The sequence below is a fragment of the Sciurus vulgaris genome (genome assembly GCF_902686455.1).
Source record: "Sciurus vulgaris genome assembly, chromosome: X".
NCBI classification, from domain to species: Eukaryota; Metazoa; Chordata; class Mammalia; order Rodentia; family Sciuridae; genus Sciurus; species Sciurus vulgaris.
Genome location: NC_136471.1, coordinates 105,206,232 through 105,494,589, shown reverse-complemented (window position 1 = coordinate 105,494,589; position 288,358 = coordinate 105,206,232). Strand labels below are relative to the sequence as shown.

At 39.3% G+C, this 288,358-nt stretch overlaps 4 protein-coding genes and 2 pseudogenes across 6 annotated transcripts; 5 read left to right on the top strand and 1 right to left on the bottom strand.

Annotated features, from left to right (window-relative positions):
• The first annotated feature begins 9,174 nt into the window (after positions 1–9,174).
• Positions 9,175–10,795, top strand: LOC306650726 (schwannomin-interacting protein 1-like). Its single transcript, XM_079122982.1, has one exon. It carries the CDS (start codon positions 9,352–9,354, stop codon positions 10,228–10,230), a length of 879 nt encoding a protein of 292 aa, XP_078979108.1. The 5' UTR covers positions 9,175–9,351; the 3' UTR covers positions 10,231–10,795.
• A 21,152-nt stretch (positions 10,796–31,947) lies between these two features.
• On the top strand, positions 31,948–32,499 carry LOC306651138 (ferritin heavy chain-like; the record flags this gene model as incomplete). The annotated part of the gene is made up of 1 exon (XM_079123639.1): positions 31,948–32,499. The coding sequence occupies one exon, from the start codon at positions 31,948–31,950 to the stop codon at positions 32,497–32,499; it is 552 nt and encodes a 183-aa protein (XP_078979765.1).
• Positions 32,500–89,409: 56,910 nt separating this feature from the next.
• On the top strand, positions 89,410–194,897 carry LANCL3 (LanC like family member 3). The gene is made up of 5 exons (XM_079122910.1): positions 89,410–90,756; positions 166,059–166,182; positions 171,615–171,812; positions 178,531–178,738; positions 186,011–194,897. Exons 1-5 carry the CDS (start codon positions 89,626–89,628, stop codon positions 186,168–186,170), a joined length of 1,821 nt encoding a protein of 606 aa, XP_078979036.1. The 5' UTR covers positions 89,410–89,625; the 3' UTR covers positions 186,171–194,897.
• Positions 194,898–196,644: 1,747 nt separating this feature from the next.
• On the top strand, positions 196,645–252,107 carry XK (X-linked Kx blood group antigen, Kell and VPS13A binding protein). Its single transcript, XM_079122930.1, has 3 exons — positions 196,645–197,244; positions 204,393–204,655; positions 249,584–252,107. Exons 1-3 carry the CDS (start codon positions 197,000–197,002, stop codon positions 250,408–250,410), a joined length of 1,335 nt encoding a protein of 444 aa, XP_078979056.1. The 5' UTR covers positions 196,645–196,999; the 3' UTR covers positions 250,411–252,107.
• Positions 223,954–224,639, top strand: LOC306651412 (ADP-ribosylation factor 1-like; annotated as a pseudogene). Its single transcript has one exon. The product of its transcript is annotated as an ADP-ribosylation factor 1-like (transcript).
• Positions 252,108–277,888: 25,781 nt separating the features above from the next.
• LOC306651137 (large ribosomal subunit protein eL21-like) lies at positions 277,889–278,493 on the bottom strand (annotated as a pseudogene). The gene is made up of 2 exons: positions 278,313–278,493; positions 277,889–278,236 (listed from the first exon to the last, which is right to left on the bottom strand). The product of its transcript is annotated as a large ribosomal subunit protein eL21-like (transcript).
• Between the last annotated feature and the right edge of the window lie 9,865 nt (positions 278,494–288,358).

The following is a 288,358-nucleotide window of genomic DNA, read 5'->3' as shown; positions in this document are numbered from 1 at the left end:
CACTTGTTAATTTGGGAGAAAGTCATTTCTGAGATCTTCTGGTCCCATCCCCAAAATCCGAATTATTTCATGCCTGTGGTAGATGTGTACTCAGGGACAGATAACTGCCAAGGATGGGGAAGAAAGGTAATCCTGTTTCCCCTAAGATTAGGGAAGGGGAGAGATTAGGGAGGAGGAGAGAGAGGAAGTAAAAGAAACATGGTCTTTTAAAAATAAGATGCAAAAAAAAAAAAATTTGCGGGGCAGAGCAGCAAAGGCTATATTCAAAGCATAAAGTGGACCACTGTTACAAGATGACATCACATCTTTGGTTTGTTGCAGAAATGACATAAGCAAAACACCTAAGAGATACCCATTTAAATAAATGGTCATTTTTGTTAGTCATGTCTTCTACTCTTAAAGAACTTAAACTCTAGTTGGAAAGATAAGACCTTAAAATAGCAAATCAAGAGTCAAAAGACAGTTTAAGATAACAAGATATAATGCATTATAAATTTCATGAGATTTCAGAGAAGGTATAAACTTCAGGCCTAGTTTCTGTGACAGGTTTCCTAAATGTGTGATTTTCCATAACTGTTGTTTTGTGTGTGAGAGAGCCCTCTAGAATTCCCTTTCCCTAGTTTCTGCTTTCTCTAAAGTTAGGTGCCTGAGAGAGACATCTTATCCTTTCTACCATGTAAAGATAAAATAAGAAGGCCATGTCTATGAGAAAGCAGGCCCTCACTCAACATTGAATCTGCCAGTGCCTTGATCATGAACTTCCAGCCTCCAGAACTGTAAGAATTAAATTTCTGTTGTTCATAAGTTTTTCAGTCTTGGGTATTTTGTTATAACAGCCTCAACAGATGCAGAGTCGTTTTGTGTATTTTGACTTCTTATGGAAATATAACATAAATACTGAAGTGGGGGAGGCTCCATGAATTTTCATATACTGAAAATAGCCATGGGACCCATACCCAGATAAAGAACTAAAAAATGTTATCTTCAGAAGGGTAGAGTGAGAGCAGGGGACCAAGGGGGAAGGAAGAAGGGAGGGAAAGGGGAAGAACTTGGGAATAAATCTGACTAAACTATGCTAGAAGCATGTATGAATATAAAACAATGCATTTCAATTTTATATATAACTATAATGCATAAATTAAAAATAAATAAATAAATAGAAGAAAGACCAACAGAGTAGAGGAAGGGGATCAGGGGGAGGAAGGAAGGAAGGGAAGGGGGGTTGTACTTAGGATTGAAATGGAGCAAACTATGTGATATGCATTTAGGGATATGTCAAAATGAATCCCACTATTATGTATATTTATAATACACTAAAAAATAAATTTTAAAAAATTTGCCTTCAGGTCTGCTTCGTTTTAGATGATACTGCCAAGCTATATTACAAAGTGGATAAACATTAAGTACAAGATCAGCAGCAGCCAGGGAAGTTCCCTCCTCCCTAGACCTTGTTTGAAGTCCTGGACTACAATGACACCTGCTGGTAGGTAGTGTAATCCTCTAGCATCAAGGCAGTGAAAACTAAGAAATAAGGTTTTTCTTTTCTTTTGAGTTAGGAAGGTTTTACTTTCTTGGCCTTACAGTCATTTGAATTCATTCTTTTTTTGTATCTATATCATATATTGAGGAGATAAGATCTCAGATGAGGAAAGAACAGGTATTAAAATTCAGACAAGGTCCAATAACATTCCCTTGACTAACTGAGCAGCTAAGATTCATGGCAAGGGTGACAGGAGGTTAACCTATGATTATTTTTAAATATTCTGTATTTCACATTTTGGCCTGTAAAAATTTCCCAGCCAAAATGTATTCAAGTGCTACTGGTAATTCATTTAGAGGAAGCCTACTATGTGCTAATAATAAAGTAATTGTTGAGAACTCCATGAATAATAAAAATATAAATACAGCTCCCCCACCCAGGAGCTTACCATCTAGAAGACAGAGAATTATACAAGGTACACCTGTAACACCAGAGACTCAGGAGGTTGAGATAGGAGAACTGCAAATTGGAGGCCAGTCTCAGCAACTTAGTGAGTCCCTAGTCAATTTAGTGAGACCCTGTCTCAAAATTTAAAAATTAAAAAAGGTTTGGGGATGTGGTTCAGTAGTAAAGCATCCCTGAGCTAGATCCTCAGTACAAATATATATATATATATATAATATAAAATATAATATAAAAATATAATATAAAATATATATAAATATATATAAAAATATATATTATATTTTAACATATATATGTGTGTATGTGTGTGTGTGTGTGTGTGAGAGTGAGTGTGTGTGTGTATGTGTGTGTGTGGTGACTATTAAGATAAGTCTATGTATTATTGGGTAAAGGTATATAGACAAGGTAGACTGCTGCTGGGGTTTGGATTCGAACTCCACTACTTAATAGCTTAATGATGATAAGCAAACTTTTAAACAATTTTGTGTCTCAGTTTCTTCATCCATACATGGGGATAGTAACAGAACAGACCTCAATGGGTTTGTGAAGATTACACAATTGTAAACAAACTTTCTGTTAGCAATTGACCACATAAATGCCATTTGAGGTTGTTGGCTAAGAACAATTTATTATTGTCCCTCACAGTTGTGGGTTGAGTCAGTTTGGCTAGATGTGTCTCTCATGGGATTGGAGTCAGAGGCTGGCTAAGGCTGGAGTTTTCAAAAGGCTCCATTGGGAGGAATGTCCAAGACAGTGCACTCACAAAGTTGGCAGTTAATATTTAGCTGTTGACAGGAATGTAACTGGGTGTGTTTACTAGCGCATCTATAAATCCTCCATACAGTTTGCGTTTCTCAAAGAATGGCAACTGAATCCTGAGGCGGGCGGGGGAAATATGTTCAAAATATGAACATTCCAAGAGGGCCAGGTGGAAACTGTCGGGCTTCTTAAGACCTAGTCTGAGGTCTAAGGTTCTGGAGTGCCACTTCCACAACATTCCATTGGTCACACAGGGCCAGCCCATATTCAATGTAGAATGTGACTACATGAGAGCAGGGGTATCAGGAGAAGAGGATCATTGGGGACTCTTTTGGAGACTGACTACCACTATCACTAATTCACATACTGGAGTGTGATGTAGGATCACAGCTGTAACTCACATCCTGTAAGCCAGCTAATCACTCTGGAACTTGATTTACTCAACTCCAAATTGAAGGGATAGGAGTAGAGTGCCTTCTGGCTATTATTCTCCATCTTTTTCTAAGGTTATTGAGCATCTTTATATCTTGATGCTTCTTTGTTTTTAGTCCATTTAAGAATATTCCCTGCCAGGCATGGTGGTGTACACCTGTAATCCCAGTGGCTGGGGAGGCTGAGGCAGGAGGATAGAGAGTTCAAAGCCAGCCTCAGCAACTTAGCAAGTCCCTGTCTCTAAATAAAAAATTTGAAAGGGCTGGGGATGTGACTCAGTGATTAAGTGCCCCTGGGTTCGATCTCTAGTACCTAAAAGAAAAACGAAAGAGAAAAAAAGAATACTCCCTGTTTAACAAGAATATTGTTTATATTTATCAGACACTGTTTATAAAAGCCCAATAAAGTCTGTAGAAACAATTAACAATTGGAATTGAATATGTTCTTTATGGAACACTTTAAGTTACCTAATTTTGGTATGTGAGCCCTGTTAACTCATCTTACTAAGACAAGAACTGTGTCAGGAAAATAGCAGATAAGTTAGTAGGTGACCCCTTAATTTTTTAAATTTATTTTTATTTATGTTTGTTGTTTTGGTGGTGCGGTGGTTGGAACCCAGGGCCTTGCCCACGCTAGGCAAGCAGTCTACCACTGAGCTATATCTCCAGTCCATGACCCTGAAATCTTTACAATCAGAATTAATTTTAAAGTTCAGGGTACATTCCTACATCAGCAATTCCTAGAATTTTGAGTGACTTTGAACTTTAGGGTTTTGCTGTTTATATTTTAAGATTAAACTAACAAAATTTTAAAAGTTCACTGAAAACATAAACAGGGCTGGGAATGGTAGCACAGGGCTGTAATGCCAGCAGCTCAGGAAGCTGAGGCAGGAGGGATTACAAATTTGAGGCCAGCCTGGACAACTTCATGAGGACCTGTCTCAAAATAAAAAATAAAAAGAACTGGGGGCACAGCTCAGTTGTAGAGCACTCCTGGGTTCAATCCCCAGTACCAGAAGAAAATAAAAGCAGGACTAGGAATATTTTGAAATACTATGCATAGTATAGAACATAGCATTAAGCAACTGGAAAAAAATACTATTTTCAGAGACAGAAATATTTCCACAATTTGATAATGAATTCATTATATGAAGTGGTAGGTCCCTGGAATGTTCACTTGTTAGTCTTAATTCCACCAGGACAGATTGCCATCTTCTCACCCTGAGGTTTGATTCTCTTTTTTCTGTGCAAGAGATAGCTGGTGGATCTTCTATAACCAAGAAGATCAAATTATTCTCAGCTTCTTGAAGTTTTATGGACAGAGGACTACACGTTTCTTTTAGGTTTGGCTATATCATTCATCAAAATTTTTTCTCTTAGCTGGGCATGGTAGCACACGCCTGTAATCCCAGCAGCTCAGGAGGCTGAAGCAGGAGGATCTTGAGTTTAAAGCGAGACAGTAACTTAGCAAGGTTATAAACCACCTAGTGAGACTGTGTCTCAAAATAAAAAGGGCTGGGGATGTAGCTCAGTGGTAAAACCCCCCTGGGTTTAATTCTTGTTACCACAAAAAAAAAAAAAATTGTTTTTTTCTCTTTATTGATGCCATGTTCCCTAATACCGAAAACTGCTGCTGTTTGCCGACAGGCTGCTTCAAGCGGCTCCGGTTATGGAGGAAAACCACAGCTTTTTTCCTTTTTCGCTTACCTAAAACCGCCGCTTCTCTCGCTTACGGCCCCACCAGCAGGACAGAAGACACGTACTTCAAAAGTTCATCAAGCAGCTTTCCCTTTATTCAAATAACACCCTCAATATATAAGCAGTCTCATGCATAAGCAATTGTAAGCAGATATGTCCATCCAATCCTGTTAAAGGTCAAGCAGTCACTCGCTCTAGCATACATGTAAAGTATATCTGTCCACATGCTAGGCAGCTGAACTGATTATAATACAGCCAATTGTAAACGCATTCTGCCTTTCTCCATGCATAATCAGAACGCCTTTTGCTCTCTGCCAGTCACCATCTTTGGATGCACGTGGCGTAACCCTGGCCCCGGGTTCCACCCGCCACACCTAAGTCAAAAACATTGGAACATTGAGTTGTTTTCCAGAATGCTTCTCTAAGGGCAGGCAGATACCACAATCATTACCTTCCTGTTTCTACTGGCCACTGGGTCCAACATATGCTACTCTTTCTACACAAAGACTCTCTTCTCAGAATCTCAATGTCTCACGTTGCATGTATTAGGACTATTCTAGATGCTGCCATGAAACTTGTAAGGCAAGTTTGTCCCTGTGTCCTTCAAATCCTACCTTGTGGGGCTGGGGATATAGCTCAGTTGGTAGAGTGCTTGCCTCACTAGCACAAGGCCCTGGGTTCAATCCCCAGCACCACAAAAAAAAAAAATCCTACCTTTTAAGAAAGTTGTTTGCAAATTTTACTGTGAATGCTTGCAAAGAAATCCAATGTTATGGTGGCTTTTAAAATTTAAGCCAAAATAAATTTTGGTTTGGTTTAGTAAGCAGATGAGAGTATTACAGGACTGCACCTCAGTAAACCAGTATTCCTAATGTAGTACAACTGGGAGTGTATAAGGAGCTTGAGTCTACTTTCCTACTCCTAAGCTGACATGTGAAACCAAGAACTAAAGTATAATAAACCTTCCAGGGTTTTACACATTTTATCAAGAGATACATTGTCTTGTTTTACCTTCTGAATCATTTACATGAAGGCACTTTACATAAACAGCAATATATTCTATGAGCAATAAATACATTCTCTTCACCAATGTTCACACACACACACACACACACACACACAATAACACACCACTGAACTATAATTTCAAGTCCTGGCTCCACTTTCAAAATTATTTAAAAAGTAAACTCTATTTTCAACACTCTCTGTGGTCCTCAGTGGTGATTAAGGTGTTGGTTAGCATCACACATTCATTGCATGCACAGTAAAATTGGCTTATTACAAATAAGTACATGATTATATTTCCTGATACACTGCAACAATATCAATTTTGTGGGAATTTTCCTTATTTGTCAACTTCTCACGGTTTTACTTTGTGAGAGAGAATCCAGAAAGGATTTTACTAAGTCTGAACATGGTGTGAAGGCAACTTTTTTTCTTTCAAAGTAAAAATAATCATTTTAATATACATATTTTCACTTCTGTTAATTCACCACTGACTTCCACTATGCATGTACACTAGTCTAATTTCATGTTTATTTTTGAACATGGAGTAATCATTAACAAGAGATGGTTGAGATGAACTGTGTATTCTAACTTTTATTTTTATTTATTTATTTGTACTGGGGATTGAACCCGGGGACAATTTATTGCTAAGCTACATCCCTAGTCCTTTTTTTCTTTGAGACAGGGTCTTCCTAAGTTGCTGAGGCTGAACTCAAACTTGCCATCCTCCTGCCTCAGCCTCCCCAATGGCTGGGATTACAGGCCTGTGCCACCACACCTGGCTGTGTGTTTTTGTTTTTTGCTTTTTTTTTTCAGGTACTAGGGATAGAACCCAGGACCTTGCTCATGCTAGGCAAGTGCTCTACCTCTGAGCTACATCCAAGCCCCTCAACTGTATAGTCCTAAAGAGCACAAATTATCTTGTTCTCAAAGAGCTTTATCAACTTGACCATCTTCAAAGACCCCCAGAAAGCAGCTCAGCATGGTGAATTTTTTCACTGAAATATCTCATTTGGAGGTGGCAAAACAGATGGACTTCCTTAAGCCCATGGGTTGCTTTTATTTATATCACAGCTTTGCAAGTGATAAAGACTGAATAATGAGCAGATCTTCTGCAACAGTCTCACATAATAACTTCAGTTTTTGAAAGTCGACCAAATCATGAAAACCTTCCTAATGGAGCAGTTTGTTCCAGGGTTCTTTTCATACTTAAGAAGGGAAATATTCAGTCTTGTACACGGTTTTTTACTATAAGTACTCTTATTGACAGCATTAATTTTCTTCTCCAGCCATCCTAGCATGAGGTGATTTATTGTACTTTAGTCAAAAGCATGAAGATGTGAAGATGTCTACTCCCATAATCACAGACAGAGACAGCCTTCTTGTTTCCTGCTGATTGCATCAGACCACACTCTTAACCCTGTGGCTATACACCTTGAACAATACTAACTTGCTTTATGACTTGTTTCTTCTGATACTCCCCCAGCAGAAGTAGATGTAGTAGAAGGCAGCCCAAATCAGGGAGACCAAGCAGCTTAAAATGAGTAAGGTACACAGGTTCTGGATATGGTACCATGTGGGGGCTGCCCTGACCCACCCAGGCACTCTCTGAAATCTAGCAGGGCCAACCGGACGGTGACCCTGCTCAGAAGAGTGCAAGCCACTTTTAATCAAAAGGAATTATGGATAGACAGATTCCTCTAAGCCCTCCTATCTTACCCAGGAGTGCCAGAATTTTTGACATCTCTTTCCTTGATGACCATCACCAAAAAGGGGCCAAAAAAGACAAGAGATATAGTAAGTATGCCAAGGGGCATGAACTCCAATAAAAGTTTGATAACAATGGAGCATCACCAAGACAAAAGCAAATTTTGAGATTTATCTTCTTTGATCACCATAGTCAAGATTACCAGCTGAAGTTGTCAAATAATTCCTCTGCTTTGTATCCTTAATTATTTAAATTACAAGAAGGTAGAATTTGTTTTTTTATCAGTGCTTTTCACTAAAACTGCCTTTCATATCAATATTGTTCACAAGTGCACAATATAGGGGCTGTGTGAGGCCCTGGGCTCCTGCACCACAAAAATAAATAAATAAGAAAGAAAAAGAAAACAACTGCAGAATACAGGATTTGAGTTAGTCACTATTAGAAAAAATAAAACTTTGCCATTTAATAAAAGATGTTAGGCTTCAAACTATGCTACATCAATAACCATGAAATGAATAAATAAATAAATTGATACATGCACACAATGGAATGCTTTAGATCAATGAAAAGAAAAACTACAACTATACCCAACAGGTTGAATGAATCTCACTGTTGAACAGAAAAGCCAGATCCAAAAGAGTACATACAATATAATTCTATTTATATAAACTTGAAGGATTGGAGAAGATTGTCTCCATTGTTAGAAGTCAGGAGAGTACTTACTGTTGGGAAATGACTGAAAAGAGGCATGAGGGGTCATCTGGGATGTTGATTTTGTTCTGTTTCTTGATGTGGTTTTTGGTTTCACATGTATGTGAACTGTGAAAACCCACCACGCTGACTCTTATGTATATCATATGCTGACTCTTATGTATATCATGTGCTTCCCTATGTATATCATATTTCAGTGAAAACTTAGTATTTTAATAATAACAGTATGGTAATTCCTAGGCTTATGTGCGGACTAATAATAAGGAATAATGTGGTTCTAGAATAAGAGAAAAATATAGTAATTTTTAAGAATTAATTTTATTCCCAAATTTCAGCAGTGGCTATCAAGACAACTAAGGTTGATCATTTAGAAACATACAGGCTTGAGGACCCCAGCCCATCCACACTCCCGCATACTCGGCACTTGTGCTACGGCTCCCCATCTACCAACTTGTTTGGAAGCCAGTGCAGCCATCTTGAATTATCCTGGAAGTGGAAGCTGCCATCTTTGGGTGGGGCAACTACCATTCTAAGACACCTGCTGGAGACTGGAAGCTCATTGCCAGGTACCTCTCATGCATCAGGCTACTGAAGACTGGGAGGTTTGAATAGTATATAACTGTTATATTGTAGTTTTTTTTTCTCTTTTTTCTTTTTTTTAATTTTTAAGTTTTTATTTCTTTATTTTTCTTGCTCTATTTTCCTTTTCTTTACCTGTTTCCCCAGAGTCTCTTTCTCCTAGAAACATACATACGTGTTCATTTACCTCCACAAAACATAAGAGATGGTACACTTGAGTACCCTAATTTACTAACTCCAGAGATGATGTCATCTTTAAGAGGGAGTTTGAACAACTTATCCAATCCACATCCAAAACTGACAAAAATAGCCCCTTGCGGCTCCCGCCCCCAGGGAGTCAGAATTCGGTGGGAAGCGTCCGGGCCTCCGAGGATCCCCGGGGCGGGGTGCTGGGGCCGCCCGGCGCAAAATGGTTAAAACAAAGTCGGCGCGCGCCCCGGGGCTCCTCGCGTGAAGTGTGCGCGCTGGCGGCCGGGCGCCTCTTTGCGAATCTGAGGGACTACCGAGAGGATGGGATGGATCTAGGCAGTGACGCCGGCAGCAGCAGCAGCAGCCGCTCCAGTTCGCAGTCCAACTCCACCAAAGTGACCCCTTGCTCGGAGTGCAAATCCTCGTCGTCGCCGGGGGGCAGCCTGGACCTGGTATCTGCCTTGGAGGACTATGAGGCGCCCTTCCCGGTCTACCAGAAGGCACAGAAAAATGAGAGAGAATCTATCAGACAGAAGCTGGCACTGGGAAGCTGCTTCGATGACGGCCCGGGAATTTACACCAGCTGCAGCAGGAGCGGCAAGCCCAGCCTCTCCTCCCGACTCCAGAGTGGGATGAACCTGCAGATTTGCTTCGTCGATGACAGTGGCAGCGATAAGGACAGTGATGCTGACGACAGCAAGACCGAGACCAGCCTGGACACACCCTCGTCCCCCGTGAGCAAACAGAGCTCTTCCTATTCCGATAGAGACACTACTGAGGAGGAGTCCGAGTCCTTGGACGACATGGACTTCCTCACAAGGCAGAAGAAGCTGCAGGCTGAAGCCAAGATGGCCCTCGCCATGGCCAAGCCCATGGCCAAAATGCAGGTGGAGGTGGAGAAGCAGAACAGGAAGAAGTCCCCCGTGGCCGATCTGCTGCCTCACCTACCTCACATCAGCGAGTGCTTGATGAAGCAGAGCCTGAAGCCTACCGACCTTCGTGGCATGACGCTGGGCCAGCTGCAGGTGATCGTCAACGACCTCCACTCTCAGATCGAAAGCTTGAACGAAGAGCTGGTGCAGCTGCTGCTCATCCGGGACGAGCTGCACACAGAGCAGGATGCCATGTTGGTGGACATTGAAGACCTGACCAGACATGCTGAAAGTCAGCAGAAGCACCTGGCAGAGAAGATGCCTGCCAAGTGAGGGGCCACCGCCAGAGCCCCGCGGAGTCGACCTTGCCTCTGTGGTTTGAAGTGCTGTAGCTGAAGGTGGCACAGATATAGCCCAACAGCCGTGTCATTCATGGATGACGTCTGAAGCTTCATGTCCAGTGATCGGCCTTTGCTTCTTAATTTATTTTAATTTTTTACTTGTGCCACTTAATATCAGGCATTTTAATAAAATATTGTTACAAAAAAATGTACAGTACTTACACCATCACAAACCATGGTTGATCAGAGGGTGGTTTTAACTTTATTTTTACTTGTTTAGAGGTTCTCGGTTGGAGCGGTATTTTGCATTGACTACTTCATCCTTCGCTGTAGTTTTAAGAACTGTAAATGATGGTGCTATACGAGCCAAAATACATGCCTGCCTCCTAGTGAAGTCGTAGCTCTCCTTAACGTGTGTCCTAATCAGTTCTCAACATTTTGTGAATGTTGACTACCTGAAGTTCATTTTCAGATGTGCTATTAACATTCTGTTGGCTTCAGAAGGTTTCTTGAAAGTTTTATGTATAAATATGTAAAATAAAATTCAAACTTTGTTTCAAAAAAAAAAAAAAAAAAAACTGACAAAAATAACTTTATCCTGATTATTGCCCCTGGGCCTTTAGAGGAAACTGAGACCACTGAAATGTTTAAAAATCCCATAAGGATATTCTTTCATCCATTAGTTCTAGTTTTATGAACATGAAAATTTAAATGTAATGTGGTAAATTTGAAAAGGACAACTATAAGATGAAATTTACATGTGGCAGTAACACAAAAGAATTTAATGTCTAATATTTCATTGTTTGAGTAAATCATCTAATTTGGTTCAAATATCCATTTTTGGTGAAGGAGAACTATTAACAACAAATCAAAGCAATATTTAAAATTTTGAAGTTACCTTTTCACATGTAATTCCTGTGTTTATGTGGTCTCACTTTCACAGAGGTGACAGAAGATGAGCAAAGAGCAATAAGAGTCTGAACCCTGTCTGAGTCTGACACTCTGGCTGAGTCATTCTGGGCAAGTTTATCCCTCTGGGTCTTTGTTTTGTTATCTATACATTGAGAGCATTATACATATAAATTATTCCTCTCTCATGTACAAGTCTGGACATAAGCAGCCCAAGAGAGTACAGTGATTTCAGAAGTAAGGAAGGCCCTAGGCTCCTGTCATCTTGCAATTCCCATTATGGGGTGTTGCCCTGACTTACATTGTCCAAAATGGTCTACCCCTACCACATCCGCATTCTACCCAATTGATGAAGAGATTAGAAAGGGGAGGAATAGATTATTTCTTCTCATATCACTGGTCAGAACTTAATTACCTGGCCCATCTAGCTGCAGAGGATATATAGACAGAAGTTTTCATATTGGTTGGCCGTGTGCCTAGCTAAATATTAGGACTTCTATTAAGCAGAGAGAGGAAATGGAAAAAATATTGGGGGACATTTGGCAATGCTTTCCAGATGAGATAACCTCTAAGGTTTCATTTAGGACTGTACTTCTTAAGTACTAAATTATCATTTTTGCAAGGTCTGTTCTTAAAAAAACAGCTTACTAACTCAGTAAATGAGTATATGCTACTGTGGGATGAAAAATGAAGTCTTACATATGAACAACTAGACTTCCCATTGGTGTAAATCAAAATGATATGTCAGATATTTCCTTGAGTGGCGACTGACATATATGTTGAACCATATGAAGCGGACAATATTCAAATATTTTTGATAAAGAAAATGGGAATTTGATTTGATTCAAACTTTGTATTTCATATTCTTCTTATAGAATGAGATTGTCAAATACATAAGGATAATTATTAAATGTTATTCCAAATCATCATATTAAATAAGGTATGACCATTTCAACAAAAATAAAGAGATCAAAGATCTTAGAGTTTAGTTCTTTTTTTTTTTTTTTTTTTTTTTTTGGTAGTAGCGATTCAACCCACACATTTTACCACTGAGTCACATCCCCAGTCTTTTTGTATTTTGAGTCAGGGTCAGGGTCTCACTCAATTGCTTGGGGCCTCACTATGTTGTCGAAGCTGGTCCTGAACTTGTGATCCTTCTGCCCCAGCCTGCCAAGTTACTGTGATCACAGGTGTGTGCCCCCATATCCTTGAGCTTAGTTCTTCACAGTACTTTTTTTTTTTTTTAAACCCATAAATGTTAAGAATCACTATTATATAGTCTTGTGTACTTGGACCAGAAATATGGAGCTCTTGAGAACTAGTCTTCCTGGGATATATGCAGTTGAAGCAGTATTAAAAGATGCCTTCTTAATATTTACAAAGGAGAAATACAAGTTCCTGGGGTTTTTTTTTAAACAACAAACATAAAAGAAACTTGAGAAAGCACTTGGATACTTCTGTGTTTGTTGATATGTAACCCTGAAGCTTTATTTCTCCAATCAGAGGAGAAAGCATAGCTCATGACCTTTTGCTAACTGCAGTGCATTGCTCTTTAGAGCCATATCTCATGTAACTGCCAATTTACAGGAAATGGTCTCTTGGCAACAATTACTCATCTGAAGCAAGACATGTACACTTTGTGACAGAAATGTTTTTTGAAAGTGACTGTTTGCCTTTCCAGTTACAAATATAGAACTTTTAAAAGCATATCTAAGTAATATTTTATCTGACAAAGAGTTCTCAATTTTTAGAATTACACACTGAAATATTTATGAATGCAATGATGCAATATCTTGTGATTTCTTCAAAACAATATGTAAATAGTTTACCACTTTCATAAGTGCTCAAAGTGGGAGATGGGAACATGGGAATCTATTTATGTTAGTCAGCTTTGCGTTGCTATGACCAAAACACCTGACAAGAACAACTTAGAGGAGGAAAAGTTTATTTCAGCTCACATTTTCAGAATTTTAGTCCACCTTAGCTGTTTCCATAGCTTTGGGCCCCCAAGGTGAGGCAGAGTATCATGACTGAAGGATTCAGCAGAGGAAAGGCTGCTCAGCTCAGGATGGAGTCAGGAAGCAGAGAGAGGGAAGGAGGAAGGGGCCACAGGGAAGATGCACCCCTCCAGTGCTTGCCCCAGTGACTCACCTCCTCCAGCCATGCCCCACATGCCTACAATTACCACCCAGTTCATTTAAACTAGGATGGAGTGATTAGATTACAGCTCTCACAATCCAGTCATTTCACCTATGAACATTCCTATAGTAATACAGGAACTGTGGGGGGACATCTCATATCTAAACCATAACACTATTATAATACTCTTTATTTTTTTTGCATACATTTGAAATGATCCATGATCAAAAGATAATTCATCCCCCAAAAGCACACTTAGGAAGAACACAATATATTATTTCATGCAAATATAGTTTTGCCACAAAGTATCACAAGAACAACAGCTTTAATTGTTTTAGTTTTATTGTTGAGTTTATTATATAACTCTGGTTAAAGGTCAATAAGTCTTATTACATTTCTAACCAGAGCAACTTGAGAATAAAATCTAATTCTCTCTCACACTCATAAGTCTCATAATAAATGAGTCTTTAGTATATACACTATTTTATAGTATATGCTAGAACTTTCCATGATATTTTATCAATATTTAAATACCAACATTGTTAAAGAATGTGACCTTAACAATATATTTTTCTATTCCTGATAAAAATAATAATACACAAATCTTTTATTGCATTCAAAGAAGTCAACTTAGAGATTTGAAAAAGATAGGAGAATACTTATTTTCGGTTTATGTATAAAAACATATGGTCATGATATTTCTCAAAACTGTTGATTAATAATATGAAAAATGACTTTAATTTCCAAAGTTAACTGTTCATAACAATTCTCTTTGACAATTGAGACTTTGAAAGCAGATGAGAGGCAATGATATGATATCCCACTTACAATATGTAGCTTTGCAAGATATTTTCTCAATCAACCAGTCTAATATGTAGGTCATGTCCACTTAAGCCACTTCCCAGTTCTACAAAGCAATTTTACACAGCTATGACTTAAAGGGTTAGCACTCAATTTAGAAACAATGAAATATAATTTGAGGCTTGTTTCCTAACAGAGAGTTTAGAAAATAGGTTTTGTTTCTAAATTGTAAACATGATTAAGGTACTCAACCAAAGAAATGTAGGCTGCAGTTTCAAACCCTAAAGGGCTACTCTCCTTTGAAAAAACTCTTTTCTCTCACCTCCACTATCTCCTCCCTCCCTTCCTCTATCCTTGCATACATAATCATGTGATAATTTCTTATGCAACTTCAGACCAGAAGTTTGAATTCAGTGGCATTATCAGATGGACAACTGAAGAGAGTGGGAGAAGTTAATACTAAGGATTTGGTACATGACCCAATAATATGACTCACTTTCAGAAAGTGGGTCCTGAGACTTATAGCTACTTTCACACATGACCTTAACAATTACATCCTTTACACAATGTTCATAGTCTTTCATCATGTCTGTTGAAAGGTATGCATTGTTAATCACTTTCATCAGACACAGCAACATAACATTTGATGTCCACACAATGTCCCACCAGTATTCCAGATAGCATTAATAGCATCAATGTCATACTTTATTTAGTAATTTTTTCTTGACTTTAAAACTTAAGATTGTGCCTGTAAACTCCTTTACTTACATTAGCAATCTTCCATTATTTCTTCAAATGCTTTATTAAGTGCATGTACTTTAGGCTATATACTCTGAGGAGATATTTATTTTCTACTGTATAAAGTATGCATTGCTGTCTTTAATTTGAACTGAGATATCTTTTTCAGGCTCTGTGATCTCTGTTATGGTTTAGATATGAGGTATCCCCACAAAACTCATATGTGAGACAATGCAAGAATTTTCAGAGGTGAAATTATTAGGTTATGAGAGGTATAATCTGATCTGCGGATCAATCCACTGAGATGGATTAACTGAGTAGTAACTGTAGGTAGGGTGTGGCTGGAAGTAAGCCATGGGTTTTAATTTTGTTCCTGGAAAGGGAATGCTCTCTCTCTCTCTCTCTCTCTCTCTCTCTCTCTCTCTCTCTCTCTCTCTCTCTCTCTCTTTCCTGTTGCTATGTCCTGAGTTGCTTTCCTCCATCATGCTTTTATTTTTATGTCATGATATTCTGCCTCATCTTGGAGCCCAGAGCTATGGAGTTGACCAACCATGTACTGAACCTCTGAAACCAAGAGACAAAATAAACTTTTCCTCCTTTAAAGTTGTTCTTGTTGGGTATATTGATCACAGAGACAATAAAGCTAACTAAAACACCCTCTATTCTAGACCCTGGAAATCAGAAAAGGGTGAGTTAATTTTCTTTATACACATCCAGATTTTATAAGCTTCAATTTTATTCTCTTCTCAATGTCTGTTTTTGAAGATTGAAGAAATCTTATTTAGAAAATCTCCCTGAGTGGAGTTCTCCTACCCCCGAATCATACAAATTACTGTTACTGGAGATGCTTCCAACACTGCTAATATCCTATCTGAAGTGCATGACAAGAAATGAACAAGGAAATTTACATGAAGAAAAATCAGTGTGCATTTCTTCTCAGTGCCATAACATTTTGACATTAAATCTAGGGCATACAATTTCATTTTTGTTTTATTTTGTTTTGTTGATTGTTAATTTTTTTTTTTTTTTTTTTTTTTTGTATCAGGGACTGAACTCAGGGGCACTTAACCTGTAAGCCACATCCCCAGACCTTTTTATGTTTTATCTTGGGACAGGGTCTCACTAAATTGCTTAGGGCCTTGCCAGGTTGCTGAGGCTGGCTTTGAACTTTTGATCCTCCAGCCTCAGCCTCCCAAGTAGCTGGGATTACAGGCATGCACCACAGTGTCCAGCCCAATTAATTCATTATTACTCTTCTAATACTTCTTGAGCTATATCTGTGTGCCATGTACTGCTCTGAGTACTGTTAATACAATGGCATTTATGGATGAGGTAATTATATACATATCTCTTTCTAAAAGAAAACATAATTGGAATAACACTTTAAAAAAAAAGTATCTTAGATGGCTTTTAAAATGCATAGCCAAAATCACATGGGGGAGGAAGAGAAGGACAGTAAGGTTTACTTAGCATTAGTAGCAGAGCTATTCAAGTATTAGTAAAGTACATGCCCAACTCTGGTTTTGGTGAGAAGATAATCATGAAGACCAAATTGTTGCTTCTCTTTGAGTTTATAGTACCAAAATTATGATGTCTAAGGACTCATTTTAAAAAGTAAACAAGATTCATATCCTACATATGTACATACATGCACACACACACGTAAGCATATTATAATAGCTAGTAATTTTCTAACATTTAATTTAAAAGATTCACAATCACAAAATTTTACTACTAATGAATAAGCTCTAGTTAGCATTCCTAGAAGCAGACCCTGAGACCGTGGTTGAATTGCATACAGCATATAGTTCACTTAGGAGGTGTTATGCTTTGGATCTTAAATGTCCCCACAAAGCTCACATTAAAGGCTTGATCCAAAAAAAAGTCTAAAAAAAAAAGGGCTGGGGACATAGCTCATTTGGTAGAGTGCTGGCCTTGCAAGCACAAGGCCCTGGGTTCGATCCCCAGCCAATGGTACTATTTGGGAGGTGGTGGAAATTTTTTAGGAGGAGGTAGGTCATTTCTCTCTCTCTCTCTCTCTCTCTCTCTCTCTCTCTCTCTCTCTCTCTCTCTCTTCACTTCCCAGCTGCAAGACATAAGCAACTTTGCTCCATCATATGCTCTTTACCTTGACATAGGCCCAAGTTGATGGAACCAGGCAACCATGGAAATGAAACCTCTGAAACTATTAAATCTTTCCTCCTCTGAAGTTGACTTTCTCAGGTATTTTGTCATAGTGACGGAAAACTGACTAACACCGGAAGTGATCCCACAAAATGGAAATAGGGAAGTAGGAAGTGAAGCAGAAAAGGAGTTGAATCTAATAAAGACAGGTCAATGAGCAAGTGACTGCTGTGGGCAACTGGGACTCAATGTCACTAGGGAGTATCAAAGAGTATATGAAGTATTCACCAAAGAGTTTTCTCTTCTATGAGAAAAATCATGGAGTACTTATGTACCAACTCCTGTTCCTTATTGTTTCAGGGTTGCTCCTGTGGACATTAACTTCCCCCAAGATAAATGAATCAGGGGTGGCTGGTATTGTCCAGCATGCATGAGGCCCTGGGTTTGAGCCCCAGCACTGAAGTAATAATAATAATAATAACAACAACAACAACAACAATTTAACTGACCTTTTATGCAGAATACTGTACTATCAATTGTTGGACTAAATGGAACACCCACTTTTTGTGGGAGTGTACACTGACACAACCCTTGGAAAACTGGATATATTTCCCAAGGCTGAACCCTATGATCCAGCAATTCTAATCTTAAGCATATACCCAAAAGATGTGTATAAGTATGTTTACCAAAGGATTTATAGGAATGTTATTCTTAATATTCTCAAATTAGAAACAATCAAAATATCAATAAATAGTATCATAGATCTTTAAACTGTGGTGTATTAGTTCAATAATCAATGAAAACTAACTGAGTATTGATACATAACACAACCTAAATGAATTCCTGAAGCATAATACTGAGTAAGGAAACCAGATGCAAAAATGAACATATTGTAAAATTCAAAAGATATCCATAAAATTTCAACATATGCTAAACTAATCTATGCTGTTAGAAGGACAACTTAAAAATATATCATTTAATATATAGTGTTGAATCATTAACATTGAATTCACAGCCAACTGTTGGGACTAATGACACAGTTAACTAACTCAGGCTGACTCCTTACTCCCTGGCAGGTGAGCAAGATCAAGGCCTCAAAGGCAGTGTGAAAGGTTAATGACGATAAATCCAACCACTGTCAGGGATTGGTTAACAACAGTTCCGCGAACGTGATCAGCTCATGCTTGCCATATAGTCCTATGGGACGCTCGCCTGCGTGAACCCCCCATGCCTTGCTGATCTTTAAGCTGATTGGTTCCTGCCTAGCCTCCACCCTACATAAAAGCTGTGTGACTTCCTCAATAAATGAGTTCCTGCTGTGACTGGTCTCCCTGATGTGTCTAATTGTCCTCCACCTGGAGGACTGTATGTGGATGGTCAGTTGGCCCTACCAATCCCGGTCTGGCATTGTTGGGGAGTGTCCCCTTCCCTTGTTGCTGGTCGAGAAGAGCAAGGGGGCTTAAGACCCCAACAGCCAACAGTGCCAGAAGGCACCTTACATAATATATGTTTTCTCCATAAAGCACATCACAGGCTTACACTTAGCAACACTAGACAGCATTTCATCCCTGTGTGTGGGAGTCATATTAAACAATGAAATCACCAACCAAAAGCACAAAATGCAAAAAAAGTACTAAGTATACCATGAAAGGACACCAGTTTACAGCATGAGCATTGCATAAGGAGAACAGAGTATTGCCTTGTCCAATCTCAGCTGGGAACATGTCTGAAATGGTTGGTGTTAGGCGTTAAAGGCACAGTTATGGTTCGTCGCTAGCTCCCAGAAATGCTCCACAGATACAGGTCTCACACAAGGAACTTTTTATTTTGTGCAGAAGATTCACGTCTGTATGGGGGAAGGGGAAGAAAGAAAAAAGAAACATGGCGCAAGGTTTCTCTCAGACATAGGAATTTCGCAGGCTGAGAGGAACCAATCGCGGAGGAGAATTCTTACAGACTGACTGATGGACCAATGACATATTAGAATGTAACGTGGGAGGCAGGAAGATTACAGCAACGTAAGCCGGAAATTCCTGTAACGTGAGAGGTGGGGAGAACGCAGATTGACAGGTGGTGGGGGAAGCCAGATTCCTTACATTCCCCCACTTCCTTTTATATAAAATAAAAAAATCTGGCTCTCCAGTTCTTTTTGAAGCCTTCTCTCTCCTTCCTGCCTAGGTGACTGGGGTTGATTTTGCAGGTGAGATGTAAAAAGTTCATTCTCCTCCCAGGCCTTCCAAAGGCAGATGATTTTCATGGACTTCATTTTCTCGATTTGATTGATCCCCTATTTCTGCATTAACTGCCTGTCCCCAATTCTGACTTCATTTACCCCTCTAATACTAGGAACTCCTTCACTGCTGTAGGGAAAAGGGCCAATGACTGATCTGACTTCTTCGAGCTGGAAGTGGGCAGCATGGGGCAAGCAGTTTGGAGGTTCCTTTTAAGAAATTGGGTCAATTGAGGGGTTCATGGTAGAAGTCCGGTTGTGGGGAGAGCAGGCTGTAAAGGCATCTGGGGATGGGTGCTTCTATGAGAGAAGAACAAAAAGACATGAGTACTGAAATGAGATTGATACAATATAAATGTTGCAGGATCTGGAACATGCTAAAGCATATTATAAAGATGACAGAAATCAATAATTCCTCACCAGGGGGTGGAAGAACTGAGAAGTTGTTCCCATAACAAGGCCTAGCAAAGGCTGGAGAGGACAGGCCTTTATTTGGGAGCTTTAACATTGTGTAGGTTATCAGGAATGTGAACACAACATTTAGTAGAGATCTCTATACTTCTGTTACTAGCAAACATAGATTAAGCCTACCTGTGTCTGTAGGCCTTAAACTGACTAAAAACTTCTGACTCTGGCAGTTTCTCTTGATAGTTACTATTATTTTTAAATGCCCAAGAATGGCTATACTTTGGTTTTAACTGATTTGCTAGGTGTTTAAGATCAAGCTGGTCAAAGTGACCTGTTCCTGTCTGTTAAAGAGTCAGCTGAGTTTCCACAGGGGTCACTCATACAGAACTTAAGAGCAGCTTCTTAGCTCCATTAGTGCCATTTGGTTAGGCAGGGTCTTCTCGATGACGTGGCTTTCCTTGAAAGCATTAGGGATGTCTCCCTTTTCCCATGACCCTCCTCTGCAGCAGGTGCACTGAGTGGCTTTTCCTCTAGCAGCCTCATCAATCTCCTTGGTCAGGAGGTTGTGTGACCCAGAGTTGCAAAGCTCCTTGGAGAAGTCCTCTCTTTCCCTGGGTTCAGGCTGACTTTGAGGGCAAGACCCAAATATGGACTTTTCTTGACCTCTCTATTTAAAATCTCTATTTCTAAGTTTGATCTTAACCATCAAGCAAGTCAGTCTCACCAGTCATAAAGTAAGAGTACTGGGCTTTGGCTTTAATGTCTATAACTTTACAGTTATTTACCTCCTTTTATCTAATTGGGGTTTACATTATCTGTTCTATAGGTGATGGCTTACTATTCCAAGTTAATTTATGGCATTCACTCTTGAAGCAGTACTTCTGCAAAATATTGATCAGGCAACAGAGTTTATAAGGAAAATACAAAATGGAGTAATCAACAGTAAAGCATTCAGTTTGTGCAATAGATATTTTGAATTTTGGCTGAGTTCCCATTTGAGGTCACAGTAATCTTTACAACAAACATTAAACTTTTGAACACAACTTTAAGTGAGTTAAAGTCAGGCTTACTTTGGAGCCATTGTAATGTGTAGCAGGGTGGTGAGGCAGAGCCTTATCTCAGGTAACGTGGGGCTTTTCAGTGAGGGGCAAAGGAGTATATAAACACAGATTTTGAAGATTAAGCTGAGATTAGATGGAGCTCTGTTCTCTGATGGAAATGTGGATCTAAAGAGTTATGTCAGCAATCTTTATATGTGTGCAATGTTAGGTTATATATACCCTATTGATGACAGGTCCTATAATAGAACATTAAATGATAGGTTTACCATTACAGACAAGTTTAATTTGGAGAACAGCAGTTTGATAAATTTTCTGCTTTAAAGGCTTGTACACCTGGAAAATATGAACACATTTAATATACAAAGAATAATGTTTTTAAGTATGTTACTCCATGGAATAGCTTCATAAATTAATCAGATGTCTCTAACAAACACATTTGAGTAATCCCATACATGTTGCTTATTGTAGAAAAACCAAGACATCAGACAAGTGTGCCAATAGTATTTGCCGTCTCTTTCCTGTTGAAGAAAAGTCCTAGAAAAATTGATGTTAGACATTTTATAAACATTAATATTTTATTAGTTTGACCACTTAGAAACTTGTGAGTTAATTTTAAGGACATTTTACTTTTATTAGTTTACCCAATTTAAATTGAACCTTATTAAATCACGTGACTTAAAAATATTTGGATCCATTTTTAAAATTTTAATTTTTATGCACACTTATATGTAACACAAAAGCAAAGGCCTTGTAATATTTATTTCCATTGCAATGTAATGGATGTTCAAAAATAACTCTAGAGTTGGATAAAAAGAACTGATCAAATATTATTAACCTAGGTCTGTAGGATCAAAATTGTGAGCTCAAAAATACAGCATTTAAGAAAAACAAAGTCCTGGAAGAAGAATGATAATGGTTATTAATTAAAGCATGAGAAAATGAGAAGGAGAGAAAAGTTGAAAGGGAGAAAAGTATTCTGAGTTGTAGCCCAGGAGAAATTTAAAATGGACACTTTTACACTTTTTTTTCCCTTGGGTTTGAAAGTGGCTTCCTACTGAGCCTTTCTTCATTTATATTTCAGTGTAACCCTTGACTGAGATCTGAATCTGAAAGGGGCTAATATGTTCTAGCAGAAACTTGATGCTTAGGCCCTTTTAATTTCTTGAACCTGCAGGGAGAGCTAAGAGAGAAAGAAAAGATTTGAAAATAAGGAATCAGCCAAGAGAACGTGTTCAGGTTTTACTCCCTCCACGCCAGCCACCTCCCGTAAAGGAGCTAGAATGTGCTTACGAGACCACGTGGTGGGGGGACTTGGTGGGCTGAATGGCAGAGCAGAAGGAGAAACAGAATGAACAGGGGCTTCTGCAGTAGGGGACCTGTAAGGACATGACTCATCAGCTGGATTAAACTTGGAAGAGAAAGGATTAAAAGGGGGAGGAGAAGCAGCAAGAAAGAAAGGAAAAACATGAAGGGGAAAGGTTCCTTTCCATTCACCAGGTTGCCCACATATGTACTTAATTATAACTAGTATAATTAGGCACATAATTTTACCTAGTATAAAGCTAGAATTTAGGGTGCCATAAATAGACCATTCTGACTTACTATCTAAAGGACAATTTAGCTCTGATTTAGGGAATAGGTGAAGGGGTTTGAGATGATTTAATAAGCATCTCAGGGGCGAATTTGCTGAGCTGGATGTCCTGAATCCCATGCTAAGCTGAGACCCACCTGGCTAGTGATTTTGGCGTCCTGAGATCACGGTGCCAGGCAACGAGAGGTTAGAACAAAGGCTTGGTCGTCACCAAAAAAAAAACCAATGTTTAACCGGGCATAAAGCCGAGAGAGTCTGAAGACCTGGCCAGGATTTCGAGCGAGATGCAGCAGGAAATAAGAGAGAGAACTTCAGACCCTGAGAAAGAATCTCAGCACCATAAAACCCAGGAGTCCACCCAGCTATGGGGACCATGTAGATACTCCCACACCTCGGCAGTCCGGCGGCGGGAGCCACGGGGCAGGCGGCGGAAGCCACGAGAGGGAAGCCGCAGGGCAGTGGGAGGAAGCCACGGGGCGGGCAGCGGAAAGCTGCGAGCAGGACGCCCCAGAAATGGCCACTTCTCAGATACGGGGGTGGGGGTGGGGCGGCACCACAGCAGGAGCTGCGGGTGGCTGAGATGTGTTTAAGTAGTCAGGGCCTGCCTAAGGGGAACTCACCAATTCTGGAGTCCGGTGTTGTATGCAGAAAACTGGGCATCCAGGTAAATGGAAGATGAGCCTGTATAAGCGGGCGCCAGGGCTTGCTATAGGATGGGATTCCGCCTGCTTAGTCAGCGGAAAAAAAACCCATCCCCGAGTCTTCGGCACCAGATATTAGGCGTTAAAGGCGCAGTTATGGTTTGTCGCTAGCTCCCAGAAATGCTCCACAGATACAGGTCTCACACAAGGAACTTTTTATTTTGTGCAGACGATTCATGTCTGCACAGGGGAAGGGGAAGAAAGAAAAGAGAAAGATGGCGCAAGGTTTCTCTCAGACATAGGAATTTCGCGGGCTGAGAGGAACCAAACGCGGAGGAGAATTCTTATAGACTGACTGATGGACCAATGACATATTAGAATGTAATGTGGGAGGCAGGAAGATTACAGCAACCTAAGCTGGAAATTGGAAATTCCTGTAAGTGAGAGGCGGGGAGAACGCAGATTGACAGGTGGTGGGGGAAGCCAGATTCCTTACAGTTGGCCGCTCTTTTATACCCATAAAGGACCACAAAAGTGCAAGTATTGATCTGAGAGTTACAAGTAAGTTTAAGTGAAGAGTTGGATTTGCAAATACAGAATCTGTAAATCGTAAGGTTCAATGGTAATCACAAGATATGGGATTCAAATCCAGATACAGATACCATAAAAAGATACCCATAAGTGTTTCTAATGTGTATTTATCTTTAGAAAACACTTAAAAGAATGAAACCACATAAAAATATTGAACATAAAATGTATTTTGTCTACGTATTTTCTATAATATATAGAGACTGGAAGATAAAGGATCTTCCTATTTTACAAAACTCTTAGTCCTTTAAAAGGAAGATTCCATACAGCACATATTAGTTTCCTATTGCTGCTACAACAAATTTAATGACTTAAAACAACACAAATTTACCTGGATTCAATCCTCAGCATCTCAACACACACACACACACACACACACACACACACACATACAAGTTTTGCTTTTATCTCTATTTTATCTCTATAGATAAAACGTCCAACATGGGTCTCAGTGGGCTAAAATCAAACAAATAAGCAGGCTTATATTTTTTCTGGAAGCTGCAGGGTAGAATTTCTTTCCAGCTTTACATGATGCTCATATTCCCTGGCTTATGGCCTTCCTAGTCAATACTCTAAGTAAGTCACATCTTCCTCTGATCATAACTGGGGAAATTTCTCCCCTTTAAAGGATTTGTGTGATTACATTTGGCCCACTCAGATAATCCATGATAATCTATCTATATTCAGGTTCTTAATTTAATTACACCAAAAAATCCATTTTATCATGCAGGTAACATATTCACAAGTTTCAGGGAGTAGAATATAGGCAACTTTTGGGAGAAGGCATTATTTCTCCCACATTCTACCTTATAAAAGAAACCAACTTCACACACCCTGTAAAGAACCAAAGCCAAATAACTTGCATCTAGGAAGAATTTTTTTTTTTTTTTGCATTTATTAAACAAAGCCTCTTGTTGGTCCTTGAAGCTTACTGATTTTCATGGTAATAGAGTCTTAGAAACCACATAGATGTGGGATTTTTCTCTTTGACAAAGTTTTAGTAGAACATTTACCAAAGTGAATTGAATGTCAAAATTGACTTTGCCAGGCACCAATTTGCAAGTATTTATAGCCATTATCTATTCATAACTAAAAGTAACCAAATTCTGGCTGCTTTCATTCTGTGCAAATGAACGACATTAATAAAAGAATGAAGTATAAAACTTATGTTCTGGGAGACGTCTTACACAATTTTGCTGCAATAAAACTAACATATGACCCTTAAATCCCATTCACAGGTCTCCAGAATGACTCAGTTGTTATCTGCAGGGCTCAGCTATGGAATGAGTTGGGTTGAGATGAGTTGAGATTTGCTCTACCTGCCCCCTTATTCTACAACACTCATTGCATGTTCTTCAAATAGTGGATACAAGAAACTTAAGAGGCCAACCCCAAATCTATAAGTACATTTATTTTCTCACACACCATTGATGAAAGGAAATGACATGGGACGCCCAAAATTAGGGGACAAAGAAGTATTTACCATCACCAATGAAATCATGTCTAGGATAGAAAGGAAAGGATGAAATGTGAGTAAATAATACAACCTACCACAAGAGAATGGAATACAACAAAGTTCCTGAAGGGGCAAAGGAAAGATGAATGGAAAGAATTCAGTCTCCATCTTGGATCTCTAAACAGGTGGTGAGCTCACACTGACTTATAGTTTGGTTGACACACAGCAACATCAATAAATTACTCACCTTGGACAATTATGCAATAAAAATAGAAGACAATTCAGACTTTCAAAGCTTGCAATTGTTTTTGTTCATGACATAAATCTAGTTTGAATAAATCAAGTAATTTTCAAAAAAGTATTTGAAGACATATGTTGTTAGACTTCAATCTAGTGGCCAACAAGAATCACTGTTCAAGATCAACTAAACAACCACCACAAAAACAAAACAAAACAAAACAAATCTCATCTAGAACAGCTGTGGGCCCAAAGGTCAAATTCAACCAATTTTAAGGTGTGTGTGTGTGTGTGTGTGTGTGTGTGTGTGTGTGAGTATATTTTTTAAGTATAGTACTTTTTATTTTAGTATAGTACATACACCATGTTTGTGTGGTTTTATAGGGCAGGAATTCATTAACATTTCTTTCCTGCATAGTATACCTAAAAAACAAAGCTTCATGTATAGAAAATTGATGAGTATTTGTTGATGGATTTAATTGGACAATGTTCCTTTTCCCTTAAGGAACTTAAAATTTCCTTTTGTAAATGCTTTTTTCATCTTATTACATCTCCCTGGTAAATAAGAAGTCACCACTGACATGCAAATTAACTTCCTTCAATATTGCCCAATAATTAAAATAGTCAGTTTTCATGACCAATGAGCCACATAGTCACTACTGGGAATTTCATCTCCACTGCATATTCTGCTCTTTGGCTGACATACATTTTTTTAAATTAAATTTGTTTTTAACTGATATATGAAAAAATAAAAATTACACCAATTAATGGGGTGCCATGTGATTTTTTGAGACATGTATTTATTGTATAATGTTTGAATCAGGTCAAACATTTTTCCTCAAACATTTATCATTTATTAAGATAAAATCTACATACCACAAAAATTCTTTAAAAAGTATAATTCAACATTTAATGTTTTCACATCATGCAATCATCATCATTGCACAATTTAAAAACATTTTCATTATGCAAAAGAGAACCTATGTACCCATTCATACCCATTACCAATCACTCCACATTCCCCTCCTCTCCAGTCCTTGGCAACCACTACTCTACTTCCTTTCTCCATGCATTTATTTCATATATTATGGACATTTCATATAAACAGAACCATACAAGCCTTTCATAATAGGCTTCTTTCATTTTAGTTTAATGTTTTTAAGACTCATCTTTTTCATAGCATATATCAGTATTTCATTCTGATAGGGGCAGACAGGTGCAAGTAGTGGGAACATGAATAATTCTATAAAATAGGCCCACTGTGTTGACGCCCACATGCTGCTGCTGCTGCTTCTTCTTCTTCTTCTTCTTCTTCTTCTTCTTCTTCTTCTTCTTCTCTCTCTCTCTCTCTTTTTTTTTTTTTTTTTTTTTTTTTTTTTTTTTTTTTTTTTGGTACCAGGGATTGAGCCCAGGGGCACATAACCACTAAGCCACATGCCCAGCTCCCCTTTTATTTTATTTAGAGACAGGGTCTCACTAAGTTGCTCAGGGCCTCACTAAGTTGCTGAGGCTGGCTTTGAACCCTTGATCCTCTTGCCTCAGCCTCCTGAGTTGCTGGGATTACAGGCCTGTGCCACTGCACCTGCCCCAAGTTTTCCACCATTTTACAATTCTCCCAGCAAGGTATGAGAGTTTCCATGTCCTCACATCTCCAACACTTGCTATTATCTGTCTTTTTTATTTGTATCATCCTAGTGTGAGTAAAATGGGTTTTTTTGTGTGATTTTGATTGAATTTTCTTTGTGGTTAATGATATTAAATATCTTTGAGTGTATTAATTGTCCATTTATACATCTTCTTTGAAAATATGTTTATCTAAATACAATGCTCACTATTTCTTCTCCTCCTTCTCCTTCTTTTGAGATGGGGGGGTCTCTATGTTACACAGGTTGGCTGGGCATGTGCCACCATGCTTGGCAACTTTGCTCATTTTTCAATTGAATTATGTGGTTTTTCTCATTTTGTTTTAAGAGTTCTTTATATACTGTGGAAACTCATCCCCTATTAGTTACATAATTTGCAAATATTTTCTCTCTGTGCATTATCTTCTTTGTTTTGAAGTAAAAATCTTTTTAACTTTTTTTCAAGTTTTAAATTTTGATATAGTCAAATTTTTCTATTTTTTTCCTTTTTTCCTTGTGGTTTTGGCGTAATAGCTAAGAAAGTAGTACCTAGTCCAAGGTTATAAGGTTTCACTCCTATATTTTCTGCTATAAGTTTTATAGTTTTTATCTCTTACATGTAAGTCTGTGACCCGTTTGTGAGTTAATTTTTTTATTTTTTTGGATATGGTTATCCAATTATCCCAGTATCATTTGTTGAAAAGACTATTTCTTGCCTTTGTCAAAAATTAACTGACCATAAATGTATGCGTTTATTTCAGTTTCCTCAATTTTATTCCATTGATCACTTTTATTCTTTTGCTAATGTCAAGCAATCCCTATTAATGAAATTTTATAGTAAACTTTGAAATCAGGAAATATGAGCCCTACAACTTTGTCCTTTTTCTTTTTCATATGAATTTTAGGTAGAACTTTTTATTTCTCCCCCCCCAAGCTACAAATTTAATAGATATGTGTTGAATCTGTAGATCACATTGGGTAACGTTGCCATCTTCGCAGTATAAAGGTCTTCTGATCCATTAACATGGAACAACTTTACTTTTATTTAGATAGTCTTTAATTTCCCCCAAAAATGTTTTATAGTGTTCTGTGTACAATCTGTGCACAACTCCTTGCCAAGTTTATGCCTAAATTTTTAAATCTTTTTGATACTATTATGAATGGAATTGTTTTCTTAATTTCACTCTCAGATCATTCATTATTATTGTTTCAAAAACACAACTAATTTTTGTGTAACTTTGTATCCTGAAACCTTGTCAAACTTGTTCATTAATTCTTATAATTCTTTGTGAAAAAAAGGGCTTCAGGGTTTTCTACGTACAAGATTATGTCATCTGCAAATAAAAATAGTTTTGCATCTTCCTTTCTATTTGGATGCCTATTATTTCTTTTTCTTGCTCTGTTTATCTGGCTAGAAACTCCAGTACAATGTTGAATGAAAGATTGAGAGCAGATATCCTTGTCTTGTTCCTGATTTTTTTTTTTTAAATTAGGCCCTGGGTTCAATCCTCAGCACTGCAAAAATTAAAAAAAAAGAGAGAGAGAGAGAGAGAGAGAATAAGGTGACTGTGTGCAGTGACACATGTCTGTAATCCCAGTGGCTTGGGAGGCTGAGACAGGAGGATTGGGAGTTCAAAACCAGCATCAGCAAAAGAGAGGCACTAAGCAAGTCAGTGAGACCCTGTCTCTAAATAAAATCCAGAAGAGGGCTGGGGTTGTGGTTGAATGGGCAAGTTCCCCTGAGTTCAATTCCTGGTGCCAAAGAGAGAGGGAGAGGGAGAGGAGAGGAGAGGAGAGGAGAGGAGAGGAGAGGAGAGGAGAGGAGAGGAGAGGAGAGGAGAGGAGAGGAGAGGAGAGGGAGAGGAGAGAGAAAACAAGGTAACTCTAAGAAATAAACACATACTTTCTCTCCTTCACATGCACCAAACCACTACTATGAGCACTTCTATCACACTTCTCTTTTGAATGCATACAACATGCAGAAATTGGTCTAAGAAGAAAGTAAGTACTTTTCCTTTAGAGGGCAGTTGGACATGTCTATTCTTTTTCTATTTTTAGTATAAATACTCTCCCTAGTGAGAGGGTTAGGGCAGGGCCTAGTAAAATTATGCTGAGTTCTCCTCTCACTCTGAACCTTTTGACACAGATAAAATGAAACTAAAACAAATAGCAAGGGGCAACCAAACACAGTGTTGCACAACTGTAATCCCAGCTACTTGGGAGGCTGAGACAGGAGGAATGTAAGTTTGAGGCCAGCCTCAGCAGCTTAGTAAGGTGCTGTCTCAAAATAAAAAAATAAAATAAAAAGGGCTAGGTATGTAGCTTATTGGTAGAATACCCCTGGGTTAAATCCCCACAATCACAGAAATAAAAAATAAAACAGCAAGGATAAGCTACAATGGAAAAATTTTATTAACCAAGCACTATCTTAGCCTGAAGGCTGTATTTCTATATTTTCTTTGAGGGATAATAGGTTAGGAATAATTTACACAAAGAACATATGATTTTTAACTTGGTTTTTATTATCCAGCCAGTTGATTCTAGCCATGCAGGGACATATTATTCAAAGGATGAAGTCTTAAGTAATTGCTTCAATTTACTTTGACATGAGACTACAAAGAATCCTCACTCTGCCTCATGCTTTTGATCCAATGTCCTTTGGCATAATGCAAAGGGAAAGGAGTTCTCACCTGGACTTGTACCTCAAGTTACTAGCCCAACCACAGACCTTAAAGTTAACCCACTGGCCTCTTCCTGGGGTCAGTGTTCAATAAAAGGAGACTTTTCATGTCCCTGTTTTAGTCAGGGTCCTCAATGTTTTAGCTTTGTCTCAGGCATAAAACATTTCCTGAATTGCAACAAACTCTTCCTTCCCTCTACTTGATTTGGAATTATTTTGTTCTTGCTTCTTGCAGTTTCTTAAGTTAGGAAGTTAAAGAATTGATTTGAGACCTTTCTCTATGTAATATAGCCATTTAGTGCTTTAAATTCCATCTAAGTAGTTCGGGTGACTCCCACAAATGTTGTGCTTGCTATCATTCACTTCCAAATAACTTTCATACCCCTTGATCTCTTCTTTGACACATATATTGTTCAGTTGTGTATTATTTTCCAAATATGTGGGAGATATTTTTTCAGTTATCTTTCTTTTAATGATTTCTAGTTTAATGTTATTGTGGTCAGAGAATATATCTTACATGATTTAAATCCATGTAAATTTATGTTGTTGAATGGCCCAGGATATGGTCCACCTTTGTAAATGCTTCATGAGCACTTGGAAAAAAAAGTGCTAGTAAAGAACATATTTCTAAAGATTTCCCTCTTATGTCTCTCTGACTTTGCTTAATGTGAGCATTATTTCTTCCTTTTCTTCCTCTTTTCACCTCTGATTATAATAAGTAACACTCCACTGGTAGCCTGCAGAGAGACTTATGCAGTTTTTGAGCCATGTGGATGTATTAATTATTTAAGAAACAATTATTTGTATTTTTAAGAGTAAAAAAGAATACTGGAGCCATGGTGGTGGGCTAGACAAAAAAAATTATCTTTTACACATACAAACTAGAAAGGATATAGTTAGTAGAGCAGAAAAGGTGAGGAGTGCTTGGAAGATAGAACAAAGAATGCTTTCACACTGATAAATCCAGAAAATTAAAAACACCTGCAGTAGGAAGCCAAACATACTCAGAGAATGTTCAAGAACAGTGTCTATAAAAGTCAAACAACTTCAGAGGGTACTGGTTCAACTATGAAATTAAAAAGTCCCTCTCTAAACAGCAGTTCTGCCTGCCCCTACCTTGCTATAACCCTCTGCCATGTCTGTTAAAGTGGAAAAGAGCACCAGTAGCATTTGAACCCTTTTAGTCCTCCAAAACTACACTTCAGAGACAGTGAATCATTTGACTAGGAAGAAAACCCAAATAAGAGTAGAGCTTGAGACAACTGAACAACTGTACAGAAGGGACACAGAACAGAAGCACACAAAACCTGTAAGAGAGATCCACTAAAGCCTTCTAATGGATATGCCCAAATTTTGGAACTGGAATGATCCATGCCAAGTATCCCAAAAGGAGAAGAACACTGTCTAATCGAAGCACTACACCTTAACACCAAGACAAGTCTGTTAGTGCAGTGAGCCTCACAAGATTTCACAACTGCAGGTCAGAGTCATGCTAATTCCCTAGGACAAATCCAAAGGGTCCTTGATTCCCACAAACAAATGAACAATGGTTAGTCAGATATTTCAGGGAATGAAGAGGAGATTAGGAGAAACAAATAAAACTAATCCTGGAGGGAAAAAGCCAATATAATATAAGAACAGAACAGAACTTTACCAAAATTAAAATTCATATTCTCAGAATTATAAGAAAGACACTAATTTTATAAAAAGAGAGCATGTGTTATAGAAGGAAACAAAAGAAGACAAGAGAAAGCGTTTGGATGCTAGAAATGTTATTGCAAAATTAAAAATTCAATACAGAATAGATATTGTCAAGACACCTGGGTTGCTGAGAGAACTCAGTGATAAGCCACTGACCCCCAACTCCTCCCTCAAAAAAGTCATTATTAGTATAGACCTCGAAGTCACTGAAGAGAACTGCCATTTAAATAAAGCTTTATGACATTAACTATAACTAAGAACATCACCAAAAGCACTATATTTAATGAAACAATCCCATTTGGACAATATTCAAAAGAGTTGCTTGAAGAAACTATGCAGGTGATTGACACAAGAAATTGGTCCTTATATCCATAAATAACTTCCCCCCAAAATATTATAGGTCAGAACACAGCCTGCTAGGTTGCTCATGGAACTCAGTGTCCGCGCACCCTCCCCTAACCCCTGACCCCTGACCTTCCCTCGAGGGATTTCCGCTCAGTGGCCACCATTTAAAGGCCAACTTCCGCTATTACTCACTTCCGGCCGCCATTTTCTTCTTCCGTTCCACCTCAGGCCTGCCTAATAGAGACCCACCTGGGCCCTGAGCCTATTTTCTGCCAGCCGCACCTCCCTCGCCAATCCTGGGGGCCCCCAGAAGGCCCCGCCGCGACCGCGGCCACCGCAGCTGCCGGCTCCACTGTCTGCTGTCAGTGCTACCGCGCCGCCTTCGCCTTCGTGCTCGCGCGGCCCGCGCCCGCACCCGCACCCACAGCCGCGTCCACTATGGCCTTCTCCGTGCCCTCACAGGTGCTCCACAACCACCACCCCGATTTCGAGGCCGCCGTCAACCGCCAGATTCAGCTGCAGTTTCACGCCTCGTACGTCTACCTGTCCATGGCCTTCTACTGCGATCGCCACGACGTGGCCCTGGAGCACTTCGCCAGTTTCTTCCTGCGCCGCTCCCACGAGTGGAAGGCCCGCGCCGAGAAGCTGTTAGAGCTGCAGAACCAGCGTGGCGGCGGCATTCGCCTCCACGAAATCATGAAGCCCGACCTCGACGACTGGCACAGCGGCCCCCAGGCCATGGAGTACGCCTTCCACCTGGAGAAGAGCGTCAACCAGAGCCTTCTAGAGCTGCACCACCTGGCCACTGAAAGGGGAGACATCCATCTCTGCCACTTCCTGCAGCGCCACTATCTGCACCAGCAGGTCCTCATCATCAGGGAGCTGGGTGGCTACCTGACCAACCTGCACAAGATGGAGGCCCTGGAAGACCCCCTGGCGGAGATCCTCTTTGACAGGCTCACCCTGGGTCGCAGCGACAAGGACAACTGAGCAGGACTGTGCCCCAGCCCATGCCAGGGAGTCTTCCCCGGGGTGGGTCCCAGGCCGGCCTGCACATTGCCCTTGCAGCCCATTCACCTTAGTTTCGGCCTTTCAGTTTCATTGTTACTTCCAATAAAGTTATTTATTTGGTTCTTAAAGAAATGAAGGTGTCTAGTTGATGTGTGTGTGTGTGTGTGCAAAACTCTCACCTTTTGAGAATGAGGGCAGATTCCTGATTCTTTCTGGCCATGCATGCCCCATCCACAGGCTGCTCAGAATCTCCACGGGTAGAGAGGAAAAAGTATTGCCAGGCCCCTGGAAAACACAAAATTAGTCTTCCCTTATAAACGATGTGTGCAAGAGGGCTAGGATCCTGTGGGAGATTGTTGTGGGGTCTTCATGGCTATTCACGCTGGGTGTAAGAACATGGTGCCTCTGGTGAAGAAGTGAAGGGAAGAGGGTTGAGTATGTATTACAATAAAGGGCATGGGCTGAGGATATAGCTCAGCTGGTAGAGTGCTTGCCTCCTATGCCCAAGGCCCTGGGTTCAATCCCCAGCACCACAAAAAATAAAAATAAAGGGCATGGCGTGGCTGCACACCCTTGTAATCCCAACAATTCCAGAGACTGAGGTAGGAGGATCGCAAGTTCAAGGTTCAGCTTGGTTTTTTAGTGAGGCCCTAAGCCACTTAGCAAGACCCTGTCTCAAAATAAAAAATGGGCTGGAGATGTGGCTCAGTGGTAAACTGCCTGGGGGTTCAATCTCTGGTGCCAAAAAATTAAAATAAAAAAATTTTAAGGGACCTTCAATTTTACACAAAAAACTGAGTTTTTTAGAATATGCAAATGCTTAACATTTGTTGATTCTGGATAACAAGATGACAGCCCCATACAATGGCATGTCAGAGTACTTCTGACCAGCTCACATTGGGCCACAGTGAGGGTGATAAAAGGACTGAGTCTTAGCCTGGCTTCCCCACAAACACAAGGTGACTTACATTGTGATCACCAGTGTGTGTGTGTGTGGGGGGGGGGTAATACATATTAACCTCAAATATTTTCACTTTTTTCCCATGTTCATAATTTCTTCCATTAAAGTGACCTTATTACTAAGGAAATATATTAATAAGCCCTCCAGTTTCACTTGTTCTTAGTTGACTTAAAAATCATGAATTTTGGTGGTTATGCAGCTGGGCAATATGCTATTAGTCACCCAGGCGCTCTGTTGTAGATAACACCTCCGACATGTGGGTTGTGGTGATAATGGTTGCCTAGGTTACTTTCCAGAGACTTGGAGCCCGCTTTTGCTAAAAGCACAGACTCTTCAATTGGGCCTACACATGTTCAATAGGTGATTGGTACAGAATGAAAAGGCTTGGCATCTCTGCCTTCATATTATATCTCTCTTTCTTTTGCCTCCTTAACCATTGGGTCAGTTTTCTATTCAGCTCTGCATGTACACACATTGATCATTTGAGAAATATTATGTTATGTATAAGACAAGGTTAACTTGACCTAGACTTGCCTAGCATCTCTTTTCCCCCTTGAAGGCTAAAGATATCCATCAGTCTCCATCACCAGAAAGGAAAGAGAGGAGGTGGCACCCAAGTTCCTGGACGATCTCTGGCTATTTCCAAAAAAGAACATACTCCTCCCCTTTATTAGCCTATCTTTCTCCCTCATTTTTTTTCTGTGTTTACTCCCTGGAGTTGAGGAGTTGATTTGTTCTACTTCTCCATTCTCTGGCCACTAAATAAAACCTTTATTTCTCCCCAACACTTGTTTCTTGGATATTGGTTTTTCTGTCGGATACTTCCACTGTGTAACAACCTGATACCAAAAAATGTCACTAGAAGGGCTACAAAGTATGAGGCCAAGGATGAAGAACATATTTGTTATACTGAACAAAAAACAATAAGTTGCCCTGAATGGTAAAACTGTGACTTCAGCAACTTTGAATACTGTAGAGGGGTGGGAGAAGTTGAAAGTGGTCAACCAGTGAGGAGACATCATATCCAGTCCAGGTGTTAGTTGAAGACCTGAAGACACAGATAGATTTCAGAATGTTTTTGGAAGTTAACCAGTTACTCATGGAGGACAGATGATGAATGGGAGATGGTCCTGGGGTTTGGACTTGAGTATATGGGTTAATGGTGATGCCATTATGAAACTGGGGATGTTTGCAGCAGGTTCACCTGGGAGTGGGGCTGAGGAAATACAATGTTATAAAAGCTGAGATTAGACCAGTCACAATGTCAGCAAGTAGCTGGAAAAATGAATATCCTTTTCCCCTCACTGCCTCTGAAATATACATATGAAAGACATTGTCTTATAGGTTATATTGAAACCATGTGACCAGACACACTCACCCAAAAAAGAACATAAAGACAGTATGGCAAACTCATCCCCAGCCCAAGGCTGCTGGCGTTTAGAGGATGGTTGATGTATCAGAACACCCAGAGAGAGCTGCTGGTTCCATTTGATCTTTACATTATTCCAGAGTGTCCCCATGTCTGCTCCAAGTTTATTTCAAAATTAGTCCATTTCTGGAAGACTAGATGTGGCCTCTGGTTTGTCTTTCAAAATGTGGAGAAGAATTGGCCTTTTGCTTTGTTTTAATGGCAATGGCTAGAAAGAAATTATTTCCCAGTGAAAAGATTATTTCACAAGGAATTGATACACCTGCTTTTCTATATTTGTTCGTTTCCTATTCCCTTTTAAAACCTACCACTCTTCCAGTCCACTCTCTATTTGACTAGGAAATCTCCACCCATGTAAACACTAAGGTTTTCCAGGTCCAGGAAAAAATACTCAAACATTTTGTTTTTTCTTCTGTGCTACATGTGGGTTATAAAGATAAAAATAAAAATTTCAGACTAAAAGCTGTAGTCAAAGACACACGAACTGTTTTCATCCTTTATAAGCTAGCAGATTGCTTTGAACGTTTATTATAATAGCAGCAAGTTTAGCCGTGCAGTAATTATCTTCCCCATTTCCGCATTATCACACTTTAAGATTTTCTTAAAAGTTAGGATTATAGCATTATGAGTTTAGCCTCCAGAAAAAATTATTGCCCCCTGCCCCTTACACTTCTCAGTCCTATTTGGTCTTCTCACTGTATTTCTTTCTGTACCTGCTTTGAGGCCCTCCACCTTTGACTCAGAAATTACCTATTAAAAAATACACACACACACACACACACACACACACACACACACACACACACACACATATATACACATATATATGTAATATATATATTCATTCATTGGCTTCACTTCTAGATATGAGTGACCACTTTAACCACAGAGTGAGCATCTATTTAAGTGTTCCAATTTTTAAATTGATAATTTTTCTTAATTTCCTGTTTTAGAGAGGAAATTTAGAGCACTGATTTTTTTTTTCAATGCCTCCTTGGAATTATAGATTCGGTTATCTTCATTTTCCACAGGAAGAGACTAAGGATCATATAAATTTTTTTCTTTTTTATTCTTTTTAATTTTTATTGTATAGTTTAATGGAATTTCCTGTGATATTTCCATATACATATATAGTATATTTCCATATATTGTGGTTATTTCCATATTCATGACAATATTCATGTGAACTGGTCATGTTCATCCACTCTTCTTCTACCTTTGGCCCCCATTCCCATACTTTTACCAGTCCTTAGTAATCTAACTTTTACTTTCAGATTGACTTTTTTACTTACTAATTTTTCTTTTTTAGTTCCAGTATGAGAAAGAACATGTGATACTTGTCTTTCTGTATCTGACTTATTTCACTTAACATGATATTCTCCAGTTCCATTCATTTTGCTACTAATGACAAGGTTTCATTCTTCTTTATGCCTGAATAAGACTCCATTGTGTATATATGCCATGTTTTCTTTTTCCACGCACTTTTTAATGAGCACCTAGGCTGATTCCATATCTTAACCACTGTGAACGTGCTGCAATAAACATAGGCATGCAGGTATTCTCTTTTGTATGCTGACTTAATTTCCTTTAGATATATACCTAGGAGTGGTATAGCTGGATAAGAGATCTATTTTTAGTTTTTTCAAGAATCACTATACTATTCTCCATAATAGCTAGCCTAATTTACATTTTTACCAATAGTGCATAAGAGTTCCCTTTTTTCCCCTTCCTTGCCAGCATTTTTCTTTTTATAAGATCCATCCTAACTGGGGTGACATGATATCTCATTATAGTTTTGATTTGCATTTCTCTGATGGCTAATGATATTGAGCATTTTTTTCATAAATTTTTGGCTATTTTTTTTCTTTCTTTTTTGAGAAGTGTCTATTCAGATAATTTGTCCATGTTTAATTGGATTATTTGTGTGTTGTTGAGTTTTTTGAGTTCTTTATATTTTCTGGGTAATAACCCTCTGTTGGAGGAATAGCTAGCATGTATTTTCTCCCATTGTATAGATTGTCTCCTCACTCTGTTGATTGTTTCCTTTGCTGTGTAGAAGCTTTTTAATTTGATACCATCCCATTTGTTAATTTTTGCTTATTTCCTGGTGCTTTTGGAGTCCAACCCAGAAAATCACTTCTTATACCAATATCTTAACGTGTTTCCCCTGTGTTTTCTTCTAGTATTTCCAGAGTCAGGTCTTACATTAAGGTGTTTGATTCATTTTGAGTGAACTTTTATACAAAGTGAGAGAGAGGTGTCTAGTTTCAATCTTCTACATGTGGTTGTCCAGCTTTCCTGGCATGGTTCCAGGATTTCTTGACCATAGATTTCTTGGGTTTAATTCTCAGTTTAGCCATTTACTATGTTGGGTATACTTGGTCCATGCCTTGTTTACTAACATGTAAAATAGGGATAATAAAATTATCAATCCTACTGGGATGTTGAGATTGAGTGAGTGAATGCATGTAAATCACAGTGTAAGTATTATACATGTTAGCCATTGTTTGTCATCAGTGTCACTACCATCATCTTACATTCCTCACTTCCAGGTTCTTTTGTAACGTCGATGCTTTGAGGAAAAAAATTTCACATCTGTGCTTTGCCACTGGGGGTCTCTCTTGCATTTCTACCAACCATATCACCCTGCTTACTGAGAAGGGAAAATCCTTAGCAACTGCTATGGTTGTCAGGTGCCAGGACTCAGGAGGGTGAATTGCTCTTTTCCCTTCTCCAAACCCAGGCCCAAGAATGTAGGTGAGTTTTGCTGTGAAGCTTTCCATGGTATCACCCCTGTTCTGTCTTCACCTGCCTTCCATTGAAATCACCCCTAGAACACTTTGTGCTTCTCCCAAAAACCTGAGCCTCCTGCTTCCATTCTGAACTTCCTCCCCACTCAGCAGAGATGGAGAGGAGCAGATGAATAAAGTGCTAACTCCACTTCCTACCTGTCTGGATGCTTGAATCTGAAAAGGAGAGAAATGGGTGGTCAGGGGTGGGGGAGAAGGAGTAAAAGGGACCACATTGGGGCTACTGATAACAAAATAATTACAATTGATAAATCACCATGAGCTTTAGCACAGAGGTTCTTAACTTCTGATTTGCATTAGAATCACCTGCAGAGCTTTTGAAACTCAGTACCTGGGCCCATCCCCGACCACATGCTTCAGCCTCTGGGGCACACTTAGGTATTCCAGGCATTGAAAACTAGTCCTTGCATCCTGTGCCTCAAAAGTGATCTGTGAAGTAGCAGCCAGAATCTCACCTGACCTCTTGTTATTAATGCAAATTTTTCAAGTCCCACTCCAGACATACTGAATCAGAATCTTTCTTTTTTTTTTTTTTTAAAGACCCCAGGTGGTCAATTTGAACACTGAAATTTGAGAAGCACTGCTTTAGCACCCTGGTTATCAAACAAGACTACACCTTGAAATCACCTAGAAAGCTAGAGAATAATACTAGTACCTGGATTTACATGCTTGTTCAGTTATATTCTCATGTAAGTACTAGACCAAATACAATAAAAACTTTCTGTAACTTCAACAATTATTATTGAATCAATAATTATGGATCACACATATACACATACACATACACACTAGCTTTTATCCATTCTGTTGTTCCTCACATACTGGTTTTCTTAAGTATTTATTTATTTATTTTTATAGCATAGGTTGGCAAACAACAGCCTGTAATAGTCATCAAATCTGACCCCATTCTTTTTTGAAAAGAAAGCATTAGAACACAGTCCTTCACTTTACTTACCTATTTCTGGGACTGTAACAGTGGTCCACTTCATCTTCTGAATATGGCTCTGAGGCTTATTTTTTTTTTCCATTAGTTTTATGGCATAATTTTATTTATTTATTTTTTATTGTAAACAAATGGGATACATGTTGTTTCTCTGTACATGGCGTAAAGGCATACCATTTGTGTAATCATAAATTTACATAGGGTAATGTTGTTTGATTCATTCTGTTACTTTTCCCTTCCCCCACCCCTCCTACCCCTCTTTTCCCTCCATACAGTCCTTCTTCCATTCTTGGCCCCTCCCTAACCCTAACTCTAACCCTAACACTAACCCCTCCCACCCCCATTATGTGTCATCATCCGCTTATCAGCGAGATCATTCGTCCTTTGGTTTTTTGAGATTGGCTTATCTCACTTAGCATGATATTCTCCAATTTCATCCATTTGCCTGCAAATGCCATAATTTTATCATTCTTTATGGCTGAGGAATATTCCATTGTATACATATACCACAGTTTCTTTATCCATTCATCAATTAAAGGGCATCTAGGTTGATTCTACAATCTGGCTATTGTGAATTGAGCAGCTATGAACATTGATGTGACTGTATCTCTGTAGTATGCTGATTTTAAGTCCTTCGGGTATAGGCCGAGGAGTGGGATAGCTGGGTCAAATGGTGGTTCCATTCCAAGCTTTCTGAGGAATCTCCATACTGCTTTCCAGAGTGGCTGCACTAATTTGCAGCCCCACCAGCAATGTATGAGTGTACTTTTCTCCCCACATCCTCGCCAACACCTGTTGTTGCTTGTATTCTTGATAATCCCTATTCTAATTGGGGTGAGATGGAATCTTAGGGTGGTTTTGATTTTCATTTCTCTTATCACTAGAGATGTTGAACATTTTTTCATGTTTGTTGATTGTTGATCTTCTTCTGTAAAGTGTCTGTTCATTTCCTTAGCCCATTTGTCGATTGGGTTATTTGCATTCTTGGGGTAGAGTTTTTTGAGTTTTTATAGATTCTGGAGATTAGTGCTCTATCTGAAGTATGATTGGCAAAGATTTTCTCCCACTCTGTAGGTTCTTTCTTCGCATTGCTGATAGTTTCCTTTGCTGAGAGAAAGCTTTTTAGTTTGAATCTATCCCAGTTATTGATTCTTGATTTTATTTCTTGTGCTATTGGAGTCCTGTTGAGGAAGTCTGGTCCTAAGCCGACATGTTGAAGATCTGGACCTACTTTTGAAAGAATGAACATTTTTTTAAACTGTTTTATCTCAACTCCCTAAGGTCTCCCTCCCATTGTCTAAACTCCCTAAGGTCACCCTCCCAGTTATCTTAACTCCCTGAGGTCACCCTCCCAGTAATGGGAAAAAAGCCCCTAAAGCTGTTCCAAGAAATAGCCCCAAACAGAGAGTAAAAGAGTAAATTGAGCCAGATAACTAGATAGTGCTCAAACAGTAGGATTACCAGAAACTATTGACCAGAATCTACGCCCTGTTGTTAAACATTGTAAAACATGTTGTATGTTATCAGACAACTCAGACCCCCTTTGGAATTTCCTGGCAGCTTTGTTCCCCATTTTTTTCTTTTTTTTTCCCTTTTTCTCCCTTTCATGTGCGACCCCTCCCGATGTGTGGTTTTCTGCCTTTATAAACTTGTTAGATTTTCTGCTAGGGACTCGACCCTTGGACTCCTGCGTGAGTCACGAGTCGGGTCCCAGTGCGCTGGAATAAACACCTCTTGCGGTTTGCATCAAGTGACGCCTCCTGTGGTTGATTGGGGTGGCCGTCGATCCAAGGGATAGAGTTGGGGTCTCCTTTTTGGAGGTCCTTCACTTTTTCTTCTATAATCTGCAGGGTCTCTGGTCTGATTCTGAGGTCCTTGATCCATTTTGAGTATAGTTTCGTGCACAGTGAGAGATAGGGGTTTAGTTTCATTCTGTTGCATATGGATTTCCAATTCTCCCAGCACCATTTTTTGAAGAGGCTATCTTTTCTCCATTGCATATTTTTGGCACCTTTGTCTAGTATGAGAAAATTGTATTTATTTGGGTTTGTGTCCGTGTTCTCTATTCTGTACCATTGATCTACCTTTCTATTTTGGTACCAATACCATGCCGTTTTTGTTACTATTGCTTTGTAGTAGAGTTGAAGATCTGGTATTGCGATACCCCCTGTTTCACTCTTCCTGCTAAGGATTGCTTTAGCTATTCTGGGTTTTGTATTCTTCCAGATGAATTTCATGACTGCTTGCTCTATTTCTGTAAGGGACGTCATTGGGATTTTAATTGGAATTGCATTGAATCTGTATAGCACTTTTGGTAGTATGGCCATTTTGACAATATTAATTCTACCTATCCAAGAACATGGGAGATCTTTCCATCTTCTAAGGTTTTCTTTAATTTCTTTCTTTAGTGTTCTAATAGTTCTCATTGTAGAGGTCTTTCACCTCTTTTGTGAGATTGATTCCCAAGTATTTTATTTTTTTTCGAGGCTATTGTGAATGGGGTGGTTTTCCTAATTATTCTTTCCAAAGATTCATCACTTATGTATAAAAATGCATTAGATTTATGTGCATTGATCTTATATACCGCTACTTTACTGAATTCACTTATGAGTTCTAAGAGTTTTTTGGTGGAATTTCCAGGTTCCTCTAAATATATAATCATATCATCAGCAAATAGGGATAGTTTGAGTTCTTCTTTTCCTATTCGTATCCCTTTAATTTCTTTGGTCTGTCTAATTGCTCTGGCTAGAGTTTCAAGGATGATATTGAATAGAAGTGTTGAAAGAGGGCATCCCTGCCTTGCTCCAGTTTTTGGGGGGAATGCTTTCAGTTTTTCACCATTTAGAATGATATTAGCCATGGGCTTAGCATAGATGGCCTTTAAAATGTTAAGGAACGTTCCCACTGTCCCTATTTTTTCTAGTGTTTTGAGCATGAAGGGGTGCTGTATTTTATCAAATGCTTTTTCTGCATCTATTGAAATAATCATGTGATTTTTGACTTTAAGTCTATTGATATGGTGAATTACATTTATTGATTTCCTGATGTTGAACCAACCTTGCATCCCTGGGATGAAACCCACTTGATCATGGTGCACTATCTTTTTAATATATTTTTGTATGCGAGTTGCTAAAATTTTGTTGAGAATTTTTGCGTCAATGTTCATTAAGGATATTGGTCTGAAATTTTCTTTCCTCGATGTGTCTCTGTCTGGTTTAGGTATCAGGGTAATATTGGCTTCATAGAATGAATTTGGGAGGGTTCCCTCCTCTTCTATTTCATGGAATACTTTGAGAAATATTGGAATGAGCACTTCTTTAAAGGTTTTGTAGAACTCAGCTGAGAACCCATATGGTCCTGAACTTTTCTTTGTTGGTAGGCTTTTGATGACTTCTTCTTTTTCATTACTTGAAATTGGTCTATTTAAATTGTGTATGTCCTCCTCGTTCAGTTTAGGGAATTCATATGCCTCTAGAAACCTGTTGATGTCTTCGAAATGTTCTATTTTGTTGGAGTATAGATTTTCAAAATAGCTTCTAATTATGTTTTGTAATTGAATCGTGTCTGTTGTGATATTTCCTTGTTCATTCCGAATTTTAGTGATTTGGGTTTTCTCTCGTCTTCTCTTTGTTAGTGTGGCTAAAGGTTTATCAATTTTGTTTATTTTTTTGAAGAACCAACTATTTATTTTGTCAATTTTTTGTATTGTTTCTTTTGTTTCAATTTTGTTGATTTCAGCTCTGAGTTTAACTATTTCCTGTTCTCTACGACTTTTGGCGTTGGTCTGTTCTTCTTTTTCTACGGCTTTGAGCTATAGTGTTAGGTCGTTTATTTGTTGAGTTTTACTTCTTTTATTGAATGTGCTCCATGAAATAAATTTTCCTATAAGTACTGCTTTCATAGTGTCCCAGAGATTTTGATATGATATTTCTTTGTTCTCATTTACCTCTAAGAATTTTTAAATTTCCTTCCTAATATCTTCTGTTATCTATTCATCATATAATAGCATATTGTTTAATCTCCAGGTGTTGGAGTAGTTTCTGTTTTTCACTCTTTAATTTATTTCTAATTTCAATCCATTATGATCTGATAGAATACAAGGTAGTGTCTCTATCTTCTTGTATTTGCTAACATTAGCTTTGTGGCATAATATATGGTCTATTTTAGAGAAGGATCCATGCGCTGCTGAGAAGAAAGTATATTTGCTCTTTGTTGGATGGTATATTCTATAAATGTCCGTTAAGTCTAAATTATTGATTGTGTTATTGAGATCTATGATTTTTTTGTTCAATTTTTGTTTGGAAGATCTGTCCAGTGGTGAGAGAGGCATGTTAAAATCACCTAGTATTATTGCGTTATGGTCTATTTGGTTTCTGAAATTGAGAAGGATTTGTTTGACATACATGGATGAGCCACTGTTTGGGGCATAGATATTTATGATTGTTATGTCTTGCTGATTTATGCTTCCCTTAAGCAGTATGAAATGACCTTCTTTATCCCTTCTGACTAACTTTGGCTTGAAGTCCACATTATCTGAAATGAGGATGGATACTCCAGCTTTTTTGCTGAGTCCATGTGCATGGTATGTTTTTCCCCATCCTTTCACCTTTAGTCTATGGGTATCTTTTTCTATGAGGTGAGTCTCTTGCAGGCAACATATTGTTGGATCTTTCTTTTTAATCCAGTCTGCCAGTCTATGTCTTTTGATTGATGAATTCAGGCCATTAACATTCAGGGTTATTATAGAGATATGATTTGGTTTCCCAGTCATTTGGTTCATTTTTAAAATTTTATTTATTTATTTGTTTGACACCACTTGGTTCCTCCTTTATTTCACAATTCCTTTAGGATAATTCCTCCCTTTGCTGATTTGCTTCTTTGTTTTTCATCTCTTCCTCATGGAATATTTTGCTGAGAATGTTCTGTAATGCTGGCTTTCTTTTTGTAAATTCTTTTAGCTTTTGTTTATCATGGAAGGATTTTATTTCATCGTCAAATTTGAAGGTAAATTTTGCTGGGTATAAGATTCTTGGTTGGCATCCATTTTCTTTCAGGGCTTGAGAAATGTTTTTCCAGGCCCTTCTAGCTTTTAGGGTCTGGATTGAAAAATCTGCTAAAAATATGGAATGCTTCACGAATTTGCGTGTCATCCTTGCGCAGGGGCCACGCTAATCTTCTCTGTATCGTTCCAATTTTAGTATGTGTGCTGCCGAAGTGAGCTCTGAGGCTTATTTTTAAAAGGGACAAGTTTTCCTTTTTCTCCTTTCCCTCTCCCACTCCCTAACCTGGGGGCAGGGAACAAGATTACCCTGAGCTATCTGTGCTCCACAGGAAGGAGATATCTGCCAGAGAATCTAGGAAGTGAATATCTCCCAAATTAATAAGTGAATGTTAACACACCAACAGAGTGCCCTGGGACCCCCTGTCAGGCCACACATGAAATATGGCCTTTGAAGAGCTCCTTTAAAATTCTCCTGTTCCTGCTGATGGACAGAATTACAATCTTTGGGACGGAAGTCCCCTGTGCTTCACCTTTGCTAGCAAAGCAATAAAACTTCTTTTTCCTTTTTCTCAAAACCATGTCCTCCTTATTGAATTGGCATTGGAGACAAGGACCAAGATTTTGGCAACAGAACTGCTTTTACACAACAGTTTCCCCAGGGACCACTTGACCTGCAAATGCTAAAGACATTGGAAAATCTTTGCCAACCTATGTTTTATAGTAGTTTACCACTGCCCTTAATTCTCCTCCAGCTTTTTTCAACTTCATTTACTCATCTATTTACCTTTTCTATTTCCTTTTGTTTTGTTCATTCTCAATAAATATTCTAGAATGATTCAGATATTTGTATATTTTATACATATCCCTATCAGTTACTAGAATTGCGATTGTCATTCTCCAGGCTAATATCTTTGTGCATTTCAGCAAGTCAACCTGTCTGACTTTGTGTCTTCAGTTTAGCCTGTCTCTCATTGTGCCTTTGTTAATTGAAGGCCATCAGTCATCCTGCTTCTGGGAGCATCAGAGTGGAACAATGCCTGACTAACCTTTTTTGACTGATTCTCCATAATTACATATTCATCACAGAGACTGTTTAAAGAGTACTCATTTTTAAGTCATTGCAATCTATTCCAATCATTTTTCTTGCTGTGAGGCATTTAAATTTTATTAATATGCAAAGCTACTGCCTTTACGAGGCAGAATATACTTCTTCCATTTTATCTGTATTTCAACATTTATGCTTTATAATGTTGCTTTTGGTTTATAATTTATTATATATGATATTAACTATGCAACCCGGACCAAGAAGATTTATGCTCTTTTTTCCTGTGATATAATTTTCTGTGCATGATTTCTCTCATCCCAAAAGTTTAATTCTTCTATGAAGTTTATTGGGAACTAAAAGTGCCAATTTAAAATATATTTTAGAAGTATAAATAAATAAATCTAAATGAAAACATTCTACAACAGGAACATCCACACAGTTTTTTATTTTTTATTTTAACTAAATAGCCATTCTTTCAACAAATCATGTTGCGTTCTGTGACATGTTCTGCACTATGTTTGGCACTATAAATAATACAGTGACCAGGGCACAGTTCCTGTTACAGTCTGACAGAGTTAGAAATAAATACCTCCAATCTATTCTAGTATGATCTAAAGGAGATATAAACACAATGTGCTGTGTGAGTCCGGGGCGGGGGGCGCTAATTCTTACCTGGGGAGTTAAGAAACATCTAACATAGAGGTGAGATTAAGTCTTGAAGACTTTTCTTCAAGTCTTCATTTGTAGACTTGGAGCTGTACAAATGAAGAAGAGAGGAAAACATACTTTAGCTCTGTCCATTTGCTTTAGGGGAAGCAATAGAGAAGAAGAGGCTACAAACACAGAAGGATAAAGGGATATACTTGGTTAAAGAAGATTGCTAGAGGAGTGGAGAGGCAGTGGATTTACCTTATCCAGGAAGAGGGATCATTTTTTTCTTAAGGAACTCCACAGAACTCTTCTCTCAAAGGTTGTCCCTAATTTTACCAATTAACATCACCACTGGTCTCTTTTCAGAACTTGCCCTTTTTGATCACTCTGTAGCACTTACTGACTGCTAGTCCTTTCTTCCTTGCCTGCCTTGTCCTCGCTTGGTTTGCCTAGGATTAATCTATAGAGAAATACATAGAGCTAGGAGAGGGCTAGGTCATAGATTCTACTTTTGACCTCTTTAATTCTTGCTCTATACACATGCCCCCTTGAGCTCAGCCACACCTGTAGCCAATCTGCCTGCCTTTCTCCACCCAGGCAAGTTTGTTTATTTGTTGTTTTTGTTTTTAATGACAACACTTGCACATCCACCTGTGAAACTTTCCTCCTGGATGTCCTCAGAAAGCTGAGTAAGCAAGTCTCAAAATGAACTCACTATTTGCCAAACCCTCCCTAGGTTTGCCATACCTGCCCTAGTCTCTCAAGTATTAAATTTTAGCATCACCCTAGACTTATGGCTCTTAGCCTGAACAGACTGAATATCTCCCCTTTTCTGTGTGCTCTTCTTCTTCCTAATGACCCATATCCTTTTTAGGCTATAACTATCTGTGATCCAATAATGTCTGTAATCTCTGCACCTTTCAGGGATCTTGAATCACAAAATTCTACTCTGGCTAATCAAAGCAGAAAATAAATTTTTTGAAAGACATCCAGTAACATAATTGGAAAGCTGTAGAACCAGGATCAGAAAATGGGAAGCATCATACAGAGTAGAACCTTGTCTCCCATCTATCTTTATACTTTTCCTTAAAGAGGTAATGTGCTCAGATGTTAGGTTGTGCAAAGTGATAATCTAGTTCTTATAACCCTCTTTTAGTAGATGCTGTTGGTGCTTTGCCCAGATCCACTTGACCAGCAGGACACACAAATGCCCAGCTGCTTGTGAGGGCTGCAACTGATGACTTATGCCTCTGACCTTTTCAGAAGGATTATCCTTGGTCAACTGAGGCAGCCAAAGACCAGTGATACAAAGGAACAAAAGCAGTGAGTTTTATGATCCAGAGACTATTTTTTATCTAGCCAAGGTTAGACTTTGCCTAATATCACTTCCTTACTTGGCTCCTTACCTGGCCCTATCCTGCTATATGGTTTTCTCCTGTGTTTATTCTGGAAGGTTCTGCTTCCAGGAAGCCCAACCTAAAACTTACCTGCAAACAGAGTTGATCATCCTCTGTGTTACCACAATTTCTACTTCATTCCTTGTTAATGACATTTAACACTTTGTATGACTATTTTTGGTTTATATATTAATATCTCTTAATAGGCTATGGAATCTGTGAATGCAGGGAACATGTGCATTTTTCTGTCCTTAAGTTCTATCACATATGTAAACAGGAACTTATAAAGGGTAGGCTGAACTTAAGTGAAAATAAAAGTCAGATCATAGTAGATCAAAGAATGAATAGAAATAAGGCAATGGAGACAATAAGTGTAACAGTAGGCTCTTGTTCTAATGTCTAAATGTACACTGAAGTGTCATTATTGGCTTACCTATTTTATCTGCCAATTAGAGTATGGTGATAGAGGAAAAACACATTTTTAGTAATTAGTCTCTGCCCAGAAGAATTTCTTACCAGATAAAAAGTTCACACAATATGGTTAATTTCCCAAGTAGGTCACATATATTCTTTCTTTCTTTGCTAGTTTCATTATTGTTTACTCAGGAAGGGTTAAGATTTAAAATTTATGACTTAGCAGTTTGTTCCATTTGTTCCAAATGGTTCTAACTTGATACCATACTGCCTCATCTATGAAAATCTGTGTGTGATGGATACGGGACAAATAATTTTAATGAGGGTGAGATGTAGCTCAATGGTAGAGTGCTTGCCTAGCATGCATGAGGCCCTAAGTTCCATCCCCAGTATCATAAAAATAATGATAATAATAGTTTTATTGAGCATTTACTATACACAACATATTGTGACATCAGTTGTTAGGGGATAGGAGGTTCACAAGATAGAACAGAAACTGTTTCTATGTTGCAGGAGTTTGAGATAGCTATGATCATGGCATAGTTTAGGATCAGTTATAAAGGATCTTATCAACATATTTCAAGTTAATTAATAATTAATGCTGAGTCCATAAGGACCAATAGGGCATAGCATGCAGAATGATAGCAAGAACTAGATCAATAAAGAAAGGAAGTTTTCTGGAGAGAAGCTTTCCTCAAGTGTGATAATGAACCTCATTTTAAAAGATACTTTCTCAATATTCCTCTTTAGTTCATGCCTTCTTATTTCTTTTTTACTATTTATTTATTTTATATTTAGTTATTTATTATATTTATTTATTTATTATTGGTTCTTTTTAGTTATACATGACAATAGATTAATTTTGACATAACTATATAAGCAAGGACTATATCTTGTTGTAATTCAGTCCACAGTACCGCTCCTTCTTCCATTTCCCCATTCCCTGCTCCCTTCCCTCTACTGATCTTTCCACCATTTACCTGTAGTTATTTATTTTTTAAAATTAATTTCTTGCAGATGTACATGATGGTGAGATACACTGTGGTATATTTATATGAACATAGGAAAGTTATAGCAGATTCATTTCACTGTCTTTCCTTTTCCTGTCACCCCTCTCTTCCCTTCATTTCCCTTTGTCTGCTCCACTGAACTTCTCCCCCGCCATGACTTCTTATTTCTGCTCTAAAATTCCCAAGCCACGATTCTAAAAGTGCCATATTCAACTACTAGAAGGAATTAAGTAGATGGCGGTCAGTCTGTATCTCAAGCTGAGAGTCTCACAGGGCTGCCACTGGGTGAAATGCCATTATACCATTGGTTCAAGTTAGGCCCTCAAATTGTTAAATCCAAAGGTTTATTTATCTCAAGGGATCTCAGGGTTTACAGGTTCTACATGAGGGATCAGTGAACTTTTTCTGTAAAGTTTAAGTATTTTAGCCAGATGTGGCAGTGCACACCTGTAATCCCAGCAGCTCAGGAGGCTGAGACAGGAGGATTGCAAGTTCAAAGCCAGCCTCAGCAATTTAGAGAGGCCCTAAGCAACTTAGGGAGACCCTGTCTCAAAATAAAAAATTAAAACGGGCTGGGGATGTGGCTCAGTAGTTAAGTGCCCCTGGGCTCAAGTCCCGGTACCAAAAAAAAAGAAGTATAAGTATTTTAGAATTTACCTCCTGTATCATTTTTGTCACAACTATTTAACTCTGCCATTGTAGTGTGAAAACAGTCAGAATATGTAGTGCGACTGTGTTCCAATAAAACTTTATTTACAAAATAAGCAGTTGGACAGACTTGGCCCAGAAGCTATAGTTTGCCAATTTCCGTTCTACAAGACTGACTCACACCAACAACATTTCCAACAATTACTATTCAGATACAGATAGGGCTCACATTTACCCAGAACAGATTACCTGAATGTCTTATCAGAAATTGGCCACTAAAGAAGTTATACTTCCAATCAGAAATTTGCTTAGCAAGCAACAGATCAAGCAAACAAAATTGCTTTCTTGATTTGTCTTCTTCTAGAAGTGCCCTGAGCAGTGGTTTGAATGCAAGTGCTTATTGGCAGATAATCCCAGGAAATATGAGTAAGGAAATAGAGAAGTAAAGCAGGGAAGGATACGAAGTTAATAAAATTTGTGTTATCAAGCAAGATGACTAAAATCAACAGCAAAATCTCCAGGGAGAACATGTGTCAGATTTATCCCACTAATGGGGGAAGGGAGCAGGAATATTTATCCAGGAACTGTCAGTTACTGGTTTGAGGGGACAGGTAAAGAGAGTTCCAGTGTTCAGAGAAAGCCATCAAGCAAAGAGTTTCAGGGGCTGACTACTAGAAGTTGGGCAGCATATATGGACAAGGTAAATGCCAAGGACATATAGTGGGGCACCAACAGTATTTGTTATGTTTGTTTTCTTCCAAATGATATTCATCAGGTTATATGACTGAATGAGTAAATTTTCTGTCATAGGAATTTTTCTCAAGTGGACTGGTCATGGAGAAACAAACTAATCTTTCTCTTCATCATGTTGATAGACACACACACACACACAAACATTTTTTTAACAATCTCTTTTCTGAAATATTCCTCATTAGCTAACCCTAATTTTAAATGCTAAAATGGAACATACTAGAATGGTCATAGTTATAGATTTTTTTTTAAACTGGTGAGTACTTTGTTTTATAGTATCTTTTTGAGATTTAGGAAGCATGGGGCTTGTTGACCAGACGTATACCAACACGTGTGCCACTCTCAAATGGCCTTGATCTACAGTGGTTCCTTGCTTAGTATGTGCACTTTGCTGCCATGTTTGTTGTTAGAGGAGACCAAAGGCTGGCCTGTAGACAAGGAAAAAGTAGATTAGCAGTGAAAGAATAAAGGTGGTCAAGGAAGCAAGGGAATGAGTTTTGGAAGAAGCAGAAGCAGTAGAGGTTGGGCAGAAGTAGGGTGAGTAGTAATCACTGCAGCCTGTAGGAAAAGGAAGAGATAGGAACAGACCTCTTCTGATTCCTACAATCTTTTTTTCTCTCTTGTAGTAGTAGTAGTAGTAGTAGTAGTAGTAGTAGTAGTACTACTACTACTACTACTACTACTGGTGGTGATGGTAATGGGGAGATTTCAGGGCATTTGTTAAATATATCCAGGGTTTGTGCCTTTGACCTCTCTCTATGGTTCTTCACCAGAGACTGTCTTTTCTTTCTCTTAGTTTGTCTGCTTGGGTTTATATTTCCAACTAGAGGAGTAGAATGCTTCTGATCACCTCCAGCATATTCCAGATCTCAGGGCGAATTGTGTGGTCACAGCTGAATTCAAGAACAGGAAGGATCAAAATTGTCTCCTTTGTCTGATCATGCGGACCCTTGGGGCATTAACCAATCAGGCAGAGTTACTTTGGGAGCAACTACGGAAAACCAGAGTGGGTAAGCACTCTCTTGGTACACACTCTAGTTTGGGAACACAGTACCATAGAAGAAGTAACTCCATGATGCTGACATGTTCAGTGCACAATTCTTAGGTTGTTCCATTGACTTTGTGAGCCACTGCCATTCTTAAAGTCAAACAAGCAGTATAAGCCTAGCAGTTAAAAGCATGGGCTTTGGCATCATGCTGACCTGAGGTATATTACTGTTTCAACCACTTAGCTGTGCTTCATGCTGTATCCATTTAGATAAAAATGTCAATACTTCACTGAGCTTCCTATGAATAACCTACTTTCACAAAAGCATTTGAGGTCAATGCAGACTTTCTTAAAATTTTGCAGTGGAAACCAAGAGTTTACATCATGTTCCTCAAAGCAATCAACTTCAAAATTTGTTTGACATTTATATTCTTCCAAGTTCCTTCTTGGGCTTCCTGTTACGATTATTTTCTCTCTGTCTTTCATACAATGACTAATATCATTGGCTCTATTCGCCTCATCCTTAACCCCACTTATTTCTGTTCCATTTTGCTATGCAACTGAGACCCTTCTGGTTCTCTAGGTCAAACATAGAGGGGTCTCCAGTTAACAGGACCCATTCACCTTAAAAGGAAAATCAGATTATGTTATTGGTGGAAAGGATGGGGGTTTCTTATGCTTCATGTCTCCATAAAGAACTTTTCCTTGTTTTGTATGTGTGTGTGTGTGTGTTTTTCTACTTCATTTTCTGAGAAAGAAACACAAGAGCAACACATCCAGCTTCTCTCTTTTCCCTTTGTCTACCCCTCTCCAGGGGTGAAGAAGTAACTTTTAAAAAATTATAAACAGGGGCTAGGGCTATAGCTCAGTGGCAGAGCACTTGTCTAGCATGTGTGAGGCACTGGACTCTATCCTTAGCACCTCATAAAAATAAATTAATTAATTAATTAAAAAGAAATCTCACCACCCCTTTAAAGAAAAATTAGAAATAGGAGGAAAAGGAACAGAATAGTTGTGTATGGCAGCTATGAAGGTGTGCCACTCAGACCACCCTTCAAGAGAGAACTTGCCATTCTGTTGTAAGGAGTGCAGCTAATTAACAACCTCCAAAATTTGGAGACTGTATTCTTCTTGGGCAACCTAGCCAGTGACCAAATACAGAAGGAATGCTAAAACCTGCCATTTCTGCCAATGTGATATTCCATTATAAGATTGTTTAATCTGGAATTCCCCAGTGGGTTGTGTGACATTTTGTCCAATCTGCACTGAGATCGCAGGCTATCCCTACACAATTCTGCTTCTTTTTTTTTGCTTTGATAGATGTCATGTCATCTGAAGATTTCCCATGCCAAGTTCCCTTCCTCACACTTTTATCTTTAACAGGTTTTAGTCATAATAAGCTTTTTGCACTCCTAACTCTTAACAGTCTGCTTCCCAAAGATCCCACTAACACAGTGTGGTTCTATGGCTTGATTATGTACTTATTTGTGCTCTCTCTCTCTCTTTCTTGTGTTCTCTGACAACTTGTCTAGATGATTCATGCATGTACTCTCACGAACTCTATGTACCAAGTTTCCCAGAGAATGACTTCCCCCTTGAAAGTAGGAGGTTGTATTCTTGGGTATATCGTTAGGGAGGGAGGTTTAGGGGTGCCCAGCATGTCTGCACCCAGTTTCATTCCATAATTCACTCTCAGAATGACAACACTGATATTTTTATCTTTATCTGTTTTAGTCCTGTAGTTTCAGTCTCAATTAGTTTGTGACTCAGGAGGGAAATAAAAGGGCTGATTCATTTATCCTTTCAACCCCAGTATGAATAAGAAAAAAATTCTTACATGTAATTTGGAATACTTGAATGGTTTTCCATAGGTCACATAGGGCATTCCTTCTGCTCTTTTTTAATGAATTCATTTTTAAAAATTAATCAAAGGCATGATCTTAAAAGGTGATAAAAATGAACGGAATGATAGAATTTGATTACTAAAGAATTTTTACAATAATTGCTTCTGCAGATGGACCTGTTGCTTCCTTGAAGATATAAAGGTAGAATATCCAGATCAGGAGCATGAGGCATTCCTAGAATTTTAGCCTATGTATATATATTCAACAGAGGAATTTGCTGGTCTTATATAGCATATCCAGAAAGGGCTCTAGCAGAGAGGCTTTAGGGTACTGATTCTCTCACATTGTCTGTCTATGGGAACTTCTGTGCATACAGTCATTGCTAAAGTGTTGGTCTGGATATCCCTTCATTCCTTCCCAGATACCTGGCCCAATGTGTCTCAGGTGCCTACTCAGAATGTCACTTATGTTGGTATTGTATCCATAGTCCCTCTGCTGATCAAAGAGATCATGTGTAGCTTCAGTGGATGGTATGTTCCCATACTACCAGAGACTTCTTGTCTCAAGTGCCTTTATTTCTCTGACTTAGAATATTCTCTGGCTATGGGAGCGTGCTAGGCCCATCCATGTGCCAGGGAATTTAATGCAGAAGGAGTACCTTCTAACCAATGTAGAACAGGAGTTAGTGGGAACAGCTCCAATTTCCTCACTCTCTCAGAGGGATAATTCTGCAATATGATCCACAAAATCTCTCAGAGGATGCCCAATACATTAATCCCCCTAGCAATAACCCATTCATTAACATACTTTGTATTGAATGTTCTCCCTTTTCTTTTTTGTTTCCTCTTCTGTGCTTCCTAATATCACCCCCTGCTGTGAACTAAATGTTTGTGTCACTTCAAAAGTCATATGTTCAAATCCCAACCCCCAGTGTGATGGTGTTCGGAGATAGCGCCCTTTGGGGTCTTGAGGGTTGAGCCCTCATTATGAGATTAGTGCACTTATAGGATGGTGACATGGTTCCCCAACTGCCAAACTTGCAGTCTGCCTACTGGTCCCTGACAAGAAGCGGCAGCAGAGTGGTGTAGTGGTAGACCAGCAGAGTGACGACCTGAGTGGGCTGGAGCTCACTGCTGTGTGGAGCCTGCCATACAGGAGCTCCTGGCTAAAGGCGCCATGGGCTGGTGCTTTGGTGAACTGGAGCAAGCCTATCTGTCACTTTGTGGTAGCCCGGCTTCCACATAGTTGGGATGTCTGCTGCACACTCTCCGCAGCACTGCAGTGCCAGACACCCCACTGAGCATGCGCAATTAATGACTTCAACCTGCGGCTTCCGGAAGCAGGTATAAAATGGAAGTGGGTCAGAATTGAATGACAGTTGGGACTCAAGAATTGACCAATGGCATTAGGTCAATGGCGTTAGGTCAATGGTGTTCCAAGTTTAATTAGCATAAACTTGCACCATAGCGTTAGTATGTTTCCAAACCCTAATTAGCATAAGTGTGGACCAATAGCTGTGAACCAAGTGCTCTATAAACCCCTAGACTAGCACACTCACAAGGAGAAAAACTGTTATTGGTTACGGTCTTTCAGTGCAAGCAGTTCTGTTCTGTTCCTGTTCTTCAATAAATCCTACCAGTAACACTCGTTCATCCTGGTCTGTGGATTTCATTCTTGGAATTAAACAAGAACCCAGAAAGAAGAAGAAATTGAAGAAGAGCTGCTGGGGTTTGCTTCAACACTGGAGGGCATGACCTGCCATTAAGAACTGTAACATTTCTTGCTGTAGAGGCCTGCAGCTTGTGCAAACTCCACCTGCCAGCCGACAGAGTGAATTGAGTTTCACCTCAAAATGTCAGTTTCAACAGGAAAGAGCTTGTTCTTCCCTGTCATGTAAGGATAGAGCAAGAAAACTTCCATCTTAAAACCAGGAAGAGTTCTCACTAGACCCCAACCATGTTGGCACCCTGATCTCTGATGTCCAGCTTTCAGAAAGGTATGGAATAAATGTTTGTTTTTTAAGCCTCCCACCACAAACCCAGGCTGTGATAATTTGATACAGAAGCCTGAACTAAGACACCCCCAAATAAGCTATTTATATCCAAACCCTATTCTCAGGATCTACTTTGGGAAGAACTCAAACTAAAATCTCAACTCTGGTTCTAGTAGACTTTCTTTAGAAACAGACATGTAGAAAGCTGAGTCACAGAAATTGTGACATTCTAGACTGAAGAACCAGGAATTCTTATAGTGACTATCTTTAGACAGGCTTTGGATGAAGAACCCTTCCCTAGTTCTAACTCTCATGACGTCCAGTCCTAGGTCCATGAACTCACTTGCTGTTAGTATATGTGTGTTTCTGTTCTTCACAAGCTAAATATCATTGACTTGACCAGAAGGCAAAAAAAATTCAAGCTTGCTTCAACTGTGTCTATTCATATAAGACAATTCTCACTTGCAGTGGAGAAACTGAGTTAGCTTGCAGGTTATTCATTAATGACAAGCTTTTTAAACCATAACATTCTAAAATGTGGGAGAAACTCCAGTCCCAACAGCAACTCATTATTAAATCACTTTGAAGTTTTTAGGGTAAGCCTGGAAACATTTCTACAGAGAGATATTTCATTCATTTTGCTTTATTTGACTCTCTTTAGCTTCTGATCAGCCTCCAAAGGAGGTAGAATATACTACTTTGAAACCTCATGATTCCCTATGACTGTCTTCTTTTGACAATTCAGTGATTATTGATCAGGAATGAATATTCCTGTCAAGTCAAACAATTTTTTTTATATTCAGCTTAGTAAGAGAAAGGGCAAGGGACAGAGACAGGTAATAGGAGGGACCTCCATCAGAGTGAGATAGCTCCTATGAGGAAAATAACCTCAATCTCAGCTAGAGAAACATGATATTATCAGAGCAGTGCATGGATGTGGATTGGATCTAGGAGAAAAAAATTTTTTTCCAGAAAAACATTGCTGGGACAATTGGTGAAAACTAAATATGGACTGTATATTATATAATTAATAACTTCATACCAGTGTTAAATTTTCTGAACTGGATACATATACCATGGTTTTCTAAAATAGTTTCCTTATTCTTAGGAAATATTTGCCGAACTTAGGTACATCTGTCTGACTCTACCTGAAATATACTCTGGGTTTTTTTTTTAAATATATTTTTTAGTTGAAGGTGGACACAATATCTTTATTTATTTATGTGGTTCTGAGAATCGAACCCAGTGCCTTACACGTGCGAGGCAAGCGCTCTACCACAGAGCCACAGCCCCAGCCCAACTCTGGGTGTTTGTGTATACACAAACATATAATATACATGTGGGAAAATGTTAACAGTTGATGCATCGAAAACCAGAGAGTTTTGTGTACTACATATGCAACTCTTTTGTAAGTTTTAAATTACTGCTAAATAAAAATTTTAAAGTACCAAATTATTACCTTATCAAAAGTAGAGAAAATTTTTCTAACCAACCCTGCTGCTATAATAAAGTGGAAAGAAAATGGACTTGGGGTTTCTAAGAACTGGTTACTCCTAGCTCTACAATACAGTAACTGAGTATTATGGGATAAAGTCACTACATTTCTCTAAGACTTTCCTTCCTCCCTCCCTCCCTTCATTCTTTCCTTCCTTCCTACCTCCCTTCCTTCTTTTCTTCCTTCTAGTACTGGGGAGTGAACACAGGGACACTCTACCACTGAGCTACATCCCCATTTCTTTTTTATTTTTTATTTTGAGACGAGGTCTTGCTAAATTGCTATCACTGGCCTCAAAGTTGGGATATTCCTGTCTCAGCTTCCTGAGTGGCTGTAATTACAGATGTGAGCCATCATGCCTGGCTGAGGTTCAGTTTTCTATAAAAATGAAGACTGGTCTAGATAATCTTTAGAATTAGCTCCTGTTCTCACACTTGGTAGGCCTTCTCTTTCTATATCTTCACTGAAAGACATAAATAAAACCATAAATTCCTTTTCAAGTACATTTATTCTTTATTGATTCATTTAGAGTAGCCTTCCTGAGAGCGAAGTTGCATATCAGCTACAATGCCTAACTTCAATATAAATGTCTGCAAAGGCAATTTAATGCATTTAAGAATATAATTTACCAACAGGAAGCATAATTAATTCAGAGGCATTCTTACTGAGTAATCCCAGGTTTTTGGTATAGGTTCATTTCATCCATGAAGTCAAGAGAATGTAACTGAGCTGTATATAACCTCAGTGCATCAGACACATTTTCATAAGGGAGCTACATATTATATCCCAAATAGATAAAGAGATGGCAAAAATAGTAATGAATGGTTTCATCAACAGATTATGACATTATCTGCTGGCAATATTAGTCTGTTTGCTACTTATGCAATAAAGGCTGACAGCTAGCTGCAAGAGTAATTAATCTAAGCAAATATTGTGAATTGTTCTTAGTTTAAACATGGAGTAACCATCCCACTAACCTAAGAGAAATCCATGCAGTAAATCACTTCTGGAGGCATAAGGATCCAGAAAATTCTGCTTCTAAAGGGTAAAGCATCATTTTCATTTTGAGACCTACTTTCAGATACCAAATTAAATTTCAGATGGCCTCAGCTTTTTTCCTGTCTCTAAAAGACCCAACTCACAAATTTGTCATGCCTCCAGTTTCTGAGAGCTGGCACTGGTAGTCTTTTCTCAGATGAATTCCAAGGCTCGTTCAGCTTGGCTAGTTAATTATAGTCATTATCATGAAAAATACTAGGTCACATTAGTTCCATTTTTTTTCTTTGCAGAAGAGAGTAATGTGTGAATGTTTAGTCAGGTCATTTTGTATTCAGCAACTAACTCTGTCTTTTATTACTTGACTGTGACATTGGTAGAGGTCACCTGCAAAGCCACGGGCAGGCAGGATAGAGTAACTTGTGTCAGGAATGTGACAACTAAATAATGTTACAGCATTGGTTTGTTTCTTCAATATAAATGCACTGATATATTGGTCCACCCTTAACTCCATCGTCTTCGAAAAATGACTTTGGTTCCTCTTGTTCCTAAAATGTTCTATCTGTAAAATGGGGGTATCATTTTATTTCTTGAATATCAGTAGCTGAACAAAAAGAACAAAGGAATAAAGAAAACATGGGAAAACAAATAGTCTCAGCTTCAGAAGAAATTGTGAATCAGGAAACGTATGGCCTTCTTTTTGGTCCTCAAAGCTCCTCTGAAATGACAGGAAAGGGATTTTTTTTTTTAAAGATAGAAGCTTGAAAAGGTAAGATAGGGGATAATAGCAACAATTTGGAAGCTGAAAAGCAGTCAATGGTCTAGAAAACCTGAGAATTCTGAATTGTAAACTGCATAGGGGAAAGCTGTGAACCAAATAGCTATACAGAGCACCCTGGGAAAAGCTTTAGGAATTGTTGGTAACAGTGAACCCTGAAAGTTAGGATGAGGGTCAAGCTGAAAGCAGAAGGACTGAATAAAATTCTGTATATAAGCATTTAGAGTCTAGATCCCTTACCTAACTCTGTGCAGCATCTGACTGCCCCGCCTGCATTCTACCAGCAACTGAAATTTGGTTTTTGAAAGAGAATAAGACTGGGGACATCTGGACTGGGGAATACCAGGTACAGTTAAGGTCAGAAGAGCTCTATGAAAAATAGGGGATTAAATGAATATTCATTTGAGATGCTGCTTCTCCAAGCCCTCTTCTACTCTGCTCTTATAGAAATGGCAATCAGACTTGGGTCCCATGTTGCTAACCAAGGTATCTCATGACAGTTATCAAATTGTTCATACTTTTCCCATTTAACTGAAGGGTTATGTTATAGGGAGATTCTGTACTTCCATCATGAGGCTCATAATGTCTGATTTTCTTGTCTTTTGTGAAATTGTAGACCCTGATTGTCACACCCTGGATTCATCATATCATTAGAAGTCAAGAAATGATAATATTCTAACTCTATCATTCTTTCTTTGTTTATGGCTAGAATACCTCTAAAACCAGAAAATTTCCCTCATCAACTATTTGCCTATTTTGCCATAACATGTGTATAGGAAAGGCAGGATAAATGGTTAGTTTTTTCCCTTTATTACCAGCTTTCAAAATAATAAGTTGTTTTCCTGGCATAGATTTAAGATTTTTTGATGTGTTTTAATTATTGTTAATATTGATGTCCTCTTTCGTTTTTATAATTGTTTCTATTTTTATATCAAAGCTATATTTGCAGAGTATAGTCAAATAATTTACCCATTTTCCACCTTCCAAAGGCAGTGATTTTCATTTTTCTTAGCTAATTAGCTTGATACCTTTATCAACACATGCTCATTATTTGTATTTAGATTTCAGCATTCTCTACTACTTTTCAATACTGAAAATGAGGATTTAGCTTAATTTGACCCTTCCAGCCTCTACCCCCACCACATACCCATCACCTATAATCTTCATATAGTTACAGCATAGTTATGGTTAGTTCAATATTAAATGTTTTTATTGACTGTGTAAATATTATTCATAATTGAGGCCCATACAACACTCTGGTTATTGTTCCATTTTTGTACAATTTTTCATTTTACCTGGAGTTAATGATTGCCATTGATCCGTTTGCTCACTTAATTTTCTATGTTCTTATTAACAATTCAGTCTCCAACTCTTCACCAACTGTATAAATCTCATCTTAACACTTTTAATGTATCAGGTCCTCTTTCCATGTTGACATCTTGAATAAGCTTTCTGAAGTTTTTAGACTGCAGCCAACCCAGTCTTCTGGTGTAAGGATGTCATTCTGTGATCTCCCTCACAGGTTAGCTGCTGAGACTCTGTGACCTCTATAGTTACACCCACTGTTCCCTGGTTTCCTTACCTCTCTTTTCTTTGGTGTGTCTATTTTTTAGTTTTGCTGACAATCTGACAGGCCCTGGCATTTGAAAATTCATGTCCTTCAGTTGTGGGGCATTTAATCCCCCAATTATTCAATACTCCCTTCTTCTCCATTTTCTTTGTCCTGTTTTTTTTTTTTTTGTTTTTTTTTTTTTTTTTTTTTCTTTCTGTACTTATAATTGATTGGATGCTGAAACATCCAGATTGGTTCTTTAATTATTTTACCTTTACTGTATTATCTTTTTGTCCTCTGACTCTGCTTTCTGGAAGATTTTCTCAACTTCATAGTCTCAACTTTTAATTTCTTCATCACAATTTTAATCTCCAAAAAGACTTTTTTGTTTGTTTGTTCTTTGTTCCTTTTACTAGCACCCCCTTCTTATTTCATAAATGCAGCATTCTCTTTTTACTCTAAGGATATTAATTAAATACTTTTCTTTATAATTTTCCTCTCCTTGCAAACTTGATTTTCCTCCACACTCCTTTGTTTGAATGTTTGTTTAATTCTGTTTGGCCTCCGAATTTCAGACAAGAGGATTTCCACAGAAGATTGCTCTCTTTGGTTTATGTGTTCATACTTAACAATGAAGTATTTAAAAGATGACTTGTGGGGGTCCTCTCTGCCACGTCCCGCGTGGAGGAGGAAAGAATTAACTGCCAGAGGAGGATGTTGGCGGTTTTTCTATCTACTACCTGAAAAACTTATCTACTTAATGAACACACAAAAGCCAATACTCTCTTTATATGAGAGGGGGCGTGACAGGTCTGGCCATACCAGCTCTGGCCTCTTACAACAACAACTCGCCCAACTCTCCTTTGTTTGTAACATACAGGTGAAGAGGACAAGGACCGGGAGGAGCTTCTTCTGTGATGGACAGGTTAGGGTGGAGTTAGGGAAGCCATTCTCTTAGGGGAAAATTCCAAAAGGAGAAAGGGAACCACTCCCACGCAGGGCCACATACTTCTTGCCAGTTCCTAGAAGCCAGGCGTCTGTGTCACATGGTTCAACCTAGTCTGATTCTGCTAAATAAGGAGGCTTCTCACAATGACTGGATACTCTGTGGGAGTAGGTGGGTTTTGTCAAGTTTAGCTGACATGGTAATGTGACTGGTATGTTTCTCAGGTGTAATCTCTCATGTCAACATCCACAGAGAAGGATTATCCAGACATTATGAGCCTCATGTTGAAAGTACAGAATCTACCTATAAAGTAATCCTTCAGTTAAGTAGCAGAAAGATGAACAATCCAATAAACAGCATCAGGCAGTTGGTTAGCAACATGGGGAAAAAAATGAATATGTACTTCACACCATATACCACAATTTCATGCATTGTGATAACCAAATGTGAAAAGGCAAAACGTTCAAAGTTTTGGAAGGAAACTAGAATATAATCATTTTTTAAATTTTCTTTGTGGTTTGATGTAGGGAAGGGGATCTTAAATAAGACATTAAAATATAAACCATAATGGAAAAGATTGATAAATTTATATTAAAATTCAAATGCCTATGTATCAAAAGACACCACAGTAATAACAGGACAAAACCTACATTGTGAAGAAATTTTTGTGACACACATAATTGACAGGATTAATTATCAGACCATATTAAACACTACTATAAATCAATGTCAGTCTGGGCATGGTGGTACATCCCTGTAATCCCAACAACTTGGGAGGCTGAGGCAGGAGGACTGCTAGATCAAAGCCAGCCTCAGCAGTGTAGTGAGGCCTTAAGCAACTCAGTGAGACTCTGTCTCAAACTAAAATATTAAAAAAGGGCTGGGAATGTGCTTAAGTGCCCGTGGGTTCAGTTCCCAGTACCAAAAAAAAAAAAAAAAAAAAAAAAAAAAATCAATATCAGAAAGACAACCCAATCAAAAATGGAAAAAATGGAAAGAAGCTATTCATAAAGTAGGTAAAATTATTGACCAAATATCAGATTAATGATGTAATAATCTGGGAGATGAATATTAAAGCAACTCTGAGATATCTTGACATCCATCAGATTGACAAAACATAAAATGTCAGATAATACCATGGGTTGGTGTGGATGTAAAGCATTTCGACCTCTCTAATATTGATGGTAGTGATTATAAATTGTCTCAACCATTTTGATTTAACAATTGGCAATATCTAGTAAAAGGGTGTGCCTATATTAAGACCCAGCATTTCTGACCCTCGGAATATTCCCTAAAGAAATTCATGGGTAGAAATGAGTGGATATTTATATATATTTTATATATATATTTATATATATTTATTATATTTTTGTAGGAAAATAACTAAAATAGATCTAATACTCATCAATGCAAAAATAGATCATTATATTGTGATAATAGCAGTATTATATGATGAAATACTATGCAGCTTTGAAAATTAATCCACTGGGGTTACATGTATCAATAGAGATAGATCTCAAAAACCTACACTGATCAAAAATAGTAATTTACAGAAGGTAGGCACAGTACCATACTGTTTATATATAATAAACATGCAAAATAAATATATATAAATTTTATATACACATTTATGCACATGAAGTATGATGCATGAATGGAAGTAAATACATATTTAGGCTTATGGTAATTTCTAGAGTGGGAGGATACATAAGATTTGATAAGGGTATAGTCTTAAAATCATCCCACTAAGAACAATAGTAAGAAATGGCTACAGCAGCATTTTCAAAGTTTCATCACCAATTATATACATGCAGTATTCAGAGATTTTTAATGATGTGATAAAACCACCAACTGCTAGCCTGGGTAAATTTTAAAAAGCCATATCTAGCCGCCCTATCAAACTAAATAACAAGAATTACTGTTCAATTATTGCTAACAATAAGAAAGACTCCTCCTTCAGACAACTTAGAGCAAAGCTGATTGTACTCTCTGCCAAATGCTATTTCCATAGCCTGGCTTGAGCTATTTTAAGTATCTGTCAGGTCTTGAGCAATTTCTATATATTTCTTTGGTAACAGTTCCAACATCCAAATTAGCAACTGGATGTTTGAATAACCAAGCAAGATAAAAAAAATCATTATGTGAACTTTTAATCTAAGCCCCATTTGTTCAAATGGAAAGTAAAATCTAACCCGCCAACACTAAATGTTCTTCTGTTATAGCTCATTTATAGAGTCATATAATTTTCATATCAAGGCCTCACTATAAATATTTGCTTTTAGAAATGAGAGAGACTGGCAGTCTAGTTATTTAACAAAATTATTTAAGTTCTGTGACATGTACTATGATAGGTCACTCTGCTGAAGAAGGAGAAAGGATATTATGTCCCTTATTTATTTATAAAAATAATTAAATGATTAAATTGGTTGAATTTTTTTTTTTGGTACCAGAGATTGAATACAGAGGTGCTTAACCAGTGAGCCACGTCCACAGCCCTTTTTTTATTTTTTATTTTGAGACAGGGTCTTGCTAAGTTGCTGAGGCTGGCCTTGAACTTGTGATCCTCCTGCCTCAGCCACCCAAGTTGTTGGAATTACAGGTGTAAACCATATGCCCAGCTAAATTGACTAAATAAATAAACAACATTAAAGGAATATAACCATTAAAATTATACTTTAAGGTTTTTATTGTTGTTGTTTGTTTATTTGTTTTGGTGTTACCAGGGATTGAACCTAGTGGTGCTCTATCCCTGAGATATAGCCCCAGTCCTTTTTAGTTTTTACTTTGAGACAGGGTCTGGCTAAATTGCCCAGACTGGTCCCAAACTTGTGATCTTCTTGCCTCAGTTTCCCAAATAGCTGGGATTACAGGTGTGCACCACCATGCCCAGCTTTAAGAGACCTTTCATAAAAAAATGTTGCACAGTCAGACACTGTGTAAGTGTATAAAATATTATGAAAGGAAATATACAAAATGTTATATTTCTCTAGATGTTGGGATTATGGGTTATATTTTTCAAATATTGTACAATGATCTGTTAATCAGCTTTGTGTTGCTGTGACCAAAATATCTGACAAGAACACTTAGAGGAGGAAAAGTTCATTCTGGGCTCATAGTTTCAGAGGTTCAGTCTATGACTGGTCAACTCCATTACTATGGACCTGAAGGGATAGCAAATGTCACATCAGAAGAGTGTGGAAGAGGAAAGCTACTCGGCTCATGGCAACCAAGAATCAGAGAGAGACAGAGTGAGAGCTAGGAGCCAGGGATGAAATATTATCCCCAAGGGTGCTCCCAGTGACCTACATGCACCAGCTATGTCCCACCTGCCTAGAGTCACCACCCAGTAACCATTTGAATTTTTAATCCATTAAATAATCTTATTATTTGACCTCTGAACATCCCTGCATAACACAGGAGCTTTTAGGGTGATACCTCATATCCAAACCATGACAAATGAACACACATGGCTTTTCTAAATGGAAAAAAAAGGTTTTTTTTTAAACTAAGAATAATGTATGTAAATCTTTAGAGGACACACTTTAATCCTAATTACTGAGTTATTAATAGAAAGCCTGAATGATTGACTATGCAATATGAAATATCGTTTGCATGTCTTGGTAGATTTTGTTTAAATTCAGTTAAGTATTCTATTCTAATCAGAAGTGATAGTCCTTCCATTTTCCAGAATCATTTCTTTAACAAAATTATTTATCCCCTCAAGTGTGCTTTTCTGACACATCAGAGATACCCTTGGTCATATATCTGTGCACTTAAAATTAACTATGGTGGTTCTTGGTCTTTGTTACTTATTAAAATTACCCAGGGAAGTTTTTAAAATTCCAGAGCTTGAACACACCCTTGACACATTAAATCAGAATTTATATGGGTGGAATCCAAGCTTCAGTAGTTTGTAAAGCTCCCCAGGTGGATTCAACGTGCATCCAGTATGGAGAACCAGTGCACTACTTAGAGTCTTATTACTCAAAATGTGGTCCATCACTTAGAAACTTGTAAGTATAGAATCTTATGCCACACTCCACACCTACTAAATTAGAACCTGCATTTTATCAGCACCCTAAATGATTTACATGCTGTTAAAGGTTGAGAAGCACTATTCTAGAGTATTCAAATGAGTGATTGAGGTTAATAGGATCAAGGTCATGAGTTTGACCTTTGTTCTAACAAGTAGTTTTGCTGTGTTTGAGGCAGGTAGTTACTGCCTCATTTGTGTTTACTCTTCCATTTTAAGGTCATGGTGCCGACCTTTGTGGTCACAGGTAAATGTATGCATGTAATGATCTCTCAACAGCCAGGGCTGTTTCTGTTGCTTGTTAGCGGTTCCTCATTACCCCAGGAAATCCGTCAGTTAATGACATTAATCACTCTGGCATCATTTTGAAACTTTATCCCACAAGGCCCTTCACAATCAGATTCACATTGTGGCAAAACCCCAAGGTCTTTCACACATTCATATTGATTTACATTTCATAGTTTAGGGCACAGAGGAAACCCTCAATAAATATTAATTGCTACTATTACTATTATTTTGGTGCTGATGGTTGAATCCAGGGCCTCCTGTGTGCTAAGCACAAACTATACCATTGGGTTACACCCCGGGTCCAAAAGTCTTGCTTTTAATGAGAAAACTTCCTGGCTGGAATGTCCTTTTTGCTTCTTCCTCACCTGCAAATGCAAACTTAGCCTTCAAATACTGATTCCCTGCATGGCCTCGGTCTAAAATCTGCCACTCAAGGGAAACATCCTGTGTCACCTTCTCTGATTGTAATTCCTCTGCAGTAGGTGCTGTAACCCCTTCTCCTGTATGCACTTCTCCAGGAGAGGGACCAGATATCCTTGAAGTCCTAGGGCTCCTAGACCTTCCGTAAATAACGCATACAATGAATCAATGATTGAAACAAAAAACCATCTCCTGTCATGGAGATTTGCCAGGTGCATGGCAGGCGTTTTACTCAGACAGAATAGAAAACCACTAGAAAGCATCTGGTGTTGAAAATTGAAGGATTATGGAAAATAATATTCCTACAAGGCAGCTCCCCCAAGAAAAACAGAGGGACAGTGTGGCTCAGGAGGGGAAATCAGCCAAACATTACACCTCTCCCAGGACACTTTTTCCCAATAACAATGGGCCCTGAGGGGTAAAGCGAACTTTCATCCCTTCCCAGGTTCATCCCCAGCATCTCCACCACCAGCAAACATTGACCCCTTCCCAACCCCAGTGCATCTTGAAGGAAGGAGGCAAATACTGAACTACTGGGCCCTGGAGTTTGACCTTCCCCCATTGCAAATTAGCCCTAAATGGAGGCACAGCAGATATTGAGACTCTGGGAAACAATGGATTCCAGAGGAAAGAAAAACAATGGACAAGATTTTGAGTACACCTCCCTCAGGACCTGGACTCCTATCTCCCCATATAATAATGAGTTTCAACCTTTTTACAACTGCCCTCCTAAGTTACATTTCTGACCTGTACAACTAGACCCTGACTGTCCAAACTGCACGTCCACAGTCTCCAATGAAACTATAAAAACCCAGACTCCTTCTGCAACCTAGGGGCCATCTCCATACCCAGAAAATGGATCCTCCCGTGCCTGAACTATGGACTTTGCTGCAGAATAAAGGAAAGCTTTCGATCCAAGGTTTGCTTCCCTTCTCCTGCCTCCATCATTTGTGGCCCATGAGGTTACAAAAATGATAGTTATGAGATGCATTTTTATAAGACATTTACTGTTTAAAGGAAAAATTATTAAAATGCATACTTAAGTCTCAAAATATACAGCCCCTTATTTCAACTATGTGGTTTCTAAAGAAAATTTTGTATTGTGATAGTTGGACTTTTATCTATTCCTTATGCATTCATTCATTCATTCAACAGTAAATCATTTTAAATATCTGCTCTAAGGCATTATATTTTTAATCGACTACAGTAGGCTGTGACAATATGAAAGAATCACTCCTTGGCAGGATTAAGTGAAAATACCAACATCATATGCTAATGTCTTGAAGTAGGAGACAGTATATATTTTGTTATTAGGCAGACTATCCCATCGTTGCTGTAGAGGGCACAAGGATTCCCTTTTAGGGGATTTGTTTGTCCCTGCCTCATCTTTGGCTTGCTTGCCACAGCCAGGCCAACACCTAGAGCTTTTCTTCAGGAGAAAGACTCCCTTTGGGCTACTTGGAAAGGCTCTGCAATGACTGTAGATGTGGAATCCGCACGGAATGGAAGTGGAGGCAAGAAAGCACAGCTTCTTTAATTCAGGATGGGACAACTCTGAAGTGTGACTTACACTCCAGAGTTTTCTCAGTAGACTTCCTATGTGAGACTTGGCCTAAAAGGGCATTCTTGTTTATTTTCTTTTTTCCCTTTCTTCTTCCCTAGTTCCCATCACTAACCCCCACCCCCACCCCCACAAGCATATCCTTAACCAATCAGTTGCATGTGGATCCTCTTCTTAGGGTCTGTTTCTGAGGATCATGACCTCAGGGGCTTTTTAAGGCTGTATTTCCATATAAATATATACACAAAGAGGTTTACATACCCAGCACTCTTTAACTCTTCTTTTATTCTGTCTTTATCAATTAGCCATTTATACTATTTATGTCTTGGTATTTCCCACTGGGTTAAAGGGTCCTTACAAATGGGAACTGTTTTATCCATTTGTGTCCCCTATTCTCTCCCCTCCTCCTAATCACAGTACCTCATAGACTCCCATAGATAGTAAGTACTCAAAAATTTTGTTTGTGGTTTTTCAAACCAGATAGAATGTACACACATCTATATAGATACATTAATTAAGAACAGTCAAATGTGATATTTGAAGAACTTAAAGCACAAATTATTAAAGGATTATTTTCCTAAACAGTCTTAACACATCTTTAAAAGTCTTATGACTTAAAAATAACCAAGTGTTTTTTTCTTTAACATGAATTCATCATCAAAAGAGTTTTAAAGTAAGAAATGGTGAAAATAATTATCCCACTACAGAATCTGTCTTTTGGACTATTTTATGATTAATGCCTACTAAAATTACTCAAATATAATCTGACACAGATTTTTCAAGAAACCATAATTAGAAATGAAAGAGGAGATAAGAGGTTTCATTAAGTCTCTCTCCCTTACCATTCAAACCAGTCCTACCCAATTCCTTTTCATAAATTCTGTTTCCCTAACATCCCTCAGCTCAGCCCCATTTGGGACACACACATGCAAGATTCTGACACAGTCAAATGAGCTTGACAACGTGGCTGTCCTGCAAAATTCCCCTTCTCAAAATTGCCCAGAAGGGACAAACCCCAGAATAAAGGAAGTGGTCCTTCCTGAGTTTGTTTGCTTTAACTCAGTTACCTACAATGCCTTGGAATGTTCTTCCCATCAGACCCTTCTTGTACATTAAATTTCAGAAATCGTTCTACAGAGATAAAATGGATCTCCAACTTCAACCAATTTCCATACAAATTAGGCTTGGCTAAACATGTAACCTGGAAAAAAAAAAAAAGAAAAAAACCAAGCTGTTTCAAAAATTCCAAAGACTGAAAGTGTTTTTCATCACTTGTCACATGTAGTAAAGGAAATCCATTTCCATGAGCTTCACCATGCCTGAGTGGCTGCCTCATGGCAGTCCTTACAAAAGTCCACTAGTGTTTCAATATGGCTGCTGTTATGTTCCTTCTGTAGTTCTTCATTCATTGTCATGATTGGCCCTAATTGCCAAAGTACCAGTAGGTGTTACTGAAGAACAAATCTAGAATTAGGGCATGTGGATAAAGGTGTGACTTTCCAAGCCAATGCCAAAAACTGATGATGCCTCTGTGCTACAGAAGTGTTTCTCATTTTCTGATTTTCATCTAAACCAGAATCACTTTGTTACAGAGAGTGCTATTCACCCACGGAGTTGAAGCAATCTTGCCTTGTGACCACCCAGTTCTTCTAATCTTGCCTGAAGAATTTGAAGTGAGTCACACATACTAGCTGGCAGGAGTTTATTAGAAGGGAAAGGAAAAGGGACAAAGGAACACTCTTGTAAAGAAGGAACTGAACTAAGGAAAGAAAGAGAGAGACAGGAGAGGCAGCTCAACTATAACACAGGTTTATTCAGGACAAACCTGCAAAGGGGGATCCTGGAACTCATCTTATGTTTACACTCTAGGGAAGTTATAGGGGAGCAAAGGGGTGGGGTGATTTTTGCAGTTTGGCCCTTGCTAGGGTGTTGTCAGGGAAGGGTTTTGGGGGTCATAACTATCATGCTTTGTGGTGGTCACTGTACCATGTCAAATAGGGTGTTTCTCAAGAGTTCAGTCCCAGGTATCAATTCTCATTATAGGGTATTGTCTGGGGTTTAGGTCAGGCTGACTCTCTGGGTCAGAGTGACCATGGGGTGACAGTTGTTCTAAGGTGGAGGATCTGTTTCAAAATGGTATTGCCCAAGTTGAGTTCTCCCTAACAACTCTCAAGGGAGAAAAGGGTAGAGTGGATCCTCTCAGAGAGGAGAGGGATGACACACCCCTCTTGTCCTCCAGTTTTATTGGCGTTCCTAGGGAAGTTTCCAGAAAATTCCACTAAGTCTACCTTTTGACTTTTGATTGACAGCTGAATTTTAAGTCCCCACTTCACAGGGTCTTATCCCATGGAGGGGAAACTTTACTATCATAATGACATGCTATAGATCCAAAGACAACTCTAGGTCACCTTGATCTGCACTGACCCATTCTAACTGAAACTTATTCTTACAGATTCTATGGTTGGTGGGCTTTGCTTCTAATTATTCTGACTCACTGAGTCCTGAAATATGATCTGTATAAAGGTCATAAAAGTTCCCCACTTCAGTATAACTTGTGTTCTTATTGGCAATGAGAAGCCTCTGGGTTTGCAGGTAACCGGTTGTTTGATGAGGATTGTAGCATATTCTGTTGACTTAAGCCAGGACAGGACCAGAGTGGCCGTAGGCAACTTGCTTTTTTTTTAAAGAAAGCATGTGGGGGATCAACACAGTAGGACCAATTTATAGAATTATCCCCTTAACCTCATGTTCCCATCTTTCATGTCTCTGCTACCTATCAACTTAGGAAGGCTTGTTAAACATGCAAATTTCTATAATGCATCCTTTGAATCTAATTTTCTGGAGATAGAGCCCTCCCTTTTAATAAACTTATCTGACAATCACTGATTGGCCCAGAGGCAAGCAAGCCCATTACTCAAACAGCCACTGAGAATTCTTAGAAATATAAATATTGTGCCCCTAGACTGGAAGCTACATGAAGATCAGGAACTTTGTTTTGTTCTTTGGTGTATCTAGTGCTTTGAATAGTGATGTCCACAGAGTAGGAACTTATTTGACCAAATTAATGGAGAGTGTCTCCCTTTCCTTTGATGAGGAACATTTCTAACTATGAGGTAGTCCATCCCTGTTTGGAAGAAGGATAGAATCAGGATGAGACTTCTCTTGCAACTCTTCTTGAACTTGAGACTCTTCTCAAGTTCCCGATTCCACTTTTCTCTGAGGCCTAGCTCTCCCTGTCATTCCCTTGATTTTGTGACCCAATAAATTGCTGTATTTATTGCCCAATTTCATTTGATTTAGGTTTCTGTCCCTTGAAACCTAAAACATTCTAATAAATACAGCCTGGATCTTATGATCTATTATTTGTAGACCATTTTATTTTATTTTTACCACACCTCAGCTTACAGGCAACTTCTGAAATAAATTTAAAATCTGAGATGCAAAGAGGTAAGAGAAGACTTTCCTAAGGTCACCGGCTAATGTGTGGAAAAACCAGGACTAAATTTTTATTGATGTTTCCTTCTTGGTGGAAAAGAACAGATAGATAAAACTTGGCGGAGATTGAAAGCTTTGAATTGTTTTTACCTTTAATGCTTTCCAATCAGCTTAGCATTATAACCAAACTGGTTCAATGATGAGGGAAGATTTCAGCCACCAGACACTTGCAGAAATCTCATTCTACTGCAGACAGAAAATCTGATAAGTTCTTGTCTAGTCCCAGTGAATGTTTCATCTGTCAATGGAGAGTGAGTGTAACAAAGGGAACTGATGCTCCTGACTTAATTATAACCACCAGGAAGAACTGGGAGTGAGGGTGATAATTTGTAAGTGTTAGGAATATGAAGAATAGTACCTTGTTGTTGTAGGCATTGTCTGACTTAGACCCTGGGTATGTCTGGGTGCATATTTAGGAAGTCAAAATTTCAAAATTCTCACAGAACAGACAGGAACAAAGTCTTTGTCAACTACCCTACAAATTTGAGAATGAAACATTAAGAAAATTGGGAATGTTTAGTTGGCCTGGCATCTTCTATCCTTTGTCTTGGAACAGAAACCTCCTTTTCATTGTGGAGTCATTTCTCACACACTTCCAAAACTTTTTTTTCCCACTCCCAGGTTATATTCCCAAGTATTAGCTTGTGACCAAAGTCTGGTCAATCAAATTGGCTACTGAATGAGCATGCAACCAAAACCAGGCCAAAGAGAGTCAAACTCTTTAGAGAAGTACTCTTTTTCTTTTAGGATTGCTACGCTATATAAAAAAAAGTCTGCCTACAGTGAACTTAATCGACCTAACATTCCTATGTACATATATGAATACACCACAGTGAATCTCACTATCGTGTACATCCACAAGACCCTAATCTAAAAAAAAATCTACAAGTAAATAGCAGAAAGATCAGCAGAGGAAGATCAGCTAAGGGAAGAGAGGGGTGGGGAAATACTGGGGACTGAATTAAAACAGATAATATTCTGTGCTTTTATACTTATGTCAAAATGAATCCTATTGTCATGTATAACTAAAAAGAACCAATATTAAAAAAAGAATCTGCCTAAAAATGAATCCAACCTGGGTGATGGTGAGGAGGAGGAGAAGAGGAATTTAACATTATTTTAGCACTTAGTTCAAACCATGACAAGATCTTTTGATTGTGAGCCTATTAAGTTCCCTTTTTGAGAAACTCAGCTTTGAGTTGGATTCCTGACTAATACAGAGGCATCTGAAGAATCCAGTGAAGTTGCTGAGAGAATTTGCCGAGCAACAGAGATTTTAAAACACAAAGGCAAGATGGGACCGACTAACCAAATATGATAGGAAGGAATAGTATGAAGTCCTAAGAATGGCATTAAGGAAGACATAGGGCTGGGGAGATAGCTCAGCTGGTAGAGTGCTTGCCTTGCAAGCACAAGGCCCTGAGTTCGATCCCCAGTACTGCAAAAAAAAAAAAAAAAGGAAGACATAGTTTAGGATTATTAAGTGAATGTGCAAAAACAACACACAATTTCTTTTTTATTATTTTCTGAGAAGATAAAGGAAGTTATAGGAATATTAGTTGGGCCATAACACTTGGTAGAAGGAAAGAAAAACTATTCCATGTCTTTTAGGTTTCTATTCATTTTTCCATTAAAAAAAACAATTTCAAATTGAAAAGGTTAGAGCAACAAAGATCAGAAGAAAATAGAAACCCTGGACATTTATAGAAATTGGAGGTTATGTCAGTCTGAAAACAACCATGGTTGATTCAAATACAAAAATAATTTACCAAAAGGAAATTGGGTAGCTCATAGCTCTATCCCTCTGGGAGGGCTAGAAAGCTGGGAAGAGGCTAAAGGTCAGCTGTTGGGGAGAACAGGCTATTAAAGATTCTGTTGCCACCAGTACTGTGTGGTGTATGCTATAGTTTGTGCCACAACTACCAAAGTATTGGACATGCATGGGGCTATAGGATCCTGTCTCTGCTGCCCTGGGAACTTGATCTTGACATAGCCACACTTTCTACTGAGATGAATCTCCACAGCTACAGATTTTCTGCATAGTTGGCTTCAATTCAAAGTCTGATTGCATTGACAAGCATATCTAGTTGGCAGAATATAGTCATGTGCTCACATTCTAGCTTCAAGGGATGTTGGGAAAACTCTTATGTGGCATTTTCAATTCTATAGGAGGAGATAGTGGGAAATCCTAAGAGAATGGAATTCAGCTAGTGTGTAGCTAAAACAACTGTCAAAAACCCTTCACCAAGGTAAATAGGTTAGACTACACCTGAAGTGGTTTGTTCACTTTGGGGAGGGCTGACTCTTAAGAGGGTTATTGACAACGGAAATTCTTAGGGGGCTAGAAGCATCTTAAAACTAGTTTGTGGAGAAAATTGAGGGAATGAGTAAAATTTGGTCTGAATAATCATTCATTTCCTTTAGTTTTAGAATCCTAAGATGACTGCATTCCTTTTCCCAGGGATGCTGTCCAGTCCAAACCCCATATCCATCACCCACTTAGCCCTTCCTTATTGGTCTAGTGCTAAAATTTTTCTAATAGACAAAACTGAAATAAGTGGAACCATCTCGATATAGATAAGACATGTTTAGCATACAAATGTCCTTTTGTAGAATGGCCCATCTTCAGATTCACAATGATCTCCATTTCCAGAGAAATTCATCACAAAAAGCCTTCTATGGTTTATAGCACATGGCACATATGGCAGTATGCTGTATGTAGCATATGGGTCATACAGCCTATCATATCATCTTTTTTCCCTTTATTTCTTAGTAGTACAACCTGTGTACAATGGCAATACACCTCAATACACCTCACTATATGCCATCCTTTTTTTTTTGGTACTGGGGATTGAACCCAGGGGCACTTGACCACTGAGCAACATCCCCAGCCCTTTTTCTTTATTTTTTATTTTGAGACAGGGTCTCACTAAGTTGCTTAGAGCCTCACTAAATTGCTGAGGCTGGTTTCAAACTTGAGATCCTCCTGCCTCAGCCTCCCAAATAGCTGGGATTACAGGTATGTGCCACCACACTAGGCTCCAACCGTCCTTAAGTTAGATATGGCAATATTACTGATTAGAACAAAATTAACATTCTGTGAGTTTTCTAAGAGGGCAATTTCGAAGGACTGATTCAGATTGGAAAAACAACATTTTACCCTCCCCCAATTTTTTCCTTTCTGCAAGTCTAGAATATAGCTTTTGCGGCTAGAGGTATAGCAGCCATCTTCATGAAGTGACTTAGAAAATTGAAGCCATGCATTACTAATAATGGAGCAAAAAACAAACAAACAAAACAAAACAAAAAAAAAAAACAGAAGGAGCCCAGGTCCTTGTTGACGATACGGTTTCACCATATCATACCTACCTCTCTGCTTTGGGTTTTTATTTATTGTGGTTTAAAAAAATAAAAACCAACATGAAACCAACTCTCTTAAAAATATTGAAATGTACAGTATAGTTTCATTAACCATAAGCACAATATGCTATAGATTTCTAAAATTTTTCATTTTTCATAACTGAAACTCTACATTCATGGAATAAACTCTCCATGTCCTCTTGCCTCCAGCCCCTGAGAAGCACCATTCTACTTTCTGTTACAATGAGTTTGAATACATTAGATACATCATATAAGTCATGTAGTATTTGTCCTTCTGTGACTGTCATGTTTCACTTAGCATGATATCTCCAGGTTCATCCCATTGTAGCATATGACAGGACTCCTTTTTATAGCTGAATAATGTTCCATGGTACGTATATACCATATTTTCTTTATTCGTTTATCACTGGACATTTAGATAATTTCTACCTGTTAGCTGTTGTGAATAAGTGTAATGAAGATGGGAAGTGCAAATATTTCTTCAAGATCCTGATTTCACTTCTCTTGGATAAATACTCAGAAGTGGAATTGCTGGATCATATGATAGTTCTGCTTTTATTTATTTATTTATTTACTTATTTATTTTTTTAAGGGCCTCCATGGTGGCTGCCACCATTTTACCTTTCCCAAAACAGAGCACAAGTTTTCCCATTTTTCCCCTTCCTTGCCAGCACGTTATTTTCTTTCTTTTCCTCTTTTCTTTTCTTTCCTTTCTTTCTTTCTTTCCCTTCCTCCCTCCCTCCTTCCCTCCCTCCCTCCCTTCCTTCCTTCCGTTCTTTTACCAGGATTAAACCCAGGGGTACTTAACACTGAGCCACATCCCAGCCCCCCGCCCCTTTTTTTTGAGACAGGGTATCTTTATGTTACTCAAGCTGGACTCCAATTTATAATCCTCCTGCCTCAGCCTCCCAAGTAGCTGAGATTATAGTCGTGTGCCACAACACCTGGCAGTTTTCTTTTCTTGTAGTATCTTTTTCTGTCCTTGGCATGGGAATAATTCTAGCCCCAAAAAAAGTGAGTTTGGGTAGTAGTTTTTAATTTTTTGGAAGAATTTCAGGATTGACATTAATTCTTCTTCAGATGTTTGGTAGAATCAGTGCAGAACATAATCTTGAAAGATGTAAATCCGAATGCCATAATTGTAAATGTTGAAATCACAAAAGATCAAAATCTCCCAAAGTCTAAAATCCAAATGATGAGAAATTTGGAAAATTGAAAAAAAAATCCCACAATTCCCACGTTTTTATTTTGGGGAACAAAAAGCTATTTAAAAGGCGTAGAAAACAATTTTGGAGAGGGGATTAGTGCATTTTGGTTGCACACAGTATAGTTTGCATCATGTTAGGTAGAATGAATACCTAGAACCTTGGTAATGCATTGTTTTTGGTGTGCTTGTGAGCCTGTGTTCATAAGAGATTAGTGCGTCTGAGTGGACTAGATGGATAAAGATATGCCTTCAGTGTGGGCAAGCACCACTCCATAGCCAGGGGCTGGAGAGAATAAATTTGACTCCATCAAAGTGCATTTTCACACTGATGACTGTGTACAGGCAATGTGGGTGAATGTAAAAGCATCAAACTTCCTTAATAAATAGAGATGTACTTTTTGTACATTGGCATTCATGAAAGATAAATTTCTCCAGATCTTGGTTCTTTGGGTGGATATATATATGCAGCAATGACTTACTATGGTTTTTGACTGATCTTATCAAAGGACTTAGGTTGCCCCATCTGAGTATTTTGGATGACCACAGTTATAAAGCTAGATACACAAAATTACCAACCACACTGATATGAGCTTTATGCATTTTGCTTTTTGAACCTATTTCTCTATAAATATGGTTCAACCAGTCAATAACTATTATACCCATGTGACTGTCATTAGTGTACCTGAGTGTTTATTCTTGCAAAAATGCTTATTACTGCTTATCTTATTGTGTAGTTATGAAGTGTTCTGTCTTGTTTTTATTGGTTTCTCAAGTAAGTCCCTTTTAAAATGTAAATAAATGTCTTTTAAACAATTTTTTGAAATTATTTTTTTTCCAGAATTATATTTTGACCTTTTGGATTTTAGACGTTTAGGGATTCTGATCTTTTCAGAATTTCAACATTCATGATCACTGCATTAGAGATTGTCTTTCAGAAATATGGCCCCAGTGAAGCAACAGAATTCACTTGGGAAGTCATCTGGTCCTGGGCTTTACTTTGTCGGGAGGTGTTTGATTATTGATTTAATCTCCTTACTGGTTATAATCTGTTTGGATTTCCTATTTCCTTATGATTCAGACTTAGTAGGTTATGTGTTTCTAGGAATTTATCTGTTTCTTCTAGGTCTTCTAATATGTTGATGCATAATTCTTTTAGTAGTTTCTTAGTAATTCTTATTTGCTATGGCATCAGTTGTTAATTTTACCTCCATGATTTATGATTTATTTATGGTGAATCTTCTTTTTTTCTTAGTCTAGCTAAATGTTTGTCAATTTTTTTGATTTTTTCACAAAATCAAATCTTACTTTCATGATGTTTTTCTATTGTCTATTCTGTAGTTCATTTATTTCTGCTCTAATATTATTATTTCTTTCCTTTGGCTGACTTTGGACTTAATTTGCCCTTTTGCTAGTTCTTTGAGGTGCAGAAATAGATCATTTATTTGGAGATATTTTATAACCCAGTCATTTATTGCTATAAACTCAGCTCTTATTTTGCTTTTGCAGCATCTATTTTTTTTTTTTTTTTTTTTTTTTGTGATGCTGGGGATTGAACCCAGGGTCTTGTACTTGCAAGGCAAGCACTCCCACCAGTTATATCCCCAGCCCCATATGTTGTATTTTGATTTTCATTTGTCTCCAAAATATTTTCAAATATCCTTCAATTTCTTCTCTGACCAATTGGTTATTTAGCAGTGTGTTGTTTAATTTCCATATATTTGTGAATTTCCAGTTTCCTTCTATTGAATTTTAGTTTCAGTCCTATGGTTGGAAAAGTTGTGGTATGAGTTCAGTTTTCTTAAATGTTTTAAGACTGTTCTGTGATCACATGATCTATCCTTGAGAATCTTCATGTGTGCTTAAGAAGAAGGTATAGTCTGCTGCTGTTGGTGGATTGTTCTATACATGTCTGTTGGGTCCCATTTGATTAATAGTGTTGTTAAGTCCTATGTTTTTGTCCTGAATATGCTCCCCATTACTCAAAGTATAATATTAAAATCTCTTACTATTCTTGTGTTGCTATCATTTGTCCCTTCAGCCTATTTAATATTTGCTTCACATATTTAGATGCTCTGATATTAGATGCATATATGTTTATCATTGCTTTATCTTCCTGGTTAATTGATACTTTCATTGTTGTATGATGTCCTTCTTAATCCATTATGAAGTTTTTTTATAAAGTCCACTTTGATATAAATATTATCACCTCCTGACTCTCTTTTTGTTACCATTTCTATGGAACATTTCTTTCCATCCTTTCACATTCAGCCTGTGTAGGCCTTTAAATATAAAGAAGGTCTCTTGTAGACAGCACATAATTGGCTATGTTTTAATCCATTCATTTTTTTTTTGTACTGGGGATTGAACCCAGGGGTGCTTAACCACTGAGGTACATTCACAGCCCTTTTTATATTTCCATTTAGAGGCAGGGTCTTACTAAGTTGCTGAGGCTGACTTTGAACTTGGAACCCTCCTACCTCAGCCTGCTGGGATTACAAGTGTGTGCCATCAGGCCTGGCCCATTTAACTATTTTATGTCATTTGATTGGAGAGTTTATTCTTTATTCATTTAAGGTAATCATTGATAGGGAAGAACTTATTGGCATTTGGTTAATTATTTTGTATTTTTTATAGCTCTTTGTCACTTTTCTGTTTTCCTTTGTGTTTCATTTATTTGCAATGACATGCTTTGGTTCTCTCATTTTCTTTTGTGTATCATTTTCTATAGATACTTTCTTTGGATTACCATGGAATTACAATCAAATACCTATAATAATGGTACTAGGGCTGTTTATCATTTAAAATTCAGCTGAACAACCCCATTTAGCACTTCTTATAAGACAAGTCTAATGATGATGAATTCCCTCAGTGTGCACTTATTTGGGAAAGTCTATCTCTCCTTCATTCTGAAAAACAGTCTGCCAAATATAGAATTTTCTTTTTTCTTTAAGCAATTCATTTGTGTGTGTGTGTGTGTGTGTGTCTGTGTGTCTGTGTAATCATACCACTTCTTTTCTGGTTTGCAGGGTTTCTGCTGAGAATCTGTGATAGTCTTATGGAGATTCCCTTGCACGTAGCAAATCCCCTTTGTCTTACTGCTTTCAAAGTTTTCTGGTTTGACATTTGACAATTGATTATAATGTGCCTAGGCACAGGTTTCTCTGGATTCACCTTATTCAATATCTATTGGCCTTCTAGAATGTGGATGTCTATCCTTTCACAGATTTGGGAAGTTTTTTGATATTATTTCTTCAGACTTTCTTCATCTTTCTCTTCTCCTGAAATCACTATGATGCATTTTTTTGTCCACTTGCGTCCCATAAATCTCTTAGGTTTTGTTCACTCATTTTCATTCCTTTTACTTCCTGTTCCTCTTACTGGGTAATTTCAAATGACCCTATCTTCAAATTCACTGAGTCCTTATTTCGTTGTTGAATTTCTCTAGCAAATTTTTCATTTCAGTTATTGCATTCTTCAGCTCTAAAATTTCTGATCAGTTCCCTTTTTATATTTTTGTCTCCTTGTTAAAATGTTCACTTTGTTCAAATATCATTTTCCTGAGCTCATTAAGCTTTTTTTTGGGGGGGGGGGTACCAGGAAGTGAACCCAGGGACACTCAACCACTGAACCACCAGACCTTTTCTGTATTTTTAGAGACAGGATCTCACTGAGTTGCTTAAGGTCTCTCACAAAGTTACTGAGGCTGGCTTTGAATTTGCAATCCTCCTGCCTCAGCCTTCCAAGCCACTGGGAATATAGGCCTGTGCCACTGTGTCTGGATCTCATTAAGCATCTTTATGACAGTTATTTTGAATTGTTTCAGGTAATTCATATCCCTCTATTTATCTTTAGGGTCAGTTTCCAGCAGTTTTTTGTTTATTTGTTTTTTCCCTTCAGTTGCTCCATGTCTCCGTGTTTTTGGGCTTTTTGTAATTTTGTGTTGGTATTTGTGTATTTGAAAGAACAGCCACCTCTCCTAATTGTTATGGACTGATTTCAGAAAGATAAAGACCTTATCCAGTCAGCATGGGTACAGATTCTGGGGGCCTCCTTAAGCCTTTTTTTTTGTGTGTGTGTGAATGTGACACGAGTGTGTGGATTTCTAATTTGGATTTGCCAATTTCTTTTTTTCAGGAGCTCATAATCTCATGCTCTCTCTGTATTTGTCTGCTGTACTATGGGTCATCTGAAACAGCAGCCTGCCATCCAGCCCCCTCTCAACTTTTCTTTTGTTCTCAAAAGCCAAGCCATCTAGAGTATGTTGGGTCCTGTCAGCTCCTGGAGTCAATCTCATCAGAAACCAGTGTCTCAGGCAGTTCCCAAAAGCCAGATGTTGGACACATGCTCCAATCTTTTTCTCCCAAAGGGAGATGCTAGCAAGCTCTATCAGCCTCTATCTGCTGGACAAGTCCTGTGTAGCAACAGCATGCTGCCCAGAAATTTTTCATTATCAATATCCTCCAGGTATCTAGTGTGCTGATTCTTATCAGTGCTCTCAGACAGGTAAGACATAAGCCAGTCCCTCAGTCAGGCCCCCTGAAAGTGAAAACTTTCCACATATGGCCCCATCTTTTCCCTCCCCAGGATGAACCAGGAACTGAGAGCTGGGAGTTTCCTTCCAATCAGATAGCAAGGAAAGTGAGGGGGTTGGGGACTATAGCATGAGGGAGCCACAAGTTTTCCCATAAGCTTGATGTGACTGGTTTTGTGATTGTATGGTATTGATACCTCCGTTTACTGATGACAAGTTCTGCTCCTTCTAATGTTGAAGATTGAAACACTAGAGAAGCACGCCAAGGGAAGAATATTAAGCAGGTTTTTATTTAAAGGTAATAATACAGACTTCTCCCGGCAGGAAGAAGGGGGCCATGGCTGATGTCCTAAAGTCCCCAAGCGAGCGCACCCTACATCTTTTATAGGTTAAGTCTCTTTTGTTCTCCAGTTCTCTCCCCCCTTATCTCTCCTTCCTGCCTACCTACTAGGCCTGGTTTTGCATTAAGTGAGAAGCCATGGGCAGGTGGAGGGACAAGGTGATTCAGGCAGATAAGGGCCCAGGGGGCATTAATTAGCAGCTCCATGCTTGCAGTCCTTGATAAGGGCAGGTAAATTTGGTAATCAATGAGCTCTGGAGATCCTTGACATTCCATTCTCCCAGGGCAGTCTCTAACTTCCAGAGGCAGATGGCTTCATGGCTCATTTATCGATTTGACCCGATCCCCTATTTCTACACTAACTACCTGTCCTTAATTCTGGCTTCAGTATGCAGGGGCCCCTTAATTAGTTTCTGGATTTCTCACATGCATTTTTGTTGAATCTGTGTCTCCACAGAAAGAAAGAAAGTTTGGGGTTTCCTATTCTGCTGTGTTGCTGCCACAGAAAGAAAGAAAGTTTGGGGTTTCCTATTCTGCTGTGTTGCTGGTGTTCTTCTCTGTACCTTGTTTGTTTGTTTGTTTTTCTTTCTTTTTTTTTTTTTAAATAGGAGAGAGAAATAAAACTATACTGTGAAGGACAGGGATAATAGGTCCCAGGGCACTTCCCCTATCTACAGCTGTTCCCCTACCTATCTTCCTGCCATGTGTTGGGGAGATGTCTGTGGTAAATTTCTTAGAAACCCTTGCCTCAGCTGAGGGAAGGCAGGAAGGGAAAATGGGGAGAACACAAAAAGAACTCACATCTGGCCCCTTACCAAGCTGAACCGAGGTCCCCATACAATAGGCCCAAGGGAACTTCCCCTACCTGCCCTCCTGCCTCACTCTAAAAGAGCCAGTCAAAAGTAACTGACCAACTCCTCCTGTGACCTGGCTCTGCTAAGCCCTATAAAGCCCAGACTTTGTTATAGCCTGTCACCATTTTCCCCTCGAAAATATGCTCCTCCATTGCTTAGTAAAGCAGGTCTGTCTCCATTCTTTTACTTTTTTCATTTGCTTTCATACTGTGCTTAGATTTTTAAATGTATATTTATTTTTATGTGACTCAACCTTATCCTAATGGATAAAAAGTGATGGATGCCTGCTTTGGGTGGCAGATAATATTAAACGAGAAATTAAAACTTTACAAATTTAAGGTATATAAATCTGAGTCAATGTAGTTTTCTTCTCCCAAATATTTTATGAAGAAAGAAGAAATTTTTAAAAATAATGGGAATATCTACAAATGTTTCCCAAGAAGCAAATTCTCCTCTTGATTTATTTTTATTTTTAACCATAGGAAAATAATTGCTTTCATGCTACTTTGGTTATTAGGATGAGCAGAGGAGATGTCTACATGTGTTAGCCCATGGGCTAACCTCAAAACTCTATATCTTTCTTGGGTTGGATACTTAGCCTGTATCAGAAACCAGAATTATCCTGTACTAAATAAATGGTCTCATTTTATTTATATTTAGTCATTGAGTAAATAAAATAAAGCCATTAGAAGAGATAATAGACTGCAGATTTAAAAATAAATATTGAGATGAGATAAATATATTCACTTTTCCATGACATTTATCTGGCAGCAGCGGCCTTTTAGATTGTCATTATGTTCTATTTCATTGACTTATCTCCAGGCTCCATTTTTAGAAGGCCCATTCATTTTTCAAATGCATTTAGATTTGTCACTTACATGTACTTACCTACATAGATCCTCTGCATCTGCTAGTACTCTATTTTTGAATTCCAATTTCATATGTGTCACACAAAACTCAAAGCCAAATGTGTAATATTCTTGACCAAAAAAAAGAGAGGGGGGGCTAAAAGTCACTATCTGAATAAACCACTACCCATGGTGGTGGCCTGGAGATTCAGCTCTGTGAAAGTTCTAATTGTCAATTTCCAAGTAAATATAAGCTACCCACCTGTGTGTTTGAATAGAAAGATAATATTAATGATTTTCTATAACTTTTTTTTTCTGGTACTTGGGGATTAAAACCCAGGGGTGCTTAAACCACTGAGCCACATCCTCACCCTTTTATTGTTTATTTTTGAGACAGGTCTTGCTAAGTTGCTTAGGGCCTCACTAAGTTGCTGAGGCTGGCTTTGAACTACGATCCTCCTGCCTCAGCCCTCCCAAGCTGCTGGGATTACAGGCATACACCACCATGCTAAGCAGTTTTCTGGAACATTTTAATTGAAAAGAAAATATAATTAGAAGCTAAAGAAACTCAATTTTTACTTTTTAAACTAGTTTAGCTTTTAACAACTTCTAGCCCATAACGACTAAAGTTTCTCTCTCAATTTTTCTAGAAGCAGCTCAAATAATCAAAACCATAAGACATTTGTAGGATTTTTTTTCAAAATTGGGAAAAGTTTGGTAGAGCAAGGACAAACTGTGGAAAGTTTCCAGAGTACTTAAAAGACTGAAAACTACTGAGTCAAGAGTCTTCCCTCCTGTCTCTTCTGCTTATCCTTTCTTTACAAATCTGCTCACCCATATAGCTTTCTGTCATATGTTTTTACTTTCCTGCCTACTTTTACTGCTGCAGAACCAGATAGCCTTGAAAAAGATTAATTTTATTCTGTCTCATGCATCAGCAACAAAATTTGTCAACTTGAATCTTTATTACCAGCAATCACATAAAAGCTGAAAAACCCAGCATGGTTTCTTTTTTCACCTTAGAAGTTGAATTTGTCACACTAAAAAAAATCTGTAGGCTTATAAATGGAACACATTTAAGAGTCATTGAGAAAGAATAAGCAAAACAAACAAAAAGCATAAACCCCATGACTTTTCTAAGGAGAACCAACTTATAAAGATGCAAGAGGTTAGGTGGTGAGTGAGCCGTGGTAATCTATTTCTTGAAGCAACTTTATGCAGAATGATAAGGGTTTTGGACAAATGTTGACATTTGTTCAAAGCTAGACACCAAGTTAAATCATTTATAGTCATTATCCTAACCATCCTATGAGAAAGATTCCATTACCTTTGCCAATTTACAGATGAGAGAACCATGATTAGGAGGATTAGATAACTTTTCCAAGGTCGCACAGCTAGATTGGATGGAGCAGGACTTTGACATCAGGTGTCATTTCAGTGCCTTCACTTTGTTCAAGTGCTTATAGAGATTCTCTGTTCTCAATAATTCCCTCAAACTTGACTTCAACAACCTTTTTAGACATTCTTCTGGCATTCCTCCATAGGTACATAACTTCCCCAAATAAATCACAGCAAACTACTTCAAATTAACAAAAACCTGAATGAATCTAGAGCGCTTTCTTTTGCAAGTAACAGATATCCGCTGAAGCAAAAGAAGGAATATACAGGATCCTTTCATTGAAAAGGCCTTCAGGTAATATCAGATGTAGGCATTCTAACAATGTTATCAGGTCACACTTTTTGTCGTCTTTCTGTTACCCAGTTCAGCCCTCCTTTGTGTGGCTTTATTCTCAGCATGCTTTCTCCTTGCAATCATACAGACAGCTACCAGTAGTTACAGGTTTAGTCCTATGACTTTAACAATCTCAGCTTTCCCAGCTGAGTCAAGAGTCTTCCCTCCTGTCTCTTCTGCTTATCCTTTCTTTACAGATCTGCTTACCCATATAGCTGTCTTTCCTTTGTGCCCCACACCTCTCCCCTGCTTGTATTCATTGCCTTGGGGCATACACCTCCATTGGCCCATTTGTCCACAGCAGAAAACAGATGTAATCTTTGACTCTTTTCCTCTGTTACACCCACATCCAGTTGGCCATCAAACCCTATATATCCTGCCAGCTTTATATCTCTTGACTCTTTGTCTCTCCATCTTTCTTGGTATTGCCCTAGTTGAGGTTTCCTCATCTTTTCTGGTTTTTTTTTTTTTTTTTTTTTTGCGGTACTGGGGATCGAACTCAGGGCCTTGTGCTTGCGAGGCAAGCACTCTACCAGCTGAGCTATCTCCCCAGCCCGGTTTCCTCATTTCTTAATTATTCTACTTACACCTGACAAATCTGCCTCCTTTCAAATATAGCTTTCAATTTTTGAGGAAATTGATCTTTCTAAAGCACAAATATGATTCTATGACTCTCCTTTTTATACCCATTCAGTGATTCCCTATAGTATGACCTCCATAGACTTCATTTCCTCATTGTTAAAGGAAAGGCTTAAATTGATGATCTCTTGGATCCTTCTAGCACCATGATTCTGTTAATCCTTGCCCGTCTAAAGCAGTTAGCTCTGTTTGATCATCCGGTAATGGATTGCCTTTTAGATTATGGGCTGAGACCCAGGTTCTTTCTGAATATTATCTTTTGTTTTATCTCATGGGAATTCTGGGTCATTTTGAGCAGTCATGTCATATTGAGAACAGCTGGAGAAGTGTGGACATGGGCATTCCAGAATCATAAGCAATATCAATTATTTGGGACATGTTTGCTCTTTTAACCACAACCTCTTGCATTCATTCAAATATCTAGAAATGGAATATATCAGAGAATAAATTCTACTTTGTATTTTTGGCATTGGAACTTCTTACAACAATGAGAACCATGGAGGTAGAAGTGGAAATATTGGCTTACCACAAGACAAAAAGCAGGTGTGTTCACACATTTTCATTACTAGGTTATTATTTAACAGCTGTTGAACCATAGGGATTCTTAATCACTCCATTCCTTCTAACATCCTGACTACTGGAGTAAACCTTAGAAATGACTACATGTAGAAAGCTCTTATAATTTTTAAATTAAAGAATTTAAGTAAAGGAACACCTACATCCCCACTTGCCAATTTAAGGTGCCTTACTCAGATTCATCAGGTTAAAATGGAGGAATACATGTTTTGGCATTGTTCTGTATAGCAATGTACTATTACAGTAGATTCAAATCACACATCAATATACAGACACTGTAGGACCCAAAGGTATAACTGACATTTTTCTCATATCTGGTAAGCCACGGTGTATACTATTACTTGCTATTGGCCAATAGGACCAATCAAACTGGGCTGCCCCTCCCTCCTTCAGGTGGAGCAGTGAATGCCAGTTTGCTTGCTTCTGTTTTTTAATTCTGCAATTACGTTGTGTAATGGTGGTTATGATCAACCTAAAATGGCTAACAAAATGCTTAGAGTTGATAATATATGAGTTGAAGAAAAAAAGACAAGAAAAAGAATCAAATCCTATGTTTAAAATGCACATTTTTATGATGGCTTGTGGCAGAAGAGTACAATCAAGAAACTGGTCAAGAAAACAGATAGTAAAGCTCAGCTGTCAATGAGTAGATTTTGACATTATGGTCACAGAGATCCAGAAATATCTACTGAGTGCATATTGTGTGTCAGGCATTGATCTAGATACTAGGGATACAGGAAACAACACAGACAAAAATTCCTGTCTTCATGGGGATTACATTCTAGTGAATGAATACAGGTGAGAAAATAAGTAAAGTATATAATTGTTAGATACTAGCAATTGGGGAGGGATTGTCATTTAAAATAATATGTTGGGGAAAACCTCACTGACAGAGGTGAAGACACAAGTCATGAATATACCTTTTGAAGAGTACTCTAAAAAGAGGAAACTGTAAAGGGAACTCTGAGTTAAACCGACTAGTATGTTTGAGGAACATGAAAGGTAGTCATTGGGCTGGGGAGATAGCTCAGTCGGCTTGCAAGGCAAGCACAAGGCCCTGGGTTTGATCCCCAGCACTGCAAAAAAAAAAAAAAAAAAATGCAAGGTAGTCATTATGGCTGGAGGTGAAGGAGCAAGAGCAAGAAGAACAAGAGGAGAGGTTCTAGAAGTAATAAGGGCCAAATGTCAGCATGCCTAGCAGGCCATCCTTTGAACTCTGTACCTTCCTTTGAGGGATCTGTGAAATATTTACATACAAAAAACAGGATCTGATTTGCATCATTCTGGCTGCTGTTTTGAGAAGAGCCTGTAGGAAGTAGACTATAAAAGAATAGAGAAGTCTTCAATTAGGTTGTTAATCTAATGAATCAGGGATGCATCTCCACAGAAGACATGCTAGAAAAACTGGGCATAGCACAATTCAGTTATTTCAACCATTTCCAGGATACATCCTTAAAGAAAAACTTTGGGAAATTTTCTGAAGGCATTTTAAGGTGGTTTAGCAAATAAAGTATATTAAACCTTGAGGGTGAGATTTGATAGTTATTGTATTACTGATGTTTAAAAAATATTCACCATTAGAGAGAAATAATTTGCATGAAAGGAGCACTTTGATTTTAATACTCTTTCTTTTTGGGTAGTTTTGCATAATTTTTATGTGATTTACTTGATGAAACCACTAAAACTATTTTCCATCCATAGTTTTACATAATCTGCATAATAAGGATATACTGAGGAGAACTAGGAACTGAGCAATTCAGCAAGATCACAGAAACCATGTGTTGGGAGCTGCCTGTCAGCAAATGCTGCTAGAAATTCCATGAATATCAGGACAAATCTTGCAGATAAGGGTAAAATAAATGGCCTTGGCAAGATTTTGTATAGGCTGCACATTTCTTGTTGGGTCATCACTACTTCCAAAAAATTCAACTAGAATAATTATTTTGGGACACAACTTTCTGGGTGCATGCATACTTCTCCATCTTCTAGATTCTTCAGAAATATTTCTCTTCCCAACTGCTTATTGCCCTGTTGAGTGGACACTGCTGATCAGAAGGGACTTCTATGTCATTGAATGATAGGAAGCTAGCAGGATATTCCAATTACCATTGCTACAGAACACATTATCCTAAAACTAAACCTAAACCTAAATCCTAAACCTAAAGTAACAGTTTATTTTTGCTCATAATTTTGTGGATGAGTAATTCTGTAAGGGCTTGAGATAGTGGTCCTCACTTGGAGCTGAAGTTACTTGAAGTTTCTACCTGGCTGCATATCCAGGATGGTTCATTCATAGGCTGTCAGTTGATGCTGTCAGTTGGGCTGTTGACCCAAACACCTTCCAACGGCCTCTTCATTTTGCCTGGGCTTCCTCACAATATGGCAGCTTTAGGGTAATCAGATTCTTACAAAGCAGCTCAAGGCTCCAAATTTGAGTACTCCAGCATGTAAGATAAAAGCTGCATCACCTTTTATGACTTAGCCTTGGATGTCTTACAGTGACATTTTCATCACAGTCTATTGGTTACAAGTGAGTAACAAGCCTACCCAAATTCAAGAGGAGGTGATATGTACCTTCCTCCTTATGAGAGGAATGTCAAGGTCACATCGATTGCAGAGGAGCATGTGGCCTAAGAGAAATTGTTGTGGCCATATTTGGAAAATATATCTGTCACACAGGCTTAGTTAATAAAAATAGAATGTGTGAAGTCACTGAATTCAAGGTAAAGTATAGAGGTCACCAAATCTCAAGAAGAAACAAATTTGGGAGGCAGAAACTGCAGAATGTTTACATTTTTGCATCTATAAGAGCAATAGGATCCAAGAATACTGTAGGAGATTAAACAAATCAGGTTAAGGTTTCGATGAAGGCCTCACTTTGTATTCTACACTCCAGGGTATCTTAATAGTAACACTCTGTGAGTGTACGTGAGTGTGTGTGTGTGTGTGGGGGGGGGGTGGTACTGGGGATTGAGCCCAGGGATGCTTCACCACTGAAATATGCTCTCAATTTTTTTGTTTTTAATTTTTTATATTTTGCAACAGGGTCTTGCTAAGTTGCTCAGGCTGGCCTCCAACTTGACATCATCCTGCCTCACCCTCCAGAGTTGCTGGATTACAGATGTGCACCACCCTGTCAGGCAACAGTAGCATTCTTATGGTAATTCATTCATTTCATAGACTTTAGTGAGTACCTGGGACACGTAGTAATGAAAAAAAATAGATACTATTTTAGGATTTTGGTGCATATCAGTAAATAAATGTAACAAAAATGTCCTACCCTCATGGACGGTGTCTTCTAATGGAATAATATTAAAATAACACTGCTTGCAAATTAAGTCAATGACAATTAGCAATAGAACTTTGTGTGGTTTAAATAGCTTGCTCTGCCCTAGAGGAAGTTTTAGGCTGGAGTTCTGCCAGGTGATTCTGCAGCAAAGAAGTGAGGTCTTTGGGAAAGCATTCTGTAGGCTAAGGGTCCATTTGTCCTGTGAGTTCAAGAAGGCTTTTAATATCATTAACCTCTTGCTTCTCCCAAATCATTTGTTTTATATCCATCTTATGACCCCAGTTCTTCTTTTTTTTTTTTTTTTTTTTTTTTGCGGTACTGGGGAATCGAACTCAGGGCCTTGTGCTTGCGAGGCAAGCACTCTACCAGCTGAGCTATCTTCCCAGCTCCCCAGTTCTTCTTGATGGCATTAACGTTCAAAAGAAATCTCTAAGAGCCCCTGCCCTGTATTCACACCTTTGTCATGTAACTTTGGAATTCATAATGACACCTTGTTTCCTTACATGATAGCCATAGAATAAGACAGAAAAGAGTATGTCAGTTTTAGACTAAAAGCTAAGGAGTCTTGCATATTTTTGTTCTTGCTCTTGCCCCTTTGCCATTGCCAAGCAAGCATGCTGGGGTGGGCCTATTGGAAGACAAGGGACATGTGGACCAGAGCCCTGTTAGCTCAGTCTCCCCAAGCAAGAGCCAGTCTACCTCCAGACACGTGAATGAGTCCAGCCAAGATTCCAGATACCTGAACAATCAAGTTATTTTTAGATATTAGAAGATTTTGTGGTTGTTATGCATCATTTCAAGTCAACAGAAAACTGTCACAACTGGGAAAAAGCAGAACACCTCTCGGTGACATGCTCACAGTACTAGTTACTACAGATCCCTGTCATTGCTGCTGGTGGCACCCCTGGGCTGGGATGTGTGGAAAGATAATCAAAGTCAGAATTAACAGTATTGCTTCTGGATTCATGACAGGGAGAGATAGAGTTTCATTTCTGCCTTGTGAAGGCTTGTATCTTGTCTCTATGTCTGAGGGGACAAATGTCATTCCTAGTGTCTATTACAATTGTGGGATTAGGAAGAAAGCCTCAAGGCTAAACATTCCAGTTGTTCCTTTGATGCCCTTTCTTCCTTTAACTTATCAAGCTTCTTGGGTAAAGTGAACTTAGCTTTATTATTATTTTAATTATTAGTAAAAGTACACCCATTTTGGTAGCATAGGAGGAGGATGGCCATATTGTCCCTGGATGTGGATATGACTATCCTGGCAATAATTTTGGCAAACTGAGGTCGTTTACCAGACTACATCCAGCAAGGATGGAGGGCAAACTATTTAATCATGATGAGTTCATCGTGACAATTAATACCTCTGACAGAAAAAAAATGCTTCCAAACAAAACTGGCCTTTTAAGTAAGTGAAGTAGCTGCTCTCCCTACAAAGTGCCAGAAACTTTTCTGAGTCACTTATTCTTTTGTGTTTTGAACAATCTCTATCAAAATACAACCCCCCCCCCCCAAAGAGGTGACCTCTTTAACTTTCAAGACTCAACACTTTGGGAAATTATTTTAGAAGAGCTGAAGACAAGAAAAGCAACTAGTTTGTGTAATTGTTGGTTTTCTGTCTTTCCCACAGAACTGTAAGCTCCAAGGGATCTAGGATCAAGCCTGTGTTACTCGTACATCTACTTCCAGGTTCCAGGCTACATAGGAGACTCTCAATAATGCCTGTGGAAGGAAAATAGAAGGGAACAAAGAAAAGAAGGGAAGGAGAAAACCAAGGACACAGCAGAATGTACAAAAGCCTAATTAAATTCTCACTCAGCATTTGTCCTTGTATTAACTAGTTAATGGCCTCAGGATGTTTACTGGCCTCTTACTATATATGCAGGGGACAGGGGAGACCTCATTCCCTTGTCTTCACCAGATGTGGTTCTTTTTCACTCCTGTATACTCCAAAAACAAAACAAACAAAACCGACAAAGACAAGAAAAAGTTTCCACATGGGGCATTTTACCTTTTAACATGATGTACTCGGACCCGCCAGTCTTTGAAATTGAAACATTCAGAATGAGAACTCCATAGTGGTCAAGATGAAAAACAGGCTTAGGGGAGGGCTCCCAGTTCCCTCCCAACCCTGCCGTGCTTTAGTTCAGAGGCTTCTCAAACTTTAATGTGCATGCCAATCACCTACAGATCTTGCTAAATATTCAGATTTTGATTCAATAGGTCTGGGGTGAAGCCTGGGGTGCTGCGTTTTTTAATATGCTCCCAGGTGATGCTGATGCCGCTGACTTGAGGAGCACACTTTTGAGTATACAAGGGACTCGGAGGTCGTCGCCTCCGCTGCCAGGTGTGCTAATGCCAGTCTCAGCGTTCCGGATCGGTGTCCCGCACGTCCCTGGTCTTCCGCCGGGAGGGGAGGAGCCGAGGGCGGAGCGGGAGGAGTGGCGCGGGCCCCGCGTGGGTCCTGGCAGAGATCACCTCGGCCCCTTGGAGAGGCGGCCGAGCTGCGGCGGCGTAGGAGGGGGCGGGTTCGGCGAGGGCGCGGCCTCTGGGAGGGGGGCGCACGACGCGCATCCCCCGCGCTCGCCCGGGCCACTCGGGAGCCTCGCGGCAGCCCGGTGCCCCACTTGGCCATCCGCTCCGTGCTTCTTCTTTGCGCCCGCCTCCTCTTGTCACCTCCCGTCTCACCCTTCTCGCTTCGTCCCCGCCGCATACATCGACATCCGAGTACCTCAGAGAGCCGGAGGTGGTGCGCGGGGCTGCAGGGCGCGCCCTCAAGCGGTCCCCAGCTCTACATTGGGGGGCACGGGCAACAGCATGGACACCAAGCGCTGCTTCGCAAACCGCTTCGATGACTACCAGGGCAGCCTGCTGGCGGGCCAGTGCGAGGAGGCAGTGGCGCCCTTGGTCACCGCCACCATCGAGCGCATCCTCCAGGAGCTGCCCCCGCTTGGGGGCGGCGCTGAGGCCCGGGGGGCGACGGCCGGGGCCAGCGTCTGCCAGGGTGGGCTGTACAGCGGCGTGGCCGGGGTGGCCTACATGCTCTACCACGTCTCCCAGAGCCCCCTCTTCGCCACGGCCCGGGAGCGCTACTTGCGCTCCGCCAAGCGCCTCATAGACGCGTGCGCCCGCGCGGAGGAGTGGGGCGAGCAGGACGCCGACACCCGCGCCGCCTTCTTACTCGGGGGCGCGGGCGTGTACGCTGTGGCCACGCTGGTGTACCACGCCCTGGGCCGGTCCGACTACGTGCAACCGCTGGGCAAGTTCCGGGCTCTGTGCGCCGTCTGCGCTCCCGTCTCCTTCCTGGAGTGCGGCTCCGACGAGCTGTTCGTGGGCCGCGCGGGCTACCTGTGTGCCGCGCTGGTGCTCAAGCAGAAACTCGCCCAGGAGGTAAGAGGCAGCCCCGGCCGCGGGAGGGCGCTCGCCACCCGCCCGGCCCTGCCCCGCCGCTCTTCCCGGGACTCCCTGACCCTCGCAGCACCGCCTCGGGTTGTTCCCCTCCATCTCTCTTTGTTACTCTTTGTCTGGCGCTTTCATTTCTTCTGCCACTTGAGATTTCTCTTTTGCTTTTGTTCGTCTTTCCCCCTCTGGTTTGTGGAGATTCCAGGTCTTTGCGCTTTGCTCTTATTTTAAGCTGAACGTGGCTTCGCCCCAGGCGCCTCTTTGCCCAGCAGCTTCCTGAAGGCTGACAGTGGCCCTTTTAAGTGAGATTTTTAAAACTCAAAAATGGAAGGGATTTCCTTTCCTTTGACTCTACCTTCAAGAGCTGAGGCCCCCTCGAATGTTAGAGTATTGCACAAGTAATGGAAGGAGTAGGGGCCCCATGCGGAGGCGAGTTATTTCAGGACCCCTGGGTGTGTGACGAAGAATAAATGGCCAGCTGTAGGTCTGCTGTGCTTACTATGTTGCTTAATAGAATTCAGTACATCCCATGGCTCTCATTAGACGCATATTTGATGGGAGAATCCTCCCTTTAAATACGTAAACGTAGGTAAAAATGTACCCCACTGTGGTCAAGTATATATATATATATATATTTTTTTTTTTTTTTTTCATTTTAAAATGTGTACTCAGGATGATCAAGTCCACAGCCTTCTTGACAGGGCAGCTTTTCTTGATGAATAGCTGTTCAGTGACTCCTGAAAGGGAATTGGGGAATTTGTGTGTGTGTGTGTGTGTGTGTGTGTGTGTGTGGTGTGTATGGATATATACATATGATTTCACTTTGAATACAGAATGTGGATATTAGAAGAGAATGTGCCAATTCCTGTGGGGTAGGGGGTGGGTGGAAACTAAAAGATCATAGTAACTAAAACTGAAAGAGAGGCACTTTCATTCATAATTCACCCAAGCCACATACTGTTCTAGGAAGGAAGTGACACATTTTACTTGACTTTATTTGGGTGAGAAAGGCGTTTGAAGAAAAATTAAAAGTATACAGTGTGTTTTAAAAGTGTAATTAACTTAGATAACCTCTACAGAAGCAGACTTGATTTTTTTTATTAATAGCAGTGGAGGTTGATTCAAGTGAGAATAAAAAGATTACTAAAGAATGTGCAGTGTGCTAGCAGGGCAGCAAAGGTCTGTGTGACAAAGTTGTCTTGAAATAGTTCACTCTGCTTCTGAGTCACTGTTATCTGCTAGCAGTTTCCCAAGGGCCCTTCCAGTTGTATAAAACCCTTTACAAGGCCACAGAGCTATTTACATATCATTTGCATTGCATTTGCATCTGCTTCTCAGACCTTGCAGTCTGGTGGCAGGCGATTTTCAAATTCTTTTCTAGTTGTTTTTCTTAAGCTTGCTTCTTTCCCTTCCCATGCCTTGGGTCCTTTTCTCCAGAATGGACTGACAGATTGGAAGACCCTTCAAGTCGCATGTGGAAGCAGACCAGAAGAACTCTGCCCCCAAACTGGTGGTCCAAAGCCAGTCTGCAACGCTGATCCACAAAGACGTTTATTAAGACCTTTCTTCTGCCCTCCTGCCAAACCAGATATGTCTTTTTGTACTAAACAAGTTGAGGTGCTTTGGCTTCTGCTCCCAAGAGACAGAACAAGCTCTGAAGATTAAAAAATAACAATAAAAACCCAGTTCTTAACCTTTTAGATCGGCTAGTTCCAGTAGGCTCAGCTTCAGCAATCCAGAAATTCAGGCTTGAAAAGTGTAGGGCAGGGGCTAATCATGCTGCCCTCACCCCCAAGTCCTGACCAGTACATGGCTTTGCCTTTGTGGGTCAGTGGATGATCCATAATCCTTGATTAAATTGAATTTCCAACTTGTGTGTCATTTCTTTATAAGTAATCTGTCATTATATCCCAAGTTTCCTTTCTTCTGATGTCATTTTTATCCACCTTCATCTGGAAGTTCCCTTAGTTATCACCCTAGTTTAGATCCTCCTCATACACTTGACACGTTTGCCACATAATAAATAGTGAAACGAATGACTCACCATATACTGGGATTAGTGTATTGTACTCTCACTAAGCCATTCCATCTAACTTTAAGAAAGCAATTCTCTTAAAAACACTTTTCATTATGTCATTTCCCTGTTCGACGGTCTGCAGAGCCTCCTTATTACCTTTTCTCCAATGGCTTCTCATCTCAAAGTTAAAGCTACAATACTTAAAATGGCCGACAAGGCCCACACGATTTAGCCCCCTGCATACCTACTTCACTTCTTGCTCACTCTTCTTCATCTACACTGGCTTCTTGCTGTTTTAGGCATTCTCCTGTCTCAGGGTGTTTGTACTCTCTGTTCTCTCTGCTTGGAACACTTCCCCTAGATATTTTTATAGCTGGCTCTGTGACCTTGTATAAGTCTTTACCTCCTCAGTGAGGCCTTTCCTGTGTGCCCTATTTAAAATTGCAACCCACCTCTTGGCTTTGCCCCCTTTTTCTGTTTTTTTTTTTTTTTTTTTTTTTTTTTTTTAAACTCTATTTATTTATGTTAGTAGGCAAGCACTCTACCAACTGAACTATATCCCTAGTCCTGGACAAATAATTTAACATCCTTGAGCCTCAGTTTCCTCACTTGTAAATGTGTTAGTAAGAATTTCGTCTTTGAATTATTTTGCCCTTTATTCATTCATTCAGTGAATTTTAGGTTTCCCTGTTCTGCCAGGTACCTTACTAAATACTGGGATTTTGTAATGAACAACAACAAAATAATAATTTGGTTATGATGAGTGATCTGAAGGTAGTAAACAAGATCTAACTGGGGGCAGGTGGGAGAGGTAGGGCTGCTGCTTGGGATGGGTTGGGAGGAAGGCGTCTCTAGAAGGGATGTCATGGCTCATCACTAGAACATGAGAATGAAGTGGCTATCCTAAGAGCAGGCATTCTAGGCAGAGGGGAGAGCAAGGACAAAGCCCCAAGGTGGGAAATGGCTTGGACATCTCAAAGAAATAGTAAAAGGCCAGCATGAACGAAACAGAGAGTGGGAGACAGGAGTTCAGAACCACAGAAGGAGATGGAAACTGGCTAAGATCAGATCCTGCAGGGCCAGGTCAATCAAAGTCAGGAGTCTCATGTTTCAGTGAGGGAATATATTGATCTGGTTTACCTTTCAAAAGATCACCCTGGTTTTCTATTTGGAGAGTGGATTGACAATATTAAGAATGATGAGAGACTGGAGTGTAGCTCAGTGGCAGACTGTGTACATTAGTGTGCACAAGGCCCTGGGTTCAATTTCCTGTCTCTCTCTCTCTCTCTCTCTCTCTCTCTCTCTCTCTCTCTCTCTTTCTTTCACACACACACACACACACACACACACACCCTGATCATAAGGGGAACTGGTTATGCGGATGTAAACCTCTTGTGCTAAAGATTCCTTTGTCCCTTTGTCAGTCGTTGAAACTTGCAGGACCTCTTAGAATAACATTTTTTTTTGGGGGTGCTGGGGATCAAACCCAGGGCCTTGTGCTTACAAGGCAAGCACTCTACCGACTGAGCTATCTCCCCAGCCCCAGAATAACATTTTTAAATGCATAAAGTAAAACACATAGCATTACAAAGGAAGGGAATTATATTGCAATTCAATTACCTAAATATTTTACAAATGTGTGCTGCAGTAGCATGCCTGCTTTTTTATTAACACATTAAATAAGATTTTGCAGAGAGCCTAATGATGGTACTTTTGAGACAGTGATGAGGGTCAATGATATTCAACACCTGCAGTGTGATATGCATATATCTGTTATTCCTTTTTTTTTTTTAAATTTTTTGTTAGTTGTAGATGGACGTAATACCTTTATTTTATTTATTTATTTTTATGTGGTGCTGAGGCTCAAACCCAGTGCCTCACACATGCTAGGCAAGCACTGAGCTTGGCAAGTACTAAGCTCTACCACTGAACTGTAACCCCAGCCCCTGTCTGTGATTTCTATAGGTGACAAAGTCTTAAGTACTACTGGTGGTTGTGGTCTACACTTGTAATAAAGGGACATGCTTAGTTGTTTCCATAAGGTGAAAACCATAGATGTGATTTTATTTTCCCAGCCAAGAGTGACTGATTTGGAAGTTGTGACCAACCCTAGATAAAATCCCTAGCATAGTACTTGGCACATAGTAGCTGCTTAATGAAGTCAGTGTTAGCCCTTTTCACTCCTAGTAACAGAACATCAAGGTAATTCTGAACATCAGATAGAAAATGTTACTCGACACAAGATTATCTATCTTCCTGCTGTGATTCTAAAAATCACAGAGTTGTTAATTGGGTCCTCAGTGCATTTCTGAGGCAGGTGGTGAGCAGCTGTATAAGTGAGGATGCTTTCAGTGGAAGAAAACAGAATGTCTAATAAAAAGTGATTAAAGCCAGATGTGGTGGCACATGCTGAGGAAGGAGGATCACTTGAGCCCAGGAGTTTGAGGCCAGCCTGGGCAACGTAGCGAGACTCCCTTGCCAAAGCAATCAAAAAAATGACTGAAATAATGGGAACGTTTATTATTTCCCTTAACAAGGAGTGTACAGTGTACAGTGAGGGGATTCCAGGATTGGTTCAGCATCTCAGGAGAGGTATTAGAATCCACACCCTTTGCAGCTACTTTCCCTGCCATTCTAATATGGGAGCTGGATCAGCTTCAGTATTCAAAATGGTTGCTACCATTTCAAGCATCATGTTCTTATATGACTGAAGTACAAAAGGAAGATCTGAGGTTTTATTTTTTTTTCCAGCTTCTCTTTTTATCATATAGAATGCTATATCCTAGAAGAATGTCCCTTCTGACTGATTGCTTAGCACTTGGTCCCTGGCCAGTCCTAGTTTCAGGGAAGCCTGGGAAGGATAGTGTTTTTCATTTCTAACCTTTAGAATTGGACACAAATTCTGACAAGAAAGAAGGGAGAGAGAAATGACTGTTGGGAGGTTACCAAAGTGTCTGCTCTTTGGCGTTCCTTGGCAAGATCTGTCTGTAACCTTCCACCTCCTTTATCCATTCACTTGTCCTCCCATTGGTGTTTCCTTTTCCAGGTCACCTCTATGTCCCATGGCAAACCGCAGGGTGTTTTGTTTATGCTGCCAACTAGTTGTTAATCAAATACAAGCTAAGGTATCAATTTTATTAAAATCTAAGCTAGTAAATATTGGAATATATTTCATGGTAGCAACTGTTTGCATTCTCATGGTTTTTCTTCAAAATTATTACTGTCATACTTACCAGGTAAACTCAAAAGATAGAAAATGAGCCTTCTTTGAGCTCACAGTTACTAACTTTTTGTTCTTTTTAAAGAAATAGTGTATTTTTAATCCACTCACACAAAGGACCATATTATATGTATACTCCACAGTTTGCTTTCTTGCTTAATATACCTTGGGCATCTTTGCACATTTTGCATAGAGAGATGTCTCTTTCTTTATCCTACTTGCACTGAATGACTATAACATGATTTAACCTTTATCAATGACCATTTAGGTTGATTCAAGTTTTTTTTTTTCTTTTTTTGCTATCACAAATAATGCCATAAAGAATACAATCACAATACGTATAATACACACACACACACACACACACACACAACACATATATATATATACACAATGCATATACATGATATGTATGTGCATACATATGTCTTTCTATATATTATCTTTGCCTACTTTTGCAAGTTTATGTGCAGGATAAAATTTTAAAGACACAAATGCAGGGTCAAAGTTTACCTATATTTTTTCATTTGATAGAGATTATCAGATTGCTTTCCAGAAATGTTACATCAATTTCTAGTCCCTTCACAAGAGTTTGGGAATTCCTATATTCTAATATTCTTTTCTTTTCTCTCCTTCTCTCGCTCGTAGTATTGGGGTTTGAACTCAGGGCCTTGCACTTGCTAAACAAGAGATCTACCACTGAGTTTATAACTCCAGCCCCTAACATTCTTTTCAACAGTGGATTCTGTCATACTTAAGTATATGTCTAAATAATAAGTAGAAAAAGAGGATGGAAGTTTCTAGGGTATGAAATGAGTTCCCTTACTGTTCATTCTGATTCTTATCAAACGAATTTGGAAGCAGGGCATAGTGGCACACACCTGAAATTCCAGCAGCTAGGGAGGCTGAGGAAGGAAGATTGAAAATTTGAGGCCAGCCTCAGCATCTTAGTGAGGCCCTCAGCAATTTAGTAAGACCTTGTCTCCAAAATAAAAAAGAAGTAAAACAAAAGAGGTCTGGGGATATAGCCCAGTGGTCAAGTGTCCCTGGGTTCAATGTGTGATACCAAAAAAATGCATTTGCAGGATTTCACTTAGTTTTTAGATTTGAGCAGTCCTGGTTTGTTTGTTTTATTTTTGGGGGGGGGGGGGTACTAGGGATAGAACTCAGGGGTACTCAACCACTGATCCACATCCCCAGCCCTATTTTGTATTTTATTTAGAGACAGGGTCTCACTGAGTTACTTAGGGCCTGGCTTTTGCTGAGGCTGGCTTTGAATTCACCATCCTCCTGCCTCAGCCTTGAGCTGTTGGGATTATAGGCATGTGCCACCGTGCCCAGCTTGAGCAGTCCCGTTTTTAAGTAGGCGTGTGTTGCACACTACCTACTTAAATCCTGAAGTTTGGCTTGAAATGACAGCAGGCTTGGGGAACCTGGAGTTTTATAGACTTGGTCCAGTTCCTCATTGCCTGATTATAGACCTGCCAGAGAGTGGGACACAACTATAGGCCACAGCTTGGATCCTTTGTCACTTATGACCGAGAGTCCTGTGAATGCTAAAAGGATATAATAGGAACTAACAGTGATTGATCATTTATTTCCACTCACTGTTGTAAGCACTTCACATGTATTATGTCACTTTTTTCATGTACTTAAGTGTAACTTTATTTTGTTTATTTTTGATAGATAAATAATAATTGTATATATTTATGGGGTATGATGTGATGTTTTAATTCATGTATGCATTGGGGAATGACCAAATTAGGTGAATTATCTGTTCATCACCTCTTGTGCTTACTTTTTTATGGGGAGAACAATCAGCCCACTTTTAGCAATTTTGGAATATACAATACATTATTATTAACCGTAGTCACCTTGCTGTAGACTAGATTACCAGAATGTATTAATCTTGACTGATTTATTTCTCCTCCCCTCTCCCCATCTTTAGTAACCACCATTCTACTTCTATAAGTTTAACTTTTTTTGCATTCTGCATTAATTTAGGTTAATACTACCAATAACCTTATAACATAGGCACCATTACTATCTTCATCATACCCAGTGAGGAAACTGAGGCACAGGGAGGTTGAGAAATTAGTTCCAGTTCCATAGCTGCTCAGTGGCAGAGATGGGGTTCTGTCACCTAATCTGTACTTGCAATTGGTGTTCCTTACACTTGAACATGCACGTGAGCCCTGGGGATCTTGCTCAAAATCAGGTTTGGGTTCAGCAGGTCTAGGGTGAGGCCCAAAATTCTGTATCTCTAGCAAGCTTCCAGGTGATGCTACTGCTGGTCCATTGAGTAGACTTGAGTACAAAAGTTCTAAATTGCTATTTTTCTCAGTTTTATGAGATTTCTCATAAAAGTTTGACCAATCCTCCAGACTTCACCATTTTCATTTTGTCCTTGTATTATGAATGATTTCTTTACCAGCTGCCAGAATATCAGCTTTCCAATTCCTAGTTTATCCTGAAGGAAAGACTCACTACCTGGCATATCTCCTGGCAAGTTTAGGGATTCTGTTAACATGTTGAATGAATGAGTGGATGCATGGATTTCTTTTTCTTACTAAATGTAATCTTGCAATGTACACAGGAGGTTTTTAGAATTTCTTTAAAGGCCCAAATCAAAACCATCTATATTCCAACGTTTTTTTAAGTACTGAATATTGAACCCAGAGACACTTAATCACTGAGCCACATCCACAGCCCTTTTAATATTTTTTATTTAGAGACAGGGTTTCACTAAGAGCTTGGGCCTTGCTAAGTTGCTGAGGCTGGCTTTGAACTCAAGATCCTCCTGCTCAACCTCCTGAGCTGCTGGGATTACAGCGCCTGCACCACTGCACCCAGTACATTCCAGCGTTTTAAAACTATTTCATGATAATACAGGAGACACTTTAGTACATCATTCCCTGATCAGATAGAAAGCTTGAGCTTGATACTACTCCCATTTTAGAATCAATTAATTTTACCTGTATCACACAAAGTAGTGCTTCTCCCCAACTCTAAATTAATTTAGATTGATAATGATCAGACATTTTCCTTTTTATTTTAAAATCTTTTTGGATACAGTGATTTAACAGACATACTCAAAATAATCCACTTAGCTTTAGATATAATTTATTTATACCTTTTCATCTATTAATGTATATTCCACTAAAATCCCAACATATTATTTATTTATATTGGAATTATTTGAAGAGAGCATAGTTCATAATTTTTTTTGGTACTGAATAAATAAATTGGGGAAATAAGCATGGTAAAAATTCTTTTAAATGTCCTGGATTATTTTACCAATGACTTTAACTGCTGTGTTCTATAAGAAGGTCGTTTTAGTGGAATTTTATTATATTTATTGACCTCTGAATATGAAAATGATAAGTTGTATTAATTTCTTGTTAACTTCTTGGCTAATTTCATTTTTGCTGGTTAATTTAATGAGTGACATTTATTATGTGGCTGGCTGCTACACAATACCCAGTAGATTTCCTTCAAGTGGCAGGGAGGTCCTTTCATATTCCTGCATGGAGTGGAGATGGTCTCATGGTAAACCAACCCAACAGTCTCAAATGTGTCCAAGTAAGTGTTTCTCTTCATGATTCAATTTCACAAATTGATCTCTGACCTACAGTCTTTAATTAAGTACAATGCCTTGGATGTTCGACTTGTCTCGTAAAAACATGTCTCATGCATTATTTATATACATCTAAGTACCACTTATCTCTTCCTAATTATTTTCTTTATGGATTTCGTTACTAGGGAAACCTACCAAGTTAACAGACCCCTTATTCTTGGGGGTACTAGCTACTTGAACAAACTCAATTTTCAAGAAATCATTTAATCCGTTCTTTCTTTTTGCAAGCTGAACAAAGGAGTGTTTTGTTAAAGATCAGACTTCCCTTTCTAAATGACTTTAACCATTCAACAACTCAAATGAATGACTGACACGTTGAAGTGTGAGTATTGATATCTGGGCCATAAAGAAGCTGTTTCCCAGATGAAAGAGAAAGTCTTACAGACTTCACTGGTGAGAACGTCATCTAAATGAGAGGTGACAAAGCAAATATTGACCACAGCATTAATGTGCAGTTAGATGTTACTGTGCCCTTCTGCTGGCTCAGGTTGCTTTGCATGGAATGGATTCCCCGTGCTCAGTGGTGTGTTGAAATCTGGTGTCCATGGCAACCAAAGCATCACCCATCTCAAAGCAAGCACTGTGAAGACCAGCTGAATCTCCACTCACACAATGACTTTAGGAAGGAGCCACATTCTTAACAGACTTTACAGATATCCAAGCAGAAGAGATCCAATGCCCAGCCAGACAGGAAGTATTGTCTTCATGCACATTTCAGCAATGCAATTTTGCTTTTCAATCCGATTTATTCTTTCCTTGTCAGGCAAAAAGAGTTGCACACATATTACAAATTGCAATGATTGAAATAGGTTGGGAGTCTCAATGAAGGCATTAAAACAGGATGGTTCAATAAATCACACCTGTATATATAATAATAATGTACTAATTAAAATGATAGTAATAATGAGATCAGGGAAATCAGAGTAGAGCAAGATCAGGGAGAGGGAGGAAGGAAAGAAAGGAAAAATACTGGGGAATGAGATTGATCAAATTTTGTTATATGCATGTACGAATATGATAATGAATCTCACTATTATGTATAGTTATAAAGCACCAATCAAACAAAATAAAACAGGGTGGTTAAGAACAGATCTTTTAGGTTTGAGTAGCCTTTGTATGGAATCCTGGCACTAACTTAGTAGCTGGTTGACCTTAGACAAGTTACTTAGCATCTCTGAGGCTTAATTTTCTCACCTGCAAAATGCAGTCCAGTAGCACCTACCTCTTAGGTGACTAAGAAGAGCCACTGAGAATGTGCATGTGCTGTGCTTAGCAGAGGGTCCCTTAGGCATCCAGTAGGGATTCTTTATGTCAGTCTTTATTATTATGAGTATTATCATTAATGTGAAGTGAAACCCTGCATTGACTAAAGAGCATAGGTATGTTTTTTGGACATTCAGCCAGTCTGTCTAATATTCCCTGTGGTGCTTTTCATAGCTGCTTATGTCCCTATTGCATCAGCAGAGCTTTGAGATGTTCACACAGAGGCCATGAAGGGCTGGAGGGAAATATCTTCTGCCCTGCCATGCAGGAGATTAAGCTGAGCCGCTCACACAGATTATGTGTCAAAGCAAATTGAGCGGTTTGGTATCACCCCTGAAACACAAACCTATGTGAGTTGCTCTCTGCACTTCTTCCAAGGAATGGGCTCCTCTTTTCTCTTTAAAAAACTTTAGACTCTTTGCAGACTTAATGTAGGAACTGGCTTTCCTATGTCTCTGATTTACACTCCTCAGAGTAAATGATCTGATTGGTTTAAATCTACTGTAAATTGCTATGCAGAAGATGTTGGAATGTTTATTTCTTGCTCTGTCCTCCCTCCTTTATTTTTATGGAGTCAAACTTATTCTTGCTCTGATGTTCTCCTCTTTGCTTCTAAATATCATTTGCTTGCATGACACGAACTCAGAATTTCAGAGAAACATCAGTAGTTGTGTCTCTGTTGAAGTGACAACTTCAAATGAGTTTTCCTCCACAAGTGTTCCAGATCATGTACATTTGATAGCTTGTTTCAGAAAAGGATTATTACAATTAATGAGTCTTTCAAGTGTTTCTTCAACTTTTGGGGACAGAAATTATTTTGTCTTGTATTAATGTACTTTCCTCTTTGTACTTGAAAGCTGTGTGGTAAAGGCTCACTGTAAATTTTACAAACTTAAATCTGCATTTTGCTCTTTAGCATCTAGATCTTATTATATTCATTTATAACATCATGTTTTTAATATTAACAACTATCCTACTCCAATAGTCAGTAATTATTGTTTTTCTCCTATCTATAATCAATGAGGTGTCACATAATTTATTAGTTCTGCTTATGATCTTCAATACCACACCAAGTAGGTCTACATTTTGGCTTTAATTGCCATGTTGGTCTGTTTTATTTTTCTCTAAGAGAGGCCAGTGCTTCTCCCACTTGAGCATGCATTAGAATCTCTGGAGTACTTATTAAATAAGTACATAGGACTTGGCTCTACCCTCAATGTTTCTGACTCAGTAGGTCTATATTTGAACCTGAAAACTTGCTCTCTTAAGTTTTCAGTACTCCTGCTGCTGGTCTAGGGAATGCACTTTGAGAACTTCTCCCTTAGCCTATACCCTTACCTTCAGCCAAACATCTCTAAAATATTGGAACTATATGAAGGCATATTTTGGTAGCATGACAAACTTATTTTCATCACCAGAAAATAATTCTAACGATAGGACTGACTATATGGCAGGCACTACGATAAGTATATTTTTCCATTACAGATGAAAAAAATGTAACATAGTAAGGTTCAGTAAGTTTTACCATCATCAATAGGTAGTAAAGTAGTTGAACCTATATTTGTCTAACTACAAAGCTCCTTAACTTCAATAGATTTAAGTCAGGTAAACTCTGCATGATGTTTTACTAAATCACCTTCCTCTGCCTCTTCCTCCTCCTCCTCCTTTCTTCTTCTTTTGTACCAGGGATTGAACCCAGGGCTGCTTAACCACTGAGCCACATCCCCAATCCTTTTTATTTTTTATTTTGAAACAGTGTCTCACTAAGTTGCTTAGGTCCTCACTAAGTTACAGAGGCTGGCCTCAAACTTGTGATCCTCATGCCTCAGCACCCAGCTAAAATCACACGTTTCTAAGAGGATTGTGAACTTTTACCCCAAGACATTTGAAAGAAAACCCTAAACTCAACTCCTATCAAAGTTTCTGAGGTGTCCATCAAAAGTGAATAAAAATAACAATATGAGAAGATGCTCTTTTATTTGTTACAAATTTCCAGAATCCTGTATGTCTCAGCTTCATAACCACTAGACATTGAAGTGTGCCCTGAAAACAGAACTAGTTGCGAGTTTGATAGAGAAGTTAAACTCCCAGACCATTTCTCAAATCCAGATGATGGTCTTAGACCACATTTCCCAAAGGCTGACGCTGAGATGTGAATTTGTATGGAGAAAGCAATAGAAGAGTGGGTGAAGAAGAAAGCAGTGATGTGTAGGAAGCCAAGCAAGAGTGAAATTTTAGGCTAAGTTCCAGCCTCTGTCTCATCCTGTAGGGGAACTCTGGAGTGAAAATTATACTCTAGGCTGGAGACACTCTTTTACACAAATAATTAGCTCCAGGTATGTGGAGGTCAGAATACGTAAACTTCTAGGTACTACCAGCTCTCCTGGTATGCTGCCAAAGTGACTATTGTAGCCCCAAAGTAGGGCTGTAGAACACAGTTGCATTGGAAAGTTGTTAGAAACAAAGCACATGAACACTTTAGACATGAAGTCAGAACCATTAAGAAGCACTTGAGGGGGTTCAGTAGGAATACCTACCATTTGTTCCTCTACTCAGGCCCTCCAGACCTTAGAAGCCTGGATATTCACTTTCTTGACAGACTGAATCTGAGAAACTGAACTTTGAGGCCCAAGGCACAGTCAAGGACAGAGATGAGGTAGTTCATTGAAAACAGGAGGATTAGCTGGATGCAGTGGCACACCACTATAATCCCAGGGACTTGGGAGGCTAAGGTGGGAGGATCACAAGTTCAAAACCAGCCTCAGCAACTTAGCAAGGCCCTAAGGAACTTAGCGATGCCCTGTCTCTAAATAAAAAGTAAAAAGGGCTGGGGATGTGGTTCAGTGGTTAAGCCTCCCCTGGGTTCAATCCCTGGTACAAAAAAGAAAAGAGGATGACATGGGATGACATCCCATGTAAGTTTACATGCTGAATTGTGTGAATTCTCTGTTCCCGCCATACATAACAAACACACACATAGGCTTTCCTTCACATCAACTCTCGGAACACTGGCAGCCCACTCTCCAGCAGCAGTAAATTAAATGAGGGTCTATGGTGTTCAGATCGACCCAAGAAAAAAGAGCCATAGATACTAATATTTGGAGGAATAATCCATCCCAATGTAATAGTTGCATTGTCTTGTCACCCTACAGAAAAACCCACCAGTTGGTTAGCTGTTTCCCACACCCAGATTTCCCATTGAGCTTTTTAAGATGAGACTTAAATAGGAACTGTCAGGGAAAAGATATCTGAGGAGAGCATCTGATATGAAAAGCAGTGACCCTGACAAAATGAACAAATAGGAAAACTAAACTTGGAGGAAACAGATAATACTGGAAACGTGTGTAGTTTGGATCTGGAATGTCTTCCAAAGATCCATGTGTTAAAGGCTTGGTCCCCAGGTTAATGCTATTGGAAGGTGAGGCTTAGTGGGAGGAAGTTAGGTCATTGAAGTGTGCCCTCAAAGGAGATTGTGGGATGCCAGTTTCTTTCTCTCCTTTCACTTCTGGCTATGAGGACTTCCTCTGCCATGTGCTTCTACTATGATGTGCTACTTCAGGATAGCCCCCAAAAGATAGGCCAAGTGACCATGAGCTAAAACCTCTGAAACTGAGAGCATAAAAAAATTTTTTTTTGTACCAGGAATTGAACCCAGGGGTGCTTAACCACTGAGCCACATTTCCAGCTCATTTTATATTTTATTGAGAGACAGGGTCTTGCTAAGTTTCTTGGGGCTTCGCTAAGTTGCTGAGGCTGGCTTTGAACTAGTGATTCCCCCTGCCTCAGCCTCCTGAGCCACTGGGATTATAGGTGTGCACAACCACACCTAGCTCCTTTTTTTCTTTTTATGTCACATTATCTCAGGTATTTTGTTACCATAACAGCTGACAAACAGAGAACATAAAAAAAACTTCCCAAATGCCAAAATTGATATTGTTAGAGAGGAAAGTGATCACATGTAGAAATAAAATCAGCCCATTTTATAGCAGCACAATTCACAATAGCCAAACTATGCAACCGGCCTAGGTGTCTATCAATTGATGAATGGATAAAGAAAAGTGATATATATGAGTTTTATTCAACCATAAATAAAAGTGAAATTATGGCATTTGCAGGAAAATGGAAGGAACTAGAGACCATCATGTTAAACGAAATAAGTTAAACTCAGAAGGTTAAGTATTGTATGTTTTCTCTCCTATTCAGAAGCTCTCTAGGAAAAGGTGGGGGTGGATCTCCTAAAAATCAATGGGAGATCAGTAGAGGAACGGGACCTAGGGGTGGGAAGCAGGGAAGGAGGGGGAAAGTGCTGGGGAGTGATATTGGTCATATTATATTGTTATGTAGTATGCACATTACGAATATATCACAAAAAATCCCATCAATATGTACAACTATAATGCACGAATAAAAACATGGATTAAAAAAATAAAATCAGGATATTTTTGAAAGGCATGTTCAGAGAACAGAAAAGAAGAAATCTCAGAAATTAATAATGTGATAGCAGAAATAATAATTCATTTGAAGGATTAGAATATTAAGTTGAATAAATGTTTCAGAGAGTTCAACCAAAAAGACAATGAGATTCATAAAAAGAGAAAAGATTAATTAGAGGAAGTCTGACCTGTGTCTAATAGTCAGTCCCAATTTAAAAAAAAAAAGCAAAGTAGATGAAAGGAGAAATTATGGAAAAATAAATCAAGAATATTTTTATACTTGAAAGTTATGGGTGGCTAGATTTAAAGGGCCCATCAATATGTTGAATGGTAAAAAAAATAGATTGTAAAGGCTTCCAAAAAGAGAACCCAAACTGGTTCCATGCAGGGATTAGCACTAGACTTTTCATAGCAATTTAGGAAGCTATAAGATAATGGGGCAAGGCCTCCAAAATTCACAGAGAAAATTATTTCTCAACTAGAATTCTGTAGTTGCCAAAATTATCAAGCATACAAAAATGTATGTGAGTAGAAAAATATCTTTAGACATCCAAGCTTCCAAAAGAATCAAAACTGTTTTTTATTTTTGATCCATCCAAAAGAGAAATGACCCAAGATATAGGAAAATGTGGGAATCACAAAACCTGAGGCTCCATATAGGTGGGGTCACAGGAAACTTCGAAAGTGGTGGTAAAAGACCGTCTAGTATGACAGCTAGATATTAATGACAAGGGAGGAAAAGTAGAAGGAAAAAGGTCATCATCCCACATCGTATTGCCCAATGAATACTGATTTACTCAAATACTGTGATGAAACTACTTTGAGTGAGAAAGGAGAAGCACATATGGAGAGATTATAAAAGAGCTAAATTTTCATCTTTCACATTAGCAGATTCATAGATGATGCATAAATGGAAAAATCAAGAAACAGTTGTATAAGGAAGCCATTTTTTAAATATGGAGGTAAGTCACTAGAAAACTGTACAGTTAACTGTACAGTTAAAAGTATTTTGTTTTGCCTCAAAAAAAGTTGGAATATAGGTGGAGAGAGGTGGGGCCCACTATTATTTTGTGGAACTCTTGACTTTTAGATTATCCACATATATTTCTTTGAGAAACATCCAAAGACACTTTTTCTTAATTGACCTTGTCTGTCCTTTTTGGTTGTGATGTCCAGTCTGTTTTGTCCTTCACATTTACCCTATAAGGACAGTAATTTTTTAAATAAAATTTTTTGCATATAATTCAGGTACTTAACAATGCTATGGGATACACATTGATAGTAAAAAGGTTATAGTAGTGAAGAAAATTAGTATATTCCTCATCTCATAAGTTTTGTATTTTTTTTGTTTTTATGGCAAGAACAGCTAAAATCTAGCAGCAGGCATGGTGATGCATGCCTATAATCCCAGCGACTCAGGAGACTGAGGCAGAAGGATCACAAGTTCAAGACCAGCTCAGCAACTTAGCAAGGCCCTGAGCAACTGTCTCAAAGTTGTGAGACCCTGTCTCAAAACTTTAAAAAAAATGGGACCGGGGATGTAGCTCAGTGATAAAGTGCCCCTATGTTCAATCCTCAATACCAAAAACAAAAAACAAAAACCAACTAAAATCTACTCACTTAGATTTAGCATGGATCTCAAATACAGTACAATTTTATTATCTATATTCCTCATGTGCATTGGCTTCCTAGACTTGTTCATCCGACATATCTTCTTTGTATCTGCCCAATGATTATACAGTGTTCCTAGAGAATATTTATGAAATAATGTGTTTATTTATAGATAAGTTTTGTCAACAAATATTTCCCATCAGAATACAGCTTAATATATCCCTTATATTATTATAAGTCATACTAAATTAAGATTTAGTTAAAATGATAACATTTTATTAGTTTAAATGGTCAAATAGCTCTTCACTTTATTTTTAAATTTTTTTATTTGTTCTTTTTAGATATACATGACATCAACTGGGGATATAGCTCAGTTTGTAGAGTGCTTTCCTGTCAAGCACAGGGCCATGGGTTCAATCCACAGCACCACAAAAAAAAATAGGTATACATGACAGTAGAATATATTTTGACATATTATGCTTACATGCAGTATAACTTTCCATTCTTGTGGTTGTATGTGGTGTGGAGTTGCACTGGTCGTGTAGTCATATATGAACATAGGAAAGTTATGTCCAAGTCATTCTACTGACTTTCCAATTCCCATCCTCCCTGACTTCCTTCATTCCCATTTGTTTATTCCAAAGTACTTCTATTCTTCCCTACCCCTCCTTTATTGTGTGTCAGCATCCACATATCAGAGGAAACATTTGGCCTTTGGAAACATTTGGGGATTGGTTTATTTCAATTAGCATGGTAGTTTCCATCTCCTTCCATTTACTTTCTGTTGTTGTTTTTTTTTTTTTTTGCGGTGCTGGGGATTGAACCCAGGGCCTTGTGCTTTGCAGGAAAAGCACTCTACCAACTGAGCTATATCCCCAGCCTTCCATTTACTTTCAAATGCCATAATTTCATTCTTCTTTTAGGCTGAGTAACATTCCATTTTGTATATGTACCACGTTTCTTTATCCATTCATCTGTTGAAGAGCATCTAGGTTGGTTCCATAGCTTAGTTATTGTGAATTGAGCTGCTATGAACATTAAATCTTCATATGGTTTAACGTAAAGTGTTGTGTCTTCTTTAGTAAATTATTAAGTGAAATCATGAGAATGAGAACTATATTAAGCTTCTGCCCAGGGAGGAGGAGGTGAAGACCCAGTTAAAATAAAAATGAAAAGATAGGTGGTTAGAAAACAATAAAGACTGGTTGAACCATTTATGTAAAGCAGAGTGTGAATGAAAGTGTTTCATGGCAGTGGGTCTGAGGTGCTCAAAATCCTAAGATGCTTCCAAGTCATTCCAATTGAGAATAACTAATAATTATCTAGAAAGTTGAGTTGCCAGGTACTTTTTACACGAACTGCCCTGTTTAATTCTCACAAAATCTCTTCAAGTTAAGATATTATTACTGCTTTCATTTTCAGAATGGACAATATTGCAAAGAGGTTAAGTAACTTTCCTAAGAATTTATGGTTGAGAAATGGGAAAATAATAACATTTATTGCCCAAGCAGGATACTTTTGACAGGCATCAACCCATTGGGAATCTAAAACAATAGATGAAAACCAAGATTGAATGCTCAGATTTGTGGCCCTCAGTTGATAAGGTATTGAGCCTAATATAGAACCCAAATTCTCCTGCAGAGTTGTGACCTTCCTGCTCCTTTGGTCTGGTTGTACCATTAGTGTTAAGCAAAATTCCCCATTCTTTAAATATGCCAACAAACGTTGACCAAATGACATGATTTTTTCTGTGCATTCCCTCAAGTTTCTATGCACAGCTTCTAAAGTTGTCTTGGGGATTCAGGACTGAATTAGTTGGTCACTTTTCTGACATACCAAAATAGCTTGAAAAATCATAGATGGAAGGAGTCTGGGAGGCATTAGGGTACGGGTAAGAGATTTCTGAATAAAACAAGGCAAAAGAGGGGGAGACAGGAATGGATGGTTGTGTATGGACTGAAATAAAATGGCAAATGGTGAGGTGGATCAATATGCAGAAAGTTTATAACACCATTTTTGTTCCCTGAGTTTCTTCTGCTGTTTTTCTCCCAAGCCTTTTTTCTTTCTTGATCCCTTTCCTTGGTATCCCTGGCTGCCCTTTTGTGTGTACTGTTCATTGCACATATCATATTTGTTTTCATGCTACATGTTTCCCAGGGAGCCTTTCCTGCAGCATAACTGGGACAATCCCACACTCTTTATTGCCACTGATTTTTTCTTTTTTAACTATTACTGAGCAGAACGGTGGGTACCCTCCTGGTAAACAAAAGATTCTTGGTGTATGTTTACTGAAGGAAGGAAGACAGATGAAATGTTTTTAATTTCCTGAAGCCAATAATTGCCTTTGAGGCCCAAGTATAGTCTCAAGAAAGGATAGCCCACATTTTAAAACTAGGTCTTTACAAGCTCCTACACAAATGTGTTTTTGCTTTTATGGATATGACAGCAGAGCCACTTAGGATTATGTATTTGAAGGACAGGATACTTGGTTAGTCATGAATATTGTCATATTTTCACTGACAATCAGCCTTTTAACAGCCGAAAGATGGTAAAATTCTACCACTTCTACATTACAAAATGGGAGATATGCCTAGTCTGTGACAGGGCAGAATGATCCACTTATGCCTTTCGGTGCTGACAAATAGAGCTCTGTGATTGTTAACATTAAAGATACCTTTTAGGAAACTATAATTTTGGACTTGTACAATACTTGACGTCTAAAAAGGTTTCTCTTTGCTTTTTAAAATAACCCCCCTTGCTTTTATATTCATGCAGGTGACAAAATCTATGTCTCTGGACCCTTATTTCCTTCTGTTTAAATCTTGCATTCACTCTCAATAAATTGAACATTGACAAATCTAAGCACTTCATCAGCTATTAGAATTTCTTGTTTGTTTGCTCACAAGGACTCATGATTTTCCTGTAAAGAAGAAAGGATTTAACATAGAACACTATCACTTTAATTTCATATTAAAATACTATCCCTCCAAACAGTTGTTAAATATTTATGAATCTTGTGTGTATAAGATTAAGAGAATCAAAGCTGGTTTGCAGCAAGTTTACTTTTACTGTAGCTAAGAAATGAATACCTAATCACATTCTTCCCATGGCGAATAAACAGTCTGAAGAGATAATTAAATCAGAAGTTGGAAGGAAAAATGGACCTTCAGAATTTTTCTGAAGCACACTCTGACTTAATGTTTTTCCATTTTAGGCAGCATGAGCTGTTGATTAGCATGGTGGCACCCTGTATGGCAAAGTTGTTTCTGATTTAAGCCATTGACTAATAGGTAACTATCCATCGGTATCACCAGCAGACAGAGAAAAGTCCCCAATTCCTCCCCCTGGTGCAGGTAACTTAGTGGTTCTAACTAAAACTGCTGTGTCAAATGGCTTTTATCATTTAGCGTTCAAGCTTGAGGGATTTTATGTTTTTCATCAGGCAAGCTGTGTTCCCATCCTGACAAACTAAATGTGAATCAAAGGCAGAACAATACTGTTTTGATTTCTGTTACCATCTAGTATTTTTTTTTTTCCTAGAGATTTCAAGCCAAGTGGTACGTTCTGGGTCTTCCCTTCTTCTGAAGTTCTATTTTCTGTCAGTTAAGATACTATAATGTTTTTGCTTTCCCCTTTGCCCTCTGAATTTTAATTGCCAGGGATTTCTTTGGTTTGCCTCTCTAGTTTTACTGTGGTGTGTCTGGCATAGATTTAATTTTTAAATACCCTATTTGTTATATGTTGTGCTTTTTGTGTTTGTTGATTTGTATCTTTGTTCAGTTCTGGAAAATTCTCAGCCATTGTCCCTTCAAATATTGCCTCTTCATTTGTAAACAAACTTACTTCGTAATTCATATACCATACAATGTACTCACTGAAAGCATACAATTCATTGGTTTTAATATGTTCATAGAATTGGACAACCGTGACCCCAGTAAATTTTAGAAGATTTTCATCTCAAAAAGAACCCTTGAAGCCATTAGCAACCCCTTTGGCTACCCCTGCTGTTCTAGGAATCACTAATCTAGATTTATTCCTAAGGATTTGCCTTTTTGCAACATTTTATACAAGTGGAATAATGAAATATGTGGTCTTTTGTGATTGATTGACTTCTTTCACCTAGCAAAATGTTTTCAAGGTCAATCCATCTTGTAACATGTATATTAGTACCCCATTCTTTTTTTTTTTTTTTTTTTTTCTTTTTTTCCTGGGGATTTAACCCAGGGGTGCTTTACCACTGAGCTATATCCCCAGCCCTTTTAATTTTTTTTATTTTGAGACAGGGTCTTACTAAATTGCAGAGTCTGTCCTCAAATTTGTGATCCTCCTGCCTCAGCCTCCTGAGTCTCTGGGATTACAGATGTGAGCCACTGTGCCTGACTCCATTCCTTTTTATTGCCAAATAATATTCCATTATATGAATGTATCACATTTTATTATCTATTTGACAGATGATGGGCACTGAAGTTATTTCCAGGTTTTGGCTATTGTGACTAAGGCTTCCATGGTCATTTGTATACAAGTTTTTGTGTGGACATTTGCTTTCATTTCTCTAAGGTGTAAACCTAGGAATCATGTGGCAACTCTATGTTTAACATTTTGAGAAACTGTCAGGCTATTTTCCAAACAGCTGTATCATATTCTATCCCCATCAGTTTCTCCATACTCTCACCAACACTTGTTATTGTCAGGCTTTTAAACTATATTCTTGTTAAGTAGGTGCAAAGTGGTATCTAGTGACTTTGATACACACTTTCCTGATGATAATGATGTTGAGGATCCTTTCATGAGCTTATCATTCATTTGTACATCTTTGGAGAAATGTCTATTCAAATATTTTGCAACTTTTTTTTTTTTTTTGGAGATTGAACTCAGGGGCACTTAACCACTTAGCCACATCTCCACAGCGCTTTCTTTATACTTTATTTTGAGACAGAGTGTCACTAAGTTACTTAGGGACTTACTAAGTTGCTGAGGCTAGCTTTGAACTCACAGTCCTTCTGCCTCAGCATCCTGAGTTTCTGGGATTAGGCCCAGCACCACTTTTTAATTGAATTGTTTTTATCATTAGTGTTATTGAGTTCTAAGAGTTCTTTATATATTCTGGATAGGAGTTCTCAGAAATATGATTTGCAAATATTTTTCCCATCATGTGGATTGTCTTTTAACTGTTGATAGTTTTTTTTCCCAAGCACAACTTTTTAATTTTTATCTACTTTATCCAGTTGATCTACTTTATATCTTGTCGCTTGTGCTTTTGATGTCATATCTCAGAAAATCTTGTCTAAATCAAGTTCATGGTAGTCTTTTTTTTTTTTATATCAGTGTTTCTCTACCTTGGCTGTACATTAAAATCACCTAGGGAGCTTTAAAAATTCCTTAAGCCCAAGCCATACTAGGGATCAATTAAATCAGAATCTCCCTTGGCAACCAGGGAATGATGTTGGCCAAATTATACCACTATATTGTGTACACGTATGAATATGTAACAGCAAATCCCACCACTATGTATAGCTATAATGCACCAAAAAGAAAATATGGTGAAAAAGTAATTTGGAATTTCCAACCTGAAAGAAAAAGAGAAAAAGAATCTCATAGACATCAATAGTTTTAAAGTTTTACATGTGATTCCATTTGGCAACCAAAGTAGCACACTGTTTTATATCCCTCTAGGATTCCAAACGAATACATATTACAACTTTTTAATTAATTTTTATTGCTTAACGTCTCGTACATTTTCCATTTTCTTCCAGCTTTGTGCCACATTCTAGCTAACATCATCAGATATATCTTCCAACTTGCCAGTTCTTTCTTGAGTTGTGTTTTATCTGCTGTTTAACACATCCATTAAGTTTTGTATTTGTCAATCATGGGTTTTCTTTTCTGTAAGTTCCAGGTGCTCCTTTTTCCTGGTTTCACATTCTTTCCTAAGTTCAATGATGTTACCATTTTTTTCTTGCAGTATTTAATGCTCTTTAAAAATCCCTTGTCTGATCATTTCCATATTGGAAATTTTTGTTGTTCTAAATTTTTGGTCATTGTTTCTACAGACTGTCAATCAGAATGACTTGTTTCCTTGGGTCTTAGTCTCTTACTGTTCACATGTATTTGGTTAGGTTCAATATGTGGTGCCTAAATTGAGCATATTTCCCTATGGAGAATATTTGTATTTGTGGGTTTTGGGAGCCAGGGATAATGCTGGCTTTGGACCACTCTAGCATTCTTCCTGGTTCTCAGCTTGATGTAGGGATATCAACGTTTGCCCTCAGGGCAGCTGTGCTTTGCTTATCACATATACTTCTGCACAAAATTTTTTGTTTTTCTTTAGTATGGGACCTTGGGGCTTCCTTTCTGTATATATATGCATATACAGATATACATATATTTATTTATTTATTTTAATGTGTGCAATTGTGATACTGGAAAATCGAACCGAAAGCCTCACAGATGCTAGACAATACTCCACTACTGAGCTACATCCCTAGTCCTTTTTATTTAATTTTGAGAGACAGGGACTTGCTAAGTTGCCCAGACTGGCCTCAGACTTGCAGTCCTCCTGCCTCAGTCTTGTGAATTGCTAGGGTTAGAAAGCGTAGCCTAGGGGCTGGGGAGATAGCTCAGTCCGTAGAGTGCTTGCCTTGTAAGCACAAGGCCCTGGGTTCCATCCCCAGCACCCCCCCAAAAAAAAAAAAGCAAAGCCTAGCTTCCCTATTTTCTTAGAACCTAGCTATGTATTGGTCAATAAGCTTTATAAAGAATATATAATATTTAATTGATTATAATATTCTATCTATTGTAAGGTACATTTTTGTGTACCTGTAAGAGAAAAACAATGTCGATTAAACAGACAGGATACTTAGGATTTTATACTTACTGAAATATCTCTTTTAGAGTTATGTAGACCTTGATTGTCATAATATCATTCCCAAATATACCCACTGCAAAAATATAAGCTAAATAAATTGGTTAAACTATTTACAAAACTTTCTCATATTCAGACTCTTACTGTCCTGGATCACTTTCTCCTCAGAGTCACCAGTGTTCATGATTTTCCACAAAGTATCATCCTTTGTGCCGTAAAAAGCAGTGGTGATGCAGCGTTTATTTTAAAAATGTTCCACTTTGTCTCTGGCGATTTTTTCCACGTTGTTAACAACTACTTTTAAGGTTTTGATGTGTACAGTCTGTCAGAGCTAGGTCCTGTTGCCTCCTGACTAATAGTGATTTTTGAGATGCATTCCAATTGCAGAGATGTTAAGTCACAAAAAGTACATCAAAATTGATAAAATTATGTACTATAGTTATTTTGTTTTGGAAAAGTTCCTTCTCAATATGTAGACCAGTGTTATTCAAAGTGTGGCTTGCAGTACAGTGTCATTGTGCAGATATGTTCCTAAGTCTATGAAGATATAAGTACAGAAATTGGGAGTAAGCATTGAGAATCTTTGAGCAATTAGTTTAGGTAACTTTGTCAGTTGAGTCTCATAATACAGTATTGGGACTGGTGTTTTGTATATCTTTTATTTCATTTTTCTGGCAATGTAACAATATGTTATTTTATAAGAGTAGCAGTCTATGATGGACTAGAAATATAGTGAACAAAACAACACTAGTCCTTCACCAATGATATTTTGAGTAGTATTGATTCTAGTGGTTCTCAAATGCTGACATTCTCAAATGCTGGAGGACTTATTAAAACAGATTGCACTAGGAATGGTGGCACATGCCTGTAATCCCAGTGGCTTGGGAGGCAGAGGCAGGAGGATCACATGTTCAAGGCCAACCTCAGCAACTCAGCAAGACCCTGCCTCATAAAAGGGCCGGGGATATGGCCCAGTGGTTAAGCTCCCTGGGTTCAATCCATGGTACACACACACACAGATTGCTGGGCATTACATAGGTTATGGAGTGAGAGAATTTGCATTTCTAACAAATTCCAAGGTGATGCTGATGCACTGGGGAACCACACTTTAGAACCACTGTCCAAGACTACCGTACTCTGGCTGCAGAAATTTTATGCCAAGAATTCCCTCTTTGGTTGATAGGACAAGAAATTCTGATGCTCTCTTGGAAGAGTTCTTCTTCCAGTGATCACTCTTAACCTTTAGTGAAGTTAGAGTAACTTCTCTAAACCTTGGTTTGTTTAATCTTTTCTTGGAGCACAGTTCAGAATACCACTCATTTTCAGAACTGGCACAATCCATGTAGGCTGCAGAGTGTATGTGATCTTGTTTGTTTAGAGGTTCTTCTTAAAAGAGCAAAATGCATGTTTTACCTCTCTAGGGAACTGGTGAAACGATTGGGTGTAAATAAGCTCCTGGTTCTTCAGAGAACATTGTAGACAATCTGTTGACAGCATTCTCGAGTTTCTGACTGTACAAGTACCACAAATGCCCAAGGTATCCCTTTTTTTGTGGTTTAAACCAGACGGCATATCAAAATTCCGAGATATTTGCACACTGTGAAAGCAAGTGACAGTAGGCAGATTCTCGGTAAAAGATCTGCATTGCATATCTACGGTATGCTTTCCAGCAGCATCTGTTGTCATTGTCATCTTCAAGAATATATATTAACCTTGGAGACCTTGATAAAATGACCTTTAGGAGAAAATTCATCATTCGTGCCATAAGCAGAATAACCTTCCTTCATGCCCCTGTGGCAAATGCAGCAAATCTTTGCAGTGTCCACAGGCAACATTCACAGACTATTAGATGAAGCCTGCCTTTCACTGGGTTGGAATGATTAGTGTCTCCTAATTCCAGGTGTTAAACCTGCTAGGAATGAATGCTCTTAGAGTTCTAAAGCAGTGCTTCTCAAACTCCAATGCATCTGATATGCCTGAAGGACCTGTTAGAGATCCGGGAAGGGACCTGAGATTCTGCATTTCTTCTAATCTCCTTGTTGATGCCACTGTTCCTGATCTAAGGACCACATGTCCAGTGGCAAGGTGCTAAACCAGCTGCTTTCCCAGGGCACTCCCTTTTTTTTTGTGGTGCTGGGGGATTCAAACCCAGGGCCTTGTGCTTGCAAGGCTAGCACTCTACTGACTGAGCTATCTCCCCAGCCCAGGGCACTCCCTTTTGAGAATTAGCAAGAAGAACATGGGTGTGCCCTTCACCAGAAACAGCCTGGTCACCAAAACAGTTATTGCCTACATCCTTATGTTCACACAGTTAAACATTTAGCATTCTATATCCTTTGAGATTTTTTTTTTTACCTTGGTTGTTAAAATTGTCAAATTTAGGAACTGCAAGTATAGCTCGGTGGTAGAGTACATGCGTGGCCCTGTATTCAATCCCCAGCACCACCAAAAACAAAAACAAAAACAAAACATATCGAATTTATTTCTAGCATAATGTTGGTGATACATGTTGTAGCTGTGTAATTCACAATAGGCACAGGTGCCCATAAACAAATGGATGGTGATATGGCCACATCAGTATTTATTGCAGCACAGCAGTCAAATTATGGAATCAGCCCTCATACTTGTCAGTAGATAGATGAATCAAGAAATGTGGTATGGGTGTTGAACATTTTTTCACATATCTGTTGATTGCTTGTAGATCTTCTGTGAAGTGTCTGTTTATTTCCTTAGCCCATTTGTTGATTTAGTAATAAGAGAAATGCAAATCAAAATTACCCCAAGATTCCATCTCACCTCAATTAAAATGGTGATTATCAAGAATACTAGCAACAATATTTGTTGGCGAGGATGTGGGGAAAAAGGTACACTCATACATTGCTGGTGGGGTTGCAAATTAGTGCAGCCACTCTGGAAAGCAGTGTGGAGATTCCTTAGAAAACTTGGAATGGAACCACCATTTGACCCAGCTATCCTTGGCCTATACCCAAAGGACTTAAAATCAGCATACTACAGAGATACAGCCACATCAATGTTCATAGCTGCTCAATTCACAATAGCCAGATTGTGGAACCAATCTAGATGCCCTTCTATGGATAAATGGATAAAGAAACTGTGGTATATATATATACAATGGAATATTACTCAGCCATAAAAAATAATAAAATTATGGCATTTGCAGGCAAATGGATGAAATTGGAGAACATCGTGCTAAGTGAGATAAGCCAATCTCAAAAAACTAAAGGACAAATGATCTCGCTGATAAGCGGATGATGACACATAATGGGGGCAAGAATGGAGGAAGGAGGGACTGTATAGAGGGATAAGAGGGGTGGGGGGGAGAAAAAAAATAACAGAATGAATCAAAAACTATTACCCTAGGTAAATGTATGATTTCAAAAACGGTATGCCTCTACTTCATGTACAGAGAAACAAGATGTATCCCATTTGTTTACAATAAAAATGAATTTAAAAAATCACCCAGTTTTAAAAAAAAGAAATGTGGTATATATAGACAATGGAGTTTTATTCATTTATAAAGAAGTATGAAATTATGGCATTTGGTGGCAAATGGATGGAACTAGAGAACATCATGCTAAGTGAAATAAGCCAGACTCATAAAATCCAGGGTCGAATGTGCTCTCTCATTTGTGGAAACTGGAGAGGAGTGGGGAGAATAAAAAAGGAATCTCATGAAAATAGAAGGGAGATCAATAGAGTAGAGGAGGGGGATCAAGAGGGAGGCAGGAGGACAGGGCATAGGGAAGTACTGGGGAATGAACTCTACCCAGTTGTGCTATGCCATGTGTGAATTTGCCACAATGAACTCCACTTATATATCTATGTGTGTGTGTGTGTGTTTATATATATATATATATTTAATATATGTATATTTATATATTTATTATAATGTGCTAATAAAAATAATAATAGCAGTAATAAGAAGGGAGATCAGTAAAGTTGAGAAAGTGCTGGGGGAGAGAAAGGGAAAGTACTGATCAAATTATGTGCATGCTCAAATATGGCATGATGAATCCCACTATTACATATAATTGTAATTCACCAATTAAAAAAAGAAAGAAAATTCTGTTGGGGGAATGGTTGTCATGAATGTCATATTGAAGATAATTCCATAGCATAGTGTGAAAGAAAACTTCCCACAAACTGAGGAAAACAGAAGATGCAGGCTCTATGATGTGCCGCTTAATGATATCCTGATGAAGGCTACAGCTTTCACTTCTCAACTTCAACTTGTGATCACTGATCAGTGGTGCATAAGATGAGTACTGCTTTAATAAAATGATAATTTCATTGTTTGCTTTGGTCTTGGGTGAAACAGGAGTGCTGAGAGATATCACTAGTGAGCTTGTGTGTGACCCTCATACACTATGACACCTAGTGTGTTTCTATTAAAGCAGGAATTCTTTTAAACAATGAAATCAAATCAGATTTGAGGATAAATGCTGGATTCCTTTCATAGCTGAATCTATCAGTGAGCGTGCTTTCAGTTACAGTTGTAGAAAATATGTCTTACAGTGGCTTAAAATAGGGTGATTTTTCTAATGCATAAAGAAGTCTGTAAGTAGCCAACTGCTGGCATTTGTTCAGTGAGTTGACAATGTCAAGGCCAGTGTCTGCACTTCTTTGCCCCTCCTGACTCATGGCTGCATGGAAGCTCCAGATGCCATGTCTTTATTCAAAGACAGGAAGAAGAAGAGGGAAGGCTGTGAACTTACCAGGCTAGTCTGAATGTATTAGGAAAGCCAAAACCGTCCAAGAAATCGGGCTGGGGAGATAGCTCAGTCGGTAGAGTGCTTGACTTGCAAGCATAAGGCCCTGGGTTCGATTCCCCAGCACCACAAAAGAAAAAAAAAAAAAAAAACTGCCCAAGAAATCTCCTGCAAATTCTCCTTAGATCTAAAGCCAGAGCTATTACATGACCACATAAGGGAGACTGGAAAAACTTGAATTTAGCTGGGTTACCTTGAGCAAATCAGCTTTTAAGAAAGAAAGTGGAAATGGCTTTTGGGTATGCAACTACGTGACATACCAAAAGTAACTAGAAATAAAATTGCCTTGCCTGCTGCAATTCAACTTTGCTCTTTCCTTTGCAAAATGCAGTCTTTATTAGTGGGAAATAGTATGTTTGTAGGCAGTGGGGAAGTTTGGTGGAAGGAAGAAGCAAAGGTCAAATAATCTTTGAACATCCCAACTCCGTTTTTTTCACTGAGATACATATACATATGGGGTTCTGCAGGCACAAATTCTGAGTACAAAAAGAAAGTCAGGTGGGCTTCACATTGTGCATATGGTGCATTCATAACAGTTTGCAAATTCAACAGCAGAATTTCCAAAGCCATAATTATGGTGGCACCCCTATCCTGCAGTCTTTTTTAAAAGTTCAAGTATTAAACAGCTCATGTTGTCAGCTTAATGAATCCCTAATGATTCTGAAAGAAAACCCTGTACTATTAATTATAATTAGAATGTCTCTTGGGTGCTTCAAGATTCAGTTCTTGATAAAGAGCAATCAATAAGGTCTTTTGATAAAGAAGGATCCGGCATGGAACAGGGAGAATCTTGGGAGTATATTCCTTTCTAAAATGCCCTTTGTACATTGATTCTTTGAATAATAAATGTTCTAATAATGTTGGTATATTTTTGCTTTTAATTTTTAAGATGACCTTCTGCAGTAACTAAAGTTAATTAGACCTGCATTAGACTTGGATTTTTCACACTGTTGAGCCTGGGTAACTGTTTCATCTTCATCTAACCTTATTAAAATAATTGAGTCACTGAGAGTTAACTCCTCTTTTGAAATTGAAGAAAAATGCAATTTTGGTCAGAGAGGCAATTCCCCCCGCCACATACACACATACCTCCACCTTTCTCAATTAAAAACAGTATGTACAGTCAAAATCAGGCTTTTCAGCATGGCTTTGTAACATTTTGAAGGTGATTGCCTCGTTTAATCCTCTTTCTCTGTGCTTTTTGGCTTTGAATTAGCTCATACATTTTTATCTATGGTCTAGTCACCAGATGAAAAGAAATGATTTCTGTGTTGTGCAGATTTTAGAATTTGGGGAGAAAAGTGAGATAAAAGACAAATTCTAATTTTGTTTCACTCATCTAAAGGAAATAGAAGCGTTTCACAGATTCCCATAAAGAGTCTGGCAGAGAATGGTGATTGTGAAGAGATATGAGCAGGCTCTTTTGATATATCTTGAATCCAGAGATCTTTCTGGAGAACTCCCTTTCCTGCTTCCAAAAGAAAGCCTAAAATACCTTGTGCCAGTGTCTAAAGGATGGACAGGGTCCTAGAGGGATAGTTGTAGCAGAGATATGAAAACTAGCATTTCAGGTGATTTTGTGTAGATCTCAGAGGGAATGAGCTGAGCTCACAGATCTTAGGAGATGTGACCTTTGAAATGGAACGCTATGCTCTTCAGTGTCCCTTTTCCTGTTGATGTTCTTGTAAGCTCTGCTCCCTCTATTGTGTCTGCACAGAAAACTTGGAACTTTCTTTAGCCATAGCACTTGATACTTTGTATCTTGAGCTCTGCCAGGGCTGAGGGCTCTTTGAGGGTAGATTTAAGACCTCAAGCTCCAGAGGCTGGGGGGTATGTTCTGTCTGGATTACCACCATACTGGATGCCCAGTTAATTGATGAAAGAATGAAGAGCCCTTAATTCTTAAATGAATTAACACCAACATTCTCACTGTCTGCTTTCCACTGTTCGTAATCAACTTGTGTTGGTATGACTCAGAAAAGTTCTTGAGATATTTTGGCCTTTCTTTCCAGAGCAGAGTGATTAAAAGGAACCACTCTCAGTAAAGCGGGGGAAAGTGGAGGGATGGGGAGAGAGAAAAAATGTTGAAGATGATCATCATGGGCACATTCAGGTTACACTTTACACGTTGTTGTCTAAGAAACAAACATTAAAATAGACAACTCTACTATTCTTCTGAGATGAAAATATTATCTCAGCTCTACAAAATGAGACTGTACTACTGAAATGATGCCAGCCTCCCTGCTGGCAGCCTGCTGACATTTCACCCAGGCACCAAGTTCTTTCTCAGCCACTCCAGCGTCTGTGCCCTTCCTGCTGTTCCCCCCTTTGCCAAAAGCTCTGCCTCTCTGAACCACGTGAGAATCCGCCCTTTGTTGTACTTGAGCAGAGAAGGTTTCCAACATTTCAATTGCTCTTCTCCTGGTGAGCTGGAAAAGGAAAATGAAGCAGCGTGACAACTGTGGGACTCTCGAGCCAAAATGTAAGGACTGTTCTGAAGTGAAGCGTCCAATCTTTGAAGTCAGTGGCCTCCCTCCAAGTGCTTCTGGCTTTGAAGTGGTAGTCAGATCTACCTTTGTCCTAAAAGTTGCAGTGACACAGTCTGCAGAGGTTTTAACTTTGGAACTCCTGTTATCTGGAGAACGTTTTCAGAGACATTTGAGCCTGGACTTATGTGTCAGTTATCTATGGCTGCATAACAAACTATGTTGAAACTTAGTGGATTTTGTGTTATTTATTATTATTGCTTACAAATAAATCCACAGGTCATCTGATGGTTCTGCTGAGCTGGGTCAGGCTTGGCTGATCTTGGCTGGATTGGCTCATATGTCTCCAGTAAGCTGAAAGTTCAGCTGACAGTGGCTGAAGTGATAGGATAGGGGTGACTGAATTTCAACAGAAGGAATAGAAAGAAGCATGTAAGGCATCTTGAGACTGCATTCTATTGAACAAAGCAAGTCATATGGCTGATCCCATTTCAAAAAGTGACAACTGAACTCGACCTCTTGATGGGAGGAAGTAGAAGGTGAAATTCTAAGGGCAAGGATACAGAGAGGGAGAGACTGTGCAAGTTTTGCAGTCTGTCACAACATTTGATGGCATGAAGTAGTGTTTTGGGTATGGATGTGTGGATGTGCTCTCAGGGTTCTAGATTTCTAGGAAGGGTGGAAAGGTGTGTTTGCTGGAGAAGGGATGTGGCAGGTACAGAGCAGTTTTGCATCCATCTTCTCTCATTAGAGCTGCTGTAAATAATCCCAAACAGCTTTCTTCACTTCATAGGTATCATGAATCATTTGCCACTTCCTCTCCTTAAGGCCAGTAATAGGTATTAAAAGTATGTAACTTCAGAATAAAGCCAGAATGAATGCAGTATTGTTCAGTAATGTGCATCTACTATTTGCTGTTCTTGTGTAAAGCCAAATATGGATAGTGATTATTCGGACCAATTATTAAGCTATTATGTTGTAGCTTTTGACACCATTCCAGCCTTAAGATTGAAATAGTGTGACTCAAAACCTGAGATTTACCCCCTCAGACCAAAAGGAATACACAGCTCATTTAATGACTGTGAAGGTCAGTGGTGCATATCTGTGTATATTCACCTCATGTCAGATGTTATCTTAGTTATCCTACTCTCGTTTTTATTTCTTATTACCCTCATGAAAATCTACAAGGCCCTAAATGATGGGCAACAGTCCTTCCTCCTTTCCTCTCTGACCTCATCTTCTGCCTAGCCCTTCTGGCTCCCACTGCTCCGAACATGCTGGCCTCCTTACTCTTCCTCAACACACAGGTACAGTCCCACCTTAGGGCTGCGGCATGAGCTGTGCCCTCTGCCTAGAGAACTCTTCCTACACATGTCACCTTGGCTAATGTCCTTGCTTCCTTCAGGTCTTTGATCAGATAACAAGACCAATGCTGGCCTTCATATTTAATAAGCAAACTACCACCCCTCAACCCAATATCCCAATCTGCCTTCCCTCCTCTACATTTTCCTTTTAACACTAATCACCTTCTGGTATATTCAATAATTTATTTACTTATAAACTGCATATTGGCTGTGTGTGTTGAGAATCTCCAAGACCACCCCAGGATCACTGATTCACTGGAAGAGCTCAAAAGACTCAGCATATAGTCATAACCATGACTATGATTTATTACAGTGGAAGTATACAAAGCAAAATCAGCAAAGGGAAAAGGTGCATGAAATTAAGCCCTGGAGGGGAACAGGCACAGGCTTCCAAGTGTCTTCTCCCAGTGGAGTCAAAAATGATGGGCTTAATTCCCTCAGCAATGAGTTGTGACAATATGTGTGAAATGTTGTCTACCGGGAAAGCTCATTAGAGACTCTGCCCAGGATTTGGATTTGGGACTGGTCACATAACTGCCCATTCTGCCCACCACACTCCAAACTCTCAGAAGGAAAGCAGGGGTTCCACATATGCTGCTTTGTTTGCACAGTTTAGGCAGGGTGAACCACTTTTACCAGTCCTGGGGATGTTGATCCCCAAATCCATGTTCCCAAATACCAGCCAAAGTCTAACCTTACAAAGCAGGTCTTTGTAAGAATAGCAGTCTTGGGGCTGCTATACTGACTCTTTCTCACACCATGTAAGAATATGAGCTCTTTGAGGATGTAGATCTTTGTTTTGTTCCATGATGCATCCCTGAGAATAGTGCCTGACACATGATAAATATTTGTTGAATAAATAGCCAGGACCTAGGCCCTTGGGTGAACTTTTTGGCAGGAATTCTATGCAGCAGAGGAAAGGTCTAATTTATCTTTCCTATCTCCCACCCCAGCATCTCCCTGTCCAGGGAGCCTCAAACCACCCCAGCCGCCACACCCTAATCTAATTCTCTAATGGTTTCACATGTAAGTCTATCTCCTCAACAAAGTTCCAAACCCTCATGATGGAATCCTGCAGCATCAGACCTGAAAGGACCTTCCCCTTCAAGAGTCTTTTTGCTCAGGAGTAACATGGCCAGAGTATCCCAGTTAGTGGCTTAATGAGGGTCCAGTTGTTTTGATCCTGTTTTCCCTCTCCACCACATTTGTATTTTGTCATCCACAGTGCCTGACACAGTGCTAAGTAAATGTTATATTGCCTGTAAACATTTCTTAACTTGTTTGGACTAAAGACTGGCCCAGATGTACTGTATGACTTTACCTGGGGCTGGTTGTGACATTCATACCAGCGATGTCAGTTTCTTCTTTAATGTTTATTTTCAAAGGCAAAAGTGCCATATTAAAGGATTTTCCTTCCACAGAAAATACATTTCCTCCTTTTTCTATTTCCCAGTCCTGAACCATTTTTCATTGTGGCTGTGTAAGCTCTTCAGTGTACCTATTGTGATTTTTTTAAGGTAAAAATCCTCATTTTTCATTCCCTGCTCCCTCAGTAATAGAAAGATAAAGCTAATTTCAAAACTACTTGTGTCAGGATTTCATCCCATCTGGAAAGTCTACCTATATCATTGTAAGTTTGCCTATCACATTCTGAAGTTTGACAAATTGATAGAATGAATCATTTGTTGAAATTCAGATAAGAGTAGCCCACCATGTTCTGTGCCTCTTCTTAATATCGGTCTCAGCTCAAAAAATACTGAATTGAATTTATCAACACAAAAATGAATGATTCCCAAAGTAAATATCACAAAACTGTCTTAAAATACATATCTTACATAACATTTGTCATCAAAATTAAGTTTTAATATTATTGCAACAGTGTCTTGAAATACTACTACCCATAGAATATGCTAAGTTGGCATTTTAATAACAGTTTTAACTTACGCTGAGTCGTTTTTGTATGGGAATATTTTTATGAATGAAAGGGGGATTAAGAATCTATTTTTTGAGTCAAATAAAAAAATAATTGCATATCAGCATTCTTGGGCTGACGATGAATTAATATTTCTGACTGAGATATGATAAATTCTCTGAGAGATAAACTGTCAGGGAACATTCACCAGCAACTTGAACAAATGACTTGGTCTTGACAGAAATGTTTTAAATACAGCTTCTAGCTGTTTAAGGTATTTAGTCATTTTGACAAGATTGGGGTAGGCTTTTCAGAAATATTTTAAAAATCTGACATGAGCCAGGTATGGTGGTGCACACCTGTAATCCCAGTGACTCAGGAAGCTAAGGCAGGGGGAATGCAAGTTTGAGGCCAGCCTCAGCAACTTAGCAAGGCTCTCAGCACCTTAGCAAGATCCTTTCTCACAGCAAAAAATAAAAAGGGCTGGGGATATAGCTCAGTAGTAAAGCACCGCTAGGTTCAATCCCCAGGGCCAAAAAAAAAAAACCTGACATAAAATGGAATCATGTGTCAAGATTTTATAGTACTTGGCTAATACTCTTGGTGATGGTGCCTGTTATTTCCTATAACAGGTAAAGATATTAAATAATTTCTATCCCAAATTCCTCATTTTATAGATGAGAAAGCAGGTCGTTAGAGGTGTGCTGAATTGAAGACCAATAAACTAATAGCAAAGCATAGAAAAGAACTAAGGTCTTTTGGTTTTGGGGTTATTGTACCATTCTGGTCCAATTTTATATTCTAAATCAGTGGTTCTCACAATCCACTAGACATCTGAATTACTAGGACAGCCTGATAATACAGAATGTCAGGCCCTGCCCTAGAGTTTTTATTTGCAAACACCTGGTATAGGACCAGAGAATTTGCATTTCTATAAAGTTCCTAAGTGATATGCTGGTAGCACTGGTTCAGGGACCATACTGAAAACCACTGGTCTAGAGAGTCAAGAGAATAATAAGAAAGCTAAATATTTGTTGTGGCGTTTCCTATAGGGGAAGGGAAATGATTGAATGATTGATTAGAGCAAGTACTGAACTTCTTAGTACTCAGGAAATGGAAGAGTCTGGTAGTAAATTTACTTTGTCTATCACACTTATAATTACTACTAAATAAGGTTTCTACTGTCCATTATAGATACCTTCTTAATTCCTTACCCAACTCAGAATTGTGTGCCACTAGGAACATGGATGTTTTAGTCAGCTTTTTCACAACTGTGACCAAAAGACCGGATAAGAATAATTTTAGAGGAGGGAAAGTTTATTTGGAGTCTCACAGTTTCAGAGATCTCAGTCCATAGATGGTCAACTCACTCTTTTCTGGGCTTGAGGTGAGGCAGAATATCATGGAGGAAGAGTGTGGCAGAGAAAAGCAGCTCAGTACATGAAATTGGGCAGGAGAGAGAGAGAGAGAGAGAGAGAGAGAGAGAGAGAGAGAGAGAGAGAGAGAGAGCGCGCTCCATTCTGCAGGGCAAAATATATACCTCAAAGGCACACTACCAGTGACCCACTTCCTCCATCCACAACCTACCTGCCTGCAGCTCCACTGAGTTAATCCATTCAAGTGGATTAATGCACAGATTGGTTAATGCTCACATAACCCAATCAGTTCATCTCTGAAATTTCTTGCATTGCCTCACACATGAGCTTTCTGGGGACACCTAATCTAAACCATAACACTGGAGAATGAGTAAAGGGGACTATAGCGAACCATTGCTCAGGTAAATGAGATCCCTGACTAGGAGATATGTTAAGATAAATGATAGTGGTTAATTGTAAATACCTCTTCAGAACCCAGATCCCCCTCCAGGAAGTTCTTAGGTAGCCTTTACTCATTTTTAATATTCACATTAGCATAGGAAAAAAAGAGAGCCAGAAATGACTGAAAACAAGTAAGAAAAATGGGCAATTAAGTTGACAAAGAAAACTGAACTTAAAATAGGAATTTAATTTCCCCAAATTTTGTTTATCCGGGCCAGTTAACAAATTTGTTGCCAGAAACATGCTTTAAGCTTTCCTTGGTGCTACAGAATGGGAAGAATTTCTGACATTAAATTAATATCTGAGAGCAGAATCTAAGCACCTCTTTTTATTAACATACATTTTATATTCACTTATTTCTAGTTTTTATCTTTTTGTCAGTATTCATTAGGTAGTTACATTCAAATGGATGCTTTATAATATATATCAAGACAAATCTGTAGGTAAATTGGTGATAGTAACCTTCCTTCCCACCCCCTTCCAGAAATCTTCTACCTTGTAAAAAGAAACCCATGCTTGTTTGCTCAGAATCCCTCTTTATTGTCCCTTTTACTTTCCTAGGTGGAAAAAAAAAAATCCTTGTTGGTATAGAGGTTTTGGGAGAAAGAGAAAGAAAATGGAGAGGCGGGGAGGAATACAGATGGATTCTGGGCCTTGAAAAAGCATTGATGTGTAAAAGGCTCTGAAGCAGCTGTGAGGGTAAAGGAATTGGAGAATGGGGAAGGGGACTATGGAAGTGTTATTGGGGGTGTGGATCTCTATTGTGCTTTGAGAGAAAAGTAATGAAAGAAGCTGCTTTTTGATTATCTATAGCTTCGAAAAGAGACACTGCTCCAAGATTGGGCCACATGGGTCCTTGGATTTATTGTTTACCCAAAATACCTAAAACTCAATCTCTACGCTAATAAAATTTGTTTTCCAGAGAGAATCAAGAAAATCCATGGAAAATTGAGTTTCCAAGGAAACCAGAGTGGATGGGGTACCAGGAATGCTATGCTTTATGTCATTTAGCAAAGATTTATCATGATTTGAAAGCTCTTGTTGGTGAGATACAAAACTCCCTATTGCTATAGCAGACTTAGTGAAAGAGGTAAAGGCATACAGATTCAGGGGAGAACTTGAGACTACAGGCTTCATAACAGGAAAATATATTGTGGCTTTTTGGTAAAAACTCGGAGTTAGCTTTCCATTCTTGGGAAACCGAATATAGTAGTTATTTATAACTGCATAACATACCACCCAAAACCTAGTAGTTAAAAATAAAAATAATCATTTATTTTTGCTCAAAAATATACAGATTGGGCAGGATTCAGCAGGCCTACCTCTGCTGCTTCCATTGTCAGCCAGAGGGTCTGCACCTGAAGCTATAGGAACCATTTTCAAGATGCTTCATTCACCTGGGTGACAGGTCTATTCTGGATGTCTATTGGGAACTCAGCTGGAGTAGGAAACTTGATTCCTCTTACATTGGCCTTTCTGCATCCAAAGAAAATATGGCAGAAGTACATGACATTTCATGACCTAGCCTCAAACGTCACATAATGTCACTTCTGCTATTGTCTGTCAAAGTAGTCACAATGACTGTAGAAGCTCATGGGGATGGGGAGTGGCAAGTTGCTAGAAAAGCATGTAGATGGGTTATTGTGAACATTTTTGGATAATACAATCTGCCACCTCAGGAAACCTATGGCATGCTTTAGGTTTTATTCTTTCTTATTTTAAAAAGATAGGGTCTCACTATGCTGCGCAGACTGGCTTTGAACTCCTAGACTCCAGTGATCTTCCAGTGTCAGCCTTTCTAGTAGCTGGGACTACAAGCATGTGCCTCCACACCTGGCTACATGTTCTGGGTTTCAAATTAGGGTTTACAACAGTCAAAGAGACGACACAGTGTTTTCTCACCTGGCTCCTTTTTCTTCCTTTCTCTCTGTAGACAGAATACTTGACCCTTACTAAAAGGTCAGTCCCAGAAGCAATCCTGATTTTTCCTCCCCATCTTTGTTTAAGAGACCAGTGTTGGCTCTCTTAAAATATTTCAGGCCACAGAGCTTGGAAGGAGATGGTCAAAAAAGGATAAAAGAAGAGAAGTGGAAGTTGGCAAGTGTTAACCATTAGTCTTTCCAACCAGCAGTGGCCTTCCTTGGCACATTAAGAGGTTCACCAAGTTTAAAACTTCACCTGTAGTAGCCTCTACATTTACTTATTAATTTGTTTATCTATTTATTTTAGATACTGGAGATTGAACCCAGGGATGCTTTACCACTGAGTTATATCCCTAGTCCTTTTTATTTTTTATTTTGAGACAGGGTCCTGTTAAGTCACTTAGGCCCTTGCTAAGTTACTGAGGCTGGCCTCAAACTTGTGCTCCTCCTGTCTTAGCTTCCTCAGTCATTGGGATTACAGGTTTGCACCATGATGCCTGGCTCTACATTTATCATATGTATTCTTCATCTTACTTTGGGATCCTCCAAAGTACACCCTGAGACAAGGATTTGAAAACATGTAGTTTATTTGACAGGTAATCTCAGGAGGGACAGTGACAGAGTAGAGGGAGCAGTAGATGGGGAAAAAAGCCAGTAAATAAAATATGTGCTAATAAGTGGGTTACCCCTGTGGGCAACTGGGCCTCAATCCCATGGGGACATTGATACATGATGTAGAACACACCCAGAGTTGTCACCTGAGAAGAATGAGGATGGTAGAATATTTATTCACCACTTCATGTCCCTCATTAATTAAAGGTGCCAACTCTGACAGTTTTAGCCTGCCCTAGGCCCAGGTTAAGTGCACTGTTGAAGACAGGGAAAGTCTTTGGATAAAGAGTGCCAATCTTTGCATTGTCTCCCAGAGGATCCCACTGGGCAGGCCAAGACAGAAGCAGAATGCTGATGAACTCCCTCTCTTTCCATTCTCCCTTGGCCATCTCTTCTGTTCCATGGCTCTGGTGGTTTCTTTATTTGTCTCCCATCCCAAGTCATGGTTTGAGATGCCTTTGCTTTCCTAACTTACTCTGATTTGTATTATATTCCCTCCTTGACATAGATGTGGGCCTAGTCATCCTGTCCTTCTATACCTAGGGATAGGGCTTGTAGTCCCTTTCTGATGTGGGAAGTGGCAGTGTTCCCTGAATGCTCAGGGCCAAGGTTACCTTAGTTATAGATTGGAGATGTAGGAAGTGAAGGAAAAGACTGACATAGGCCAGTATTTTAAAAGTGAAGCTCCCAGGCCATCAGCATAACTGGATGGCTTGATGAAAATACATATGGAGAAACAATAGACTGAGGGGCTTTAAAGCATAAACTTTGGAGCCAGAGTGCTCAAGTTTGAATCCCAGTGCTCCTTACTAGTTGTATGTCCTGGGAAAGTGGCCTTGAGCCTTCTGTGCTTCATTTTCCTCATCTGTTAAATGTACCTGTGTCATATGATTGTCTTGTGGATTCAATAAAATAAAACATAAAAAGAATTTAGAATGATTATCAGTTACTAAGTGCTCAGTAATGTTAGTTGTTTCATTGTTATTATTAATGTTATTATTACTATTATTTTGGGAACCAGGGATTGAATGGAGGGGTGCTTAACCACTAAACCACATCCCCAGCCCTTTGTTTAAGTATTTTATTTAGGGGCAGGGTCTCCCTGAGCTGCTTAGAGCCTCAGCCTCCTGAACCACTGGGATTACAGGCATACACCACCATGCCTGGCCTTTATTATTATTATTAGTCCATATACTGGACCTAGTGGATCATAATCTCACAGGATAGAGCCTCAAAAATCAGTATTCTAACCAGGGCCCCTCCACCCCTGCATGAGATTTATATACATCTTGATGTTTGAACACCAGTGCTCCAGGCTGACAGGGAGAGAGGTCAGGTGGTGTCAAGACAAGATCGATTTGTACAGTAACACTTCATTTCTTCAGAATCTTTGGGAAATGAGGGGTTTCCTGCAGGTCAGTTCTTCAGATGGTTGAGACTCTCCTCTTGTTTTAAACACCCAATCTCAAAAGTTAAAAATTGATATATTATTTATTTTTTATTTTTTATTTTGGGGTACTGAGAATTGAACCCAGGGGCATTTAACCACCAAACCATGTCCTCAGCCCTTTTACATACTTTATTTAGAGACAGGGTTTCGCTAAGTTGCTTAGGGCCTCGCTAAATTGCTGAGACTGGCTTTGAATTCATCATCCTCCTGCCTCAGCCTCCTGGGTTGCTGGGATTACAGGTGTGCACCACACCCACCGGCATATTATTCATTCTTAACTCAAAATGGTAACACATTCTTACACAGTAAATTCTGGAAATGATAGTGCAATACTTTAGGGGTGACTCAGCATCATCAGAAAGCCAAATAGGTGGTAGATATTTATTGAATGTTTTGGTAGGTGTCCTCATTCTGATAGGCACTAAAGATACCAAGATGAACAAAACCAGATCCCTCCCTTCTCCTGGCTCACTGTCTAATGTAAGAGGCCAGGAAATGGTGACAAGACTGTAAAAGTCATGACAGAAGACTGTTCTGAGCTTTACCACAGGGATGTCCTAAAGGCTTTTAAAGTGGGAAGGTATGTTGCTCTCATGCTGGGTCACTGGGTGCTTGGGTTTGTTAGTCTGTAGTTCCTGTGTCCTTCCTTTGCTGTCAATTGACACTCCTTCCTTCTATCAGTGTCTTCCTTCAAATGACATTCCCATCCTCATCTAATGCACTGCTTCTAATTTGCTGTGGACTGGAAAGCAGATACCCTGAACTTGCTGGAAAGTTGCCCTCTCAAAAAGGCCTTCTTTGACCTTGTCATCTAAAATAGCATCCCCCCCACACACACAAACTCTGTACCCCTCGCACTGTTTGGTTATCCTTTGTGGCACTTATTACTACTTGGCATCATGTGACATATGTTTGTTTCTCTTCTATGGTCTGCCTTCTGCATTAGAATACAAGTGCCAGGAGGGCCGGGGCTCTGTTGGTTTAGTATACTCAGTATCCCATAACTAGAATGTGACCTGGCTTAGAGTAGACATTTCATATATGCTTATGGAATGAGTAACAATGATAGTAAGTTTCCCTTTTCTTTTTTTCTAATTAAGGTATAACCTGCATGTAATAAAACACACCCACCTGAAGTATTCGACCCCACAAATGTGGTGATGGGTGCACACGTTATAACCCCCACCCAGACCAAGATAGAGAGCATTTCCAGCACCCACCCAGCAGACCCCTCCTGGTCAGGACTCCTCCAAGAGATAACCAGTCTTCTGACTTCTATTGTCGTTGATTAATTTTACCGACTCTTGAAGTTCACATAAGTGGAGTCATGTTGTTTATGCTCATAAATCTCAGCCTTTTCAACAGTATATATGTGGGATTCATCCATGTGCTGTGTTGGAGCAGTCCCTGTTTCATCATTGCTTATAAGACCTTCTGCAACATATCTAATCCATTCTTTCTACTCACACATGGTTTCCTCCAGGTTTGGCTATTACAGAAGACAAATTTGGAGAAAGTTCCTGCAAGGCTGTGTGAGTAAAGGGCATGGATTTGAGGGCAACTATTTCAGATAGTTTTTCCTTGTTACTCCATTTTGTCAGTCCTAACTGTGCCCTTTCTTCATGCTACCTCAAGGGTTCTGATTTATTTTGGGGCCTGTGATGTCTATCTGGAGCTAAATCAAATTAGCAAAACCCCTAGTTGGACTAGTGGTAGAGGAAACCCATATTCCTGCTGGTTCACCCCAGTGTAACAGTGGTCCACTTCACCTTTTGAATATAGCTCTGAGGCTTATTTTTAAAAGGGACAAGTTTCCCTTTTTCTCCTTTCCCTCTCCCACTCCCTAACCTGGGGGCAGGGAACAAGATTACCCTGAGCTATCTGTGCTCCACAGGAAGGAGATATCTGCCAGAGAATCTAGGAAGTGAATATCTCCCAAATTAATAAGTGAATGTTAACACACCAACAGAGTGCCCTGGGACCCCCTGTCAGGGCACACCTGGAACGCAGCCTTTGAAGAACTTCTTTAAAATCTCCCTGTTCCTGCTGATGGGCAGAATCACAGTCTCTGGGACAGGAGTTCCTTGTGTTCCTCCTTTGCTAGCAAAGCAATAAAACTTTTTCTTTTTTTCTCAAAACCATGTCCTCATTATTGAATTGGCATGGAGACAAGGACCGAGCTTTCGGTTACACCAGGACATAGAAGCAGAATGCTGGTCCCCTATCCCTTCTGATACCCTTCCCTTCGTTTCCTCTTTTGTCCTTGCTTTTTGTTGGTGTTCTGCTACCTCCCTCCACTAACTGGGGACACCTTTGGGTCTAACGTGTTTTATAGCAGTGGTTCTCAACCATGGCTACACTTTATAATCACTTGGGGAACTTTTAAAAATACTCATGCCTGGGCCTCACTCCAAAGCAATTAAATCAGCATCTCTGGGTCGGGAGAACCCAGGTATTAGTATTTTTGAAAAGCTCTCTAGTGATTCTTAGGAGCAACCAAGGTTGAGAACCATTGCAGGCCATGGCATATTCTAGAAAATAGTGCCAACATGTAGAATCACTCCCTTTCCCTCATCAGGCAGAGCAAGTTTGTTTCCATACATCTTATCAGATGGGATTCTTTTAAATGCTGTCTACTTTATAAATCTCAGGAATCAATTTATATGAAAACTGCTTAGAAATGGGGACATCAAGGATTGTGGCTTTTCTACCATGGTAGTTGTTTCATGGTGTCTAGAGCAATATTAGTTAAAGTTTGGATCATGCATGACAGTTTAGATCCCTTGTTTAAACCCCAGGCTGTGGCAGGGATGCCTTACCTACCATTGAATAGGTACTTCTGAAAAACGGTTGTAGTCTTTTTACAGTGAACACCACATATAAGCAGACTTTGCTCCTTTAGGTTACAAGTATTAGGAGGTCAGAGTTCATTGAGGGGGGCAGTATACTGGGGATTAAACCCAGAGATGCTTTATCACTGAGCTATATCCCTAATCCTTTTCCTTTTTAAAATTTTTTAAACTTTGAGACAGAGTCTGACTAAGTTGCTAAGGGTCTCAAAGTTCCCCAGGCTGGCCTTGAATTTGGGATATTCCTGCCTCAGTCTGCCAGGTGAGTCCCTATTACAGGTGTGCACCACCACACACAGCCAGAGTTCATTTTTTAAATCATCTTTTGCCTGACAATGCCCAAATCTGTTCTGTCTACTGCAGCTAACATTTACCAAGCACTTTCTATTTTTGGTATTTTCTGCTCGGCATTTACAACTCAATCAATCCTCGCTATAACAGCAGCAGTCTGAGCATTCCTCTGTTATGCTCTGTTGTAAGCTCTTTAAATGTGTTCATTCATTTACCCCTCTCAACAACCCTATGAGTTTAGTTTTTATTATTACCCCCATTTTATAGGTTAAGAAACTGAGGCACAGGCCAGGTGTGGTGGCGCACACCTGTAATCTCACAGGCTCAGGAGGCTGAGGCAGGATTGCAAGTTCAAAGCCAGCCTCAGCAATTTAGCAAGGCCCTAAGCAACTTAGCAAGACCCTGCCTCAAAAAATAAAAAGTGCTGGGGATGTGGCTCAGTGTTTGAGTGCCCCTGGGTTCAATCCCTGGTACCAAAACAAACAAACAAACAAACAAACAAACAAAAAAAACCTGGAAAGAAATGGAGGCACAAATTGGTTAAATACCATGCCAAGGCCTCACAGATGGTAAGTGGTAGAGCTAGGATTCAAGCAGTACAACCTCAGAGTCTACTTCCTTATCATCTAAACCATGCTTCTCAAATTTTAATGTGCATAAAAGCTACCTGGAGATCTTGTTAAAATGCAGATTCTTACTCAGTAGGTGTGTGGTGGGGTTGGCCTAAGAGTCCTGCATTGCTAACCAGCTTGCACATGGTGTGGCTGCTGCAGATTGAGACTACATTTTGAGAAGCAAAGACAAAACCTATGAAATAATTGCTATTATTGTCCTCATTTTTGGGTGAGTACTCTGAGACTCAAAGAGGACAGTGAGTTCACTAACTTCTCTCAGTACATACAATGTAGCTGTGCTTAGAATTCCTGCAGATGGGTTTCAAAGATGATTGCTAAACTACTATGTTTGGGGGCTTGGTAAATGGCTATTGAATAAATAAACTGACATTCAGCACCACGGCCAATAGGCCACCATCATATAGTCAAAGGTTGAAATGTGATGAATAGAACCCAAGTAATTATATACCTTTCATCGGTATTTTTTACATCTTGGAATTCAATCTAGTAGTAACCATTATCTTCTCCATGGTTTCTTGCTGATGGCCTTAAACAGTTTGTTTGACCCTTGCTGTTAGGAGGGAACAAAAAGGAAATAGCTCAGCAAGTTTTTGTTAGCAGTATCATTCTGTGTGTCTGTTTACACTGCCTTTGATTTTGAAAAAGTACCACAGGCCTGGCATCCCACTCATATGAATATTTCCTTTTCCATTTTCTGAACAGCAATACCAATAAATAGAGAAAGAATACTCACAAATAATTCCACAACCTAAGTTTTTGTCATCAGCAAAAGGATTTATTTTCCACTTTTGGGATGAAAGGAAAGATGCCCATCACCAGCCTCAACGCAATTGTGCAAGGCACGAGATTTGGGTTTGGACCCCTCCCCCCCCCACCAACGTGTCCTGAGGTCACAGACTTTCTCCATGAGGGGCCTCAGGAGAACAAGACCCATTGAAATAAGAATCAAATGTCAGGTTCCCTGCAACAGTTCAAGTGTTAGTATTCCAGGAAGATGGCCTAACTTGCCTAAGGCCCTGGGTTCAATCCTCAGAACCACACCAAAAATAAATAGATAATCCAGGAAGAACTCTACCCATTCCCACCATTCTGGATAATGTTTTCCAACTAGATAATGTATATATGTGACAGAATCTTTGCCTAGAAAACAATTTATTTACTTATTAGATTATTTAAAAAGATACTTCCAGTTCAGAGAACTAGAGGGAACAAAGTGCATAATATAAAATATGTAACTCCTAAAACTATGTGACTTCACCTAACAGAAATCAGGGGTGAAATGCTAGTGTTTCTATATTGTAATGGGATCCAATATTAAGAAAAGGACTTCTGGCTGGTTACTACTATCATTCTACAGAATGTCAGGGAGGTACTGATTTGTCTCATTGATCACTGCTAGGAATAGCAAGCCTGACCTGGCTGTACTCATTTCATGAATGTATTCATTCAGTTATTCAGTAAAGTTTTTTTTTTTTTTTTTCTTTTTGGTGCTGAGGATTGAACCTAGGGCTTTGCACATGCTAAGCATGCACTCTACCACTGAACAACACTCTCCACTTCAGTGAAGGCTTTTGAATGCTACTGGGCTAGGTACTCTGGGGGGCACCAAAGAACATGAAATATGGTCTCTGCCCTTAAGGAATTCACACAATTACTGGGGATTCAATACAAACAGGAACAAGGTTACTGGTTAGAGATTGTATGTGACAAGGATGATACATGGTACATGGAGCCATAGAGCAGTGTTTCATCAGAGAGTGACCCTTGGACCAATCTATAAACATCATCTGGGGACTTAAGATTCAGATGCTTCCTGAGTACACACCTGTAATCCCAGCAACTTGGGAGGCTGAGGCAGGAGGAACACGAGTTCAAAGCCAGCCTCAGCAACTTAGGGAGGCCCTAAGCAACTTAGTGAGACCTTGTCTCAAAATAAAAAATAAAAAGGGCTAGGGGTGTGGTTTAGTGGTTAGGCACCCCTGGGTTCAATCCCCAGTACCAAAAAAAAGGAAAAAGAAAAGAAAGGACCCTTTGAAGGCCACACCAAAGAACAATGTCCCAGAAACTTGCTGCTTTGACCCTGCTACATCCAAGGTTCTCTGGGGCCATCACCTTGCAGGAGACTATAAGGCATTTACCAAGGTCACCCATTTGGCCTCAAACTGTAACTTCACAGAAATATATGGAAAATATAATGATCCAGGTTGGGTGTTTGTGTTTGTTTTAATGGTGTCACTCTTTGCAAATGCCACATGTGGCTTTGTTCCTCTATTTTTGTTCCTGACACTGAATTGCTGAAATGGGTTGAGGAGAGCATCATTTGAAAACAACCACATGAAGCAGGGTTCTGTTCCTGGAGATGAGTGACTTACCTCCTTCACCTTCTACCCATGGCACCCTGTGTTCATTTCTCAGTGTCATTATAACAAAGTACCACGTACTGTGCAGGGGGTGGATTAAATATCAGAAATATATTGTCTTATGATTCTTGTGACCAGAAGTCCAAGAGCAAAGTGCCAGCAGGTTTGATTCCTCTTCAGAGCTGTGAGAAGAATCTGTTCCCTGTTTTTCCTGGTGTTTTGCTAGCCATCTTTGGCCAAAGTTCCTTGGCTTTGTAGATCTCTGCCTGCATCTTCACATGAAATACTTCCTATGTGTATATCTGTCTCTGTGTTTCTCATTTCGTAAGACAGTCATTAAGACCCTCACTAAAGACTTCATCTTGATCATATATTTCCCAGAAAAGTCATAATCACAAATACTAGAGGTTAGAACTTCAGTATCTCTTTTTCAGAGGACACAACTCAACCCATATTCCAAACCTTCCCTTCCCCTTTTCTGGAAACTTTTCTTTCCATCTCTTGATCCCAGAGGCCATGCTTCAGTCATTTAACACTCAACTGCAGTAGAATTTAGTGGGGAAGTTGAATCATTTCAAGAAAAGTTCCAGCCGGCAGTAGTGGCACATACCTGTAATCCCAGTAGCTCAGGAGGCCGAGGCAGGAGGATTGTGAGTTCAAAGCCAGCCTCAGCAAAAACGAGACACTAAGCAACTCAGCGAGACACTGTCTCTAAATAAAATACAAATAGGCCTGGGAATGTGGCTCAGTGGTAAAGCACCCCTGGGTTCAATCCCTGGTTAAAAAAAAGTTTCATCCCCACATTCTGCTCAAACAGATAATTGTGTACAACAGTATATGAGAAGAGACACCAAAACTAAACTATATGCCTATATTTAATCTGGTGCATGAGATTCTGAGTTTGAATAAAAAAGAATCAAAACTGAATAATAATTATTATAATTATTACAGTCTTACCATTTTTATAGCACTTGCATACAAATTCTCATTTGGAAGTACATCCCTCTCTGCTAGTGATCAAGACCCCTTTGACATCCACTTTTGCTCCGTAAGTTCTCCTTGTGGATGTTTCCTGACAAAATTATCTGCAGAAAACCCTTTATTCAGAGATGTAACCAGAATCTTCCTAAATTTATCAGAGTTCATGTAACAATGAAACAAAACACAAGCAAGGGGAGAAAAATAATGAGACTCTGAAGAAATATAAAATGAAATTTAAAATTCATAATTCATTGTGTGTGTGGGGTGTTAATGTACAAGGAAGGGTTTAAAAATTTAACTGAACCAAGTTATTTTTAGAGTATATGGTCATAATTTGGTAATATACCTTATTATTAAACACAATCTGCTTTTTTTGTTTGTTTGTTTCCTCTTTGGTGCCATGCATTGAGGGATTGACCTCAAGGGCACTTAACCACTGAGCCACATCCCCAGCCCTTTTTATTTTTTATTTAGAGACAGGGTCTCACTAGGTTGCTTAGGGTCTTGCTGATTTGCTGAGGCTGGCTTTGAACTTGTCATCCTCCTGCCTCAGGCTCCTGAGCTGCTGGGGTTACAGGCGTGTGCCACTGAGCCAGGCTCACAATCTGCTCTTGATCATATGTTAAGACTGTTTCCTCTCACTCAGTGGAAATTTCCTCTTACCCCATTTTGCCTGGAAATGGAAAACAGCTGTGCAGAACCTCCATTCAGCTCTCTGTTCTCAAAGACTCCTGTTTGCTGCATCTGACTCCTCTCCTTTGTTTATCTCAGTCTGTCAACAAGTTCCATTCATTTCCTCAGAATATTTTCCTCCCTCAGTGTGGACTTCCCTGTCCTCACAAAAGCACTTAGCAGTTGCTCACACTGTCACTCCTGTCTGGAATACCTTTGCTTCTTAATTTTCTGCCAAAATGTATCCCTTCTTTCTTCCAAACTTGACCAGGGAGAGTTCTGGAGTACACATGGGAAGCCCTAAAATGGGGAAGCCCCTAGGAAGGCAGGTAAACAAAGCCTCAGGTGACACAGCTTGGTTTTCTCCTCTTGTCTCCAGAGCACCCGTATTCTAACATCTCTGAGGTGCTCATCATTATTGACCAGTTGGAGTTTTCTGGAACTGTACTCCCCTAAGACCCAGCTGATTTCTTAGGTGAAATACAGAGTATGGAAGTCTCCATTGAAGGAAAGACCCAAGGCAAAAGAGCAGACGACTCTTGGGGTCTCAAATATGGAAAGACAACCGGCACCACTGGGCTCTGGAGGATGAAACTGTTTCTAAGTAAAAGGAGACGGATAATCCAGCCTGTGGTGGAGGCAATGAATTCCAAATACCAAGTTTCCAACAGGTCTGGGGAAATGGGTTCAGCTCCAGAGTCTACATGATGTGACAGAAGCTGGGCAAGTTGCAGAGAAGTTCCAAAGACTTTTAAATCAATGTGACTTAGATTTGGGGCATCACTCTGGTTCAGACTCCTCCCTGCATGATGCAGGGTTTTTTTTATTTTTTATTTTTACTTTTAGCAAGGATGGGTATCGAATCCATGCCTTCCATATGCTAGGCAGGTGCTCAACCACTGAGCCATATCCCCAAGCCCAACCCCAATCATGCAGTTCTTAATTGCTAGTGGCCCCATTTCTAGAACCAGAAATCCCAGCACTCCTATGGCTATTTTACTTCCCAGTGCCTCAGGGAACTTGAAAATAGGACCAAGACTGTAGAACTCACCATGAGATCATGATCAGGATTGGGAGACTTAGCTACTTTTCTCAGTACTTTCATGGCAGCCACGTGGAATTTCATAGCGAGGTCTTGGCTCCAGAACAGTTATCTGACTTCTTATCTATTCATTAACAATGAACCACACATTCCTGGCTTAGGGGGATGTCCCTTCCAAAACTAAGAGGCCCTTTGCTGTCACATGCACTCTCCTCTCCCCAGCACACTGGGGATTGGGGAAATGACAGTAGACTCTCAGGTCACAATTTCTCAGTGCAGATCACAGCCTAGTTATTGTAGCATCCATAGCACCCCTATCTCATTTATGTCCAAATTAAGAAACATGTAACACAAGATTTCATCCTTTCCATATTGGACAAATCCAGATTTGCATATTTTTCCCCTTATCTTTTTCCTGCCAATATTTCCCTCCTCAGGAAACCTATAATATTTGTATGATCCTGCCTTTCTTGTCAAGTTATATATCCCTTGGCACGCACTGTTTTTTTTTTTCCCCCAGAGCTTTACACAGCATCTGCTGGACACACAGATACTATTGCTTGACAAGTGATTTCAAGATATTTAGTTGATTCTAAAGGACATCAGTTCTGAAGTCTTTCTGTAGCTGCAAGCATTCAGTTTCAGAAAATCCCTCTGCTAAAGAAAATTCTAGTTAAAGGTCACCTTTATGGTGGAAATAAGTGTTGGCAGATCAATGGCAACCCATTACAAGTATTTTTATATTCACTGAAGTAAAACATTAAAACTGGCATTCTAAATAAAGAGAATGTCAATAACATTTTATCATCTTAAATTGATAACGGTTGGTTATTTTTTTCTGTTTTCTTCAGCTTCCTTGAGAATTGTTTCCTCCCTGCCATTTCAATTAATTGAATTGGTTTTGTTGCAGAAAATATTAATTTGTTGAAAGGTAACTGTGGAACGTCTCGTCTTGGTCCAAATGTTCAGAGTCTTTATGGTTTTATGATGAGGTAGTCGACCTTGAACTCCATGTGGTCGACCTTCATGAACCACCATACCCCAGGGATGTGAAGGCACTTAGAAGCTTGAGTGTTGATTCTGATCCAGCTCAGCTTCTGTTCCACCCCACTTAACTGGTAGCATACCCTTGACCCTGGTCCCATAGCTTAGGTCAAAGCACCAACCCCCTTTAATACATGTCTCTCAGGTACCCCCCTGAGGACAGTATAAAGTTCTGAAACCTGGGCTGACTCTTATCTTCCTTCATTTTTACCAAGATGCCATAGCTGAAGTCTCTCTTCCTCTTTGCCATCTGTCTTACCCCCTAATTACCTTTTTTAAGAGCCTCACTATCCAAAAATTTGCCTTACCCCCACTTAGCATTTCCTGGAACCATAATTCTTTTTCCACCTCCCCCACCCCCAGTACTTGAGAATGAATCCAGAGGCCTATTACTGAGCTACATTTCTAGCCCTTATTATTTTGAGATAGGCTTTTGCTAAATTGCTAAGGCTCGCCTCAAACTTGGGATTCTCCCTCTTCAGCCTCCCAAACTGCTGGGGTTACAGGCATGCACCACCATGCCTAGCCCATAACTCATTTCTTTCTCTCTCCCCACCCTCCAGGGATTGAAACCAGGGACACTCAATTCAACCTCTGAGCCCCCACTCCTTTATTATTTTGAAGCAGGTTCTTGCTAAGTTGCTTAGGTTGGCTTTGAACTTGTGATCCTCCTGCCTTAGCTTCCGGAGTCTCTGGGCTCACAGGCGTAGGCCATGGTGCCTGGCCCCAGCCCATCATTCTTATAATGGTGGAAAGGTGTCAGAATTATGTGTACATGGGAGGAGCTCAAGTTGAGAAGAAATCTGTGTACTTTATAAGGAAGAATTTTCAGTGTTCTCATGTTGTTATTTTAACTGGTTTTACATCCCCCAACTTGTAGATCACTTCCTTTCTCTGAAATCAGTAGGGATTCTCTGTTCCCTCTCTGGCACCTTCCAAACAAGAATGTCATGTTAATCATGATATTGAAAGAAGAGGGACTTCGCATCGCATAATTTCTTTGCAAATTGTAACCTACTCTAGGAAGTTCATTCTATACTGAGAAATCCTACATTGAAAAAAAAAAAAAAACTTTCAAAAATCTACTGTTTCCCAAGTATTTAACCACAAGAACCTCCTGTCCTTTCTTCTCCTACTAATTACCTATCATCATCTGGTGACAGAATTTTGTAAACACATGATTAACACGTGAATTGTACTTCCTCATGTCTTGCACGCCTGTGGCCAACTGGATGAGTTTCTCTATTCAGCCTGAACATTATCTCTTTTTCACAATCTGATGTACTGGTGTCCCATTTGCTCAATTTAAGGTGCTCCAGCCTTTGTGCATGCCATTTTACCTACCTTTTCCCCTTAATTTTAGGCACATTTTATGTTCCAAATCTTGTGCGAAGCCTTTTCTGACTTCTCCCTTCTCTGATTGCATAATCTCTATCTCTGGTTCTGCACCAGATTAAGACCAAATGTCCTCACAAACGTACATTCCCATAATGCATGGCCATATCCCATCAACAGCACTATTTCTCCTTAGTTCCCTTCAAGGATATAAAAAAAATTCACCAAATAGCCAGGTGTTATGGTGCATTCCTGTAGTCCCAACTGCTCAGGAGGTGGGCAGTTCGCCTGAGCCCAGGAGTTCAAGACCAACCTAGGCAACATAGCAAGACCACCATCTCCAAAACAACAACAAAATACCTCTTCATTAATTGATGGGTAACAAGGATGTTTAGAAACAGCATCTTTTGACAGACATTTTTCTGCATTCAGTTTAGTTTCCTTAACAATGTACTGTTTAGTTTTTCCCTGAGAATATACCTATGCTGCATTTACCTCCCCAAAAGTGCAATCCATTTATTTCTACTTTATTTATTTAGTTTTCATGGTGCTAAGGAAGGAACCCAGAGTCTTATGTGTGCTAGGCAGGCACTCTAACACTGAGCCACATCCCCAGCATGAATTTTGTGGGTTTATTTTTTCAAATTCAACAAGAAGTGACTACTTTGAAACTTCATAATGGCTCAGTGCCTGAGAACAATCTAATTCTCCTGGACCAGCCATATTATAGGTGTAAACTGAGGGTCTTATCCCTTCAGTGTCTACAGTAGAAGATGAGCTGTGAACATAATACAGACTTATCTTTCCTGTGTCCTCAGAGATATGTAAATAACCCTACTTCCTTTACTAACTGAAAAACTGTCATCAGTTTACTTTTCAGGTCATTCTCTGTCCACTGAGTGAAATTCAATAGTCCTTGAAAATTCAACCTTTTCCAGTCTAATCTCTAGGTCATTGTTTTAAAAAGTTACCCTTTTAAAAGCATCGATTTTTCAAGAGCAATAGGAAGGCTATTAGGTTTGGGGTTTATTTTCCTGTATACCTTTGGGACTGTCCAGTCATTTGTTTATTATGTGATTTATTTTTATTAACTGGATTTTCATTTTAAAAAGTAATGCATGCACTTGGTAAGAACGAAAACAAAAACACACCCAAATGTACAAACAGATGTAAAATGAGAGGTATGACTTCCTCACGCCTCAGACTCCCAGTCTCTAGTTCATCTCCATAGGCAACCAATTCAACCTACTTCTTCTGAATCTTTCCAGGAACATTCTAAACATGTCCACGAACATGCATGTGTGAATGGAGCATGCGATGCATGCTGTATGCACCATTTTTTATTTGATCGTGTATATTAGGGACCTTTCCACATCAACACATACAGACCTACTTTATTCTTCTCATCGCTATTTCATCATGTGGATGCACTACACTTCATTCAATAAGTGCTGTATCAACAGGAATTTTGGTTGTTTCTAGTCTTGCCATGGTATACAACTGCCATGAGTAAGTCACTATCATTGTATACTTGGGGGAAAAATATTCACTGGAATTATTAAGATAATTTTTAATTTATTTTTAAAATTCTTTTTAGCTATGACAGTAGAGTATATTTTGACATATTTCTACAAACATGGAGTACATCTTATTCAGATTAGGCTCCCAGTTCTGTGGTTGTACATGATGTGGAGATATTAAGATAATTTTTGAGTTGGGTATGATGGTTCACACCTGTAATCCCAGTGACTTGGGAGGCTGAGGCAGGAGGATCACAAGTTTGAGGCCAGCCTCAGCCACTTCGTGAGGCCCTAAGCAACTTAGTGAGACCCTGTCTCAAAAATAAAAAATAAAAAGGGCTGGGAATGTAGCTCAATGGTAAAACATTCCCAGGTTCAATCCCCAGTACCAAAAACAAAACAAAACAAAACAAAAAAACTTTTTTTTGATCAATGTTGCCAAATTGTCCAAAAAGGCATCACTTATTGCCTCTCCCTCATCAGAGTATGAGAATGCTCATTTACCTATCAGTTGCCTCTGCTATAAATTTAACTTACCCACTTTTGCCACTCTGCCAGAATAAAAATGCTATCATTTTAATTTGCTTGTTTCTGACTATGAAGATAATTTTTGCATATGGTTTAATTTTTTTGCATATCATTACATGCACATTCCTTGTTTGAGTCTTTTCCCATTGAATTGCTATTCTTTTTCTAATTAGTTTGTGAAATTTTAAATATTAATATCATCTATTATATATTTTGTCAAAATATGTAAGATCATTCCTCTGTGTTTTCTTCTGTTACAACTTTTATGGTTACTTTTTTGATGCTTAACTATTTTATCCATCTGGAAATTATTTTATTACACTAAATTATTATAGAAATAATACCTTTGAACTCGTTTTAATTCCCGTAAGAACAGAGGCCAAGTTTCCTTGGGGGCTGTTGTACTCCTAGTGTCTAACATATTAATTTAGTATGAGCTGTGGTTAAAATATAATCAGTAGTAAATTTCCAACATTTTCTTAGCTCTTATTCCCAGCTTCCTCTGAGAATATTCTCTAACCTGCCATTTATGATGGATAATAGATCATAGCGAACTTTACTGCGACATCATCAGTTGGGCCACAGTGGTGGAGGTGATGGTGATGGTCAAGGAGTCAGTCTTGACCCTGGTCTCCACTGCTTCCTCCTTACTGTGCTCAGCCTTGGGTAATCCAGACAAATGTATCAGTTCACATTCACCACCTTCCTGTGATGCCCATGTAGGATTTGGCCACCTTTCAGCAATCTCCATGTGGAGGAAAACCCACACGATTGTATGGACAGTCAGGCTGGGGGCACTGAGAAGAAGGAATATCATAGAAAACTGGAAGTTTCTTTGACTAGTAGTTACCATGCAGTGTCATGTGCAGATACCCCTGAGTTGAAGCTCACCTGTACCATTTGTTTGGAGTCTGGAATTGATAACCACATGGGACTGAGTGAACTTTAAAACACTGTTTTGTTTTGTTGTTGATTTTTCTTGCTAATTAGGAATTAGGTGCTTAACCCCTAAGCCACATTCCCCAGCCCTTTTTATTTTTTATTTTAAGACAGGGCCTCGCCATATTGCTGAGGCTATCCTTGAACTTGCAATCTTCCTGCCTCAACCTCCCAAATTGCTAGGATTATGGCCTGTTTGTTATTTTTAATACATATGAATGTCCTTAAATCTCAATGGCTCACAATAGCAAACATTAATGTTTTCCTCATTTGTGGGGCAGCTCTGTGTGGATTTAAGTGGTTCCATGTGTGTTCTCACTCTCATTGTTGCCTGAATCATGTTCTCATGGCAAATGCAGAAGCTCCAAAGGACAAATCAAACCATAGCACCATATTGAGCTCATCAAGGTCAAGTTGCTTTTTTCCTGCCCATGATAGAACACGACATAGGGTACTGGTAAAGATATGGGCTTAGGAACCTGACAACACTGGGATGGCAGACGCTGTTGGATTCATACTAAAAAAACATTTATCTCCTCTTGGTGGTGGACCCAATGCCCACAGCAGAGGCTCACAGTGCCAAATTTTTTCCCAGCTTCCCTTATAGCTGGAGGTAGCCATGTTGCACAGTTCTGGCCAATCAGACTTCAGGAGAACTCTTCTGGGTACCCCTGAGAGCTTTCAAACTTCATTTCCTGTTTGAGCAAACCACTTAACTTCTTAATACTTCAGTGTTCCCATCTACAAATTGAGGTTAAGTATAATTCACAGAGTAGTTGTATTAGTCAGTTTTTGCTTTGTAACAAACAATCTCAAGTCTCAATGATGTTCAGTAACAAATATTGATTTTTCTTGCTAATTAGGTCCACAGGTCATCAGGGGTAGCTCTGCTTCAAGCTATGGGTAGGTTTCAGCTCAACTTCATTGTTTCAGGACAATAAAGATGTTACCAGTTCTTTTGAAGCTTCTTATGTGACTAACATTCCTTTGACCAAAGCAATTTACATGACCAACACCATCATTAGGAGAGAAATGCTCCAGCTGCAATGGGAAACACCTTGTTTACATGGCAAAAATGTGGATGTATAATCCTATTATAGTAGAATGAAGTCATTGAATAGTTTTCCAGCCTTTCACCTTCTAGGTGTGTGAATCTAAACAAGTCACTAACTTCTCAGAACTGTAGTCTCTTTATATTCAACTTGGCGATGAGCGCTTCTTTCCCGGTTGGTATGAAGATTAGTCATAAGCCATCTGCCTTTGGAGACCCTCAACAAAAGATAGCCCTTCACTCCCACCCAAGAAGTCTGATTGTTTACTAAATGAGCTTCTCTCAAAAGACAGTTGTATGATTTAATGCTGGCATTCCATGAGGTTCATGAGTAGATGGGAAGTCACTGAGACAATGGCTCCCTGGGGAAGGAGGCAAACCATTTATTCACTAAGCAGGTATTGATTGAATACCTGGAATCATTATTTCAAGGTCATTTTCATGCTTTCATGCTTCAATAAACTGTATTTTTTTTCTCTCTCTTTTTGGCAAATGACCCTTAATTCATTCTGACAAGATCAGGGTCGATTTTGACTTACAGGCTCCCTCTGCTGGAGCAAATTAGCATCCTTGTTCTTAAGACTTAAAGACGCTTTGCCTTTAATTGAAAGCAAATGTAATAAACAAATTGCTGCATTGCTAGACTGTCTTCGTATAATGTTTCTGCTGCTGTGTCCTAAAGTTTCTGGTCACAGAAGTATAATACTAACTGGGACTTTGTATTTTTTCAAAACAGAACCTTATAAAGGCACCGATTTTAAAGAATTTGTGAGAGATGTGAATTGTTAATAATAAGCAGGTTCTCAGTTCCTGTGAGTAATGCCCTTGTTATTTCAGTTCTAACCTTCTCAGTTTTGGAACGTCTGGGAGTACTATGGGAAGGCTGTGATGGGCCTCTTTAGAGGTGCTTGCTAAAAGAAAATTATCCTGAGTCACCAGGTTTGTTAGGTTTTGTAGGAAGACTATAATTTTTCATAGAAAAAGTGAGGACGAATGCAAAATCAGCACTTCCCCTGCCATGAGGAACTGCCTGTTCTCTGGACATGTACATCCTCAAGACTATCAAAATGAGATTTCTGTTAATTTACAAAATAAAGTCATTATTTATTGTGGAATGTTCATGGAGTTTCACTTTATTTCTGGCTTGGCAGCATTCTATATATGTCTCTTTCTCCTTTCCTACCTCTTCTTCTTCTTTTTTTTTATTTAAATGACTTAGTAAAGTGTTCAGTGAATTCTGAATTAAGCAATTCATAGAAGCTTCTATCTGATGGTATAGAGAGGAATCTCACAATAACACTGACTCCAATCTATGTGAATCCATAGTAGCAATTCCATTTCTACCATAGCTAAAAATGGTGGTCTCCTATAGTTTTGGAACTCAAAGGATAGTCTGAATCACCACTACTTCAGTATCACTTGGGAACTAGTTAGCAATGCAGAATCCCAGGCCAAACCTCAGGCCTACTGGATCAGATGCTGCACTCCAACAAGATTGCCAGGGAATTGGCATGCACATAACAATTTGAGTAGCACTGGTTTAGAGGAAGGAGAAAGAACACAGTAATGCCAACACTAAGGTAGGCGATAGTACTGGCACCTCAGACTGCCGTATCAGGAATGCCTTACTACTGCATTCCACTGAGGTCTATGAGTAATACCCATGGGCGCAGGGCCAGCCCCACCCATTAGCTTTATAACACTGGGCAGTGAGCCACAGCCCCTGCCCTGAAATCAGAGTTGACTATCCTTTAGGCTGGGGTTTACTGACTTTGACCTCATGGACTCTGACTTCCTGCACCTACCTGTCTACCCCACCATTGACTTGGCTGACTTATCTGGCTACCATAATATATTTAACTTATTGACTGATTGTCTTTGGTCCAAACTCCTAATTTCTGGACCTTTCCAGCTGGGATATAGCCAGGCTTAAGTGATGACACATTTTACTGTTGAAGCAGTATTTTACCAAAGCCTACAGGTCTTCAGTATTAAAAGCCTTAGATTAGTCACAGCTTTTAAAATTGCAGGCAACAGAGATTCAACTTAAAGTAGCTTAATATCAAAGGGGTGGATGAGGATCACCAATATGGGTCAGATATCATATCCCTCCCAATATGGCATTGCACAAAAGACAGAGCATCACTTTAGGGTTGTCCTGCCCTGAATACATAAGCTGAATCAAATTGCGAGGAACATCCAGACTGAGGCATATCTTGTAAAACAAATTGCCCATCCTCTTTAGAAATTTCAGTCAGGGGGAAGAAAGAAAGGAAAATCTAAGGATCTCTTCCAGATTAATGAAGTCTGAAGGTACATGACAATTAAATGCGTTGTGTGATTCTGGATTGGCTCCTGTGGCAGAAAGTGAAATAGCTTTCAAGGGACATCTTCAGGATTATTGGAAAAATTTAAAGATGGATATTAGATAATGGTATTATATCCATGTTAAATTTCCTGATCTTGATAGGTGCACTGTAGTTAGGTAAAGAGATTGTGTTTGTTTCAGGGACAATACTGAAGTAGTTCTGGATAAAGGAGCCTCCCAAATAGAATGAAATACAAATGCGGCAGAATATTAACAAAAGATAACCATGGGCAGATGGTTTATGGGAATTTTTGTACCATTCTTGCAAGTCTTTAGAATTATATACTAAAAATGTATAAAAATAAAAGGGGGAGTTATTAGCAGACTACTGGGAAACTTCACAGAATAAAATGAAGAGATGTGATAAGACTCAGGGTAGGGGGCTGGGGATGTAGCTCAGTAGTAGAGCACTTTCTTTGCATGCCCAAGGGCCTGCGTTCAATCCCCAGCACCACCAAAAATAAATAAATAAATAAATAAATAAATAAATAAATAAAGACTCAGGGGAGTGTGGGAACCTTCTGAACTGGAAGTGAAGGCTTCATGCTACTGGAACGAACTAGATCTAAATAATCTTCTTTGGGAGTAATAGAAACATGGAACTTTTGAGCAGGAAAGGACTTTTAAGGTCCTTGGAATATCTCCACATCATGAATGAGAAAACTGAACTTTATAAGCCAAAGCAATTTGCCCAAGGACTCATAGCCAATTAATATAGTTTCCAACTATAGCTATTTAGGACTCCTTTTCAATACTGGCTTATAAAAGGACCCTCAGGAGCTTCAGTGGTACAGTCCATGCAGCACCTGGTACTTACATAAAGGGATCTGCAAAGTTTGTTCTCTTCCTTACATTTTTAAGTTAGACTTTGAGTTGAAGTAAGGACAAAATTAACATAAATGACAAATATGCCATAACATGAATATATACTCCACAAACAAATACCTAAACATCTCCCCTCAGTAGCATGGTCTTTCCACCCCAAATTTTGCCCTCAAATGTGCATATGAGAATTAAAATGTTTAAATATACAAAAGATCAGTGATTGTCTTCCAATCTTAACTGACATATAAAAGATTTGAAGACATATAGAAGATTTGAATTTCTCCCTGTTTCATCTAAGTGGGTACATTCTGTCTTTCTCCATGGCATTTTTCTCACTTCATAGAATACAGTGACTCTTGATTGAAAAGGAACACTAATCTAGACTCAATTCTTGGAAATGTCCCTCATGATTTGGAGACTGTGATTGCAGTCCATTTAGAAAGTGTAATATCAGGTAAGGAGGGGCGCCCAGAAGCCATCTAGTCCTACCCATTCCTTTTAAAGGTGAAGTCTGCCTGCAGATGCTTGCTTAAACAGCCCCCCCTTCATTTCTGGCACCTGTTTCACAGTAAGGAACAGACTTAAACTGGAGTACTATCTATTTGCATATATTGAAATAATTATCATTCAAGCACTTCTGAAATAACAGTATATTTAGGGAAAGCTGAGTATCCTTTAAATATGCTTCCTATAATCTTCTATTACTTTGGTAGAAAAGGCATTTGTGTAGTGGTTAGATAGTCAGGTTGGGAGCTGAGAAACCTTCCTGGACCAATTACCTGCACGACAGCTTTTGAAATAGAATGCAAATCCTAGATGAAGGCTCCTAGGTGGTGGAGCGCAAAATTGAATATATAGTGGCTGAGTGTGTGGTGAGAAGCAATTAATTAAAAAAAGAATTAAATGTGCCTTCCATCACCTGTGTTCAGACATGATCCTGAACAGCTAATGTAAATTTTCAGAGAATATGGATTCCTATCAGTGTGATGACAGACACACTGAACCTCCAAAGCTCCATTTTTCACATTGCCAGCACTAATGGAACCCAGATCTCATTTGGTGTTGCAATGTTTGATGATAATTACTTGATTTTTCAACTTCTAAGTTTTGACTTGATTTGCCATGTCAAACACAACTGCCAATGATATGGCAGTGTAAGTCTGCTTGGGAGTTCTGGTTTGCTTTTTTGCTGGTTTTTGTTTTTTGTTTTTTTGTTTTTTTGGTACCAGGGATTAAACTCAAGGGTGCTTAACCACTGAGCCACAATCCCAGCCCTTTTTATTTTTTTTTTTTTTGAGACAGGGTCTCACTAAGTTGCTTAGGGCCTCTAAATGCTGAGACTAGCCTCAAGCTTTTGTGTAATCCTCCTGCCTCAGCCTCCCAAGTCGCTGGGATTACAGGTGTGCACCACCACAACTGGTTCTGACTTTCTTGATAAAAGAGAATGCATATGGCTGGTGCTGCCCTTTCCTATTCCTTCCTGCCTTGAATGTAAACGTAGTATCTGGAGTTGCAGCAGCCATTTTGTTCCTATGTGCCAACAGGAGAGAAGGAAGAGGGAATTGCATCATCCTGTCAGATATCACAAGTCACTAAACAATGTCAGCAGTTGATCACATCTGGACTTGTTATATAAGAAAAAATGAGTAAGCCAGTGGAAGTCATATATTCTATTTATTATTTCTATTCTGGACACTTACTTCTGAGGATGCCTTCCCAGGTCAAAATAACCTCATTTCTCTGCAAAATACTGTCCCACTCCTTCTCTGGGTCTTGGCATCCATGTTGAGCTACTTGGCCCTATTCCTTCAGCTGGAGTAGTTACAACTAGGTAAATAAACCTGACGGAGCCAATTAGATTCTCTCAGGATTTTGAAGTTGGGTTTCAAGTTAATACTGCTGTATGGCCAAAAATGAGAGGTGTGTTAAAACTTGGAAGGTGAGTGGATGAGTATCTTTGTGTGTGTGTGTGTGTGTGTGTGTGTGTGTTTCGTTGTGATGGGATGTCACCTTCAGCCATAAAGAAGTAGAGAAAACAATCCTGCTGAAACTGAAAGAAAGGCAGAGTGAACACTATCTGCCTCCTGGTGTCTTTCTGGGTCCTGGTTGCTCTCAGATCCCTGGAGCTTTTCCAGCTTCCTTCCAGAAATTGGGGCAGCACTGTGTGGTTGGTAAGGTTGTGCTGTGCACAAGGGCCAAAATGGGCAGGGAAGTGAAATCCTGCTTCAGTGTTCTGGTCACTAAACCCTGATCTGGGGCTGCATTAGCCCAGGGGTCATGTACTTTTCTGTGTATTTCGTCCACTCAGAGGGAAGCTCACTTTTTCTATTTCACCCAAAGGTATAAGAAAGCCCTTCTTCTGGACAACTAGTAAAGTTGGTGCTACCTACTTACAGCCAAAGGACCTTGACATTCACACAAAGTGTATTAACAAGACAGCTAAACCATTTGCTTTACCATTTAACAGATATGATGCTCAACACCCTGATTTATTTTTGCTTATTTAGAATTGAAGTATAGTTTACATATAGCAAAATGTAGAACTCTTAAATGTATAGCTCGATGATTTGACTGCATACTTAATATTATTATTACCAGATCAAGATATAGAACATTCCCATCAATCCAGAGGGTTCCTTTATCCACTTGCCCTCCCCTAATGCATACATGAACTTGTTTTCTCACCTCCATCACCATAGTTTGATTCTGCCTGTTCTTATATAAATGGATCATATAGCAGCTACCCTTTTGTGTCTGGCTTTTGCTCAACATGTTCATCCACTGGGGTTGTTGCCACATATCAGTAATTTATGCTTTTTGTATCACTAAGCAGTATCCCATTGTATGAAAATACCACAATCCATTCATCCATTCACCTGTGAGTGGACATTTAGGATTTCTCAGGTTTTCATTCTTATGAATAAAGCCACTATGGACATTCTTCATTCTTTTCTTCAATGCCAGGAGTTGATCTTAGGGTCTCATGCATGCTAGGCAAGTGCTGTACCCCAATAGACATTCTTTTTTTTGAGGAGGGTACCAGGAATTGAACCCAGGGTGCATAACCACTGAACTACATCCCTAGCTCTTTTCCGTATTTTATTTAGAGACAGGGTCTCACTGAGTTGCTTAGAGCCTTGCTAAGTTGCTGAGGCTGACTTTGAACTTGTGATCCTCCTGCCTCAGCCTCTCAAGTCCCCAAAAGCCACTGGGGTTACAGGCATGGGCCACCGTGACTGGCCCTATGGACATTCTTATACAAGTGGACCTAGGTACTTCATTCCCTTGGACACTGATATACTATAGTAGAAGTCCAAACTACACATCTTTACTTTTTATATAAATTATATATACATATACACACACTTAATTATATGCACAAACCTAGATAAATTTTGTTTTGAGTTGTTCCTTCATAGAATAATTAAAGAATAAAAGGTACTTATTTTGTAAGTACTTCTTAACTATATACATATTTAATGTACCTGTGCTGTTTATATATAAAGCACGAGGTTACTCTCTCAGTATCATAGAGAAGCATGCTTTTGTTTAAAAAGTGGCAAGTGAGCCAGGTACGGGGGCACACCTATAATCCCAGCGGCTCAGGAGGCTAAAGCAGGAGGATCACAAGTTCAAAGCCAGCCTCAGCAACTTAGCAAGGCTGTGAGCAACTTAGCAAGACTCTGTCTCAAAATAAAAAATAAAAAGGATTGGAGATGTGGCTCAATGGTAACAACCTCCTTCCCCCCAGTTAAATTCCTAGTACCAATAAAATAAATTGAAGTGGTAAGTGATCAGTAGTATTCTGTGTAACAACTATTGAAGCGAATTCATATGGAGGGTACTTGGCATTAAGTTTGTATTTATTAAGTCTAGTCTGTGACTAGGAATAAATCCAGCCAAGCTCCGTGAACCACATAAGATTAAGCTGTGTTCCATATTCCAGCCACCTGTGCTATTTGCAATACTAAATAGTTCTGGATTTTCAATGCAAAACCCTGTAAAACAGTGTCCGTGTTCCAGCAACACAAATGGAGTTTTTTGTTGTTGTTGTGTTTTATGAGTGTTCAGTCATACCCCACCCCTCTGACACTTTGGTCTGAAGCCAGGCCTCCATTTCTGAGAATTTCCATGTAATTATGTGCTATAGCAGCTGGCCACTTCTTTCCTATGTCCATCCTTAAAATTCTGGTGATTGCCTTCAGATGAATGTTGGAGACTGTGAATGTGTTTCATCTTCTTCTAACCTCTCCCTGGGCAACATGACATAAGGCTAATGATTCAGTTAATACTGATTTCTTTATAAATTCAGTCCCCATTAGTGCTGGGTACAGTGGTGTATACATGTAATTCCAGCAGCTCTAGAGGCTGAGGCAGGAGAATCTCAAGTTCAAGGACAACCTCAGCAACTTAGCGAGGCCCTAAGCTACTTAATGAGACCCTGTCTTAAAGTATAAAAGGGTTGAGAATGTAGCTCAGTGGTTAAGCACCCCTAGGTTCAATCCCAGGTACTGGGAGGGAAAATAAAAGCCCCATTAAAATAATAGAAAATTATGAAGACTGACAGAATATGAGATATTTGGGGAAATAAAATATGGAGTAGGATATGAATTTATTCAGACTATCCCACTAGATCACCATGATAGAAAGGGTTTTCCTCTGTTTTGCTCACTGGTGTTCTACTGAGCTACAGCTGGGCTCAATAAATATTTACATACTAAACACTCGGTCTAAGACAAGGACTTTAAGATACTGACTTCCCAGTTTATAAATCCTGCTTTGCTTAGTGCTGGTTATATTTTCCAGCTGCTCACCCCAGCCTGTCTAAGGACCAGAAGTCCCCAGCTTTGTTCATTTGAAAAAACCACTTAGAACTTGTGAAAACTCAAATCTAAGAAAGAGCCTGTCGGGAGTTGTTGCCCTTAACAGAGAGAAGCTGTCAATTTGTGACTCTTCTCTCCTCTTCAGTGATAGAGCCAGCTCCTCCGGAAGTTTTCTATTCCTTTCTCCTTCCCCTAGGCATAAAACGAACAGTGAAATCAGCCACAGAGGCACTTTTGTTTGTTATGGCTGCCTGGCCCCTCATCAGGGGATAATGGTGGCAACTTCAGCACATCTTCATGCTCAGGTCACCTCAGATCTCCTTTTCCAATATGTCCTTTAAGTAGAACGTGGTTCTATCTGAATTTTATTGTCTATCTCTCCTAAAGATCCCTGGCTAATACTGTTTCCTAAAAGAAACTACAACAATTTTCCCTTTATTTATTTATTTTTTGGTACCAGGAATTGAATCCAGGGGGGCTGAACCACTGAATTACGCCCCCAGCCCTTTTTATTTAGAGACAGGGCCTCATGCAGTTGCTCAGGGCCTTGCTAAGTTTTGCTGAGGCTGGCTTTGAACTTGTGATTCTCCTGCCTCACCTCCGTGTGCCACCATGCCTGGCATAATTTTACCTTTAGAATGCCAGAAAACATGATGTCACCATAACAAAATTGCTTTGGACAGGATCACACAAAGGATAGATTACCTATAATACTTAAATAAGAGGGAAGGAATGGGATACCTACATGTCTATATCTATAAATCATTTACTCAAGATGATATAATGACAAATCTAGAAGTTTGGAATTTCCCTACCATGAATACCCATCTGCCCCCCAATAGCGTTAGGTTTCATTGTGCACACACACAAGGTACCATTTGTGGACAAAGTAGCACTAGATCACACTGCTTCCCCTAACCTGAGGATTACATTTATTAAAATGTATTTGAAGGTATGGGGAGGAGGGGTGGAGAATAGAGATGCAAGCAGTTTTAAAGAATCTTTACTTCCCCTTCCCCATGTCTGACCTTCATTCCCACAGGTGCATGTCAAAGAACATAGAAAGCCAGGTGCAGTGGCACACACCTGTAATCCCAGCAACTCAGGAGGCTGAGACAGGAGAATAGCAAGTTTGAGGCCAATCTCAGCAACTTACCGAGGCCCTAAGCAACTTATCAAGATCTTGTCTCAAAAAACAAACAAACAAAAAAAGACGAGCTGTAGCTCAGTGGCAGAGCACCCCTGGGTTCAATCCTCAGTACTTAAAAAAAAAAAAAGGCTCAGCAAAAGAAATCCTTTCAGCTGGATCTGTTGAAAGCATCTAGGTGAAGGAGCTATTGAAGTTTAAGATGTTGCAAATTGTTCAACTACTGTTCATCTAGGATCATTTTCCTGAATAACTCTGTAAGATGACAGAATAGGCAGTATGTAATGCAGTCACTTAAGTTGAGGAGACAGCCCTTGCTTCAAAAGAAGATAATTGCTTCACAGTATTTGTTGCCCAGGCCTCTATGGCTTTGGGGATTTGAAGATCCACTGTCATGGAGATAGTTGGAAAATGTCCATTGTCTCTGACCTGAAGCAGTATAAGTGGAAGGAATAGAGAGGTCATCCAGGACAATGGCAGCAAAGGTGATGGCGTGTTTTCCCTTCTTGTCTCTGGGCTCTAGGATAGCACTTAATGAGAAAAATCAATCACAAGTAAAGACAGAACTGGAAATTGTATTTTTGAATTTGCCCACTCAGGTAGCCAGCCCCACTTTAAAGAGCTCCAGAGCTAGGTTTCTGGGGAAACAGAAGTGTACATGAGCAAAGAAAAATTGCTTTGCAGGGAAATGCAATGTTTGCAATGTTATTAGGTTGGCACCTTATGGCTGTCCAGTTGATGTGAGGTTGGCTATAAGTAACCCAATGAAAAATGTCTTTAAAAAAGGGATTGCATTTTCTCTCAAAGCAAGGGTCTGGAAATGGGTGGTTTGGTTGTGTTACAGATGCTTGATTATGTCCACAAACCCTAGGATTTTCTCTCCCACCCTCCATCATAGTTTTTTGAATGTTGTCTTATCATCTACATCCTAATTGCCTCATGTTAAGAAACGGCTGTTACTACTTCAGGCCTCACATGTACATTCAAGACAACAAAAAAAGGAAGGAGTGGTAACAGCCAAATCCATCCATATTTTTTCCATTTATTATGAAAAAAAAAAGCTTTCCATGAAGTTCCTGCAGATTTCCCCATTGATCAAAATGAAGTTGCATTGCCAACTCCCTACAAAGAAGGTAAGGAACAATAGGATTGACATGTTTGGCTATGGCTAATCGCTATAACTTAGGGTTGGATCTAACTGTCACCCCAATAAAATTGAGATTTGGTTAGCAAGGCATAAGAAGAGAATGGATGTTGAGTATTTCACCAACTATGTCAGCCACAAATATGTAATCAGAATTGGTCTTTCCAAATAAGAAAAACATTTACTATTTATCTGGATACATGCAAATATTTGTCTCTATATTTTTATTCTCTCTAGCACAGTATCAGGCACCCAGTGGGCACTTGAAAAGTTGAACCATAGTAGTATAGTTTGAGAATATAGTAATGGTGTACTGATTCAATAGTGGCTTAGAGAAGGGTCTGGTGTAAAATGGTCAACTTATACATCCAGGTTTGTAATGTAGTCATTCACTTTGGGGGTATCAGAAGACTGGTAACTCCAGATATTTAAACAAATGATGTCAAGAGACTAAAAGAGTTCTGGTCCTGCCAGATGCAGTGACAAATGCCAGTAATCCCAGAGATTTGGGAGGTGAGACAGGAGGTTAACAAGTTTGAGGCCAGCCTCAGCAACTTAGTGAGACCTGTGTCAAAATAAATAAGAAGGGCTGGGAATATAAACTTAGTGGTAAAGTGTTCCTGGGTTCAATCCACAGTACCCCACCCAAAAGAGTTCTTGTTCTTTAAGCTTTTGACTAGGGAGAAAGTATTTAAGAAAATATGTTTTTTGTTAAAATGTTCTAGAACAGGACAAATTAAACATGTGATATAGTATCATTGCAAAGGACTTTTGGCCTATTCTAAGAAATTTAACCACTGAAATGGACTATCACAATCACATTCCAGAAGTCTAGCCCAAATGTGTATATGTAGGATTACAAATATTTGCCATAAAATATTGAATCACTAAATAACAAAATGTTAAAACCAAAGGCACATTAAAGACCACCTCAGCTGAACTCCTTGTTTTTTCAGAAGAGGAAACTGAGGTCCAGAAAGGTTGCTTGATTTGTCTAAAGTCACATAGTTAGCTAGTGACAGAGACTTATCTAGAAATGAGGTAAACTTGAGAGGTATTTTGAAAGAGCAGAGGAATGTGCTTTTGGCAAAAGTGGGACATCGCAGGCTACAAGTGTGGCAATGGAAAAATAAAAGTAAATACACAGACATGAAGGGCTTTGCATTAGTAGTTCGAATTACAGGTTTACCACAGTTTAGGAATGCAGGAGACCATAAGCTAGTCCTTGGTGGAGAATGAGGCAAGGAAGGTGGGCAATAATAGTTATTTTTTGAGAAATCTCCTGAACGCAAGCCTCAAAGGCTGAATGGTTGAATGTGAGTCACTACTAGACTTTAGATGTCCCTTTTCTCTAGTGCTTGCATGTGCTTTATGCCAGGAACTGCACTAAGTGTCTACATGGAATCATTACAGCAACTCGATGAGGTAGGTTTTATTATCACAGCTTTTCACAAATGAGAAAACTGAAGCTCAGAAAGGATAAACTACTTGCCCAAATCCACACTACTAGAAAGTGGTGAAGCTAAATCTTGGAATAAGGTCTGTATCTGACTCCAAAAGCCATGTTTTTGATCACTATGCTAGGCTTTCATATTCAAAAGCCAGACTCCTCCAATACCTTAGAGAACCATAGAGTTTGGAGCCCAGAGAGACCTTAGAGGCCCCCTAGTACAGAGCAACCCTTGAGGTTCTTTCCCAACAGCACTACCATGACCTGAAAATTTGTTAGAAATGGCAGGATCTCAGATCCCATTCCACAGCTTCTAACCCAGAATCTCTGAGAGCGAGGCCCAGGAAGCTGTATTTCAACAAGCTCACCAAATGATTTTTAGACACATTAAAATTTAAGATGCACACTGACATAGTGAACAGATTCTAGCCCAGCCCCTTTGTTTTATAGATGAGGGAACAGATCTGATGACTTAACTATGGTAATGGTACCAAAGTTGGATCTCAAGCCCAGATCTCCTGATTCCTAGTCTAGTGCATTGTCTACTGTGTTCTGTGATTTCCCCATTACCCTCCCACAAAATGTGCATTGGTGCCTGGGTTGGAAACACTGGCTAGTGTTTAATGGACCTCTGACCTAACAGGGCGTGTTCATTCATGTGAACATCTGATATCTCCTTTCCATTCCTCCATGACTCTCACCAAAGGCATTTCTCTATACCTAGGACATTTTCTGTTTGTCTTTCCTTTTATTCTTCATCATTGTCATCCTCTTCCTCCTCCTCATCTTTTTTTTTTAGTTGTTGATAGACCTTTATTTTATTCACTTATTTATATGTGGTGCTGAGACTCGAACCCAGTGCTTCACACATGCTAGGCAAGTGCTCTGCCACTGAGGCACGACCCCAGCTGCCCTCCTCGTCATCTTAATTATATTATTATCACTTTGCTTTGAAAAACTATTGTACTATTTCATGGCAGTAGTTCCCAACCTTGATTGCAGTTTGTAATCACCTGAAGAGCTTGAAAAGGGTTCCAATGCCAGATCCCCACCCCCAGAGAGTTGAATGTCTTTGTTTTGGAGTGTGGCCATGCCATCAGGATTTCTCAAAGCTCCCCAGGTGACTGCAGTGTGCAACCAAACATTGGGAACTGCTTTTTCCTAAGCGTCTCACCACCACCTGAAGAGATAGGTGGGACAAGTGCTGTGATCCCCTTTTTGTAGATAAGGAAGCTCAGGCCCTCAGACAGTGGGGTCTCAGAAGAAGGAAATTATCTAGTGCTACGTGGATTGAGTTAGCAGGCACTTCTAATGAGTCTTTGAAGTCAGCAGTCAGTTTGCAAGAATGGGGTAAAACCTGTTTTTCTTTTCCGGTTTCCATTGTTTTCTTGGCTTGTGTTTCTTAACATGAGGAGGGAAAAGAAACAACAGTGAAATGGTATCTGGGACCAACTGTTTATCACTGTAATTCCCCACTGGCTTCCTTTAATGACTGAAGAATGATCATCAACTCAAATACCTGCCCCCATTTCTTATAGTCCAGCATAATCATGGTCAGGAACCATCAGGAAGATCAGATGGAAGGGACTTGCTCATTCTGCACCAGCACACACACCCCATTTGGAGACTAATTAAGAAAATAACAAACCTGGCCACATTGGCTAAGAGAGCTCCCATTGGGGTTTGTAAATTCGGACATGTTTCCTTCTGCATGCAGCATATTGGTAGAGAATTTCCCATTGTTGCTGCTCTCCTTTCTGGGGAATCTAATCTTTTAAATTATGGCATGCGACATTCTTGCCTGGTGCTCCTTCTTACTTCCCCAGTTGTCTTTGGGAACTTCTCACCTTTCCCTAGAGAAATTCCCTGCTGCAGCCAGCCTCGATATTCCCATAATCCTTTGCTACTTCAAGTGTTGTCCATGGCCGGCAACATCAGCCTTGGCATTATCTAGGGGCTTGTTGGAAACTAGAATCCTGGCCCCACACTAGGCCTACATTATCAGAATCTTCATTTATACCAAAGCCTCACATGATTCCCCTACACATTAGGATTTGAGAAGCATTGTGCTAGCATAGGGTTTCCCCCATCATCTCATAGCTTAAAATGCCCACCCTTCTCACTGCTTCATTTATCCACTTCCTACTCATCCTCCAAAACTCAGTTCATATTTCTTTTCCTTTGTGAAGCCCTCAGTATTTACTGCCAGCCTCTTACTCCTATAGGTCACTGCTTTTAACATTTAAATGAATGCTGAATGTTCCATTATTTAAATGGTTCACAGTTTTACTTCGTCTCATTATTTAGAATGCATGTACCTCCAAAGTGCCTTTCATAAGCTTTGCGCCTAAGACTCAAGAATTATTCTGTTTATTAAGATCGTTTCCTGCTCGAACATTTTCACTTACCCTTATTTTGTCTCTCTAAGCTTCCTCCACACTTCCTGTACTCCTGATGTTCTGCCTTAAAGTAGCTCTTCCAAGTTTCTGTCTTCTTAATGCCTTAAATAAACCTCCTCCCACTCTAGAGATGTCCTGAAAGGTCTGGCTTTTCCCTGTAACCTAGTGAGCTCCAAGTGAACTACAACCCCAAAGAGACATTTAAAATAAAAATATAACCACTTGTGAACGTTGACTTTTCAAAAAAAAAAATTCCCTAACATTATTTTAATTTGCAATAATTTAGACTGACAATTTTTTTAAATAAATTTATTTGGGGGAATGGGGTATTATTCTACTCTACCCTGGTGCCCACAGAAAATGAAGGATTGTCTTGAACTCTCTCATGTAGGTCATGCCATATGATGATATTTCTTTTACTGGTCCCAGGCCCTGAGACAAGAGACCAGACTTTGAGGCTTCCATCTTCCTGAGTTCTAGGAAGGAGTGGGATACATACATCCTAACTACCTATAGATCTCAAACCTATCTGGAGGAGTAGAGCATTTCTTCTAGGGCTTGGCACAAAAAGGTGTAGGTAGGGGAACAGGAACTCCACATTGATTTTCAAGTTCTCAGCTTCCTTTTCAAGTCAACCCCTCCCACCTTAAACAGCTTATATGTCCATCCTGATTCTGCATATTCTGCAAGTCTATTGTCATGTGGTATCAACTTGAAATCCTAAAAATACCCAGGCTCTTACAGCTGAAAAGCCTTTCCCTCGAAACTATTGCCATGGAAATCAAGATGTTCATCAGTGGTCAAGTGGCTTCTTTCTTTATCTGAGCAGAAGCCTTCACAACCACCAAAATGGAGAGATAAAAAGTAATTGGATGAAATAAATTGCTTGAGAAAAACACCTAAGCAAATAGCAAATTCTTAGTCTGTTACATGTGTGTTTGGTGTGATAGTGGAGTGACTTCCTGCATTCTATATAGATGGGCACTGGAGGCTTTTGGGGACTATTGCTTGATAATGTTGGTGGTAGTTGAGCACGACCTGGGATGGGAAGTCTAGAATCTCCTGGCAGTTGTTTCAGACTCAGTAAGGATTTGGCTGCCCGGATAGCTTGAGAGATGTAGTACAACACTAATAATTCATATTCCCTGAATTGCCACCCCAAGACACCTATTCCCTATATCATAAAGATCTTTAGTTTTGTTCTTCCTATTCCCCACCCCCCCAAAAAAAAAAGAATTGGGGGGGTGGTTTACAACAAAAATGTATAAGTGGAATGAAACCATTAACCATTCAACCAATGATTAAGGCTTAGGAAGAAAAATGTTTATAGGGATACCTCTAAAGAAAGTCACTGTACTAATTAACTCTGATTCTTGGCATTTACAATTAAGACAAAACTCTTGCTTGTCCCTGTGTAAAAAAACAAAGCTTATCAATTTGTTAGATGGGGTGAGCAATATCTTCAATAACAGTTAATGAAAATTTGTCTATTTCTTCTATCAACCTTTCCTTCATATAGAAACTCAGGAAACCCATAGTTAGAAAAAGAAATCTATGGGAAATCAACTTTATATGATCCAAATATACAGTGTTGTTGGGACCTAACCAAATATTAGGAACATTTAAGAATTCATGAATAACATTTTTAGTTCAGTACTTCTCAAACTTCAATGTTCCTGCATACCTCCTGCTAATATTGTTAAAATTCAGTGGGACTGGGGTCTGGACATCTGCATTTCTACCAGGCTTCTTGGTGATGCCCAGGCTAATGGTCCATGGACCACATTTTGAGAAGCAGATACCTCTCAGATCTCAGTTACCTCAATGGGGCTTTTGACAGAAGTTTGAGGATAAATAATAATAAGTCCCTTCATGAACTTTGATGCAGGCATCCTTGTTATTTGGGCTGAAAGAATAGCATGGTAGGGTGCCTGCCTCTCATGCTGGAGGCCCAGGTTCGAGTCCCCAGCACTGTGGGATTGTGGAAATAGAATAGCATGGTAGGTAGCAGAGCTCGTATATGTATGTGGAAGGTGGAAGAGTCAAAAATGAAAGTGTTGACTTTATGTCTGTGCCTGTTCTAGTTAGGCTCTTATTACAAAAACAAAGAAAACAAAACAAAACAAACAACAACCACAAAAATCCTAAGACTTTCTCAAATGACTAAAGAGGAGGGGTAGGAGGACAGGGATATGTGTTGTATGGAAACTTGGCAGGAAGCCCTAAAGGAAGTAGCACTAAACTATTAGTAACTAAGGGAACTTTAAGGACCAACTGCCTTTCTCTAAAGTTCTTTCAGTATCTTTGTTTCTCTTAGTGTATCTTCCCTAGTCCGCTTTCACTTTCACTATTGGGTAATTTACTCTGTCATTCCCCCTCACAGCTCCTGCCTAATCCCACTAAACCTCAGTTTGCACATGGACCCAGCTCCACCTCCTGACCTGTGTTCACCATCAGCTGTGATTGCTGACAGCTTCATATTTTTTTTTTTGAACACTCATTTCAAATTGTTGAGAAAGGAATTCGATTGGCACAGTATGCCTTGGGATACTGGCACACCCAGGCCTTGGCTGCCATTATCTGCGGATTCGATCAGTACTGATCAGGGACGAGCAGTAGGTATTTGGTGCCTAGAAAAAGAAATATAGTTAGCAAAGTTTGCCACTCCCAAAGGGCTGTGGGTACGACACTTGTCTTGGGAAGGTGTCAGCAGTGAGCTGACACAGAAAGCAAGCTTTCTGTGGCTTGGTCCATTTTATTCATTTCCTTAATTGAAGGTCAACTCTCCTCTGCATGGAGGTGACTCAGGCAGGGCCAAGAAACATACTTGTGCTTTATTGCTGTCTGGGTTCTTCATACATAGAGGTCAGCCTAATAGAAATATTTTACAGGGTCAGTTACAATAATGAAACTGTTTAAACTAAAGCACCACAGATTAGCTTTGTATTTTTGAGATTCTTAATTTAGTTTAATTCAGTACAAAAAAATAAGTTCTAAAGGATGTGATCTATCCAAAATATCAACACACGGATAGACACAGGAGATAGAATTTGGACCTGTTTTGGCAAAGGGAGCTCCCCTCTGCCATCTGCAGTCACTTTTAACCCCCAGGAAGTGCCACTCCCTCATTCCCAGGATCTCAGAGTGCTTGAAAGCACGGAGGCCATCATTTTGAAGGGAGTGAATGTGCTCATGCGCGAGTTCCTGTGTGCTCTGAACAGGAAATGGAGAGATGTTTGAGAAAGCAAATGAAAGAACAAGATCCACCCCCTACCCCTGGGCCTCATCTCCCTTTTTCTTTTTGTTCTGTTTGTTCAGGGGGGAAAAGAGGGGCACATTCTTTCTCAGTGTTCCCCACACACAGACTTTTAATGAGCACTATTTTCTGTTCTTATTCGCTGATCAATAAACTCAAGGGTAGGTCTTGTCTGTTTCCAGAGATAAAGAACTGCATGCATAACTGGTCTCTATCCAGCCGAACAAGCACCGGTTTCTCTTTGTTTTTCACAGTGTTTCTGAGAGATAAGAGGAAACCACCCAGACATGATGCATGACCAGAGGAGGTTTTGAAATAATATTTTATAAACTCATTCCCCATTCTGGGCTGTGCATCAGGGATGGAAAGAATGGGGGAGGGCAACACATAATAACAAGTTGACTTTTTTTTCTGGATTAAAAATAAGCAAGCAAACACATATGAACATGGAAAACGTATGAATAAATGTTCAACTGAGGAAAGAATAAGCCAATTTTCAGTTATGGGAATGAAAGTCAAATAGAATTTTAGTAATACAAATGAGTACATCCTGAAAATTCAGTGACTGTTTCCTACTACAAAAACTGCCTCTGTCGTGTGGATTCAAAATCAATATCAGCCAAGCAGGACCTGCATACAGTGGAAGAGGAAGCTATCTGCCCAGAAAAATATGGGATGGAGCCAGGATAGAATCCTATTAAGTGCATGTCCTTCAAGGCTCTGGCAGGTTTCTAAGAGGTTATACAGGATGGAGAGGTTGATTTGAGATTAATGATGCAAGATTTTAAGTAGAGTAAGACTCAATGAAAGATGAGTTGGTCCTGATAAAAGCACAGTAAATTAGTGTTTTCAATAGCAAATGAAAATTCGGTAAGAATGTGAATGAGTAAAGGTAGGAAATCATTTGGGAGAAGTTTGCTATTGGACTAAGGAAAGACCTGGGACTTATTCCACTTTAAAGTGAGGATGTATAAGAAGATAGGATCTTCAAGAATGGTAAGCAAAACAAGAATGGTAAGCAAGCCGGACATGGTGGTGCATTCATCTAATCCCAGTGACTTGGGAGGCAGAGGCAGGAGGATGGCAAGTTTGAGCCCAGCCTCAGCAACTTAGCAAGACCCTAAGCAACTTAGCGAGACCCTGTCTCAAAATGGAAATTTTAAAAAGGCTTGGGAATGTGGCTCAGTGGTTAAGCACCTCTGGTACCAAAAAATAAAAAATAAAAAATAAAGAATGGTAGGTGGAAAACCATGATATACTTGTTTCTGAGCAGATGGATGAAAACTGAGGAGAAAATAAAATGCTGGTGAAGTTGAGCGATATTTCATTGTCAACATTAAATTCCCTACATTACTATTTCTTTCCATCTCTAGGTTTATGAATTTTAATTCCTCTGTTTTAGACTTTTATCTGTATTCCATCTCCATCACTGGATAGTAGATTGTGAATGTGTGTGTTGGTGGCGGGAGGGTAATGTGTCCCCTGCTTTCTACAATTTCCCCATAATACCTAAGGTGGGGTTTTATTAGAATAGTAGCTCAATAAAAGTATTTGGCAGAATTAATGAATAGTTTCCTCCTCAAGTAATTTTTTCTCCAATCAAGTGCTACATTTGAGGACCAAAAAACCCTGAATATTTTATCTTTTTAATATTGGGTAAATTAGGAAAGCAAGTTGTGACTTAAATCATTAGGGCTTATTTCAAAAGGAATTGGTGGCTCTCATGCCACAGTTCAGGTAGGAAAATGAGATGTATGAGTCTTAGGAGAGAGACCACAATCCAATGGACTTTTCCTTGATCCCAGATTCATTCGATCAAGCTGAACTTTAGGTGACTTGTTTTATTCTGGTTAATCAGACTAGTACCTTTCCTTTGTGAGTCTGACTTTTGGGAAGGTTGATTTCATGAGAGCAGGAGTATTCTCCATCATGATCACTATTGTATTGCCAATATCTAGAACAGGCTTTGGGGAATAGAGTAGGGGCCTAAGAACTATTTGTGGACTGAACATGGACATGCCCATCTGTAATCCCAGTGACTCGGGAGACTGAGGCAGGAGTATTGCCAAGTTCCAGGCCAGCCTCAGGAACTTAGTAAGGCCCTAAGTAACTTGGTAAGACCTTGTTTCAAAATAAAAAATCCAAAGGGCTGGGGATGCAGCTCAGTGGTAAAGTACCCCTAGGTTCAATCCCCAGTACCAAAAAAATAAAAAAGAAAGAAAAATAAATTATCATGAAAAGAGGGAAGGAGAGACAGAATGAAGGAAAGAAGGGTGGGAGGGCTCTGCTTTCCATACCAATTAATCTGACACCCACTTACTCACTCATCAGTTGCCAATGGTCCCCTCATGTTCTGCATTAGATACAAAATGATGAGATGTCACAGTGTGCTCTCAAAAAACTGATGGTCCAGTGGGAGACACCTAACACAGCAGGTGGTAAGTGCTTCACCAGAGCAAGAGGCCTGGTGGTATGGGAGCTTGCCAAAGGGAGCATCCAATCTGCCCCTGAGGAAGGGCAGGACACAGCGCAGTGCGAACCTGAGCAGAATCTTAATGCACTCCATGATACTTTGAAGACCTGAGCACATTTTAACCTCTGTAGTCCTAAAACTGTGTATAGGTGGAACAAAAAGTGGAGGGCTGCAAGTGCTTGCATTTTAGTCATTGTCTATTCCATCCTTTTGATATTAGAAGCTATTTTGCCTTAGCAACTTTGGGCTCTGGTTTCATTCAGGGAATGCAAATGGCTGCAGTGAGTCTGTCATGCAGCAGCTTGTCATAGAGTCATGGCTTTATAAGCACAGTCCAAATGACATAAATTGAAGGCCTGCTGATTGAACTAGACCTGCACCATACTGTATAGTAGGAGTAACAGCTTTGTTAAGCATGATCCATTAGCATCACTATTTGTTCTTTTCTGAGCAAATTCTTGTTCCTGTGACGAAGATTAATGATAGAACAGCCATCAGGTGGTCTTTGCATTTTGTAACAGCCTACAACAGTAAAGGTGTGTGTTTTCCATCAAAACAGTGAATTTTCTGAAGAGGGTAGACAAACTTAACCTCAAAGGGAGACTCACTGGTTAAAAAAAAATAGCTGCAATGGTCTGAGCTTATTTAGGTATAGGAAAGAATGTTGGGGGTATGCTGATGGATTTCTGAAGCAAGAAAATCTAATGTCTGAGGAGATAAAGGATCCTGCTTTGACTTCTGCTTCTTGATTTCCTTACTCAGGTACTGACCCCGGCACAGATCAAATCACTTTGCCAGGCAATTCTGGACTCGGGGAAGCAATATGCTACAAAGAAGAGGAAACCATTCCCCCTGATGTATTCTTACTATGGAACTGAATACTTGGGTGAGTGAGAATGTTGGCATAGGCCTCTGTAGTGTAGAGGGAGTCTCTAATGTTGACACTGGATGTTTTCGTTTTTGCCATAGACTATCACTAGATTCATTAAAAGGAATACTTAAAAATGTCATTTAAAAACAAATATACCCAAAGGATTTAAAAATCAGCATACTATAGTGACATGGCCACATCAGTGTTTATAGCAGCTCAATTTGCAATAACTAAGCAATGGAAGCAACTTAGGCCCTTCAAAGGATAAATGGACAAAGAAAACGTGATGTTTATATACACAGTGGAATATTACTCAGCCATCAGGAAGAATGAAATTATGGCATTGGTTGGTAAATGAATGGAACCGAAGACTATCATGCTCAGTGAAATAAGCCAATCCCAAAAAAACAAAGGCTGAATGTTCTCTTTGATGTGAATGCTAACACACAATAAGAGTAGGGGGGATAACAGAAGTTCACTGGATTACACAAAGGAGAATGAAGGGAAGGGAGAGGGGATGGGAATGGGAAAGACAGTGGAATGAATGGGACATCACTTTCCTATGTTCATATATGAATACACGACCAGTGAAACTCCACATCATGTACAATTACAAGAATGGGAAGTTATACTCCATGTATGTGTAATATGTCAAAATACACTCTATTGTCATGTATATCTAAAAAGAACAAATAAAAATAGAAAAGCAGATATCAATGAATATTGCAAACAACAATTTAGTATTTGTTTTCATAGTCTGCTGGACATAAATGGAGCTTTTTTTATTGTAAACAAATGGGATACATGTTGTTTCTCTGTACATGGGGTCAAGGCATACCATTTGTGTAATCATAAATTTACATAGGGTAATGTTGTTTGATTCATTCTGTTATTTTTTTTCCTTCCCCCCCACCCCTCCCACCCCTCTTTTCCCTCTATACAGCCCTTCCTTCCTCCATTCTTGCCACCCTCCTTAACCCCAACCCTAAACCTAACCCTAACCCTAACGCTAACCTCTCCCTCCCTCCATTATATGTCATCATCCGCTTATCAGCGAGATCATTCGTCCTTTAGTTTTTTGAGATTGGCTTATCTCACTTAGCATGATATTCTCTAATTTCATCCATTTGCCTGCAAATGCCATAATTTTATCATTCTTTATGGCAGAGTAATATTCCATTGTATATATATATGCCACAGTTTCTTTATCCATTCATCAATTGAAGGACATCTAGGTTGATTCCACAATCTGGCTATGGTGAATTGAGCAGCAATGAACATTGATGTGGCTGTATCTCTGTAGTATGCTGATTTTAAGTCCTTTGGGTATAGGTCAAGGAGTGGGATAGCTGGGTCAAATGGTGGTTCCATTCCAAGCTTTCTGAGGAATCTCCACACTGCTTTCCAGAGTGGCTGCACTAATTTGTAACCCCACCAGCAATGTATGAGTGTACCTTTTTCCCCACATCCTTGCCAACACCTATTGTTGCTTGTGTTCTTGATAATCGCCATTCTAATTGGGGTGAGATGGAATCTTAGGGTAGTTTTGATTTGCATTTCTCTTATTACTAGAGATGTTGAACATTTTTTCATATATCTGTTGATTGCTTAAATGGAGCTATTTTAACACCTTAGATTGAAAGTCTCATCAGCGTTTTTTTTTTTTTTTTTTTTTTTTTTTTCTCTTTGAGACAGGATCTCACTACATTGCCCAGGCTGGCCTCAAACTCCTGGGCTCAAGAGATCCTCCCACCTCTACCACTGTGCCCAGCCTACTTTGCTGAAAGATTATGAACAATTTTCACACTGACTGCAAGTAGTGTCTCTGCATAGGGAAATGGGATTTGGTCATTAACATTTTGAAGTTTTTAGTACTAGTCAATTAATAGCAGACTCCTGAATCACAGGGAGTAATTTTGAAATCTTAGCCACATACTGGGTAAATTAGTTACTCTTCTTTAGAGTCCTTGCACTCCTGAGCAAGATTTACAAGGTAGACCACTTGCCTCTTTCTCCAGACTCAAGCTGCTGTCCAACAGTCTCCCACATACAAAGTATCCTCATATTTTGATACCTTTGTGCATGTTCCTTTTGCCTAGAACACTACATTTCCTCCAACCCCTTCATCTTGAGAGACCTCAAGACTGCACCAAGGTCATGAGATCTGTTGAGATATTTTCTGTGCTTCAGGCAAACGGGGTGTTGAAAAACATTCATGTGTTTCAGGTTTTCCACTGAAGCAAATTGGGTAACATTACTTCATCCTGCCCACACTTTTATTGGGGCTCCTCATCACATTACACTGTAATTAGTGGCTTACTGGTCCAACTGCCTTAGTGGGCTTTGGTCCTCTTCTGGATGGGGACTTACTTACTTTTTTTTTTGCAGTGCTGGGAATTGAACCCAGAGCCTTGTACTTGACAGGCAAGCATTCTACATGCTGTGCTATATCCCCAGCCCTTACTTTGTTTCTTTGTGATCCCTAGACCTCTGCCACAAAACCTGCACATAATGAGGATACCCAAATGAATGAATGAGTGGCTAATGAACCACTTTAATGAGAGTTATCTCAAAACACCTTTCAGTTCCCGTCTCAGTTTGCCTGCAATGAGACCCCAAGACAGAAGGATTTGAGTACAAAAAGTTTATTTGAAAGATGATTCCAGAAAGCATGGATAGAGGAGTGAGGACATGAGACAAGGAAGGGAAAGATACTGAGTGTGCAATAATGAGCATCTGTGGCCAACTGAGGCCCAGTTCCCCTGGGGATTCTTAGAGAATGTATAGAACAGGCCACTGAAATTGTCTCACTGCAGAGTTGAGGAAACTGCTATTCATCCACCAACTCCCTACTTTATTGGTCAGCTGCTCCAGAGGTGTTAATTCCCTAGTAATTCTGCCCTGTCCCTTGAGCTGGGCATACCCCTGTAGCCTCAGAATGATAGGTATTTGAAGTAGGAAGGGGAGGCAGGTGCACTTGAATGGAGAGCATGGCAGGGCATTGACAGTGTCTGCTCTAGTCCCCTGATAGAGCTATTCCTTTCAGTTTTGAGATTTTTGTTTTTTTAGAGATATTAGCTGTAGTTTCTCTTGTGCCAGGCTAGCTCATACTTGAGGTAAGGGCACAGAGTCAAGATCCAGACTCTGGGAGTTGGGTGGAAGCAGGCTTGTGGCGAGCAGCCTGTAACTCGTTTATTGCAGGAACAGCTATACGTTTTATAGGTTTCTTGCCCAATCACAATGTGCCATGGGGGATCAGACCACCAGGTTCCTATATGGGTTCCCTTGGTAACACTGAGTCAATTTGGGGTAGTTGTTTACTTTCCTGGGTAGCCAAAGCAGAACGCTCTTCCCTGCAAGTTTTCCTTACACACTTGAGACATTCACTGCTGCCAGCCAAGAACTAGAATTTCCCCCAACAATTAGCATTCTGGCCCTTGATGTAGCTAGCACAAACCAGATAGCATAAACACTTTACTGAAAAGCAAACTTTTCCTGACAATTCCAAATCCAGTGAAACAAAGGTACTTTGAAACTTCATGACCAAATTTTTCACTTTGTTTTGGTACTGGAGACTGAACCCAGGGATGCTTAAACACTGAGCCACATCCCCAGACCTTTTAAGTTTTATTGATATATTTATTTTTTAGTTTAGAGACAGGGTCTCACTGAGTTGTTTATGGCCTTGCTAATTTGCTGCAGCTGGCTTTGAACATGCAATCCTCCTGCCTCAGCCTCCCAAACTGCTGGGATTATAGGCATGCTCTACTACATCATGACCAAATTTTAAGAGCAGTAGAATTTTTTTTACCGGATACAATTATAAGACTGTTTCTGGAGAGTTCCAAGTATGGCAAAGTGAAAGGTGACTGAATGCAAAGAAAAAGTTTTAAAATTAGAGAGTCGAGTTTTAATAGCAATTCCTTGGAATATATTAACCCCAGTACCACTAATTAAGACTCTCTTAATGAATGAAAACTCCTAAGGAACTGGGCTGCCTTCCCCCTTTGTTAAGCTAAATCCTTTTCCAAAAGTGGCCTTGGGCCCTTGTTAATTCAGGATCCTCTGTTAGAACTGTCAGGGATTCAAGATTCTGTGCAAAACCTTCAGGGCCCCCTCCAACCCTGAGGTCACATTAAGCTCCTTCCGAGGTCTCTTTTAGCTCCTTGTGTTAGTCAAAGTTCTCCAGAGAAATGGATTGTATGTATCACTTGAGCTAATTCCTTTTAATAATTTGCAGAAAGGGATTGGCTCCAATGGTATGGAAGCTGAAAAAGCCAGACCCAGGAAAGCCAGTGTAAGTTGTAGTCTGAGTCCATGTCCACAGGGAAAAGACTAATGTCCTAGCTGGAAAATTCTTTGTTAGCCTTTTTGTTCCATTCAGACCTTCAATGAATTGGATGAGTCCCACGCACACTGAAGAGGGGAATCTGCTTTACTTGCTCTATAGATTCAAATATTATTTTCATTCAGAAACACCTTCACAGATACACTCAGAAATCATTTTTAACCAAATATTGGGCCAACATGCGACCCAGTTAAGTTGCCACATAATATTAATCGTCACGCTCCTGATACACACCTGTCATAGAGCACTTAGCATCTCATGCTCTAATTATTTATAAACCTAATTCTCTCATTGGATTGGATGAGGAGGTCTTCAAGAGTAGGGACAAACACATTCATCGCTCTATCCCAGGACAAGACAATGCCTAATACACGAATGTTAAATGTGAAGAACTAAGTAAATTTACACTAATTAATAATGTTTACAGAAAAAAGGATTTATACTGTTTTGTTTACTGATTTATCCTTAGCACCTAGAATAGTGTCTGGTACATAGTAAATGCTTAATATTTAGGTAGTGAATAAATGAATGAATGAATGTTTAGACCAAATTGTTGTCAAGTACTTTAGGAGTGTTTTTGTAAAAGGTATTAACATGTTAATTGCAATGTTTTTAAAAATCTCCAAAGTAGGAATTGTCAACAATTTTTTTCTTTTTCTGTATTTTTTATTGGTGCATTATAGTTGTACATAATGATGGGATTTGTTGTTACACATTCGAACAACAAACTTTTTCTATGAAAAACTGGACGGTATATTTTAGGCTTTGTGGGTCATATGGTCTCTGTCACAAATACAGCTCTGCTGTCCTAACACAAAGGCAGCCATAGACAATATGAAATGAATGACTCTACCTGTGTTCCAATAAAACTTTATTTACAAAAGCAGGTAATGGTCTAGATTTAGCCTGCAGGCTACAGTTTGTCAATAGCCTAGTTACTTGGCAACTCAATTGTTACAGTACTGTGTGTGCTTTCAAGTAATATTATGTGTGTGTGTGCGCGCCGCATGCGTGGGTGTCTTGTGATTGTCTTTTCACTAAATCAAAACACCTCTCTTCCCTATTATATGGATGAATTGTGCTTTGTTTCTCCATACAGGGGCAGCTCATGGCCTGTCATCCATTCTCCAGATGCTTCTTTCTTACCATGAGCACCTCAAGCCCTCAGATCGGGAACTGGTGTGGCAGAGTGTGGACTTCCTCATGGAACAGGAACAGAATTGCAACTGGCCACCTGAGCTCGGCGAGACTATCGAGAGAGAGAATGAGTTGGTCCACTGGTGCCACGGTGCTCCAGGTCTTGAACACGCTGTTTGAAAACATGGCCTTTCATCTAGTTTAGTCAGAGGGAGTTTTTCTGAGATGTGAGGGTGTTTCACATTAGGTCATTATTATGTGAGATGAAGAAGGCAAAGATGAAATTTTTCAAAACCAAAAGTGTCTTCATCTGTAAGAGAAGCCTGGAAATAATTCTGTATTTTTAAAAAATTATAATGCATATTTCTTTATACATACTGTTAAACTAGCACTATCCAATAGAAATATACTATGAGCCACACATACAATTTAAATTTTCAGGGGATGCCATTATAGCTCAGTGGTAGAGTATATACTTAACAGGTTGGAAGTCCTGGGTTCATTCACTAGCACCACAAAAATAAAATTTAGTAGTCCCAGATAAAAATGTAAAAAGAAATGTGTGAAATTAATTTTAGTGATATATATTATATAATCCAATATACCCGAAGTGTTATCATTTCAACAAGAAACTGATTTAAAAATTGAGATAATTCACATTTTTTAAAAATATTGAATCTTTAAAATCCAGTGTGTATTTTACATTTATATCACGTTAATTCAGACCAACCATATTTCAAAAACTCAATGGCAACCGGGTGCAGTGGTGCACACGTGTAATCCCAGTGACTCTGGAGGCTGAGGCAGGAGGATCACGAGTTCAAAACCAGACTTAGCAATTTAGTGAGGCCCTAAGCAACTTAGTGAGACTCTGTCTCAAAATAAAAAATAAAAAGGGCTGAGGATGTCACTCAGTTGTTCAGCACCCCTAGGTTCAATCCCTGACCCCAAAACAAAACAAAAACTCACTAGCTACATTAAATATGCAGAGCTAGAGCCTGGCAGCTCATACTGTGGTCCTGGCCTACTAGCATGGACAACTAAGTGCTTGTTAGAAATCCAGAATCTCAGGCTCCACCCAACTGAATCAGAATAGGTATTTTAATAGTATCCTTAGTCAATTTGTATGCATCTTTAAGATGCATGTTTTAAAATTCTTTTTCAAATGAGGATTTCTAGTAGTATCTAATAAAAAGTCTTAAAAACTGAAAAACCATCCCCATTTAATGCTGTGGAATTGAGTTTACAAACTTATCAGATCCCATTACCTACCTCCTTCACACACCTTTTAAAAATCCCATTACACTTCTAATTAGGCCTTTGGAGAGGGGGCAATTTGAAATAAGTTAAGTTCAAATAAATAAATTAAATTTTTCGTTGACCTGGGAAGAGAATAAAATACCCAAATAACAAAATTTTTGGATTACAAGTGCATTTAATTTTCAAGACTATATTTCAACCACAAGAGCACAGCTTTAGACTGGATTTGCTTTCTCTTTACATTTTTACCTGATTATTACCTCCTTTCTCTCCTTTTTTAATTTCTTTAGTTCAACTGTAATTCCATTTTTCCTTGGTGTATTTTGAGTTGATGAATAATATAACCTATTGCCATATTTTCTCTGCCTGCAACATTTACTTTCAGAAAGAAATTCAAAGTGTGTGCTTGTATCAATACCAGGACATTGTACATTATGTCCATGCTAACTCCTGCCAACTCTAATTTGTGCCTATTTCTCCTCACTGTGACCTTTTTGGAAAAAAAAAGCATAACAGTTATTTACAACCTGGGAAATTATATTTCTTCTTGTTATGCCCAATACTTCCATTTCCCATTTCCCTTAATCATTCTCAATGATGGTCTCTGGATCTCCTCCAACCATCCCAGGATCCTTGAATTTTGGAGATGACCCAAATTAAATACAAAATATTTTAAAAGGACTCAATGTGCTAGTAAAAGCTCTTAATAGAGTGGGAAGATAATCTACTAAAATGAGTGAGTGAGCCAGTTAATTGATATAGGTGTCTTGAAGGGCAGTTATTCCATCCTTTCTGTATATCAAATACCATCTGTCTCTGAAAATCATGTACTGTAACGGTACAGCATAGGATTCATCACACTGGGGACCTTATTTATCCTCCTTTATCATTCATATTAAGTGTCTTGAGAAGATTAAGCATAGCTTTCAAAGCAAAGTCATTCAATACCTGTACTCAGTGGACTACCAAAAATGAACCAGTTTGCAAATGAAAAAAAAAAAAATGGGGCCCATTATTTCTGCCAATCCCCACGCCCACCTCAAGGGCATTGCTCTTCCTTTTAAGAGATGCTCTAAAAACAGCCTCAAGAGTGACTAGAAATCTGATAAGTGCAAGTCAAAGATGATCAAGATCTAGCTGAAGTTGGCAATAGTAAATTCCCCCCAAGTTCTAAAATAGGAAATGACTAGAAAAATAATTTCATTTGTTTGAGGAAAAAATTTTTCATAGTAGATTTATGAATAGCACAGATGGTTTGGAGCAGCAGACCAATTCTGTGATTAAAAACCTGCCAGAGATAATCCACAATGTGGAACTTCATTCATACTACCTTATCTTTCCCTTTGTTTCCTATTGACCTTCCTTCAACTCACCTCTACATTTGAAAACCCTAGTTATCATTTATGCAATGTAGAAATAGTTCTTGACTCTGGGTTAATAACTCTGGGTTCTAACTGTAGTTCCAACACTAACCAGCTAGGTGACCTTGAAAAAACTCACTGTTTCATCTGTGAAATGAATTTGTTGGGAAGGAGTTGTGAAACTCAATCTTTTTATCACCATAGACCCCTTTTATAGTTGGATCCTTACCATTTCTGAGGGATATGTCCCTGATGCTTTGCAAACACCCACATTTATAAATATCTACAGTGGCATATAGCTTTTTCTCACTAAATGCAATGAAGGATTGCAGGAAGGTTATATGACCCTTTCACAGCTTTGATGACTCTGAAATACAGGATGAAAGCCATTTGCAAAATCATTAAAACAAATGCTGAGGCTAAAATAAACTTCCAACTGCATCAGGTTACATCATTACTGTGGTAACACTGACATTGCATTTCCTGTACTCTGTGAGTGAAACACAGGTGCGAGCATTTTTTTAAAACTCATTTCACAAAGGCTCTTGCGTAGGTGACTTGGAGAGTGGGTATGTGTGTGTGTGCACATGCATGTGTGTGTGTGTATGTGTTTGTGTGAGAGAGATTCTAAGAATTGAACCCAGGACCTCATGTATGCTTAGTAAGCACTCTACCACTGAGTTATATCCCCCATGTCCAGTTAGGGGACTTTAACTAAAGAACATAGCTTTTGAAGCACAGGTTTGTCACTAAGCTTTGTAGTGCCTCAGTAACATTACACATCCCAGAATAGACCCAGGTGCTGATTGTCCAGTATGTTGAAACTACATGCCCTAAATGCAACTTTCACAAGTCTCTGCTAGATCCCATGTTTACAAAGATTGTCTTGCAAACCATCTTTATTAAGTGATAACCAAGTCCTTTCCCCTGTTGTATTTGGCAAAGACATAATTGTTGCTGACTTGGGTTTCTGATCAATCCACACTAGTGCTCCCATGAAGAAATTATATGGTTCCCACCCAAATCAGACCTAACATTCCTACATTTCCTACATTCCTTCCTTATTATTTCCTTTTTTTTTTTTTTTTTTTACCAGGGATTGAACCCAGAGGTGCTTAACCACTGAGCCACATCCCCAGCCCATTTTCTATTTTATTTAGAGACAGGGTCTCGCTATATTGCTTAAGACCTTGCTAATTTGCTGAGTCTGGCTTTGAACTTTCAATCCTCCTGTCTCATCCTCCCCAGCCACTGGTATTACAGGCATGTACCCAGCCCTTCCTTTTAGATTAAGTAGCCTCATCATGAATTCCATTAGGTCAGGTTAAGAGCCAATAGACTTTAAAGTTTTTCAAGGTTCCTTCCATGTACGATTCTGTGATCCAGGTCCTTTAATTCCTTTGGCTGGAACCACAGGATCAGTACCTTTTAAGCTGTCTGGGGGTAATGGCCTGGTATGGCAATGGTACCATCTCAGCCCTTCTTCTTTCTACACCTCTCATCTCCACCCCAGTGTCAGCCTCTGCTGGGATGAGAAATGAGACATCATGGGATCAACACACATTTATAGATCCCTTGTCATGTGCCAAACACCATGCCACAGAAGATGGAACCAGAAATGAGTAAGATACAGTTCCTGTCCTTGGGTGGTTTGTACTCTGTTAGGGGAGGCAGACGTAGAAATAGATCATTTTAATCCTATTCTGTATGTGCTAAGATTTGTATAGGGAGTTATTGGAGCCCCAGACGAGGGATTCCTGGAAGAGGTGATGCCTGGGGTAAGTTGGGCCAAGAAAGATAGGAAGCTTCTTCCAAGAGTGAAAACATTGGCAAGCAGAGTCATGGAAACTCTGTGGGTAGTTCAGCTTGTATTGAAGTGAAAAGCCTCAAGCAGAGAATGGAGAGGTAGGGGAACAGAGCAGGAGATGGATCACAAAGGACGTTCTGTGTCATACATCTGGGTATTAGGGAACCATTTAGCCTTGCCATGGCAGGAACACCTCTCTCCTCTACATGTTCTTTGCCGGGTGTCTGGATGCAGAGCCTGCTCTCAGGAGGAACCTGGAAGGCAGCAGGCAAGTAGGCTAGGGCAAAGGAAAAAAACCGAGTGGAGCATGGCCCACCAAGAAACTAGCTTCTCCCTGATTCTGAGGGGAAGTTAAGAAGCACAGATTATACCAATACTCTGGTTGTGTCTTGAGGCAAGGGAGGTAAATTTTGTGCCCCTGTATGATTAAAATCTGCTGTGGGATGGGTGCAGAACATAGCCCTCCATTGGCTATGGGCAAATCTCCCAAGGAGGGGGCAGCTATGAACTTTATTAATAGCCAGCTCTCACAGGAACTGGAAGACAGGGCAAAGTAGGTAAAAAGGATCTGATCTGGGCACCCACAGCATTGAGTATACTTAACACCTCCCCAGCCTCCCTTACTCATGTTAGATGGTGTCACTCTTTCTAGTAGGCCTTTCCTGCCACCTACTGTGAGTTAGGGGCCCTCCTGTGTGCACCTCTACTTCTCCATGCATAGCCTAATTAATACCTCCAATTAAGTTGTAAATGCCATGAAGGTAAGGGCTTTTCAAAACTTGTGCCTGGCATATACTAGATGCCCAATTAGTATCCAAACTGTGAAGCGACTCTTATTAGCTTTATTTTTATCTCTCTGCCTACATAATCAACTATGAACCATCCCGTTGCCCTGGAGGTCTCTCCTGAGAGTGCTACAGGTATATTACATCTATGAGAAAGATCATATCATTATGCAAAAATAAAAACCAACCAGTTCACAACAAAACACTTCCAGTGGTTCCCTATTGCCTACAGTATGCAGTCCAATCACAGGCATGACCAACCACACCCGACTGTATCAATCATTTTATTTAACTCATTCATGAATAAGAGAACCAGAAAGGCATCACAACTGTTTCAAAGGAAAGTCCAAAGTGCAGCTATATTTATAGCCATTAAGAATGCAGAAATGTATTTGCTTCATAGATGCAAAACGGGCTTCTCCCACAGAGGTGGAGAGAAACCAGGTCAACTTCTACTGGACAGAATGTGAGCTTCTAGGGACAGGAATAATATGCATTACTATTGGTTTTCTACAAGGTAATTTCTCTCTCTACAGAGTTATAAAATAGCCTGGTCAAAGAAATGAAAGGCAGAGATCACCCGGATGGATGAGCTAGTTAAGATACCTAGCTTTATTAGAAAAATAAATTAAAAAAAAAAAAAATATATATATATATATATATAGTGTGTGTGTGTGTGTGTGTGTGTGTGTGTGTGTGTGTGTGTGTGCGGTGCTGGAGATGGAACCCAGGGTCTTTTACATGCTAAGCAAGTGCTCTATCACTGAGCTACAACCCCAACCCTTGCCCACTTTTTATCTAGGGTGTAGGTAGGCTATGCAAAAAGGAGAGTGGTCTTGTGTTACAAACTTCCTCTTTGAATATAAGTACCCAGGACTTGGAATCTGGAGGAAATAATTTCTATTAATAGCTGTTACTTCTCTTGTTTCTGTTCCTGCCTTTGTAATTGATACTACCTTTGTTGACAAGTTTTGAAGGAACATTTCTTTCCTTTGAACAATGAAGTTGGGAAGGTCTCAGTTCACAGCTGGAGTAGAAGTCTTGGCTTAGGTTGTTCGTGAGCTTGTTGTTCTTGGAGAGACTCCCAGTTTTGCTCTTAAGAAAAAGTGTATTGTTGTAAGTACTTAAACATTGTATATTCTGACCTTCTATGGAGGAATGGGTAAGCTGTTATAAACAGCCCTTTCCAAGAGCCAGATATACATAATGCCTATTAGAGTGCATGCATCATTAATTATTAACCCATTTGTAAATTAAATTATGGATTTTATCAATTGATGTACTTCAATTAAAATGTTGCTCTTTCTCCAGGGACCAACCCCACAATATAATTTTTTTTCCACAATATAATTTTAAAAATGTAAGCTAAATCCCACAAGGGAAAAAAGACTCCCTTAAAGAACATTCTATAGCCTTTGCTACTCAAAGTGTGGTCCTTGGAAGGATGCTCATTAGAAATGGGTTGAGGATGTAGCTCAGTAGTAGAATGCTTGCCTAGTATACTTGAGACTCTGGATTCCCCCAGCATGGGGCAGAGGGAGATGCAGTATCTCAGATCTACCATATTAGAATCTGTGTGGTGATTTGTGAGGCTTTTACAGTTGGAGACATTCTCTCTAGCATAAGCTCTGAAAGTCACCTCTTATGTCTTTGATGTTTTCACAGGAATTGCCTATTTGTTTGCCAAAGCTTATCTGGTTTCCAAGAAACCACAGTACCTGGACACATGTATCCGTTGTGGGGAGCTCACGTGGCAGAAGGGCCTGCTGAAGAAGGGGCCAGGGATTTGCCACGGTGTAGCTGGCAGTGCCTATGTGTTCCTGCTGCTGTATCGGCTGACTGGAAACTCAAAATACATATACCGTGCCCAAAGGTCAGCCATTCTTCTCATGTATTTTTTAATTTTAATATTTTTAAATTTTCTGAATAGGTAGCATAGTCACATAGTTTAAAAAGTACAAAAAGGGTTACATTGACACTGTCTTCCAGCCATTTAACTGACTTCCCTGGAGACACTATTACCAGTTTATTGGTTATCTTCCCCAAGGACTTGCGTACATACAAGCAAATGGGAATATATGTAAAAATTTGTCTCTTTTTAATTTTATACAAATGGTTGTGTCTTACTGTCTTACTGATCACCCTAAATGAATATATCAAGGACTTCTTCAATCATTTTGTTAAACATTTTATTTTTGTTAAAATGCATACAAATGTATGCTATTTTGTGTGTATTGTATTATTTTGTATGCATATAGATATATCTAAAAGCTAAATTTCTAGAAGTGGAATTACTGAACCGAAAAATGCATGTATTTTTAATTTGACAGATAATGCTAAATTGTTCTCTATAGTTTATTCCCTGAAAACCTGATAAAGATGAAAGATCTGCCGTATAATGAACAACATTGGTTTAATAGAAGTAAGTTCTTACTGGTAAACTGAGTAAATTGGACCAAAGAGACTATGAATGAAGTATAAATAATCTGATAGAAAGCACAAATAGAGACTTCCCTGAATGCCAAGTAGCATGAAACTGGCATTCCCTTCAAGGGGCTTGGAGCTATGTCCATAAGTTGTTACAGGAGGTATTGGTTTTTTGTGTAGCATTTAGGTCTTCTAAGCCAGGGAGACTACCCATGTGGTCTTATACCCTTGCATCTGAGCTGTCCCTTGGTGGAGGCTCAAGAATAGCCCTAGTACTGCTGTGAGTGTTTCCATCAAAGGAATACACCTGATAATTATATTGGCTGCATGACCTTTAACTAGTCACTTAACTTGCCCTGCCACAACATGTGGGAAATAGTGCCTACCTCAGCAGTATTGGGTAGTTTAAATGAGTTAACTTATGAAACTTAAGTAATGCAATGTGTGGCATATAGTAACTGCAATTAAGTATTCCACCAGTGTTATTATTACAAAATTGAATTTTATCCTTCTAGACTTTCCTCTATGCATAAAGTGTAGGCTTATATACCTGTGAGTATATGTTTTTTTCTTGTGTGTATATATATTATTTTTGGTGCTGGGGATGGCACCCAAGACTTCATGTATGCTAAGCACACACCCTGCCACTAAACTGTAGTCCCAGCCCTATGTATATTTTAGTAGGCTCCTGCTGTTAAATATGTACAATAATACTATACATACTATTTTCAACTTATAATGTTAAATGAGCAATTTTTAAAGGACATCCTTCATTTCAGTTTGCATAGATCTAGCTCATTGCTTTAACTAACTGTATCATTATTCATGATGGATATACCATAATTAATTTAACTAATCTCCAAATGTGCAATCTTTATTAATACAAACAAAATTACCCCAAATATCCAATATGTACATTTCTGTGCACTTGTGCATGCATTTCTGTAGGAAAATTTTAGAATGGAAATAATTAGTTCCATAAGTAGTTCTCAATCTATAACTGGCCCGTCATTATTCTTTTCCCATTTTTTCCCCTATTGCAATGCTTATAGTAAAGATTGTAACTATCAATGTGCTGTAAATATTTTCTTACTTTACCATTTCTCTTTCAACTTTGTTCATGGTCTTCCATCATACCAAAGTTTTAAGTATTTTTCTTAAAACTAAAAGTTTTCTTAAAGTTGTTCATCTTTCTTTTAAGACTCCTGGACCTTGTGTTATGCTTAAAAACACCTTTCCCATTTGAAGATTCCAAAAGATTAATTTACACTACTATTGGTACCTTTGTGGTTTTATTATCTAACATTAATATTTTTATTAGCTAGAACTTACTTTTTAAAAATGGTGTTAAAAGGGTATCTATCTTTGTTGACTGAAAAGCAGAATTTTCCAACAGCATCTGTTGATCAATAATGCTCATCATTTGAAATTTGGAAATTTCACTTTTATCACAAACTGAATTTATATAAATGTATGGGTTTGTATCTGAACTTTCTTTTGTTCAGTTTATCTAGTTCAGTATTACATTACTTTTAAGTTTTCTTTGCTGCTGTCCCTCATTTATTCTTCAAATGTACTTAAGAATCAATTTGTCAAATTTAGCCTGGCATGGTGGCACACGCCTGTAGTCCCAGCAACTAGGGAGGCTGAGGCAAGAGGATCCCAAGTTCAAGGCCAGCCTCAGCAATTTAGTGAGGCACTAAGCAACTTAGCAAGACCCTGTCACAAAACTAAATAAATAAATAAATAAATAAATAAAAAGACCCAGGGTGCAGCTCAGTGGTAAAGCATTCCTGGGTTCAATCTCTAGTACAAAACAAACTAACAAACACTAAAATCATACTCAAAAGAATCCAGCAAAACAAATTAATTATCCTAGTCTATTCTTTCAAACATCCTTGTTTTTATGCTAAATTTTAGAAATGCTTCCTGTCTTATCATCTATATATTCACTTCATATCATGCATATTGTGGTAATTTATGGTACTCCTTTATTCAAGGTAGTCCAATGGATTCCCATATGACTCAGAGTAAAGGCCAAAGTCTGAGTGAAAGGTTCACAGAACTAGCCTCTCTTTACCTCTCTGATCTCATCTCCTGTCCTTTCTCCTAGTTCTCTCTACCACAGTGCCTTCCTTGTGATTCCACTAGGATGCCAGATACACTTCACCTCAAGTCCCTTGAAGTTTTAATTTCCCCCACCTGTAATGCTCACTTTCCACATTTATCTCCTGGTGCCTAGCTGTTTTGAGATGGGCTATATGGCCTGCACTTGCCTAGCTGTTTTGAGTAAAGGTCATTCAGATCTTTTCCCCCCAGAAAAGTCCAGTGCCAATTTATCCAATATTCAATATTAAAATACACCTGGAATCCCAGAGGCTTGGGAGGCTGAGGAAAGAGAGCCCAAGTTCAAAGCCAGCCTTAGCAACTTAGCGAGGCCCTAAGCAATTTAGCGAGAACCTGTCTCAAAGTAAAACATTAAAATAAGGGCTGGGGATGTGGATTAGTGGTTAAGAACCCTTGGGTTCAATCCCTGGTACCAAAAAATAAAATAAAACAACACATAAAATATCCTTTATGATCTTTGCATGTGTACTTTGAAGGAAAAGTACCAACTTTGCAAGTCCTCTGTTTGAATCTCCATTGTTTTAAGAATTCTGCTGAAATTGATTCATGGTATCTTAATCCATTTAGGTGAAAAGAAACCTGTTGTTTCCCAAATACAGCAAGAAAAAAAATAGTGTTGGATCTTATGTAGGCTAAGGGGTTTTACCTATGGGATAAATTTCATCAGAGATTCTCTTGCCCTGGAAATTATATGTAAAAGTACCAGAAAAATCCCTCTATTTTCTGCTAGGCCAGTCCTAGCTTACAGAGTCTTGGTTATAAAAGTTTGAGACCCAGGAATCTTCAGAAAATTTAAATTTCTTACTAACAAGTAGAAGTCTGAAAGTGTGCCAGTAATATTGGAATATTTTATGCAATGTCAAGTTTGGGTATTACATTTCATTGCTTAGAATAGTGAAATTTTCAATTTATTATAATTCAAAGTTAAAATATGATATGGCTCAGATTGAGGAGACTTCCCTAATTTTGGTAATTTCCAAAACTTTTATGTCAAACAAGGTGTGCCTCTTTGCAATAAATATTACTTGACCATCACCTATTACTCTTTTAAAGTATGATTAGAATTTAAGGCTACCAAAAAATTTGACAACCTTTTTATTTTCTTCTATGATTATTCATTTTTTCTGGTTTTCTGTCTCTTCTTTATGGTAATGAATATTTCTACAAAACCATCCATTCATTGGATTTTAAAATTTTTGATATGGAGCTTCAATAGTATAGTTCCGTAATATTTTTAATTTCCCATATCTGTGGTTTTTTCCTATCTTATTCATCCTTTCAAGGAACTTGTTCTTGGTTTTGTTTATTAATTCTGTTTTTCTCCTTTGCTTCCTACTTTATTGCTTTCTGTCTGTATCTTGGTTTCCTAATGTTGCTTCTTCAAATTTTGTTACCTTCTAGAGTTTAAAAATGCTTAATTAGAAAACCTTCCATCTTCCTATTAATAATAATAACTCATAGATCTTGAAAATTTCCTCTTTCTTCAGATTTGGTCATAATTAGTAGGTTTTGGTATAATGTTCTCAGTCTCATTCTTTTCAGCTTCATAATTGCCATTCTGACTTCTATTTTGACTGAGAATGTTTCAGAAAAATGAATTTGTTAATTTGATTTCTGCATCATTGGGTAGATTTTTGAAACAATCTTTTCACTTTGATATCAACAAAATTTCTTGGAAACATTAACGCACATATTGTGTGAAAACAGGGGAATTGCTGTTCTCATACGTTGCTAGTTCTCTTATGAATTGCTCCATGTTGTTTAGAAATTATTTTAAAAAGCAGAGAAAACTTCATATTATTTTAAGTAAACACATGTAGAATATTAAGTAATAATCACTAATGTCTAATATTAAAATAAATAAATCAGTGCTTGGGGGAAAAAGACTGGAAGAGGGAGCAAAATTAACTGGGTTTCTTTTATTGTGTGAGATAATGGTTTTCTTTGTGATACAAATATTCTGCTACAATACATTTATGTGAAAAAATATTACTTATTTATCTAATTTTTGCTACATGCTCAGAAAATAATATATGATATCTTTAATCTTTACAGAAAATTCTGTGCCATTATGCAATTTCAGCATTTTAAGGTTAAATTAAGCAATGTGCATATCTGTCTCAAGTTTGCATATCTATCTCAACTCCAAAGTTTTTTCTTTCTCTTTCTACTCTACCAGGAGTTCTTAGTCTGTAGTTTGTAAACTTCTTTAAGAAAAAGATTACATCTTAAATTGAAATGGATAATTTCTTCCCATTCAGAATGTGACAGTAAGTCACAGAATTATCATCAGTAGCTGCAATTCTGCAACCAATAGAAATACTAGATATTTTCATATTAACTCATTTTTTCCTACTGTCCCAGATATGAAACAGCTATAAAAATTTAAATTGAGCAACAAGTATACCACTTCTGGTAACTTTGAAATAATTATTGTTTTTAGAGGTGCATTCTTTTGAGAAAAGTAATAGATGATTGGATTAGGATGTTTGATTATATATGTATAGGTGTATATAAATGTATATGTATACATATATATGTATAGATAGATATGCACATACATATGTAATAGAAGGCATAGATAATGATTTCCAACCCATTTTAATGCATCTATGTCAATTTCATTGAAATAGTCACAGAATTGAAAACTTGGGACTTAATGGGTTAAACTGTTCTTATTACAGATATTGTGAAATATATTTTATTCTCATCGCTACTTAGAAATGTCAGAAATTATTCAACCCACTACTATATCTTGTTATTGAATATTTCAATGAAGAACACATATGTTATTGTATTACAAACCAGAGCTGTAATGGTTTGGTTTTAAATTTTTTTACTTGAACTGGGGGTATAGCTCAGTGGCAGGGCATGTGTTTTATATGCACCAGGTCCTGGGTTTGATTCCAGCACAAACAAAAAAAAAAAAAAAAAAGAAGAAGGAAAGGAAGAAAGACAGAAAAAGAAGATAAATATTTCACTTATGTGCTTTTAATAAAATTAATTTCCTTTGGAATCTTTTGTATTTTATTTTATGCATTTGAAAACTTTTTTGAGAAACTCAGACTGCTAAATGATCCATAGCACTAAAAAGACAAAGGCCCTCCCTGACTATAACATGAAGTTGACTTTATTATATAACTATAAATTTTGAATTACTTAAGGATGCTTTATTATTCTACTTATTTAGAATGTAAAATTCCATTGAAAATTGTTGCATAGTCAAGAAAACAATTGATAGAAAAAATGTACCAAACAGAATTGTGGTGTTCCCTGCTGATTTATTTTAAGCTGCCATCAGTAATTCCAAGAGCCCTTAAAAGATAAAATAAGTAATTACTCTTCATAGGACCCCTGGTGTAGTAGCAATAATGTAAGTTTATGGCAATATCAGCTCTCAGGCCTTACCAAGCTGTGTGTTGCAGCCTCTGAACTGGTGATTATTTTTGTTGATGAGAATGAATAGAGAAAGTCAGTAAAATAAATAAATAAATAACATAGATGATGGCATTTTAAAAGATGTGAATTGCTAGCTGGGAATTGTATCACATGCCTGTAATTCTACCAACCCAGGAGTCTGAGGATCACAAGTTTGAGGCCAGCCTCTGTGACTTAGCGAGGACCTAAGCAACTTAGTGAGGCCATGTCTCAAAATAAAAAATAAGAAGGACTGGGGATGTAGTTCAGTGGTAAAGCACCCCCAGATTCAATTCCCAGCACCAAAAGAGAAAAAAAAAAAAGAAAGTTAAAGCTCTAAATTGCTTTTAAAATGTTATTTGTTATCAATAATCTGAATAGAATTTGTGGCAAATATAAGCAAAAGAAAAAAGGTCTTCCATAGAGAATTTAGAGGCCAGTGGTTTTTTTAATGGGGGTGTCTTAAACATAATCTGTCTTGTAGCTGAGTCTGCTATTGATGTCATCATTATAAAAGGTTGCTTGCCTTTTCTCATTCATCTTCTTCCTTTGTTTGCCCAAAGCACAGATTGTATAAAATCTTGGCCATTTATTTTCACAGTCTCTTCTCTTTGTCATATATAAATGAAACCTAGCTCAGAAATAATATGCCTGCAGAAACAGCATATTTACTTGTTTTTAAAGGAACAGCAATATATCAGTTTGGTTCTATTGAAGATTAATAAAAGTAGGTCAATTTATCTGTCTTTTTTGCTTTTAATTATTGAATGACAGAAGGAATGAAATCCTCAGAAAATACCAAAATGCTTTGCTTTTGCAGACTCTGAAAATGGTTGGATTTGCTTGCCAACACAATCTGTTGTGAAACATAAAACAATTATATAACAGATCCTCTTTATTTTTTTTAGAGAAAAAGTCTTTCTTAAATACTTAATTGCATAACTCTGAAAAGAGAACAATGAGCAAGGCCAGCCTTGCAAGACCCTGTCTCAAAATAAAGGGCTAGGGATGTGACTCAGAGGTAAAGTGCCACTGGGTTCAATTGCTGGTACAAAACAAACAAACAAACAAAGAACACCAACTTTGATTCAGCAGAAGAGGAGGAAGAAGCCAAGGCCAGTGATATGGAAATGCTCATGTTGTAACTGTTCATATTTTCTTCTTCTCCTCTTAGGTTTGCTCAATTCTTATTTACCGAGGAATTCAAGGCCGGGTCACGGGTCCTTGAGAGTATATACAGCTTGTACGAAGGCTTCTCCGGGACCGTGTGCTTTCTGATCGACCTGCTGCAGCCCAATCAGGCTGAATTCCCTCTCTTCAGCGTCTTTGTTTAAAAGGTTCCATCTCCCACTGTGGCCCTGCAGAAGTCCCCTGAGATTTCCTGAGCCTGCCAAGGCAGTTTCCACATAAGCCACATTCAATGGTATCACGACCATGAGCCTTAACATTGCCGCCAGAAGGATGGGAGCAGGCAGAGAAGACAGCATGATAGCAGACTGGAGAGAGAACCTGCCAAATAAGACACCACAACTCATCTAAAAACTGTAGCGAATGTATGTTTCAGGGAATAGGTGTAAAACCGGAGATCAAAGGGAAAGGGAAAAAGAAATGATCTGTTTTTCAGTTGGTGACACAAAACAAAACTGAAAAGGGGACTATGGCAATAAAATATTAGTACCTTCCCAATTGGAGAGAGAATCTGGCCCTCTGTGGGTGCTTTCCACCCCTAAATTCAGAAATATAGACAATCAAAAATTAATTTGCCCTGCTGAAAACTGTTAGCAGGAATGAAGTGTCAGGATGAAGGACATAAAAGAAAACCTTTGATTGTCCTAAGCCTTTACTTATTGAAATTCATGATTTTTACTGAATGGAGATATTTGCATATGAATATTTTTTAATCATTGCCCTGAGCACTTTAAAGACATCATATCATAACTTAAACACTGAAATTCCACATTTCCTTAGGCCTTAGAATATCTCTTTTTTCCTAGTTCCTTTTTCTTTCCTAAAGCTCATTTAGAATAGTAAAATTCAGGCAGGGCTGGGGATGTAACTTGGTGGTGGAATGCATGCTCAGCTTGCACAAGGCCCTGGGTTCCATCCCCAGAACCACAAATAAAAACGAAGAAAAACTCAGTCTAGCAAATTGTAGCAAGCGTTACTGTCAAGTATTTTTCTGAATTTCAAGTGTGAGCTGTATATTGTCTGTTTTTGGTAATTTTTAAAATGCCTTTATGTATGTAATCTCTATAAAGCTATTAGTCAAACTGTAAAATTTGCTCTTGGTAAAAATCACTCATCTCAAAGATCAGGGTAACCACTACAAAGGTGTGTCATTTCTGCCTTTGGTGTAATACTCTGTCCCTTGGGACAGACAGACACAGGCTGAGAAAGGCACCAGTTGATTGTGGAAGGAATGTTGCTCAATTTTATACTATTAGTTTAAGAGATGAGTGAACTCCCTGGCTGGTCACCTTACCTTCCAAGACACAGGGTCCACTAGAAATTGGTTACAATACCCATTGATCCAAGTTATCATATCAAATTAAACCTGCTATAAACACATAGAAGTTGTGAAACTGCTTCAAGTAAATAGTGGTTTATAGAACACTATAGTAGCATTTGTCACTTTAATCTGCAGAGCATGAGTTTACCCCTATCCTAAAATTTGATCCTGGACATTTTCATATTTCACAGTAAGGAGGAAATTGTACTGTATAGGACTTATTTATTTAAATAGTCATTAGATAATTGGATATATATGTGTATATATATATGTACATGTATATATGCTGCATCTATCCCCGTGTAAACCTAAGCACTTATTCTGTAGTTCAGTAGTTCCTAAGCTGGGTCATTGGTACACTTTGGGAGGAGTTAGGGAATATTCTGTTGCCTAAAAACATTTGTATGTATGTTGGGGTGTTTAGGTACACACATCCTTGTGTTTGTATGTGTGTGTGTGTGTGTGTGTGTGTATGAGTGTATGCGTTCAGTGCTCCTTTTTGGAGGAAATATTCAAGAGATTCACAAAGAATCTTACCAAAGAAAGGTAAGAACTGATAGTTGTACATTTTACAACTCTTTGTATGTTTGCACTAATCAAAACAAACTAGAATAGCCAGTCATGGAGGCACACACCTGTAATCTCAGCTACTTGGGAGGCTAAGGCAGGAGAATCACAAGTTCAAGGCCAACCTGGGTAACTTAGTGAGACCCTGTCTCAAAATAAAAGAATAAAATAAAAGGGTGGGGGAACTGGGGATGTAGCTCAATGGTAGAGCACTTGCCCAGACATGAACAAGGCCCTAAGCCTGATCCCCAGTACCAGCAGTCACGGGGAACCTAAGACAAGATGATTTGGAAAAGCATCTTTTTCACTTATTCCATTTTCTCATCCTCAGATATAAGCATACAAAATTGGTCTCCATTGTTCATCTATGAAAATACTCAGTTTGAGGCAATACCACATAAATAGCAGCTTTCAGATCACTTCCAAAATAGAGTTCCAGAAGTTCTTTCAGGAACAGACAAGCACCTCTTGGACAGCCTTAAGGCAAGATGCCTTTTACAAAGTGGGGTCTCCTTTTGGCACGATAAGACTGTTTTTCACAATCTCATTTTAAAATCATTTTGCGTGGCCCCTATAAGCTGAAGATAATAACCACCCAAGATTAGGGCTTTATTAAAGGAATATATGTTCTTTTCATCATCCAGCAATCCCTTTGAAATGTTTTAGGTAATTGCTCCAAAATCTCATAGTTAGGAAAGAGCTGAACAAAGATTTAAACCCAGACTTTCACTATCTGTTCAGTGTTCTAGAATGATTCTGGTGAGATGGTACTGAACAAAATCCCCCTTCCCACCAAGCTACATTCTGTTTGCTGATCCTTCCACCATTCATCTTTGAGACCTAAAACCTAAAGGACAAGCCCATCCCCTCAGTTCTATTTCTATGAACTTTAGAAAAACTGGAACTCTTTTCTGTTTACATGCCCTTTTAGGATCTGGTAGGGTGACTGTGATGTTGTGGTGCTGACTGTTCTGGAAAGGTAACCCTTTCTGTGTGCCAGGTCCAACGTCCATGTTCGGATGTTGTCTTTGAAATGACACCTCAGTAAATTAGAAACAAAGGTAAAGGTTGTTAGGACTTAAATGTATTGTTGAAAATTTTCATTTTCCTAAGGGAATGAGTTGTAGATTTGGGAAGGTATTCAATTTTGTTTTCCCAAGAAGGGGTAAGAAAGACCTTTAAGTCATAGGAAAGTGATATGCCACTGTCTATTTAATTATCCAACTTGTTCTCTTCTAGGTAGCAACATTCTTGATGTAGTATGTTGCCTCTTGAAGGCCCTAATCTAGCTTTAATATTATTTACGAGATATGACCCAAACAATTATGAACCCTGAAGGTAATTGTGGAAATGTTGAAGGATACATTAAGTCATTCGATAATAGAAAGACTGGATTGTACTTTGATGACAGGACATTTTGTAAACCATTACAGTTCTGTGTTTTGCTTCATTAATGCAATTATATGTCTTCTCTTCCACACAGCCACCAAATAATATCTATATTTTACTCAAATCTTATTTCACTTCTCAGTTTTTTTACATTTTTGTCCAACTCCTTTTTTTTTTTTTTTTTTGGTTCCAGGAATTGAACCCAGGGGCACTTAACCCTGAGCCACATCCCTAGCTCTTTTTATGTTTTATTTAGAGACAGGGTCTCACTAGGTTGCTTAGGGCCTCACTAAGTTGCTGAGGCTGGCAATGAACTTGGGATCTTTCTGCCTCAGCCTCCTGAGCCACTGGGATTATAGGCATGTGCCACTGCAGCCAGCCTTTGTTCAACTCTTGATATTTGAGAACAGAAGTTTGACAGCATATATTTCCTTGTGTTTCATCATGTAATTGACTGTGTTATTAAGATAATAGTATTCATTTACTCATAACTCAGAAAACAAATAGAATAATTTTCTTGTTCTGTGCTTAATCTCAGCTCTCCACTGACAACCTATTTAGCTTGATTTAACATGATTTAAGATTTTAATCAAGGTGGTATGTAAATTATTTCAACTTCTGTAGAAAGTACATCAATAATTTTGGTGCAACAAATGTAAGTTTGTGATTTACATCCATGTTGAGATACACAGGGCTGGGTTTGTAACTCAGTTTGTAGCTTAGTGGTACAGTGCTTGCTTAGCACACACAAAGCTCTGGGTTCAATCCCCAACACAGAAAGGGATGGAGGGAGGGAGGGAGAGAAAAACAATTACAAGGAAAAAAATTTAGTAATGCCAAGAGCCCTGAGTTGAAAATCTCAAAGCCTTGTTCTGCCATTTCCATGGACCATTATAGTATAATAATCATCCTGTTCACAGGGTTGTCATGAGTGTCACCGATGATATAATGGATATAGAAGAGTTTGTAATGGGCAGGTCCTTTATATATTTAAAAAGGATGCTATATTTTTATACATACTATATGCATAGAAAATCATGCTCAGTTGTGACTTCCAATAACATTTCAGCCACATGAAATAACCATACGTGAATGTAGTTCTTGAGATCTGAATCACTAGATAGATAAAAAACAAGTGTACATTTTTTATATTTTACCACCAGTCTGGACTTTTGCATTTGTGACTTCAAAGTTTCTGATTTACCAGTTTACTACATAAGGATAAGCTGGTCTAACCCAGGAGCTCCCTTTTAATGTAAACATTTATTTTGCTTATTTGAAACAAAGGGTTACAGTGCCAGTAACTCAAGAAAAGGGGCAGGCAGTCCCGTTCTACAGAGCAAAAATGAATTAGTAAATAGAGTAATTTTGGATTGAGTTTGATCTGCACTTTAAATGGGACCTCAGAGCTGCATGACATAAAAGAATAGAAACATTTTTAACAGCCTCTGAGGCCTTCTTTGGGGGACCTGGGTTATTTATTCAACATTGTCTCAAATTAGTAGTTAAAACTACCAAGACTCAAATTTGCCAAGGCCTTAAAATGTTGAGCTTAAACTTGGCAAGGAAAGCAAACGAGAAGGCAGACAAAGGAGTGTATGTGTGGTGGAGGGAAAGCTTGCAGAAACTCAACATCTCAAAGTGGGTTGTGGACGTACATTTAATGGTGCAAAAGCCAGTATGTTCTTACCCATGGATTTTACTGCTTCCTGGGTCCTGTAATCCTAAACCTGATCCAATGCCTTTTGTCTTCTTTCTCCTTTAAACAGCTCACTCTGATATGTTTTTTCCTATGTCTGCTTAATCACGTGACCTCCTTTCTCGTGGGAGGGAAGGTTTTCTCCTTATCTCTTCCTTCCATGTCTGTTCTTAGTTAAGAGCTCCAGGCTCAGTAAGGTCAGACTCCCCTCTGGACAGAAGGACTGACCTCAAGGTCAGCAGGAGCTGGGCCTATTCTGTATTCAGATCACAAGTCTAGGACTGCCCACCACAAGTGCACCTGTGCATAAGAATATGATGGTAGCTGCATTTGTCCTGCCCCTCCTCCATATTTTTTTATGGAGGTCATTTTATTTTTACTGTTGTTAAAAAAAAAAAAAAAAAGCCAAAGTTGATGCTATATTAAATGCTTAGGCTTCATCCATGATGATAAATCTTATACTGGAGGTGCAGTCTCTCATTTCTTTAATTGAAAGTGCTAATGAATTGCAGCCTGATGGATGATGCTTTTAGAATTTAAAAGAGTATTTGCTTTCATTTTCTTAAAGTATACAACCCGGTTGTTGCCTAAACCCGGTTGTTTACAAATGGTGAAGGCCCTTATCTGCAGGATTCCCTGTATCTTCTTTTGCCTTTGTAGACCTGTAATTTACCCCTCTGAATTGAATTTGAAAAATCATTTAAAGTGAAAGCCAAATTATCTACAGTTTTGTTCTTGTCTGGATTAGGGGGAAGGTCAATGCTTTGTATGAGTTAAAGAACAGATTATCCTCTCCTTTCTTTTTATTTTTAGTTAAGACATATTTGTACATATTTATAGAGGATAGTACAATAATTGAATATGTGTATGCAATGTGTAATGATTCTATCAGGCTAATTAGCACATTGATCTGCTCATATATTTATCATTTCTATGTGCTGGAAAACATCAGTCTCTTCTAGTTATTTTTAAATATGTCAAAATTGTCATAGACAAAAGTGACCCTATTGTGCTATAGAACACGAGAAAGAATTCCTCCTATTTATCCTCATTTCTTGCCTTTCTCCTCCCTGCATGATACTGAAGAAGAGGGGAAAACGTAACTGTCCAGGGTTGTGAAAATGATTTGCAAGGACTTCTTGTGAGCTTCCTCTTTGGTTTTTCTTAGTCCCTATGGAAAACAGTTTCTCTCTCTGCTTGTCTGTCTCTCTCTCTCCCTCCCCCGCCCCTGTATAATCAGTGTAAGGAAAAAGACTGTCTTAAGGAGAGTATCACTTATGGAATAAAATCCAACATTTAGCTATTAGAAATACCTGAGTGAACAGATAATGTTCAAACGTAAATTGTTTAATGAATGGGTCTTAACTACGTGCAAACTGCTCTCTCTAATAAATTTGCACACAATTAATAAGGACCCTAGTCACACTTCCAGTTGTCTGTCTTAAGCTCTTCTTTTTATTAAAACTTCTGCCAGGTTAAAGCCATTAGTTGCCATCTGTCGAAGATAATAGCCATGAGTTTCACAAATACAGCACCAGTGTTCAACACAAATGTAACGTGAGTCATAAATGCAAACCATATATGTAATTTTAAAGTGTTCTAGTGGCCACATTTAAAAAGTAAAAAGGGTGAAATTAATGTTAATAATGTATTTGACTGGACCAAACCTTCTCATTTCAATACAATTATAATATAAAAATATTAATGAGATTTTAACATTTTTTGTACTATGCCTTTAGAAGCCAGTGTGTATTTTACATTTATTGCATTAGTTAGGAATACAGAGCCACATGTAGGTTGGCTACTGTATTGGAAAGTGCAGAGCTAGTATTCCACTGATAAGGTCTCTCTACCACTTATACTAATTTTGTTGTTATGAAATAAAATAGGAAGAGAACACTTTATGCTATAGGGGTAATACAATTTTTCCCCAACTGCAGCAATAGCAGTACCAAGAGCTGTACTGTGGAAAAACAGATTTTGTGATCAAGTAAGTTAGGAAAGTTTTATTCTTTTATCCTCTTCTGGAGATTACATGGTGCATTAACAATATACACTGAGCAAACTCTCCTGGGTAAAGAATCCTGTTTGAAGTTGAGTTTTGTGTATAGTATTGTAGAAATTGCCACAAGTGTCTCCACAGAAGAAAAACTTGGTGTTTTCATCTCCTTCTTCATGCTCTTTGGAGCCCATCTCTATATTTTTCCCCCCAGAATCACTTGAGAGAGCCAGGATAACTCTTTCGTTCTAGAAAAATCACTTCCTAAATTGAAACCATCATATGGCTTTAAGTTCTTGCACATGTACATAGATATTCAGAAAGGACCTAAATACACACATTCCTCTTTCAGAAATGATGAATACTCTAAAAACGATGAGGAAAGAAACATCTGAATGTGTATATGTGTAAACACAGAATCTATCCATGTCAAGTTCTGCAGTTCTGCAGATGCTTTCTTTTTATGTATACGGTGTTAATTTCCATGCTTCAGTGTGTACTCTTCTTGTATTGTGTATGAAGTAACTGACATAGCAGACTATTCAAAGAAGATTTAGACGATACTTACCTACTGTCACTCTTAAGCAAATGACCTTTTGCAACATAGTTTTAGTGGGGCCTTTGATGCTGTCCCCCTAAGTTTACTTTTAAGATCTGTGTCTAAGTATCATTTACCAATAAAATTAAGTCTGCCACTGAATTTGGTTCAAGTGACTGTAGTAACCCTATATGTGGATGTGTTCAAATAAGTTGATTGATTTAAATGATCGATTTTGTCTCTTTTTTAGGACTTTAGTTTTTCAGTATTAGAGATATCTTCTGAAGAATGTAGCAGCAGTAAAGAATTCTTTTGCTCTTGGAAATGCAGTAGAACATGTGTTTTACATAGACACTCCAGGAGTAGGAGTGGAATATTCTGTGTAAAACTTTGATTTTAGAATCCAATAAGGAAGAGCATTCCATTCTTTAAAAAGGTAATAGCTTCCCCAACTTTGAACATCCAGGGTAGTTCCATTTGGAAGGGAAGTCTGTATTTTAATCTCTTGTATTTAATGGCGCTAAATTAACAACAATTTTTAAAATGGATTTTATAGAATCCAATTATTAGAGAAAACATTTTGTAAAACCATATACAATTGAGAAATAGTCAAGCATTAAGTATTAGCTTGAGAATGTGCATTTCCCAAGTGAACAGAATTTACTTCACCAAAAAACTTTTTTTTCACAATTCACAATATTTATAGAAATATAATTGTATCATTGGAAAAAAGAATTCATTTTCCAAATGATACATTTCACGAGCAGCAAATTAATGCAATTCCTTGATTATGGGGGGGTACAAAGGAATAATATGCCAATATAGTATAACTGCTTATTCCTAACTAGAAATAATTACCACTATTTAGAACACTATTGAATTTTGAAGAATCACTCAATGAATTAGTGTTATTCATAAAATTGTACTCTTTACAATATATTTGTCTCAGCACAGATGCAAAGCTAAAAACATAAAATTATAAAAATACACCAAATAATAGAAATTAGTTGTTAGTACTTTAAAATCCTATTAATGTGTTGTATATAACAAAAACTTTGAAAGTCCTACACACAAAATGAGAGGCTTTAAAAACAATGCCTTTTTGTCAAAACAAGTCAACAAGTTGACCTAAATATTTTATTTCCTTAAGGTTACTTTGAGTTGCTTTCAAAGACACAGTAGTAACAATAAGTTCTAAATTTAGACAGAGAACATTCTGCCGATATTTTACTGTATCACAAAATGTCATACTACCATATTTTATAATAAAACCAAATTCTCAAGTATCCTAGTATGTTACATATTATCATACCAAAACATCACTTTCTCTAAGTCTATTATTCTTGTGTACATAATATTTTTTAACAAATAATGACTTTTGGTCCTAGTAAGAAAATACAGTGCAATATATGACATTAAAATGATCTTTAGTGATTTTAGTGAAAATCCACTTAGGGGTTTGACAAGGACATTAGCAATTATAAGTTGTAATACATATGTTATTCTCAAAGATAAGATGGCAAATAACAACAGAGAAAGACATGGTCACTGGGGTAAATTAGTTGCTGTACAGACCAACCAAGAAGGATCAACTTAAAAATGCTGAGTGGATTTTAGCTTTTGTTCCTGGTTGTTTCCGGAGTGGGAACTACTACAGTTGATGCTGCTTCGCTTCATGTAAGGTGTTTGCTTGCAGCCAATGCATTGTATGATAAAATTATCTTCAGATGGAAAATTGAGTCAGAAGATTAGAGATGCACCTGTTTATAAAACTGTTACTATGTTCTAAACACTGTGATCTTTCCAATGTGTTTTCTGTATTAGTTTTGTATGGTAGAAAATAATTTGCCATAAACTTGTCTTTATAGTGTTTCAAGTGATGTTATTTATTGGCTTATTGCCTCTTGGCACCATAACACAGTCCACTTAATAATGTAAAACCTGTGATAATCCTTGGCCTTAAAATCTAATGCTAAATAGTTACTGTGTTCTAATTAATAATTCTAAGCTACTAATTAATTTCCTCTGAAAGCTAAATAAAACATTACACAAATACTCTGGAGTGCTGCTGCTGGTTTTGTGTTTGTGACAGTGTGTGTATCTTGATCCAGGGCATGGTGGCCTGCTGAGTTCTATAAATAGACATTAGTAATCCTTTTGGAAAAAGGGCCTGGTACCTCTCAGCTTTTCGCTGAATCCTCCCCTCAACCCTTATAAATAGATTTTCCCTTGTCACATAACAACCAAAAAGAAAGCTCATCATGTTCTCTTCCTCTCTGTTCTTTGTCTTGCTCCCATCTAAATTTTCATATTCTGAGTTTACATTATTTTCCTAAATAGAAAAATGCCTGAGAGTTTGAAGATTGAAATCACCCAATTTCAGCCAGGAAAGAGATCTTATAATTATTAAAACCTAATTTCTGTAGGGAGAGGTTAAAACCTGGGTTTTAGGAAGATTTAGTGACTTGATGAAGGGCTGAGGGACAGGGGTGGGTTGAGTCCATCTTGATGTCTAGAAGGTGGCTTAAAGTTCAGCCGGTGGAAAGGAATTGTGTTTGTCTTAGGGTTGGCACAACAGAAAGCAGAGGTATGCTTGGGCAAGAAAAGTGCTTCCTTATTAGGCCCTGGTCTTTGACCTGAGTTAGTCAGTTACAGAGGAATATATTTTGTAGGCGGGTTTTCTGGGAGGGGAAGCTTTGGCTCCTAGATTATCTGATGCTCTTTCACCACTGGAAGCAATGCTTCAGACCACTATATTTGGAAGACGAAGGGGCATGCTCACAGGCACTGTAAAAAGTTAAACTACTCCCTGTCACGGTGGGGGTGGTGACAATACACTTGCACTTTGAAAAGGATCTGTGGTCTGCTTATTTTTAAATGATGCGAAACTCTGGCCTTTTGGAGAATTAGGCGTTTCCTCGGTCCAGAAAATGAAGAGACCGGGCTGGAAAGGCGTACAAACCCCAATTCTGGGTCCTGTTGGCTGCAGTTGTTCCAAGAGATGTGACCAGTTTCCACAGACAGAACCGACCAAGGGACTCTAGGACCCAGAGGCTACACGCGGGGCCAGCAGGGCCGGCTGTAGCCTCCTGGACTCCAGCGTGGCGCGGAGCGCCTGTTTCAGGGCGCGGGTTCGCGGCCCGCTGGGGGACCGTCACTACAGAGACGCAGTGGGCATTCTGGCGCGCGGGCGGCGCACGGCGCGTGTGGGCGTGTCCCATCGGGGCCGCGCCGCCCGCCCCACCCCAGCCGGGTTGGTTCCCCCCAGGCCCAGCTCCAACGCCCGGGCCGGTCGGCCGGGCCCGCGTGCCCTCGGCGGGCTGCGCATAGCGCGGGAGCTGGTCGGGGCTGGGCATGCCAGGAGCCCCTAGGATAGCCGCCGCCGCCGCCGCCACCGCTGCCGCCGCCACTGCCGCCACTGCCACAGCGTCCGTCCCCGGTCCGCCCCGCTGAAGCGCGGAGATGAAATTCCCGGCCTCTGTGCTGGCGTCCGTGTTTCTGTTCGTGGCCGAGACGACGGCGGCGCTCTACCTGAGCAGCACCTACCGCTCGGGCGGGGACCGCATGTGGCAGGCGCTGACGCTGTTTTTCTCGCTGATGCCCTGCGCGCTAGTGCAGCTCACCCTCCTCTTCGTGCACCGCGACCTCAGCCGCGATCGCCCGCTCGTGCTGCTGCTGCACCTGCTTCAACTCGGGCCCCTGTTCAGGTGCGTGCGGAAGCCGGGAGCCAGCCTAGGCCGCAGCCCCCGGCCGGCTCCCCCCACCAGCCCGAGCGTGGGGGGCGGCCTTCCGGTAGGGACAGGTGGCTGGGCCGGAGGCCGGCCCGCCCTCCCCTCCAGCCTCACGATTCCAGTCAGCAGAGTGTGGCAGGATCCTAGCATAATGACACTAAAGCTGAGGCGCCCAGCATTCCTGTCAGGTACCATCATATGAACTTGTCAACATTCACCTGAATTTGACCGACCAAAATGGCAGCTTCGTGGGGTTCATTCTCATAAAATACGTGGCTTTCTCCGCGGTCAAGTGGGCGCCGGCAAAATTGGCTTGCGTGGTCACCACTCCTTGGAAGCGGGTTCTAAGCCACAGTTAAAGCAGGCTGTTTCATTTGATTTATCAGACACGTGGGACTTACTGTGTGCCAGGCTCTGGTCTCAGTGCTTCGCAAATATTAGTGGATTGCATTCGCATACAGGAGTCTAGAAATCCACATGCCAGTCTTTTGTCGTAGTGGGATGATGATGATTATGGAGCATGGAAACATATAGGGTCATAGAAATGTCTTCCAGCCCTGCCTAAGTTATAAACATAGTGAAAGCCGGTACAAGTGGGCCATGAAGACAACAACTTGGTGTGTGTCTAAAAGAATTGTCAGTGACATTTCTGGAAATAGTTTTTATGACTGCAAGGCAAGTAGAAATATATAGGCATGAAACAGACTTTGCCTTTATTTAAGGCCCTTGAAGGGAATTTAAAATGTGTTGTCTTCCTATCATTCCTCTATAGGAAAAGCAAAATAAAGGGTTTTTTTCTGGATTCCAAATAAATTTGTAATTGTGAATTCTAAATATAGGTGACAGAGGAATTTGAAGAGAGAAAGATCAGTGACACATCTCAGGGACCCCAAAATTCGGCTAACCAGGAACCTTTCCTATCAGGAAATCAAACTCTGTCTCCCCCCAACCCACTTCACACACACCACATATGCACAGTTGAGTAGCAGGATAGAGTTTACAAAGCCCCATTATAAAACGTTTGCACCTCATATTAAGAACAGACATTCCAGCTGACACTGGTTTACACATAGTCTTGGCAAACTTGGTGAACAAGTTTTCAGCCTCCAGAAGCTCTGGAATCCTAGAAAGGAAGAGAAGCATGTATGCTGGCAGAAGTGAGAAGTTGCTACTGTTGTCCTGACAGCTGAGCAAGAATGGAGGTGGGGGGGAGGGCAGTTTTACAAAGACCTGCCTTGGAGCTGTTTAGAGAGGAGAGTCCTAGCCAAGCAAGCCCTGTGGTCCCAATAGTGTTCCTGCTGAGTAAAATAAATGTGATCTGACTTTGGGCAAGGTACTCATCATTTCTTCATCTGTGAAGAGAAACTCAGTTCAGTGGTTTGACATGGGAGAACTGACATTTCTCCAAAGCTGCTTCTGTTAGGTGGCTCAGTATGTTCCGGGTTCATTAACTCATTACTATGAGGTAGATGTAATTGCCCCCACTTTATTAATTAATTAATTAATTAATTAATTTATTTATTTTGGTGATGAGGATGGGACCCAGGGCCTGGTGTATGCTAACCCAGCACTCTACCACTGAGCTACACCCCGGGCCTTTGTCCCCATTTTATAGATGAGAAAAATGAGACCACAGACCATGTTCCCAAGGCTTCTTAAAAAATGGAATCAGGTTATTTATGTTCACTATGCCCTGTGAAAGAAAGCAGAGTGTGTAGTACATTTTATTAATAGTTCTGTCTTAAGAAAAACTTTGATCATTTTTGACAAAATTTAAAAACTAATACAACCTAAATAGGCCATCCAAGTAAATGAGAATACCTATCATTGCCATCATTTAAAATGTTGCTAAACATTAAGAGTAACCCAAGACAAAACTCATGACATAATATTATATATAAAAGTGGGATAACAAGTATAAACCTGAGCTGAAGGAAATACCCTAAGATGTTGAAAGCAGTAATTTCTGGAAGGTGGAGTATGATTTTAGTATTTAGAAAAATAGCAAAGTGTGTGATTTTCTTCTTTATTATATAGTTTTCTGTATATTTCAGTTTTAACAGTAAAAATAATTTAATTTTATTAAAGAAAGGAAAAGTTTGGTGCTTTGAAGAGATTAGTACATAGAAAGTTTCAACAGTATAAAAAAAGACTTATTTCCAGAAAATTCTGAATGGAACAAAATAAAAGGTTAAAAACAAAACAACAGGCAACCTTTTTCCACTGCCAAGGAGTCTCTTCATTCTAATGCACCTGATTCATTTCAAGGAGATACTGGACCCATGATCTTAGAACTGAGATACACAAAATGTGGTTCCAAGTGTCTTAGCTTCCATATGAAAACAAAAGGAATTTGTAGCTTTATATTAACTTAGTATCTTACTGGAATTTCTTCTTGCTGATTGGTTCTATTGAAACTAAAACATCAGCTCACATAAAGATTAAAATTATTTCCCCCAACAAAAGAGAGACATGGTTTCTCCCTTTCCCCGCTTATCGTTGGATTTATTCAGACTTCTAAATTGTTTTGGGACAGTTCAGCTCTATTTAACTTCGGGTAGGTACTAGTCAAACTCATTTTCCTTAGATGCTGTTTTTGAGTTCACGAAGGATGATGACCCACTTAAACTGCAATATAGGAGAACTGCTGGGGTATAGTGTAGTGGCACAGTGCTTGCTCAGCTAGCCTGCAGGAGGCCTGGGTTCCATCCCCAGCACCACACCAACCTCCCCCAATCCCAGTACCTTATACTAATGATTATGGACTAAATACTATTAACTCCACTCTGCCTCTTCTTTCCCTTAGGAAGGCATTGAGAAAGCAGTTTTTTTATGTCTTGCATTTTAGTCTATATGTAAATCTGTAACTGCAGTTTCAATTGTTGTTTCTGCATTAAGTCTGGATCTGAATATGAACTTTGAATAATGCCCTGAATTTATTTTTTTCAATTTAAGGGAAATCTTACTATGAATTATAATAGATATTTTGGAAAAACAGAGGGAGAGGAAAACATCTCTTACCAGAAAAACCAGTCAACCAACCAACCAACCAACCAGCCAGCCATTCAATAGAATGACCATTCTATTGATCATTCTTTTACAGTTTATTTTCATAAATTAATTGAGAGGGATAAATGTAAATGAGTTACAAGTTCAAAGAATTTCCCCCATTTTTATTTACTGGCATAAAGAGGGAAAAAATGACACATTACAAATCTGGGTTTGTAAAATAAAGCTAAGAAATTCCAAAATTCTTAATAAAACATTGCAAAATGATTCACCGTAGTCTTTCCCTCTGTAGTAAACTTTTGGAATAATTTAAAATAACAGTCTACATTTAAAGACTATTTCATTGGCAAAGTGGTTTTACTTACGGTGTTTCATTCCATCCGCTATAAAACCCTGTGAGCTAGCTGTCATTATCTTATTTTTACAGTCCAGGAATTGAGGCTCCAAGAGATTAAGCAAGTGGCTCTTCAAAGGTCTCACAGCGTTTTCTATTTAACCAGTATGGTTCTTGTGTAGCCTCTCAGAGCATGCGTGTCATATGAAGATAACGTAGCTTATAGGAAATCATAGTATTTCTTTGCAAAATGTATTCATATTAGGGTCCTTGGTTCCACAAGTTATTTGTGCTGGCACCAACATGCATGGTTTCAGCTAAGAATTAAACTCCTGGTTTTATGCTTAAAAAATGGGATATGTGATGCTCGCTAATGGAATAAAGTTTAAAAAATGGACCAAGCTACTGATTATCTATCTATGTCAGTGGTTCACAAAGTGTGCCCCACTGGCCAGATTCCCTCAACTACCTGCTTATATAAATAAGGTTTTATTGGAACACAGCCATTGTCATTCATTTATAGATTGTCTATAATTTGCTTTAGCACTTCAGAGGCAGAGCTGAGCAGTTGTAATAGAGACCATGGCCTATAAAGCCTAAAATATTTATTCTCTGTAACTACTTTGAAAAATTTCCTGACCCCTGATCTACATGATACTGGAAAGCTACCTTGAATGGTTATAAAAAGTTCATTTTTGGTGCTCGGGCTAAAACCCAGGACCTCGAACATGCTAATCAGGCATTCCACCTGAGCAGCAGTCATACATTGAATAATTTTGTTGAAAGTGTCTAATTTTGGGCTTCATTTAGAAATCTCATAAGCAAAACAAACTACCAAAACAGATTTAGAATTACAAGAATACAGTAGTAGTTTGTTTTTGCTTAGTTTTCTTACCCAGTAGTGGTGAAACATCTTGAGACCATTAACAGATTTATTAAACACCTACTATGTATAAAAGTGTGCTAAGACAATGTATTACCTGGGAAATGCAATGGATTGTGAAAAAGTCTGCCTCAGCTTTAGAGTTACCTGTGTCATTATTTCATTCTGGTACCTTCTTTTATTTCTTGATTGATCTATGTAGTTTTATTTTGTCCACAATTCTATAAATGCTTCCCATTTCACACAGCCCCCTCCTCAGCCTCAAGAGAATTGCATTCTCCTAACTGAACCATCATTTCATTCATTTGGCTCTCAGCATACATTGGTCTTTTGATTGCTTGTTTGTTTTGATCTTTAAAAACTCTAAACTTGATTTTATTATGTAAGTAAAGCATATTTATTTTTGAAATGACAGAAAAGCAGAAAACAGATATGCACAGTAAAAAAAATAAAACCTCTAAAGAGAATAATTCTTGCTTTTTTTTTTTTGTATATCCTTACTAATATTTTTATGGTGAATACTTGTAAACTCTCAGGGAAAATAAACCCTGATTTTCAGTGTTTGCCGATTTCCACAATACGTTTATTCCCATCAAATGTGATCACACTACTGGTTGTTTAACAACTGGCTTACAAAATTCCTATAAGCTCTTAACAGTAAGCTCTCTTGAGTCAGTATGAAGCAGCTCAAACGTACCACCATCTAAGTGTGTGTGTGTGTAATTTGTATGTATTTATACATGTGTATAATTTTCTTTTTTAAAAATGTAATTTTCTTCATATATTCTGTTGTAATTTGTTTCTTTCATTTACCTTATAGGCTAAAAATATTTTTAAGATTTTACTTGTTTATTTACTTATTTTTGGTGCTGGGGATGGAATCTAGGGCCTTGAGCATGCAAAGCAGGTATTCTACCACTGAGCCATATCCCCAACCCAGCATTTTTTTTTATGTCAGTAGATGTATTTCTAAACCTGCAGTTTTAAGCACCACATAATATTGCATTGAAGGGATATATTGGATTTATTTAATTAGTCTTTCATTTTGAAGACCTTGAGAGTATTCTTGTAATTTTGCTATTACAAATAATTCTATGATTCAAATTCTTGTAGTAGGGTTTCTAAGTGAAATAATATATAAGAAAATATTTTATAAGCTAAAAGTGCTGTATAAATATTAGTAGTTTTCATTACTTGTTATCCTTATTCAATATCCCATTGCCCCATTTAGATAATGAACACCTCTGAATGAGGCAGGGGTATCCAGCCATTTTTGCATCCCCAGAGCACTTAGTAAAGTACATCTGCACTCTTCTCATATTTGAGGGGGAAAAAATGCCTTTTGGTTTATTCTGTCTTCCAGTTCATGTTATTGTCAATGGCCCAGCAGTGTGAAGTGGCTTAAGTGACTAGGCCTCATTCAGTTCCCAGTCACAAATTTGGGTTTGGGACCAGCTGGGCTCAAACTCATGACCTGAACTTAGTTATAATGATTTTCAGCTGAACGCACTGGTACCTACTGTTTTACATGTTTTCATGTAATTTATTGAAGTGACCTTGACCCACTGCACAAAATGTACTGGACAAACTTCCACCCCCACACATGGTACTGCACTCCTTCTTTCTCTCAGAAACAAATGAACAAAGGTAATAATCACGAAATATGTTCACTTTGTACTCACCAGAAAGGTTCCTGCATTTCCTCCCTTGCATCAATGACTTTATTATTTCAAATTATAAATGTATTCTCGTTACCATAGTTGCCTCAGGGCAAGAGTATAAAGTTAACAACATTCAATAAAGTAGATGAAGCTGTAAAATCTTCTAGCAGCATTATAAGGTTGTTATGAATGTACATGTTTCAAGAAACAAAAAAGGTCTTCAACAATTTTTAAACCTAAGGCCATGAACATTTTTCCTAATACTAGGGATAATCCATTTTCCCTGCCTTTTATTACGGAAAATTTCAAACATACAGAACAAAACTTGATTTCTCCTGTGAACACCCAAGTACCCACCCTAGATTTCACAATTAACATTTTGTTTCACAGTTCTAGCCTTCCCTCTAGCTATCTATCAATCCATGTGTGTGTGTATGTGTGTATGTGTACTTAAAAATAAATCACAGGTATCAGTACTCTTCCCCTTTTCAGCATCCCTATCATTACCTAAAGAGGAAATTCAAATTTAAAAGCCAGTTATTCTAATTCTGGATATGTCACTGGTTAAGACTCTGTCCCTAGAGCAGGCTTGGAATTCCATAAGTAAGATGTATCTGGGAAGCCATGGGGCATGATTGGCTTTAGCCCTGCCATGTAAGGGCTTATGAAGACAAAGAGATAGGTAACATATTGTGGTCTTCCAGTGAAATGCTAGATGGCAAACTTCCCTGAACTGGGCAATTGCCCAACCATATTTTCTGCTTTAACTGGAGTGGTTTGGGGAATCTATTATATGTGCAGTGTGTGTGTGTGTGTGTGTGTGTGTGTGTGTGTGTGTGTGTGTTATCGCCATCTTCCACCACAAAGTAGCTATCGTTTCTGCTTTATAATTGAGGGACAAGGCTCAGATGATAAGTTATTTGCCTGGGGCTTCATAGCTAAGATGTGTCAGGAGGGAAAATTGAACATTTTTCTGTGACTTGAGAGCCTGATCCACTTTCCTCTGTGGCCTTTGGTGTCACCCCTCAATTTGGTTCTTACTCAATTCCCATTGGCCTGCATGAGGGCCTGAAGAGGAGCAAATGCTTAGAACTGGTCCTTGGAGGGGATAACTTAGAGGGATGACTATAGTCCAGAATAGCCAAGTCAAGGCTTTGAGAATCAGAACAAATGGAAGATGGAAGAAAAGAGAATCCTGCCCATCTATAATTATTATGACTTGCTGATTTGTTTCCAGGTGTTTTGAAGTCTTCTGCATCTACTGTCAGTCAGGCCACAATGAAGAACCTTATGTCAGCATCACCAAGAAGCGGCAGATGCCAAAAAATGGCTTCTCAGAGGAGATCGAGAAGGAGGTGGGTCAGGCAGAAGGCAAGCTATTTACTCACCGGTCTGCGTTCAGCCGGGCTTCAGTGATCCAGGCTTTTCTAGGCTCTGCCCCACAACTGACCCTGCAGCTGTATATAAGCATTTTGGAGCAGACCATCACTGTTGGAAGAAGTACGTATATTTTTTATTTCTTCTTGAACTTGGGGCTCAAAATGGGAAGCAAACTATGCTGTTTATTTTGTTTCAAGTGGAATTCATTCATACATACTTTCAATCTTGAGTCTGTGTTCTGCTTACTAAGCTCAAAATTTAGTGAACTAAAATGCTAACATTAAATTTGCTTAGGAATCTGCATTTTGGACAGGGCTCAAAGGGGAAAGCTCATCTACGCTCCAACTGTGAATCAGCTGAGTGGTTCAGCAGATGGGGGACTAGAATCCATTGAAGGCCCATTCATTAACATGTCTGGTTGCTCACATGTCTTTTTGGTTTTTTTTTCTATTGAAGATTTAACTCAGTAGTGCTCTACCATTAAGCTACATCCCAAGCCCTTTTTATTTTTCATTATGAGACAGAGTCTCATTAAGTTTCTTAGGCTGACCTTGAACTTGTGATCCTCCTGCTTCAGCCTCTTGAGTTGCTGGGATTACAAGCATGTGCCACTGTGCCTGGCTTCATATGTCTTAATGCTGTTGTTGGGGATCTCAGGTTGCCTCCATTTGATCTCGCTATATAGTTGAAGTTGGGCTTCCTCACAGCGTGGTGGCTGCTTCCAGGGGTTATTTTCCTCATAGTGAGAGAAGGATAAGGCCAGATGGAAGGCCATATTCCTTCTGTGATCCAGCCTTGGGAGACATGGAATATCACTTGTGCAGCCTTCTCTTTGTTGAAGCAGTCATAAAGTCCTGCTCTGTTTCAAGGAAGGGGGAGGGAAGTAAACTCCTGCTGGGAAATGGAAGATCATGTGAGACCAAAAATACCACTGTGACCAATTTTAGAAAAGGCAGCTTGCCAGAGGCTGGTCCTCTTGGAATTTCATCTCTGAGTTTCAATGATAGCTCTAAATTAGCTGAGATAGATGATTGTGATAGCTTTGTAGTGAATGGTGGATCAAGGCCACTATCCTGTCTTCTTGAAGTTCTGATAGGTATATTAGATGCTTGGCTTTTAAGTGAACACAATTTTCTAACCTTAGGGCTATTCACACATCATCAAAATGAGAGCATATTTTTGGATAATTCAGGTTTCCCACAAAGCCTCTATTTGTATTGGAGACAAATGAAAAACCTTCAAATGAGAGGTCAAATAACCCCTCCCATATATTAATATTATGCATATGTGAATAATGGTACTCTGATGAGTTTTACAACAGATATGAAAAATGGTTTGAAAGTTTTTAATTGAAAAAATACATTTCAGAAATGCTGACAACAGATTTTAAAAAAATACTCTTCTTTGTTTCACTCTACTCAATTTTATCCTCTTTTTGCCTGTATATTAAGTGGGATGTTAAATGTCTTAATTCATGGTGCTGTCATGATACTTACATGTCAGATGTGTCTTCCTTATCCAGGTTACCTGACTGTGACTCTTAAGATATGAGTCAGGATCTTAAGTAGAGGTCTTGAACCTTGGTAGATTGACATTTATATAAAAATGGCTCCCACAACCCCTCGTAGACTGTAGATACTAAATAAATATAGCAGCATCTTTAATCTCTAAGGAGTTATGACTGAAGTGGCTCTTGACTAAGGTAAGTTTTCTGCAGTACAGTATACCTTTTTCCTAGTTTATTGCTTTACCAGATGGGCAGGGACACAGTGAAAAATGAGATATAGTGATAACCTATTTGGTTTTTACAAGCAAATCCATTTTTTCTCAAGTTTTTGATAGTGAAGACTGCCTTATGGGCCTAATCAGGGTACTGCCTATTTTTGTAAATAAAATTTTGTATGGAACACAGCCATCTTTTTTTGTATGTAGGTTGTCTCTGGCTGTTTGGGGGCTACAGTGACAGAGTTGAACTGTTACAACAGAAACATATGGTCCACGAAGCCTAAAATATTTACTGTCTAGCTCCTTATAGAAAAAGTTTGCCAACCCTTGTAATTTTTCAGACAGATTTCCATTCAGGTAAATAAAATCTATCCTCTAAATATCCCTTGTCAGCATCACAAGGGATATCTGTGAGATATCCCAAGAAGTTGGAAAAAATATAAGTCCTCTGAGAATTAAATGATAAATCAATTAGACCTGGAAAAAGGAAGTGGGCATGAGCCTGTTAAACAGACAGATTGCTGTCATTTATGCAGGTCTTGACCACCCCCAATCACTGCCTTAACATATCCTGACAAAGGAATCCCTCACCCAGAAGGGGCAAGGACCTTTTAAATGGAGTGTGGGGTAGGGTGTGTCACAGGCAAATGTTGGAACTGTCTATCATATGTTTAGGAATACATTTGGTGCATGGGACAAACAGCTGATGACAGATTAAACAACTCAGTGTCAATTTTGCTCATGTAACAAGAAACTGGAGGTGGGTGATTGCTGGCATTATTTCTACAGTGACAAAGTTGATGATCCTGCAGATCCATTGACCTTTGTCTTGGGTTGCTACTGTGGCTCCTGCCATCATAACTGCATTTAAGGCAGGAGGAAGGGCTGAAGAGGGAGGAGCAGATAACTTTCTCCTTTTATTACTAAGTATAACTCTCCCAGAAATCTTCCTCATAGACTTTATTCTAGGTCTCCTTGACCAGAAGTGATCACATGGTCACCTGATTGCATGGGATGCTTGGAAAACCAGGCATAGGAATGATGGCCACCAATGTCTTAAATCAATGTATTAAAGTTTGGATATGAGATGTCTCCTGAAAAGTTCATGTGGCAAAGCAGGAGTGTTCAGAGGTGAAAGGATTAGATTATGAGAGCTATAACTTAATTGATTGATTAATCCATTTGATGGACCAATAATTTGAATGGATTACTGGGTGGTATAGCTGCAGGAAGTAGGTCATTGGGAGGGTGCCTTTTGGAATTATGTTTTGTCCCTGGCTCCTTGCCTTCTCTCTCTGCTTCCTGCTGCCTTGTGCTGAGCAACTTTTCTCCATCCATACCTTTCAGCCATAATACTCTACCTTATCTCAGACCCAGAGCAAAGAAGTTAGCTGACAATGGACTGAACCTCTGAAACTGTGAGCCCAAAACAAACTTTTCCTCTGAGTTCTTGTCAGGTATTTTGGTCAAAGTTACAAAAAGCTGACTAACACCAATATTCCTCATGCTTCCTTGAGAATTATTAGAATTACTTGAGGCCTTGTTAAATATATAGATTACCAGGACTCATCTCTGGAAACTGACTTGTTGGGTATGGGATGGAGGCCTAGGGTATATCCTTTTATTTTATTTCTCTCTCTCTCTCTTTTTTTAAAATAATGAATCCAAGTGATTCTATTATCAGTGAAGTTTGGGTACACTGGATTAGACTACTCGTGATGTACTGGGGTTGGGTCTCACTTAGAATAAAACTGTTTTCTTAAAAGACAATAGGGATGGATGTTGAATAGGCAGATAATAATGTCTGCCATGCCATCTAATGTGTTCTAGAACAACAGAAAAGTCTGTCCTCTTGACAAGAGAGATACCTGGAGTCCGTCAGAACCCGACACCATTCAGGGTTCAAATTCTGTTACCCTCTACTCTCTGATTTTGTGCTCCTGAGCAAACACTGATAAATTTGGCCTTGGTAGGATTTGGCATAAAAAGAGAAAGCAGAGTTGCTTTTTTGATATTGTGATATAATTTATAGAGCATAAAAAATTTAAATTATGGTATTTTTAAGTGTACAATTCAGTGACTTTTAGTCACTGATAATTCAGTGACAGTCACAATGTTGTTGTGCCATCATCACCACTATCTATATATAGAACATTTTCATTATGCCAAAAAGAAATCCCTACTTAGCCATTTTAATAGTCACTCCTCATTTCCTGTGGCCCTAGACTCTGGCAACCATTAATCTATTTTCTGTCTCTGTGGATTTGCCTATCATGTATATTTCATATAATTGGAAATTTTTTTTTCCATGTGAACAAATAATGAACACCATGTTTGTGAACTTCAGTCTAGGGTGAGTTTGGCCATCCTGAGACACTGTGAATTTGGTCAGTTCTTACCAGAGGCATGAAGTCACTGAACCTTGGAAAATGTGTTGGGCTGAAGCCCAGGTGAGGAAAACAAGGTTGTTCTGCTCTGGGAAGGTCCCTGCTGTCTGCCATTTGGCCTGCCTGAACCTCAGAATGCCCTTCTGTCTTCCATTTTAGGTGGTAATGTTGATGTATTAATGATGTGCTTTGTGCCGGGCAGCGTGATGAACATCATAGCATTTCATTTTCCATGTCCCTGTGAGGTAGATAATACTTTCTTCATTTTATTAAAGGGAGAAATTACATTCATGGTCCAGCAGAGGAACTGGGATTTGAAGTTAGATTTGTGTGATTTCATTAATGAATGCAATGAGTTTTTATTGAGTACGTTCTGCATTTCAGACCCTGTGCTGGTCTCTGAGGATAGAGTGGTGAATAAGGTGGGCAGGCTCTATCATCTTAGAATAGGGTCAATAGACATGAAACAATGAATCACATATTCATTTTATTGCAGATAATCCTGCAAACTGTGTGGGAGAGTTTGGGGGAATCTAACCAAGCCTGGGAGATGAGACAAAGAATTCCAAAACATAGGTTTATCTTGAAAGCTGGCACATAAAGCGGAGAAGGGAGGTGAGAAAAAAAACAGGAAAGAGCATCCTAGGATTTCAAGCTCTGTTCCAGAGGCAATGGGAGGGCACTGATGAGCATTCAGCAACATTGTGATCAGATTTAGTTTTAGAAACTGAGTGCTCTGGAAAATGGATTGGAAGGGAGTGAAGGGAGAAACAGGGAGGCCAGTAAGTGGGCTGCTACATTTGCCAAGGTGACAGTGATAATGGCTAGCTTGGAGTGGAATAGTCAGACTGAATTATTGGAGCAATATTAAGAATGTGGAAGTGGAATGACCATGATAATTAATTAGCTATGAAGGTGAGACAGAGGAGATGTAGAGTGGTTCCCAGTTTCTGGACATGAGCAATTATAGTCATGGATCCCCATTTGTATTGGTGGAGAACTCTGTAGAAGGAATAGGTTTGTATGGTATGTTTATGCTTTTAGATTCAGATTTTTTTAAAAACATGAAACATGTTTTAAAGATTTGATTTAAATCAAAATATACTTATTAATATATTCCATATAAACAGCATCATCGATCTAATTCTCACAAGAAAGACCTAACCTGTCAGTGATTGTGTATTTCACAGAGCAACATAGAGCCACCAGGGGCCAAATACGTGTGTTTCCCCAAGGTGCAGTGCTCACCTGGGCCTGGTGCTCAGGTGTTTCCTGGACTACAGGGCTACTGGCTGTGACAACCAGCTCCTGTTGCCCCTTGGGTAGAGACAGGAGAGTGTCATGTAGAGGAAGGACATGGGAGGAAATGGATACACCAGGCAGACCATGCTCTGGTTTCCTCTCCCCTCCTTCTGCCTGGTGCTAAGTCAGCCTCTCTGCCTCTGTGGAAGCAGGAGGATCGGCTTGGCCTTTGGCTAATTCATAGGAGCACCCCAAAGATGAAGGAAATAGTGTCACATTGTGCTTGGGGCTCTTTGGAAGCTGTGCTTGTAGAAACCCAAGAAGCCTTTCTTGCCACATAATGGCCACACATCCTTGTACTCACAGAAACCTCACTGTCAGGAGGTCCACCTCACAAAGCTGTGATTCCTTGTAGAGCCATGAAGCACTCCTTGGCCCAGTTCATCTCTTCTTGCTCTGCCTGCAAGTAGCAAGCAGGCCTCTGCCCACCACTGCAGGTGGAGGGTCACCCTCAGCTGATCACATGGTAGAGACACCATCTCTCCTCTCCTTCCTGTAGTGAAACATCTCATTGTCCAGGGCCTGGGTTTCTCCTAGTCCCATGTCCTTTCATGGAGAGTGAGTGCCTTTAGGACAGGAAATGCCAGGGAGGTAGTTAAACAGAGTCAGGCTGTTTGGTGTGTGAGGTGGCATTTGGAGTTTGAACCTGGATGAGCCCTTACTGGTGAGCCCTCTGCAGAGTCAAGAGCCCTGGGAAGATCAGCAGGGACACTGCTGCCCCCTTATGCATTGTACTCAGCTGTGTTTGTGGGTTTCAGAGGAAACATGGGGACTGGCATCATTCTAATCCAGCAGCCTGCCAAATGCCCCTTCCACATGTGCAAGGAAGCCTACACTCAGGAAGAAAAGGGGGTCCTGTGAGAACTGCTGCCCTTGGGAAGGCATGAGCCAACCCGAGTTTACGCCTTTTATGCCTTTTTGAAAGATGGGTTGGGGAAGATGAGGAAAGGTTCCCTGTAGCTTGGGCCCTATGGAGAGGACGCCATTGGTGATCAGTGACCTTTTGGGAGAAGGAACACTGAAATCTGAGAGAAGAGAAGGCTGCTAATCAGGTCTGTGGTCACATCATTGTCAGGGCTTGCCAAGGTCTGGCATGGATCAACACAGCAGAAAATATCAGCTGTGATGTTTTAGGACCTTGTGAAATAGATTCTCATTTGTTACCAAGGAGGCATTCAGAAATACAGTCCTGGGGATAAGAACTCAGTGGTTATTAGTTCATATGGGATATTTGAAGCAACATATGTTGATGGTGTCTTCTACACTATAGTTCTCAAGGTCAGGATTAAGTATTTTCTTTATACTTCACAACCCCTAGGACAAGATAGATTTTAAATAATTACTTGAATAAGCCTGCTACTTCTAAAAGAAAAAATATCACCTGTGAGTATAGATGAGCCTGAGAATCTAGCTTGGGGAGGGTATCATTGGCTTGGTATTGGCATGAACTTAGGCCTAGGATCTAGGATGGCTTCCCACCCAAGTCATTCTTTTGGATTAGAGGTGTTTTGAAGTCCCTCAGTCCCTGATTCCTGAATGTGACAGATCCTGCAGGATGTGGCCAAAGGGAGATGGTCTGTCTCTTTAGAAAGGGCCTGTTGAGGCCAAAATGGGATTCAAGGTAAATGGGTCCTTTTACTCACCTGTAATACACTATTTCCTAAAGTGCACATTACAAAGTGGCAGCTTACTTAGATAGGTTGCTAAGTTTACACAGACAACTTAAAAGAAAATTAATAAACTGCTGACATTTAAAAATTAAGGACTTTTGTCAGACATAGTGTTGCATATCTGTAATCCCAGCACGAAGGCTGAGGCAGGAGAATTGCAAGTTCAAAGCCAGCTTCAGCAATTTAGTGAAGCCCTACGCAACTTAGCAAGGCCCTGTCTCAAAATAAAAAATAAAAATGGCTGGGGATGTGACTCAATGGTTAAGCACCCCTGGGTTCAATTCCTGATACCAAAAGAATAAAAATAAAAGGGCTTGAAATGTGGCTCAGTGGTTAAGTGCCTCTGGGTTTAATCCCTGATACAAAAAAAAAAAATTAAGAACTTTTTACATGAAAGTCTTGATTTCTGGCCCCACTTGAGAAACTGAAATGAACATATACTTGTTTACAATCCAATGAAATGAGCAGCTGTTGCCCCAATAAGACTAGGCCTTTGATTTGCCAAAGTCCTTACTCCTCCCTAGAGTCCCTTATTTGACTCACTTCACTTAGTAACTGTTTGTCCACTATAGGTACTTGAGTTTGTTACTCCCATAATAAATTAATTCAGTCCTCAGACTGATTGATCTTATTTAATTTAATGAGTAGCATAATTTTGGTGCTTCTCAAACTACCTTTCACATGGGGTTGGCATTAGAAAATTTTCTTGTTTTCATGTTTCAGTTCATTGTGAATTAACATCTGGTCATATTAGTAGTATTAGGCTCACATTTGACCTGTCACTTGAGTTAACATCTGGACTGATATATACCCTGTTCAAGAAGATGAGCCCACTCGTTTAAATTTTGTGACAAAGCCAGATTGCAGTATAGATTCCTCTGTGCCAATTATTTTCCATTCATTTAAGACCAACCAGTAACAAACAGTTCATTGAACAGTACCAGTGCTCAAATGACAGTTTGAATGGATTGGGATAATTCATTTGTCGTATTGTATTCTTCTGAGTATGATTTTAGTTTAATTCTGTTTTTGTTTTTGTATATATTTTTGTACTAGGGAATGAACCTAGGGACACTTTACCACTGAGTTTTATTCCTAGTGCTTTTTAGTTTTTATTTTGAGACAGGGTCTTACTAAGTTGTGGAGGATTTCAATAAGTTGCCTATTCTGGTCTCAAACTTGTGATCCTCCAGCCTCAGCCTCCCAAGTACTAGGATTACAGGTGTGCACCATTGCACCTGGCATATGAGTATAATTTTAAATCTGAAGAAAGACAATAAATAGGACCTCATTTTGTATCATTTTTCCTTCTGAGTCTTCCAGAACACCAAAGATACATCCTTTTTACATTTAGAACCTTAGAATAACACTGATGAAAATGTTAGTAAATTTCTGTTAAAGCAAAAGCTATTAGGGAAACCAATTAGCAATAAGGGGGAAGGTTAACTATTGTGATTATGAGATACTTGAGTTCTGAAAGGAATTCATCAACTCACTTGTGGAGGGGACTTTACATGACACCAATTGGCAAAATAGTAAAAGGAGAGGAAGGGGAACTGGATTCTGATCTCTCATAGTTTATTTTACTTGGGGGCCGATCAGCTTCCATAGCTGTAAAGTGCAGTTGAAAAATTATTTCAGCTGGGCATGGTGGCAAACATCAGTAAATCTCAGAGATTTGGAAGGCTGAGAAAGGAGGATGGCAAGTTCAAAGCCAGCCTGGACAACTTACCAAGACCCTGTCTCAAGATAAAAAATAAAAAGGAGGGCTGGGGATATAGCTCAGTTGGTAGAGTGCTTGCCTTGCAAGCACGAGGCCCTGGGTTCAATCCCCAGCACCAAAAATAAATAAATAAAAATAAATAAATAAATAAATAAAAAGGATTGGGGATGTAGCTCAGTGGTAGAGCACCCCTGATTTCAATCACAAGTACTGCAAATAATAATAATGGTTGATAATAATAATAATAATATAATTTCAGAGGTCTGATTGAGGTATATGATTACCAGACTATGTTCTTTTCCTAGGAAAAGATCTGTACTGAAAATGGGTAAATGGTGTTCAGAGGACAAGATTTTTTTTTAAGATCTCCATTTGTCAACTGAGGCCCAGAGACTGGTGATCAGCTTGGTCAAGGTCATGTGGCAAATGGGTGGCACAGTGGGAACAAGAGCCTGACCCTCTACCTGTTGTTGAGGCTCTTTATCCTGAAAAGGGCCTTTAGATAGAAAGTGTCTGTTGTCTCCCCTGAAGAGATGAAGCTCTTTAATGTGGATGTGTTAGGGTCTCTTGAATTTCTAGAAAAGCATATCACAACTCCTCTCAAGAGCTTTCATGTGTTTATTTGGGCGGGGAAAAGGGAGGAAAAAAAGACTGATTTGGACTTTGCAAACAGCTCTTGTTCTGGATTTTATGTTAACTTTGTCAAGTAAGCTGTTCTGGAAATTCTGACCCCAATCAGTGATGTGGTATTAAAGGTGCTTATGTGATACATGAGGAGCTTGTGCCCAATAGCCTATTCTCAGAAATATCTTGGGTCTTGTCCTATTTCATAGGGCTCTAAGACAGTCTTTGTTGGTTGAAGACAAAAATCTCTAGCCTGTAGCTGATTGTAGACCCTTAGGGAAGCATCAGCATGCATTAAAACTAGGTGGAGATGACAGAAACTTATAATGGTTCACGAACAACTTGTGACAATTTTAACAAGAGAACAGTCTGTGGGAGTGTGTAACACACATAGTAAAACTGAAGGAAAAAATTTTTGTGACATGCAGAATAAGATAAAATGTTTTAAACAAAATATATAAGCAAAAATGTTTTAAACAGAATATATAAGCATAATGATTTAGTCTAGGTTCTAGATAATTGTATTTTAATAAAAATCCAAAGAAATGGGTTTTTAAATATTATTTTTTAGTTGTCAGTGGGCCTTTATTTTATTTATATGCAGTGCTAAGAATTGAACCCAGTGCCTCACACATGCTAGGCAAGTGCTCTACCACTGAGCTACAACCCCAGCCCAAAGAAGTGTTTGATATGCATCTTCAATTAAAAAAATAACTGGTGGGGCTTGGGTTGTAGTTCATTTGTATAAGTGCATACCTAGCATGCTCTAGATCCTGGGTTACATACCCCACTACCAATAAATAAATAAATATCACAGGGGGAAGATGCTTGATAAAATTTAAGAAGGAAAATTGTGACCAAATATTTTTAGAAATGTACTGAAATGATGACTGAAATCACTGTAATTTTGTTGCCTAAAATCATGAGGGAAAGCATCAAAAGGACCCTGCTAATTAAAAATATATAATGATAGTAGGGGCATTGATAAATGCCTAGGAGCTTCCAATACAACCTAAAACTTTTGAAATATATTTGTCCCTCAGTACCCAAGGGGGATTGATTCCTGGATTCCTGCAGATGCCCAAATTGGTGGATGCTCAAGTCCCTTCTATAAAATGGCATCATACTGTATATAACCTACATACATCCTCCCCCTCTACTTTTTCTTTCTGGAGATGGGTCCTGTTCTGTTGTCCAGTCTGGTCTCCCAGCTCCTAAGCTCAGGTAATCCTCCTGCCTGCCTCAGCCTCCCAAGTAGCTGGGACTACAGGCATGTACCACCACACCTGACTGACCCTTCCCTATATTTTAAATTATCTCTAGATGACTTTTCACGTGTAGTACAATGTAGATGTTAGGAAATAGTTATCCTGAATTATTTATGGAATAATTACAAAAAAAGTTTGTACATATTCAGTACAGACACAATTTTTTCTAATATTTTCAATCTGCATTTGGTCAAAACACAGTCGCAGAACCCAAAGATAGAAAGGAATGACTGTGTTTACGTTAATAATATTCCTATTCAGATTATTTTAGCACCTCCTTTGCTTCGCCTTTTTCCCATGCAACTCCAATACTAACACACAAAACAAAGCTAATTTTTCTGACATCACTTACAAGGTGAACAAACAATTCTAAAGAACAAATCTCTTTATTTCCAAGGTTTCTCTGGAAAATCTCCAAGACAATTTTAAGTGCAAAATATGTTATGATATAGGGAAATATTGGGGATTGAAAAGGAGTAAATTATATGTATGTATGAATATGTCAAAATGAACCCCACTATTATGTACAATTATAATGCACTAATAAAAACATTTAAAGAGATATTATGATGTTTTTACTTTATTTAACTTTTCATTTTGGAAGGCAAAAAAAATAGAAAGGTTGCCAGGAGATTTGAGAATTAAGATAGAATCATGAGCCAGGCATGGTGGTGCATGCCTATAATCCTAGCGACTCTGGAGGCTGAGTCAGGAAGATTGCAAGTTCAAGGACAGCCTCAGCAATTTAGCAAGACCCTCAGCAATTTAGAGAGATCCTGTCTCAAGATAAAAAAATAAAATGAAAAGGACTGGGGATGTAGCTCAGTGGTAAAATACTCCTGGGTTCAGCCGCCAGTACTAAAATTAAAAAAAAAAGATAGGCTCATGGGTGCCTAAGTATTGTAAGTGAATGTTTATAGGTTGGCTAGCTATTAATGTGACAACACAATATTGAGATAAACATACAGACGTCCTTAGTATCCTCATAAATGTAGAATTTATATTTCTTTTATTTGAAAAAAGAATAATTAAGTGCTTGATAATGTCATGGGGAAAAGAGTCTATCATAGGTTGAATACCTGGTGTCCCCCAAAAGCTCATGTGTGAGACAATGCAAGAATATTCAGAGGTGAAATAATTAGGTTATGAGAGTATTAACCTAATTAGTGGATTACTCCATTGATGTAGATTAACTGGGTGGTAACTGTAGGCAGATAGGGTGTGACTGGAAGAAATAGGTCACTGGGTACATGTCTTTGGGGTTCATATTTTCTCCTTGTTGAGAAGAGCTCTCTTTCCTTTGTTTTCCACACCCTGAGCTGCTTTCTTCTGCCATGCTCTTCTACCACCATGTTCTGCATCATCTGGGGCCCTGACCTATGGAGTCTGCCAACCATGAGCCAAAATAAGCTTTTCCTCCTCTAAATTGTTCTGGTCAGGTCCTTTACTCACAGCGCCACAAAAGCTGACTAAAACAGTGTCATTGTGATCAAATATGGAATCTCTGCTATTTGGTCAGTATTACATAGGTGATGTGGTAGACTAAATAATGTCCTCCCAAAGACATTCAGTTTCTAATTCCTGGAACCTGTTAATGTTACTTTATATGTCAGAAAGAACTTTGTAGACAAAGAGATTGAGATGAAGTTACCCAGGTGATCCCTTAAGATTGCAGAGACAGAAAACAATGCAAAGACTGAAGCAAGAGAGGTTTCAAGATGGCGGCCTAGAGGGTGGCTGCATTTCATGTTGCTCCAGGACTCAGGATTCAAAAGAGGAGATATTGAGACACTTGGGACCAACTCAAAGCAGCTGGGTGACTCTCACCCCTTGGGAAGGTGTCCCAGATGGGACGGTGGTCCCGGAACGCAGGAAACTTTGTGAAGTAGAGCTGTCGACGAGACGCCCCTCCCCCCGCTGGAGCAGTGAACTCGGACAACTGGGAGCGCCGTAAAGGAGGCCGCTCGGCACAGCGCTGGGACTCGGAGCAGCCACTGGGGCTCCGGCGGCTGCCCAGGGGAGGAGTGGCGAGGAGAGCTGTGTGGACTCAGAACACCGGGGCCTGCCCTGAGGAGGAGGAGGAGGAGGAGGAACGTGGCCGCTTAGGTTCGGAGTGACTGCACCAGAGCTGCAGGCGGTTGCCAGAGGAGAAGCTGCGCGGCGAGCTGTTTGGACTCAGAACGACTGCTTCTGAACCCCGGGGCCTGCCCTGAGGACGAAGAGGAGGAGGAGCGTGGCTGCTTGGATTCGGAGTGGCTACACCAGAGCTACAGGCGGTTGCCAGAGGAGGGGCTGCGTGGCAAGCTGTTTGGACTCAGACCACTTCTGAACACCGGGGCCTGCCCGGAAGAGTAGGACGAGGAGGAGGAGGAGCGCGGCAGGTCGTTTGGACTCGCAGTGACTGCATTAGCGCTCCAGACGGCTGCTCAGAGGAGAAGGCGAGTGGTGAGTTGTTTGGACTTAAAGTGACAGCTCCTGAACACAGGGGGGCTGCCTGGAGGAGAAGCGTGGTGGGTCGCTTGGTCTTGAGTGGCCGCACCAGAGCTCCGGGCGGTTGCCCAGAGGACCCGTGCAGCGGGTTACGTGGATTCAGAGCCACTCAGAGCGACCGCTCCTGAACACCTGGGGGGTTATCTGGAGAAGGAGGAGGAACGGGGAGGGTGACTTCGACTCGGAGTGATTGATTGCCCAGGGCTACGGGTGGTTGGTGGGAGGTGGAGGCACGCAATGAGTTTTTTGGACTCCTAGTGACCGCACCGGAATACTGGGCGGCTGTCTGGAGGAAGAGGCGTGTGGCGGGTCTCTGGGACTCAGAGCGATTGTACGGGGCCCCAGGTGGCTGCTCAGAGGAGGGGCCGCATAGCCAGGCGATTAGGTGCAGAGCAGGGTCCCAGGATCTAGGAGGCTTCTTGGTGGAAGAGCCGCACAGAGACAGGCTTAGGGCGGAGCGAAGGTTCCAGGCCTCCAGGCAGATTCTCTGAGGAGGGGCAGCCTAAGGAGATTCATCTGCAAAGGGTGAGGCTCCCAGGCCCAGGAGGTAGGGCCGGGCCCCTGGGAACTTTGCAGAGGAAGGCAGCCCAGCCCAGGCGGTAGCTGTAAATTGAGGGGAACCTCTAGGAGGGAACTGACCAGCGAGACCTCCCCACCAGGTGAGTGTTCCCTGCCGGGTGAGGTTTCCCCACAAGGACGGTAAAATCAGAGACTCAGGCCCAAACAGGCCTTGCCTCAGCCCGCAGCCTAGGTCCCCTTTGGATGACCATTGGTCAACAAGTGGAGGCACCACTGCCCACTAGCAGGGATTATACCCCACCTGAAGGCCACCACTCCTAGAGAGGCAGCTTCCTTGTGGAGCACCGCATTATCAACTTCCTCCAAGAATTCAGCCTACTGAAGGCTAAGAGGGGATATATATAGAAATCTTCAGGGACATTGTAAGTCAATAGAGGAAATCTGCAATATCTCAGCGGTCCACTGATACCTGAACAATATGAGAAAACAAGGAAAGAAAATGCTGCAAACAAATCTAGATGTTACATCAATAAAACCCAGTGACAGCATGGCAGAAGAAATGACAGAAAAGGAGTTCAGAATGTACATAATTAAAATGATCAGAAAAGCAAATGATGAGATGAAAGAGCAAATGCATGCACTGAATGATGAGATGAAAGAGCAAATGCAAGCATTGAATGATCGCACCAATCGACAGTTAAAAGAGCAAATACAGGAAGCAAAAGATCATTTCAATAAAAAGTTAGAGATATTGAAAAAAAACCAAACAGAAATCCTTGACATGAAGGAAACAATAAACCAAATTAAGAACTCCATAGAAAGCATATCCAATAGGATAGAACACCTGGAAGACAGAACCTCAGATATTGAAGACAAAATATTTAACCTTCAAAACAAAGTTGACCAAACAGAGAAGATGGTAAGAAATCATGAACAGAATCTACAAGAACTATGGGATATCATGAAAAGGCCAAATTTAAGAATTATTGGGATTGAGGAAGGCCTAGAGAAACAAGCCAAAGGAATGAACAATTTATTCAATGAAATAATATCAGAAAATTTCCCAAATCTGAAGAATGAAATGGAAAATCAAGTTCAAGAGGCTTATAGGACTCCAAATACACAAAATTACAACAGACCCACACCAAGGCACATTATAATGAAAATACCTAACATACAAAATAAAGACAGAATTTTAAAGGCTGTGAGAGAAAAGAACCAAATTACATTCAGGGGGAAACCAATACAAACATCAGCAGATTTTTCAGTCCACACCCTAAAAGCTAGAAGGGCCTGGAACAACATTTTTCAAGCCCTGAAAGAAAATGGATGCCAACCAAGAATCTTATACCAGCAAAACTTACCTTCAAATTTGACGATGAAATAAAATCCTTCCATGATAAACAAAAGCTAAAAGAATTTACAAAAAGAAAGCCAGCATTACAGAACATTCTCAGCAAAATATTCCATGAGGAAGAGATGAAAAACAAAGAAGCAAATCAGCAAAGGGAGGAATTATCCTAAAGGAATTATCTAATAAAGGAGGAAACAAGTTGTGTCAAACAAATAAATAAATAAAATTTAAAAAATGAACCAAATGACCAGGAAACCAAATCATATCTCTATAATAACCCTGAATGTTAATGGCCTGAATTCATCAATCAAAAGACATAGACTGGCAGATTGGATTAAAAAGAAAGATCCAACAATATGTTGCCTGCAAGAGACTCACCTCATAGAAAAAGGTACCCATAGACTAAAGGTGAAAGGATGGGGAAAAACATACCATGCACATGGACTCAGCAAAAAAGCTGGAGTATCCATCCTCATTTCAGACAATGTGGACTTCAAGCCAAAGTTAGTCAGAAGGGACAAAGAAGGTCATTTCATACTGCTTAAGGGAAGCATAAATCAGCAAGATATAACAATCATAAACATCTATGCCCCAAACAGTGGCTCATCCATGTATGTCAAACAAATCCTTCTCAATTTCAGAAACCAAATAGACCATAACACAATAATACTAGGTGATTTTAACACGCCTCTCTCACCACTGGACAGATCTTCCAGACAAAAATTGAACAAAGAAACCATAGATCTCAATAACACAATCAATAATCTAGACTTAACGGACATTTATAGAATATACCATCCAACCAAGAGCGAATACACTTTCTTCTCAGCAGCACATGGATCCTTCTCTAAAATAGACCATATATTATGCCACAAAGCTAATGTTAGCAAATACAAGAAGATAGAGACACTACCATGTATTCTATCAGATCATAATGGATTGAAGTTAGAAATAAATGAAAGAGTAAACACAGAAACTATTCCAACATCTGGAGATTAAACAATATGCTATTATATGATGAATGGATAACAGAAGATATTAGGAAGGAAATTAAAAAATTCTTAGAGGTAAATGAGAACAAAGAAACATCATATCAAAATCTCTGGGACACTATGAAAGCAGTACTTAGAGGGAAATTTATTTCATGGAGCGCATTTAATAAAAGAAGTAAAACTCAACAAATAAACAACCTAACACTACAGCTCAAAGCCCTAGAAAAAGAAGAACAGAACAGCACCAAAAGTAGTAGAAGACAGGAAATAGTGAAACTGAGAGCTGAAATCAACGAAACTGAAACAAAAGAAACAATACAAAAAATTGACAAAATAAATAGTTGGTTCGTCGAAAAAATAAACAAAATTGATAAACCTTTAGCCACACTAACAAAGAGAAGACGAGAGAAAACCCAAATCACTAAAATTTGGAATGAACAAGGAAATATCACAACAGACAGGATTGAAATACAAAACATAATTAGAAGCTATTTTGAAAATCTATAACAAAATAGAAAATTTCGAAGACATCAACAGGTTTCTAGAGACATATGAATTGCCTAAACTGAACGAGGAGGACATAAACAATTTAAATAGACCAATTTCAAGTACTGAAATAGAAGAAGTCATCAAAAGCCTACCAACAAAGAAAAGTCCGGGACCAGATGGGTTCTCAGCCAAGTTCTACAAAACCTTTAAAGAACAGCTCATTCCAATACTTCTCAAAGTATTCCATAAAACAGAAGAGGAGGGAACCCTCCCAAACTCATTCTATGAAGCCAATATCACACTGATACCTAAACCAGACAGTGACTCATCAAGGAACAAAATTTCAGACCAATATCCTTAATGAACATTGACGCAAAAATTCTCAACAAAATTTTAGCAAATCGCATACAAAAGCATATTAAAAAGATAGTGCACCATGACCAAGTGGGTTTCATCCCAGGGATGCAAGGTTGGTTCAACATCAGGAAATCAATAAACGTAACTCACCATATTAATAGACTTAAAGTCAAGAATCACATGATTATTTCAATAGATGCAGAAAAAGCATTTGATAAAATATGATTATTTCAATAGATGCAGAAAAAGCATTTGATAAAATACAGCACTCCTTCATGCTCAAAACACTAGAAAAAATAGGGATAGTGGGAACATTCCTTAACATTGTAAAGGCCATTTATGCTAAGCCCATGGCTAATATCATTCTAAATGGTGAAAAACTGAAAGCATTCCCCCTAAAAACTGGAACAAGGCAGGGATGCCCTCTTTCACCACTTCTATTCAACATCGTTCTTGAGACTCTGGCCAGAGCAATTAGACAAACCAAAGAAATTAAAGGGATACGAATTGGAAAAGAAGAACTCAAACTATCCCTGTTCGCTGATGACATGATTATATATTTAGAGGAACCTGGAAATTCCACCAGAAAACTCTTAGAACTCATAAGTGAATTCAGTAAAGTAGCAGGTTACAAGATCAATGCCCATAAATCCAACGCATTTTTATACATAAGTGATGAATCTTCAGAAAGAGAAATTAGGAAAACTACCCCATTCACAATAGCCTTGAAAAAAATAAAATACTTAGGAATCAATCTCACAAAAGAGGTGAAAGACCTCTACAATGAGAACTATACAACACTAAAGAAAGAAATTAAAGAACACCTTAGAAGATGGAAAGATCTTCCATGTTCTTGGATAGGAAGAATTAATATTGTCAAAATGGCCATACTACCTAAAGTGCTATACAAATTCAATGCAATTCCAATTAAAATCCCAATGACGTACCTTACAGAAATAGAGCAAGCAATTATGAAATTCATCTGGAAGAATAAGAAACCCAGAATAGCAAAAGCAATCCTTAGCAGGAAGAGTGAAACAGGGGGTATTGCAATACCAGATCTTCAACTCTACTACAAAGCAACAGTAACAAAAACGGCATGGTATTGGTATCAAAATAGAAAGGTAGATCAATGGTACAGAATAGAGGACACGGACACAAACCCAAATAAATACAATTTTCTCATACTAGACAAAGGTGCCAAAAATATGCAATGGAGAAAAGATAGCCTCTTCAACGAATGGTGCTGGGAGAATTGGAAATCCATATGCAACAGAATGAAACTAAACCCATATCTCTCACCATGCACGAAACTAAACTCAAAATGGATTAAGGACCTCGGAATCAGACCAGAGACCCTGCAGATTATAGAAGAAAAAGTAGGTCCAAATCTTCACCTTGTTGGTCTAGGATCAGACTTCCTTAACAGGACTCCCATAGCACAAGAAATAAAAGCTAGAATCAACCACTGGGATAGATTCAAACTAAAAAGCTTTCTCTCAGCAAAGGAAACTATCAGCAATGCGAAGAAAGAGCCTACAGAGTGGGAGAATATCTTTGCCAATCATACTTCAGATGGAGCACTAATCTCCAGAATCTATAAAGAACTCAAAAAACTCTACTCCAAGAATTCAAATAATCCAGTCGACAAATGGGCTAAGGAAATGAATAGACACTTCACAGAAGAAGATCTACAAGCAATCAACAAACATATGGAAAAATGTTCAACATCTCTAGTAATAAGAGAAATGCAAATCAAAACCACCCTAAGATTCCATCTCACCCCAATTAGAATGGCGATTATCAAGAATACGAGCAACAACAGGTGTTGGCGAGGATGTGGGGAGAAAGGTACACTCATACATTGCTGGTGGGGCTGCAAATTAGTGCAGCCACTCTGGAAAGCAGTGTGGAGATTCCTTAGAAAACTTGGAATGGACCCTCCATTTGACCCAGCTATCCCACTCCTTGGCCTATACCCAAAGGACTTAAAATCAGCATACTACAGAGATACAGCCACATCAATGTTCATAGCTGCTCAATTCACAATAGCCAGACTGTGGAACCAACCTAGATGCCCTTCAATTGATGAGTGGATAAAGAAACTGTGGTATATATATACAATGGAATATTACTCAGCCATAAAGAATGATAAAATTATGACATTTGCAGGCAAATGGATGAAATTGGAGAATATCATGCTAAGTGAGATAAGCCAATCTCAAAAAGCCAAAGGACAAATGATATCGCTAATAAGTGGAGGATGACACATAATGGGGGGGAGGGAAGGGTTAGTGTTAGGGTTAGAGTTAGGGTTAGGGAGGGGGGCAAGTATGGAGGAAGGAAGTACTGTATAGAGGGAAAAGAGGGGTGGGAGGGGTGGGGGGAAGGGAGGGAATGAGAGAATGAATCAAACAACATTACTCTATGTAAATTTATGATTACACAAATGGAATGCCTCTACGCCATGTACAAACAGAGAAACAACATGTATCCCATTTGTTTACAATAAAAAAAAAAAAAAAGACTGAAGCAAGATGCTACACTTTGAGGAACTGACATGGCCACTGTCCACACCACCATCTTGTGGGAGCAAAACCAATGCCTGAATTGGAGCAACCACCACTGAGGACTCTGGCCAGTGTCACTTCCAACCACCCACAAGGATGGGGAATATCTTTGCAAACCTCTTCAGGGGCCTTTTTGGCAAAAAAAGAAACATGCATCCTCATGATGGACCTGGGTGCTTCAGGGAAGACAACTAGTCTATACAAACTGAAGCTGGGTGAAATTGTCACCACCATTCCCACCACAGGTTTCAATGTAAAGACCATTGAATACAAGAACATCAGCTTCACTGTATGAGATGTGGGTGACCAGGACAAGATCTGGCTGCTATGGTGTCACTACTTCCAGAAAACCCAAGGCTTGATCTTTGTGGTGGACTATAATGACAGAGTGTGTGAACGAGACCTGTTAGGAGCTCATGAGGATGCTAGCCAAAGATGAGCCCTGAGACAGTGTCCTCCTTATGTTTGCCAACAAGCAGCACCTCCCAGATGCCATGAACATGGCCAAAAAATCACACACAAGCTGGGGCTACACTCACTACATCACAGGAACTGGTACATTCAAGCCACCAGTGGGGACAGGCTCTATGAAAGACTGGACTAGCTGTCCAATCAGCTCTGGAACCAGAAGTGAACCAGAAGTCTTGACCTCCTCACTTCTTCCTCTACCCTCATTTTCCTTTCATGTGGCAAACATGCAACTCTGCTGTCCTGAGTAGCAGAATTTGTCTCCATGGGTTGGTCTATCTGCATTGCACAATGCTGTATATATGTAGACACAGCCTGCAACCAGGTTTTTGTGTAATGTAAATAGTTTCTGTTTCCACTGAGGAAACTGTTTCCTTCAGTATTGAAAAGGAATTTAGGCATGTGGGCATTTGGCCTCCTGGGCTTCAGGTTGGTGTTGGGATCCATTTTTTGGTTGGTTTTTAACCCAAACTCAGTGCATTTTTTAACATAGTTAAAAATACAAGATAAGGAGAGAAACTTGAACACACAGAAGGGTGACTATGCCTGGTACAGCCTGAATGCTAGTCCCATCAGCCATTCCCCTCTGGGAACACAAGATGGTGACACAAACTGCCATCCACTGCATGGTCCCAATAGAGACCCTGTGATTCGCCTGTCTTTGGGTCATCTACATTCCAGAGCATTGTGTTGTACTTGTGTTCCCATGGTCTCCTGGGGGTGAGCTGGGAGGGCCATTGTGGAGGACACAGGGCCCAGATGCACCTTTGGTTGGTGTGTGGCCAGAGCAGCAGCCCATGTCCCCAGCATCCGCTCACTCATGCACCCTCTCAGCATGCTGGCAGATCTGGGTCTCCCCAGCACGAGTGCATACAAGCTGGGAGTGTTGGCCCACTTTAGATCCACAGACCCAGAGCACCCCCATCTCCATGTGTGAAGTAGCTTTTTCTCTCAGCATGCAAGGGTCTGATTTGCCATTGAAAAAAATGACCTCTACTTTTTCCTTTTGTATTTGATAAACACTGAAGAAGCTGAAGCTGTTAAAATTATCTTGGGGAAACCTCAGAACTGGTTTATTTGGTGTCATAGAACCTCTTAATGCTTTTGATACACAATTAATAATCAACTACTTTGTATACTTGTTTTCAGTTTTCATTTTGACAAGCACTGTAATTATAGCTATTAGAATAATGTCTCTTAACTATTAAAAAATATGTGCTACACTGCTGTCTTTGAAGATGGAGGAAGGGGCTAAGAGCTAAGGAATGAAGCTGTTGAAACTTGAAAAGGCAAGGAAATGGATTCTGCCCTAGAGCCCCTGGGAGAGGCATGGCCCTATTGACACCTTGATTCTAGCCCAGTGAAACTGATCTGGAACTTCTTACTTCCAATAGTGTAAGAGAATAAATGTGTGCTGTTTTAAACCACCAAATGTGTGCTAATTTGTCACAGCAGTCATAGGAAACCAGCACAGGTAAAGAGTGATCTTTACAATGAATCAAAATAAATAAATTAATTTAAAAAATAGTAATATCACTTCTTATTAAGAGAACAGACCAATACTTAACCTTCATAAAAGGCAAATCAAGTCCTAGGTTTGTTTCAGTGCAGCATTTGATCCTAAAGGACTGATAAGCTTGTGTGTGTGTGCGTGTGTGTGTGTGTGTGTACTCATACACACGTGTATGGTACTAGGAGTTTAACCCAGGGGTGCTTTACCACTGAGCTACCCCCAGGTCTTTTTTATTTTTATTTTGAGACAGGCTCTCACTAAGTTGTTGAGGCTCACCTTGAACTTGCAATCCTCCTGCCTCAGCCTCCCTAGTCACTGGGATTATAGGTGTGCACCACTGTGCCCAGCCCCACAAACTCTGTTTGACAGTTGTACAAATAACCCATCAAAACTGAGCCATATCTGGCAAAAAATGTAACATAAATTTGTGTTTCTTTTCAGATTCTCTTTCTGTAGACCTTCTATGGCTTTCTTTGTTCATTCAGGTTTTGTCCTTAACCATTGTTTGTCTTTCCCATTCTAGAGCAACAAATCATTGTACTTTAGTCTTACTATCCTAAGATTCCTAATAGGATTCCACTCATGTATATTAAATTTTAAGCAGTCACTTGTTCCTAAAGAAAATTAGGGTATGTTTAATTTTGAAATTCTGTAATTATAGCAGACTAGCAAATCTCATGGATACACCTAACAGCCTTATGCAGCTACATAAACCCTTATTTGCTTTCATAAAATGGCAAAAATGAACATACTCATTTACAGACCCAAAGATAGAACCTGTTTGCATATATACAAATAAGAAGCAAAAGTATATAAATTTACATTATGCTTACTAGTCAGTTTTTCAGTATTCTGTCTTATATAGAAATGATCTAAACATCATTGCAAATCAAATCTCCAGTTGTCTCAAGATCTTGGAAATGTTCTTTAAGGTGACATACTACAAAGCCTCATTACTATGGAAGTACAAGTTCACTTAAACAATGATTTAATTTGCTTCTATGTAAATTTGGGTTTTTCACAATTGCAGATAATCAATATGAATAATTCTAGCTCATTTCATCAGAAAACTGCCTAAGTTTAGGAAAAACACACCCCCCAAAAAAGTGTGCTTGTATTATAGGTAACACTGGTAAATCAGAAAAGACATACTTGTTTACATTAAGCCTAAACTCTTAAACTAGTCTTATTTGCCAAAGACTTACATGAATTAATGTAAATTTGAATTCTTAAAATGATTTTGTATGCATTTCTAGGAGAATATATACTTTAAAGCTAGCACATTTAAAGTATCGATGATTCATTTCCTATATTTTAATTATATAAATAATTTGTCTGGAAATGCTAGTCAGAAGAGAGTTCCCTTAAGAGACTTTATAAACTAATGTATCAATATCATCCAATGGTAAAATTATTTCTGAATTGCAGATAGACAAACAGGCACAGAGATGTAACACTTATAGCTTCAACTCTACAATTTCAGGTATAGGTCAAGTGTCAACATAAAATCAGAAATTCTTTCTAGACCAGATTTCAAATGGCTGTTCTTCTAAATGGCATGAGACTCTTAGTAGATTTGCAAGTTCAAGCTAATAAAAGCAAGCTAATAAAAAGACAGACTAGACGATTTTCTGTTGCCTCCTAACCAATTGGAGTCTAGATTTCTATAAATCAGGAATAGACATTTAGAGAGATATGCAGATGTTCAGACTCTAAAATCAAATTCCTGTGCTGGGCACAGTGGTGCACACTTCTAATCCCAGCAACTCAGGAGGCGGAGGCAGGAAGATCACAAGTTCGAGGCCAGCCTCAGCAACTTATACCATCAGCAACTTAATAAGACCGTGTCTCAAAATAAAAAAGAAGTGGAAATATAGTTCAGTGGCAAAGCACCCCTGGGTTCAATCCCCAATACCAAAAAAAAAAAAAATTTTTTTAAATTCCCAATCATTTCTGCCAATAATGGGAAATAATGACCATAAATGAACCAAACCAAAATGAACACAGGGTTAATAGAGAGATGATTAAAAATTATAAAATGAGAGCATCAACCAGGTCCTGTTGGTACTCTGGATTCACCTATCAGAGCCAACAAAAGACAATCCTGGGCTTTCACTGTGCGCAAGGTGCTTTCCTCTGTCAGATACTGTTTACCTGACTCTGACGGGAACATCTATGGGGCATCTTGTCAGTGTGTTCCAAAGTGGTTAGAAGGTATTTTTCAAAATGGATGAAATCATGTTGCTCACATCCATATAAATACATTATTTATTCAAGAGGGAAAAGACAGATGTTACAACCAGTTCAAAAGAGAACAAAGGAATGTTGACTAAGAATATTGAAATAAGTATGTAATTGAAAACAAAACTTGTTTTATTTCATTTTGAGAGGGAAGACAGTTGAACCCCTGTTGACAATGTATGTTGCATGGGTATCAGTTACCTGAGAAACAGCTTGTATCCTAGAGCTGATAAGCAATAAGACCTTCAACAGTAACAGGAGGTGCATCACCCAGAGTGTGGAGATGCTAGTGCACAACTCTGCATGCCACCCCTTCTTTAAGGATGAGACAGTCAGTCCCAATCCAGAAAGAATGACTGATGCCTGGGTTCCAGAGTCTGGCAGGTGTTCTTATAGACCCATTCATTGGCAAAACTGCTCACAATTCAGGAATCTCTGTGCAGTTGCCATCAGCAAATGCTATCAGAGTGTAAATCCATGACAGTACTTCATACTTCTCTCAGTTTCTGTTATGTTTAGTTGGAGATGCCTATGGAACATCTAAAAGGAGAAATACCATAGAGATATTGCAGATTTAATATGGAGGCAGGAATGGATATCTATCCTGGAGAGCTGAATTTTGAGCCCTGTAGCAGGCTCTTGGATACTCAGTGATAGGTCCATGCAATTGTATGAAGGGTTCTGTGCACATTGCCAACATCAGGGAACCCCAAACCTGTGTCCCAGTGCATACTGCAGTGTTTTTCTTCTTTTCTGTCTTAGGGATTTCTCCTATGCCAGAGAAAGCTTTGGTACTGATGAGAATTATAGGGAAGCTAACATGCACAGGGCCACCCCCAAAGGTCTTAGTGGATAAAGCCTTAGCCTCTCTATCCTTCAGATGGATAACCTGGGGTCCAATCTATATAGACTTCTGTGGATCATCATTTGCCACAGCATTTACCAGCTTAATGTGGCCTTTGTTAGCCTGGCATCCTTCTCTCTCTCTCGCTTCCCCCACTCCTTCTTTCTGCTTCCGAGGCCTGCCTCCCAAATGAACCACTTCTGTCTCAAGCTCTGCCGCTCGGGAGTAGTCATCTGAATAGAGATAATTTGAGCCACTGCAGGCCAGGCATGTGCAGCTGTGGAAAAGACAGTTAGGTTCATCCAGGGACAAGTTCTGTCAAATGAAGCCTGTGAAAGAATAGAGGAGTAAGTATCCTTGAGTTTGTACAATAGGATAAATGCAGTTTTGCACCAAGCATTCTTTGCTGGATGCAGGGAGGGGTGATGAAGAGGGTTTGATAAGAACTTAAAATTTTGTAGTCTTAGTTAGGTGTTTTAGTTAGCTCTTTCACTGCTGGGACCAAAAGACCCAACAAGAAGAATTAGAGAGGGAAAAGTTTATTTTGGGGCTCATGGTTTCAGAGGTATTAGTGCATAGACAGCTGACTCCATTCTTTGGGGCCTGAGATGAGGCAGAACATCATGGTGGAAAAGTGGTAGAGGAAAGCAGGTCAGGACATGACCACCAAAGAAGCAGAGAGAGAGACTAAGCTCAGTTCACCAAATATATATCCTTAAGGCACACCCCTAATGACTCACCTCCTCCATCCACACCCTACCAACCTATAGTCACCACTCAGTTAATCCCTGTCTGGGGATTAATACACTGATTAGGTTAAGGTTCTCATTACCCAATCATTTAACCTATAATCATTCTTGGATTGTCTTCACATGAGCTTTTGGGGGATACTTCATATCTAAACCATAACAGCAGGCAAGCCAAATGGACAGAAGGTGATAGTCTGAATTAGGGATTTCAAAGGTGTTTATTGTCTCTTGAATTCCTAGGAAAAGTATTCTTAATAATTTAGTCCCACTGTGTCATTTGTACTGCATTTGGGGGAAGAACAAAGAGACTATGATTCATAGGTCTAATTTTATAATACAAATCTTTGAACTTGGGTTAATTTGACACAGTCATCTTCTATTGATCAGGTTGCTGCTCAAAGGTCTACCTTGGCCAGACGCATTGATAGCTTCTGAAAAAAATCTTATTTATTTCATTGCCTGTTTTCAGAACCAACTGCATTTTATGAATTAGTCTAAAAATAATAGTTTTAATTTATACATTCTTAGAGGTGTATTGGGAGGGAGAGTCAAAGGATAACTCTTGTTTTTATTTGATGTTTTACTGATATGATCTTACATATATGTATATATACAGATATATATATATTTTTTTTTTTTTGAAGAACTGGGGATTGAACCCAGGAGCACTCTACCACTGAGCTATACTCCCGCACTTTTTTTTATTCTTTATTTTGAGACAGGATCTTGCTAAATTGCCCAGGGTAGCCTTTGAACTTGGGATCCTCTTGCCTCTGCCTCCCAAGTCACTGGGATTACAGACATGTGCCACTGCACCTGGCGTAAGCTTGTAAATTTTCACTACAACATCATCTCAGTTTTTTGCATGTGTGTACACACACAAAAGTGACGTGCACACACATACACAAAATATAAAACTTCAAAAAACCTGAAAGGAAGTGCACTGGGATTTCAATTAGTTGTTGTCCTGAGATAGTGAGAGAGTATGGGTGATTTTTTTCTTGTTTTCATGTGTCTTTGTTTTTCATGCTTCCTTAATTAAGTTTTGTTGCGGGCAGGAAGCATGATGAGGCATGGGCTACTGGGGCTGGTCAGGGGTCTTTGTCATTCATTTGTGCATACACAGTTCTGGCACTTATGTGTGGTCAGTGAATGGTAAAAAGAAAAGAGAAAACTAACCACTCTCCCAAATGGTATTTCTGTGAGTTTAGGCAAGGTGATTATATTAATCTCATTTTCACAGATGAAAAACAAGATATTGTTTAAGATATTTCAATTTCAAGTGATAGAAGATCAACTAGAAGCAGCTTAAAATTGAAAAAAATGTATCACTTCACATAATAAGTTCTGAGGCATTGTGATTCCATTATTTGTTGACACAACAGTGTCATCAAGGACCCAGGAATTTTCTTTCTTTTTGCCTGTCATCTTCAGCTTGTTTCTAGTCTCCCCTGATGATTTTCAGAGAACTGTGCATTCATTATATATTTATGTATTAAAAAAACACCATAAAACATAGTGACTTAAAATCCTAACAGTCATTCTTTTGCCTGTGATTTTGCAGTTTGAGCAAGTCTCAGCAGGGTCACCTCGTTTCCATGCCACATGGCTTCAGTTGAGGCAGTTTGGTACTGCTTCAAGTTCGTTGCTTACCTGGGAGTGAGGGCTGGAAGCCTTGATCGTTTTCCATGTTGACCTCTCCTTGGTTTTCCTGCAGCATGACAGCTAGGTCTTAAGCACAAGGATTCCAAGAGATGAATTGGAAGTTTTCTGTTTCTTGATACATTGGCCTAGAAGCCAGCAGTTATTTTTTCCACATTCTATTATTCAAGGAGTTGCATGATCTCAGATTCAAAGAGAGAAGATATAAACCCTATTTCTTTATGGGAAGAAAATCAAAGAATGTCAGGGAACATGTTTTAAAACATTCACAGATCATTACAGATCTAGACGTTGCACATAGGCACCAAGTCAGGAGGAAAAGGGAGAGTTCTTCCTGGATACTTTTTTTTTTTCCTTGAGGAGGAATACCTTTTCCTTCAGCAGAATTCTATTAAGTTTATGTTGACTAGAATTGGGTCACATCATGCGTGCATACTAAACCTATCCCTAGTTATAGGGATAGAAAGTAGAGTTTCAGATAATCTGAGAGTTAGATGTGCTTGACCTTGCAGACCTACAGAGCAGAGCAATTAACTTAACCCAGTAAATATGTCATACAAATGGTATCATCTTCCTATTCATAACACAAAAATAGCGAAGAGACTAGTTTACACTAGTCTTGATTTACTCCAATGGCCAAACCTGGAGGTTAGTCGTTTGAACACATGGGAGGGTGAGTAGCATCTAGTTAGAATCAGAGTTCTGCCTGTAAGGAAGAAGGAAGGAAGGATATTAATTTAGTGGGATGCTCAAAGTATTTGTAACATTGAGGTTCAGGAAGCTTAAAAGCCCAAAGCCAAGACCAAGACCCAGTTTGGGAGTATTTGACCTAATGCTAGTTGTTTTAGCCAACACTGCTTCTCATGGAGTTGGAGAATGTTAGAGATGGAACACACCTAAGAGGGCATCATGTCTGATTGTGCACCCTTTGTAGAAATTCCCTATGTAGGGTTCCTGAAAGGTAGTCCACTAGCCTCTGCTTGATTATAATCAACAGTAGAGCTCTGAATACTCCAGAGACTGTTCCATTGGTAAAATACTATTGTTAGAAAGTACTTCATTATATAATAAATTAAGAGGGGCTTTTCCTTTTCCCCCAGAAATGACAAGTGCTGGATATATTATATTCAGAAAAAAGCCACTAAAAATTGGCCTGATTCCTTCTTTTAGAATTTTGACTCATGATGCTCTTATGTCTTCTCAGTTTTGTCCCAGTTATCAGTTTGTCTGTGTGTGTGTGTGTGTGTGTGTGTGTGTGTGTGTGTGTGTAAGAACTAAACCCAGATGTGATCAGCCACTGAGCTATATCCCCAGCCCCTTTTATTTTTTGAGAAAATTCTTGTTAAATGGCTGAGGCTTGGCCTTGAACTTGCCATCCTACTGCCTCAATCTCCTGAGATTGGTATTACAGATGTGTGTGTAATCACACCCAGTTTAAGTCTTAATCCAGTAGTTGACAAAACAGTGATACTAAGAAGACCCAAAGGCCAGAGTCCTATTCACTCCTTAAAACACCTTGGCCTGAAAAGTACAAGTACAGATTACTTATGCAGTTGCAAACCTATCTAACTGCATCTACATCAGTATATTTCTAGCCAAGTGCTGTGGTGCACATCTGTAATCCCAGCTACTTAGGAGGTTGAGGCAAGAGGATTGCAAATTTGAGGCCAGCCTATGCAACAGAGTGAGATCCTGACACACATACATACACACACACAAAAGTTACCAATTCCTCAGATTTGTCTGCAAGGATATCAGGAGAGGGTTTGTTTGATTGATTTGTTTTGTGTTGAGCTGTATCCCTAGTTTGTTTGTTGTTCGAGACAAGGTCTCACTAAGTTGCCCAGGCTGACCTCAAACTTGGCAATCCTCCTGCTCCCAAACACCTTTCTAATGCCTTAGCAAGGTTGATAGTACTTAGCCTGGTGGATGGGCATGTAGACATACTAATGACTTTTTTATCCTAAATGAATTGAATTTAGTTTTTACTTCTCAAGTGTGACATACTCAATCATTCCTCCTCCTCTGTAATCAAAGATCACCCTGGCTGCTGAGTGAGAAAATGAAAGATTGGGTAATGGTGGATAGTTGTACATGGGCAAGGGGAACACACATAGAAAGGATTAAACTGGCTCATAAAGCTATATTTAGTTTTTTTTTTTTTTTTTCTTGGGGGGTAGTGGTAGAAATCAAACCCAGGGCTTCACACATACTAGACGAGCACTGTACCACTGAGCTACACCCTCAGTCCTCACATGGCTATAATAATGTGGATAATAGTATTGCTGGCCTTTCCTTTTTAAGGCTGATTCTGCAGTTAATCAGCATGTGGGAGACTAAGAAAGAAGGTTGAAAGAACCAATCTTTATATTTCCCTAGATAAAGTTTTTAATGCTTGCTTCAGATTGGAAGCTATTTCTGGTAGTTATAATTGTGCCTCAAGAGACCTAACAGTAATTTGGACTCAGTGAACAGAATGGAATTGAATTTTCTCTAGGAAAAATAATACGAAGCATAAATTCAGTACATCTTATACCAGGGTTATTATAATGGCACATGGTATTCATTATGTTTGGACAAATTTAAGACAATGAATTCATGACTTTAGAACCTCTGAGAATTGGTGACTTTGAGTTGGACTTAAGGACATGAAGTTGTCATCTGCTTCTGTGAACATATTCTGAGTTGTTTTTGTATGTGTAGACTAGGATCCAAACATCAAGGTTAAGTAAAGGAAATATTTATGTGTGTATGCGCACACAGTGATGGTATCTAGAAAGAATTTGGAAAAACTCATTATTTGATTTCAAAGTTTTCTTACTCATTTTTAAAAGGGCATTTCTTTCTTTTTTTTTTTTTTTTTGGGGGGGGGGGTGCTGGGGATCGAACCCAGGGCCTTGTGCTTACAAGGCAAGCACTCTACCGACTGAGCTATCTCCCCAGCCCCAAAAGGGCATTTCAATTATTTTAGTTAATGCTTGTTGAAAAGGATGATAATACAGAGCAGAGAATTTGTTAACCAATTTCTTCTCTTTTTGAGTAAGAATAATGTCCAAACAGATGAGTCTAACTAATGTGCCATGAAACTCAGTTAAACAGTCCAAAGGCAATGGAAATTTCTGAACATTTGATTTTCGAATAAACCTGGGACAACCAGAAATAGTGTTTTTTGCTTTTGGATTTTTCATACCTTATTGTTGAAAATCTTGTTTAAAGATAGATTTGTGATTCTTCTGCCCCTTTGGAGAAGATCCCATACACATTAGGAACAGCTTCAATAACAATGGTGTACCATTTTAAAATGCTTATAGATATGATTGATAAATGAAGAATACATTTAATACTGGTTTGCCTATAAAATTTTAATAATAAATCTTTGTCATTAATTGAGTTTATCAATAAACATTTATTGAGCTGTTTTCCTTACTGCTATAGTTTGGATAAGTATCTCCTGAAGGCCCATGTGTTGAAGGCTTGGTTGCCAACCTGGGGCAATATTGGGAGGTGGTAGAACCTTTAGGAGGTGGGGCCTAGTGGAAGTTAGGTCATTTGGGGCATACCCTTAAAGTGGATATTGGGACTCCATTCCCTTCCTGTCTCTCTCTTTTCTTCCCAGGCACCTTGAGATGAACATCCTCCTCCACTACATACTGTCAACCATGATGTACTGCCTCAACACAGGCCCCAAAGCAGCAGGGCCAACCAACCCTAAACTAAAACCTCCAACATCAGCCAAAACAAACCTTTCCTTTTTTAAGTTGGTTATTTTAAGTATATTGTTACAGCAATGCAAAGCTGTTTAAAACACCTACTACGTGCCAGGTACTATACTTGGTGCCAGGCATCAGTGAATAATACAAGATCTTTGTCTTTGTCCAGTTTGCAGTCTATCAGAAATATCAATTTGATATATGTCTATTTTACCTAAAGGTAGAGTGTTAGTTAATTGGCAATTTGGGGAGAAATTATACTGAGGAATACTGTAGGAGTTGAGAAGATTAGTGGTGGTAAGGATGGTGCAAGTGTTAGCAAAGGTAGAAAATGCAAGAGACCATTTCAGTCATAGAAGGTCTAGTGACCGTGCCTGATTATTTACAAAGTTCACTGTATAGGGGAAACTGCATTTTAAGAGGGCTTGCTGTACCTTGACCTAGAGCTGAGAATCTACAGCAGGATGGAGAACCTCTGCCTTGGGATTGAGTGACCCTGCTACCATTTTGCCATTAGATAACCTGCTAGAGGGCCCTGCACATGAGTCCAGGTATTCCTCCCTTTTTCTATCAAGGCCGAAGGGTTTTTTTGTCCAGCTCAACTCACTGATGCTCCTTTCTGCCTGAAGCAGGATAAGGAAGGAGGAGGACAAGTTGATAGGATTGATAGGGGGTCGGCCCTAGTCCTGCTTCTTTCTGGTCATTGCATGTGCCCTGGGAGATGATTCCCCAAAACCAGCTTAGCACTTTAAGGCTTACTCATTCCCATATGCCTAGACTGCATGGTTTCAGGAGGACTTAGATATGCAATACTCATGTAATAGAAGACAGATAGGAAATTTAGACTCAGTGGAAGTGAAGAATTGGACAACTCCCCAAAGTACTCTGGTGAGTTCTCCAGACCCCATAGGACCCTGAACAATTGTAAGACCATCAGACTCCTTGCCTCACATTGATAAAAGAGATAAAAAGTGGAACTGAGACCACTGCTAGAGAAATAGAACTAATTATATTGATTTAGGCAGAAGAGCCAAATGGTTAAGACCAAGACTGTAGAGCAAGACTGCTTAGGTTTGAATGTCAACTCCATTAACTGAGAAGTTAACAGGTAAGTTTAACTTTGCTAGTTCTCATCTATATCATGAGGATAATAGCATTATCTCCTTTATAGTGTTCCTTTATAGAATTAAGTGATTGGCACCTATAAAATTCTTACATTAGTTCCTTGGCATGAAATAAGTGCAATAATTTTTGAGCATAAAAAAGATGAGCTGGAGGAGATCTTGCCATCCAGGCCCTTACACAGGAAATTGGAGTATGTCTGGGAGAAAAAGAGCAAAATCATTCAGGATCTAGGGGATTATAGAATATACAGTTATCATATCATGTGGATTGTGAATGATGGGTCATAATATTTGTGCCAACAATTCTGAGAACTCAATTAGATCTAAATATGTATTGGAGGAAAAGTCCTCAATTTCTAACTAGACATCTGGTAAACTGGCAGATGTTCAAGAGAGATTTTGGTAACAGTAAGATCTTAATCACTAAGAATTCAAGATTTTTACAGCACTAGGGTGTCACACTGGTTACATCTGTAGAACGAGTTTTACTGTGCTGCTCTAAGTCAGGGTTTCTGCTGTGTTTATTTTCTACTTGGTATTTTGCCAGGGTAAAGAAGGAAAATATTTCTGGAACAACTTCATTGTACTAATGAAAGGGTAACCTTTTTATTTTCCTTTAAAAAATTCAATCTATAAACATTTATTGAGTGCCTACTAAGTATAATAGTAGTGCATCAAGTTTTTTTAATATATCTTTTTATTGACATTTAAAATGCATACAAAAAAACTGTACTCATCACAAGAGTAAAGTTTGGCAAATTAGCACAAAGTAAACACTCTATTCACATTAAGAAAGAATACCAGCAAACTTTTCCTTCTGTGTCCCTTTTAAGTCACTTTCCTTACCATTCTACCCAAAGCACAACAGAAAGCAGACTTCTAACACCACAGATTAATTTTTCCCAATTTTAAAATGTATATAATTTTAGAGGTCTGGCTTCTTTCACTTAACACTGTATTTTTTAGAGTCATCCATGCTTTGGTTAGTATCAGAAGTTTGTTCCTTAGCATTGCTTGGAAATTCCTTAGTATTCTATTGTGTGACTATATCACAATGTGTTGGGACATTTTGCTTTTGATTAATATATGGGTTATTTCCAGATTGTGGCTCTTCAAAATAAAGCTTCTGTGAATCTCTTTGTACATTCCTTTTAACACACCAATATATGCAGTTCTGTTGCATATATACTCAGCAGCGGAACTGCTGGGCCATAGGGAATTCTTATATTTAGCTTTAGTAGAATCTACAAAAGCAATTTACCATTTTATACACCCACAAGGAGCATATGAGTATTCCAGTTCCTCCACATCCTTGACAATGCTGAGTTTTACTTTTTGTAATTCACTAGTTGTATATAGTAGCTGGTCCTTTGAATTTGCTTTTCCCAATGACTAATGAGCAAAATGATTTAATAGCAGATTAGACACCAATCCTTTTCATGTTTTTAGTTGCCATTCAGTATCTCTCCATGGGTGTGGGTATATATGAAGTGACTGTTCAAATCTTCTTGCCAATTTTAAAAATTGACTTTTATTTACCCTTTTGGTCCCTGTTCATACCTTTTAGTATCTCCATACTTCCATGTAGGATCATTTCCTGTGCCCTTGAAATGTTACCTTTAGTATATCCTTTAGAGAAGACAACATATACCCTCTCCTCATTTTTGTTTTGTCAGATTTTTTTTTTTGCCTTCATCTTTGAGTGTGGAAGTCTGTTAAGATGTTATTTACTTCCCACTTTTGTTTTATCATTCCTTTGTCTTCTAGCTTCCATTATTTCTGTTGAGATGTTCTTATTATTGTTCTTTGAATCTGACATTCTGTCAGATGTTGTTATTATTGTTCTTTGAAGTTAACCAGTTTGTTTATTTGTGACTGCTTTTTAGGACTTTTCCTTTGACTTTGATGTTCAGCAATTTTAACACAATGTTTAGTTGTGGTTTTCTTTGTGTATATACTACTTGTTGTTTGTAGTATTTCCTGAACATGTGGTTTGGTATTTTAGCAGTTGAGGAAAGTTCTCAGCTTTTATTGCTTCACATATTGCTTCTGAGCTATTCTCCCCTCTACTTCTCTCTTTCTCTCTCCCCCCTTCCTCCCTCATCTCTGACATTTTCATTTTCCCATGATTTCTCATGCTTTTTGTTTCTACATTTGAATATTTCCTTCTGACTTTCCTTCTAGTTAGTGCTCATTATCTTTATAACTGTGTCTAATTTGCTATTAAGCCTATCTGTTGATTTCTTAATTGTAATTGTGGTATTTTTTAGTTCTATAATTTTCATTTGAGATTTTAAAAGCTTCCTGTCTGATAAATTCCCCATCTTCTTATATAATTTCATACATGTATTGATTCGTTTTTAAAGTTCATGTAAGATAATTCCAAAATCTGTATTATCAATAGATGTTTTTATTACCTCTTATTCTTGGATTTTAGCCATTTTTAAAATTGACATGCCATGTTATATTTAATTTTATGCCAGATATTTGTATGAAAAAAGAAAAGGTAATTTGAGGCTCTGAATGAATTTTCTTTCTCTAGGAAGATTTACCATTGTTTATGGCAAGGAGTTGAAATAGATGCAGATCATTTTAATTCAAGATTTGAGCTGGATTCTAATTAGAATAAGTTATACTTCATGTATGTATAATATGTCAAAATACACTGTACTGTCATGTGTATCTAAAAAGAACAACAAAAAAAGAACAATTTAAAATCCAGCTCTTAAAAAAAAAAAAAAAAAGGCTCGAGCTGGTTGAAATCTGTATGTACTTCAGTCTTTGTGAGGATTTAGTCTATTTCCAGTCACCCTTACTCCTAGTATCCCTTGGGTTGCCACCAGAAAGCTTTGGGTATATACCAGGGTCATTATGGAGGCTGAATGTCAATATTTGCTGCCACACCCACCAGCTTTATGAGACTCTGTTCAGATGTGTTCAGATTCTTGGTCTCTTAGCACCAGCTTTTGTTTGGGCAAATGTCTTGAGGGAAAAAGCAGCTTCATATTTTTCTCTTGGGGTTTTCTTCTCTAGAGATCTTAGCCCCAGAAGTGTACACTGCTTTGATAGATCCCTGATACCTTTAAAAAGCAGATGTTCATCCAGTTATTTCTTTCATTTTAAATGCCTGTGTGGATAATATTTTATTCTATAATATATTAGTCTTTGCAGATCTGAACTTTGAATTCTGGCACACATTTTGGGATATGTGTAGGACAATATGATAACTACTGTGAGTTCAATCTATAGTTAAGAAACAAAAGCAACCAAGAAAGATACATAAATTGCTGATGAAAACATGTTAGAAATCCTGAGTTATTTTGGAAATGCAAATAAACATCACATTATAAAACTTCAGCCAGGTGCAGTAACTGCACACACTTGTAATCCCAGTGGTTCGAAGGGCTGAGGCAGGAGGATTATAAATTCAAAGCTAGCCTCAGCAACAAAGCAAGGCCCTAAGCAATTTAGTGAGATCTTGTCTCAAAATAAAATATAAATAGTACTAGGGATATGACTCAGTGGTTAAGCACCCCTGGGTTCAATTCCCAGTAAAAACAAAAACAAAAAACTAACAAAAAAACACTTCACACCTGTTAGAATGACTTGAGTCAAAAGTTATGTAATAACAAATGTTAGTGAGGAGGTAGAGAAATTGGAATCTTCATCCACTGCTGATTGGGAAGTAAAATGCTGCAACCCACTGTGGAAAACAGCCTGGCAGTTCTTCAATTAAACAAAGTTGCCATTCGACCCAGCAACTCCACTCCTATAAACCCAAGAGAAAAGGAAACATGTTCACACAAAATCTTGAACATGAATGTTTACAATAGCCAGTGTATGGTAACAACCCAAATGTCTATCAACTGTGAATAGATAAACCAAGTCTTGTATATCCAATATGGAAGTGTTATTTGGCCATAAAAAAGAAATTAAACTGGACACAGTGGCACACACCCATAATCCCAGTAATTTAGGAGGCTGAGAGAAGGATCATGAGTTGAAGGCCAGTCTCAGCAACATAGCGAGACCCTCAGCAACTTAGTGAGACCCTGTCTCAAAATAGAAAATAAAAAGGGTTGGGGATGTAATTGGTGGTTAAGCACCCCTGGGTTCAATACCTGGTACAAAGAAAAAAAAAAAAAAAGAAATGAAGGGCTAATATATGCTACAATGTCAATGAACCTTGAAAACAAGCTAAGTGAAAGAAATCAATTATAAAATGCCATATATCATATTATTTCATTCATATAGAAGTCCAGATTAGGGAAATCCATAGAGACAGAAAATAGATTAGTTGTTGTTTAGGGCTGGGAGAGGATTGGTACATGGTGGAAGAGGTAATAGCAAAAGTGTATAGGATGTCTTTCTCAACCAACTTCTTGATTAAGGAGTGTACATGGAGGCAGACAGATTTGCATAAGAATCCATAATCCCATAAGTCACCCCATGATGAGGGGCTTTGACAATTCTCTCGATGCTTGCTCCAGTTATATCTACAGGAGAAATGGAGCTTAAGTTCCACATTCAGTGGTGAAAAAATGACAGCTGGTAGCTTGTGCATTTTTTTCATTCATTTCATTCACTTATTCAATATTGATTACCTTCATTGTGCCAGTCAGTGTGCTAGGTGTGCTGTGAAAAGTCCGTATGAAACAATAGCTGCCTTGAGTTGATTGCATTCTAATGGGAAGAAGGCAGATTACCCAAAGATATCAACTAATGAGATAAAAGGTGACTGTGTGATACCAATACAGTGACAGTTAACTGAGCTTCAGAGTCTTGGAAGCATTTAACACAACTGAATGAATGTAGCTGAACAAAGGCTGAGGCAAGCATCACTGATGAGATGATGACATGATGAGTGATGGGAAGCATCACTGATGAGATGACACTTTTAGCTGAACCTTGAAGAATAAGTAGAGTTTATCCAGGCAGACAAAGAGGAGAAAGAAAGCTGGTGGCAGAGAAACTAATGAGATCAAACCACATGCCAAGAACCATATAATGGTTAACACATGATTGAATGAGAAAGGGAGAGGGGAGAGTAACTTAGAGCAGTGCTTCTCAAACTTTAAGTGCATACAAATCACCTAGAAAATCTTGTGAAATATGGATTTGGATTGTGAAAATTTGGATTCAGTAGCATGGGGTGGGGCACCTGGAACAAGCATCAATGCCAAAGCTGTTGGCCCATGAGCTAGGGTGAATAGCATGAGCTTAAAGATCTATTTGGATGTGATGAGAGAGGAAGATAAAGAATTCTAGCTAACTGTTAAATTTCTGAACAGGATAATCTGGGGTAATGTTGTCATGGGATGCCATAAAATGCAAGAGCATATTTTCAGAGAAATATAAGTTTTATTCTGGTTTGTATGTGTGTTGAACCCAGGGATCCTTAACCATTAAGCCACATCCCCAACCCATTCTTTTTTTTAAATTTCGAGACAGGGTCTTGCTAAGTTGCTGAGGTTGGCTTTGAACTCAAGCCTCCTGAGCCACTGGGATTACAGGCCTGAGCCACCATGTCCAGCCCTTTTGTTTTGTTTTGTTTTTTAGGGAATTTGTTTTGTTTTTCTTTTTGAGATACCTATGGAATATCTAGGAAGAAAAAATACGATAGGCCTTTGAATAGAAAGAAAATAAAGCCATAGTTCCTGAGTGGGAAGAAAAAGATGTGTCTATGAACACCCTGAGTAGGGACTGCCAGGAAAGGAAGAAGCTAATTAGGAGAAAATGATGTGGGCACTAATACAGGCAATTCCAAGAAGGTGGTAATGGACAACATCCAGTGTTACAGAGATGAAGGAAAAGCAAAACTGTGACTCATACTGCAAGGAATAGAGGATTAGGAAGTGAGTGTTTTGACTAGGGACAGTTCAAGAGGATTGACTAAAATGTATCAAAGAGAGTAGTAGATGACAGAGGAAGTGTAGGTTAAAGGGAGGGATCTTTCTTCTCTGCCTTCTCTTTCTCCCTCTTCCCCCTCCTTCTTCTCTTTCTTTTCTTTCCCCCCTTCCTTCCTCCCTTCTTTTCTTCCTTGTCATTGTAGAAAATTTTCAACATAAAATTATGTATATTTTTGCCAATCAAGGATGTTTTATAGATGCAGCTGACTTAGGCAGATTCATACACTCAGGGAAAAGAGCCAGGATTGAGGCAGCAAATGAAAATTTGGAAGGGAAAAATGATACTTGATGGAACAGTTTCAAAGAAGCAGGCAAGTGATGGAGTATAGTTCAGATGATGAACCTGGCCCCAGATGGTGAGAAAGTCACTTTTTCTACAGAAATGGTAAAAATCACTGCCTCTCAGAAGTCTGGTTGAAATTCCAATTTCTAGACGCTTACCTCCAGAACTCCCTCCAGTTTCCCTCTGCCACTACATTCCATATCCTTTTTGCCTGTCTCACTTCCCCTGCTTAAATCATCCACTAAGTTTTTGAAAAGTCCATTCCACCCAAGCATTTGGTGGGTTCAGTGATTTTACTGAAGATTCAGTGTCTGCAGAGAGTAATGACATTACAGAGAACAACTGTCTACCATCCTCCATCTCACAGGCAGCCTCTGAGAAACTGTTTCTCTTGAGCTACAAATAGAATTCCCTTCCTAAGCGGAATTCTAGGGGGAATGATGATCTTCATTGCTTTATGCAGACATCAAGTTTTTGGTGTCAAGTCAGGAAATGAGCAAATCCAGGCCTAGTGACAATTCCTCTGTGAAATATGAAGAGAGTTCATTCAGAAGCTTCATTAGGCTGGAACTCCTAGTGTTTTAGTCAGCTTTTTCACTGCTGAGACTAAATGACCCGACCTGCACAAGTGTAGAGGAGGAAGAGTTTATTTGAGGGCTCACAGTTTCAGAGGTCTCAGTCCATAGAAGGCTGACTCCATTCCTTGGGGCTTGGGGTGAGGCAGAACATCATGGCAGAAGAGTGTGGCAGAGGGAAGCAGCTTGCACCATTAGGAAGCAGAGAGAGAGTCTCCACTCAAGAGATACAAATATATACCCCAAACTATGCCCCAATTTCCACCTCCTCTAGCCATACCCTACCACTTCGCTTACCACTCAGTTAATCCCTATTAGGGGATTAAATTACTGATTGGGTCAAGACTTTTGTGACCCAATCATTTCTCCTCTGAACCAGGAAGCATTGTCTCACACATGAGCTTTTGGGGTACACCTCATATTCAAAGCATAACACCTAGGTAGGAGGATGCTTTAGGAGTGTGGCAAGGGTTTGGAATAATGCTGAAGCCTTCTTTTTGGCTTTCCCTAAATTGATGACTTACCTTATAATAAAAGATGAAAACAACAAAATGCCCTACTATACACACACACCAGGGAAATGAGAATAGGATTATTAGATGTTTGACTTCTATGATGTACTGCTTAAATAAGCAGGACTATCAACTGATCCCCTTTATGTTGACTGTGGAAAGAAAAGTCTAGGAAATGATGCCAAGGAATTTTTCTCCATTTAAGTCTGAATAAATAAGTGTTTGCATGAGCTTCATCCAAGTTCTTCATTAGATAGCAGCTTACTTCTTGAAGTAGAAATGTACATTCCAAGTATGTTTTACGAGCTTTTTGTCTCCCAAGTGTATCTTCCTCCTTGGCCCCATTTCTATCTGACATTTTACAGCAAGTACTCAAAGGTTCATGTGATGCAATTGAAGTCAGTGACTTCAAGATAATTTTGCTACGTTCTCAAAATTCTGCAGCTGATTACTATGAAGCACCAACTGAGTAATTCTCTTCATAGAGACAAAAGATACAATTTAGAAATTATTGACCTTACAAGAGAAAAATGAATAGATGCTGAAAAAGTTATTTGGGTTATTGTGTTGTTAAAAAGCAATAAATATTTGGAGTTATTTTTCATATAGTGGAGAAAACATAGGATTCAATACTGGCTCCTTAGGGTATGGAAATTTATAACCACACATATAAAAGTATATCATTAATATTCTGTTTTATGATGGTCTGCTGCATTAGTTTTTCAGAAAGAACAACTTAGTCCAGTTTCTTCCCAGTATACTGTGCTGTTGGTGTTTCCATCTTTTAAATTTAGTTTGTGCCAGTATTCCCAATGAGTCATATCAATAATTTAAGTCAATGCTAAAAGACCATGAAAAAATTGATGCTTTTAGTAAACTTGAGCTACTCCCAGGCTAATAAATACCAAGGCTTCAGAGTTTTTATGTTCACCAAAGATAGATGTTTTCCCATTGATTCAGAATTTTAATAAGGAAAAAAGTTCCCTTATTCTTGTGTTTTTTACACATTTAAGTAGAGACAGTTTTGTTCCAAAGGTAGAATTATATGGAATTGCATTTTAAGCAAGCATGAATAAAGATAAAGCTGCAGTAGTCAAGACAGTATAATATTGGCAAAAGAATAGACAAATATATCAATGGGACAGAAGTGAGAGCCCACAAATAGACCCACTTAAATATAGTCAACTATGTTTGATATTCCACAAAGAACCAAAGGCAGCCAAGCACAGTGGCACATGCCTGTAATCCTAGCAGCTTGGGAGGCTGAGACAAGAGGATTGCAAGTTCAAAGACAGCCTCAGCTATTTAGTGAGGTCCTAAGCAACTTAGTGAGACCCTGCCTCAAAATAAAAAATAAAAAAGTGCTGGGGATGTGGCTCAGTAGTTAAGTGTTCCTGGGTTCAATCCCTAGTGCCAAAAACAACAACAACAAAAAAACAGAAGCTATATAGTGAGAAAATAATAATCTTTTAAACAATTGGTGATAGAATAATTGAACATCCACATCCAAAAATTTTTAAAAAAAGACTGCACGCAGAATTTACACCCTTCACAAAATTTAGCTCAAAATAGATCACAGATATAAATGGAAAATGCAAAACTATACAGCTCCTTGAAATTATAGGAAAAAATCTGGATGATCTTGGGTTTGGTGATGATTTTATATATATATATATATATATATAATATTTATATTATATGATTTATTATATTATATGATGATTATATATATTATATTATATATATAAAACATCAAAGGTGCAATCCATGAAACAAAGAATCAGTAAGCTAGATTTCATTAAAATTATAATTTTCTGTTTTGTTAAAGACATTTTCAAGAGACTCAAAAGAGATTGTCTCCCACAGACTGGAAGAAAGTACTTATAAAAGACATTTCTAAAAAAGAACTATTATCCAAAAGATACCAAAAACTCTTAAAGGCTGGGGATGTAGCTCAGTGGTAGCATGCTGCCCAGCCTGTGCAAGGCCCTGGGTTAAATCCCCAGTACCATCAAAAACAAACAATCAAAACCCAAAAGAACTCTTAAAGTTCAACATTAAGAAAATAAATAATCTGATTTTAAAATGATCCAAAGACCTTAACAGACACCTAATCAAAAAAGCTATACAGATAGCAAATATGCGTATGAAAACATGCACCACATTATCTGTCATCAGGGCAATGCAAATCAAAACAAGATACCACAACACATCTATTAAAATCAAGTATTATTCAGCCTTTAAAAAGAAGGAAATCACGGGTGCACACACCTGTAATCCCAGCAACTCAGGAGGCTGAAACAGGAGGATTGCGAGTTCAAAGCCAACCTCAGCAACTTAGCGAGGCCCTGAACAATTTAGTGAGACCCTGTCTAAATAAAACATTAAAAGGGCTGAGTATGTGGCTCAGTGGTTAAGCACCCTGGGTTCAATACCTAGTACAAAAAAAAAAAGAAATCCTGCCATTTGCAGCCACATGGATGAACCTAGGGACATTTTGCTAAGTAAAATAAGCCAGCCACAGAAAGAAAAATACTATATGATCTCATTTATCTCTGGAATTAAAAACAAATTCATAAAATCAGAAAACAGAATGGTGGTTTCCAGGAGCTTTGGGAGAGAGGAAATGGGGAAATGTTGGTCAAAGGAAGCAGAGTTTCAGTTATATAGGAGGAATAAATTCTAGAGATCTCAGCACAGCATGGCAACTATAGTTAATGATACTGTATTGTATACTTATGATTTGCCAAGAGAGTACATCTTTAAGTCTTCTCACCACACACAAAAAAGGTACCTTCGCGAGGTGATGATATCTTAATTAGCTTGACTATAATTATCATTTCATGATGAATATCAAAACATCATGTTTAAAAAAATTATGTTTCACACCTTAAATATATCAGTCAAAATCCAAAGCATTGACAACACCAAATGCTGGTGGGATGTAGAGGAACAGGAATCCTCATTCATTGCTGGTGCAACCACTTTGGAAGACATTTTGGTATTTCTTACAAAACTAAACTTTCTTTTTCTAAAAACATTTTTTAGTTGTCAATGGAACTTAATTTTATTGATTTCTTTATATGTGGTAATGAGAATTGAACCCAGTGCCTTATACATGCAAGGCAAGCACTCTACCACTGAGTCACAATCTCAGCCCCTAAACATATTCTTACTATGTGATCCAGCAGTCCACACCCCTTGGTATTTTTCCATAGGAGTAGAAAAGTTATATCCACACAAAAACCTACAAGTGGATGTCTATAGTGGCTTTATTCATAATTGCCAAAGCTTGGAATCAATCAAACTGTCCTTTAGTAGATGGATATTGAATAAACTGTGGTACATTCAGATAATAGACTATTATTCCTCTTTTTTAAGAGATGAACTATTTAGTCATGAAAAGACACGGTGGGGGAAACTTAAATGTATGTTATTTAGTAAAAGAAGCCAATCTGTAAAGTCTACGTACTGTATGATTACCCCTGTATGACTTTCTGGAAAAGGTAAAAAGATCAGTGGTTGTCAGCTGGGATGGAAGGGATGAATATGCAGAGCACAGACGGTTTAGGGCGATGAAACCACTCTGTGATATCTGTAAATAGTGGTTGTTACTGGGGCCCAAAGCAGAGGCTGCTGGAGTCCTGAGTAGCTGGATTCAATTGCTCACCTGCATCAGAAATAAGAGAAAGTCATATAAAAAGGCGGAAAAATAGTCGCAGTTGTGCCCAAACTGGAAAGAAAACAAATCTACCTTTGTAGTCCTATAGGAACAGAAAGCCAGGAAATATTCATATGTACATTCAGCCAGGCTGTGCCAGCCAAGGAATATGTTACAATTCCAGTTCAGCTGTTGCTGGTGCCAGGCTTTGAGGGCAGTTTTAGCCTCTGTTCTCATCACAAACCTGTGGCTTGTAGGAAGCTGGAATGGAGAAAATAGCTTTGGTGGGAAATTAAGAAGAAAAAAATAATTTAGGACTTCTCATTATAAATGAACCCCTTTACTGATGCATGTCATTATACATTTACCCAAACCCATAGAGTGTACATCAAGAGTGAACCCAAATGTAAACTGTGGACTTTAGGTAATGGTGATGTGTCAATGTAGGTTCATCAATTATAATAAATATGCCCTTCTCCTGGGTGATATTGATCGTGAGGGAGGTTGCGCAAGGTCGTGGCGGGAGGCAAGAGGTATATGGGAACTCTGCTCCTTCTGCTTAATTTTGCTGTGAACCTAAAGCTGCTCTAAAAAAATAAAGTGTATTAAAAGAAACAGATCTTTCAAGACAGTTTTTTACAAGAAGAAGAAGCAGGTATGAAAGGTATTACCATTCCAGTTTTATGTGTGAGAAGACAGAACCTAGAGAGGTTGCCATTTTCCCAGTGTACACTGGTATGTCAAAAGTCAAACCAGAACAAGACTCTTACATCTAACTCAAAGCCCTGCCTCCCATCCCTCCTTGTGCCAATGTGTGGAGGTGGCAGTAAGTAATTATTTTCAGTTTTCACCACAGTCTGTGCTCATGGGTTGGCAGCATATTTCTTAAATAATTGAACTCAAGCTAGTGGTGTTGTGCTCTGGAACATAATACCATGCTCCATTTAAATGGGCCACAGCTTGTCTCTCTAGTCTACTGTTGCGTATGCATACTGGATCAGCCCATGAGCCAGAAGACATTGTAAGCAATAAACAGCTATAGTTGAAACTTCTTGAAATGCTAAGTCCTTTTAGTCCATGACTCTCAGTAACAGTGAGATTCTCATTTCTTCAGCTCTCCTCAGAATCTAAGAGTGCAATTATTATGGGTTGGATATGAAGCAGCCCCCCAAAGCTCCTGTGTTAATGCAGGAATATTCAGAAGTAAAATGATTAGATTATGAGAACTGTAACCTGACCAGCCCATCCTAGTTTGAATGACCTAACTGGGTGGTAACTGTAGGCAGGTGGGGTGTGGCTGAAGAAGATGGATCACTGGGGGTGTGTCCTGGAAGGGTTCATCTTCCCTGTGGCCCCTTCCCCTTCTCCTTTTCTCTACTTCCTGGATGTCATGGACTGAGCAAGTTTCTTCTGCCATGCCCTTCTACTGTGATATTCTGTTCATTTGGACCCAGAGCAATGGAGTCAGCCAACCACGGACTGAACCTCTGAAACCATGAGCCAAGATAAACTTTTCCTCCTCTCAGGTGTTTTCGTCAGGTATTTTGGTCCTAGTGGCAAAAAGCTGACTAATGCAGCAACCAAACTGATCATTTTATCATTAGTAATAAATGCAAAAGGACTTGCATTAGAGAGGAACAGACAACAATTTATTTTTGAGTGCCTTCTGTTTATGTGTCTACTCTACTGGTGTGTGTTGAGGTGTATCAAAAGAGAATATCAGACATAGTTAATCTTGACTCCCCAGGAGCTTATAGACCAATTGAGGAAAGAAAACACACCACAAAAGACTCTGCATATTCACACATACTAAGATGGAATCAGGAAGGTGTTTGAGTTTGACTTGCCTGAAAGAAGAATTTGAGTCCATGTGTTTTGAAGGGAAGGTGTAAAAGGTGAGAGGAGTAAAACGAGGCAGGGAATGGAAAACAGCCAATAAAGAAAGCATTATTAGACAAATATCATAATGGGTGACTCCAGGTTAATCCCGTGAGGAGGGAAATGGTATCCAACACATGAGTCATTCTCCCCTACCCCTTCCAACTTCTGAGGGCTGGGATTGGGGAGGTTGCAGGGGTATTGAGGGCTCTCCCAGGGGTATTAATTCCCTGGCACTTCTGCCTGCTAGCAATGTAGGCAGAGCAGCCTTTTGTAGTTCTGGAAAAAATCCTCAAACACAGTGGGCAGATATTGACAGCTGGAAGTCAGCCTGTGCATGTAAAACAGAAGAGTCCAAGACTATAGGCAGGGGACTGACAGAGTGTCTGCTGCAGTAGGATTCCTGGTGGAGGTGAGACTTGACAGTGCTCTCTCTCTTTTCTCCCCAGGCTTCCTCATGACCTTGTCTCTGTTGTCCATTGTGTATGGAGCCTTGCGCTGCAACATCCTGGCCATCAAAATCAAGTATGATGAATATGAGGTCAAAGTGAAGCCTCTGGCCTATGTCTGCATCTTCTTCTGGAGGGGCTTTGAGATTGCCACTCGAGTCATTGTCCTGGTCCTCTTTACTTCCGTCCTGAAGACCTGGGTGGTGATCGTCATACTGGTCAACTTCTTCAGCTTCTTCTTGTACCCCTGGATCATCTTCTGGTGCAGTGGCTCCCCATTCCCTGAAAATATAGAGAAGGCCCTCAGCAGGGTGGGCACCACCATTGTGCTCTGCTTCCTCACTTTACTCTATGCTGGCATCAACATGTTCTGCTGGTCAGCTGTACAACTGAAAATTGATGACCCTGACCTCATCAGCAAGTCCCAGAATTGGTACCGGCTCCTAGTGTACTACATGTTGAGATTCATCGAGAACGCCATCCTCCTGCTCCTGTGGTATCTTTTCAAGACTGACATCTACATGTATGTGTGCGCACCTCTGTTGATTCTGCAGCTCCTTGTTGGGTACTGCACGGCCATTCTCTTCATGCTTGTGTTCTACCAGTTCTTCCATCCTTGCAAAAAGCTCTTCTCCACCAGTGTTTCCGAAAGCTTCCAGGCATTTCTCAGGTGTTCCTGCTGGAGACAAAGGCGGCAGAAATCCTGTGATTCCTTAGGAAAGACAGACCTAAAGTCATCCAGAAAACAAGAGGAGATACCTTCTAGCAGTAAAAGAAGTCCTGAGCCCACTCATATCTTGAGTGCTGAAGAACTGTGCTCTGCTTAATGAGACTTGAGGTCTCTCAGGGCACAGGCGTGTTGTTTTCTGGGTTGATACCTGTTCTTCATGTAAGTGATGAGCACTGCAAAGGGAACCCAGCAGAAAGTTAGCTGTCAACTCCTCATGAGCTGCTGCTCTTTACAGAGCTCTTGGGTATGTGGGAACTAGAGGGAGAAGCCAGGGAAACCTGAACACCGAGGGGAAAGCCTGAGGCACCACAGTTCACAGGTGACCATGTTGTGGTTTTGCAGGTCTTCTTGGCCTTTTCACTGACAGAGTACCCCTGAAGTCTGAGTTAGGCTGGTTAGATCCATCAGGTAGAATGAGGCAAGGGCTTACTTGTTTTCTAGTTTTCTGAACTGTTGGTCTGGTAGCCTGATGATTTATTTTCCCTGAACAGAGTTTTCATCCAAGAGCTGTCCTAATGACTTAGAGAAGGTTACTAGGGTTTTGCCATCAGCAACATCATTCCTGTCAGAGCTTACAGGGAGGGTTGTTCAGGTTTGGTTTCTGAATAGATACATGTTCTATTTTCATCTCATTAGGGCTTTTTGTACATAACCAACTATAACTACCCTGGCATGCTATCTGTAATTGATTCTAGAGCCTAGATTTGGAAACTTGATTCCTTAGGATCCATGGCTGTAACATAGCATTCTAAATTTGGTTATGGAAGCCCTAGATTTTTAGGAAAGTCATGTTCCTTCCATATGTTGAAGAAATTGCAGATCGGGAGGGCTGTTAAAACATCATGATGGAGGCTTATATAAGTAGAATTCTTCCCTTCACAGAATGTTTGAAGATGTGACTCAGCTTGAAGGCAGGTTTAACCTCTCAAGGTTCTCAAGGTTCTGTCTTACAATTCTGGGAAATTTCTAGTAGAACTCGCTAGGATTCACCTTTTGAGGAAAGAAGAAAATAAAACTGATAGCCTTCACTCTCGCCTTCCTCTTCCTTGTCTGTCAGGAAAGTTTGACACAAGAGTTACCTCGGTTAACATAAGTTTTCCTAGAATACCCCGCAGAAATCTCTTGCCCAGTGCAAGTATATAGGGCATTTTAATTTTCATTGTTTGAAGGGAAAGGGTTTTCCTCACCACCACCATCCCTAGATAGTAATTGACTTAAGAAACATTTTAAATTATAGAAAGAGATGACATGACCAGAGACTTTTTGTCTTTCATGGAATACATTTTGGTTTGGCATAATTGTAGGTTAATTTAAACAATATCTCCTGTTTTATCATCCTCCAACTTTTATCTTCTACATAATTTCTTCTTTAATCTGGAATTCTCTTGTTTCATTAAAGAGGATTGACTAGCATGTTCTTACTTCTCTTGAAAAAAAAATGCCTAGAACTAGTGCTATTATTTCTACTCTTAGAATTTTGATAATGAAATACCTGAAATAGGCAACCATAAAGATCACACTAATTTAGAGTGAGGATGAAAGTAAGACCTGAGAAATTTACAAAGAGGACTCATTTATGGACTTGACTTTACCAGATGGAACAAGGATATACTTCTCTGACTATATGAATGCACAAGACATACTTATTTGGCTATTATGATTCTGATAATTTTCCTTTTTCATTTTTCTTGGTGTCAAATTTGTAAGTAATTTCATACAGATAAAAATGTGATTCAGAAATCAATTTCCACTATGTTCATGGATCCATGAAACAATAAATACTCTTTCACAGGACATCCATGTTCTTTAATATTTTATATAATTCTGTATAAATTAATTGCATCCTAAACCATAGAGCCTCAATTTTAGTTTTATGAGATATTTTTCCTTATTTGAAATTCTTTTGGTTTATCAATATTTATTATTTAATTTTGTGGAAATACCCAATTTTTGTCTATTTTTAGCCAAATAAGAATACAACTCTAGACAGTCTATGTCATATGCTTGCCCTATTTTTAATAGGCCTGGATAAACAGTAAGCATACATCATCCAAAGGATATATCATACAACATATACTTCCATGTATTCTCCAAGTGCATGGATACACAATCATACTACAGAAAAACACCTTGGAGAATATATAACAACTGTGGGTTAAAGCTAAGATGTTAAAACCTTAGAACCCTTTTGTTCATTAGGGTTCTGAAGATAACAGTAAAGCCATTTCTATGTCATTCCAAGTGTTTCTTTATTATCAAATCAGTTACTTCTGTTTATTGACACCAGATATTTTCAAGCTTTTTTATGAGAAAGGCATTCTTGCCTTGAAGCTTTACAGTGGCTGATGGTGGGGGCAATGGTGTCCCTTGTCCATCCAAAGGGCAGCCACCAGCCTGTCACTGAGTAGGCTTGTTCAGAATTAGACAAGGATGGAGAGAAGGGTATTTCTCAGCTTTGGTTTGTAACATTGTCGTCAAAACCCTTGCAAAATGTTAAATTTCAAATACATTGCAAATCACTTTAATTTAGATGATGGTAAGCATTATTTTGTTTTATTTTGCTACCAGCGATTAAACCCAGGGATGCCTTGCCATAGGGCCACATCCCCAGCCCTTTCTTTTTTATTTTGAGACAGGGTCTCACTAAGTCGCTTAGGGGTTTACTAAGTTACTGAGGCTGGCTTTGAATTTTTTATTCTCCTGCTTTAGCCTCCCTAGCTACCAAGATTTCAGGTCCAGCAATTGTAAGCATCTTAAGTGAACCCACAAACTAACAGTGAAAGTTTTCAGATTCCCTTATTGCAGTTCACACATTTATAGACAGAAGTTTGGTAACTAAATTAGACATCCTATCGGTTTTAACCCTTGATATACAGTTAACCCAACTTTGGTGACATGTATATCCATTTACTTTAGGGGAGAGAAATTGTTGCTTTTTCTCCTGCATGGTGGAAATGTAAGTCATGGTGAACTAAAAATTTTTTGGTGTTAAATTATTTTCAACTCAGAAATGGAAAAACTACAGTTCATACTAGAAAGCTAAGTTGTTCTAAACACATAAAACCAGCAAATTACCACATGTGTTAGGAGTCAAAATATGTTTTTCAGTTATAATTCAAATTTCAAAAACTCTGTGTACTGGGTGTGGTGGCACATGCTCATAATCCCAGAAATTTGGCAGACTGAGGCAGGAGGATCACAAGTTCAAAGCTGGTCTCAGCAACTTAGCAAGGCCCTAAGCAATTTAGTGAGACTCTGTCTAAATGAAACATAAAAAGGACTGGGGATGTGGTGGTCAGTGGTTAAGCACACCTGGGTCTAATCCCTGGTACAAAAAGAAAAACAAAAAACCTCTCAGTACTTTGTCTAATTAACCACATGTCTAATTAACCTGTCATGACAGCTGCTCCAACTATAATTTGCCTGGATGGGGATGAATTATTTCCTCAAAAAATGTGTTGACATAAGATCATCAAACATGTTTAGACTTTCTCTTGTCATCACTGGAGACAGCCCAGTGTAGAGACTGGCATCTCCCTGTCCAGCCCCACAAGCTATTTAATTACTCTATGCCTCAGTTTCTTACCCACCAAATTAGGATGATATACTTGTCCAACCTACCTCAGAAGGTTGTGGGAAAGATCAAATTAGATAACAGGTGTGAACATGCTTTCAAAATGTTTTTTAAAAGTGCCATGCATAAAGAGTTAATATATTATTCAAATCCATAAGCAGTTTATTATTATTTTTTTACTGTTTGAAAAGAAGTAAGTAGCATTATCCACTTGAGTGTCTTGTGTAAATACTTGAGCCTTTGGCCTTCTCAGCAGTTGTCCTTTCTCTTACCACCAGTTGCTTCCAAATTTAGCACCCAAACCTGTGGTACTTGGAGGGAAAAGACCCACTGAATCTGAGAAAGTGCTTCTGATGTAAATGAGTTGATCAAATGGTATTCTTTCATAAGGGACATCTTTGGTAATTGTACTTTACAACTTGAATGACTGATTCAAGGCATTAATTCAATGTGAGTATAATCTTTTCAACCTTGTAAATGGGAAAATAAGCATTAAAATTGACTGTTGAATATAGCATTTCCTTGGAAAACACCTTAGAACATTAGTTTTATGGTTATGAGTGTATGTGCCAGTACTTCTCAGTGAATGTGGATGTGAGCTTTTGTGGACTGCTTCTCTGAGTCATTGACTCAAATGTTGTTTATGTTTCTTCATATAATAAATTAATTTTTCAATTTCTCCTTGCAGTTCATTCCTTATTCAGTCCTTACCTAACTTCTTCTTTTACATTTTTACTTCAAAAAGTGTTTTAAACTAAAAGACAATTTGGAAATGGTTTTGATTAATTGGTTTTGCAATCTCACATGGACATTCTTTTTGTAGGTTGAGAAATTTGAGAGTGCTAGGATTCAGCCTTCCAAAACAGCCATAGCCCATGAAAACTCCTCTGCTTGTTTAGTAAGCATTTACTCCATTTGTTAAAGGTGCACTGCTGGGTACTAAAATTCTGCTCAGGTTTATGTTCAGTTGCCATGTGTGATACAAAAAGAGATGCAGTATATATCTCTTTTAGATTAACATAAATGGTATACTGATTCAGAAATATAAAACACCAAATGAGTGGCTTCATATTAACACAAACAAATCAATTAAGTGGCTGGTAATGATTGGAAAAAATTAAAAGGGATCTTATTAGTCATTAAAAGGGATCATTTCAGAACATAATCTAGACATGGACTGTTACTTCTGAAGGTGGCCTTGTAAGACTTAGATATAGGATAAGCTCTTTTTTAAAAACAGCTTTATAAAGGTATAATTCATATGCAAAAATTGAATGTGTACAATTTGATGAATTTAGACATGTTTCTTGGTTTTCTCTTTTTGGAAGAACACAACATGAAATCTACCCTCTTCGAATTTTAAGTTCACAATACAATTTTGTCAACTTTATGCCCTGTGCTGTACAGTAGACTTATAGAACTTTTTCTTTTTTTTAATAGTGTTTTATTGGTACTCTATGAGTTAGTTGATCCATCAATCCTTTTTTTTTTTTTGTATTTGTAGATGAACAGCATGCCTTTATATTTTATTTGTTCATTTTGATGTGGTGCTCAGGATCAAAACACCCAGTGTTTTACAGGTGCTAGGCAAGCACTGTGCCACTGAACTACAGCCACATATAGAACTTATTCTTTTATAACTGAACCTTTATAACCTTTGAACCTCCCCGCAACCCCTAGCAATCACTATTCTACTCTGCTTCCATGAGTTTGACTATTTTAGATCCCTCATGTAAGTGGAATCATGCAGTATTTGTCCTAATTCATTTCATTTAGTATGCTCTCTGGATTCATCCATATTGTCATAAGTGGCAGGATCTCCTTTTTTAGGGATGGATAATATTTCACTGTATGTTTATATCTCATTTTATTCATCTGCCAGTGGACATTTGAATTCTCTTCATATCTTGGCTATTGTGAATAATGCTGCAATGAACATATGAGTGCAGATGTCACTTGGAGGTCCTGATTTCATTTATTTGGGATACATGCCCAGAAGTGGGATTGCTGGATCATATGGTAGTTGTATTTTTAATTTTTGAGGAGCCTCCATTATGTTTTCCATTCTGGGTACACCATTTTATATCCCTACCAACAACGTACAAGTGTTTCAACTTCTCCACATCCCCCCTAACACTTATATCTAGTTTTGGTTTTGGTTTTTCTAGTAGCCATCCTACCAGGTGTGAGATGATATCTTGTGATTTTTGACTTGTATTTCCCTGATGACTGGTAATATTAAGCTCTTTTTCATATACTTGTTGGCTATTTGTATGTTAGTTATCTTTGGAGAAATGTCTATTTGAGTAATTTGCCCATCTTTTCAATTGGGTTGTTGTTGTTTTTCTTTGCTATTAAATAGTAGGAGTTTCAATATATTTTTGAGATTAAACCCTTATCAAATACATGGTTTGGAAATATTATTTCCCATTCAGTAGATTATCTTTTCATCCTGTCAATTGTTCCCTTTTCTATGCAAAAGTCTTTTCAAAGAGATCTCTTGGTGTTAAGAAAACTGAATGTCAGCCTGGCAAGATGGTGCACACCTGTAATCCCAGCCACTGGGGAGACTGAAGCAGGAGGATCACAAGTTCAAGTCAGCCTTGGCAACTTAGCCAGATACTGTCTCAAAATAAAAACATAAAAGTAAAAAGAACTAGAGATATAAGTCAATGATAGAGTGTCCCTGGGTTCCATCCCCAGTATCAGGACAAAAAAAAAAAAGATTCAAATAAGAAAACTGAATGTCAACAAGTATATAGTTCAAGTAGACCAATCTAAAACTATAACTAAAAAAATATAAATCTCAATATAATTATATATAATTTATATAAATCTAAAACTATGTTGGCACATGTTTTATTTTGAAATAATTTCAAATGAGTAGAAGAGCCTCAGGAATAGTACAAGGATTTTTAAAACACGTTCATCCAGATTTATCTATTTTTAATGTTTTCCATGCCTGCTCAATCATTCTTACTTTTGTCTCTCATTCTTTCATGATCCATTTGAGAATTATGCTACGGACATTATACCATATTTTATCCTGACTTCTTATTTACTTATTTATTTGTTGACATTATGCCCTTTCATTCCTAAATATTTTCATGCTTTTTTCCTAAGAATAAAGGCTAAAGTGGCCACAGTACAATTATCACTCTGGGGACACTGGACATTGATATGATACTTGTATCTAATAGAGTCCATATTCCATTTACCAACTGTGCCTTTCACACCATTTGTCTTTACAAAGTTTCTACAACCACTTAAATCAACTTAGTTTTCCTCTGTGGGGTTCTCTTTATTTAAAATGATGAGTAAGGTTTAACCTCCCTATGAATACTTGAAAAATTACAGCAGACTTTGAAAAGTTACTTGAAGAAAATATATACATGATATCAGTACTGAACAATATCTTAAAACTATAGGTTTGAAATGTTTATAGGCAAACTGGATAATTCTTTCACAGCTACTTTTTAATTATTTATTTGTGTATTTATTTATTTATTTATTTGATACCAGGGATTGAACCCAGTGCTTAATCACTGAGCCCTATGCCCAGACTTTTTTATATTTATTTATGCATTTATTTATTTATTTTACTGTGAAACAAGATCTCTCTCTCTAAATTGCTTAAGGCTTTGCTAAGTCGCTAAGGCTAACTTTGAACTCGAGATTCTCCTGCCTCAGCCTCTGTGTCACTGGGATTACAGGTATGAGCCACCGTGCCTGGCCACAGCTACCATTTTAGGCTGCACATATTTGCCACTGAATATATGAGTCTGGAATTTATTCCCACTGTGACAGCTCTGTAAAATAATGTTTTGTCCCAAATTTATAAATATCAGGAACAAGGTGAGGGAAGTAGATACTATTCTGCTATGATCATATTTCTCTGGGTGTCCCACTCCCAGAAAAGTATAATTTTCTTTATATAAAATTATATAAAAAATTTTTAATTGATGCCTAAGAATTATACGTATTTATGGGGTACCATGTAATGAATGTTCCAATACATGTATACACTGTTATGATCAAATCGGAGTAAACATGTCTCCTCAAACATTTGTCCTTTGTGGTAAAAGCATTTAAAACCCTTATAGCTTTTTTGAAATACATAGTACATTACCATCATCCAGTTACCCTGCTGTGCAATAGACTACTGGAATTTATTCCTCCTATCTAACTATAACTCCAGGAGACTATATTTTCTATGAACATCTTTTCAACTGAAAAAGAACTCAGAAATCTCAATTTTACATTGTCATTAAATGAATGACTTTTGGAGGGTGGTACTGGGTATTGAACTGAAGTTGCTCTCCTGCTGAGGTACTACTGTTTTATTTTAAGACAGCTCATTATTGCTGAGGCTGATCTTGAACTTGTGATTCTCCTGCCTCAGCTTCCCAAGTCACTGGAATTACAGGCATGTCCTACCACACCAGGCAAATGAATAACATTTTGGACATTTTCTCTTTTCAGGAGAAGGCACTTGGTAGCAGCAGAGATTTTTGGATAGAACCAGACATTCAGAAACCCCTAAGCCCTTCCTCCCTAGCTCACAACAAGCCCTGGTAGCCTAGGCCCTAGTGTGCTAACAAGATGAGTCTGCTCCAGAAGCATGTTCTAGGGAACGCCTCCACCTCCTGTTACCATCTTGGCATGGTTGTTTCTCTGGAAATTACTACACCAAAGGGACTAAACCAGTGTTAGTTCAAGCACATTTTGGAACCAAGAGCATCTTCAAGGAGTGTACAACAGCATGTAACAGCATCTCTCTTGCAGCAGATTATCAGAAACCTTCCCATTCAGACCGTGCTATGTGGCAACTCACCTCTGTGAGGGACTTGCAGGATTTGCCTCCTCCTAAGGAGGATCCCCTCATTCAGACTGATTGGGAGATTCTGCCTGTGCTTTTGCTCTCCACCACCCTCCCATCCTGAATTAATTTTCTCTCTCTGAATGATGAGTTCCTGATTGAAACCTGATTAGTCTGCTTCCTAGAGCCCTGGAAATATCATCCTCCTTAAACATCTGAATTATGCATCCTGGTTCAATTTCTTATCAGTTTGCTTCCAATCTTAATTACCTAAACTCTACAGTTAATGAGTCAAATTTTCAGGAGAGATAGCACTCAAGAAACAAAACAGGATTTCCAAATTCTATTTTGGAGTGGAGCTTCCAGACCATGACCACCACCAGCCCAGCAGAGAGGAGAAAGGCTCCCTGCTGTCACCTCTTAACAAAATGACCTTCCTAAATGGAGTGGCAGAATTGTTTAGAACAGTAGTGCTCAGCGGTAGAGCAAAAGCAGTGCAAAGATACTGTCATCCTCTCCAGTAACTAGAAATGTCTGGCACACGCTTGAGCAATTATTTTTCAAACCAGTGGGCATGCTGTTGTAATAGGACAGGACCACTGAAAACTGTCATTGTAGTCAAAGTAACTTTGTTATTATCCTCCCAACCTCCACCATGAGCCAATATTAAAAATTGAAAATTCAACCATTGTCCTATGGGGGATGACTCTAAAGATGTCCTTTGCAACTGAAACTCTTGGAAACTACTACCCTAGAAGGTTTTTCCTCTGTTGGAATAGTTTCTTTTCTGTACTTTTAGTTATACTCTTTTCCACACAAATCACTTGGCTTCTCTCATTTCCAGCTTGATGCAATAGATGAGAAGAGATTAGTGTTTTTAAAGTGGACGGTGAATGTGCGCCAGGGTGCTTGGAGCTGCATTTTGTACTATACGTGGTTAAAAGTGGCTTAAACAAGAGGACTATTCTTTAACCTAACAAGAAGTTTGGAGAGAGGTGATTCTAGCAAGGCAAAAAGTGTTCAGGTGCCAGAGGCTTCCCCCTTATTCCTTTCTGCCATCCTCAACCTCTTGCTTCAACTTTGTGCTTGTCTCCTGATCTCAAAATAAGAACCTGAGCTCCAGCTATTACATACCCAACCTGAATTCAAAAATCAGAAATGGTATTTCTCTCTGGGCATCTTTATTTCAGGGGGGAAAATCTTTCCCAGAAGCCTTCCACCATCCCTAGCAAAATTTCCTAAGATTTTTACTGGGCAAGTTTGGGTGCCATTCCCACCCCTGAAGCTGCCTCTGGCAAGGAGAATGGAACTGACACAGCTTCCTTTGACCATGTAACATTCACTTCTTGAAGCTGGCGAAGGGGCAACCACCATCCCTGAGCGTATGGAAGGAAGAACACCAGTAACATTAGGGGCCTACTGGCAATGAAGAATAGGGAAGTGGCCATTTGATGGACATCCTGTAATGTCTTCCACTGACATTTTAGACAAATAAAGGCCCAGCTGAGCTGATAAATTGGGAAAGAATGTGAAAGCTCCCTATCCTCTCTTTCCAAGGAAAGAAAAAAATCCCATTACTTACCCCATCTCCTCTTGCATCATAAGTCTCTGGTTAATAATCCTAAGAAGTCATTCACTGAATAAATAGAGACAATTATACTTAATTATGGAAAAATACCTTCTAGTGGGGATTCTCTTTCTTTCTTCATTTTATTTTATTTTTGTACAGGTGATTGAACCCAGGGGAGCTTTACCACTGAACTACATCCAACCCTTTTCATTTTTTATTTTGAAACAGGGTCTCATTAAATTGCTGAGGGTCTTACTGAGCCTGATCTTGAACTCGTGATCCTCCTGCCTCAGCCTCCCGAGTCCCTGGGATTACAGATGTACCCCACCACGCCCATTCTAGTGGGATTTTTCTTAGTGTTTCAGGATTGATAGTATGGAGCTGTGGACATCTAGAAGGACCAGGGAGAATTCTAATTCTGGAGAATCAGGGATTACAGAGGTTCAAATTGGAAAACCAATTATTTTCATTACTTCGACAGATATTTAGAGTCCTTCTGTAGGCCAGGTGCTAATAAACTAGGCACTGAAGGTAGCCTGACAATAAGAAACTGGCCCTACATTTCCAGAATTCATAGTCAATTTGAAAAGACAGACATCCAACCTGGAGATTTTGATGCACAGGGATAAGAGCTATGATGGTGGTATCCCAGGTCAGAGAAGATTCACAGAGAAAGTGACTTATAGCTGGTTGTGGTGGCACACACCTGTAATTGTAGCAACTTGGGAGGCTGAAGCAGGAGGATCTCAAGTCAGGACCAACCCAGGCAACTTAGCAAGACTCAGTAACTTAGTGAATCCTTATGTCAAAAAACAACAACAACAACAACAACAACAAAAAACCTTTTAAGGGAGAGCTGGGGATGTAACTCAATGGTAAAGGGCCCCTAAGTTCAATCCACAGTATAAATAAATAAATAAATAAATAAATAAATAAATAAATAAATAAATAAATAAATAAGACTTCTAATCTTAGATCAGAGGCAAACTTACCCCAAAGTTTAAGCTTCAGGGCTCCCAGTGAAGGCTGAGGGGTGTAGTATGTTCCAGGTGGGAGGGAGAAGCCAGAATGCAATTGGGAAGCATGTCTAATAAATGTTTCTACCATGTCACCTGAAAAGATTAGTGAAGGAAGGGACCTGAACCTCTAGTTTTTTAATAATCTGTTGTGATTTCCTTTTCATTGTGAATTGATGTCCTTTCATGTTGTAGCTAATTTTGAGTTCATGTTTTATTTTCATTTTTTCCAATACCTCCACCCATCCAAATTTCTAAGCTTCAAGTTCCATAAAACTTGGAACTTCCCTGCCCAAATCTTATGTATGAGTAGGCCTTGACCTGATGAAGGCCCTGGGTAGTGTGTTCCTTGCAAAGGGAACAGTATGTACAAAAGACTATCTTAATAAGGAGGATATTTATATTCAGAGAACAGCCTGTGGTCAGTGTTGCTGGAACATGGGAGAAAGGTGATACTGGAGATGTGATCAGGGGCCACATTGTAAGGTGGAGCAGAAAGTGATGGACATTGTGTTAAACATCATATAAGCATGATCAGTTTTATTCCTCACAATAACACTATGCAATAGTTACTGTAATTATTTCCATTATACAGAGAAGAAAGCTGAGGCTGAATAAATTCTACCATAGTTGCATTGTAAGTAGTAGGGTTGGGATTCAAGCCCAACGTTGTCTGATGCCAAAGCCCCAGTACTTATCAATAGGTCTCCTGACTCCCAAACTTTATCCAGTTTGCAGACGTGTCTGAGTATGGCAGATACTCAGGAAGAAGGGAAGAAGTACACCTGGTGGCACTGCCCTATTATGAAGAGGCAGGAACTCATACAGGGCAGCCCTTACTCCAAAGGGGGAGGTAGTTACTTTTAGAGAGTCAGATGGAGGAGAGGGGTGTCCTCTGTAGTTCCCAGAACTATAGCTTTGCTCTGAAGAGCCACAGGGAGGCCACTGAACTGAAGGCACAAGGGTCACAAAGGAATAAACCCCAGGGCTTGAGATCCCATCATTGTAAAACAATATTTGGTTCAGGGCCACTCACTTCTTCCTGGGGGGAAAATTATAGGGATTACCTAGGTCAAGTGGTGAGTTAGAGCCTAGAACCTGGCTTCTCATATCTTTTTTTATTTTTTGGATCAAAAAGTTAGTACATTTTTTTTTTTTTTTTTTTTTTTTTTGTGGTGCTGGGGATTGAAACCAGGGCCTTGTGCATGCAAGGCAAGCACTCTACCCACTGAGCTATATCCCCAGCCCAAGTTAGTATATCTTAAATACATAAAATAGAAAAAATATTTTCCTCTAACTGAAATTTTAGGGAGTGTCTATTAAGAACTCTCACTGTGTCTTGATTAAGGGACCACAGAATTACATGAGATTTGATAGTGTCAGGTTAAGGGTCAAAAAAATACTTCAGATTCCACCCAGACCATCCATGTCTTCCTTCAATGTCCCCAAGGATGATGTTTATTGAGAGAAAGAAGCAAGAAGTTTTATCATGTCCGCCAACCCCTATGTGGGAACTCCAGTTAGTTTCTCCAGTACTAGTAGAATGATTTTTTTTCCCCACTTTGGGAAGGTTTAAGTACTTTCAGTGTTTAAAAGCAGGCTACAAGACCTGCCCTTATATTTTCTATAAATATCTTGGTGATATTTGTATCACCAATACAAATATACATTTATATTTAGGTAAATATAAATATATATTTATATATAAATATATATAAATATATTTATATATAAAAATATAAATAAATATAAATACTTAAATGTAAATTAAAATAAAAATATATATTAATATATTTATATTTAGGTAAATATAAATATATTTGTATGTATTTATATTTATATTTCTTCTCACTGCCAATATTCAACTCTTGAAATTAAAAGATCAGTGGGGGCTGGGGTTGTGACTTGGTGGTAGAGTGCTTGCCTAGCATGTGTGAGGCACTGGGTTCAATCCTCAGAACCACATATAAATAAATAAATTAAGGTTCATCAACAACTAATTAAAAAAAATCAATGGGAGCCAGGTGCAGTGGTGCATGCCTGTAATCCCAGTGGCTTAGGAGGCTGAGGCAGGAGGATCACAAGCTCAAAGTCAGCCTCAGCAACTTAGTGAGGCTCTGTCTTAAAAAAAAAATCTAAAAAGGACTGGGGACGTGGCTCTGTGTTTACCTCCAGTTTCAATCCCTATTACCAAAAACGAACAAATAAATAAAAGATCAGTGGGCGAGAAAGCTCAACCACCTGTACATAAGGGCATATCTTTCACTTGTGGAGTGCCTAATGTGGACTAATCCTGGCTCTGAAATCGACCAACTGGCCCCATACTTTTCCTTCTTAAGTATGCAAAGGATGCCAGAAGTTGTGTAAGCAGGCATAGTTGTCTTTGTTCAGCCTCCAGGGTCATACATTTTGTTAGGTAGAAGTTCAGGGATGCCAAGAGGTAAAGGCAGGGTATAAGAAAGATACCACTGGAGAACAATACAGGCAGATGATTCCAGTCCCTGTTTATGGTAAGTCTAATTACCATGACAACTCCTGACACTGAGGACTCATCACCATGACAACTCCTGCTACAGGTTCAATATTTTTAAATGACCAATGGAGGTACAGTGGGCAGTATTCTAATTAGGTTTTCCAAAGCAACAAGCGTGTGTGTGTGTGTGTGTGTGTGTGTGTGTGTGTGTGTGTGTGGATTGGAGGATATTCTAATCAGGTATCATAAGGTAACCAATAGGAGAAAATGGGTAGTGTCTTCAATCAGGTCTCTACAGGGGAGAGAACACCTGACAGCTCAATTTATAAGACACTAGTTTCCAAACATGGAGGTCTTGACCCTCTCTCTCCCACTCAGTCCACTCCCCTCAACCTTTTGTTGTCCACTACCTTCACCTTCAGTAAATCTGTACTTTGCCTGTTACTTGTGTGTCTTGCTCAATGCTTTGTTCAGGACACCAAAGACCCAGACCCCAAGTGGACACCCTAACGATAACCATTTCACCCAGTACCATGGGTTACAGAAAAACAGTAATAATCCAGATTCCTCTGCCTGAACATTGACCTCATTTTCTAGGTCTTAGAACTCCTTGGCACTGCTCTACATTCCATTTTCCACCTCCCAGACCGAATTCACTCCCTCCTTTCTCTGGAGAAGGAAATTCTGAAGGAAAAAGATAACCAAAGTTTCCATTAAACCCCAAAGACCTATTCAGATATGGTAACGCTATGCATCCCTAACAGAGATATCTGAGATGACAGGAGAAAACAATATGATATTCTTAGAGCCATGATAGAATGTACATGCTTCCAGAAAGAAAGAAATTTTATGATAGAATGTCATCTACATAGATAGCACTTGCATTCAGAATCAAATTCAAATGAATGCCACCATGTCTACACCAGCACTCTCCAGGATGGCAGCTACTAGGCATGTGTGAATATTGAACACGGGAAATATGGCTAGTCCAAATTGAAATGTGCTGTGAGTATAAAACTTGCAATAGATTTTGAAGACTTAGTACCCCCCAAACGGAAAATATGCTATTAATAATTTTTACATGTGATGACAATGCTAAAATGGTAATATTGGGGATATATTGGGATAAATGAAAGTTACTAAAAATAATTTCACCTCTTTCTATTTACTCTTTCACTGTGGCTACTGGGACATTTAGAGTTTCCCATGTGGCTACCATTGGTGGTCCGTTAAAGCAGACAGAGATGCACCAGACCTTTGACCTGGTGGACACCCACATCTTCGTAAAGAGTGATGAATGCATCCAAAAATGTCAACTCATCCAAGTTCTGCTCCTTGATGACATTTTCCCTCTCAGGAAAAGTGTTTACAGTAAGAAAAGGCACTCTTCATCCTAATTTATCATTTATGTGTTCAGAGAATATCCTGAGCAGTGGGGGAAATGTTATTCTGTGTGTGGTTCCCAAACTTGCAGGCCCATTAGCATGACCAGGGAGGAGGATTGGGCTTAAAAATAACTGATGACAGGCCACACCTCGGTCTGATTAACCCATTAAGTCCCAAGTTTTTCAATTCTGCAACTATTTCAATGAAAAAAGACACATGTGCATTAAGAGAGGTTGGAAATCATAATGTAGGGTTTATATATATTACTATATTATTCAATATTATATTATGATATAATTTTATTATATATTATATATCATTTAAGTTTTTATGGTTGGAAAACATAACAGGGTTTATATAAATTATTATATTACTAATATATAATAATATAATTTTATTATATATTATATATCATTTAAGTTTTTATAGGTGTACCACATTTGGGATAATGGGTAAAGATGGGTTAAACCAGCATCTCCTGGGGTGAAACCTGAACATCAGAATTTGCACCATAGCGCTCTAGTGTTCTAGAAATCTTCCTTCATAAGCAAAGGCAGGTGCCTGGGGCTTAACAACAGTGGGCCATTCATCAGATGAAAGTGTGGAAAGGTAGAAGAATCACTGGTTTCCTTGCACTGTGCTCCGGTGTCCGATTAAGAGCCCCTTCCTTGTACTCTCCAGTGGATTCCAACCTCCTCCCATTTCCCCCGGCCTTGGTTCCAGGCTGCAGGAGGGTCCTCTCATTGCCAGCACAGGGTGGCCTCACCCCTCTAGGATTTGTTTGGAAGGTTAAGGGCGAGCAAAGGGAACTTGAACAAGGTTTCTCCCTCCCAACAAAGCCTGGCTTTCAAGATGGGACCTCAACTCAAAATATCTTGCTTTTGCCACTCCGGAGTGGAAACACCACGTTCCTCTTTCCAGTTCCACCCATCCCATCCCTCTGCTCCTCCATCCCAGGCAGATGAGAAAGGAAAAGCTCCCTCATATTGTGAGAAATAGAAAGCCTGGTGGTCCATTTTCAGAATACAGTATTCAGCCTAAATTGGAACAAATTGTAGTCGTTTTAATTATAACCCTTCCCTTTGCCCACCCCAATTTTAAGCTTAGCCAATCACATAGATTGTATCCCTGGGCTCCTCCAATCACCGCAAAGGGCACCGCTGAGTGAGGTATATAAACAGGCAGACTGCCCGCCCATGCTTGCTTGCTAGCCAGGTTTTGTAGCATGCCCTTCTGTCAGAAGTAAAGGTTTGCCTTGCCCACCCACTTTCAAACCCACGTTTGCTTTCTTGGGGCACCTGGTATTTCTAACAATACACATCTTAAGAGGATTATTATAGGGACAGTTCACTGATTTCCAGGCTCTGATCTAGGGACTTTACAGGAGTCAAGGCCTCTTAATCCTGACTACAACCTAGTGGGAAAGTGAGCACAGAGAGGTTAAGTTACTTGCCCAAAGACACATAGCTGTCATATGCCAATCAGGGATTTGACTCCAGATGACTCCAAAGTCTGTGCTCTTAACCACTGAGCTCTTGTCTACCCGTGTGGCCCTGTCCCCTCTGCTTTCTCCACATCTCTCTTCTTGGGCTACGCAAAGATGAAGAAGCTATAAGAAAGCAATATTTTGACATGGGAAGTCCAGGACATTCACTCTGGTATGCTTTTTGGAAGCGGTCGAAGTACGATATTTGAAAAGTAAATAGGAGACTACTTCAACTGTGCTTCTCATCCCTCCCTAAAGTCCCTTCCCTGACAGTATTCACTCAGTCACTGCCAAGTCCAGGTCCTTTCCGTAAGGCTCTCTGGAATTCCAGACACTTCCGTGGACCCAGTGTTGCTTCTGTTATCCCCCATCCCCCACAACCTGGTCCCTGGCCTCACTCACCAGAGTCCTGGTTCCTTGCTCCTCTCCTCTCAGCCCTGCAGCTTATGACACACCTTCGTGCAGTTCCATGGTGGCTTCTGACTGCTTCCACATGTGTGTTTGAGTGTTCCGACTTGACTGGCCTCCTTTAGGCCAGAGACAATATCCTGTAACTGGTTGACAGCCCCGCAGTGTTTCGTGTAGTGGGGGACACATAGTAGGTGCTCAGGAAATATTTGTGAATGGATTCACATGGAAAGATGTTATCTCCACATCTTCTCTACGAGTTCAGCTCTTTTCCTAACTTATTTGCCCTCCAAATCTTTGGAATTCACATTCAATCTCTTGTTTCCTTTATGTTGCACATGTGTGCATTGGGCTGTGAGCTCAGCTGCCTGGGTAAACATTTCAGCACCGCCAGCCGCTTGCCTAAGGACTTTGGGCTAGGTGTATTCACCTCGCTGTGTTTGTTTCCACAATGTAAAAGTGTGTCTCAGGAAGTCACCAAGAGAAGTAAATGGGACAGTACACGTGCAGCCGCCTGGGACACTGTCCAAACGTGTCAGCTATGAAAACGGAACGGGTTTGCAGGGTGTGGTGGCCTGTGCTACTTGGGAAGCTGGGGTGGGAAGATCCCTTGAGTCCAGGAGTTCCAGGACAGCCTGGGCCACATGGCGAGACTCAGTCTCAAAGCAACAACAAATGGATTCCTGTTCCTCGTTCGCCCTATGATCTCACGTCTGCTCCCTGGCTCCTGTTCCCCAAAGACGGATTTGCACACGCATGGTAAAGCGCTACATCGTCAGTATTTTGCTTCTTCTGTCTGTTCACCCATTTCATCACATTGTTCAAATATTTGTCCTTTCCAAAAGCACCTCTCGGCTGTCACGTTCTCCCTGGCCAGCAGGCGGCGCTAGCTGCTCAGCCAGGCGCAGACTGCGTCCCCGCCTCCGTGCTAAGGCAAGCCAGGCTCTGTGGCTGCTCTGGAAGTTGCACGCATTCTAGTATTTTCTCCGGCGCGCTTTTCTTATTCTGTGACTGGATGTTTCCTCCTTCCACTTCTCCCCTCTGCTTCTGCCTCCTCTCTATACGCGTGTAACCCCTCCTCAAACGCGCTTCTTGTGAATTGTGGCCTTTCCGAAACACAGTGACACTCCCCACCTCCCATGCGCAACAGGTGACCAGAAACCATGCTTTTAAAAACAGCCATCCTAAAAGGTCTGCAGAAGTCCAAACCACTAAATGTTAAAACCCGGAGAGGCAGGAAGGGCAAGCACTGAGCTGACCTCCAACGCTGTCCCCTGCAAACCCAGGTCAGGCCAGGGGGGTCAGGTCTGAAGCTGTGTCACCACACTGGGGCTTGCCCTGGCTTCAGAGCCCTTCTCAGCAGAGTCTTCCTCTAAGAGGCTTCCATAGAGTGACCAACAGGTAAGCTAGACCCTACTGGCCCGCCCAGGTAGAGCGAGTTTTTGGGTCAGTGTGTCAGCTCCCAGAAGCTCCCTGGTGCATTCAGTTGAGTCCCACAGGCCACTGCCTAGGTCTGGTCACCAGGTCGTCCTCCCACATGTGCTGGTGACAGCAACATACTAATAACAGCAGCTATCATTAGTGAGCCGAGCCACGTGCCAGGCATTCTGGCATTCCCATGCATCACCCTGATTGATCCTCCAAACAGGCTGAGAAGTAGAAGTTTAGCTTGGGTGAAGTAATTGGTCATGTTCGTGCAGCAGCTCATTCAGGGGAAGAGCTGGGGTGGAGTTCAGGCCACCGACTTTCAACCCCTGGCCCTTACCCTTCCACTCCCTTGAGGGTCTCCTAGAGGTCATGTGTGGTTACTCCAGCAGCTGCAGGTGGAGCATTGCCTTCCCACCATGAGTCCCAGAAGTCACTGCTCTTCACTACCCCAGCTCACAGCTCTGCAGAGAAATCGCACGTGGCCATGTGGTCTGCCACCCTGGGAAGGCAGTGTCCTCTCCTTGGAGTCCATCTCCAGCCAGGTGGGAAGAGGCCCCACAGTACCCAGACAGGCACATGAGCCCAGGGGCAAAGCACATGGCCTGGGAAATGACATTGTCTGCAGGGATGCAGAGCCCGGGTGGACTTGGGCACATGGGGGGACATGAAGCAAACAGGAACGGCCTGTCCCTTGATTTAGAGCTGGGGTTTGCTCCTCTGAATTCTGTTACCCTCCACACCTGGAGAAGGACCAGTTCTGCTGGACCCACAAAGAAGGAAAGAGAAGGGGTCAGCTCTCCTGCAGCCTGGGAGAGGGATGGACAAGCCACTTCCAGGACCTGAGGTTCCCAGGAAGGCTGGCCTGGTTCCCTGTGAGAGCACAGCCCACAGACCATTCCTGCCACTTCACCTGGGGGCTGCAGTCCCAGTTCTGAGGAGGAGACAGGAGCAGATTGCCCTGATAGTTTTGGTGCACTGCATGGTTGACATTATAGGCCTGAAAAATGGGTAGTCATGGCAACTGTGGAAGCTTGTTCTGGAAGGGTCATACTTCCTATCATTTGCATATTATTTGTAACTTATATTCCAGAATTCTTCCACTTCTAGGTTGCAAACCATTTATGGACCCCCCTATTGATTTAGTGGGGGGAAACCTTCATTAAATGGAACTAGACTAAAACTGAGTATGAAGGAAAATAACAAAGTGTAATACACATTTTCAATGAAGTATTCTTTGGAAAAAATTTGTTTCAGTTCTGTATACTAGTGAGTGCCAAATATAAAATGTACTCCTTCTGTAGCCGTGAGCAAAAAAGTTTGTAAATTGCCAGCAACCCTAGTTTTACTCATGTCCCATGAGGAAGGAAAAGCCTATTTTTCTTTGAGAGGAGGAAATGGTTTCTAATAGGTAAAAATAGGACACAACCAAATGATCATCAACAGCAGGACAGAATTCACATTTTATGATTCGATTTATGCAAAATCTTACAAAGGCAAAACTAAATTCTATGGCTTACCTATGCATCCATTGGTGGCAAAATTATAAAGGAAAATTACCTAAAGTCAGCAAAATGGTTATCCCTGGAGGGAAGAGGGGCAGTGACCAGGAAGGGATATTCTGAGTGGGGGACTCTGGGACAGGCAATGTTCTGTTTCTTAACTGGGCTAGTGCTTATGTGGGGATTCACTTTATAATAATTTGTTAAATTGTACATTCATGCTATATGCCCTCTACTGTAGGCATATTTCATAATAAAAAATTCTAAATAGCACATTTAAATAGCATATGCATCATACCACCCTGAACACACACAATCCTGGCTCTATATCTATATAGACATATAGATATAGATAGATCATTTCCTGCAAAACATCTTGCTAATGAAAGATCCACAGAAGTGATTATGCAATTATCCAATTAAGTTAACATCAGGCCTACTTTTAGAGCAGCACTATCCAATAAAGCTTTCAGTGATAATGGAATATGCTATATCTTCAATGTTCAATACAATAGCCTCTGGTCACAAATTTGTCTATTAAGCAACTGAAATATGTCCAGTGCAATTGAGGAACTGAAGTTTAAATTATGCTTAATTTTAACTAATTTAAATTGAAAGAGATAATATGTGACCATTGGCTGCGATATTGGAAACACAAGTATAGGCCCATTTGGTGGTATACTTAGAAGAACATATATGCTTGCCTTGCTGCTGAATTTGAATCCCAGATCTGTCACTATGAGCAAATGAGGTTTTAGGTGGGTTACTCGGCTTTTCTGATACTAATATACTCACCTATAAAACAGGGATGAAAAGAGATACTTCATAATCATGATGCAAGAACTGTAGAAAATTAATATATAGAAAGGGACTAACTCAGCACCAGATAGTAGTTAATATTCAAGAAATGTTGTCTTGTTCCCCATACCTATGTGGTCATATCAAACCTCTGCAATCTCCTTCAGATAAGGACTGGGTGAAAAAATTCAGGTAGTTTTGTCTACCCTGCCTCCCCAACATCCGAAGGACACATCTGTAGGCCTGGAGCATCATCCCTACACCTCTAGGGTGGGGCTTTTTCCAGAATGAACTGTAAAGCACATTCATGCTCACATTTCCAGGGAGGAACACATGGAATCTGAAATAGAAAAAAGGACCATATTCTCACATCATGTTGTTTTGTTTTATTGCAGCCAAGCTTATACATTTTACATTTAGTTAGCATGATGCAATACCTATGTTTTCCTTCAGTGAATAATTTTTTCAGTGTTTTCCCCCTTTCCAATGAAGAGGCACCATCTCTTATATCACTGAAACAATTTACAACACTTCTCAAATTTTTTTCCACTTTTTCTTTCTAATGTGTGTTAAGATGTGACCAGAAGTTCTGAAAAAGTTTCCAGTGTGTGGAAAATGGAATTCTCATTCACTACCTTTCTTCACATGAAGCATGTCAATTTAAATAAATAAGTGTGTGTGTGTGTGTGTGTATAACATACCCTGCTAGCTATTTTTTTAATCAGTTGCCCTGACTCCATTGCTATAGCTTATATAAAAATAAGAACTTCACTTCAGCAAAAGATCTCATTTAGAGAGTGGGAATACAAGCTGTGGAACATGAGAATATATTTTAAGACATATACCCAACAGGGACTTTTACCCAAAACTTGTAGAGTCCTTCTGGTATGAGAAAGAAATGTTCAGCTTTTAATGTAAGTGTCTTCACTGGTTGTTGCAAAACATCTTGTCAATGAAAGTTTCACAGAAGTGATTAAATGGTTAAATTCTATCAAGGCCAGTTAGTTCCAGGTCAGTGCATTCCAATAAAACTGAATGGGGAGGGTGTGTTCTGTATCCATGCAGTGGAGTACATGAAATGTGCCCAGTGTGATTGAGGAACTGAATGTTAAATCGTATTTTATTTCAATTCATTAGAACTGAAAGAGTCACATATAGCCAGTGGACACCTTGTTGAACACCACTAGTGGAAAGTCATTTGGTAGATAGAATCGAAAGTACTGATAGGTTGATAGGTTTTCTCTTTTTTTTCTTTTTTTCTTTCTTTCTCTCACTCTCTATCCCTCCCTCCCTTCTTCTTTCTTCTTTTCTTTTTCTTTTTTTTTTTCTTTTTTCTTTTTTTTTTTTTTGGTACTGGAGATTGAACCCAGGGATGCTCTACCACTGAGCTACATCCCAGCGCCCCACCCCCCTTTTTAAAAATCTTTAAATTTTTTTTAGAGAAATCTAAATTTGAATTCTACCTCTGTTACCTCCGTGGTGAAACTTCAGGTGGGTCACTTGCATTTTCTAATCCTCAGCCAGTGACAGCTGCTCCATTAAAATGGAAACATTTCCAGAAGACCCAGCCATTGTCCTGCTAACTAGCTCTTTATTTCTCCTTAGCTTCCTACGGGCAATCATCTCCTGCTGAGAAGGGAAGCTGGAGTGGGTAACGCCCCTCAAAACCGGTGTGCCTGGCGCCAGGAGGGTGCCCACAGGACCCGACAAACCAGGTCTGCAACTGCACACAGCCTGGGACGTATGCATATTCTGGGCCCCTGATTCTGTTCTTCCCCGTTTAATCCTAACACATCTGTGGGGTGAAGAGAGGCAGATTAGTTGTCTTCTCTCCATCTGGCCAGCCTGCAAATAAATTCATTTTTTTAAATGTTGTTTTTCTCGCACTCCCAACGGGGGCGGGCCATCCAACCCAGCCTGTTGGGACCCAGGGCCCAGCCTCTGTCCGCCCCCACCCGCAGCAGAATCCCAGAATCCGGCCGAAGCGCCCCCTGGTGGCGACATTTGGATATGACGCCCCCAGGGGACAGGGAGCAACCCGGTGCCCAGGGGGCTTTGGAGGAGAGGAACACATAAGCTGGTCTTTGATAGTTTTGCTTTGTTTTGTTTGATTGGAAAATAGCTTCGTTTCAGGACCTTCATTTCTTTCCCTTCGGGCCAGTACTGACTGTCCTTGCCTCTTTTGATGAAACAGAAAGAAATTTTTTGGAATCATTTGTTTTCCTTACTCTGGATGTTGGTGGGTGCCTGAATCCAGCCTGTTGGGACCCCCAGAGCCAAGCAGCTGGCTGGGGTCCCAGTAACAAACATACCCATGTAAAATAGGGATGAGAAGAGATGCATCTTAATCATAGGTGAATACTCTATTAAAACTCATGAATGCAAACCAACTATCACAGACTGCTAGCAGTTGATGTTCAAGAACTATTGGCTTTTCCTTCCCCTCCCAATGTGGCCTTGGCAGTGTGTGACTGGTGAGAGAATCCTGATGATTTAGTGCACTCGACCCAGCATCTCTAACAGGAAGGGCCAGCACACATCTGCAGGGCGGTGGCAGCCCTGTGGCTCTGCAGCAGGGTTTCCTCCAGACACACACCTGCCCTCCTGTTCCTAAGGGGAAATGCATGGCCGAACACCCACCCAGCACCCAAATACACAAAGATCCCACTCCCTATCATGGAGTTTTCTTTGTTTGTCTTGTTTTGTTTCTTAGGCTCAACAGTTTATACATTCTATTCTTAGTAAAGAAGAGACATTATTTACTTCACTTGGTGAACAAATATTGAGAGTCTTCCTTTGGTATATAGAGGTCCAATCACTTGTTATATGTTACTGAAATTCAGTTTGTATTCTCTCTCAGCTTTTAAACGTCTTTGGGTCTTTCTAACATGTGTTAAAATGAGACAATAAGTCTTGACAAATTTGCAGCATTTGAGAAATGGAATTTTCATTCACAATTGTCAGGGTTTGAATCGTTTCCCTATATTCATATGTTGAAATCTTAACCTCCAGCACCTCAGAGTGAGGCTGTATTTGGGAGAAGGTCTTGTTAGGTCCTTAGGCCAAAGTAACTCCATTTTGAAAATCAGCACCTACCCACTCAGGCATGACCTTCCGTTAGGCCTGCCCCCAAAGAGTCCCTAACTATAGAAACCACAACAAAGAAGTTAAGTAATAATCACAGGACCAGATGGGTTATTTTTCAACTACTCCGTGGTACATGACTATATAGTTAAGAAGATTTTTTTAGCAGGCTGCTGTGCCTTGCAGAAGGGCAGCCTGGCAGACTTTGTCTGTCAATAAACCTTTGCTTGAACTCAGAGATGCTTCTCTGGTGGCTCTTTGCGCCAGCTACCCTAACAGGTCTTTAAAGAGGCAGTTAAAATAAGTCTTGAAGGTGGGCTCTAATCCAATGTGACTGGTGTCATTCATATTGATGAATCTAGTTTCATCTCATGGTCTTTGCATTTGAAAAAGGCCTTGATGGGGCCCACTGATATTTCTACAGGTTAGCCTCTTGGTGTGGTCTTTACATAAGAACAAGACCTTAATTGGGCCCATTACCCTGACTTCCTGACCATTGATTATTCTTATTCATTTATAAGTAGAGGACGTTAGGATGCAGACATGCACACACAGAAAAAAAAAAAAAAAAAAAAAAAAAACCTGTGAAGATTAAGGAAGAAGATTATCGTCTATAAACCAAGGAAAGAGGCCTAGGAGTTGAACCAGATCTGCTGAATGAAACCTTGATCTTTAACTCATAGACCCCAGAACTGTAAGAATAAAAATTTCTGCTGTTTGAGTCCCACAGACTGAGGAACTCAGGTAGAGTGACCCTGCAAACTAACAACAACACTTCCTTCCATGAAGCTTTTCAATTTATATATACTTGGGCAGATAATTTTTGTCCATTATACCTATTCAATTGCTATAGTATATATAGAAAGTTCTGGTGGTTGTAGTTGATTGCACACTTCTCTATGAGCCAATGAAGGGAGGCAAGTCTTGAAAGGGTAGTACAGTAGATCTGTGGTTATACCATGGCCATGTGGTTTCCACAGAGGAAGTCGAAATCCTCCTTCACTCTTGACCACTCAGGTCTTACTTGGAACATTTTCTCAATTCTGTGTAGCAGTAGATAAGGAGATCAATCCATGCATTGTGCAGTGACCACGTGTGAAGTACTAGGGTCTGTGCATTGTGCACACTTAATCCCCTCTCCCATTCTTCAGATGAGGAGACCGAGACTAAGAGGGGCTAAGTAGGTTATACAGCTGGTAAGGGCAGGGTCAAGATTCAAACTCAGTGTAACTTCATCAAACCATTTTTACAACTAAAGGGAGACAAGAAAGACTTTGGAAGACTTTGGAGCCACCTGGGAAGATTGAAAAGGTTTGCATATTTGCTGAAATACGTTTTCAGGACTTTTGTGAGGAAATAGTATCCGTTGCTGGCTCTTTGCGGTACAAAATCCGTGGATATTTGTCACCGCCTGCAGCAACAAATTGCACGGGTCTTATGGGTGGTGGAGTGGAAACTGAGGCACTTCTACCTTTGTCTTTAGTGCACTGCTTTCTTGCTTGTTTACTTATAGAGGATAGAGGAAATGAGGTTTACTTGCTTTGAGAGGAGAGAGAGAGAGACTTTGCTCATCAGAGAGAAAGAGACTTTGCTTAAGAGAGAAACTTAGAGAAGGACAGGCTTTGCTTAGAGGAAGAGAGACTTGCTACACCTTAAAGTCCTGCATCCTGTGAACTAAGGGTACGTCCACCCAAGGTACCCTAGTGATGCGTCTCAGTTCGCCGTTCCGCGTCTGCCTTCCACTGCTACCCCTACTCGCCGCTGTGTTCTTTCTTCTGGCTTTTCTGCTAATGGCTGCTGTTGCGTATGTCCCTACTAGCTACTGCCGCGTGTTTTTCCCTCTGGCTGCTGCCGCACGTCTAGCTGCTTTTTTGCTAATGGCTGCTGTGGTGTGTCTTCTTCTCTGGCTACTGCCACGCGGCGTGTCTTCTGCTACTGTTTTCCTGCTAATGGCAGATGTGTCTGTCTTGCTCCGCCTACGCTTATATCACCTCCAGGAGGCGGAGAGCAGGGCCACGCCTCTTACGCAAAGATTACGTGAGACGCTCCAAGCAGGCAATTAGTGCTCGAGAACACATGCACATACATTGTATGCATGGACGAGAAAATCACCTGAGTGTGCTTATGTCAATTAACCTCCTCGCTGCCGATGTGATCAGGCTTTGCCATCCCGGCGCCACCAACATGGCACAGCCCCCAACAGTATCAAGGGAGGTGAGATCTTCCATGAGCTCCTCTCTTCCAGTCTCCTAACATATCTGGGCTCCATGGATCTGCTTCCCCATCCCCACAAAACCTTCATGCTGAACTCCTGTCTGTACTTCCTATCCCATGGTAAAAAACACCCCCTTCATTCTCACCTCTTCTGTGAACATTTCTATTAGTTTATGGTGTTCTTTCCTCTTAAAGGACTGGTTGATCTGCAAACAGGCTAGCTACAGAAGTTGATTCTCTCACAGGCCATGGTTAAAGGAGTGGGAGGAGTGGGAGCCAGGGTTGCTTTGCCCTAGCTGCTCATTGTCATTTCTAGATTTTCATTCCTCCCCCTACATGCAAATCCCTGTGCTCCTTTGGTGTGTGTGGGGAGCACTCATTGGGACCTCCTCAGCACCTCTTCTTTGAGGTCATGTACTGACCTCCCAGTGCTTTCTTGAGAACACATGCCCTATGCAGCCCAACTCTCCATGCTAACACTTCTTTCTGTATAACTTTCAGAAAGTCTTCCCTGGCCTCCTCATTCCAAGATCTTCACCTTCCTCCACTTCAGCCACCCTCTCCCAGAGCCACTCACTGGACCCTGTCATCTGTCAGTTTACCACCTCTGAAGTCTCCATCTCACATGTACTTTTCCACCATCACCTCCCGCTCCTCTGACGTCCTCATTCAGTCATGCCCAAGACATGTCTGGTCTTCAACTTCATCATGACCTTTAGTTTCATTTTGATTCCTTAGCTTTGCTTTCCTTTTGTGTTCTCCTGGTGTTCTACCCATCTTAAACTCTGTTATCTATCACTTCAGTCATTTTCCTGCATTTATCCTGAAGTCTCTCATGCTGGGTCCATCTGTCCCCTACGTCAGAAAAATGCAACTATGACCGACTCATCTGCCCTCCTGTATATTTGCACATGGGTTGGTAAGGAAAGCTGCAAAAGTTACCCACAGACTCATACTACTATTAATTTATGCTCTCTAAGTTCACTCAAGTGGGTCTTTAACGTGGCCTGGAAACCATTTTGTATTTCTATAGTCAAGACTCCCCTTCTGAACAGCAAATACAGTATCAAAAAATATCATCGATTTCCTGAAATATCTGCTCACCTCTTCACTTTCAACAGATGGCCCTGCCCTCTCTTTCACAAAGAAAATGGAAACCACAAAGAGGAAGTCCCTCACTCTCCTGATACCAGCTCTTCAAACCCTCCTGCATCTGCACCCTCCTTCCCCCTTTCAAGAAAGAAGAGGCCCCTCTTCCTGTCTCATACTCAGTTGATTGTCTTCCTTCTCTGTGCTCAGAGAATTTGCTCTATCCAAGTTCTTACATATTTAGCTGCTCCCTTTGTCCAAATTCCTCTATAATATTTACAATTTCCTATTTTTGGAAAGCAAAACCAAATCTTCTGGTGCCCACATGCCCTCTCTATTCCAGTCAAATTCTCTTTCCTATCACAGCCTTAACCACTTTGAGGTGACTCACTCCCTCACTTCAACCCATAACATCTGGCTCCTCTCTGTGCTCTCTAGTGAAACCCCTTACTGAGGTCACTTATAACTTCCTATTGCTAACCCCAGGGGTCACTTATCAGCTTGTTTTGTACTTAATTCTTGGTATCAAATGACTGGTACTTGAGACTCCTATGGTTGCCAAGCCCCGTGTATCTCCAGGTATGCATTCTCTTCTCTGATGACCTTTCCTCTTCTCTACTTCAGATTCCTCCTCTCCTATTGTCCCTCAATCCCAAGTTCTCAAGAAATGTTCTTCCTCCAGGCCTCCTCCTTTCTTTCTTTCTTTTTTTTTTTTTTATGTTCACAGGCTTTAGTTTTTTTACATTTATTATGCCATAAATTCATAGGGAATAGGTTCCAGCAGCTCAGTCTCCTTTACATTTGTTCTCACAAAATGTGCTTCTCTGGGTGGACCAGGCTGGCATTTCAGCTGAACCCAGGTACCTTTCTCTTTGGCTTCCTTCTTTTTCTGATCATTTTCCTTCACATGTTTCAGGAAGCTGTCTTGGCTCTTAGAGTGTTAATATGCTCAATATGCACATTAATTCTCTTGTCAAGAATCTTGCCCTTAACTTGCTTATTCACAACAATGCCAACAGCATGCTGGGTAACATTGTAGACTCTCCCAGTTTTGCCATGATAACATTTATGGGGCATTCCTTTTTGTTATTTCCGCAATCCCACAGTGCTGGGGACTCGAACCTGGGCCTCCAGCATGGGAGGCAGGCACTCTACAAGTTGGGCTATATGGCCTGCACTGGCACATTCCTTTTTGAACGGTACCCATTCCCTTAATGTCTACAATATCACCTTTCTCGTAGATTCGCATATATGTGGTCAAAGGAACAACTCCATGTTTTCTAAAAGGCCTAGGGAACATATATCTGGTTCCTCTCCTCTTTCCCTTTGTGTTCATTATTACTGGAAGATGGCAGTTCTGGTCCAAAGGCCAGGCCTCCTTCTTTCTTACTGCAGAACAAACGCATGACTTTGTTTATCTTCTACTTACTGATCACACCCACTCCTGTGTCTCCAGGCAGACTTCATTATCATCCTCCATACTTGTACATTCAATTAGCCAGCCACCACTTCCACTTGGGAAACTCTCCTCTCTAATTCATGTAAACTTAGTCCTGTGCAGAACTGAATTCATTTTCTTTCTCCACATGACAGATTTTCTTCCTGTGAAGTTCTCCCAGGGAATGGTATTAACTTAGATGTCCTAACCTGAGGTTGGCCTAGATTGTATTCTGTCCCTTAGCACCATTTAAGGTTATTCCTTAGTAAAAGTGCCTATTACTTCCAAATCCTTCCATTTATCTTTCTTGCCATTTTCTCTAGTCTGTTCTAGTCTAATTCACACTCACACACTCTTTCAAAGTGGTGGCATAATGTATATTTGCTATACTGTTTGAGAATATTCATTCTGCTGTAGAAGACAAGAAAACGAGAGACAAACATGGAACCCATAAGATGTGTTTGGCACAGGTAAGTATCTTAGTCAGTTTGGACCGCCATAAAAAAGTACCATAAGCTAGACAATTTCAACAGGAATTTATTTCTCACAGTTCTAGAGACTGCAACTTCAAGATTAGTGTGCCAACATGGTTGGGTTTGGGCGAGGGCTTTTTTCCTGGTTTGTAGACAGCTACCTTCTCACTGCTTCTTCATGTGATCTTTTTTTCTTTGTGCATGTGCTCAGAGAGAAGAGATTTCTCTCTTCCTCTTCTTCTTCTTTTTTTTTTTGTATGAGGGATTGAACCTAGCGGTGCTCAACCACTGATCCACATCCCCAGCCCTTTTTAATATTTTTATTTAGAGAGCGGCTGAGATTACAGGTGTGTGCCACTACACCTGACTCTTTCTTCCTCTTCTTATAAGGTAACCAATTTTATAGGATTGGGACCCAACTCTTATGACCTCATTTAACCTTAATAACCTCCTAAAAGCCTTTTCACCAAACACAGTCACTATAGGGATTAGGACTTCGACATATGATTTTAGACAGGACACAATTCATTTGATAACAATAAGTAAGTTTCTCATCTAAAAGGCATTTGAGAGAAGAAATGTGGGTTAAACGTATATATGCGAACAAAAATAGAAAAGGATGGAAAGACCAAGGAAATACTAACACTGATAAATATACATGGGGTACATGAAGCATACTGTTTTTATTTTGAGATAGGGTCTCACTAAGTTGTTTAGGGCCTCGTTAAATTGCTGAGGCTAGCTTTGAACTTTTGATCCTCTTGCCTCAGCTTCTCAAGTTGCTGGGATTACAGGAGGGTGCTACGTCACCTGGCTTCTTTCCTTTTGATTGTTATGATCTGTGTTAAATTTTATTTGATAAACTGTGATTCAAGTATCTTTACTTGATCTCTGAGTCTTTTCTGTGCCCTTTGGAATGGCTTGTCTGGTAATGTACTTGGAGGCCACCATTGCATCAAGGTAATTTCCCATATGACAGTTGGATTGCATTAGCAATATCAATTTTTCACCCCTCCCTGTATGTACACTCTTTACCATGTGACTTTACATGTCCTCCCATCAAGGGGCAAAATGGATTTTCCTCGTCTTTGAAACTGAGCTCAACCATGTGATGTACTTTGCTCAATGGGATGACAGCAGACCTGATGCTGGCAGAGGCTTGACAGACTGCTTGTGTGCTTTTGGCTTGCCTTCTGTGAGCAATCTACCATCTCTGTGAGAAGTAGGTGCCCAAGTTCTCCCACTGTTCCCTGGAGGAAGGTAAACACAGGTGTGAAGCCGTTCCCAGCCAAACCCAGGTCAGCTGACTCTCAGCTTGCAGCAGATGCCCAGGTACACCCAGTTTAGATTAGCCATCTATCAACCCATCTGCACACTTTTGAGAAGTAATATTTGGATGTTGTTTTAAGACACTAAGTTTTGGGTATTATCTCACATGGGAATAGGCAACTTATATTCTCACCTGGACAAATACTGCAGCTTGTTTTTTTTTTTTTTTTTTTTTTTTCCTGCCCATAATATTCTTCTTCAATCTTTTTCCTACTAAAATCATAGTGGTCTTCTAAGACACAACTCTGATCACTTTATCTTCCTTCTTAAACTATTCAATGAAACTTTTATTTAGTTATTTATTGGCACTGGGGATTAAACCCAGAGGTACTTTACCACTGAGTTACATGAGTTACATCCCCAGTCCTTTTTAGTTTTTAAGACCAGATCTCACTAAGTTGTTGAGGCTGACCTTGAACCTGTGATCCTCCTGTTTAAGCCTCCCAAGTAGCTGGGATTACTGGCACTGAGCCACCACACCCAACTCAATGAACATTCCTTTCTTTCTTTCTCTCTTCCTTTCTCTCCATTTCTCATGTTTCCCTCTCTTTCTTTCTTTTCTTTCTTTCTTTCTTTCTTTCTTTCTTTCTTTCTTTCTTTCTTTCTTTCTTTCTTTCTTTCTTTCTTTCTTTCCCTCCCTTCCTCCCTTCCTTCCTTCCTCCCTTCCTTCCTTCCTTCCTTCCTTCCTTCCTTCCTTCCTTCTTTCTTTCTTTCTTTCTTCCCTTCCTACCTCCTTTCCTTCCCTCCTTTCTTTCTTTTCCCACTGGGAACTGAACTTTACCACTGAGCTACACACTCAGCCCTTTTTATTTTTTATTTTGAGACATTATCTTGCTAAATTCTTGACGCTGGGCTGGAATTGTGATCCTCCTGCCTCAGCCTCCTGAACAGCTGGGATTACCAGTGCGCACCACCGTATCTGGCTACTGGGTGGCTTTAAAAACATAAATGTATTGGTTCATACTTCTAGAAGTCTGAACTAGGTGATACCAGGACCCTGCTCCCTCTGAAAAAAGCACTCATCCTTCTTCTTCCTGGCTTCTAGTACTTGCTGGCAAACCCAGACATTCCTAGTCTTGCAGTTGCAACACTTTTGTTTCTCCTATATTATCACATGGTGTTCTCCTCTTGTGTCAGCACATCCTCTTTTCCTAAGGACAACAGTCATGTTGGATTAAGGGTTCATCCTACACCAGCATAACCTTAACTCTGCAATTACCTTATTTCCAAAATTCACATTTTGAGGTGCTGGTGTTTATGATATCAATATATCCTTTGGGGAAACACAGGTCAACCCATAGCAGCACACTCTTCCCATTGGCTATTTCCAGCCAGCCATTGATCCTACTCATCCATCAGATCTCATTCTTTTTTTTGTGTGTGTGGTGCTGGGAATTGAACCCAGGGTATTGTGCATGTGAGGCAAGCACTCTACCAACTGAGCTGTATTCCAAGCCCCCAGATCTCATTCTTATTATCGATTCTCCTAGGAAAGCTTTCCTTGTCTCCAGGACATAGATAAATGCCACTTCAGTGTATAAACAAAATGTCATAAGTTGTTGAATATGGAACAATCACATTATAAAGAGATTTAAAAGTGGCTTTCAAGTGAATGGTATCTTACTTTATTATGAATATATCGGTGATACACCATGATGGAATATGGATTTTGTCATGTATTAGCTATTTGTCTTTAAGAGAAATTATGAAGACAGGACAGGAAATTCAAACACTTGTGACTTTCCCTCCATTTCTCATGTCTGTCTCTCTTAGTAAATCAGTATCATTTCTTTCCACGTGAGACAGGTTTTCTTTGCATTTCGTGAAGTACAAACTTATGGTCATCCCATTGCCCCTGAATTTAGATATAACTGGTTCAGTCACTCACTGGGACACAGAGAGATACAGTATGCAAAAATCCCAGGGAAAATAATCTAGGTGACTCAGCTTGGGTTAGTGTTAAACTGTTGAACAACCAACTATGTTCTGGGATACGGTTATGAAGTTCAGACATGATTTCAGAGGGCATATTTCTGTGGATCTGTGGATGGCAGGGTCCCCTGAAAGATAGGATTCATTAACTGGTGATTGGAACCACACCTCAAATTAAATGGTGCTCATTATAGTGTAGTTGTGTAACAGGCTGCATTTGCCTACTTACCACTAATAGTGCTAATGAGACAAAGGCTATAAATTCCATCCCAGGATTAGTCAGGGAGATTTGCTGGGTTCTTTGCCAAATAGCTCACTGAGCTCTGAATAGTGTGCTTTGGGTAAGTTTCCTTCCATTCTTTCCCTGGTTCAACTTCCATCAATACAGAAAAGAAATGAGAAATAGGGAGTCACAGACTCCAAGAAAATAAAGATGAAAATAGCCCCATAGCCCTTGAATTCACTAGCAGCAGTTAAGTATATTAATTTGTCTTTTTCTTCTTTTCCTCCCAAGGAAAGAAAACATTTCATGACCCATGTGAATCTTATAATGGACCGAATGAAAATGGTTTGGCCAGACATTTTTTCATTTCAGACACGACTGATTTGAACAATATTGAAATCAATGTATAAGCCAAACGTTATGAGTTACTGAATATGGAAAAAGTACATTATAAACTTCCCCTGTTACACCACTTCCCACCTGGTTTGTTAATTGCCTGTGAACATTTCTGCTTCATCCACTGTGTGATGAGTTCCATGAGGAATGTGAGGACCAGCTGGGTATGGTGGTGCACACCGGTAATCCCAGCTACCCGGGAGGCTGAGGCAGGAGGATCAAAAGTTCAAAACCAGCCCCAGCAACTTACTGAGGCCCTAAGCAACTCAGTGAGATTTTGTCTCTAAATAAAATATAAAAAGGGCTGGGGATGTGGCTCAATGGTCGAGTGCCCCTGGGTTCAATCCCTGGTACAAAAAAAAAAAAACTCTCAAAATAAATTTGTTCAACCAAAAAGTTGTCTTAATTTTTTTTTCTGCTTGTTTTCATTAAATTCTCCCTCTTCACCTATTCTTGGCTACATTTCTCTTCATCATTTCCCAGAACTGGTCAATGTCTGAGCCTTGATCTTGACTCTAATTTCCTTCTTTACCATTGCTAATTTCCTGTCTCCCTTTTCTCTTTTTTAAATTCATAAATATATTTTTATAAATAAAGTATCCCTTTTTTATTTTTCTTTTCACAAATACCTTTTAGAAATTTTATTTTTCATCTTGTATCCTGGACCTTATCTTACTCTTACACAGTATTATGCCAAATTCATCTCATATTGTCTCATGAAAGTCAATTGTTAAATTGTCAGAAATTATATGAACTGAATATTAAATATGTATATCCTTGGAATCAGCCATGATTGGATGATATACACCACAGAAATTAGCAAATGCTGCAACTAAGGGCTCCCTTCCCAAACCCAGAGAGTCAGTTACTAAACATTTATTAATGCACCATTGTCTAGATTCTTCATATTTTATTACTGAGACCCACCGTCCTTTCAACTTCTATCAGAGAGGCAGGTGTACAGCCTGAGGGGTTGGAGTGCTGAGGGGAGGCAGGCAAAGGTGATAGAATCTTTGGACACAGAACAACCTGCCTCTGCCAGGCATGGTGGTGCATGCCTGTAATCCCAGCAACTTGGGAGGCTGAGGCAGGAGGATCGCAAGTTCAAAGCTAGCTTCAGCAACTTAGCGAGGCGCTAAGAAACTCAGCAAGACCCTGTCTTTAAATAAGATATTAAAAGGGCTGGGAATGCAGTTCAGTGGTTAAGTGCTCCTGGATTCAATCCCGGGCACCAAAAAGAAGAAAAGAAAAGAAAAGGAAAGGAAAAAATCCTGCATCTCAAAATAAAAAATAAAAAGGGCTAGGGATGTGGCTCAGTGCTCAGTGGTTAAGCATCCCTGGGTTCGATCCCAGTACACACACACACACACACACACACACACACACAAGAAGAAGAATTAGGAGAGTTTAGAATTCATTCTGTTACTGGTGTTGGTGGCAGGTGCCCCTTACCCATATGTGTTCCTCTGGCATCACCTTGACTTTCTGGCACCTCAGTGTCCCTCTGTTCTTGTCTCTTTTTCCTTTCCTGGGTCCCTAGGCTTTCCATCAATTCTTCAAGACATTCTATAGCTTTTGAATAAGTTATGTTGGGTGGAGTTAATCAGCTTCTGTTATTTACAGCTGAATGCCCTGACCAAAATGATCAACATTCTGGGAACCCCATGAGGGCTGCCAGGGATTGGTAGGGCCTTGAAGTGGCTGTCAATGCTGCCACCTGGATGTTGGTGCCTGGTTTATACAGCCATACTTCCACTAAAGGGATTAACTCGCTTGAGAGGAGCTTAGGTAACTGAAATAAAAAGTAAAGCATGTATATTAAAATAAGAGAAACAATTTAGAGAAAGAGATATAGTCACTAAAATGGAAATAAATGAGGCAGATGTTTTTCTCACTAATTTGCAAGTATTCTCAATTGGAGCCTGACCTGATGATTGCCCCACCTCCCGTGCTGAGTTAAAGAAAATTTGTATTTCTTAACTACTCCATTTTTGGGTAGTTGTCTTGGGCTTCTGATCTCTTAAGTAATTTTGGATCAAAAGCACTGGTACAGTGAGGCAAGATGGCACACACCTCTGACCCCAGCTACTTAGGAGGCTGAGACTGGAATCACAAGTTCAAAGTAAATCTGGGCAATTCAGTTAAGACCCTAAGCAACTCAAGTGAGACCATGTCTCAAAATAACAAGTAAAAAAGAACTGGGGATATAGCTCAGTGGTAAAGTGTCCCTGGGTTCAATTCCCAGTTAAAAAAAAAAAAAGCCTGGCATGGTGGCTCATGTCTCCAATCCCAGTGACTCTGGAGGCTGAGACAAGAGGATCATAAGTTCAAAGCCAGCCTCAGCAATTTAGTGAGGCCTTAAGCCACTTAGAGGGCCTGTCTCAAAACAAAAAAATTAAAAGGGTTGGAGATGTAGTGGTAAAAGCACCCCTGGGTTCAGTCTTCCGTACCAAAAAAGAAATCTCCAGAACTATTATCCTTTGATCTAGTAAGAAGGAGACACAATAATGGCTGCCTTTTCTTAATATCTGGGCTTATATTACAGAAATGGCCCAATCTGGTTTTTGTTTGATGTTTCTAAGAAAGTAGGATTCTGGATATCTTACTTTAGGCCTTTCTTTTCCCACAAGGAAGCAAAATCAAAAGAAAATGCACTTGGAGGCAAGGTCTTTGTGAAAAACACACGAAGTTATTGTTTTCTAAACAAAAGGGAGTTCTGTTACTTAGGTTCATTCATTTCACTTTGATTTTTAGATCTTCCTTTTAAAATGTAAATTCGTTTTGTTTAACAGTTATATAAAAAGTTTCTTACTTAAGTTAAATTAATAAAACAAGGCATAGTCAGAAAACCCTAGATTTGATTCAGTCCCTTTTAATAGATAAATGTTATCATGTAATATTTATATATATGTGTTATATATATATATGCTTTACATATATGCATACTAATGTGTTTCTCTATTTACACATAACTTTTAAAGTTAAAATGATACTTATCTTCAACTACAAAAATTTTAAGCAGTAAAATAAAAAACCTAAAAAAATGCAATAAAAACAATACATCATCAGTACTAAATTTATATTTATTTATGTGATCACTTTTATTGATGTTCTTGTTTCTTCATGTGACTTCAAGTTAGTGTTCTTTCATTTCAGCCTAAAGACTTTTAAATATTTCTTGCCAGGTGAGTCTATTAATAATTAATTTCTTCAGTTCTTCATTATCTGATAATACCTTTATTTTCCCATTTTTGAAGAATAGTTTTGTTGGGTATAGAATTCTTGGTGCACAGATTTTCTTCTGTCAGAACCTTAAATATATTGTCCCACTTGGAGATTTTTGAGCTTCTTGAGATTGTTGGATGTATAGATTCTTTTATCAAATATGGGAATTTTAAAACTATTATTTCTTTGAACATTCTGTTCCTTTCTTTTAGGATTTCTACTGTGTCTATTTATTGTGTTCGATAGTGTATGACAGTTTTCTTAAGCTTTTCTTTGTTCTTGTTTCTTATTGTCCCTCAATGAGATAATTTCATTTGATCTATATTCAAATCCACTGATTCTTTCTTTCTTCTGTGCTCAGATCTGCTGTTTAATCCCTCTGGTATATTTTAATTTCAGTGCTTGTATTTCTCAGACTTCCCAATTTTTACTTGGTTCCTTTTTTATGATTTCTATCTCCTTATTGTTAGACTCTTTCTTGATATCATTTTCCTTTCATTCTTTATCTATAGTTGCCTCTAGCTCTATGAGAATATTTGAGATTGTTGATTTAAAGTCTTTATATAGTAAACCCAGAAACTGTACTCCCTCTGGGACATTTTCTGTGAACTTCTTTCTTTTTTCCTATGCATGGGAAATAAGTTTTTTTTTTTTTTTTAATCTTTGCATGCTTTGTAATGTTTTGCTGGAAATTTGACGTTTTGAATATTATGATGTGGTTAACTCAGATTGTCTTCTCTCTTCAGGATTTTGTTGTCTGTTTAGTGACTTTCTAAACTATTTTTGTAAAGACTGTATGCTCATGAGTGCTATATGAAGTCTATTCTCCTTTATCTGAATGGTCAGCTAGCCCTTTGACAGAGATATCCTTAAAAATACTAGAGGCAAACTTTTAAAAAAAAAAATTTCTTGATTGTTGATGGACCTTTATTTTATTCATTTATTTATATGTGGTGCTGAGGATCAAACCCATTGCCTCATACATGCTAGGCAAGCACTTTACCACTGAGCCAAAACCCCAGCCTCTAGAGGCAAAACTTTAAAAAAGAAATGAGAAGGAAAATATAAGAAGAAAAGAAAAAATAAAAGAAGAGAAATATATTCTCCAGGTCGTTGAAGATTGGTTCTGCATTAACCTTCACTTCCTGATTTCTCTGAGCCTAGAAATCAGTCAAAGGTGGAAGCTTATGGTCTTTTGGTGTTTTTTCTGAACATATACCCTGCCCTGGTCCTGTGTGTGGTCTTCTAGTTTAGTTGGTCTACATGGGAGCTCTTCTAAGCCCTTATTCTCCCTGCCCCAAAGAATCTAATACCCCAACTTTTCCTAAGAGAATTTCAGTTGTCTATTATTTGCTCCAACTGAGTGGGGTTTTTTAGTAGGATTTTCTTTGTGGCAGTAACATTCTTCCTCAATGTTTTTGAGGAAGAATTTCATTTAACCCTCTTCAGCCTGAATTATTTGAAACAAATTCAAGCATCCTGTGTCTGTTCTTCTGGGAACTGAAGACAGGTCACAGCAGAGAAACACTACTCCCTGGGAATGATGTGTACTTTGCTCCCTTCAGAACCAGGAGAACAAAATGGCTGCTGTCTTCAAGATCACTGCCCCACCCGGAAGGGGTATGAAACAAGGGTGCATTAAAATGCTATAAAACTTTCCTAATGTGTTTTAGTGGCCTTTTCTCCTGATTGAGTAAAACTTCCATTGCCTTCCAGAATTCTGACAAGTTTATCCTGTTTCTCCTACTCCTTTCAATGATTCTGGGAATGCACAAGCCCCAGATTTCCTTGCTCTACCTATATAACTATTAGCACAGGCTGTCAAGACAAAGTACCATAGACTGGGTGATTTAAAAACGAAAAATTTACTTTCTCAGAATTCTGGAGGCTAGAAGTTCAAGACCCAGGTGCTGTCAGAATTGGTTTCTTCTTAGGCCTCTCTCCTAGCTTACAGTTGGCCACTTTCTCACTATGTCCTCATGCAGCCTCTGTGTGCGTGCGGAGAGAGAGCTCTCTGGTGTCTCTTCCTCTTTTCTTCTTCTTCTTTTTTTTTTTCCTTGCATTGCCAGGGATGGAAACAAAGACCTCATACAGGCTGGGTGAGTGACCTACCACTGAACTACACCTCAGCCCTCTTCCTCTTGTAATAAGGTCACTAGTTGTATCAGGTTAGGATCCCACCGTC

Excerpts from the sequence above, each read along its gene's own strand:
- LOC306650726 (XM_079122982.1), top strand. The coding sequence starts at position 9,352 with ATGGATCTAGGCAGTGACGCCGGCAGCAGCAGCAGCAGCCGCTCCAGT.
- LANCL3 (XM_079122910.1), top strand. The coding sequence starts at position 89,626 with ATGCTCCCAGGTGATGCTGATGCCGCTGACTTGAGGAGCACACTTTTG. Across the intron at positions 90,757-166,058 it reads AGCAGAAACTCGCCCAGGAG|GTACTGACCCCGGCACAGAT; the intron begins GTAAGAGGCAGC and ends TTCCTTACTCAG. Across the intron at positions 178,739-186,010 it reads TACATATACCGTGCCCAAAG|GTTTGCTCAATTCTTATTTA; the intron begins GTCAGCCATTCT and ends TTCTCCTCTTAG.
- XK (XM_079122930.1), top strand. The coding sequence starts at position 197,000 with ATGAAATTCCCGGCCTCTGTGCTGGCGTCCGTGTTTCTGTTCGTGGCC. Across the intron at positions 197,245-204,392 it reads CAACTCGGGCCCCTGTTCAG|GTGTTTTGAAGTCTTCTGCA; the intron begins GTGCGTGCGGAA and ends ATTTGTTTCCAG. Across the intron at positions 204,656-249,583 it reads GACCATCACTGTTGGAAGAA|GCTTCCTCATGACCTTGTCT; the intron begins GTACGTATATTT and ends TTTTCTCCCCAG.